Raw genomic sequence first — 288,358 nt, forward strand, 5'->3', positions numbered from 1 at the left:
GAGGTCGGCGGGGATGGGAGGCAGCGGATTGCTGCCGCTTCCTTGCTTCCTTTTTTAGAAACTAAAATCGACTCTGCTTTTCCTGGTTGACAGTCCCTTGCCTGCGGCGCGACTCCTGGCCTCGGCGGGGGTTCGCGCAATCTGGGCGCCTCCAGCTGCCCCTTCTCCTCCACAAGTCGCCAGCCAAAGAGCGTAGGGCCAAAGCGGGACGGAGCGAGGGTGCCCGGGAAGCCGTGCCCGTGCCGTTGCCGGAGCCGCCCTGGGCGCACCGCGCTGGGCGCCGTTTTCTCTCGCTCGCCCCACGCGCTGCTTGTCCTGGAGCGCAGCGGCTGGCAGGGAGGCCGGTGGGCAGCCAGGGGCCCGCAGGGCTGAGCACGAGGCCCCGAGCCTGGGCAGCGTGGAGCGTGGAGCAACGGTTTCCCCAGCCAGCTCCCTCCAGGGTTAGCACTCAGTGCCAGGGAGCAGCACGGGTCTTTCCTCGCCCCTCCCCAAGCGCACCCGGGCCAGCTTCCATCTGATTAGAATGTTTCTTCCATCTGATTAGAATGACAGTAGCTTTCAAGTCATTCATTATGAGAATTTTAGTCTTAAAAGAAAAAAGAAGGTCCCACTGTAATTGTGAGTTGTAATAAATGCAAACTTCTGGTGCCTTCCTCTGCAGTATGGAAGACAGTAAAAAATGTGTCTCGTCCAAGCGCACCCCCTCCCCAAGCCCATTGTGAAGTCAATCGCTAACAAAGGGGACGTGTGAATATTCAACACCGAGTCTTTCAGTTGTTATTTTCCGGAATCCCTGAGTCGGCTTTTTTTTTTTTTTTTTTAATCGGCGAATACCTGTTTAAGTTTTAAAAGCACATGGAAATAGCCCGCGAGCGACCATATAATTTGATTTGCCAGGCAATCTGCAGAGCGATCGCACATCATTTATAATGTTCATTGAGCATTTTGCCTAATTGTGTCTGTCTCTGAAAGGGCAGCGCACCCCCTCCCGACCGCGAGCAGCACAAGTGGCGACATTCCCATGGAGCGGCCGCGCGGCAGCTTGCCGTATTCAGCGCGGGCGGCCGGGCCGCGCGCTTCCCCGCCCTGGCGACCGGGAGCCCCTGACACTAATAGCTCGCGGCTCAGGTACGAGCGGGCGCCGCGCTTGACTCCATTCAATTCACAACCGGCCGTGCTTGCAGGTGTCGCCTTTTGAAACCTCCATTCAGGCGGCCGCTGTTCACTTCTCGCTGCGCCGCGGGTTTTGTACAGGCGCAAGAATGGGGCTGATTATTCCCGTGCCCACATGCCGCCCCCACACGCCCCCACCCCGTCGGGCGCGAGGCTTTCCTTGGCCAAAAGAGGCGTTTAATTAGTTCTGGGGCCGCAGAGAGCCAGCGTGACCGACAAAGCCCGGCTCCCCAGGTAACCCCGGTTCCCTGCGGCCCCGGGAGGGGGCGCGCGGCGCCAGAGCACCGGCCTCAGGCTGCGCGCTCCCTCCCGCGCCGCGGCGGCTCCCCTGCCCCCCGCGGGCTCTCCCGCAGACCGAGGCTCGCTCGCTGGGTTTGGGTGACCTCGGCCAGCGGCTCCCGCGAGCCCCAGGCGCGGCCAGCCCGGGGCGCTGCTCCCCCTTCCCGCCTTTCTGCCCCCGGAGCCAGGACAGCCGGGTAGATGGGAGCTTAACTGGCAACAGACGGTGGCTGTAGCTGTCTTGCGCGTGGGTGTTCTCCCCATTTCGTGTCATTCTCTCTTTCCCCCTCTCTCCCCACGGGGGCATTCTTTCCGGAAAACACTGTCCCCCTTTATCCTTAAGCCGCCGCGGCTCAGCGCTGCGTGCGCTAAGCTCAAGGCGCAAAGCTGGGCGCGCGAGATGGTGAATGGCTGCCTCGGCGCCGCGGCCAGTGACGCTCCTTTCGCAGCAGCTGCTCGGGCACCTGCGATGGCCCAAAATACACGCAGCGGCTGACGGCGCCGCATTCCCTGGCCCGCCTGAGCCACAGGTACAATCACCCTCCCACCCCACCCGCCCTTGGAGGGGTGCGCGCGCCCAGCCGGGGCAGCCCCTGAGCCGGGATCGCGCCCCCGAGAGCCTGGCCTTTTACTGTGGGCCGCGCACGCCCCCGGGAGAGAGGGGCCGGAGGCTAGGCGCTGTGTCGCCGGACACCTGCGTTGTACCTTTCAGGGCGGAGTGGGCGTCGGCCGCCAGGCGGGGGCTGGGGCCCCTCCCGCCTTATCATTTGATTTCCGCGAGCGTCTGAGGACGCCGGCACCCATTCGTTCCACTCGCTGCGCTCTGTGAACGAGCCTGGGGCGGGCGGAGGGGGCCGGGCTGGGGGAGGGCCGGGTGGTCTCACTCCCCCCTCCCGCCCCGCCGGCCGGGCTGGAGCACAAGTGTTGGGATTCCCACGGACCGGCGTGCTCTGCGGCTGGAGGCCCGGGCACCCGGGGCCCGGGAGACGTGGCGGACACAGAGGGGTTTGTAGACAGGGTGACCTCCGCGCTCCCTCTCTGAAAGGGCCTGAAAGGAGCCGTTTATGGTGCATTACCAGTCAAGGGCTCAGGTACCAGCGCCTTGTGTCGGGAAGCCCCGGCGGCCGCCCGTGCTGCAGGTGTCAACCATACAAACGCCCCGGGAAGGGGGGCTCTGAGAAGGGGGGCAGGGGAGGGGCGCTTGGCTGCGCCAGCGCCCGCCGTTCGCGCGGTTTAGTCTTTTTCTCTTCTTCCGCGAGAGCCGCCAGCCTGGGGTGCAGGCCCAGGTCTTGAGCGGGTGGAAGAGAAAGCAGCGGGGGCAGGGGACTACGGCAGGTTATTTATGGGACTCCCCGACCCAGTTTCAAGGCTGGGGGCAGAGGCAGGTCACAAGAGACGAGACCTTCTGAGTGGAGGCGAGGGCTGTGCCAGGGAAGGGGCATTTGCCCGTGTTGGGGTGCTTGAACCTCCAGGGGCCTGCTCGATTTAGCCTGAATTTCCCAAGTAGGCCCATCTTCGCCTTGTCTATCTTCCTGTGCAAAGATGGGCCTGAGTTTGGGTGCACCTTTAACAAAGGTGAAAGCACTGGCCTCTCTTCTCAGGCTCCCTCCCAGTGCCAGAGTCACCCCCTGCCCAGAAGAAACCGAGGAAGGTGCTATTCCCTAGGTGGGTAACCCCCGTGGACCCCTCTGTTCTCCCAAAGACCCCGGAAGCCAAGAACTCAAACCCCTCAGGTTGGCCTCTGTAAAGCAAAACTTCCTAATGCTATTTTCCTTAGGGAGGAGAATGTTAATGGAGTTGACTTCCTAGGTCGGCCCTCAAAAGCCTTCACGGAGTCAAAAAACTGTAGAAAAATAGCACGGGGCACTGTAACAAGTGGGGTTTAATGATTTTCAGGGCCAACCTGAAAAAGAGAATGAGGCAGACGCCAATTTTAGGAGTGTCTGAATGAATCCTGTGGGTACTCCCAAAGGTTTTAGAGGTGGTCTGCCTTATTTCCTTATCGGATATTAGCTTCTCGCCAATATTCTAATGTTTTCCTTTTTGCAGGTGCGTCACCATAATTACGTTTATAGGCGTCATCTATTATTAGAATTGGCCTTTGACTAAGACTAAGAGATTTTCTTAAAGGAACAGAGAAATTGGAAAAGGGAATTGGTGAAAGGATACGATGGGTGTGTGTCTGAAAAGAAGAGTTTAAGAGAAGAAAGGGGGAGAATAGATTTCTTACAAAGTAAGAGAAAGTCCTTCCCATCTAAAAGCAAGGAGCAAATCACTTCCGCTCTCACAACTGAATTTCTTGAATAAGTTGCCCAAATCAGGTGTCTGTTTCCTCACCTTTATTCAGTCCTCAGCACACTGTATTCTGGCCTGCACTCTCACTGAAACTCTCCTTAGCCCTTTTCACCAGTAACTTCCATGCCCCCACACTTAAGGATAACTTCCAGAACTTATCACGCCTAAAACTGCAGGAAACAGGCCCGCCCTTCACCCTGATACCAAGAGCAGAATCCTCTGAATCATTTTTGTTTCTCTCTCTTTTCCAAGCCCCCCCATTCAGTATGTTACCACGTCCTAAATCCCCTTTCTAGAATGTGTCTCCAATCTGCTGTCCCCAGTTCAGGCTTTCAGAATCTCTCAGCCACTCCTTGCAGTCTTCTGATTGGCCTCCCTGCCTGCCTATGATCCTGCTTTGCTCCAGTCCGTTCTGGTTCTCCAACCTGGCAGCCTAAGGGTCCTTTCTAAACGGTAAAGTTGATCATGTTACCCCCTGCTTAAAACCCTTCCTGGCTTCCCCATTCCCTGACTGCTTATGTAGAAATTGTAAACTTGTGCTACTCCAGGGCTCCCGTGCTAGTCAATTACACACATTGTAAAGAATAAGACAAACACATTTTAACATAATGAGGTAAAAATATAGATTATAGGGGCGCCTGGGTGGCTCAGTCAGTTGAGCATCTGACTCTTGATTTCCGCTTTGGTCATGATCCCAGGGTTGTGGGACAGAGCCCCGAATTGGGCTCTGTGCTGAGTGTGGAGCCTGCTTAAGATTCTCACTCTCTCACGGGGTGCCTGGGTGGCTCAGTTGGTTAAGCATCTGCCTTTGGCCCACATCATGATTTTGCAGTTCCTGAGTTTGAGCCCCGTGTCCAGCTCTGTGCAGATGGCTCAGAGCCTGAAGCCTGCTTTGGATTCTCTCTCTCTCTCTCTCTCTCTCTCTGCCCCTCCCCTGCTCGAACGCTCTCTCTCAAAAATAAATAAACATTTAAAAAAATGTTTTAAAAAGATTCTCGCTCTCTCTCCCTCTGCTTCTCCCCAGCTCACACCCTCTCTTTCTCTCTAAAAATATAGATATAGATTATAATTCAATATTTTCTTCTCATACTCCAGCGGATCTTCTTATCCACTCTGGAGATGATTGGTCTGTGTTCTGCCAAATCCCTTAATACAGTTTACAAGGTCTTTCTTAATCTAGGCCCTGCCTACATTTCCATTCTCATCACCTCTCTTTACTTCATCCTTAATAAAGTTCTTTTATTTCTTCAAAGCCATGACAACCATTCCCTGTTTGTCTGTTTCACATTTATTTCAACCTCTATTTGCTATCCCCAGTAGGCGGTAAGCTCCATGAAAAAAAGATCTGCTGTATTTATCATTCTGTCACCTGTGCTTATCACCATTCCTGGCACAGAATGGGTTCTTGATAAATATTTGCCACACAGATGAACATGGTGCTTCTCAGAAGCAGCCATTTTTTTCCACAAAAAAGACTAGAAAGCAGAGAAAACGTAAGACATAAGAACCAAGCAGAGATTGCAGAGGGAGCAAAATGAGGCATAGGAAAGATGAAGAGAGTGTCCAGACATCTTTCTGGATCATGAGGCAACAAATTAGGCTGCTCTATAAAACAGGGTAAAATATAGTGGTTCAAATGGGACGGAATTCTGTTTCTCACAAAAACAAAACAAAACAAAACAAAACAGGACAGGCACTCCAGGCTTGGTGTGGGGTCTAAATGACGTGGGCGATTCAGACTCCTTCTGTCTAGTTGGACACACATCCTCAACCTCTAGCTTTCATCTCGTGGTTCAAAGTGGCTGCTCCACCGGCTGCCATGGCATCCGTATTCCAACCAGTAGAAAGAGGGAAAGTGGCAACACAGGGCGCGTTCTTCCCCAGAGATCGAGCACCCAAAGGGAGTATCACTTCTGCTCACGACCTGTCAGTTAGAAGTTAGTTTCAAAGCCACACTGAGCTACAAGAGCAACTAGAAAATGCAGTTTTCATGCTGGGTGCCCATGTGTCCAGCTAACATTGTGGGGTTCCGTGACCAAAGGAAGAAGGAGAGACCGGACATCAGAGTTTTCAGTATCCAAGACACCCCGTCCTGCTGCCTTCCCGAGGCCTCGCTAAATTCCTGCTCTTGGATTCCCGGAATCGCCCGGTATCCCATGCCATAGCCGTCTTTAAATGTTTAAGGTAGTTCAAGTTGTTTTCTGTGAGCTGGAATCAGATTTTAAACTAGTATGCTAACGTACTGAGTATGTCTACAGTGACCCAAGGTAAAGGGCTGCAAGACAGGTGTATCGGGTTAAGCCAGGTTACGCAGCAGCAGCCGCCCCAAATCTCAGTGGCTGAACCCAACTAGAAGTTTCCAGTCCAGGTTCCCTGTTCCATGAGGGTTTTCGGGGGGACCCTGTGCATCACAGTCACTCAAGGTCCCAGGCTCACAGACGTTTTGCTTCTGGAAGGAAAAGCAAATGGCACGCGGCTCTCAGCGCTTCTTCCCAGAGACGCCATGTTCGTTCTACGCATCTCGCATTTACCCCAAACCCACAGCTCACCCCAAAGACAGGGGGGAAGCCACAAGAGACACAGAGACCCACAGCTTGTCCTGCCAGCTCACCACACAGGTGGCGACCTAACAGTGGACGCTTTTCGGGTTAACCCTTATTGTAAAGCACCTAGAATGCCTAACATGATCCTTCTGTGCCTTCCCCTCTTCTCTGCTCAGATCTGCCCAGCCGAAGAGGAAAAGCGCTAAGTACCGGGGGCCTCTAAGGCCAGTGTCAACATAAAGCTCTCACCTCACTTTAAATCAGGGTGGCGAGAAGTCAAATGGACGAGGCATCGGCAGCTTTGTCCTTAGTTCCGCCCAAGACATCGCCTACACATTTTCCTACTCCCACACATTCCACATTAGGAATCTCTACACATTTTCCTACTCTATCTTGGATGTTTACAATGGGCTTGTGCTCGGGTAGGTTTCAAGCATCTGGAAAAACAAGGCACGAGGACCCGTGTGAGAAAGGAAGGTGCTCTGCCCTGAGGAAAATACAGAGAAAGAGGCTTCCAAGGCTGGCAAAGACTAAATGAAGGTGAGAGATTCCAGGGGCTTCAGGAAATCTCCGACTCCTCCCAAAATGTTGCAAGAAGGCCATGTTTTAAAAATTCGTCCCTGTGATTTATGGCATTACCTTTCAAGGGCACTAAAACATGCCAGAGAGATGACCCCTCGGTTGCTATGGGAGGCTCACACCTTAGTGGAGCAGATGTTTTCCTTTATGGCCTCTGGCTGAGATCAATGGCCCTGAAGTAATCTGCTTTTAAAGAGGGCAGAAAGGATAATTTGGAGCACCGGACATTCTTTGAGGACACGGGTCTTGGTGGGGCATAGATGTGGTCATCAGGAGGCCACTCCGTGCCGGAGCGGAGGCACGACTAAGAAAGGAGACCCAAAAAGGCAAAGTGAAATGCACTGACCGTGGGCTTGCTGGAGACCGGCCTGTCACATCCCATGGATTTGCTGGCACCCACTCCCCTAAAGCAGGGAAAACCATGGGCGATTGCCTGCCTTGGGCTTTTGTAAGTGTATTCAAACTCCCAGCAACACGTTTCTGCCCCTTCCTGTGTCATTAGACTCACCCAAGACTCACCTAACACAGTATCCTTCTCCTTACAAACCTCTCGCGCTGATCCCCTAACCCTCCACAATAGCCCTTACTACGCTGGGTTGAAACGATCGCTCCCTCTCCAACTACCCCAAGGATGTCTTAAGTCAGAGAGACTGCATTTTATTTATCTCTGTATCCCCAACATTTAACATGGTGACTGAACACAGTTGATGCTCAAAACATGGCATTTTTAATGTTTATTTTTGAGAGAGAGAGACAGACAGAGCATGAGCAGGAGAGGGGCAGAGAGAGAGAGAGAGGGAGACACAGAATTCGAAGTAGGCTCCAGGCTCTGAGCTGTCAGCACAGAGCCCCACGCGGGGCTGGAACCCACAAACTGCAAGATCATGACCTGAGCCCAAGTCGGACGCTTAACAGACGGAGCTACCCAGGCACCCCTCAAAATGTGTTTTTAAAGGGATAAATTGAGACTTAAAAGAAAGCGTGTTCACATTGTCTCAGTATTTCCACATTGTTTATCTTTCTATATAATGATGCAAAAAAATAATAATAATAATAAGACACTTCGGCTTTAAAAAAGAAACGTAACTGATTGTTTGGCATTATATAGACCAGCAGTCTCCAAAGTGAACAAGATGTTCCATTGGACTACAGGAAAAATCTTAGAACTTTAATTATATTTTTTTCTCATCTTCCTAAAATTTCTTTTTATACATGTTTATAAATGTATGCAATATATTAATACAGTCTTATTTCTATGCAATTTTAAATGCATAAATATACATAAATTCACATTTAGAGTACGTGCTCAAACACGGTAGTGATAAGATGTGAGACACAGTCTATCTTATTCCCTACACACGCACAGTGTTTTTCTCTCCTTATTTAACAGCATTCCAAATTTTAACCAGGACAACCACTGGCTACCCACTTAAGACCATATTGTCAGCTTCCCTTGCAGCTAACAGCGGCCATGTGATGGCTCAGGCCAACTGAATGTCAGCAGCTTTGATGTGTGCAAACTTCAGGTCATGTTCTTCAAGTTTTGTTTTGTTTCGTTTTGCTTTGTTTTTTAAGTTTATTTATTTTGAGAGAAAGAGAAAAAGAATCCCAAGCAGGCTCCGTGCTATCAGCACAGAGCCTGACTCGGAGCTTGAACTCAAGAACCGGGAGATCGTGACCCAAGCTGAAATCAGGAGTCGGAGGCTTAACTGACTGAGCCACCCAGGCACCCCCAGGTCATGTTCTTAAAAGGAAAGGAGTGTGCCTTTTGTTTTTCCTTCTTCTTGGTGGCTGGGAGGCAGATATAAGGGTGGGAGCTGGAGCGGCCATCTTAGACCTGGGATTCGGAGACATGTTTCAGGAAGACAGAGTAGCAAGTCACAAGGAAGTTTGACCCCAGCCCATTTAGTCTCTGTGTAAACTTCAGATTGCTTATGCTTGGATTATTACATGAGAGAGATATAAAGGTAATTTTTTTTAGGCTTTTTTATTTATTTTGAGAGAGAGAGAGAGGAAGAAAGAGAGAGGGAGGGGCAGAGAGAGTGAGAGTGAGAGAGAGAGAGAGAGAGAGAGAGAGAGAGAATCCCAAGCAGGTTCCACACCAATAGCACAGAGTCCGGAGCAGGGCTCAATCCCACGAACCATGAGATCATGACCCGGGCCGAAACCAAGAGCTGGACGCTCAACTGACTGAGCCACCCAGGCACCCCTAAATGTAATATCTTAATCGCTCTTCTCTTTAGATATTTGTTAAAGAAGTCAGACCTTTATCCAGAATAATGCAAGGTGTGCAGTCAAAAAAAAACTGGAGACAATCAAAGTCTTAAATCGATTCCTTTATATAGACAAGCAGGGCTCCAGGTAAGAGATACCAGTGGAAGAGAACCCTTCGGTTTTTTTTTTTTTTTTTTAATGCCTGTGATATCACTTCTCATTCATACCTTTAACTCGCCTTACTGTGAGTAAACATTTCACAGAATAGAAGTGTATGCACTCATTACATGGTACACTTTGAACGTATATAGTGTGATAGAGTGATATATCACTGTATCTCAATAAAGCTGGTTCCCCAGCTTTGGATATATGTTATGTACATATACATGTATAGGCACGTATATGTGTATCTGTCCTTACATACACATGATCTCAACGCTTTTCACAGAAAAACCAATACAACCACCGGTAAAAGCTTTTATGGGGGGGCGCCTGGGTGACTCAGTTGGTTAAGCGTCCGACTCTCAGTTTCAGCTCAGGTCACGATCTTCTGGTCTCATGAGTTTGAGCCCCCACGTCAGGCTCTGCGCTGGCAGTGCTGAGCCTGTTTGAGAGTCTCTCTCTCCCTCTCTCTCTGCCCCTCCCCCACTCACACTGTCTCTGTGTCTCTCAAAATAAATAAATAAAACTTAAAAAATATTTTAAAAGGTAAGTTTTTATGGGCCCTCAGCGTCAGTTTAAATTATTATTAATATGAAATTGCTTAAATATTTGCTCATATAAAGTTGGCATCCACTCTAGATGTGTGTTGTTCTTTGATTTCTTTTTAATCTAGAAGTCAATAAAATTCAAACTAACCTTAATGCGACCGACGACATGACTTTGTGGTAATGACATTCACCACTCACAAAGTTGACGTGATGTTGGTCCCTACGGTGTATTCATTTCTCCCCCACTTTAATTAATTAATTTATCATGGAAACTACCATAATGGCTTTGTTTGTCTAGCCTGTGTTGTGGCTAGTTAGTCTTTTCTGGGCGCAGGCACAATGTCTGTGTGTTTTCTTTAGCAGTGAAAATAGCCTCTCTGTTGGTACCACCACAGTCTTAAACTTGAATGTTAATTCAAATTCAGGCTCCAAGTTCAAAAGCAGGCCAGGTTATAGGGTGGTCATCCAGATGGAACAGAATATGCTCATACTTTGTTGTCATTTTAAAACGATCATCTATGTTTATAGCAGCACTCTCAACAATAGCCAAATTATGGAAAGAGCCTAAATGTCCATCAACCGATGAATGGATAAAGAAATTGTGGTTTATATACACAATGGAGTACTACGTGGCGATGAGAAAGAACGAAATATGGCTCTTTGTAGCAACGTGGATGGAACTGGAGAGTGTGATGCTAAGTGAAATAAGCCATACAGAGAAAGACAGATACCATATGGTTTCATATGGTTTCATACAGAAACCCATGGGGGAGAGGAAGGAAAAAAAAAAAGAAAAGAGGTTAGAATGGGAGAGAGCCAAAGCATAAGAGACTCTTAAAAACTGAGAATAAACTGAGGGTTGATGGGGGGTGGGAGGGAGCGGGGGTGGGTGATGGGCATTGAGGAGGGCACCTGTTGGGAGGAGCACTGGGTGTTGTATGGAAACCAATGTGACAATAAATTTCATATATTGAAAAAAAAAAAATAAAATGATCATCTACACAAGGCCACAAAAAAAAAAAATGAAAAAACGTCATAATTTATGGAGATTTAATTTAAGAAATACAGATCCAAGAAATCCAAAGTCCATGGAAATGAGAGCTCTAATGAGAGGTTCTCACCAGGACAATCAGATTCCTGGGTATGGAAACATCCCTTGTTACGAAGAGTGGAAAAGGCTCTAATCCACTGATTAGATTTCCTTCCAGGTGAGGAAAGACCTCTGGTTTCCCCAAAGGGCCAGTAAGAATGGAGGCGTGAGGGGGAAATCCAGCCCCCGCCCCACTCTCGTATGCCAGGTCTCAGTGTGGGTCTAACCAGTGTCTCTGAGAGGCTCCTGCGGAAGAGAAACAGGACAGACAGCTTGGCCTCCGTGAACACCCTCAGTCGAGTGCTGGGGTCTTGCTCTGCCCCTTTCCAGGCTTTTCTCCATGGGCCACAGTGTATAAATGGGTCATTCTTCTAGCCCCCACCGTATAGCCATGAGCATTAGCAAAAGACTATAAACTATAGCAAAAGACTACAACTATTAGCCTTATCCTAACTGCCCCCAAAAGTTCTGAGAACAGCTGCACCTCCTCGTGTCAATGGGGAGTGAAGCTTAGCATTTGTTGATCCACTTGTTGATACGTGTCCACTCTCCCTCTGGGGACCGAGTAGAGGTTGGCTGGCAAAGCCAATAAGAACGACTCCCATCTGGGTATTAAGACTTCTGCTTCCCACTGACAGTCTATCCTTGTCCGTTCCACCAGTGTTTACTGAGCATCTACCCCTGCGAAGCCACCTACTGACCAGCCGCTACCGTGTGCCTGGCCCTGTATTTATATTGCACTTGACTCTCACACTATGCAATGAGACAGTAGTGTTATTATTTCCTTTCGCATATGCAGAAATGGAGGCACAGATCGATTCACTGCGTTGCCCAAACAGACGATCGGTAGCAGAGCCACTGGAATCCAGGCTCCAGTGTCGACTCGTGAACTCTGTGCTACCCAGCCTCTCTGGCTTCATGCCCAGGGATTGCAGTGGAAAGTGAGGGGCTACTTTCCAGGTCACAGAAACAGGCTTAAATCTCTAGTGGAGGCTCAAGACCCTGAGAAGGGTCTTGTAGTGGCAAAACCTGAGGCACGCAAGCTATATGCAGGGGGCTGGTTTCTCGGAACACACAAGCATGAAAGTTGGCCTCCTGGACCTTGGGTTGCTCTTCCGAATAACTGATGTTTCCTGCGTTATCAGTAGGCACTTTCCTGCTTGAACTAAGCACGGTCTGCCATAAGCTTCTTTGAGGAAGGTTAACTCAGCTAAGGAAAAATGTTTGCTCTACACAGGATTTTAAGGCTACGATAATAAGAAGACCACTTCAGTTCCCCAACACCTACAGGACCACCGAGTAGAAGGTAAGGTCTTATTGATAGGAAGTAGAAACAAATCCTACGGGCATCAAAATCGTGGCCTGCCAAGTAAGGAATAAAGTCAGACCACAGACATAACATAGAGGTATTCTAAGAAAGGCAGGAAGTATGATCTCAATTCTGACTTCCCAGGAGTGAGTCGTTCTCAGGTGAAAGCGAAATCGTACAGTGGTAAAGTCAGATGCTCAACCGTCACGCCGCTGTTAAAGCCTGTCAGTAAAGACATGGGGAAGTGATGATGACATCAGCCAAGTGAAAAAGGCACAAAGGTACAAAATTAGGAAAACATGGAAGGAAATGGACCAAAATGTTAACAGTAGTCACCTCAGGGCTGTGGGACTGTGGACGATGCAGGCAATGTGGTGGTTTTATTGAGTATCTAGTAATTTTAAGTTGCCTTTATATTGTCGAATCCCGATAAATCTTGTTGATATTGATTTCATGCAGCAGATAACATCTGATGCAATGCCACCCCGTTTCAACCACACTGCGTGGAGGACTTAGACGATTACGGAAGGGGCTCACGCAGGACCTGGCCCACGGGCAGGGCACCCTGGGCCTGCCCGCCCCTGCCAGCCCTCATTTGTCCTATTTGCGAGAAGGTTCTTGCTGACTTTTGAAGATGGCACAGGCTGACATCCGGTCTCTCTGGAGAGCTCTTCCAGGGCTTATATGAAGAGATCACAATCCAAACATTTTCTTTAAAAAAAGTTCATCAATTTCAAAACTACGTTTTTGCATATCTGTTCACATATTTCAAAAATCAAAAGATCCTAAACAGTCTACAAGGAAAAATTCTATCCATTAGCCACTCCGTGCCTTTCTCAATGCAACTGACGTCATCAGTTTCCTATGTATCCATCTAGAGATATTTGATGCCTGCCCAGATACACTCGTATATATTCACTGTCCTCTTTTTAAAGATTTTTTTAATGTTTATTTTTGACAGAGAGAGAGAGAGAGAGACAGAGAGCATGAGTGGGGGAGGGGCAGAGAGAGAGAGGGAGACACAGAATCTGAAGCAGGCTCCAGGCTCTGAGGTGTCAGCACAGAGCCTGACGTGGGGCTTGAACTCACAGACATGAAGATCATGACCTGAGCCGAAGTCTGACGCGCAACCGACTGAGCCACCCAGATGCCCCCTCACTGTCCTCTTTTTTAAATGCAAGTGGGAGCATACTAACCCCCCTTGCTCCTTTTACCTAATGATGTATCTTGGAGATCATTTCATATCACTATACCTAAAGCATTCTTTTCCTTTGGTAAGGCTGCTGAATATACCACTATATGGATGTACCACAGTCCACTTAAGGCCCGACAGACCGACACGAAGCCAGAAAACACAGACAGCTTTGACGAGAAACGAACAGGAAAAAAAAAAAGCCCAAAGTTCCCGTTTCTATTAAATTATTATTATTTTTTTCTTTTCACTGCTCACTGTGGAGGCCAAGTCTGGTAATAATGATTTTTTGTGTTTACATTAAAAGGTCAAACACCTTTCAGAATAACAGGACTGAAGGACAGAGCTCAGAAGCTTTGCTATTCATCAAATAAACCTTGGCATGACGGAAAACACTTATTTGGATAATTATATCAGCATTTTGGTGTTTCTCCCTCAAAAGATTAATGTTTAACAATGGGAAATGTAAAGTCAAGAAGGAAGGAGGTGGGTGTTTAGCATTTGGAGTTTCTCTGTGTTTCACGACAGACCTGTATCTCCTGCCCTCATTCCCAAATGGGACATGGCCCAGCCGGGTTTTGTTTGTTCGTTTGTTTGTTTTTTAGGCCGAGAAGCCTCAGAGTAGATAGAGTGTTTGACGGCAAAATCTGGAAAACAATTCTGACATCTCACCTCGTGCTACAAATCTACTTATTTCTACTTGTGGCTCAAGGCTGGCAGCTGTGTTACGCCCAGAGAGTTACTTAGCCTATCTGAATCTTAGTATTTGCAAATAATAACAATACCTGCAGCGTATCAAGGTGCTACGTTAGATGCAAATCAGCCAATCCACGTGAAAGTCATATTAAATGAGCTACATTAGGTGTAGAGACAAAGGAGGGGCAGAAAGATGCTATGTAACATATTTTAGATACAAAAGGACACAGACCTGGGGTTGCGTTCTGACGCCTTCTCATACCGGCCATGCAACCGTGGACGGCAGGCTGAGCCTTGCTTATTCGCCAGCTGAAGTAAGGAGGACACTCTTCAGGTTGCAGAATTATGAGGGTGAATGATAAACACGTCTGCAAGTCCTCCAAAATGCCCCTTCCTACCTTTCCTAGCACTCGTATTACTCTTTCTACCTATCTTAGTATAAAATAAATTGCAGGCCTTCTAAACAATTCAAGGAGCTCTGACTAGTGGAAAGGACCATCGGAGTGAAACAAAGAAAACCAGAGAGAAGTCCTCAGGGCATCTGGAGAAATGGAACGTTAATTACCGACGGAGTGAAAAGTACAGGAGAGGCACGGTGATGTAGGCAGGGGTAGTTCAAGGAAAGCCTTGTAAGCTGGGTCAAGCATCCTCAAGGCCCATCATTTCCAGGATGGAACGCAACGTCACATGATCGCAGGGGGCCTTCTCAGTGGAAAAACCATCCATAATCAATAAAGTGTGACTTTGGGGCCAGAGAAAGCCCCATGATCCCATATTTAATTTTGCATACTTTGTCTTAGGCCAGGAATAGCACCATTCAGTGATTCCTCCCTCAGCACCCAGGAGTGCAGCCAGGACTCCGGAGAGTTGGGGAGGCCAGGAAGGTGGTACCTGGTAACCTGGGCAGATTTAAAACAGGGCCGGGACTGACTCCTTTGCACACGAATATAAACCTACCCTTCATGAATGGGTATAAGCAAGGCTGGAACTCGCTCTCAGCAGCCAGTGGAACCAGCACCGGGCTGAAGTAACCTGCTGTGTGACCTTAGGGAAGTCACTGAACCCTGCTGGGCCTCAGAAACCTTTCACCATTAATCCCGTGATTCTATTTTTCAAATCCTTTCCTGGCAGAAGAGGGATAAAGAATGGGTTGCTGGGGCACCTGGGTGGCTCAGTCGGTTAAGCGACTGACTTTGGCTCAGGTCAGGATCTCACTGTTCATGGGTTCGAGCCCCACATCGGGCTCTGCACTGACAGCACGGCACCTGCTTTGGATCCTCGGTCTCTCTCTCTCTCTCTCTGCCCCTCCTCCACTCTCTCCCCCACTCTCTCTCACGCTCTCAAAAATAAACATTAAAAGAATGGGTTGCTGACGGCACCAAAGTGGAGAGAAGAAGAGGTTTCACAGAAAAGGGCAGGGAGGAGGAGAAGCAAAGAAAGAAACAGATACAGGAGATTACAAACCACCACCTAATACCACCTCTGTGTTTATTAGAGAGGAAGGGGACAATCTGGGTCACGAGGAATTCACATGGACCCATTTTCCAGCTGGGAGACGGACAATGAGTCACATCCACAAGTACCTGCTTGCAAGCACTAAGTGAGGAATGTGGGATAGTGTGAGGGGCAGGACAGCTGCCACCCCCCCACCCCGGTTTCTGGGGAGGCTGGGCTCCAGCAGGGAGGACATACACCCAGCAGGCATCAGACCCGATGGGCACAGACGAAGGGCAAGTTGAAGGATGGAGAGCCCGGAGGCCCCACTCTTCGTTAGTGATGTCTGCCCGAAATTCATCCTGGGAAAGAGCCAGGGGGGCCTGGGCTCCAACTCTCCAGTCGTTGCTCCCAAAAGCTAGGGCAAGATGCTAGAAGGGTTTGATGGGAAACGGATGAACAAATATTCAGATGAACAAGTCTTCGGGTCCTTGAGACTCCTGGGAGGGAGAGAGCTGAGAGGCACGGTGGGGTGGGGGCAGCAAGGCTTCCTTGGTGCCCAGTGGGCCTTGCCAGAAGTTCTGGAACCAAGAACCTTGAAGACGTATGAGGCTCCTAGGCAGCCCCGATAGAGTGTGTGAGGAGTCAACTGGGCCCCGGGGCAGCAGGTGGCACTGAGCGACTCTGGAAAGACTTGAAAAAAAAAAAAAAAAAATCACAAGGCCTCACCGGTATTGTAACTAAAAAGAAGCAATTGCCCCTGCCACTGCTGACCTTAGCGGATGGGTGTTAGTTTATAATGAGGCAGGGATTTCTCAGGATGTCAGGGAACATCTCTTCTGAGGACAGAGATGTTGTGGGAGGAGAAGGATGCTGGGCCTTAGCAGGGGTGAGGAGGCTCACAGCTCTGGGACCAGCTCTGTCCCTCTCTTCACGAAGTACACCTGCAAACTTTTGACCCTGTCCCTCTCCGTGTGCCCAGAGAATCCACGAAGAGTGGAGGGAGGGGCTGGAATGACAGCTGGGCCTCCGGCCATTTCCTCAACCAACCTGTTGCTTCCTGAGGCGGAGGGCAGCCATCCACACTGTTGGGACCTCCAGTGACCCAGAGAAAATGTCCTTTATTAGTGGTGAAGTCTTTCTTCTTTTTATTAGAGAAAAGAACCATCATGTCTTACTTACATGCATGCCCACACCAGTATCTCAGTCTCTGCAGGCCTAGCCCTTGGTCCCAACAGGAGTGGTCTCCAGACAGTCGGTGATTCTTTAAGGGGGACACAGTGGGGGTGAGGAACAAGAGGGTGAAGAGGGTTATGTCTGGAACACGTGACTATCCTGTCTTTTCCTCCTATCCCATGCTCGTCCACGAAGCCCGAGAACTGCCCAGAATGTCCACACTAGCTCTGCTCAGCCTCATGGGGCAGTAAGGTTTCCAGCTCGTTTCCCATTACCTCACCTAGGTGCCCAAGGTAATTTTCTGTACTCTACCACAAACTCACTGAGCCTATGTGGGATGATTTTATGTGGAAGCTAACTGTTAAAATCACACGGGGTAAAAAGACACCCATGTACACGCCTGCTGACTCCCAGGACCCCCAGCTCCCTCCCCAACATAACCACTTTCTCCAAAGCCACCTGGCTGGATCAGAGAAGGCCCCTCAGCCTCTCCAAGAGACAGCCTTTGTAGGCTGGATTCCAGCCTTCACTGAACGGTTAGCAATATTTTGGATAAGGCTTTGAAGTCTGATCATTTATTATTCTCCCAAGTCCTCCGACTGACCCAAGAGCATGTTGCCACTTAATTTCAGTCCAACCAAGTGAGGGAAAGGGATGAGGGCCTTTTAAATGTAAAGAGAACTGGGTGCACACCACCAGCTGGCTAGATCTGTGGTCTTGACCCTCCACTCCCCAAAAGCTTCCTTCTCTTTGAGGTGAGACAGATAAATCTAGACGCACGAAACGGCAACTCAGGTCTGACACAGGGTACGCGGCCACGTTTGCATCAGCGTTATGGATAGCCACCTCACCGGGAAGGGGCACAGGCTGACACAGGAAAGAACTTGCTGTGAAACAGTAAGTCTTTGGGTTAAAATTGTTTGGGGTTTTTGACATTAATCTCTGGGCTTCTGATCGTCCGTAATGTTTGCCCTTACCTTTTGGGTCACAGCAGTTGAGTTGGAAACAGTGTAAGGTCTAAAACCAAGAAGCGTGTTGAAATCGCTGTTCTTAAAAGGCACGGCCTTGGATTTTGAGAGGAGTCTGAAAACGCCCTAGAAGCCTCTGGTGAGACAAGTGTCTGAAAAAGGGAGCGGCTGACCCACGAAGCCCTCGCCTCTCAGTCTTCTGTTCAGAGAACGTGCGCCACTTTGCTCTCCCGGGGTGCGAGTTGGAGCTTGGCTTTTTCCAGGAATTGCCCCGACCTTGAAAGTGTTTCTTTGTTACTCTTACACTGAAGAATTCGAGTTGCATCGGCGGCTGTGATAAAGCGTGTCATGGGCCATAGCACACAGGTTTTGTGTTTGGGTTTTTTTTTTTTTTTTTTTTTTAAAGGTCGAGAAAGAAAAAAAAAATATATCATTCAGGGACAGTCCCGGTGGCCAGTCAGAAAGGTGAGGGACCCAGGCTTTGAAAGGGTTCACACTCGCCCTTTAACTTCCATGCCCTCCCTCCGGACTGGTCCAGAGCAGACGATTCATTGGACTCCTTTTGTATCAGGTTTTACTGCTCCGAACCCCTAGGGTCTCGATTTGCTCTCCGCAGAAGCGTGCCCCACTGAGCCGCTCTCCAAGGCAGCCCCTCCAGTGTCCCCATCTATTTCTCCCGGGCGAGGTAAAGGAGGGGAGGGGACTCCGGCCTGAGTCTGGAACGCGTGGGAGCTGCACGGCGTCGCCTCCCCACCCCACCCGCACACACCGTGCAAACTTTACAGGAGTCCTTGAAAAGTGCGCTGATGAGAGGAGACCCAGCGAAACTCAGGCGGGAGGCCGGCGCGCGCAAGGGGCCGGCGAATGCACCCCGCCGGACAGCCCGGCGTTTGTTCCCGGACCCCCGAGCTCCGCCCGCAATCCGCTCCGCACCCTGCGCCGCCGACGCGCCCCCATGGGACCTTTGGTGGCTGCGAGCAGACGCCTCGCGCCGCGTCCCAGCCCCCCGCGCGGAAGGGCCCAGCTTCGCGCAGCGCGCGGGAGACGAGCGGCGGGCGCCAAGGGCCGCAGGGACCCCCGGAGGCCCGCGCCCCGCGTCGGAGGAGCGGGCGGGGAGGGACGCGAGGGGCCCCGGGCCGCGCGAGCCCCGCCCCCTCTTCGCCCCGGGAGCTCCCACTGGGAGCGAAGCCGCCCGGGCCCCGGCGCCGCCGACGGGGCCTCCCTGCCCCCCCCTCCCGCCGGCACCCCGCACTCGGTGATTGGCTGGCGCCGCGGGTCCCTGGCACGCGCCTGTGGATGTAGTTATAAGAATCCTCGCGTGCCGGCCCTCGGCTTCAGCAAGTCGGCCACGGCCCTCCCCGGCGCAGCGCGGGCGCCCGCCAGAGCCGAGCCGCCGCGGACACTCCAGGGAGGCCGGGGGGCGGGCGGCGGGCGGGCAGCGCTCACCGCCTCTGGCGCACCAGCCCGGAGGGAGGGGGCTGCCTCTCGAGCCAGAACTGCAACGTCAAACATCCCGGGAACCACCTCAGCCGCCCCCCGCCCCGGGCCCGCGGCGGCACGGAGCATGGACGCGGTGCTGCTAGAGCACTTCCCCGGGGGGCTGGACGCCTTCCCGTCTCCTTACTTTGACGAGGAGGACTTCTTCACCGACCAGTCCTCTCGGGACCCGCTGGAGGACGGCGATGAGCTGCTGGCGGACGAGCAGGCGGAGGTGGAGTTCCTCAGCCACCAGCTGCACGAGTACTGCTACCGCGACGGGGCGTGCCTGCTGCTGCAGCCCGCGCCCTCGGCGGCCCCGCACGCGCTCGCCCCGCCGCCCTCGGGGGGCCCCGGCGAGCCGGAGGACGGCGGCGGCGGCTACTGCTGCGACGCAGGGGCGCCCCCCGGCGGCTTCCCCTACTCGCCCGGCTCGCCGCCCGCGTGCCTGGCCTACCCGTGCGCGGGGGCGGCCGTGCTGTCCCCCGAGGCCCGGCTGCGCGGCCTGAGCGGGGCGGCGGCGGCGGCGGCGGCGGCGGCGCGGCGGCGGCGGCGGGTGCGCTCCGAGGCCGAGCTGCAGCAGCTGCGGCAGGCGGCCAACGTGCGCGAGCGGCGGCGCATGCAGTCCATCAACGACGCCTTCGAGGGGCTGCGCTCGCACATCCCCACGCTGCCCTACGAGAAGCGCCTCTCCAAGGTGGACACGCTGCGCCTGGCCATCGGCTACATCAACTTCCTCAGCGAGCTGGTGCAGGCCGACCTGCCGCTGCGCGGCGGCGGCGCGGGCGGCGGCGGGGGGCCGGGCGGCGGCGGGCGCCTGGGCGGGGACAGCCCGGGCAGCCAGACCCAGAAGGTCATCATCTGCCATCGGGGCACCCGTAAGTGCGTCCGCAGCCCAGCTCGGGGAGACGGGGACGGGCACGGGAAGGTCCCGGAGGGGCTGGGTGAACGGACCCACCGCCCGAGCGACGGACAGTTAGAGGGTCCGTCGGCACCGGCGACCTTGAGCACGAGTCGGCGTTCGGCAGGGTCCTTCTGCCACTTGACCGCGGCTGGGAGGGCGTGCGTCTCCGGCAGATTTGCAGCTCCAGGGATTCCGGGGAGTGGGCGCTGGGGGGCTCGAGGGGTGGAGGAAGCGGGGTCGTTGTAATAAAACCTAAGACGCGCCCGTTCGGCCGAGGCGCCCAGGACGGGATCCTAAAGGACCAGAGAGGGCATCGCTGGGAATACAGTTGGACGTTCATGGTCTGTTTTCTCTTCTCACCTCCTCAGGGTCCCCCTCCCCCAGCGACCCGGATTATGGCCTCCCTCCCCTGGCAGGACACTCCCTCTCATGGACTGATGAAAAGCAACTCAAAGAACAAAATATTATCCGAACAGCCAAAGTGTGGACCCCAGAGGACCCCAGAAAACTCACCAGCAAATCTCCCTTCAACAACATAGAAAACGAACCGCCTTTTGAGTTTGTGTCCTGAGAAGCCCCAGACCCGCCTGAGGATCTGATTCTGTCTCTGTGCATATTGTACATGTAAATATCAATAATGTAATTTAAGAATCACATTTTTCTAAAGGCAATCAACTGTTTGTTATTTATCTATTTATTATCCTGTCGAGTTAATGAAATAGACGATCTCTTTTTAAGTATATAATTTATATAATTTATCCTGATTTTCTGAAAATATGCAATAGCCTGTGATTCCCCCCACCCCGCCCACCAGCACCTTTGGCAGAACTCTGCGTTGTTGGAAGAACTCTGGCCGGACAACTTCATGCTAATTTATTGCCAGACATGGTTTATTTCTAAGCGATGTTAATAAATGCTATTTACACTTTTTTCTAAAAGTTACTTGTCTAATACATGAAGGGGGTAGCTTTTTAAAAAGAAGAATGAACTTTGTAAAAGATAACTGAACCAGCCATGCAAAATGTAGCTATCTAGCAAGAAACCACCTTTCAGTTAGATTTAACTGACAGTGGGTAAGAGGGTTAGGCCCCACCTCTCTGAGAGGGCCCCTTATCTGCATCCCTTGCCCTAAATAGTAACTTTGGCCTATATTTATCCTACCCTCCAAACACCCTAGGAGGCAAATGGTCATGGCGTATTTATTATTCCCATTTCTCAGAGGAGAAAGCGAGGGCTCAGAGACGATGTTTGACTCACCCAAGGTCACCTTGCCCTGTCTCACCGTAGTGCTTGAAGCGAGCGAGTTGGGTCCAGTGGGAACAAAAAGCTAGTTTCTGGGCTGGCTGAGGGAGGGGGTCATGGTGCTTCCGCGGGCTGGGGAGGAAGAGGTGCTCGTGAGCTCCCCGGTGACCCATCCCTCCTGTAGTTACAGGATCAGGTATGTGGACCCGAGTACTCCTTTCAAGGGAGACCGGGTAGACCAGGACGCTGACGTCGGAAGACCCCCTCGGATGCCTCTCAACACAATCCAGGGTCTTTTAGGTAAGGCGAGGAGACGGGCCGCTCCCCCGGCACTTCCGCAAAAGTTACTTTTGAAATTGACTTCGTCTGGTCTCCAAGAGAATGATCTCGTCTTCCTTGGCAAGCAGCCTGGGGAGAAGGCGAGCCTCGCGAGGAGGGAGCAGGGCCGCCCCCTAGCGAAGGGGAGAGGCGCGAGGGCGCGCGGCGGCCCGGGTCGCTCCCCCGGAAAGCCCTGGAAACCCGGGCTGTGGCTGGTCTCCTGAGAGGCAGCCCCGCACCTTCTAGGCTCTCGGGGCGCCCTCAGCTCTGGGCCCGAGGCCCCGCGCTCGCGGCGGGCGCGCGCCTTCCAGCTGAGCCGTCCCCGCGCCGCGCAGGCCTGGCCAAGGCGAGGTGCCCCTCCGCCTCCCGGCAGCGGCTTGGTCAGCCAAGGTACAGCGTCGAATCTCCCCCGGTACCCACGGCCCTGCCGCAGGACAATATGTCGGCAGCATGCTAATTGCTTTAACCTAGTTTCAGACCCACCGAGGGGTTCCTCGCGCGCCGCGGGTGCCATGGACCTCGTCCAAGTGCAATTAAAGCGAGGCCGCGAGCCCGACCCCGAAGCGCGGCCCGGCCAGACACGCGGAGATTCTGGGTCGCGGAGCTCCCAGGAGGCCCTTGGTCATGGACCTTCTCACCCCTTTCAGGCTACGCAGCTTCTCCCGGCCCTCCCCCTAAAAGATGGAGATTTCACACTGGAGACAGAATTTGGGAACGAGAGAAAATAATTCGATTTTGTCCTGTAATCGAGCCCCATTAAACACGAAAGTTGCTTTGGCACAAATGCTTCTATCAGGCATGTAATCTCATTACACTCATTAGAAAGTCAAATGTTAGGCAGACTTCAACTCAATTATAAGTTATCTAAGTACTGTACCGCATTCTTCGTCTGTGTAGACAGACCTGCGTTTCAACTGGGTTGGGTAGTGTGGCACTCGCCGTTAAAACACTACAATCATTGTGATGTGGCACCTTTTCTTTTGCGTGCCACTTTTTTTGTGGGATTCAATGCTTCAACACATCCTTTAGTGCGGTGCAGATGAAGCGGAAAAGCCGGGCTGAGCATGTAAAACACCAGGGTCTCTATCTTGTCACTCTTCTGTCCTGACTTGGCAAGTCCCTTTAAACACAACCTTCAAAGAGACTGACAGCTTCTTTTTATTTACTCATAATCCATTCATGCTAGTGTAGCAATTCTAAAAAAAAAAAAAAAAAAAAAAAACGGCGGCAGTAAAAAGCAGAACAAAGGTATCATTTCAGAGGCTCCTTTGGCGTCAGAGAGGCCCGTGCTGCGCTTGGTAGGGCAGGCTGGAGGGCCTCTGGCCCGGGGCAGCTCTGGCCAGTACATACAGCCTGGCGCTGGAAGGACCAGTGGGCAGTCTGAGCGATGGGGATGGGGAAGGGGATTCCTTCTAAGTCCACACGTTTCTTCCAACTTAAAAAAAAAAAAAAAAAGTTCCATATGAAAATAATGGAGTAAGCCAAACCCTTGGATGGCCAAGGACACTCTTTGCTCAGCCTTGCTCTTCTGAGCACCCATAGGCCCCAGGTTGAATCCCAGCCCGGGACCCCCAGGGGAAAGAGTTTCCAGTCCTCGCTGGCGGCCTTAGTCCATTTAGCATAATAAAGAGGCTGCAAACCCAGAACCCGGTACGTTTCCTGATCTCTACTGGCGGGCTGGCTAAATCTTTCTCCAGTGGTGGAGACTGCCCTGCCAGGGACTGTGGGAGGAGAGAGGACTGGAGAGGGTTTCCAGAAGACTTCTGAGAAGAGAGTTGGGGTGAGGTACCCTCCTTTCCCCCCAACACTTCGCCCCCTACTGCCAAATACAAATCCTCAATTCCCATCTATTCAACCGGTCTCGTCCCAGGTTGGCCTTTGTGTCAGAGCGCCAATGGCTCTACTCAGTAAAAGCCCCTTCTCATCCCTCTCTCTCTCCTACATTTCCGGTGGGCATGAGGGTTGGAGACCTCCCACCATGGCCTTCAAAGATATCACACCTCATGAAAAGAGGCCTTTCTGGTTCCCGAGGCTGGAAACCTGAGGCATCCTGCTTCTTCCCTTTGTTTTTCATCAGAAAATTCCAGGTTCTGAAGGGAGGTGGGGTGGGGTGGTTCCTGAGGGGAGGAGGGGGAGGCAAGAGGAGGAGAGGGGAGCCATTTCCCCATCCCCAGCTGGGTGGCCTCCGGGATGGAGCCCCCTTGTGGAGCGTCTTCCTTCCGGTGGCGGAGACACCATGGATTAATTGAAAGCCCTCATGAAAAGTTGAATTTGGGAACCTGTAGGTCCCGTAGGACAGAAAAGGTAGGGGGAGAGACAGCAAGACTCCCACCCCGGGGTGGGAGCGGAGCGCACAAAGAGCCTTGTTGGAACTCCTGTGAAATCGGCTGTGGCGGATTCCCAGGACTGCTCCTCAGCCAGCAGTGGGATTAACGCCCCTCTGGTGGAGAGGGCGTGAAGCCTCTTAAATCCATAAACTCATCCCATTTCCATTAATGGGCCTTTGCGGTGGCACCGAGTACCAGCTGCGAGGTTGAACAAACACCAGTTGAGCACTCCCTGGCGAACCTCTCTGGGAAGAGCCCTCGCCCTCCCTCTTTCCCTCGCCCTCCCTCCCACTGCCATTCCAAAGCCTTCTGCAAGCCTGTGGGAATGGTCCTAAATAATTCCACAACCAATTGCGTTTTTGAGATCTGGAACCACTGGGAGGAAGCGATTCCCACGACGGGATGTGGGGTCTGGCCAACAGGTGTTCGGATTTGGCCCAGGGAGATGGGGAAACCCAGGGAGGGAGACTGAGCTGCCAGAAAGCAGGCTGCTGAGGGCCTCCCGGGCTTTACAGGCCGTGGAAGCCGCAGACAATCGAAATGATATCTTTATTGCTAGGTTCATGTCCTGGGCTATAACATATCAATCCCTGTCGTGGTTCTCTAGGATGCACCTGGTATTTCAAACTTGTTCTTTTTTGTGCTTCTGGGTCCTGGGCTGCAGCTGCCTAAAAGAAGCAAAGAGAGAGGCCCTTACAATGTCTCCAAGACGTGTTGGCATGGTTTGCCTGTCTTTAATGTACCATTAACTATTGTCTTCACACAATATGGGAACTGTAAAGCATGACATGTGTTATAATAAAACACATTTTCAATGATACACTTGGACTTGAGGCTGGGGTGCTGCAAACAAACAGGCCCAAATCTTGTTTTGTCTCCCTTGCTAAGCCTACTGGCAATTAAACTTAAGACCACTGTTTCCCCCCCTCCTGATCAGCCAATTAAATTTTATGTCTCCTAATTTTTCACATAGAAAAAAGTCTCCGTGCTGGCCCCTAAAGACATTGATTTTCTTGCTATCACCTGGCGCTCAGACCTTAGTTCCATTTATCAAGAAGGGAAACGTCAGGCGTTGCATAAAGTGACTCTGTTACCATAAGGCTCTCACCATCCTGGCCTATTGTTTTCCCTTGTTAATAACTCATTACCAGGATTTAACAAATCAACCATTACATATGTTTTGTGTCTCCATATTTTGATCCGTACGATTAAGCAGATGTTACGATTGAAATTTGAAAAGTCCAAGGCTACTCTAGTCTGAAAGAAAGAGGGCAGCCTCAAACAACGAGCTAACAATGAGATTCAGAAGATCTTCAGAAAAACATTTACCACCAATAAACAGACTCCAACCTGCTCCATTTCAACCATTGTGTGCTTTGGGGGAATAATTAAGTTTAATAGGAATAGGTCTGGAGGGTTTTCAATGCCAAGACCACAGGTGCGGGGTGGCATGATGAATGATTTGCCTGATTTTTGCCAAGCTCAAGGGCTCTTCTCTTGGACTTTCAAGCAGATAGAAAATATTGTCATTTCTTTTAATTCACAGCATTACTTTCAAGCCGAACAAAGGCAGGGGCCGGGGGGAGGCGGGGGAAGGGCTGGGCTGTAATGAAGCGCCTCGGAGGCGGAGGTGCAGCGGCGGAGGCGGAGGCGGCGGCGGAGCGCGCTGCTGCGTTTGTGCGCAAGTGACTCTCCTGTGCCACACACAAAAGGCCTCCTTCTCCCCACCTTCTGCCGCCTTTCAGCCGTCGGGCCCCCGCCGAGCCGGCTCCCAGAACTCCGGGGGGCTCCCGGCCGCATCCCCAGGGCGGCCCGGCCTTTGGGACGTCCGCCGCTGCCAGGGCAAACCTCGCCAAACTTTCCCCAAACGCCGCGGGCTGGGGAGGGTCCCCGGCCCGAGGCGCGCATGCGCCCCGCCCGCTGCTCCGAGTTCCCAGGGTTCCGGAGAGCCGGGGTGGAGTCGGACGAGTATCCCCGGAGGCCCGCCTAGCCCCTGCTCCCGGGGCAGTCGGGGCTCGGGTGCCGTGCGTCTTCCTTCGAGGCTGGAAGTGGCTGCCCGGCGCCGGGCTCTCCGCAGTTCTGCTCTCTTTGCGCATGGAAGTCTCCAAGAGGGGCTCCGGGAAGCGGCGAGCAGAGAGGGGGGCGAACGGCCTGAAGGAGGGCAGGAGATAGGAGACAGGGCTTCTTTTGGGGAGGCCCGGGGTAACTACGCCCCCTGGCTGGGCGGAAAGCCCTCGGGCGGCCGCCTGCAGAGGGCCCCTTGGCCCGGGGCGCAGGCCGTGGCGAGCTGGTTTTGCATCTGGGCGGAGGCGCCAGCGCTTGTAGCTGCGTGGCGGGGATGCAGGTTTCTAGCCCACCCCTACTTTGGCCACCCCCCCGGGGACCTAAGCCTGCCTCTCCGGAGGGTCCTGGCCCTTGGCTTATCTCCGCGGCTTCACGCCAACCCCCTCCCTGGGGCTTCGGCACCTGTTCCAAACAACCTGTTGCGCGGACTTCGCTTTGGAAAGGCGCCGGCTTTCCGCTTGGCGGTGGCGGGCTCCCCCGAGGCCCCGGGGCGCCAGGAAAAGAGTTTAGGGTTCCCTGCTAGTGAGAGGCAAACGCTCCCCAACCTCCTGTGGCACGCAGTGTGTTTCACCTCCGACCGTGTCCCGAGTCCCCAAGGTGTCCTGGGCACTCCTGCACTTTGCCCACCCTGGGGACTTCTTACGTAGTGCTTTGTAATTTGGGAGGAAGGACTAGACAAAGATCGGGATTAGTGACTCACCACGGGCTCATTAAATCCTCTCCTATCTCCTCACCCCCACCCCCTCAAACCTTGCAGCCAGATAGGAATCTTGAGTCCCCCACCCCCGCCTTCAAGTGCTCCTGGAGAAAACTAGTTACTTTTGCACTACTGCCTCAGAGCAACTGGGGTTCTCACTCTAGAGGCGAATTTTTCTGAATTCTTTCTAATTTTTACGATTTCTTTTCAGCGGTTGCACAGGATCCCCTTCAGCCCCTTTCTTGTTTGGACCACTGAGCGTCCCTCAGACAGCTAGGGATCCAGCTTTAGAGGGCAAGCCTTTGAAGTTGGGTTCCGGCGATAAAGGCTAGCTAAGAGATGCTTCTGGAAGGAGTTTTATTATGAGATCCAGTTGGGCAGGCGCTGTGAAATGGATGACAACAGTGAGTTGGCATTTGGAGTTTCAAAAAGGCATGTGGGCTCACACGGGGGCAACTTAGAAAAAAACATGTTATGTCCTGACACGCTGAATACAAATGAAAATTGTAAAAGGGCCCGTTCTAAATGAGGGCTGCCTGGCTATAACCCCTCACCTAACACTGGTACATAAAATTAAATATTAGGGTTCGGAAATCAGCATGTTGGCAATAGCAAATGTGTGATGGCTCTAAGCCCTCGTTTGGAAGTTTTTCCATACTTTTGAAAACATACTTGACGCCTCATTTCTTTGATGACTGCTCAATAGACACCAGGAGCCGCTGGCTGAGCTGCCCCCTCCCCAGCTCTCCTCTTGCTGGCAGCGCTTTCATCCAGGGCTTGAATTGTGTTGTCAAAGTTTAGTAGACGAGGGAGGAGGGGGCATGAGAACGGGGGAGGGGGGTGTCTTGAAAAGTCTTGGAAATCGGTATATTTTGCAGGTGTAGAATGTGCCTAATAACCATGGCTAGTGCGCGCTCCCCAATGGCGAGGGTATGACAGGGACAGCTGGCTCAGTTTTCAGTGTGAAAACACCCCCTCGGTGGACCAAACACAACGACACTGACCTTTCTGCGGGGGGAACCAAGATGTGCCTTTGACTGAATTAGCCATAAAGACGTCGTGCTATGACTTTTGTTCCCCACGAAAGCAAAGAAATATTGCGTTTAATATGAGAGGTACTGTTCACAGCTTTTCCGTGCCCCTTAAGAAATATTACAGTGCTGATTTACTGGCCCTTTTCTACCAAGTTGGCCCCAAGGCCGGGGGGTGGAGGGGTGGGGATGGGGTGGCAAGGACAGAGGCGGCGGTCGAGGCAGCGCACTAAATTGCCTGTTGCCTGTTTCCAAAGTTCTCTCTTTGCAGCAGCAAATTTATCAATCTTTTCATCTGACAATACTTAGAAATATATCATTGTCATCCAGAGTTGTTTGATAGATGATCTCTAGGCACACCAGCCTTTTCCAAGGTCAAGTTGAAGATTCTTGTTTGCTGTTTAACCGGGTTGTTTAAAAACTCAGAACAATGCCTGCCTGTTAAAATTTCCACTTGTTCTCATGGGGCGTTCGAGAGCAAGTTTTCCTGTTGACCCGTGCGAGGACATTTCATCCTCTCGGGCTTCCGAATTCAGCAACCAGGGCTTGGCAATGCCATCCACAGGAGGAGAAATGAGATTTAACCTTAGCACATGCAGCCGCCAAAGAGATGAAGCCATCTCTCACATCTCCTCAAAGTGTGTACTAATTTTTCTCTGCATGTCGCGGGCTGGTTAGAGCCACACACATCTCATTCACATTCTGCTGTTCTTCTAGCGGGAAGCTGCGAATACACTCCCCTAAAGTAGACGTGCAAAAAACAAAAACAAAAACAAAAACAAACAAAACTGTGGCCACTCTTGCCTTTGTGAGCACACAACCTGTTGCTCTAAGGACGCTTTAAAATAAAGTCAGCCTCTAAGTCGTCGTGTTTTGTGGACATATTTATTTATGTTTTTAATGGAAACACAGGCTTCACAGTTTCTTCTATATCTGCGATGATTGATTTTTTTTTTATTCAGCCAACTTTTATTTACCTTGCAAAAATGTTCTGGACCAATGTGATAAATTACAGATATGCAAATTTCTTTGAATGGTGTTGTAAGTGTGTCTAGCTGGGGCTGAATAACTCCTTGCAAGTCAGTCTGTGGCACTCAGGACCCCAGGGAGCTGATCAAAGCACCCATTCTCTTTCATCCCCGGTATTCTCCTCCAAACTATTTCGATACAATATGTTTCCATGATGCACTTAATGTGCTAGGGACATAGAACTCATTACAACCTAGCTAGTTCTGCCGACCTCTTTGTTCTGAGGCAGAAAGTCAAAGAAAAAAGGAACAGCGTTGCCAGTTGCCAGCTTTCTGAAATGCTAAAGCATGCGTCATTTTTCACCAGGTTTCGTCTTGATATCCTCAAAAGACAAACTATGAAACCGGCCTCAGCCCTTTCTGGCATTAATTACACTGCTGTCCAGCCGATCTGTTTTTCCTATTATATGCATTTCTCAGCAGGGATGGTTTTTTTTTTTTTTTTTTTTTTTTTTTTTTTTTTTTGCAAGACTAATGCAGCTGCGAGTTAAACTATGAATGCATTTTTGTCACTATGGAAAAAATAAGGGAAAAGACTGCAAAACACACAACTTTTTAAAGGCTTCTGGTAGATAACAGATTAGGACAGAACTTGGGAGGTTTTTGCAATTTAGGTAAACCTGAAATTGACTAAGAGCCTCCCGCGTTTCCAATGCGCCCTCAGTGTTCTGTGGAGAACCTCCCTGTGCCATTTGAAATTCTGCTTTGGTCCGCAGATAAATCTTGAAGGTGAAACCCTTTCAACGTTTCTGTTAAAATTCTGAAATGAAACCGCCTGTACTGAACCCAACCCAGCCTAGGAGGCTGCTTCCAAGGAATTTCTGCCCAGGATAGTAGTACAGGGAATATACATTCTATTTCATTTCCTCCGTTTCTTGTAGGGTTGATTGGTTGGTGGAAATGGCTGGCAGCCAGTTCTGGGAAAGATTCCAGACCTGACTCCGATTAACCCTCTCTGGTGAAACTCTGCTGGAAACCAACTCACCAGCAATTGCCATTAATCTACTTACTAATTAAGCCAATTCATTTCTAAAGGAGAAAAATTCCTTTCTTTAGCCAAACTGATGGGAGGAAATTTGAAAGAAGCGCCAAACTGTGTAACTGTAATTCAGCCAAGGACTGCTAAAACAAGGTGTTGATATATAGCAGCAGATTTAAAACAAGTTTCTAGGGCAACACTCCTTTGGAGACGGTGGCATATAGTGCATAGTAGATGAAGCTCGAATAATGCTCCCCGGCGCTATGCCACCCCATGTTCTTGCGTTGAAAATAACACGTCTCTCTCCAATTAAATCTTGTGCCTTTTACGCACAAATAAATCGCCTCTCCAGCTTCCTTTGCAGCAGAGTAGATCAGCTTTATGTGACAGCTACTACAAATATATTTCTTGAGACTTAAAGAAACGTGGAATTCAGAGTCTGCATTTCTGAAACTGGGCTACAGACAGGGCCCCGCTTGCAGTTAGGGGAATGGAAAGGACCAAGCTGAACATTACGCACAGAAGAAAGCAAACTGGACTTTCCGTAAATGATACCTGACATGCTGCAGAGACACGTGAATCTTGGCCTTGATACTTACCAGGAGGCAAAACTCCAATGAGTTTCCCACTTACGAAAGAATTGTTTATGGCTTTTAAGATAGGGCAGGCAGCCCAGTGCCCATGTAAGAGAAGAATGGACCTCCCTAGAGGAAATTTAAAATCCCCTTGGACCAGGCGTTAAGGTTCGCCTTCATGGGGATTCATCGGCAAGCGAGGAGGCAGCAAATCAGTTTGACGTGGTGTTACAGAGAGACCGGATGGATAAGCAAGGGAGTGAAAGCTTAGTGCCTCAAACTTTTTTTAATTGAAGTCCGTTCCTCCCCACCCTAAGGTTTTGGGGCATCTTGCTGAGCCCAGGAAGCGCCCCCAGTGGCTTTGGCAGCCCCTCGAACGAAGTCCCTGCGTCCCTCTCACCCAGCATGAGCGAGCACCTGCCTTTGAGGGTTTGGAAAGGTGCGCACAGCCGGGCGGACGTCGCGTTGTTCTCTTCGTTTCAAGGGCAGGCCTCGAGTTAGTCTACATCATCGGGGAGACGGAACAGCTTTGTTAGAAACGCCTTGGAGGGAGTATCCCTTGGCCAGGGAGGCAGGCCTTACGCCAGGATGGAGAGGGTCCTCTCTGTGGTCCCCCTCTGCGCAGCCCAGGGCCCTGCCCCTCACTCAGTAGCGTCCACATCATTCACTGGGCTGTTCTGGAATATCAATGGCTTCTCCAAAGACTCTTCTTCCAGGGTTCCAGACACCCTCCCTAAAAACATGGGAAAAGGAACATACGTGCATTTTGTTTTACTTGCTATATATATAACCACTTCCCGCTCCTCACGCAGAGCTCTTTGCCTCAGTTTTAGTGGGTCCTCCCTGTCTGGCCCCAGTTGGGAGCCCCTTCAAATAACCTGGAAGGGAAGTAGGACGGGTGGGCAGTGGGGGAGGTCGGGCAGTCAGATCCTCCTTGGCCTTCAGAATAGCTTGTCAGCCAAGTTTTTTTTTTTTTTTTTTTTTTTTCTGAGACAGTTTTCCTGCTGCTCCATACTATAGAAATGGTCTTAGGAGCCTGTGACCAAGGCCAGTAAATGACCTTCTGCTGAGGGTCACCTTCCTAGAATTAGGAGCAGTTGTAAGAGAATTTAAAAAGGCAGAGGCTGTCTTGTGTTTGGGTCCAAGGGTCCAACGAAGGTTTAAACTTCCATTTGCATTTTCAGTCTTTCCTCCATATGAAATAGAAAATTATGAATGAGAAGGAAACAAAACCAGTTGGCAGGGGTTCTGAAGTTGGGGACTGGGGAGGTTCCTCCCACCACCCCCCCCCCCCACCCCCCACTCAGGCTAGGCTCTCTGCTCTGTAGGGAGGGACATTTACCTGGTGTGTAAATTGTGAGGAAAGCGTTGGGGGTCTGAGACAGGAAAGCCACAACATGGGATGTGATGTTCCAGCTTTGAAGGGGAACAAAGGCCCTGAGCTAATCCCAGTGAAAGCCAGGAGCGTGGACAAGGCAACAAAGAATTGCAGCCTGCGGTCACCGGTAGGTGTCAATGTGGACACTTACAGCCGGGGCAGTGGGAGAGGGGAACACAGAGACAGGCTGTCATTCCAAGGCTTAACATGAACAAAGATAAAAACGTGACAACCTCGCCTTTCAATGGTGGGGAGGTTCAAAGTGGATTGCTAGGGAGTCTATCTGGGTCAAGTCTTTTCTGAAGCAGGCCCTTTCTTTTTCTACTCAAGTATCAGCCCGGGAAGTTCTGAGGCCCTTTTCCCAAGATAACTTTTCTTCCTAAAGGAAGAATTCTTCAAAATAACACCCAGTTCCACCCACTTGCCTAGGCAAAGAGATGGGCATCGTAGAAAAGGTGCTGATTCCTAGACATCGTAGAAAAGGTGCTGTTTTCTGCAACCCAGAGACCCAGGTGGCTGCATTAAGCCTTTGTGAACTTGAACAGCCTACCTTCACGTTTCGGTTAACGTTCGCGTATTTAATGAAAATAAACAACATTTCCTTTTATGAAGCGGTGCATACGTGTAGATGAATCTGGGGCTACCGTAATTTAGAAAGTATTCCTCTCACAAAGAAATTTACATGGCATGCTGTCGAAGGAGTAACGGAAACCTGGCAGAGTTAGTATGCCCATGATTTCGGACTCACTATTACAAATCAGCAGACAAGGCATTTGCCAACAAATGGATCTCCTCTGTAATCTGAGAGAGATCACTGGGAGTCTTCCGCTAATGCAACTGATTAGCAGACCATCTTGGAGAGTTAATAAAGGGAAACGACAACAAATTATGTTTATCCTAAGAACTCGGAAACGTTTTCTCTAAATTCTGCTATCAAAACCAAAACACAAGTTTAAAAATCATAATGTGATAAAATTCTGACTTTCTGTAGCTGAAATAAGTCTCCCAACTAATAATCAAAACAGGATGTAAATATCCTTAAAAGACTAATGACATTTCACAGGTAATGCAATTTAGAAAGAAACACTTCCATGTTTTCTTTTCCAACAATGTGCATTTTTGTAAACTGCTATAAATTGCAATTCAAAAGCACTGATCTCGCCATCCCCAATCATTTTTTATACTGATCAAATGAATGCAGATACTCCCATTTGGGAGGGGCGACATGACATTTCACTTGGCAGTTCTAAACAGGTCACAGACCTTTCACAGACCCTAAGGCAGTGGGAGGGAGCTCTTTGCTAAACCGTGTAACCAAATCAAACCAATGGTTACCCCTTTTCAAAACCATTGGAATGGTTTGCACAATGCTATTCACATAGCAGCACAGAAACTGAAAGGATGGTCATCCAATGGAAATTTCTTTCCTTTTGTTTAAACTTGCAGAGCTCAAAAAAGTAATACTCTGAAGGAAAACAATTGCACTTACCGTGATAAAAATCACAGGCAGTAAACATGCATGTTTACTGGCAGAACGCGGCATAGCTGTGGTCACGCATCGGGATGTATATACGTGCACATGTATGTATGTATACGTATGTCTATTTATTGGAGATGTTGCTTTGTTTGAAACGTTAGGCACAAAGACACAACATGGCTGCCCTGGAGATGACCCATTGCTTTCAAGTTGCTTGAACACATCAGAATTTCCATTGTTAAGGTTGATTAATTGAAACTGATAAGTTACCATGAATAAAGATTGTTTTTCTGTTTAATGTGGTGGGCCTGATTTGGTAAATGCCTCATTCATGTAGCTTTGCGGTGCAGCATATGGGCAAGAGTCATTCAGTATCACAAACATATACAATTTATTATGCTTGTATGGGCACGACCAAAAGGCCTTTTTATTTTAAGGACAAAGTGGCAATGAAAAATTTTACTTAAAGAGTCACCAGTAACGTGACGCGCGATTTTGTCATTTGTACCTCGAGCTTCTATCTTTGCGTTTGTAGGAGTTGTTTTTAAAGTATAATATGTAAATAGAAGAAGAAGGAGATGCATATATCCAAATTATATGGTGACAGCCATTGGGAATACAACAGCATTTATCCTGAATTCGGCCGGCGTATGAAGAACAAGCACTTTATTACTTTATTATCTGATGCCACCTGTATACCATACTGTTGGCAAACTTACCATAAATGTTGCCCCGAGGTGCCACCAATAATAGCTCGCACTGCCCAGTTTACAACAAAATGCAAAGGAGGCTGGTAAATAATACGTCAACTTCCTGATGTCTTTTTAAAATGTTAATTAGTAAAATCAGAGGACGAAATTGAAAAATAATTTAGGGACTGTCACCCGAGAAAACAGTGGATTTATTAAATTTTCCCCAATGTAATTACTGTTCTTGAAAGCTGGGGTCACTTTTTAAAGTGTTAACCAACTCAAGACTGCCGGGAGTGTTTACTGATAAAGGTAAGGTTTCTAATGTTTCCATAAGGATGTTGTACGGAAACTTTTTTTTTTTTTTTTTTCCTTTTTCGTTTAGGCTGCTCATGTAATCACCAGCAGAGTACTAACGAAAAAATATGAAAGGCATGCAAATGAACTAAGGGAATGACTGTATCAAACCATCAAAGAGATAGTTACCATATTCAGCTTTTAATGTCTTATCAAATAAATTCTCTGGTCATTCATGTCCATGAAAGAGTTCAAGTTCACCCAACATTTCTCAATTAGATTAGATGGGTAATCTCAGTTCAGCTCTTCTGGAGAGTAATAAACCACATTGGTCACAGTTGACCACTGCTAGTATGTGTTTCATAAAGGACTGGATGTCCATTGGAAAGCTAATCAGCGCACCGTCACTTGTAAAATTCCCTCCTGCATTTGGAAGTGATAATCTGTATCTAATTTTTAAAGAAAAATTTACTCTCCTTTCAGTCTGCGGAGGCCAATTTCTTTTCTGGACCTGAATAGAGATCATTGGTGAAACAGTACCAAATAGCTTTGGTATGTGTATAACAAAAACCCACCTCTTTGTAGAACATAACAAATTATGCAATGTTCACAGATGCGCTTCCCATTGTGCCTTTTGTGAGAAAATGAAGGCCCAACTCTGTTCCCCACCCCCCTCTTTATGAAAGACTAGGCTGCCAACGCAATCTGTCCTAATCCTGGAGAAAAATAAATATACTTCATATGGAAGCTTTAGATCGCTACTTTTAAAGCGATTTGCATTGGGACTTCTGGTCTATGTAATTTGCACAAGTATGAATTTGAGGTTACAAACAGCTATGTATTCCTATCAACAGGCGAACAGCTTGGGGCCTCAGGATTAAACTGTGCCTTTTTCTCTCGCTCACCTCTGAAGTTTGGGTATTTAGTGGAAATGCTGTTTTCACACAATTTCATGCTTAAATTTATCGGTTACCAAGGAAATTCAGTAATTTTTCAGTGATTATTTTTGAAACAGACACACTATAAACATTTTATATCTTGTGTCTCTATTTTGGCTTTTGATTATCCTCCCCCCACCCCAGCATTATTGGGCTATAATTGACATACAGCCCTGTGTAAGTTTCACATGTACAGCACGAGGACCTGACTTAACGTATATTCTGAAATGAGTCCCACAGTAAATTTAGCTAACGGCTGTCATCGCATACAGATATTTTGAAAAAGAAGAGAAACAAAATGTTTTTCTCCTTGTGATGAGGACTTTTAAGATGTACATACATCCCCAGTTTTGGTTATCTCAAAACTGGAGTTTGTGTCTTTTGACCACTTTCCTCCAATTCCCCCTCCCTTTTGGGGGGGGGGAGGCCATAAGTAGGTCATTCTGAGTAACGAGGTGGCAGTTTCTGCAGAAATGGGGAAGTGGAGAGGCCTTCTCAGGCCCACCCCACCTCACTGCACCACCTTAAATCCTAGTATTACTGTTATTGAGTGGACTAGTCAGATGGTTAAACGTCTGACTCTTGGTCCCGGCTCAGGTCATGATCTCACAGTTCGTGGGCTTGAGCCCCACATAGGGCTCTGTGCTGATGGTGCAGAGCCTGCTTGGGATTCTGTCTCTCCTTCTCTCTGCCCCTCCCCACTTGTACACACAAGCGTGCTCGCTCTCTCTCAAAATAAATAAGTAAACTTTAAGAAAAAGAATATAAATTCCAAGCACTAAGAAGACCCCGCATCCTCAGAGCCTAACTTATAGTAAGTAGGTGATCATAACACCTGTCCAATGGATGAACGAGTGGAGTAACAAAGAGAAGGTGAAACCCAGTAAAGGTAAGTAGGGTGGCTCCCTTGGCACCCATGGCCTTTGCAGCTCCTCCAACATAGAATCTGGCTTGGTCATCAGACTGGCTTTGCCCAATGGACCAGGAGCAAAGGCGGTGCCACCAGAGGCTTGAACGGTCCCTGTGCATTGGAGCTTGTTTTCTTTTGCTGCTTTTAAGAACCCTGAGCGCATCTGATCACAAGACTCAGTGTGGCTGCTCAGTGATAAGAAATACAAGATCCAGTCACCCTGTCACCCCAGCAGATGGCCAGCTAACCACAGAAGACGAGTGAGTGCAGCAAGACCAGGCACACGACCTGCCACCTAGGTGAAGGCACGTATAAAGGCACAGAAGCATGGAATAGCATGGAATAGCAGGGAACAGTAAGTCATTTGTTACGACTAGATTAGAGAGCCCATGTAGGGGAAAGGGAGCTCTTATGAAAGGTCTTACATGCTAAACTGAAAAACTTGATTTTATCCTGAAAGCCATCGATTTTTATTGACGGACTAAGCGGGGGCAAACAAAGTGTGTAACAGCAACCCCAAAATTAAAATCTTTAGTGACTCCAACACTTAATACTCAAAGCACCAGCAGCGTTGAGTAACCAGGAGAGACAGAGAAGGGAGCTCCGGGAAGTAGGAGGAGAATTAGAACAGGTTGGTGACTTGGAAGTCAAAAGGAGAGCATCTTAAGAATTAAGGGAGGCTTGGGGCGCCTGGGTGGCGCAGTCGGTTAAGCGTCCGACTTCAGCCAGGTCACGATCTCGCGGTCCGTGAGTTCGAGCCCCGCATCGGGCTCTGGGCTGATGGCTCAGAGCTTGGAGCCTGTTTCCGATTCTGTGTCTCCCTCTCTCTCTGCCCCTCCCCCGTTCATGCTCTGTCTCTCTCTGTCCCAAAAATAAATAAACGTTGAAAAAAAAATTTTTTTAAAAAAAGAATTAAGGGAGGCTCATTAGTAACACGCTGGCGTGCAGTCAAGTGAGAGAACTGGAAACCAGTTTCGCATCTGAAGGATTCCGATGACCTAGGTAAGAGCTGTGTCTGTGAGATGTAAAGCCAGAAGGCAAGTAGAGTAACCTGGAGAAGGGGAAGGAAGGAGAGAAAGCAGGCTCTGATTGCTCTCCGGAGGGCTAACATTTAAGGTAGGAGGACTAGAGGCCCTTGCTTGGAGAGGAAGGGAAGGAATGAGTAAGAAAAGGAGGCACAGACATGTTTATAGGAAGAGGCCACAGGGACCTCGGTGATACCCTTTAGTCTGAGGACAAGTAGGGACTTTGTGCATTAGCAACCTAAGTTGATAACAGTAGAAGTCTCAGTGGAATGAACTTCAGATTCAGTTTTATTACACATTTGTTGATCACTTACTGACTGCCAGGAAAGTGACAGGCAAATTTATACACAATTTATCCGCAAGGCTTATCACATTTGATTCCTTAATGCTAGAATGTGTTTTGAAGCTTGGAAGAAGTTAAGTTTCTAATCAATCAAGGGGAAATGTCTCCTTTATGGTGAAAATTAACGGCAGAACATGTAATGCAAAGTGGAAACATAAAGTCACTGAACTCATTTGGGACAGTGGCTGTCCCTCTAGTTAATGTGGACGTCATGGAAGTTATTCAATTGCCTTAAGTATTAGCTTCCTAAGGCTGCTGGAACCACGTAACATAAAGTGGATGGCTTAAAGACATTAATTCCCTCACATGAGTTCTGCAGGCTGAAAGTCCAAAATCGTGGTGTTGGTGAGACCATGCTCTCTCTCTGACTCAGGAGAATCTTCCCTTCTTCTCCCTAAATTCTGGTGGCAGCCATCCTCCTTTGATGTTCTTTGGATTCCAGCTACATCACTCCATTTTCTGTTTCTGTCACCACAAGGCATTCTCCCTGTGTGTCTGTGTCAAAATTTCCCTCTTCTTAGGACACAAGTCATAATGAATTAATGACCTAATGACCTCATCTTAACTTGATTACATCTGCAAAGACCCTATTTTACAAGTAAGGTCACATTCACAGGAATTGTGGGTGAGGGTTTCAACATCTTTTCGGAGCAGAGGACATAGTTCAACCCATAATGCATTCTTGTCTGGAAAAGGTAACTCATTGCCTATTTCATAGGCAGAATACCAGCAAAAATGACTTTTACTAAGATGCAACAGAGAGTTTTTAAGGGTTTCATTAGAAAACATAAAGAAATAGAAGGCATCCAAACTGATAAGCAAGAACTAAAATTCTCACTCATTACAGATGATTTGATACTATACAGAGAAAACTCTAAAGACCCCACCAAAGATGCTACTAGCACTGATAAATGAATTCAGTAAAGTTTCAGGAGACAGAATCAATGTACAGAAACCTGCTGCATTCCTATAACTAATAATGAAGCAGCAGAAAGTGAATTTAAGAAAACTATCCCATTTACAATTGCACCAAAAATAGTACTACACCTAAGAATAAACTGAACCAGAGAAGTGAAAGACCAGTACTCCGAAAACTGTAAAACACTGATAAAAGACATTCAAGGCAACACAAAGAAATGGAAACACATTCCATTAATATGGGACCACGAAAGACCTCAAAGCGATCTTGAGAAAAAAAACTGGAAGTATTACGATTCCAGATTTCAAGTTATATTACAAAGTGAGAGTGACCAAAACAGTATGGTACTGGCATAAAAATAGACACAGATCAATGGAATAGAACAGAAAACTCAGGAAACCCACAACTATATAGTCAATTAATCTTTGACAAAGCAAGAAAGAATATTCAATGGGAAAAAAGCAGTCTCTTCAGCAAATAGTATTGGGAAAACTGGACAACCACAGGCAAAAGAATGAAACCGGACCATGCTTTCTTTCATCATTCACAAAAAGAAACTCAAAATGGATTAAAGACCTAAATGTGAGACCTGAAGCCATAAAAATCCCAGAAGAGAGCACAGGCAGCAATTTCTCTGACATTGGCCATAGTGACACTTTTCTAGATATGTTTCCAGAGGCAAGGGAAACAAAAGCAAAAATAAACTATTAGGACTACATCAAAATAAGTCTCTGCCCAGCAAAAGAAATAATCAACAAAACTTAAAGGCAAACTACGGAATGGGAGAAGATATTTGCAAATGACATATCCGATAAAGGGTTACTATCCAAAATATATAAAGAACTGATACAACTCAACATCTAAAAAATAACCCAATTAAAAAATGGGCAGAAGGGGCGCCTGGGTGGCACAGTTGGTTAGGCGTCCGACTTCAGCCAGGTCACGATCTCGCGTTCCGTGAGTTCGAGCCCCGCGTCGGGCTCTGGGCTGATGGCTCAGAGCCTGGAGCTTGTTTCCGATTCTGTGTCTCCCTCTCTCTCTGCCCCTCCCCCGTTCATGCTCTGTCTCTCTCTGTCCCAAAAATGCATAAACGTTGAAAAAAAAAATTAAAAAAAAAATGGGCAGAAGACATGAACAGACATTTCTCCAAAGACATGAACAGACCTACAGATGGCCAACAGACGCATGAAAAGATGCTCAACATCACTGATCATCAGGGAAATACAAATCAAAACTACAATGAGATATCACCTCACACCTGTCAGAATGGCTGAAATCAACAACACAGGAAACAACAGGTCAGGCAAAGATGTGAAGAAAGGGGAACCCTCTTGCACTGTTGGTGGGAATGCAGACTGGTGCAGCCACTGTGGAAAACAGTGTGGAGGTTCCTCAAAAATTTAAAAATAGAACTACAGTAATTGCACTACTGGGTATTTACCTCCAAAATACAAAAACACTAATTCAAAGGGATACATGCACCCTTATGTTTATTGCAGCATTATTTGCAATAGTCAAACAGTCTACTGGCTGATGAATAAAGAAGATGTGATATCACATCTTCTTTATCTATTCATCTCTCTCTCTCTCTCTCTTTCTCTCTCTCTCTCTATATATATACATGTGCATGTATATATACACACATGTATATATGTGTATACATACATGTATGCATATATTTACATACATGTATATGTATATATGTATTATATGTGTTATATGTATTATATAATTACGTATTATATATATTATATACATATATATACATACATACATGTATGTATATATATACATGTGTGTATATATATACATATATACATACATATATATATACATATACATACATATACATATATATATACACACACACACAGTGGAATACTACTCAGCCATAAAAAGAATGAAATTGAAACCTTGCCATTTGCAATAACATGGATAGAGCTAGAGAGTATAAAGCTAAGTGAAATAAGTCAGTCAGAGAAAAACAAATATCATATGATTTCACTCATATGTGGAATTTTTTCTTGTCTTTTTTTAAAATGTAAGCTCCACGCCCAATGTGGGGCCTGAACTCATGACCCTGAGTTAGAGTCGCATGGTATATACCTCCTGAACCAGTCAGGCGCCCCTCATATATGGAATTTAAGAAATAAAGCAGGGGCACATGAGTGGTTCAGTTGGTTAAGTATCTGAGTCTTGATTTCCACTCAGGTCATGAGCTCATGGTTGGTGAGTTCGAGCCCCGCGTTGGGCTTTGTGCTGACAGCTCAGAGCCTGGAGCCTGCTTCAGTTTCTGTGTCTCCTTCTCTCTCTCTGCCCCTCCCTGGCCCCCCCCCCCTTTCAAGAATAAATAAACATTAAAAAAATTTAAAAAGGTATTCTTTTTAAATATATTTACAAATATACTATATATAATATATATTTATATATTTCTTTTATATTCATAAATATCTTAATGCACACTTTTGGTGTATGAGACAATGATAATTGTGGCCATAAATTTACAAGACAAAATGTTCTTAGAACAGCATAAGTTAAAGCTGAAAGGTCTTTGGTTCAGAAACACAAAGAAAACACAAAGAAAAAATGTTTGAACATTTAGGACTTTTTTTGGTGAGGGAAGAAGGAAGTACAATGGTATATAGTGAGTCTACGATCTAGTATACCCTATGCTCCGTGATAAATAAAATTTCAAAAGAGAGACCAGAAAGACATAATGGGCAAGATAAGATAAACATTTTTCTGGTAAAGACATGTAAAGCAATGAACCAGGTTGTTATGGATCGAATTGTGTCTCCCTGAAAGATGGTGAAGTCCTAGTACCTGTGAGTGTGAACGTAATTGGAAATAAGGCCATGTAGACGATCAAGTTAAGATGAGGTCTTCAGGGTGGGCCCTAATGCAATATGTCTGTGTCTTTATGAAAAGGAGAAATTTGGACACAGATACAGACACACCCAGAGGGGAGGCAATGTGAAGACATAGGGGAAATGCCATTGACAAGCCGAGGAACACTCGAGGTTACCGGAAGCTCAGAGAGAAGCATGGAACAGGTTCTCCCTCGCCTCCCTCACAGCTGTCAGAAGACACGCCCCTGCTAACACCTTGATTTCAAACTTCTATCATCCAGAACTGTGAGACAATAACATTTGTGTAGTTTAAATCACCCAGTTTGCTGTACTTTGTTACAGCAGCCCTAGGAAATTGACACAGGGGCTGAAACCACAGGCCTATGGGCTCTGGCTGCAGGATTTCATGACAGCCGGGAATAGAGCTCCTTTTTTTTTTTTTTTTTTTTAAGCTTATTCATTTATTTTGAGAGAGAGAGAGAGAGAGAGAGCATGAGCAGGGGAGGGTAGAGAGAGACAGAATTCCAAGCAGGTTCCGCACTGTCAGTATGGAGCCCAATGTGGGGCTCAAAAGCACGAACTGTGAGATCATGGCCTAAGTGGAAATCAAGAGTTAGATGCTTAACCGACTGAGCCACGCAGATGCCCCAGAGCTCCTGTATGGTCAAAAAGGCTAAATGTGCTCCATGTTGGGTAAAAGAAGAAATTCACTCCTCAAAGGCAGTGGCTTGAATGAAAGGATACTGTGGGAGGAAAAAAAAAAAAAAAACCCAGAAAAATAGTTTCTAATCTGGGGCTATGGCTTTATAGAAAGCTCTGGGCCTAGGGAGGCTCAAAGGCAAAAACTACTTCACACAGAGGAACTGAACCAAGCCACCTGATGGCTTGGAGGCTTCAAGACCCTAATGTCAGAGTGGCACAGGCAACCCCCAAACTTAGAAGAACTGGTTTTGGACTAGGAGTGAGACTAGCATAGTGGAAGCAGGCACAGAGCTGTATTCAGGTGGGGAGAGAAAAAAAGGAAAAGAAAATTAAAGAAAAGAAAAGAGAAGAGAAGAGAAGAAAAGAGAAGAGAAGAGAAGAGAAGAGAAAAACAAAAGAAAAGAGAGAAAGACAGAGGGAGGGAGGAAGGTGGAAGGAAATGAGCCTGAAAACCAAAATTCCAAAATAAACAAAAGAATAGTATGCTTGTAAAGGCAATAGCAAGATAAGCTGTGAATTCTGAAGCTGTGAATTATCTGAATTCACTCCAGATAAATTTTAGTTGATAACATAGTCCGACAAAAACTTTGAAATATGTGTATCACAGAAATAATTGATAGTGTCCATTAAAAAAATTATGATACAAAATAAGCCAGAACAAAATACACAAAAACCATATAAATATACATAAATATATACATGAAAAGAAAAGAAATAGAGCTTGTAATTTTTTTGACATTGACCATGGCAACATTTTTCCAGATATGTCTCCTGAGGCAAGGGAAACAAAAGCAAAAATAAACTATTGGGACTACTCCAAAATAAAACGCAACAGTGGGGGCGCCTGGGTGGCGCAGTCGGTTAAGCGTCCGACTTCAGCCAGGTCACGATCTCGCGGTCCGTGAGTTCGAGCCCCGCGTCGGGCTCTGGGCTGATGGCTCAGAGGCTGGAGCCTGTTTCCGATTCTGTGTCTCCCTCTCTCTCTGCCCCTCCCCCGTTCATGCTCTGTCTCTCTCTGTCTCAAAAATAAATAAACGTTAAAAAAAAAATTAAAAAAAAAAAACACAACAGTGAAGGAAACCAACGAAAACAAAGGCAACCTACTGAATGGGAGAAGATATTTGCATCTGACAAGGGGTTCATATCCAAAATACATAAAGAACTTACACAATTCAATGCCAAAAACCCCAAATAATCTGATCAAAAATGGGCAGAGGACCTGAATACACATTTTTCCATAGAAGGCATATATATGGCCATCTGGCACATGAAAATATGTTCAACATCACTAATCGTCAGGGAAATGCAAATCAAAACAGCAGTGAGACACATGTGAGTGGCTAAAATCAAAATGACTAGAAATAACAAGTGTTGGTGAGGATGTGGAGAGAAAGAAACCTTGTGCACGGTTAGTGGAAATTGTTGGGGAAGCCGCTGTGGAAAACAGTACGGAGGTTCCTCAAAATATTAAAAATAGAAATACCATATGATCCAGTAATCCCACTCCTGGGTATTTACCAAAGAAAATAAAAACACTAATTCAAAAAGATATATGCACCCCTATGTTTACTGCAACATTATTTATAATAGCCAAGATATGGAAGCAACCCACGTGTCCATTGATAGGTATGGTAAGTGGGTAAGGAAGATGTTATTTATATAAATATACACATATATATCTTTAATGTTTTTATTTATTTTTTAAGAGAGAGAGAACAAGGCGGGGAGGGGCAGAGAGAGGGGGACAGAGGATCTGAAGCGGGCTCTGCACTGACAGGCCGACAACAGTGAGCCCGAGGTGGGGCTTGAGCTCACAAACCGTGAGATCGTGACCTGTGCTGAAGTCAGACGCTCAATTGACTGAGCCACCCGGGCACCCATACCATATATACACATATATACACCATATATTTACATATACATATACATATATGGTATATATAATGAATATATATATATGCCATATATTTACATATACATATACATATATGGTATATATAATGAATATATATATGCCATATATTTACATATACATATACATATACACATATGGTATATATAATGAATATATATATGTTTATGTATATATATGTATATATATGGTATATATAATAAATATCACTCGGCCATCAAAAAAGATGAGATCTTGACATTTGTGCCGACATGGATGGACCTAGAGGGCATTATGCTGAGTGAAACAAGGCAGACAGAGAAAGACAAAATGATTTCACTTACATGTGGAGTCTGAAAACCAAAATAAAGGAAAAAAATGAAATAAAAGCAGAATCAGACCTATAAATACAGAGAACAAACTGATGGCTGCCAGAGGCAAAGGAGGTGGGGAAATGGGCAGAATGGGTGAAGGGGAGTGGGGAGGTCCAGGCTTCCAGTTATGGAAAGAATAAGTCACAGAGATAGAACGTACAGCATAGAGAATATAATTAATTCTTGTAATATATGGCAATATATTGCAATAGTGACACTTCAAAATTTGTCCTCTTAAGAGAGAAACAAGAGAAGGGTGTCCCTGACTTCTCTGTTCAGCATCATAGTGACAATCCTAGCCAGTGCAATAAGAAAAAGAAAAAATAGGGGTGCCTGGGTGGCTCAGTCGGTGAAGCGTCTGAGTCTTGGTTTCCGCTCAGGTCATGATCTCAGGGTTCATGAGTTCGAACTCCATGTAGGGCTCTGTGCTGACAGCTTGGAGCCTGCTTGGGATTCGTGCTCTCTGCCCCTCTCCCTCCTCCACTCTCGCTCACTCTCTCTCTCTCAAAATACATAAACATTTTAAAAATATAAAAATAAAAAAGGAAAGAAAAAATAATCGCTATATGAAGATTGGAAGACACAAGTTTTCAAAATTATAGATGTGATTGTCTAAACAGACACGCTGAGAGACTTTCAGACAAGCTATTAGAATCCACAGAGTTCAGTTTCCTCAGTTTCCAAACTTGGGGTCCCTCCAGGTGAAAGTAATACTCAGACGATATCTATTGCACCCCAAGATATCATTTCAAGCCCACTTAAGGGTGTACTTGATATGCCCACAAATTTGCATGAATCTATACACAATATCTTGTAACATTTTGTCATTTCTGTAACAGAACCACTGCTAAATTTAAAAATTAATCCCCACTGTCTCTGCACTAATTAAACCCTTTCTCAATACTTCGTTACCACCACAGAGGCTTATATGGTTTATAAGGCCTCGTAACTAACAGGCAGGCAGCTAAGGTGTGGGATAAAATAATGTTCACGAGATCCAGGGAGGCTGCTGAATTCCAACTCGTGGTCCAACGCGTGACTAACAGTGCGCACCAGAAAGCGTTCCTGTCTCACGCTTTACACTTTGGAGAGCTCTACCTATCAGTTTGGGGCACAATTATGGATGTGTGTAGTGGGATTTTTAGATGAAACATTGCCCACATATACTTAAAAGCATCACCAGACCAAGTTAACACAAGACAGTCCTGATGCCAAATTAATAAAGCACTTTCAGAATATGTATTAGTCTTCACCTTCTTTTCTACTCCATTCCAACTCAAAGTTTCATGATCTTACAAATTCAAAGTAACTTGCCGGCTTACTCATTTCAAAGATTAACAACTGTATTCTCAAAGGATGGATTACCTTTCATTTTCCTTTTTCACATTTTTCAATCCCCCTCTAACCCATGGACAGAGCCTCAGTAACACAGACAACCTCTGATTTTTGTGATTAGTTCTCTAACCCAACTGGTCATCTCGACTCTTTTCTATGCTACTGCGAATTCATGGTATTTGGGAAGGTGTTGTAAGAGACAAACCGCTGATCGTCCAGGCTTTAATTATCATCTAATCTCCTAAATCCCAGACCTTGAGTAGAACATATCTCTAGAATATCGGTATGAAGAGCAAACAAAATTCCTAAGGGAAGGTCGTTGAGAATCAGCCCAAATCGTAAAGGTAAGGATCACATATATAACTTGGAAACAGACCATTTGAATAATAGGTAATTGGTGACAATAGGAAAATAGTAGAGAAGCTTCCATTAACATTTACAGACCCCTTAACATATTATGTTTAGTAAATCAGCTTGGTCCTGGTATTAACTCGTATTGATGGATTAATTCCTTCTTCTAACATTTTTTAATAGCCACAATGGCTATCAATTACACGGTAAATGATGTTATATATTGATTATGCATATATGTAGTGTATGTAGTAATATTACAAAATATGCATTTGAACGTGAATTTGAAAACCTTACTAAATTATATTAATTACAGTTGCACTCTAGAAGCAATATATAAAATAATGCTAACATTATGTCTGAAATTTCTTTTGCTTTTCATTTTTTTTTACGTAAGTTCCAACTTCTTAGGTGATTTGTAAAGTTATTTTTGTGTTTACAACAAAAACAGGAGTCACTGAACTCCACTCTCAATGAACATGTATCTTTACAAGTTGGTGGAAAACACATTTAGAAAAAAAATACTTTTCGAGTCCAGAGCTTCAAAGGGTGAAAAGAAAGATTTTTGAATTATTTCAAATATATTACAATTGTTCCACTATTCTTTAAAAGCCTTTAAAATCACCTCTTCAATATGTCTTCCTTGAAAGTCTCAGAGAATGAACAAAACAATGTAATCTAGGTTTAAATTTGGGTGTCTCCTGTGTTTCAGATATTTATGTTTGAGCTTTCTCTTGCTGACAAGCCACTTAAAGGGTCAGTGTTACTTTGAGGTTTTATCTATGAGATTCGTGTCTTTGGGGCTCATTAAGAACATTTCCAAAGATTACAATGTCAATAGCACCTAATTACTGGGCTGTGAGAAAGGTCTTCTTGAGTACATAAAATCTGTGGCAGTCCACGGTATACAATGGGCAGCTCAGATCCCAAATTTTATCACCGCTAAGTAGCAAACAAATTAATAATGTTACCTGGGCTCTCTTGGGATAATTACTACTGCGTAAAAACTGCTTTGAAATTTTGCAGATAGTATCATACCTCATTTTTTATTCTCTTATATTGACAAAAATGTATTTCTCTCTCTCTCTCTTTTTTTAGCGATCTCTTTTTCTATGTCGCATGAATGATTCTCTTTTGTTCTCTTTAGAATTTTTTGGATTAAAACTTGCCACAACACAAAAAGTTATTTTCAAGCTGCTTAGAAGAGATGTGTCCCCTGATATAACATCGTTTTAAACTACACTTTATGTTTAATGTCACCGTTTTCAAAATGCCTACTGTGTACTTTGATACGAATGGTCAATTTTATTCTTATGCTCCCGGCTGGTAGAAAGGTAATTACTGAAGGATTAGAGGAGAGACTAGTTCTTTTAAATCACCAGAGTAGCCTCGTGCTGAGGACATTATGTCTCGTGTGATGCTAAAAGGTAGGTTCGCGGACTTTACTTGGGGAACTTGGAGATAATTTGGTCAATAGCTCAGGAGGAAAGGTAAGGAGAGGGGTTCGCTAGGCACATAGCATGTATCTCGTGTAATCCTCATTGCAAAGCCATGAGGTGGGGTCACCATCCCATGGTACAGAGCAGAGGGAATTGAGATGATGTCAGTAAGCGAGTGGTTGGAGCTGGGATGTGAACTGAAGTCTGTTGGCCTCCATGGCTTCTCTCTAACGTCCCTCATTTCCCCATTGTGTGTGGTTGAGAACGGGGCTCATGTCACGCATACGTCTTGGGGTCAGTCAATATAATTGGATGGTGACAAGCCAGGGCTCTGGGGCCACACTGTCTGGGTTTGAATCCAGCTGTGGCACCTGTTGTGGCCTACATTGTGCCACAACATTTAGTTTTAGCCTACTAAAACTCTCTGTATCCCGCTGTCTCCTCTGTAGACCGGGGGAAAGCAAGAATGCCAACCTCCTAGGGCTTTGTGAGGACGAGAGCTGAAACGTGAAAGACATTTACAACAGCGCCTACTTCCACTAAATGTTAGCCATGCACAAGTATTAAAAGTACCTTGTGGTGTGAAAGTACGATCTAATAACCTCTCGGGTTCTCTGATGTAACACTGAGGATGCTGTTAACGTGGAGGCTAAGTATTCAGTAAGTATTTAGAATATTCATATTTGATTTGCATGTTCTAAAAAATGGAACTCAATACAACACTGACTTTAAAGAGTTTGATTTGGGGGTCTGTCACCAGATAGGTTACAGTAATCCCCCATGCTATAGAAAATCATAATGTAACTAAACAGCTCTTTAATAATGTATTTGTGAATTTGTGCTCGAAAATACTAAAAATGTACTAAACTATTTCCTGGGGGCCTGAAGGGAGTAACCTGTGTGCTAGTGAGATTCATTTACTCCCCGAATTAGCAAATTTATAATTCAGTTTTCCTCCTGGCATTCATTTATTCATTTCCATTCATTAAAAATAGAAAATGTATTTCTAGGTGCACCTGGGTGGCTCAGTCGGTTAAGCGTCCGATTTTGGCTCAAGTCATGATCTTGAGGTTCACGAGTTTCAGCCCCGCGTAAGGCTCTGTGCTGACAGCTCAAAGCCCGGAGCCTGCTTCGGATTCTGTGTCTCCCTCTCCGCCCCTCCCCTTGCTTGCACTCTGTCTCTGTCTTTGTATCTCTCTCAAAAACAAACATTAACAAAAAATTTAGAAAAGAAAAGAATATGTATTTCTAGTAAATTTTGGATTAACTGGAATCCGCTTAACAAGAGACTTTTATGAACTGGATTATTTCCCCACGCTATCTTCAAAGGGAACAACGCGGCATGTCAAAGTTGTATCAGAGATTTAGTAGAGAGCAATTTCGGGGGTTTTGTCCAGAGATGTTTGGTGTGAACACGGTCACATACATCTCCAGCGCAATGCAGATAAACGTTCAGAATGATGGGAGAGCTTTGTGGAGTACTGCAACATTATGGATCATAAAAAAGCATTTACATTCGATTTTATTTAGTAAAACAAAAGACCAGGTTAATGAAGGGTGGAAATAACCCTGCATTTTCAGGGCTGAGGAAAGGGAGTGACAGCATTTGTTTTGGCCGGAGCTACCGTGTATTCTAGGTGGCCATCAAGGTTAATTTGTGCTACTTTGAATGGACCTTTGAAAAATGGAAAATCAATTTTGGATGCAAAATCGTCAACTGGATTTCTGGGGAATGGAATGTTGCTGCTAATTAAACTCTCTAATTAAAATGTCAGGCAACCCATAGGTTCCAAATTTGACAATCTAGATTTTTAGAACAAATCCTGAGAGCCTCTCTTACCCTAATACATTATGATGTTTCAGAAGTAACTTGCTGTGTGGGTTAGAATTTCCAAGGACTCAACAGGTCTGATCTTATTTAATTGATCTGAACTTATTTAACTTCAGATGCCTTTAAAAGGTTGCCACTCTGGGGCGCCTGGGTGGCTCAGTCGGTTAAACGTCCAACTTTGGCTCGGGTCACGATGTCACGGTTCGTGAGTTGGAACCCCATGTTGGGCTCTGTGCTGACAGCTCAGAGCCTGGAGCCAGCTTCGGATTCTGTGTCTCCCTCTCTCTCTGCCCCTCCTCCATCTGTGTGCGTGCATAGGCGTGTGCACGCACGCTCTCGCTCAAAGAAAGAAAGAAAGAAAGAAAGCAAAGATTGCCATTCTGCAAGCTAGCAGCTGCATGCTTTAGAGTCTGGTGTTCTTATAATGTAAACGGCAGCACAGGAAGCAAACAGCCCTATGATTGTTGGAAGATTTCTCTGTACCCAGGGCAGGTACATCTAGAACAGACACTACCTACAATATAAGCACTAAAGAAAAAGCCTCTCTGTTGCATGGAAACCCAGAAGAAAGGTTCCCCTCTGCTAAAGCACAATGTAGGTTTCAGAAAGCAGATTTTAAAATTAGGGCCCAGGATTTAAAACCTCTTATCCCACACTTCTCCCTTGCATAAATATTCATTATAGAAGTCTACTTTTAACCATTCCCAGACAGGAAAACAGAAATTACTGACACCCTTTGGTTATCATCAGCAGACTAATAGAATTCAAACGAATAAGGTCATATTTTGTTCGCCTAACTTGTTTGTTAGAGAATAGGCAGCATGGTTATTTCCTAAAGACCTCCAGAAGCCTATGGACAAAACATACTTCTGGTTCCAAAAGAATTCAGTTTGAAGCCCCGTCAGGACCCATGGGACATAAAGTATGCTAGAAATAGTCATACTTTTCTTCTGGTTCTTAAAATGGACAAATGGGAATTCAACACGAGCTTCAGGCTTGTGATAGTTTAATAAAATAGAAAAGGACCTCAACCGAGACCATTTCTAGTTTTGAAGTGTGATGAAATTCATTTTCAGTTGGCAGGGATTGATATTCGGAAATGCGTGTTAGCATTCTTCTATTCAGCATATCCAAGTATTCGTTTCATAAACTGGCGGAAGAAAGCATCCACCCAGAATTCCAAACGCCTCGCGGTAACAACGGGAAGGAAGTCTCAATCTAGACTAAGTGCCCGTTCTGCGTGTGAACGGTTTTTTCCAACGATAATGATACTTACCTTTTGGTGACGGGGGAAAATATGTCTGATCACTGACTACATCCGTGTCCTTGTTGTCTAGCTGCAGGTAAACCAAAACGTTTCATTACTGAGGGTGGATAATAGCAACTGATTAAATGTTTAACAGAGAACAAATAATCTACCTACCACAGGTGTATGATCGCTTGAAGAGGAAGTATGGTCTGTTATCAGGTTCATCTTAGACTCCACAAATAAAGGTTTTAATTTCTGAAAGGCACAGAAGGTATGTTTTGTGTTTTCAAGAGGAAAGGATCATCAAGTCAAATGACGTACAACGTTCTTCGACCCTTAATTAACTAAAATCTGAAAACTAAGGTCCGGATTTATTTGCTTAAATATGGCTGGGGAAATCCTTTCCTTGATACCCATGGAATAGACAGACCCCCTCCCTTATTTGGACTACCTTGAGAGAAAATTCAAGAAAAATGTTTTCTTCAATGTCTTTTCTGACTCTTCTTCCTTTTCTTTCATTTTCCTTTTTTGAGTACAGTTGACACACGATGTCACATTAGTTTCAGGTGTATAATTTCGTGATTTAACAAGTTTACACGTTATGTTATGCTGCGCTCACAGGTATCGCTCCCCTCTGTCTCCTGATTCCGCCTCCTTTTGATGATCTCCACCCCATTTGGGGTTTAGAATTTGTAACTGGCCAGGTGTCACAGGCTTGTCCCCGGGACCTCCTACTTCTGGCAAGCTATGGCAGTGGTAATCCTGATTCCCCGGAGCTGAATGGTGAAAAACCAAAAGTAGCTCTTCCGGGAGTTCAGAAGCAGCAGCAAGCAAGCAGAATTGTCACTAACATCATATGTCGCAAAGTACGTTACGACATTAAACATGTACAGGTGAAAAAAGGACCAAAGGAACATTACACGTGTCTATCAAAAAAAAAGAGGTCTGAGATCCATGGATGTATACTGTGGGTTTATGTGACATTTTCCCTATTCAACGCTTCTATCTTGGTGATTTGTGTGCATGCATACGTGTCCGCACACAGGTGTGTTTGTATGTATTTTTCTATTCCCCATAGCCCATTTCCACTCTTTGCTACTACCCCAAGGAAACGATTTAAATATTTTATGTGTGTGTTTTATTTGGATACGTTCTTGCAAAAGCATGTAATTTCGTGCGTGCCTTTTAATTGGCAAGTGGTTCTACGTGATATCCTATTTTGTTGATTCTAAGGCATAGTTTTCTGGTATTTTAACATCCCTAAAATTGGATGTATCTTGCAATGGATGGAGTGTCACAATATAATAGGCGGCACTTTTCTCTTTTAGGGACTTAGAAAGTTTTGAAACGATGTTAAGCACAACTTAGATTCAAAGTGAAGGGGAGTCTGAGTAGGTGGCTTAGTCGGTTGAGAGTCTGACTTTGGCTCAGGTCACGCTTTTGTGGTTCGTGAGTTCAAGTGCTGTGTCAGTCTCTAAGCTGACAGCTCAGAACCTGGAGCCTGTTTTGGATTCTGTGTCTCCCTCTCTCTCTGTCTCTCTCTCTCTCTCTGCTCCTCCCCTGCTTGTGCTCTGTCTCTCAAAATAAATAAACATTAAAAAATAATTTAAAAAATGACGCACAGTATACCTTGTGTGTTCCTTCTCCTGCTAAGTACTAAGTAGTTTGAATAAGTACTATGTTTTTAAGATCCGCTTAGTCTGCTACATATGCCTAAAATCTAGTACTGCACAGTACCTAGTACTACCTAGTACTGCAGGCATGTATCTACCTCATTTTGCCCCTCTACTCACTACGGCAGTTCAGGCCACACCATTGTCTGTCACCAGCACACTTCATGGCTTCCTGACCTGCTTCTTCCCCCCCCTGAGCTCTCCAGAACTGCCCGAGTTGCTCCTTTAAAATGTTAAGTGAAGGGCGCCTGGGTAGGGTTCAGTCAGTGAAGCATCCAACTCTTGATTTCAACTCAGGTCATGATCTTGCAGTTTGTGAGATTGAGCCCTGTGTCAGGCTCTACAAGGCAGGACAGCACACAGCCTGCTTGGGATTCTCTCTCTTCCTCTCTCTCTGCACCCCCCCTTCTCTCTCTCTCTTTCTCTCTAGCTCTCTCTCTCAAAAAAAATAAATAAACATTAAAAAAAATGACTCTTATCAATGACAACAGTGACCTTCGTAAAATGTTAAATGAGATTAACTTATTCCTCTGCTCAAAACTCTGAAAGGCTCCCAATTTTACTCCGAGTTAAAAAAAAAGTCAAAAACCTATTATTCCTTTGACGACATTCATTATATTTTCTCTCTTGCTCACTCTGCTCCAGTCACACCAGATACTTTGTTGTTTTTCGAGCATGCCAGGCACACTTCCATTATTAGAGCCTTCCAAATGGTCGTTTCCATGTCTAGAAAATTCTTCTCCTAGTTCCTTCCCTCAGTACCTTCGTCTTTCATGAAAATGGTAAAAGAAGCCAGTATCAACTGTATGACTGCTGGGAATTTAAGTTTTAAGGTACTCCATAGTCTCGTATCTTTAAGTGCAAGTGTAGGAGAAAATGTAACCTCTACGGTAGGGCTGAAAATGGTAAAAATCCTGCTAAAATTGGGGTCAGAAATAGGTGCTGTGCACACCAACCTGCCTTCCAACTGTGAATGTGAAGGACAGATTTAAGCAGTACACAAAAGAACACAGTTGATAATATTGGGTTTCACCACATCTCACCCTGTCAAGGATGAGAAAAGGGTAAATAAAACAGGGACTATGAAAACACTGTAGAATCAGTTAAACAGTATACCGAAATCAGAAAAAGTGTATAATTTTAAAAAGATCTATGAAGAGATCTAGATGAAAACTTCATTAAGCTTTTTGGGCCCACCAGGAGAGTACAAGAGTAAATGGTCTCTAGGAAATATAGGCAGGAGTCTCTGGGAAAGAATCAGGTAAGATAAAATGCAAAGGGATTATGGATGTGACATGGAAAGATTACTGGTGATTAAAATATAAGAGCAGCATTTAAATCCAAATAAGATTTCCGCTACTTATATTCTTAAATGTAGCCATTAGCTAGTGAAACACACACACACATACACACACACACACACACACACACAAGAATGTTTGTATCTCAGACTAAGGGAAGTTGGAAACCCAAGGTTTCCATCCTGGAGCTACCATTCACCTTGAAGGCATTTGTCAGACTTACTGAATGAATGCAAGAGTTGTCAAAGGTTCCTACGACTCTGGAGCCCAAGGTCCACCTAAGATGAGTAGTGACAAGTGTCCACTCCACGATAAACCTGGGACCACAAGGCTAGAACCACAGTTAGGGTTAAATACAACTTCAAGTAAGGTTCTCCCAAGCAGTTTGCAAGGAAAATTTGAAGGAAATAAAAAATCTCTCCTGAAAACTCCTAACCTAGCCCATGTTGTTTGTAAGCTGAATTCACGCCTGTGGTCTGAAACACCATAAGCTGAAAGCATTTGATTTAATGTAATAATATGGTGATGGTGTTCATGGTGATTGAGAGCATCGCATTCAAATCTTTTTTTTTTTAACGTTTATTATTTATTTTTGAGACAGAGAGAGACAGAGCATGAACGGGGGAGGGTCAGAGAGAGAGGGAGACACAGAATCTGAAACAGGCTCCAGGCTCTGAGCTGTCAGCACAGAGCCCGACGCGGGGCTCGAACTCACAGACTGTGAGCTCATGACCTGAGCCCAAGTCGGACACTCAACCAACTGAGCCACCCGGGCGCCCGTCACATTAAAATCTTTAATGTAAGAATTCCTCTTCAGCCCAGGCTCCATTTTTTTTTTTTTTTTTTTTTTTTTGGTAAATAAGTCTCCATAGAAACTGAACAGCTCATCATCAAAAATCTTTACATATATCATAAGTGGCTGCCAGAAGAAATGAAAGAGTAGAACTAGACCCTCTAAATCTTCAGACCCAGGAATTTTCAGTCATAAAATATAAAATCAATGCGTATGATATATTTCAAGAAATAAAAACAAGAAGCTTGATGATGAATAGTAAACATATTTGAAAGACAAACCAAACAAAATTTATTTGTGCATTTCTTAAAAATGATGCATATAATAAGTGAAATTAAAATTCAGAAGAAAATTTTAACAAAAATATATACATATGTGAAAAAATACTTAATACATTGAAAGACAGAATGGAATATGCTATTTAGAAAGCAGCTCAAAGACAAAGTTGGGTCAAATATTACAGAAAAAATATGGAATATAGAGGTTAGAAGGACAGGGTATAACATATATTTAATCAGAGTTTCAAAAAAGTGAGTAAAGGCAAAATATAAATAGTAGCGGAAAACTTTTCAGAACTAATGAAAGAAACAAATCTCCACTTTCAAGAAACACAATGAATCTCAAACCGAGTCAACAAAAGAAATCTACAACCAGACACCTCATGGTAAAACTGCAGAACATTAAGGAAAAAGAGAGCTTAAAAGCAGAAAAAGACAAAAAACAGATTAACATTAAGGAAACCACAGTTAAAAAGAGCAAAATTCCCGGGGCACCTGGGTAGCTCATTTGGTTTAGCATCTAACTTCAGCTCAGGTCACGATCTCGTGGTTCGTGAGTTCAAGCCCCACATTGGGCTCTCTACTGTCAGCATGAATCCTGCTTCATATCCTCTGTCCCCTTCTCTCTCTGCCCCTCCCCTGCTCGTTCTCTCTCTCTCTTAAAAAAAAAAAGAGCAAAATTCCCTAGTAACAATGAAATCTAGGAGAGAGTAGAATGATATACTCCACGTGCAAAGAGAAAGTATCATCAACCTAAAATCTTATACCTAGCAAAAATATCTTCCAATAACAGGGGCAAAAATAGACATTTTCCATGAAGTGAAAACTGAGAGTGTTAGCCAGGAGCCACTAAAGAAAATTCTAAATGAGGGACGCCTGGGTGGGTGGCTCAGTCGGTTAAGCATCTGACTTTCAGTCATGTCATGATCTCGTGGTTCATGAGTTCAAGCCCCACATCGGGCTCTGTGCTGACAGCTCAGAACCTAGAGTCTGCTTTGGATTCTGTGTCTCCCACACCCTCTGCCCCTCCCCCACTCACATGCTGTCTTTCTCTCTCTTTCAAAAATAAACAAACATTAAAAAATTTTTTTAAAGAAAATCCTAATGAGTGTATTTCATACATAAGGAAAGAGGTCCCAGATGAAAGGTCTGAGATGCAAGAAGGAATTGTGAGTAAAGAAAGTGGTAAATACATAAGTAAACTCAAATAAATACTGACCAATTAAGGCTATAATAATAATATGTTATGGGGATACAGGAAACCAGATAGAACTACAATATATGACATAATAGCATAATAAACTGACAGTGGTGGTGATTTAAATTTAATTGCTTAAAGAAGTCCTGGGGCACCTGGGTGGCTCAGTCGGTTAAGCGTCCAACTTCAGCTCAGGTCATGAACTCAGGTTCATGGGTTCGAGCCCCACATCAGGCTCTGTGCTGACAGCTCAGAGCCTGGAGCCTCCTTCCGATTCTGTGTCTCCCTCTCTCTCTGCCCCTCCCCTGCTTGCATTCTGTCTGTGTCTCTTCCAAAAATAAACAAACATTAAAAAAAATAAAAAAAAAAAAGAAGTCTTACTATTCAGGATGATGGTAAAGATACAGAGATTTGGATTTTTCTGATAGAGTTTAGAACTTCCCACATGACACATGAGAAAAAAATTAACCAATTCATAAGAATGTGAGAAGGAAGGGCTCCTGGGTGGCTCATTTGGTTAAGCGTCTGACTCCTGATTTCAGGCCAGGTCATGAATTCATGGTTTTGTGGGCTCGAGCCCCACATAAGGCTGGCAGCATGGAGCCTGCTTGTGATTCTCTCTCTGCCCCATTCATGCTGTCTCTGTCTCTCTCAAAACAAATAAATAAACTTTAAAAAGAAAAAAAACGCTTAAAAATAGAACTACTCTACCACCCAGCAATAGCACTACTAGGAATTTATCCAAAGGATACAGGAATTCTGGTTCATAGGGGCACATGTACCCCAATGTTTACAGCAGTGCTTTCAACAATAGCCAAATCAGGGAAAGAGCCCAAATGTTCATCAACTGATGAGTGGATAAAGAAGATGTGGTTTATATATACAATGGAAAACTATGTGACGATGAGAAAGCATGAGATCATGCCATTTGCAACAACGTGGATGGAACTGGAGGGTATTATGCTAAGTGAAATAGATCAGTCAGAGAAAGACAGATATCATATGTTTTCACTCATATGTGGAACTTGAGAAACTTAATAGAAGATCATGGGGGAAAGAAAGGGGAAAAAATAGTTACAGAGAGGGAGAGAGGCAAACCATAAGAGACTCTTAAATACAGAGACCAAACTAAAAGTTGATAGGCGGTGGAGGAGAGGGGAAAAATGGGTGATGGGCATTGAAGAGGGCACTTGTTGGGATGAGCACTGGGTGTTGAATATAAGCGATGAATCATGGGAATCTACCCCCCAAAACCGAGAGTACACTGAACACAATGTATGTTAACCAATTTGACGATACATTATATTTTTAAATGTCTTAATATTAATTAATAAAAAATAAAATGAGTATTCCTTAAAAAAAGAAAAAAATGCAAGCAGAAAAACATAGACAAGAAGGTCAGATGAAAAACACAAAATAAGATAGAAATAAATCCAAATGTATCAATGATTACAATAAATTTAAATGGACTAAGTGCTCCAGTTAAAAGACAAAGATTATCAACCCAGATTAAGAACAAATTCTAACATTAGTTATATGCTGCTTAAAAGAGTTACAACCAAAGCATAAGCATATAAAAGGCTGAAAGTGATAGGACAGAAAAAGACACCATGAAAATAATGACCTACAGAAAGTTAGGCGGCTGTAGTAATATAAAGCCAAAACAGACGTCAAGGCAAAAACCATTTGTAGAGATAAAGAGGTCACAAAATAATGGTAAAATGCTCAATTTACCAGAAGGATATAATATTTCTAAAGTAGTAAGCATCTAATGACACAGTTTCAAATTATATAAAGCAAAACTTGATACAAATTACATGAATAAATATGCAACTCGTCGATTAGAAGAGAGTAGCCTAAAAACACAAGATACGTAACATTAAATTAAAAAACAATTTTGTAGGGGTGCCTGGGTGGCTCAGTCAGTTGAGTGTCCGACTCCCTTTTTGGCTCAGGTCATGATCCCAGAGTCATGGAATCAAGCCCTGCATTGGGCTCTGAATTACGCGTGGAGCCTGCTTAAGATTCTTTCTCTCTCTCTCTCTCTCTCTCTCTCCCCCCGCAACTGTGTCCTTCTATCGAGTCGTGCTCTCTTTCAAGGAAAAAAAAATTTCTGTGGAGAAAATCATAAAACTACCAAACTGAAGCTTAGACAAAAGAAATAACGTTTATAAATTAGAAGATTCAGTACCATAAAGATGTCAATTGTATCCAAATTGATCTAGATTTAATGCACTTCTAATCAAAATCCCAATTGAATTTTTGTTTTGTTTCTTCTGTTTTTTTTTTTCTGTGAATACTAACAATCTGATTCTAAACTTTATATGGAGATGCAAAGATCAACACCAAGGTAGGGGTATTTCCCTTACTAGAGAAGGACTTAATAATAAAAGTAGAAATATTAAATTAGTATCATATTAGTGCAAGAATAGACAAATAGAACAGTAGAACAGAATAGAGAGACAGAAACAGACTCTCACATATATGAGCTCATATATATATATATATATATATATATATATATAGCAGGTGGAATTATGTATCCAGGGAGAAGATGGGTTTTTTAATAAATGGTGCTGGTTCAGTTGATTATCTGTATTAAAAGAAAATGAAATCAGACATCTGCCTCTCCACACATTATCAATTCCAGGTGTATTAAGCCTCTAAACATGGAAGGCAAAGAGGGAAAAATGTAACTATCATAAAGAATATATTTGTGATTAAAGGTTAGGTAAGGTCGTCTTAAAGCAGGAAAAATGTGAAGGCAAAAAGGAAAATATTACTAATTAAATTAACATCAAGATTAAGAACAATTCATTTGTGAAAAGATACCAAAATACTATCCAAAACTGAAAGAAGACATTTGCAACACGTATAACTGACAAAGGGTTCGTTTCCAAATTGTATAAAATGGTCCTTAGGAAATTTTTTTATTCCTAATAAACTCTTTTTTAAAGTTTTTACTTTATTTATTTATTTTTTCAACGTTTATTTTATTTTTGGGACAGAGAGAGACAGAGCATGAACAGGGGAGGGGCAGAGAGAGAGGGAGACACAGAATCGGAAACAGGCTCCAGGCTCTGAGCCATCAGCCCAGAGCCCGACGCGGGGCTCGAACTCACAGACCGCGAGATCGTGACCTGGCTGAAGTCGGACGCTTAACCGACTGCGCCACCCAGGCGCCCCTAAAGTTTTTACTTTAAATTCTAGTTAGTTAACACACAGGACAATATTTAGAACTTTTTTAATTGAATGTTTTTCAACTTAAAAAAAAACCAAAAAACAGTTCATTCATTTCTCCCACCCTCCACCCCTGCCTCTTGCAACCTAGTCTGTTCTCTGTATCTATAAGCTTGGTTCTTGTTTGTTTGTTTAAATTCTACGTATTAGAGAGATCATGTGGTATTTGTCTTTCTCTGGCTGACTTATGTCACTTAGCATAATGCTCTCAGGTCCATCCATGTTAATGCAAGTGACAAGATTCCATTCCCTTTTTTGGCCGAACAATATTCCTTTGTGTATATACACCAAAATTTCTCTAGCCATTCATCTGTTGATGGGAACTTAGGTTTTTCCATATATAGACTATTATAAAATTTTTTTTTTTCAACGTTTATTTATTTTTGGGACAGAGAGAGACAGAGCATGAACGGGGGAGGGGCAGAGAAAGAGGGAGACACAGAATCAGAAACAGGCTCCAGGCTCTGAGCCATCAGCCCAGAGCCCGACGCGGGGCTCGAACTCACGGACCGCGAGATCGTGACCTGGCTGAAGTCGGACGCTTAACCGACTGCGCCACCCAGGCGCCCCCCCGGTCTTATTTTCAAGTCTTCAATGCATTTTAACTTAGTTTTTGTGTGTGGTGTAAGAGAGTGGTGTAGTTTTATTCTTTCGCATGTGGCCTTTCAGTTGGCCAGCACCGTTGATTGAGAATGACTGAGGAAACCTGTGTATCATCATGACTGGAGTACTGTTCCTCACGGGCCACTCCTCTGCCAGGAACAGCTCTTTGTGTCACTATGACATGAAAGAAAAGTAATCTTTGATCTTATTTAAGCCAATATAGTTTTGTCATAGCAATCATACCAGCTCATCCATAGACTTGAACGCACCAATACGTTATGACCGACAATTCTATTATTACTACAAAACTTGGAAAAACTGCTACATGTGGGTATCGGGTGAAATGAAAAGAATGCTTTGGGTGACAATGCTCATAATAGCAAAAAAGCGAGGACAAACTCCAGTGTTGATCGATAGCAGAATGGGTACATAAGTTGTGGTATATTCAAGCAACAGAATACTCTCAATGGGTGAACCACAACCCCAAGTGTCAGCACGGGTGAGTCTGAAAAGCATAATGTTGAGAAAATGGAGCACATCACTGAAGAATACTCACATTTTTTCAACTATATTCTTTCATTTATAGGGGCACCTGGGTGGCTCAGTTGGTTAAGTGTCTGACTTCGGCTCAGTTCAAGACCTCACTGTTCACTGTTTGTGAGTTCGAGCCCCACATTGGGCTCTGTGCTGACAGCTCGGAGCCTAGAGCCTGCTTCGGATTCTGTCTGTCTGTCTCTCTCTCTCTGTCCTTTCCCCACTCATACTGTCGCTCTCTGCCTCTCAAAAAATAAATAAATGCTAAAAAAACACCATTTTATATTCTTTCATTGATAGAAAGTTTAAAAACGGGCAAAAGTCAACAACAAGCTGCTTAGGGATACAGGCACGAGTGACAAAAACTGTCAAGAAGGACATTGGGCCAATGGCTTCTGGGAGGGAATGGAGAGGAATGTGCTCAGTGGGCTTCTCCAGTTTTAATCTACAGATACCTGGGTCCTAGGAACACAAGTATTCATGTGATCGTCATTCTTTAAATTGCACACATGTATTTTCACTCATCCTTTTTGTACACATGATTATTTCGCGGTAAAAAAAAAATAAGATAGAAACAAGCAAAATTCAGAGTAGAAACAAAATGGGTTCTTTCCTACCGAGACTCAACACCAAAGTAAGAGCTGAGAGGTAAGGAAACTTACACAAACAGATGTGCATATGATATGCACAGATTGCTAACCACACAATAACAGAACTAAACTCAGTATTGGAGGTAGTAATGATTAAATGAACGTGGTACAAAATAGAATACTTATGTCGAGTAATGTTCCTAACCTTTAGCCTGTCATAGGACACATAAATATGGCATTACTTACAGGGAGTACTGGGGTGGGGGGGAGTGGACAAGGTTACTCATGGCCTTAGACTGTGGGAAGAGAGGTTCAGGCTGCCCCAGTCATGCCCCCACCCGTGCCACCTGGAGGGCCAAGGACAATCACTATGTCTGCACTTTTAAAACAAGTTCAGGAAATTCTGATGAGTTTCAAACTGGAAAGGTTTCCTAAAAACGCCAAGGAAAAGAACAAAGAGAATAACATGACATTAAAGAGAACACGATGACTATGGAGGACAGAAAATAGATTTTCAACCTATGATGGTGTTTCTGAAAAAGAAACAAAAACTGATCCTGTAGATGCAATAATTAGAAGTATACGTAAGAAATATGTCTGAGTTGGAAAAAAAAAAGATTTAAATCTCTAGATGAGAGAGGCTCATTTCACTCAAGGGAAATTAATAAAATGTTGCTTCTTAACTCATATCCTGGTGACACCTTTAAATTTCAAGTTTAAAGAAAATAGCTTATAAATGTTCACTGGGAGAAAATAAGCCAGGCAAATTAACAACAAACAAATATTAAGCTGACTCCAGTCAGGGCAAGACATAGCAAAGTGAAGATAATGTTTCCAGAAAAGAAGAAAAAACTCAAAGACATGGTCTAGTTTGCAAGAAATAAATCAAGATTAAGAACTAAAGAAGGGCAGAAGTCACGATTTTAAAAAAGGTTGTAAGGTAGGGGCGCCTGGGTGGCTCAGTCAGTTGAGCGTCTGACTTCAGCTCAGGTCATGATCTTATGGTTCATGAGTTCGAGCCCTGCGCCAGGCTCTGTGCTGACAGCTCAGAGCCTGGAGCCTGCTTTGGATTCTGTGTCTCCTTCTCTCTCTGTCCCTTCCCCGTTCATGTTCTGTCTCTCTCTCTCTCTCTCTCAAATATAAAATAAAACACACACAAAAACATTTAAAACAATAAAAATAAAAAGGTTGTGAGGTTAAAGATAAACAGGGCTAAGCAAGTACAAGTCATTGCAATTCAAACGGTTACAAAATTAAAAGAAAAGCTAAGTAATCAGAAATACTTTTATGTGATAAAAAGAATCACATAATAATAATGTAGTTCTCTAAACAGAATAAAATTAACACAGACTGGAAGGAAAGGAGGGATACACCGATGAAATTAAGGCTGAAATGACACTTGGAGGGACAAAACCACATATAACCCCTTGTTTTACTCAGAGTGAGTTAACACTTGAACTTGTTTGGTTCTTGTTATTGTAACTGCAGAAATGTAATTTGATTTTCCATTAAAGTTTACTATTACGATACAGATAATAAAAACCACAACTAAAATGTGGTTCATATTACATAAGCCAGGAGATAAAGAGAAGAACCAGCAGTCATAAAATAAGGTGATGAAACCCCCCCAAAATATCACCTATGCTGTTTCAGTTTGCATATTATTTTTTTTTAATTTTTTTTCAATGTTTATTTATTTTTGGGACAGAGAGAGACAGAGCATGAACGGGGGAAGGGCAGAGAGAGAGGGAGACACAGAATCGGAAACAGGCTCCAGGCTCTGAGCCATCAGCCCAGAGCCTGACGCGGGGCTCGGACTCACGGACCGCGAGATTGTGACCTGGCTGAAGTCGGACGCTTAACCGACTGCGCCACCCAGGCGCCCCTTGCATATTATTTTTTTTTAGTTTGCATATTAAATGTAAATGAGCAACAGGTTAGATTTAAAAAACTAAAATTCAATCATGCTGTTACTTAACAGTTCACAACTGGGGCTCCTGGGTGGCTCAGTCGGTTGAGCGTCTTCAGCTCAGGTCATGATCTCACAGTTCATGGGTTCGAGCCCCGCACCGGGCTCTGTGCTGACAGCTCGGAGCCTGGAGCCTGCTTCGGATTCTGTGTTGCCCTCTCTCTCTCTCTCCCTCTCTCAAAAATGAATAAACATTAAAAAATGTTTAATAAATATTAAAATGTTTTTAATTAAAAAAAGTTCACAACTAAAAGAAAATGACACAGCAACACAAAGATTGAGCAAAGACAGTAAAATACAGACAAGAAGATAATACACGTAACAGAATTAATAATAGACAAGTTAAACATCAAGGCTAGCATGAACCTCACTGGCCACGAATGAAAGGTATAATCCACAGCAAAGATAGGACAGTGAAGAGTCTCCCTGAGCTGTTTTATATCATGAAACATCATGATACATAATGTGAAGCAAAAGCTATCATCGTGGCATTTTCCTTGCTAACTATATCTACTAGCTTGCTGTAGGGCATAACCTCAAAACTTAAAAAGAAATCTTTGTCATTTATATTTAGTTAGACTAGATATCTGGTAGCCACTTGGGTCTTTGCATTCTGAAATAAACCACCAGCTAAAGAGACTCAGAAAATATAATTTAACAAAATCCCAATCAAAGTCCTAGTGGATATTTTTTTTTAAAGACATTGACTTGCAGATTCTAAAACATATGGAAGTACTAAGGGTATAGAATTGTCAAGACAATCTTGGAGAAGAAGAATACAATGGAAGGACTTGCACTATCTGATTTCAAGACTTATTACAAAGCTATATTAATTAAGACGATATAGTATTGGCGAAAGGACAAATAGACCAATGGAACAAAACAGATTTTAGAAACAGATTCATGAACACATTGTCAACTGACTTAGAACAAAGGAACCAGCGAAACTCAGTGGGAAAGGAAGATCAAAATCCCATCATAAGTATATGCGGAATGTGGGATACAGCCAAGGCCACAGAAAACACAATCTGCCGTGCCGAGGAAAAGCTAAGTTGATCTTCATTAAGATTAAGAATTTCTTACAAAAATTAAAAATTTCTGACCTTCAAAAGATGCTGTTCTGAAAATAGAAGGAGGAACTGCAGATGGGAATAAATATTTGCAATGTGTATATGACAAAAGACACATCTAGAATATATCACAAAAGGCTATAACTCAATAATAATTAAAAACAGACAAATGGGAGGAAGGGGGAATGGGGAATTATTATTTAAAGAATACAAAGTTTCATTTTTGCAAGATGAATGGGTTCTGGAGGTTGGTTTCACAACAATGTGAATATACTTTATTAAACTGCACACTTAGAAATGGTTAAGATGGTAAACTTATGTGTATTGTGCCACAATATTTTTAAAAAGTCTTGAACGGTCCCTTTACGAAAGTAGATCTAAAACTAACCAATAAACACAGCAAAATACATTAACATCATTTTTTAACGGTTTATTTACTTTTGAGAGAGAGAGACAGAGTGCGAGCGGGGGAGGAACAGAGAGGGAGACAGAATCTGAAGCAGGCTCCAGGCTCTGAGCTGTCGGCACAGAGCCCGACGCGGGGCTCAAACCCGTGAACCGTGAGATCATGACCTGAACTGAAGTTGGGCGCTTAACCGACTGAGCCACCTGGACATCCCTTAACATCATTAGTTATTAGGGAATGCAAGTTAAAACTTCAGTGAGACATTATTTTAGGATGGCTGAGCTTTACAAACTGACAAGATCATGTTGGTGAAGATGTGGGACACAGGAACTCTCAAACGTTCAGAATATAAATATAACTCTCAAAAATATAAATATTAAAAAATATATAAAAATATATGCCCATGCCCCAGCTATTCCAGTCCTACCTGAGGGTTGCAAAAACATATTCCCAGAAATAACTAGTACAAGAATGTTTGTAGCACCTTCCCCCCCCCCCCCAAACAGCCCCTACCTGGAAACAGCCCAGGTGTCCATCAGAGGAGAACGGATCAACAAATTAGTTTTTATTCATACCATAGGATGCTATTCAGCAATCCAAAGAAATTGCTGTAGATGCACACAGTAACATGGATGAATCACAACAGCACCATGCTGAGTAAAATAAGCCAGACAGAAAAGGACACACACTGCATGATTCCACCTGCATAAATTTTAAGAGCGAGCAAAACTAACCTGCAGTGACAGAAATCACAGCAATATTTATCTGGCGTGGGGGATGTGACTATGGTATTGTCTGGAGAGGGACGCAGAAAACTTCCAGGGAAGATGGGAATGCTCTATCCTTTCTTTCACTTAGGTGATGGCTACGCAGATCAAAGCACTTCGAATGATACACTTGGTATTTGTGCCCTTTCCCAGATGTATACCTCCGTAGCAAGAAAATACTAAACCCTTTTTATGGCATTGATTCAGACCTGCTACTTAAAGTTCGATATTTCCTTATTCACGTCTGTCTTCTCTGCTCTGTAAGTCAGGCACTACTCTAATCTCTGTGCGCCAAACAGTTTACAGGACAGATCAGTCTGTGATCTCATGAAAGGTACAGTCTATAAAGAAAAGCGCCCTATCTGTCATGTGCGCTATCTCATTCCCAGCACGGAGCATGGTGCTTGGTACATGTTTACACTCAATAAATATTTGCGGAGTGGATGGGCAGCTACTGTGCAGGGAACCGAGGCAAAACGTTCGTTACCCAGTACTCACTCACTCATCACTCCCTCTCTTCCTCTCCACCCCCCTCTGTTTTACTTCAATATTTGCTCTCCACTCTGACGAGTGTCTCGAGGGCCCGTATACTGTGTGGATGTATGGACAAGAATCAGGAGCCTCCTGCACAGGAAGATAGACCCGATCGCTTGGGGGCAGGGAAGAGATTCTTCTCAAAAAAAAAAAAAAAAAAAGACTGGCTCTATTAATATGCTTAGATCAGTGTAACTTTGAGATTTTAGAATTCTGTTTCATAAAAGCTGGCCAATTCACATTTGGAGCAGACAGTTTTACCAGGGAAATCGTAAAAAAGCCTGATGTTTGAGTAGCACAACAATCTCACAGGTCCTCCAGTATTTTATTTGTCTAGGTGATTCAATATCTGAAATGAGGATTCTTCCAATTGAACCTGTAACCTTCAGGGGCGCTTGGGTGGCTCAGATGGTGAAGCGACCGACTTCGGTTCAGGTCATGATCTTGCGGTGTGTGAGTTCCAGCCGGGAGCCCCGCACCGGGGTCTGTGCTGAGAGCTCAGAGCCTGGAGCCTGCTTTGGATTCTGTGTCTCCCTCTGTCTCTGCCCCTACCCTGCTCACACTCTGTCTCTCTCTCAAAACTAAATTAACCTTTAAAAAAGTTAAAAAAAAAAAAGAAAGAAAGAAACTGGAACCTTCAGTTGAGAAGAGGAAAAAACAAAAGGGGAAAATAGAGATTATGTATTTAAAAATTTTTTTTAAATGTTTTATTTATTTTTGAGAGAGAGAGAGAGAGAGAGAGAGGTGTGAGCAGGGAAGGGGCAGAGAGAGAGCGGGACACAGAATCCAAAGCAGGCTCCAGGCTCTGAGCTGTCAGCACAGAGCCCGACGAAGGGCTCGAACTCACGAACAGTGAGATCATGATCTGAGCCGAAGTCAACGCTTAACCGACTGAGCCACCCAGGCACCCCAAGACTATGTACTTTTTATCTATGTACACCAGTCTAGGGACACTTCAGGGGAGTCAATTATTAAGACCTCAGCAAGCCTCAGATTACTAGCTATATTTAAATAAAATCGGACATAATTTAATGTCACCTTGTCAACATTCTTAAGTTCTTTCACCTCCTGCAGCAACTTAAATTTAGAAGACAGTTTTAGAGTAAAAAATGTTGAAAAACATTTTAAAAGAGTAATTTTAAATTGGAAGCCTCCTAAAGCAAGAGACTGGATTTTGTATTTCTTGTGCTCTTTCCCACAAAGCTGACTTGTCCCAGGACACTTAGCATCCTGATGGGTATACAATAGCACTCACAGCATGCTAATTTTCTCATTATTTGAAATTTACTGGATATATTTATTTCTCTTTTAAAAAATTTTTAATGTTTATTTATTTTTGAGGCAGGGCGAAACAGAGCATGAGTGGGGGAGGGGCAGAGGGAGAGGAAGACACAGAATCCGAAGCAGGTTCCAGGCTCTGAGCCGTCAGCACAGAGCCCGATGAGGGGTTCAAACCCACGAACCCTGAGATCATGACCTGAGCCGAAGTCGGATGCTTAACCGACTGGGCCACCCAGGCGCCCCAGAAATGTACTGGGTATATTTCTATACTGGACTTCATTTACCTTTATAAATGAAGCTCCCAAATAAACCGTTAAGCAAACAGGTTAAAAAAATAGTCTCTTTTAAAATTGGGCTTTATCTCCAGGTGACTTCTAGTATGAAGATGAATGGCTTGAAACTAGAGGAAGATTCTTTTACCTCCCTTTGCCCTTTGCAAGTCACTGGATACTTGGATCTTGAGCTTTGATATTTCCTTCCATTCCATTCATGCCCACACATGGTCAGACTGACAGGTACCGCCCAGGGAGCGTCACCCCTCCCTGGAAATCTTCGTTGCCTCTGTTAAAGCGCAACTATGTTGCGCTGAAACAATTTGTTCTCACGTCTATACCTCGCATCAGATTGAGCTCTTTGGGGTCAGATCCTTTGTCCTATGTCCTTAGTGTCTAGCAGAGTGACCGTCAGGTACTATCTCCAGAGTCTATAAGCATAGGGGTTCAATAAATTTTAAATAAGAACAAAAAGACATGTACATACAAATATCACCAAAGAGACCACCATGGACTCACAATATAATTGAAGGATGAATCAGCAAGTACTGCAAACTGACGAAACAACGTGTGCCTAGTAAACATCTCATTTTGAAGGACGTGAAAGCTGAAATAAAAGAAACAGTGAGATTAAAACGTATAGAAATCATAGGACAATGCAAATTAATATCATGTTCATGTATGTGGTTAGGAACGACAGTTTTCACTGTGAAAGAGATACAAGGAGAACATTTAAAATAGCAGTATTTTATTTTCGTTTCTATTTTATTTTTTATTTTTATTATTATTATTTTTTAACGTTTTATTTATTTTTGCGACAGGGAGAGACAGAGCATGTACAGGGGAGGGGCAGAGAGAGAGGGAGACACAGAATCTGAAACAGGCTCCAGGCACTGAGCTGTCGGCACAGAGCCCGACGCGGGGCTCGAACTCACAGACTGCGAGATCATGACCTGAGCCGAAGTTGGTCGCTTAACCGACTGAGCCACCCAGGCGCCCCTATTTTTACTTTATTTTTTAAAAGATTTTATTTTTAAGTTATCTCCACACCCAACGTGGAGCTTGAACTCACAACCTTCAGATCAAGGGTTGCATGCTCTACTGACTGAGCCAGCCAGGCGCCCCTACTTTTTTCAAGAATTTTTTCTTATGTTTTGTATTTGAGAGAGAGACAGAGAGCGAGTAGGGCAGGGGCAGAGAGACAGAGACAGAATCTGAAGCAGGCTCCAGGCTCCGAGTAAGAGCTCAATAGACGGGTTGAATAGTAGAATGGATACAGCAGAACACACGATTCTTAAACTGAAAGGAAGATCTATCTATCTATATATATATATACACACACACACATATATATACACACACATATATATATACACATATATACATATGTGTATACACACATATACATATGTGTATATACATATATACATATGTGTATACACATATATACATATGTGTATACACATATATATACACATATATATACACATATATATGTGTATATATGTATACACATATATACATATGTATATACACATATACACACATGTATATATTTTTTATATAAATATATATATTTTTTATATAAATATATATATATATTTATATTCAAAGTGAAGCCCAGAGGGAAAGAAAAATAGGAAACACCAGACAAGAGTATAAGAAAGATGTAGGTCATAGCTAAAAGGAACCACTTACATATAATTAGAATCCTAGAAAAGGAGAGGCTGATAGTTGATAGGTCTCAATATCTATAATGGAGGTCAGTACTCAATGCACTGGCATCATTAACACTGAGGAAACACATCCTCACACTGAGGAAAGTAACTCCCAGCACAGATTTCTATACTCAGAGAAAATATTTCTCAATAATGAAGGTAAAATAAAGACATCTCCCTAAAAAGAAAGCCGACAGAATTATTTGCCAGCAAACTGTATTAAGAGAGAAACTAAAGAGTGCTGATCCAGCAGCAGGAAAACGACCCCAGATGGAAACACACTGCACACAGGAAGAAACGAAGAGCTCACAGAGTAAAAATGTGGGTTAATGTATGTGAATGCTGACTGCACCAAACAATAATTGTAATGTCTGATGGTGTTGAACATTCATATGGAATCAAAATGAAAACACAGAAGGGGTTAAATGGAGGTAAAATGTTCTAAGTTTCTAGAATTCTTTCCTTTTTTTTCTTGAAGTTTAATTGACATACACAGTCCTATTAATTTCAGATGTACATTACAGTGATTTTAAGGTTCTAGAATTCTTGCGGAAGTATAAAATAGAAATTTGTAGAAGACTGTGACAAACAAAGGGTGTGGGTTAAAATTTCAGAAAGAGTAAAGAAAGAATAACTAACAAGTCAATAAAAGAAAATATGGAATAAAAGTAAGTTGATTAATCCAAAAGAAGGTGAAAATGAGAGAAAAAGAAACGGGCTGGCTAAACAGAAAAAAAATGTGTTAAGTGATAGATACAAACTCAACGATACCAGTAATCTCACTAAAAGTAAATGAAATGGGCCAATTAAATAAATAAGATTGGCAAAACAGATTAAAAATCCAGCTCCACACTGCTTAGAAGAGACATAGTCAATATAAAAACAAGATAGGCCAAAAGAAAAAAGCTGAAGAAAATGCACCATTCAATCTTAATCATAAAAGAGTGATATAATTTTATTACTATTAGATGAAGTAGACATTAAACCAAGAACATTTTTACTGATAAAGAGGAATGGCTCATAACGACACATACAAATGATAACTTCAGAAGAAGATATCATGATTCTAAATTTGTAAGTATTCAGCAACAAAGTCATGAAATATTTAAAGCAAAAATTGAAGGAACTAAAAGAGAAATAAATCTATAAGCATAGTGGAAAATTTAATACTTCGGTTTCAATAGTTGGAACTGTGACAAAAACATAAGCATATAAAAGACACAATGAATAAACTTGACCTAATTGAAATATATAAAACACTGCACCCAATGGTAGAATTCCTATTCTTTATAAGTGCCCATGGGTCTTTTTTCAAAATCAACCATACACTGAGCATAAAACAAACATCAAAAATATTAACAGACTGAAATAATTCAGAGTAAGTTCTCTGAGCACAGTAGAATTAACCTAGAAACACAACTAGTAAATCTTCAACTATCTGGAAACAAAATTTATCACTTCTCAATAACCTATGCATCAAAGATGAAATAAAATAGAATTTAGAAAATGTTTTATACTGAACAATAGTATATAACATGTCACAATTTGTGGGATGCAGCTCAAGCAGTGCTTAGAGGACAATATATAGCCTGACATGTACATGGTAGAAGAAAAAAATCACATCAGCTTTCTTCTTAGGAAGGACAGCAAGTCATACACAAAGAAAGTAGAAGGAACAAAATAATAAAGTTAAGAACAGAAACTAATGAAAAGAAACCAAATATATGTGAGAAATTTAACAAAGGAAAAACGATTTCTTTGAAATAAATAATAAAGCTGACTCTTAACAAGATTGATCAAGAAAAAAGAAGAAAACACAAATTATCATTATCAGAAATGAAAAGGGGACATCATTAGATCTTACTGATAATTTAAATGTATATATAATATGAGGATATTATGAACAACTTTAAGTCAATCTGACACTTTAGTGAAAAGGTGAAATTCTTCTAAAAAGACAGCATAAATTATGAAATCTACTAAAAGTAGAAAATCAAAATAACTCAGTTTTAATGAATTGGATAATATTTAAAACCTTCCTTCAGGGATCACCAACAAACTCATAAAAATATGTTCAATCACCATTCACCATCAGGGAAATGCAAATCAAAACCACAATGAGAGGGGCACCTGTGTGGCTCAGTCGATTTCGGCTCAGGTCATGATCTTGCTGTTCGTGAGTTGAGGCCCTGCATCAGGCTCCACACTGCTCCTGGTGTGGAGCCTGCTTCAGATTCTCTCTCTCTGACTCACCCCACCTCCCACACACTCTCTCTTTCTCAAAATAAATAAATAAACTTAAAAAACACACCATGAGACATCACCTCACGCCTGCCAAAATGGTTAACATCAACAACACAGGAAACAACAGGAGTTGGCAAGGAAGCGGAGAAAAAGGAAAACTCATGCACTGTTGGTGAGAATGCAAACTGGTACCGCCACTGTGGAAAACAGGGTGGAGATTCCTCAAAAAGTTAGAAATAGAACTACTCTACGATCCAGTAATCACGCTACTGGGTATTTACCCAAAGAATACAAGAGCACTAATGCAAAGGGATACATGCACCCCTATGCTTGTAGAAGTATTATTTACAATAGCCAAGATATGGAAGCAGCCCAAGCATCCACCAGTTGATGAATGGATAAAGAAGATACACCACGGAATATTATTCGGCCAAAAAAATTAAGTCTTGCCATTTGCAAAACACAAATGGAGCTGGAGAGTAGTAAGTCAGAGATAGCCAAATACCGCATGATTTCACTCATATGTGGAATTTAAGAAACAAAACAAATGAGCAAAGGGAAAAAAGAAAGAGAGACAAACCAAGAAACAGACTCCTCACTATAGAGAACACACAGACGGCTCCCAGCGGGGACGGGGGGGGGGGGGGGGGAATAGGTGATGGGGATTAAGGAGTGTACTTGTAATCAGCACTGGGTGTTGTATGGAACCGATAAATCATTACATTGTACAACTGAAACTAATATAGCACTGTATGTCAACTAATTGGAATTAAAATAAGAACTCAAAAAAACAACAAAAAAAAACAACCTTCCCCCAGAGAATGATAAACATTAACTTCAGGATAGACGTTATATTGGAGGAAGAAAAGGCACTAGTCACCGGGTGGGCCCACGCGGCTACGAAGCTACTACTAATACTCTGTCTTGTAGTGAGAATACACGTGTTCACTATCTTGTTCTCTTTATACTATACTAGTATATCTTGAGTATTCTTCTGTACGTATTCAATGATGAACAAAAAAATGTTTTTAAACAAATAAAATGAGAGTAACATGTTTTTAGGGTCAGAAAGAGCTGTGTCCGTGCCTGAGACCTGCCACTCTTCAGCTACATGAATTCTGCCAAATTCCTTCAACTTCTTTCAACTTCAGTTTCCTCCCAAGAAAAGTGGAGTTAGCATTTTTTTTAACTACCTCCTACAGTTTCAAGGAGGATCTGATGCATGTAAAATGATTAGCATTGTCTCTGGCACACCTAGCAAACTAAAACATTCATCGAATATGTTCAGCACACTCATAACACGCTAACACACAACTAGCAACCGCCATTTTGAATGCGGTGAATGGCAGGCCCACTGTGACTCCCCCTCCCCCCGCGAGTAGATTGCTATGAGAAGGGATATGAATCTCTCTTGAAGAGAAATCGGTGACCTTTTTAGCCGAGGAGACGAATTGCCCAGCTTACTCCTTGTTCCTTTAGATGCTGCACAGTCGCTCCCTTGTCAGCTTGAAGTGTCAGAGTTACAGCAAGTGGTAGCCAATTCCTACTTTTCCTCCCGCCAGAAGTTCAACTAGTACACGCTCAATACATATTTGTTAAGTGAATGAATAAACAAAAGGACACATTAATTGTACTGTATGCTGAAAATGAGATAGAAGGCTGGCCTGGATTCTTACGTGCTTATCTTGCCTTGAACCTGTTGTCATGAAGTTCCTGTCTTCCCTTCAGTCCCTGCAGCAGTGGATACCACAAGGTCACCCCGCCAAGAAAAGAATTCCACTTTGACCCACCTGGGTTGATAGAAATTGGCCCCGATGAGCCAAGAAGTGGAAAATACAGAGGAGTCTTTCACGCTGACCATGTTCCTGCTGTACTCTGGTTGCTAGGTCCGCATAAGAGGAAGGGGCTGCACTTCCTGGTTTTGATGGGCTTTTTCCTTCCTCTTCCTCTTCCCCTCCTCCTCCTCCTTGTAGTTTCAACCGTCACTGTATTGCAAGGTGGTAGAATCAATTACAAATTTAAACTACATCCTGGTAATCTTTATTCGGGCAACAAGTTTTAGTAAAAGCAAACTGCTCATTCAAAAGTGATCACGGGACAACTCAAAATACAGCACAAGGAGGATGAAAACCATGTCCCTGGCCGGTAGATTGTTTTCACTTTCTCACTACGTAAAATTCAAACTTTTCATTTTTAGGAGAGGTTAAGCGTAACTTTAGTAGACAGCAACACAGAAAGATTTTGCCACATTGACTAGTCTCCTTGATCAATTGCTTCTAGCTGTCTCCACTGAGATAGACGCATTTATAGAACTGGCCGTACTTGAGCCTTCTTTGCGAGCAGCTTTAGATCTGCAATGCACTTGGCCATTGCCTCCTTTTCCTGCTGTGTAGAGACTCTCTTTGCACCGCATGCCTCTCCACCCAGTTTATCATGTGTTCTTGTTCCTTTTGACCCATCACGTTCTGCACAGAGATGTGATAGTCCAGACGATTCTTTACCTCCTTGTATACTCTATGCAGCCGTTCCTGATAAGTAGGCTCCAGTGTTATTCCTCTGGACATCAAAAAGACAATGGTGCTTTTGAACCAAGGTCTGCTGTGACTTCTGCATATCGTTTGCGTTCTGGATCTGTTTGTTGGAAGTCTGTTTCACCTCTTCTAGTTGGGCAATTTTTTGCTCATTGTGTTTGTCAGCAAATTCTCCAGTAGAGGCACCACTGTTAACTACATAGATAAGCAGCCTTATTGTTGACACGGCAGAGAAGATCTCTGCAGTAATCATGTATATTTCTTTCGGTAGAAAATATAAGATAAGCTCAGTTCCAAGCACATAGGGTCCTGTTATGCCAGTCCTGGGATAAAGGAGCTGGAGGAATTCTTCGGGGACCAGGTGCCCAGAACTTTTCCTCAATTTTCAGGAAAAGGTGATACAGGGGCGAGATTTGGCTGCCCTGCGTGAAGGGCCTGTTGCCTTCCTATACCCCTGGAGTGAGGAGGGCTGCATTCTTTAGATAGGGGGCACTATGACACCCCCTCCCCCCCCACACACACAGAGTTAGCCAAATCCAGAACGTGGGACATTCTAGACAACAAACGGGCATATTTTTTTAGCAAATCAATGGACAGGAATGTGGAACTGTTATGGGGTGGGGGGGGGTAGATTTAAGGGACATAACACTCAAATGTAGTGGTTCATCTTATCTGGATCTCTATTTTTTTTAATTTTTTTAAACATTTAACATTTATTCATTTTTGAGACAGAGAAAGACAGAGCATGAGCAGGGGAGGGTCAGAGAGAGAGGGAGACACAGAATCCGAAACAGGCTCCAGGCTCTGAGCTGTCAGCCCAGAGCCTGACACGGGGCTCGAACTCACAGACCGCAAATATCTGGATCTCACTTTAAAAATTTTTTTTTTCAACGTTTATTTATTTTTGGGACAGAGAGAGACAGAGCATGAACGGGGGAGGGGCAGAGAGAGAGGGAGACACAGAATCGGAAACAGGCTCCAGGCTCTGAGCCATCAGCCCAGAGCCCGACGCGGGCTCGAACTCACGGACCGCGAGATCATGACCCGGCTGAAGTCGGACGCTTAACCGACTGCGCCACCCAGGCGCCCCTGGATCTCACTTTAAATAAACAACTTTAAAAGATTCTCTTGAGATAATCAAGAAACTTCGGATATGGTTAAATAATAGCGAAGAAGTTATACTCTTAACTTTATTAGGTGTGATAATGTCACAGCAGACACGTGAAAGAGAACATTTTTTTTTATTTAAAAAAATGTTAGCTATTTCCATTGCAGAGTGAAATTCCGAATCTTCTACCTCATCGACTTGCCCCTCTTCATTCCACTCCAGCCACCTGGCCTCCTAACATCCTTTGAACACACAGGAAAGCTCCCAACCCAGGGCCTTTGCACCTGCCATTCCATCTTCCTGGAATGTTCTTCCAGACAACCTCATGGCTTGCTCCCTCATTTCAGTTCAGGTCTTCAGTCAAATATCACCTTACTAGAAACCTCTTCCCTGCCCACCTCTTCTAAACTCGCAACCCCTGCCCTGTCCTGCAGGGGAACGATGTGTTATATAAAATATCATAACCGGACATTTTATATATTTACTTGTCTATTGCGTTTCCTCCCAATAGAAGGTAAGTTCTGTGAGGGCAGAGACTTGGTTATTTTGTTTACTGCGCTATCTCCAGAATCTACAAAAGTGAAACTAACTTTAATGGGCCTGCTGTTGGGAGTGTAAACTGTTACAGCCTTCCTGGAGAAGAACAGGATCCTGTTTAACCGGACTAGGGTGACCATGTGATTTATCAACCGATTCAGGACTCATCTGAGAATGAAAGGAAATGCTATTGATCATTATACTAGGCAACCAGCTTAAACCAGAATCAGCCCAGGCAAATCAAGAAGCATGGTCATCGTAACAGAACTCAACCACCTTACTCCATATGTACCAAAGGAAATCCTGGCAAGCCTTAAGAGGAGCTGGCGAAAACCGGAGTGACCACCAAAAATGGAGTAGATTAGTAACACTAGGTAAAGGCATTCTATGGGAGCGTCTGGGTGGCTGTCAGTGAAGCGTCCAACTCTTGATTTTGGCTCAGGTCGTGGTGTCAGGGTCATGGGATACAGCCCCGCATCAGTCTCTGCACTGGGCATGGAGCCTGCTTAAGACTCTCTCTCTCTCCCTCTCTCTCTCTTACCCCCTTCTCCCTTTACCCCCTCCCCTGCTTGCATTCTTTCTGTCTTAGAAAAAAACAAAATTAAAATTAAATATTAAAAAAAGACATACAATGGAATATTATGCAGTGGTCAGAAAAAAATTTTAAAAATTAAATTTTCGAAAAGACACACTATGGAATATTATGCAGTGGTCAGAAAAAATGGGCTAACTGATATATATAGAGCACTACGGATGGAATTCTAAAACAATAGTGTAGTATAATCTTCAATTTTATAAAACCATAGGAATGCCTTCATTGTTTTAGATACAAAAACGGAAGATAGGCAGGTGACTCTATCGGCTTGAGATTTCATTCAGTTTAACAATTTCATGGCAGGCGTCTTTGAGATGAATCATTTTGTTGCACATACATTTGCAAAGAGGACACTCTGGATCTTTCACACAATGTACCTTTGCTAGATGAAGATGACTGCTGGAGAAAGGATCTATTTCCAAATAACTAAAAGTATCCGTTCTGGACAGTAGGCTGGCTAAACTGGGGAGAGGACTTTGGGCTGAGATATTTAGGAATGGATAAATATACTCCAAGATTGAAGCCAACTTTCATTTGCTACAAAAGAGAAGCTGGAAACTTCAGACGGATCTCAGTTCTGAGTTTTGTTTGATGGTCTTAATAGCCTGCTCCCCACACTCAGCCTAGGAAACCGCAAGAATCAGGGGGAAAAAAAGATTGCTACACCCCTTCAGAGATTCTGGACGGCCCTCCACGCCCTACCATGTACCTCCACACCTCTGTCCCGGAGAGCTCCCAGTTACTATTCGTTCTGAATCCCGTGTCTCTGAACAGTACCTTCAGACCGACATCTACGTTTGGTTGTCCGCTTAGCTTTTTTTCCCCCCTTCCTTTTCTTTCTTCTTCTTTTTTTTTTTTTTTAATATTTTTTATTTTTTAGAGGAGTTTTCGATTCACAGCAAATTGAGAAGGATGTACAGAGGTTTCACATATTCTTCCTGCCCCCACACGTGGATAGCTTCCTCCACAGTTATCAACCAACCGAGTGGTCCATTTGTTACAATCAATGAACCTACGGTCATACACCATTATTATTCAGAGTGCATAGCTTACGTTAAGGTTCAGTCTTGGTCTCGTACATTCATTTTTTTTTTAAAGTAGGCTTCATGCCCAGCACTGAGGCTAACTCGGGGCTTAAACTCACGACCCTGAAACCAAGACCTGAGCTGAGATCAAGAGTCGGATGCTTAACCAACTGAGCCACACAGGCGCCCCTCTATGGGTTTTAACAAATGTATAATGGCACGTATCTACCTTTGCAGTGTCGTACAAGGTAATGTCACTGCCCCCGAATCCTCTATGCTCCACTGATTCATCTCCCCTTAGCCCCAAACCCCTAGCAACTACTGATCCTTTTGCCGTCTGCATACTTTCACCTTTTCCAGAATGGCATATGGAATCATAGCCTTTTCGGACAGGCTTTTCTTCAATTAGTAATATGTGAAAATTTCAGGTTCTTCCATATCTTATCATGGTCTGATAGCTCATTTCATTTCACTGCTGAGTAATATTCCATTGTCTGCATAAAAGACATCTTGGTTGCTTCCAAGTTTTGGCAGTTATAAATAAAGCTGCCATCAGAACCCATGTCTGCTCGACTCTGGATTCCAATTCCCCTCACTTCCCACCCTGGGAGACTGTCTTGTTTCACCATGAGCCGAACACTGGGAACTTCATGAGTCAACCCCACACCATCCCCTCACCTGTCCAGGGTCTAGCTTCTGAGAAGGCTTCAGGCAGCTGAATTAAGAAGAAGGGGCAAGACTCAGAAAAACCACGGAATGCCCAAGACTCCAGATTTATTCCGATTTGGCTTTGGCAGTTGTTGTGAAATCTGAATTTCATAGACAACTGAAAATGAATGTTTTGTGGGTGTACTCGTGGAATGAGAGACAACAAGCTATCAAGGGCTGAATCTTCTTTCCCACCTCCCCCCACCTCCGGGCCACACCCTGATGTGAACTGAGAACAAAGATACAAGAGTCTCGGCCTGTCAGGGGCGAAACTAACGAAACCGGGGACGGCAGGTGTACCGGGAAAAGTGCTACGCCTCCCGTGACATCAGGGGCAAGCTCGACACCCGAGCAGGGAGAGAAGTGGAGAGAGAAGAGGAAGGGAGCAGTATAAAGTTTCTGGTTACCTAACCTCCCCTGCCCCCCACACCCAAGAACGAAGGGGTTTATAACGGGTTCAAAGGGAGGGGAAGAAGGAGGGAATACAGAGCCCAGTGAACTGGACCGGACACTTCCTACCTTCAGTTCTGCGGGGAGGGAGGGGGGTGGGCAATCTCCCTGGATGCTACGCTGGCGCTTCTGCGCATGCGGAGAGGAGGGGCGAGGGAAGGGGTGCGTACGTCCACCTCTTAGACGTGAGCACTCGACAGTGATGGGGGAACAGCGTGTGTGCAAGTTGTCTGTGACCTGGGAAGTGTGATGCACATCGGTGGATCTGGCCACCCCCAGGAGCTCAGCAGGCAGATTGGGGGACGGTTCGCATGGGTGTCTGGGGTTGAGGCGGGAGAGGCGGCATCGCTGTGGCACCAGGAAGAGGGGATCTATTCTCGTGCCCATGTGCCACACCTGCACGCCATCTGTGTCGAGAGAAGCGACACTGATGGCATCAGCCGCTGTACCAGGCACGCCACGCTAAGAGGAAGGACGAGCCCCTGTCCTTGTCATCACCGCTTAGTTTCCATCTTTCTGGAAATAGAGCCAACTCGACAGAGACAGAAAAGGAGCTTGGAGAGAAAGCTCTGAATTGGACCGGAGCCGAATATAAATCATGAATCGGCTGAGAAATTGTTGGATTTGACCATTACTTTGGCTGGCCAAGGTGAAGTGTTTCCTCTACTGAACAAAATGATGGCTCCCAATCTGAGCTCTGTTAGATGAAGTGAAATGACCATTCTAGCGATGCACACCTGCGACTGCACCGTTAATCTCCATCCCACACCATGATGCAGTGCCCGGGATATATACACTCTCTATGTTATATATCACCTTGCACCAACACTTGGTGATGCAACCACACCACCAGAGACACAATGCATCAGATCTCAACATCACGTCCCAGTTAGGCGACTAAATGAGAAAACATAGAAACTATGCAACCGGACTTCTTGTTCTTCACGATATTTAGGTATCAACATAGGGTCTGCACAGACCAAAATGATGAATATGATTGTCAACATCCTGACTAACAGCAAATCAACTTGAAGTAAACCTGAGACATTGTTGTAAATGGTCTTTGAAACATAGGATGAATCCCATTGGGACAGATACAAGGTAAATATTAAGGATGAACGTGAACCCCACAGCAATAAGCAAGGGGAAGAGAGTCGACTCAGTTTCAGAGAGACTCCAAAATCCATGTTTGGGGAAATGAAATGAAGTGCATATTCAAGTTGCCTTTGTTCTCAGTCTTGTGTTTCACCAGGGTCTATATTCTATGCTTATAAGGGCTGTATGAGGTGCTTGGGGCGAGTAGTAATGTGCACACTTTTCAGGGCACAAAGTGTCATCGGCGCAAACTCGAAGCACAAGCAGGAGCACAAAGCAGAACGTTTTACCACAAGGAGGAGATCTTTCTGTCACATCTGATGATATTTCTGCTATCACGTGGATTATCAGTGTACCGCCTGGGACTAGTTCAGTGTAATGAACACAGCTATGTATAGAATTTTGTGGGTTTTTTCCTCTCTCTCACACACACACACACAATAATAGTGTATGCTTATGAAACGCTGTACAATTGTAGGGCATTATCATCCTATGACGTCAGGTGAGTCTCACGCTTGACCTATGACACCAGACCAACACTCAGTCGATCCTGTCTTGAATGCTGCTTGACTGTGAGAAAATCTTGCAAAGGAACTTTCAACATGCAATAAAGGAGAGACTCTGGGGGACGTTATGGCAGAAAACAAGAGGATCGAATATAGATGTGTTACATTAACATGCTAGGACAAGGGAGAAAATAAATAGGCATTTACTTGGTGCTGCTTTTAGCCTTTCCAGAATTGTAGAGTGTTCTCCAGAATTTTACACTTTCAAAAAGTCAGAGATGACATCGGGAAGATAAATTCAAACGACTGTGTGAGTTGGGGCACCTGGGTGGCTCAGTCGGTTAAGTGCCAGACTTCCGCTCCAGTCGTGACCTCACGGTTCGTGGGTTCGAGCCCCGCATCCGGCTCTGTGCTGACAGCTCAGAGCCTGGAGCCTGTTTCAGATTCTGTGTCTCCCTCTCTCTTTCAGCCCCTTCTTGGCTCATACCCTGTCTTTCTCTCTCTTTCAAAAATAAATAAACATTAAAAAATTAAAAAAAAAAAAGAATAAATCTTAAAAAAAAGTTGAAATACGGAGATAGGGACTGAAAACAGAGTCTTGACTTAGTTTTTCTTTGAAGTGACTTCAACAACTCTTCTATTATAGGCCAATTAGTTTGCATTTCCTGTTAAAAGTGTATGCTGGCATTTTATATTAATTAATATGTACAGAGAAATGCAAGGCTCCCCATTCCCTTAAAAGATGACTAGTCACATTTTTATAAATGGAATATGTATATATCACCACATACCTGTTCCTGAGAATATAGAATTTCTTTTCCCAGTTTTTGTTTATCCATTCGGATTCTTTCTTAAATCTGTAATAAATTTATAGATGGTTAAATGTTTTATTAACTACAAATGAACCACTATTAGCAACAAAGGAACATTATTACTAGTACCTTTCTATCTTCCTTTTCTCACTTTCTAAATTTGCCTTTAGCACTCGTATTTGCTCTTCCAAATCATGTTTGTCTTCCGTCTTTCAATAGAAAACACATCACAAAGTGAATTGTGTGCCCAATATACTGTGTCTTCATAAGTCTGAAAAGCTGTTATCTGTTAAATCGCATGCATATTCTACCTACTATCAAAACTAATTTTTAAAAATTTTTTAGTGTTTTATTTAGTCCTGAGAGAGAGAGAGAGAGAGAGAGAGAGAGACAAAGCACATGCAGGAGAGGGAGAGGGAGACACAGAATCCGAAGTGGGCTCCAGGCTCTGAGCTGTCAGCACAGAGCCCGACGCGGGGCTTGAACTCATGAACCGTGAGACCATGACCGGAGCTGAAGATGGACGCTTAACCACCTGAGCCACCCAGGCGCCCCTCTCAAAAATAATCTGAGTTACATTTACTTGCAAATCCCCATCAATTTCCAGAATTTAAGATCCCATGCTTCCATGTCCTGTAAGTGATTCGTTTAAAGGCAGCCAGCTCTAGATAATATTACAAAGGAATCAAAACTTATTTTCATCACCCTCCCCCTGCCGATCCTGGGTATCCCCTTTCCTAAATCCTTCCTATGACCTCTCTAGTTCATTATAAGCGGGAGCTTCTCTAGTTACTCTAGTTCCCTTTTTTTTTTTTTTTTTTTTACCAAAACTGTTCTCGGGAAAGATCTGACCAAATCAATCACGTTAGAGCTTTGTGTTATCCATTTCTCATATTGTTTATATTTTACAAGGGGACAAAGTTTGGTAAAAGGAATGAATCTCTAACAGTGGAATGGTAGGCATATGAATGAGAGCGATTTCTTTGGGTCCAGCCCGGATGTACCCCAGAATCAGACTATAGTGGGAATCATGTCCTCTGTCTCTTCATGGTGTTGGACTCTCAGTGTAGCCTTCAAAGTCATTGCTACTTTTTAAGAAGGGCCAGCATCAACATAAAGACTAAGTATGTTAATAATAATGGTCATATTAGTTATTATTCTACCTTAGCCACTGGTAATCTCCCCTTCTTTTCTTCGTGCACTCCGACTGGTTTTGGAGATCTTACCTGGCATGAAAATAAATGTATGAAATATATTTGCATGAAATGTAACATTTCAAATCCATGCATAGAGATGTGGTTTCTCTGCAGCTTAGAGAAAGGCGACTGAGCCTTAAAATGTGCCAGCCATAGTCCCACAGGGGTCTTTTCTGCCTTCTCTAATGTACAAAGCCTAGTGTTTTTATACAGTGCGTTTGCAGTTGGATAGTCATGGCCATTAAAACCAACTTAAGTGCATTACTCTGCATTTATGTGTTGGGTCATATTTTACCATTATACTTTTTTTTTTTTTTTTAACGAAGTGGGCAGCTATTACCCAGTGAAGTCACAAGCTTAAGAAAACTTTATTTTAAATGATAACTCTGATGACTTTTCACTGCCGTGTCTCTCCGATGATGACAAGAGTCGACGACAGTGAGAAAACAGACTGGAGGTAAAAATCTGCTTGGTTAGTTATCTCTATGTTCCTACACGAAAGACAGAAAAAGGTGTTCCTTATTACTACCACTACCTTTCTGGTGGGTTCTGTGACCCCTTTCTGGTGGGTTCTGTTGCCCATCTTGGTGAGGCAGGCTCTACCCAGGAGGGTCTGGAGCCGGGTCTGGGAAGAGCAGCTAGAGAGTTCTGCAGAATAAAGTAAAAGGAACCTAGAGCTCCCCGTGGGTAATCAGAAGTAAGGGCTGGGAAGAGACAGAAAGAAAATGGCCAGGCAAGACCACGAGCCTAGAGGTCTTCTGGGGTGTGGTGAAGCCACGGGTGACCAGTGTCCAGGGGTGATGTCCACTATTCAATTTGAAACGGCACCTTGGGGATGCCTCCTCAGCCTCCTGAAATTTACATAGACAAAGGTGTCACGTGAGTGGGCCATTTTAGTAGGAGTCGCAGAATTGGATGGAATTTCGTGTCGGATTAAACAAAATGGAAGCTGGGATGGCAAACGGAGCACCATGAAACTCGGAGACTGACTTAGTTCAAAGGAAGAGGGAGCCGGGCAGAGCGACAACCACAGAATATGCCCGGGCATCTGCAGGAAACGCAGGACACGCTCTAGGCTGCCACAAAGCCCAGAATATGGTTTGAACCAATTTTGCCTCTATCTGAAGGAGCAGAGAGAACCCAGCTGACATCAGCTGCCACAGATAAGAGTAACAAAATTTGTAATAACAGCCATAAAAGCTATCACTTACTGAGTGCCTACTACGTGCCAGGCACTTCACATATGTTACTATTTATTTCTATATACTAACCTATTGATCTTTTCATTCCTGTTACTCTAGATTTTTTATCGATAGATAATGCATGCACATATTCTTTAAATGAACTACGAATAGCATACATGAACCTGAAACTCTCACTTCTCAGAAGCTAAGGGTTTTGTTCATTCATTCTGTGTTTAGTTTTTCTCAACATTATTATAAAATAAAGAATAGCCTTTATTGATTTGGGCCTCTCCACAAATAAAGGTTAAGAATTTAAAGCATTCACATTACTTTCCACCTTCTCTCCTTCACAAGGTTTTAAAATTTTGCAAGGGTTTAGCTTTTATCATAGTGGCCTTTATTATCGTTTCGATATATGGAAACTTCTATATGGTGATTTACCAACTCCCTGGTATGAAAGATGGGAAATTTGTTTAGTCTTTTTTTTTTTTTTTTCTCCCAATACCCTTCACTCTCTCCACTTCCCAATTTTTGGAAGGGATGTTATTTTTACATTGTCAATGTCTATGGGATTGTTCTCGAACTATGATGGGGTGTCCTACACTTTATCTACACACTGATTCTAAAAAGTATAATGTGGTTTTGCAAATATTATTTACTACAGGGCCAAGTAGTGTCATCGGCTCCTTAGGGAAGGAAATGTAAGCCTGTTACTAAGCTTTGCCACTGAAAGGAGGACCTTCCTTTTTGAAAGTTTATTTATTTATTTTCGAGAGAGAGCAAGAGGGAGAGAGCACGAACAGGGAAGGGGCAAAGGGAGGGGAGAGAGGGAAAGGGAGGGGCACAGAGAGAGAGAGAGAGAGAGAGAGAGGGAGGGAATCCCAAGCAGACTGAGCACTGCCCAAGATGGGGCTCAAATCCACGAACCGTAAGATCACGACCTGAGCCAAAATCAAGAGTCGGACACTTAACTGACTGAGCCACTCAGGTGCCCCTGAATGAGGCGCTTCCAAGTGCTAGTTTAACGCTACAACTTTTCATTTTTCTAGCTCCCCTTCCCTCTGAGTCACACTTACTTTCTCCTTCTCCTGTGTCCATACCATCCTGCATATTGGATTCTTTCTGTGTTTGGTTGGGGTATTTCTTGAGTAATTTTTTTACACGGGTTCCACGCAGGGTAAACTTTTTGAGTTTCTACACGTTCAAAAAGACCTTTATATTTCTTACATACTCAGTTGAGACTTTAGTTGGACATAAGAATTAGGATTCAGAAATGTTTTTCCTTTTGAAAACCCTGCTTTATTTTCTTGTAGCAATCAATGATGCTGATGAGAAAATTAGTTTCCTTTCTCTGGAGCCTTTGACGTGGTCTGAGAACTACCCAAACAAATGTTCCCTTTGTTGTCTACACAGTATCTCAAACCCCCTAGATGAAACCACCAACTACCGCTACCAACATTGTGACTCAGTCTTCTCAAGGCCCATGTGACAGAAAGCTAGACAAAACCGAAATCTTAAGGTACAACAGCACCAATTTAACAAAAACAATGAGAAGTATTTGTTATCATTAGCCTTTCTTGGATTCAAAAAAGTGAGCATCACCAAAGTGACCGTGGCATGCCCTTTTGAGAATCCTTCCACCTATTTTTTTTTTTTCAAAGGGAACCATCCACTTGAACTGCCTCTCTTCCTAGGCACAGGGAGTAGAGAGCAAGTTCACTGCCACTTGGTTAACAGTGGACCAAGGAAATCATTGGGGTAAGAATTTCAAGCTTTGGAGGGCACTTGCCAGTATGCTAACGGAGAAAAAATTAGCCCCAATTTTAACAATTAATCCACAAAAAGTTAGGAAAACAGTTTGGTAAAACAAAATAAGTTCCCATGTAGAAAGACATTTATATTTACTCATGTCACTGTATCCAAAGTGATACCCGTAATTGAAAGTTTATGAAAGTCTTTGTGTTTAAATTCACACGTAGTAAATACTAGTTCCAATTTTTAAGGCTCTCTTTTCCTGCCTCTCATATAATGATCGACTCTGTAATAACTAAAGATAAGACTCTTGCTAAAGCGTATCTTCTATAAAGCAAATAATCATTCCATTTCCCCAAAAGACAATACTTCAACAATGACCAAAATGGCTTCTCTTTTCATCGAAAAAACCAAAACAAAACAAAAACCACAAAAAACCCAAAACAACAAAGCACTACACGTAGATTAGAGTGTTTGCTCTCCAGTTTGAGTTGAAATTTCAACTTTGCTACCGCACGTTACATTGAATCCTGGCTCTGTCCACATTAAACTGTTATTTTGTTTTGTCAGCTGCTGACATTCCACTTTCTCTGGAATATGCATGCTGGTCTTTCTGTGGCTACTTCATTGTCAGGTGCAAACACTGGACTGCAGAGCAATAGATAGGGGTGAAAATGAATGGTAATATTAATACAAAAGCAGATAACTTCCTAAGTAGGAAAAGGTAAGGTAAATAATGGTAAAAATAGCCAAAAATTGTGATTAGAAATAATTTATGATAAATAGTTCCCATTTTCTTTTGAGTGTATATATATTTATAAATTTAAAAAATCATAAAATTAAGAAACAAGGTTCATTTATGACAGGTTGTAATTCTTAAGTTTGTTTTCCATTTTTTGCACTTAAAACATATTAAAAATCAACAGTGAATCAATATAATCTTCTAAATTAGGAATCAAGAGTCAACGTTTGTAATAACTAAAGTGCAATTATGTTTGTTAATCACCATAGGATTAACCATATTCCTTATCATATCCACTTTCTTCTTTTCTTGTCAATGAGTCATTACATTCTCTTATTTCTCCTAATTTCCACAAATATCCCTTTTCTGAAATTTTGGCCATTCTTTCTGGGCTTAATGCCTCCTTGCATCTCCTTTAAACCACTAAATAGATTACCATCAAAACAATCTTTCTAACTCATGAACAAAGGTAATCTTTTGTCCCTTAAATGTCATTAATCTTGACTTTTATGTTAACATTTTTCTTCTTTTTACCTTCTAAGCAGCACAGCTATTTTTAAACACCAGTATGGGCCTGTGGGTGCTGGTTGGCAGGGAAGAGGGGGAATGACAAGCATATGAAGAGAGGAGGACCAGCCTCCGTGCTGCGAGTTGGGAGAAAACAGACGGGGGGATTAGGAACATTGAAATAAGATATGAGGCTGTATGCAAGCAAGCATTCACCATTGTATAGGCCAAAAGTAAAAACAAAACATTTGTCTACATATATCGCCAGTGAATTTTCTTCTAATAAACTTGTTACGCTAGGGAATTCTCTCAAAAATGGGACAAGTCTTCATTTGATGTGCCCTCTATCAGGGAGGCTCTGAAACATCTTGGTAGATGATGGGGCTACCAAGCCCTACAGGATCCAGGCTGATCCGGGCAATATGCAAATCTTAAACACGTCTTCTCAAAGGCCCAGGAGGCCACAAAAGTGTCTGTGGGTTTGGCCTCCTCGCCTGGCTCCAGATCATCCTAGACTTTACATACACACCTTCTATCAAACTATCTGCTCTAAGAAATTTGTAACCAAAACTTCCACGATGAAAATGGCTCTAACGAAGATGATGAAGTCATTGTTTTTAATAGCAAAAGAATAGAAACAACATCTTTGGAAGGCGCTAGTAAATTGATAGAGATTGGTTAAGTAAATGATGCTACTTCCGTGGAGTAAAACACTGTGCGTAATTGATTATATACATTGAGTGTCACTGACGGATGTCCCCTGTATCTTGTGTGTGCCAATATGTGTCAAGATTTGTCTGAATGGATGGTCGCAAGAAGCTTTTAGTGATTATCCCTGGGTGCAGGATTCTTTTTTACTTTCTTCTCTTGACACTTCTTTACTGAGAAAAAGTATGAATGTTTTATAAAAAAATTTCAGACTTCCGGCATCCCACATAGGATGAAGAAAAAAAAAAAAAAAAAGCCACTGCCGTACTATTAGCGAGAAAACCCAGATACGCTAAAAATCACAATCTTTCTTGGACCTGTCAGAGAACTGAGGTCACAACCAGGCAACATGAATTCCAGAGAGGACCTCCCTGCGATGGGAGATGTGATGCACGAACAGTCTCATCTACCGCAGAAGCAGTACCATGCCAGCTGCAACACAAGCAGGGAAGAAAAATAAGCTAAAATGTGAAGAACCATTGAAGAGCAAGGACGGGTTACAGAGCAGTCCGAGTAGCTGGGGGCACAGGTTACAGGGAGAGTTCACACTCACTCTCAGCTTTTTGCCCCGTCTCCCACCAGATGCTCATGGGGACAATTGAGGGCAGGGCAGGAAACTTGCTGATGGTGTAGACTTTAGGAGGGGATCGGCTGATGCTAAGGCAAAAGTACCCTGCCTGGGAGAGAAGGACAAGTCTTAAGGCCCCGGGAGAGGGGAAGCAAATTCTCTGGCCAATCAGACTCAAAGAAGGTGATGGGCGGAGAAGTGTGAAACACCAGGCCCCACCCACTTCTCCCAGGGCTTTCTTTCCTAGGAAGGAAAAACTTTCAACTGCTGGGGAGGGCAGCAAACCTTCCTGTTCTCAGGGCATAGGTGAAGACATCGTATGGCAAGAGGGAAAATTAAAGAAACATTTCCTGGGGCGCCTGGGTGGCTCAACTGGTCGAGCGTCCGACTTCGGTTCAGGTCATGATCTCGCAGCTTGTGGGTTTGAGCCCCGCATCCGGCTCTGTGCTGGCAGCTCTGAGCCTGGAGCCTCCTTCAGATTCTGTGTCTCCCTCCCTCTGCCCCTTCCCCGCTTGCACTCCGTCTCTCTCTCTCTCTCTCTCTCTCAAAAATAAATAAACATTAAAAAATTAAAAAAAAATAAAAAGAAACATTTCCTTCCCCGGAAAGCAATTGTCTTAGGCCTTTAGAGTCTGTCATAATACAAAGGGGAGGTTCCTACTATTGCCGGAGGGATGGGAAACTCCCGCCCAAGGTCCCGCCCAAGGTCAGCTTCAAGTACAGGCGCAGGTAGACCACCACAGAGAGGAGGGGCAGGAATCCTGACAGAGCTCACCTCTGAGGCCCAGGCACACAGCATTCCCCAAAGACTGGTCTGGATTAGAACAAGAGGGGACCCCCTCTGTGTTACTTACGGAAGCACTAACTGCCAACTACTGAGGGAAGGATAGGAGCACAGAGAAAGACCTACCCTGGGGCACAAGCAGAAAGGTTCTGCTGAAGTTGAGGGTGGAGCATCACTCAGAAAAAAGCCTTCTGTTCCTCTGGCCCCCATTCCAAGTGCACATCCACCCCAAGAGGTACGTCGAGGCTGCGGTCCATGAAGAAGAACCACAGCAACAAGCAAACTCAACTCAACTCAACTTCTAGCTAGACTGGCTGCGTCCCTTACAATAGCAATCTGATAGAAGAGCCATGCCATTTTCAGCTGTGAATACTGTTTACTTCAGTTTCTACTAGTCTACACGTGATGTCTGCTGGTCAGTCAAAAAAGATGAGACAAAAAGGCAAGGAGAAGAGAAAACCTAGTGTCAGGAGACAAAGCAATCAACAAAATCAGGTTCAAAGAAGGCCCAGGGGCGCCTGGGTGGCTCAGTTGGCTAAGCATATGACTTCGGCTCAGGTCATGATCTCACGGTTCGTGCTGACAGCTCAGGGTCCGGATCCTGCTTTGGATTCTGTGTCTCCCTCTCTCTCTACCCCTCCTCGCCTCACACTTTGTCTCTCTGTCTCTCTCAAAAATAAATATACAGTAAAAAAAAAAAACCTTTTTTTTAAAAGATGACCCAGATCTTGGAACTATCAGATGAGGACATTAAAATAACTATAAATGGGGTGCCTGGGTGGCACAGTCGGTTAAGCGTCCGACTTCAGCCAGGTCACGATCTCGCGGTCCGTGAGTTCGAGCCCCGCGTCGGGCTCTGGGCTGATGGCTCAGAGCCTGGAGCCTGTTTCCGATTCTGTGTCTCCCTCTCTCTCTGCCCCTCCCCTGTTCATGCTCTGTCTCTCTCTGTCCCAAAAATAAATAAACGTTGGGGAAAAAAAAAATAAATAAATAAAATAACTATAATTACAATGTTAAAGAATCTAGAGAAGGGAACAACATGGATGATTATAAATAAGGAATTTCAGCAGAAAGATGAGAAATAGATATTAAACAAGAGTCCATGGAAATACTAGAAATGAAGAAGACAACACACAAAATGAAGAATTTCTCTGATGACTCATCAGTAGATTCAATATAGCTGAGGAAGACAATTAGTGAATTTGAAGGTAAGACAAAGGAAACTCCCCTAATTGAAACACAGAGAGGAAAAAATAGTTCAAAACTGATGACCAGAATATTCAAGAGATGTGGGAGAGTATCAGTCTAACATATGTGTAACTGGAGTCTCAGGAGAACGGAGAGAGGATGGGGCAAAAGAGAGAACGAGAGATAATGGTCAGAGATTAATGAGAGACATCAAACCACAAATTTGAGAAGCTCAATCAAGAGACAGAGAATTCATTGCCAGCAGACCTGCACTGTAAGAATTGCAAAATGAAGTCCTTCAGGAAGAGGGAATATGATACCAGACAGAAACTTATCAGATCTACGTTAAGAAACGAAAGCTCTGGGGAAATGGTATAAGTGAAGGTGTCAGGTGCAAATCTTGCTGTGACAAATTATATCAGATTTTTTTTTTCTTTTTACATGAAAATATATTAAATTTCAAAATATTTGAGGGATGCAACATGTTAGGAATTCCAAGGACTGTACTTTTGATGGAAACATTGGGAAAGGTTCTCCAGGGGCATTTGAAGCAAGGTAAATGGGCAGCCTTGAATTTCATAATGACTTTTTGGAGAGCTCTTGAGAAACACTATCTTCACAGCTAAGACAAAGCGATTTGGTAGGAGATGGCCAAAGACTCCTAAAAACTGTAGTGACTTTCTATTGGTCTCCTATTTATCAGTTACTTGGGTGCTTCAGTCCAAAATCTTTTTTTGTTGCTTTCCTAATACTTATTCTCCTAACACTTCCAATGGTTGTATAAACATCTAAAACTGTAGGTTAAAATCTTTTTAATCTTAACATAGGCAATTAATTAACTTAAAAATATGTTTATGCTTTATTTAATGTAAACCAATAGAAATGTTATGTATCCTAACCAGAATTATACTCTAGATTGTCTAGGCCCATGTCAATCAATTCCGGTGGCCTGAAACTGAATATGGGCTCACCGTATATATACATGTAGCCAATGGATTCACTGAACTCCATAACGCTTCATAGCATATGTTGTATGTAACTGCTTCTTATATTATATTATATTATATTATATTATATTATATTACATTATATTTTCATATATATTCATATATATATATTCATGTATATTCATGTATATTCATGTATATTCATGTATATTCATATATTCAGCAGAGGGATGGATCCCGCGTTGAGATTGGTGAAGAAGATCAAGATTTTTAAAAGCCTAAATAAAAGTGTGCCTTGATTCCCTAATAAAGTTGCATGAGCTAACAATCCTTAAGAACTCTTTGGATTTGGTTGGCATTAAATCAATTCAGTGAAATATCACCGGTTGTCTAAGGTTGATCAGATATGCAAGCTAAGAGTAACGTGCTAAATGAATGAGTAAGGGAAGACAAAGAACTTTAATAAGCTCAAGGGTTTTTAATTTTTTAATTTTATTTTAAAAATGTTTTCTAACGTTTATTTTTGAGACAGAGAGAGAGAGACAGAGCACAAGTGGGGCAGGAGCAGAGAGAGGGAGACAGAATCCAAAACAGGCTTCGGGCTGTCAGCACAGAGCCTCATGCAGGGCTCGAACTCACAAACTGTGAGATCGTGACCTAGCCGAAGTTGGACGCTCAACCAACTTAGCCACCCAGGCGCCCCAGTTCAGGGCTTTTTTAACGAACAAGCAGAGTCTACAGGAAAAGAAAACAAAGGGATATTAAATAATAAAGAAAAGTTTAAATACCATCTTCCATGAAGTCATATGCCTTAAGAAAAAAAAAAAAAATTGATGTGTTGGAAAATTATCCCCAGGGTGTGAGGACAAAGCTGGGATCTGGGGGGAGATCTGGCCTGAAGAGCTCAGGGCTGGAGAAACTGACAAGTTAGCAGAGTTAGATCCAAAGAGGGTGGCCAATAGTCCAATGCCAGTGTCTGTGGGGGTGCAGCTACCTCAGGCTTGACTCTGGCCGGCAGCCACACTGAAGCAGTCCTATAGCACTGAGTTCTATGACAGCCTTCATGGCACCAATCAGCAGCATGGGTACGTACAATAATGGCAGTTAGGATGAGTGACAGCATATCAAATGTTCGGTCTTCTGGGGGTAAGACCCAAGTCTGGGCAGCACCAGGACTCTGGCTAAATGACCTGGTGTTCAAGACTGGCCTCAACCGCCAGCGGGAACTGGAGAGAAACCCACAGCGGACATCCAAGCAAATGGAATAAAGCAGCACCATGCAGCGAGGGGCAAGATGGCTGCCTTATGGGCTCCTGAATGTTAAGATGACACTTCTGTTACCACCAAGGTGATATTATGGGACCTAGCAACTGCCCCTGGCCGCACGTGCCTAGGGGAGTATAGATATCGATACAAATCTCAAGTTTATCTTTCCCTGATTCCCACAACAACATCTTGGGTCCTTAATTAAGCTATTCTAAAATATCATAAGCCCTACAAAGAAAATACTATCATTGTTCCCCCCAAAAATAAACAAAAAGGCAAGGCAAATCCATTATGCGATTCTTAACAAAAAGCCTTTTTCATTCCTGCCACGAATAATGAATATTATTTTCTGTTCCAAATATCCTGAAAGTATGTATTTAATCTACCATCGAACTACTCAGAATAAGACGATGTAGAAAGGAAAAGCCACCTTTCGGTTGAACTCTGAATATGATATCGCTCAGCTTGCCAACTTCGGTCTCGGAGAGCAGAATCCAAAGATGAATTCATTTTAGTGGCACGTGAGAAATTTGATTTTGAAATAAAAAAGGTGTAGCGTATGACTTCTGTATCCTCCTTATAAAGTTATATTATGAGAGAAAGATCTGGTACGATGAGGCAAATTCTCTTGGGTCAACCTAATAGACCCAAACACGGTGACTATTGCTTGACAAGCCTCTGAAGAGCACGCACATGCGCAGAATCACCCCAGCTCTGTGTTAACACCGCCGCCCAGGCGGCCAGATCCACAGCGAGCAAAATGCAGGCCTTCCCGCCTTGCTGGGCGGAACCGCTCTAGCAAAGGAAGCCAAAGGGAAAAAGAATGAAATAATGAAACAATAAACAGATTAGATTATTTTCGTCGCCCCTGAGGATGTTTATTTTAAACTTCATGCGTGGGGCGCCTGGGTGGCTCCGTTGGTTACTTCGGCTTAGGTCACGACCTCGCGGCACCTGAGTTCGAGCCCCGCAGTCGGGTTCTGTGCTGAGAGAGCTCAGAGCCAGGAGCCTGCTTCAGATGCTGTCTCCCTCTCTCTCTCTCTCTGCCCCTCCCCCGCTCACACACTGTCCCTCTCTGTCTCTCTCTCTCTCTCTCAAATATAAATAAACATTAAAAAAATTAATTAAACTTCATGTGCAATTTAATCAAATAAAAGAGTGGCATGAGACAGCAATGGTCAATTTCAGAAAGATTTTTCCCTCACCTACCTAGCCTATAATACTATATAACAATCATTCTCTACCCTATAATAATATTTTTTTAGTAAATTAACCAGCGTGCAGGGTGCATATGGTCATAATTTGCAAAACCGTTGCAAAAACTATTTTACCCCACCATGTCTAAATGGGAAAAGAAAAACGTTCTAGACTTTTTGTTGAAGTCCTTTGTGCGGTACAAATTGCTTTGTATTGAGTGAACTTTAAGAATGGGAACAGGATTGACTTTGTCCGTGTCCCATTTCCCACACAGAAGGTCCTGATGCTTTCTGCGGATCGGAGCACACACCATATGTTCCATGAGCACAGACCAGGTTACCCCGTGGAAGCTCAGAAGTCTTCGAGGGAATCATTGACTGGGTGCAACCTTAATTAACTAATTACCCGGGGGGGAGGGAGGGGGGCGGCAGGGGAGGGGGGGCAGGCAAAAACCCTGGGAAGCCAATCTAACCTTGTTATGTGAAACCTGAGTATTTGCAATGTTTTACAGATATCAAAAACTAAACTTTACACAAAACACTGTCCAAATACAAATTTGATATTGGGAAATCTTTCATAAATAGAAATCAAACAGCAATGTTCGTATCATGCTTTTCAGACTGGCTAAACACTCAGTTTATCACTGTGTCCTCCTCTGTGTGAAGCATGTGCACCGTTCCCACCGAATGACACAGATTTCAAAAAAATAAGTATGATTAATTAGATAAGATAAGTGACTGATGTAAAAAGTTCCTTCAGCAAGCTCTCTCTTTGGGCTTTTCCATGCGGTAAATGTTACAAAACCCTTTAGAGGCGATTTTTAAGAAATCCAGCAGGCTGGGCTTCTTTTTCATTTTTTAATTTCAAACAATTTTCGTTCTGTTTTGAAAACTTTAAGGAGTCCGGTCTAATAAAATATTTAAAAGAGAAAAAGAGGGAAATTATAACCGGTGTGCATGATACGTAAAGTTAATCTCAGGTGGAGAATATACCACGTGGAAAGGTGATATAAAGGAGCACTTGCAATAAAAATATTAACAACAGAAGTGCTTGTAATAGAGGTACTGGTGAACTAGAAAAATATATTTCACTTTACAATCCAGCCAATTCATATAAATATATAAACACTAGCTGACGTCACCTCCCCCCATCCCCCCGCTCCGGTCTCCTTTTTACTTGCTGTTTAAACATTAACTTCTGAGTCTCTCCAGCTGACAAGGCACACAGTTGGGCTTTGGCCACATCAAAACAACAATCATTCTAGTTAGAAGGAAAGACCGTGACCCTAACAGAACATCTCATTGAATGATACCTCTGTGAGATCGTGTCTGCCTTTGTCTCTCCTTTACAGTGTATTTTCTATGGGTGAGACCAAGTGGTTGTTTCTGCCCCTCATGGCTATGACCCTGAGGTCATATTTCTATGACCTCTCAATTTCTATCTGTAAACTGAGCACACTGGAGTTTCTAATCTGCAATTGCAGGACTTAGTTAGGGCCTTGGGCTTGCTGCAGGGATGGGGCAGCTCTCCCAGGGGCTGTGATCGTGAGATTAGAGACCCAGTCACCGACCTTGCTCTGCAGTCTTGCCATCTGCTCAGAGCCTCAGACCCGGACTCCCCTCAGACACCATCATGGCGGTTGATGGCGCCTTCTGAAACAGGACACTGCCTCGGCCATAGGCTCCCTGAATCCCAGGCTTGGGCTAGAATCCCTCCATCCAGTCTGGCTGCTCTATCCATTCGGGTCAGCCAGCTACACTGCACACTCACACCAGGGGGTGGGTTTTTCATTTTGTTTTTTGCACACACACACACACACACACACACAACCCCCCAAATCAAAACAAAACAAAATCAGAACACATACAAACAAATAAAGCAAACAAAAACCGAAAAACTTCCCAAGAACTGGATTCTAAACATCTCACTTCTAGAACCCAGGCGCTGGTCAGCCATGCACCAAATGTCCCTCCAAATGTGATTGTCCTCCTTCGGAAATTACACTGCTTTCCAGTTGTGCACACTTCCTAACTTTGTGCACAGTGGCGGTGCTTTCAGAGGAGAGTATCTGTCTCAGCTCTGGGGGGAGTGACTCTTTCCCTCCACCTGCATGCTTACTCCTCTGCTCGGGAGGAACAGGGAGCCATCTGGCTGGTGAGTCGGGCACCAGAGGCCTGCACCTCTGCATTTAGAATACGGATGAGCCCCGAGAGCAAGAATCGGCTTTGCTCCTCCGGGTCCCAAGCGTTCAGGAAGCAGATTCTGCCCCCCGTGGGGGAAGGAGGAAAAGCAGGGGAACGCGCGGAAAGGAGAGTTTGGGAAATGCTGCGCGTTGCCTGTGCGTATCGCCAACCGGCTTCTAAGCTTTCTAAAAACTCCAACGGAAAAAGAGTTTTGACTAGTCATACCATTCACAGTGCCCCCGGGCTGCTGGGAGAATTACGATCCCCATGACTCACAGCAGAAAGGTCCCTTCAGGATCATAGGAAGGTGGGGCTCCTGAGATGCAGGGAGGACTGTCTCCTCCGTGCCCGCACAAGAAGCCGACAGGGTGGGTTGCACATCACAAAGCTACTTCCTAACATGGTTTCTTGTACGGACCAGCAGTAACGCGGCAGGCCCGGTAAAAGCAACTCTGATTGGTGGCCGTCTAGCGGATTAGGACAGGAAGAGTGTATATTTCATGCGTGCCTGTCCCTGACGGTGTGAGTTAATCCAGCTGTCAATTTAGAATACTATGAGCGAATAGGGGCGCCCGGGGGGCTCAGTCGGTTGAGCGTCCGACTTCGGCTCAGGTCGTGATCTAGCAGTCCAGGGGTTCGAGCCCCGAGTCCGGCTCTGCGCCCACAGCTCGGAGCCTGGAGCCTGCTTGGGATTCTGTGTCTCCCTCTCTCTCTCTCTCTGCCCCTCCCCCGCTTGCGCTCTGCCTCTCAAAAATAAACAAACATTAATTAGAATACTATGAACAAATGGACTGTGTAGCCTGCATGCCCTGAAAATTCAGGGAATTTTCAGTAAGCTTTTGACAGATATCGGGCAGTAATGAGTTAGAAATTATACCCCCTAGAACGTGCTTTGGACGTGACTCTTCTATCCTGCTAATTTAATAGAGACCCACTAAGCCTTAGTGACGAAGCTAATAAACCACCAACCTGGGGACAAGGGTGGCATCCTCTTGGGCAGTCAAGGGGCCCAACAAGGACACCTTGATGCGCAGAAGAGCAGACAGAGCCCTGCCCAGCTGCATGCACAGAGAGTAGGGGACCCGGCAGGTGAGACCGGCCGCCTTGCTGATGCTGGCCGTGAGGTCGCAATAGTGCCCGCAGAACGGCGGCCCTTTGTGGACCAAAGTGTCATGGCGTGTGGTCATATGAGAAGTTCTTACCACAGGCTGTTCTTCCTTGGCAGATTTCTTCGGAGTCTTAACTTTCTTGGTCTTAACAGGCGCTAAACTGGAGGAGGGAGAGCGTGCCCTTGAAATGGTTCCAGGCCTGGATGGAATCCTGGGTTGTGAGGACCACAGAGACAAAGAGGTTTCTCTCTCCTTGAGTGCTCTCCAGCTCTGGCACACAAAAACAACCAACTTTGTTATTCTCACTTCACGCCTCCGATTCACGTCTCTTTCTTTTCCTCCCTTGAGCGGGCATTTCAGGCTAAAGTGTTCAGTCCCAAAGGGCATGGATCTGTTCCTTTTCCCCAGTCCCACACTCCCCGTTGGCCTGATTTAATTTGCAGGCTGGGTCTGTTTTTCCACTCCTCCCACTGATGCTGCTGTACTAAGAAAAACATACCAACAAATTCAATGTTTCCTGGCAGCAGCTGGAAAGGCGGGGGCGGGGTGAGGAGTGGGGTGCAGTGACAGCTTGAGGTCTGTATTGAATTTGTAGGGAGCTCGGGGAAGAGAAGGTAGGAGGGAAGGGACAGGAGTCTGAAGAGACAGGGCATGAGCAAGGGAGGGGCAGAGAGAGAGGGAGGCACAGAACCAGAAGCAAGCTGTCAGCACAGAGCGGGGCCCGAACTCACGGACCGCGAGATCATGACCCGAGCCAAAGTTGGAAGGCCAACCCACTGAGCCGCTCAGGCGCCCCCAGGCTTGCCTTCTTGTCAGCTTACACTCCTCTCACTGATCTCAGCCTTCCGGCTGCTGGTTTCCCACCCCCCCCCTTTTCTTTTTTTATGTTTATTTATTTATTTTGAGAGAGAGAAAGCACAAGTGAAGGAGGGCAGAGAGAGAGAGGGAGACACAGATTCCCAAGCAGGCTCCACACGGTCAGCGTGGAGCCCGACGCGGGGCTCGAACCCACGAACCATGAGATCATGACCTGAGCCAAAGTCAGACACTTAACCGACTGAGCCACCCAGACGCTCCTCCCATACACACTTTTAAGCATTTTCTCCTTCAGACTCAGATCTTGGAAAGTGAAAAGTCTCGGGGCGGTACGCAGGCATTCTTCAACCCAGATGCCAAAGTGAGACACGCACAGAATAAAAGACAAAAAAAGAACTTAAAGTTAAATGCAAACCTTGACGCTTAGGCTCTCAGTCCTCTTCCTTGTTTCCATGTCCTCTTTCTGTTTATTAATCTGTGAAATGGAAGGCCCGTATCATTTGTTATCATTTGCAAAGATTCAAAAGAATGTTCTAGAAAACTTCCTCAAGCAATGAAAGAATAGAATTGTAAACCCCTTGACTGCTAAAACTATGATGAGGATGTAAGGTTATAATGTTGAATATGAATTAGAAGATAAATTTGTACCCAGAAAAAAAAACACTTAAAAGAGGTGAACAGAAAGAAATAAAATTGTAAATGTTTAAAGTCATTAGCATTTGTTCATTGCTTTAAGCATAATAGAGACTATAGAGAAATATATATTGTTTGCTTTCGTGGTAATCATTTGTTTCATATATTTTTACGATAGCTATAAATCCCAGGTCTTATAAAATTTGCAAAGAAATTTCAGATAATTCAATAGCCAGACTTCAATCATATAATGACGAAATTTTGATTTAAGGAATCAATTCTAGGTTCCAGGCATAAAAGGCTTTTTATCATACGTATCATTGGGATATAACTGACATGTAATGCTATATTAGTTTCGGGTCTGCAACATAATAATTCAAAATTTGCTTCTATTACAACATGATCACCACAATAAATGTAGTTAAAACATCCATCACCACACAGTTACATTTTTTTTCTTCTGGCGAGAACATTTAGGATTTACTCTCTTAGCAACTTTCAAATATACTATACAGTCTTATTAACTATAGTCACCATGTTGCATGTGATGCTCCTATGACCTCTTTTTGTCTCATAACTGGAAATTTGTCCTTTTTGACCACCTTCACCCATTTCACCCACGTCCCACCCTACCCTCTGGCATTTCTAAGTTCATTTTCTCAGGTTTGTTTTTAGATTCCGCCTATAAGTAAGGTTATACAGTCTTTCTCTGTCTTTCTCTGATTCACATCACTTTGTATAATTTCCTTCAGAGCCATCTGTGTTGTTGCAAGGGGCAAATAATGTATCATTAATGCATGCGTCAATCATATTAAGCTTTTTTCATATTGATTTACGAGTAATGCCAGTGTTTTATTTTTTATTTTTTATTTTTTTAAATGTTTATTTATTTTTGAGAGAGAGAGAGACAGAGTGCAAGCGGGGGAGGGGCAGAGAGAGAGGGAGACACAGAATCCGAAACAGGCTCCAGGCTCTGAGCTGTCAGCACAGAGCCCGACGCAGGGCTCGAACCCACGAACCGTGAGATCATGACCTGAGCCGAAGTCGGACGCTCAACCGACTGAGCCACCCAGGCGCCCCTAATGCCAGTGTTTTAAAAAAAATTTTTTTTTAACATTTATTTACTGTTGAGAGACAGAGCGTGAGCAGAGGAGGAGCAGAGAGAGAGGGAGACACAGAATCCGAAGCAGGTTCCAGGCTCTGAGCTGTCAGCACAGAGCCCGACGCGGGGCTCGAACCCACGAACCGCGAGATCATGACCCGAGCTGAAGTCAGACACTTCACCGACTGAGCCACCCACGTGCCCCAATGCCAGCGATTCTAATTCTGGCTAATCTTATGAAAAATGAGAAATACCTCTAGCCAATCATCTCACTAGCGTCTCATCAACTACAATGGATTTTCAAAAGTAGTTGTCACCTACAGATAGAGCAGAATTCAACCGAAGACAGGTCTGTGTCATGAACTCTTGAGGTCTGGGAGGATGGTAACTGGTGTCCATGGAGCGCTGCATTTGGGGAGAACTGGGCAGGTGTGCTGAGATCAAGGAGAACACGCAAAGCTTGGATTTTATTTCAAACGCAGGAGGGCACCACTGAATGACTTTAAGTGTGTGGGGGTGTATGTGTGTGACATGATAATATTCACATTATGAAGGTGTAATTAGGTGGGGGCCACACTTCTGGTCACGGCTGAGTAACTGCTGTGAAACCAACCCTCCCGCAGATGATAACTATAAACTCTGGAGAAAAGTATACAAAAGCAATTACTTGAAGACAATGGCTTTAAACTTGAGAGCAGGGCCCGGTCTGGCTGGCGGGGGGAGTAACTAAAACTAAGGGGAAACCCGCAGCCTTTCGGGATTGCTGAGGACACGGTTCAGGACAGCCATAGCCAACGAAAGTCCCAAGGCAAGGAGACCCCGAGGAAAGTCAGACTGCACGGCCCCAAACCGTGTGCGTAAACTTTGCCTAATCTCTAGCTGATGCCTGGGCGATGCCTGCAGCGAAGGGAAGCCTTGAAGATGGAATTAGGATTGGTGGCGATGTTGCCACCCACCGCCTGCGACACGCGGCTTGCAGTTTGATTGCAACCGAGTTCATTGCCTGCTTTTTAAAATGTATTTCTTTATGTTTTTTTTTTTTTTTTCTGAGACAGAGCGTAAGCAGAGGAGGGGCAGAGAGGGGGACAGAGGATCCCAAGAGGGCTCTGCGCTGACAGCAGCGAGCCCGATGTGGGGCCCCAACTCACAAACCGTGAGATCATGACCTGAGCCGAAGCTGGACGCTCAACCGAGTGAGCCACTCATTGCTTGATTCTTAAAAATGACATAGAGCATTCGTAATGTCCTTAAAATCCCCAAATGCGCCACACAACAAGGGTGTGTGGTTGATCTATTCTCAAGGAAAAGCCTGTTAACAGACTGGCACTTGGACGGTAGCTGAAAAACTAGTGGAATGAAAGAGAAGCCAACACTGTCGACTCGGGATTCTGTGCTGAGAGAAAGTATCTTTCAAGGTCGAAGGTGAAAGAGGGGCACCTGGGCAGCTCAATCACTTATGTGTTGGGCTTCAGCGCAGGTCATGATCTCCTGGTTCGTGGGCTCGAGCCCCATGTTGGGCTCTGTGTTGACAGCTCAGAGCCTGGAGCCTGCTTCCAATTCCATGTGTGTGTCTCTCTTTGCCCCTCCCCCTCTGTCGCTCACCCTCTGTCTCTCTCTCTCTCTCTCTCTGTCTCTCTCTCAACGATAAACATTAACAAAAACAAAAAAACAGAGGGATGGCACCACCGCGGTCCTCATCTATGAGAAACGCTAAAGGAATCTCCTCAGACCGAAGAAAATCGATCCCAGGGACAGCCTCCAATCTTTAGGAAGGAAGGCAGAGCATCAGAAATGGTAAACAGGTGAGAGTATTTTGTTTTCATTTCTTTCAAATGCATACAACTGTTTAAAGCAAAGATTGTAAGAAAATAAAATAAGAAAGCAAAAATTATAGGGGCACCTGGCTGGCTCAGTAGGTAGAATGTTCCAGCTGCTGACTGTGAATTCAAGCCCCTCGTTGGGTATACAGATTACATAAATACACAAATAAAACTTTAAAAAAGTAAGGCAAAAATTGTAATTGTGATGTAAATAGAATACATAGAACAACTTTCACTTGAAGAATGGAGAAATAAATCTATGTAAACAAACCTACATACTTCAGGTGTACCATATGTTACACGAAACGGCCCTAAATTAACTCTAAGCCAAACGGCAACAAGTTAAGGCTGTAAATTATAATTGCTACAGTAACCACTAAAAGATAGGCAAAAAGCCAAAATGATAACAGATAAATTAAAATGGGATTCTAAAACATATTAAAAGAAAGGTAAAAATCAATCAGTCAATAAAGGGACAGAGGAAAAATGACAATGCAAAACCCAGAGGGCACATGTAGAAAACAAGTGATAAAATGGTAGACCTAAATCCACCCCTATCAATAATCACATTGAATGTTGATAGACTAAGCAATCTGGTTAAAATGCTGAAATGGCCGGAATGTGTAAAAAAATCAAGAACCAATTTTTTCTGTCTATTACATAAGCACTTTAAATATAAATACACAAAGAGGTTGGAATACCACCCATCAACTTGGCAGAAGATAAATCATTTTCAAGTGTATATGGTACAGTCCCATGATAGACTCTATGCTTTTTGGCCATGAAAGAACTGCCAACAGACTGATAAAAATTCAAATCATACAGAGAAGGTTCTCTGATCACAATGGAATTAAACTAGAAATCAATAACAAAAAATATAAAGTAAACAACACAGTTCTAAATCACAAAGGAAACCAGAAATTAGAAAATTTTCTATACTGAGTAACAATACAGGATATCAAAACGTGTGGAAAGCTGCTCAGAGGTAAATTAATCGCTTTAAAAGCTCATATTAAAAACAATAAAAAGCCTGAGATCAATTACCGAAAGTTCCACCCTGGGAAGGTCAAAAGAGAAGAGCGGGGGCGCCAGGGTGGCTCAGTCAGCTAAGCATCCAACTCTTGATTTCGGCTCAGGTCATGATCTCACTGTTCATGAGATCAAGCTCCTCCCTGGACTCTGGCTGATAGTGTGGAGCCTGCTTGGGATTCTCTCTCTTCCACTCTCTCTGCCCCTCTCCCACTTGCATGCTCTCTCTTTCTCTCTCTCTCTCAAAAATAAATAAATAAACTTAAAAAAAAAAAAAGCAAGAGCAGGGTGCCTGGTTGGCTCAGTGTGTTGGGTGTTTAACTTCAGCTCACATCATGATCTCGAGGTTCACAAGCTTGAGTCCCTCATCAGGCTCTGTGCTGACAGCTCAGAGCCTGGAGCCTGCTTTGGATTCTGTCTCCCTCTCTCTCTGTTCCTCCCTCACTTGTGCTCTGTCTCTCTCTCTCTCAATAATAAATAGTTTTTTAGGGGCGCCTGGGTGGCGCAGTCGGTTAAGCGTCCGACTTCAGCCAGGTCACCATCTCGCGGTCCGTGAGTTCGAGCCCCGCGTCGGGCTCTGGGCTGATGGCTCAGAGCCTGAAGCCTGTTTCCGATTCTGTGTCTCCCTCTCTCTCTGCCCCTCCCCCATTCATGCTCTGTCTCTCTCTGTCCCAAAAATAAATAAACGTTGAAAAAAAAATTAAAAAAAAAATAAATAGTTTTTTAAAATTTGAAACAAGAAGAGCAAAGTAAACAAAAAGGAAATAGAGTTGGAAAAAGGGCAGAGGTCAGAGCAGATATCAATGAAATAAAAAGAAAAAAATAGAGAAGTTAGAGCCAAAATTAATTTCTTGAAATGATCAGCAAAATTGATAAACCCCCAATTGGACTGATCAAAAACATAATTTACTAATATCAGGAATGAAAGATGATTCATTATTTCAGATCCTATAGATACTAGAAGGATAACAAGAGAATGTTATGCAAAACCTCATACCAACAAATACGTAATTAACTGAAGTGAACAAATTGAATAACACAACGTAACAAAACAGAAAATGAAATAAAAAACGTGAATAGCTGTAAGCTATTCAAGAAAATAAAACCATTATCAAAAACTTTTACATAAAGAAAACTCTAGGCTCAGACAGTTTCACTGGTGAATTCTATCAAACATTTAAGAAAGAAATGACAAATCTTTGCTAACACCGCCAAAATTGTTTTCAGAAGACAGAGAAGACATATTTCTAAATTCATTTTATGAAGGCTGCATAACTGTAACTCAAAGCACACACCCAGAGAAAGAAAGAAAATTTAGAGACCAATGTCCCTTATGAGCATAGATTCAGAGTCCTCAGCAAATTGAATGCAGTAGCATATAAAAGGTCTAAAACGTCATGACAAAGAGGGGTTTATCTCAGGAATGCAAAATCGCTTCAACGTTCAAAAACCCAGGTATTTCGCCACATTACAGTATAAGGGAAAAAATATATCATCATTTCAATAGCTGCGGAAAAAAGCATTTGACAAAATTCAACAGCCATTCATGAAAGAAACTCTCAGAAAACGAGGAATACAAGGGAACTTCCTCAACCTGACAAATGACTGCCATAAAAACCTCACGGCTAAATCATACTTAATGATGACACAATAAAGTATGCCCTAAGCCTGGGAATGAGACAAGAATGCTTCTTCTTACCACTGTCAAGTCCTAGCCATTGTTATAAAAGGTAGAAAGATCAGAAACAAATAAATAAAACTGTCTCTGCTTACAGAAGACCTGATTGCTTACATATCAAGAATCTACAGATTGTTTACATGTGGAGAAATCTATGAAATTACTATTGTAACAATCAAGTGAATCTAACAAGGTGCAGAATACAAAGTTAATATAAAATAAGTTGTATTTTTATAGACCAGTACCAAACAAGTGGAAATAAAACCTAAAACCAATTCCATTTCCAAGTGTATTAAAAACGATAAGATACGACGGAATAAATTTAACAAAAGGTGTGCAAAACCCCTACACTGAAATTGACAACATACTGCTGACAAAATTAGAGAAGGCCTAAATAAATGGACATATGGAAACAAAAATTAAAAATGCAACGCAATTTGCAACTGCTCCAAAGGAAACATAAATAGATATAAATCTAACCATTCATACATTCTGTATGCTGATAATTACAAAATGCTGATGAAAAAACTCAAAGACTCAAGTAAATAAAGAGACATGCTGTGTTCACGGATTAGACAACTCAATGTACTACATAATGTCAATTCTCCCCCAAATTGATCTCTAGCTTAATGCATTTCTATCAAAATCCCAGCTAGGTTTTTTGCTGACACAGACAATTTTATCCTAGAGGTAAGGCCCTAGAATAGCTAAAACGATCTTGAAAAAGAAGAATAAATTAGAAGGACTCACTTTGCCTGATATTAAGATTTATTATATAGCTGCAGGAATCAAAGACCTGTGGTACTCGTAGAGGACTAGACCCATAAATCAATGGAACTGAACAGTAAATCCAAAGATAGATCCACGCAAATATTTTCACTGATTTTTGACAGAAGTGCAACACCAGTTCCTTGGAAGAAGAATAGCCTTTTCAACATTTAGGGCAGGAGCAATCGGACATCGGTAGCCACCAAAAATGAACCTCATGTAAACCTTACATCTTACACAAAGAGTAACGCAAAATGGATCATAGACCGAAATGTAAAATAGAAAAACCATAAACTTTTAGGGAAAAAAAAAGTAAGAGAAAATCTTTGGGATCTAGGGCTAAGCAAAGAGTTCTTAGACATGATACCAAAAGCACAATTCATGAAAGGAAAGATGGATAAATTGGACTCTGTCCTATCTGAATACACTCAGGCTGGTATGACAAAATACCACAGATTGGGTGGCCTAAAGAGCAAACATTTATTTGTCACGGTTCTGGAGGCTGGGAAGGTCAAGGTCAAGATGCCAGCAGATTTGGTGGTTAGCGAGAGCCTGTTTCCTGGACTACAGACTGCGGTTTTCTCCCAGTATGCTCACTTGGCCTTTCATCAGTGTGTGCACGTGAAGTGAAGTGTTGGGTGGGTGGGGAAGGAGTCAGAGACAGAGAGATCGAGAGATCGAGAGAGATCGAGAGAGAGAGAGAGAGAGAGAGAGAGAGCGCGCTATTATCATTATTATTTACTTCCTTTCTGGTTGATTTGGGTTTATTTTGCTCCTCTGTTTCTAATTTCTTGCGGTAGACACTTCAGTTCTTGATTTGAGACCCTCCTCTTCTCTACTGTAAGCATTTAGAACTATATTTCCTTCTCAGCACTGCTTTAGCTGTGTCTCATATATTTGATACGTTTTATTTTTCATTCTGTTTTTTGTACTTAAAATTGTATTTCGGGGCGCGTGGATGGCTCAGCCAGTTAAGCATGCAACTCTCGATTTCAGCTCAGATCATAATCTCACAGTTCGTGAGTTTGAGCCCTGCAGCAGGCTCTGCACTGACAGAGTGAGCTCCCTGACTCTCTCTCAAAATAAATGAACTAAAAATAAAAAAAGTTTTTTAATTGTAGTCTTCCTCTTAACCCTTTCTATTCCCAGTTGGCTGAAAGTTTTCATCATAGTGTATATTGGACTTTCTCACACGTTTTTTCCTACATCTCTCTGCCCTTTGGCTCTGATATTTTATATTTTTCCTATATACAAAATCCTCTCCTATACCTTATTCTAGACATTCTGTGGTTTTAGCGATTACATTTAGGTTTATGATAGATTTGAGTTAATTTTTTTTTTAATTTTTTTTTTCAACGTTTATTTATTTTTGGGACAGAGAGAGACAGAGCATGAACGGGGGAAGGGCAGAGAGAGAGGGAGACACAGAATCCGAAACAGGCTCCAGGCTCTGAGCCATCAGCCCAGAGCCCGATGCGGGGCTCGAACTCACGGACCGTGAGATCGTGACCTGGCTGAAGTCGGACGCTTAACCGACTGCGCCACCCAGGCGCCCCGATTTGAGTTAATTTTTATGTGAGGTGTGAGGTAAGAGTTGAGGTTCATTTTTTGCTTATAGCTACCCAGGTGTTCCAATACCCTTTGTTGAAAGAACTATCCTTTCCCACTAGGATTGTCTGGGCACAGATGTCAGAAATCGATTCACCACACATGACCCGCTGGCTCTATTTCTGGGCTCTTTATTCTATTCCATCCATCTATATGCTTATCCTTATGCCAATATCATTGTACCTTGACTACCGTGTCTTTAGAGTAAGTCTTGAAAGCAGGTTGTATGAGTCCTTTAGCTTCGTTCTTTCCCAAAATTGTTTCAGCTATTCAGTGTCCATGCATTTCCACATACATTTTAGAGGAGACGGTTGATTAATAATAATTTAAAAAAAAAACTGCTGGCATGTTGATTGGGATTGTGTTGAATCTATAAAACAATCTGGCGATAACTGAAAGCTTACAATATGCATTGTGCCAATCATGAATACGGTATGTTTTTCCATCTGTTTAAGTCTTAATTTCTCTCCGTAGTGCTTTGTATGGTTTTGTACATGTTTTGTCAAATTTATCCATAAGCATTTCCTATTTTTATGCTATTATAAGTTTGGTGGGTTGTTTTAATTTCAATTTTTGATTATTGCTTGTAGACAGAACTACATTATTTTTATATCTTGATCTTCGTAACCTTGCTAAATTCACTTATTAATTCTAGTAGCTTTTTGGTAAATTCTTTAGGATTTCTTATATAGATGATCATGCCATCTAGGAATAAAACTTCTTCCTTTCCAATCTGGATACTATTTGCTTCTTTTTCTTACATTATCATACTGGTTAAATCCTCAAATACGATGTTGAACAGAAGTGATAAGAGCAGACATTCTTATCTCATTTCTTTAAATTTTTTTTTTTTAATTTTTTTTTCAACGTTTATTTATTTTTGGGACAGAGAGAGACAGAGCATGAACGGGGGAGGGGCAGAGAGAGAGGGAGACACAGAATCGGAAACAGGCTCCAGGCTCTGAGCCATCAGCCCAGAGCCCGACGCGGGGCTCGAACTCACGGACCGCGAGATCGTGACCTGGCTGAAGTCGGACGCTTAACCGACTGCGCCACCCAGGCGCCCCTTTAAATTTTTTTTTAATGTTTGTTTATTTTTGAGACAGAGAGAGACAGAGTGTGAGTGGGGAAGGGGCAGAGAGAGAAGGAGACCCAGAATCCAAAGCAGGCTCCAGGCTCTGAGCTGTCAGCACAGAGCCCGACGCGGGACTCGAGCTCATGAACTGTGAGATCACGACCTGAGCTGAAGTCGGACCCCCAACCGACTGAGCCACCCAGGCGCCCCTCTTGTCTCATTTCTGATGTCAGTTTCAGTCTTTTCCCATGAAACATAACAACAGTTGTCTAAGTGTTTTGTAGATACCCATCAGCAGCTCTATTCCCATTTTATTGAGAGTTTCTATCACAGATGTACATTGGACTTTCTCAAATTCGTTTTCTACCTTTATCTGTCCTCTGGCTCCCACATTTTACATTTTTTCCCATATGCAAAACACATTCATCCCCACCCAAGGCCTCCCCCAAATCCCATCTTGTAATTGTGTCAGCTGGAAGCCCGGATGTCATTGTCTAAATCTGGTCCAGATGCAGATAGTCTATCTTGATCCAAAGATCCAGGAACCAAAAAGACAAGTTATCCAGTCCCCATAGCCAACCTACCATAGTGGGAGACAGGCTAACCACGAGAGACCCTCTCCTACCCAAAAAGGAAAGAAGGGAAGGCATGTGACAATGACTGATATAGCACTTTTGTTTCTCACACACGTTCCTTATTTCCTGCCGACTTAGTTTTGGTTCCCATTCGCCCTGCAGAAAAGGTCATTGGTTCTTAGCCTCATGTGGGAGATTACTACCACCTCTTCTCACACACACACACACACACACACACACACTAGCACGCCCAGCTGTGGCTTCTGTTTCAGGTTTGTACAGGCTGGTGAGTGCCCTAAAGGAACACTTAGTCTGGAATGCTAAGTTCTCCCTTGACATTTCATTTGACCTGGTATTCCCTCTCTTGTCAATCCTTTGGTGCTTTATTTATAAAGATGTTTATAATACTTTATCTAAAAATTTTTGTTTTCTTTTCTCTGGGAGTTGGTGTGAATGCCTAGCTTATTTGATAGTTTCCCCCACCAATCAACATAGTGTGTGTAAGTTTGGGCTCTCTTTCCCAACGAGTTTGAATTTTCCTTCCAAATACTCTTAATAGGTTGGAGTTGATAACGCAGAATCAAGTCTGTTCTCAGGAGGAGCTCTGAGGTCTCTAGCCATCAGGGGAACCCACCATCCTGGTTTGCCTAAGGCTGAGGGGTTTCTGGATACAGGAGTGTCTGCGCTAAGCCTGGGGAAACTCTGGTCAAACCAGGATACGTGGGTCACCCTCTCAACGATGACCCCTTCTTCAGTAAGTGTAGGTGTGAATAATCCACCTCTCTTTCCTCAGAGGAGGAAAGGAACCACCACACTCTCCAGTGGGAAAAATGAGGGTGACACTGATGGCATTGGTGCCACTTCCCTGAGCTCACGTCTTGGTGATCGTAACGGGGCATCTCCCTGGCCGGAAGCTCCCGCTACAACAAAATGCACTGGATGGTCTCAGTGCCCTTTCCGACTTCCCCAATAAACGTACAAAGTGCTACGGAGCTGGCATTCCTCTCCCGCAGCACTTTCCATGATTCATCCTGCCGACCTAGCCCAAGACCACCTTGTGGTGGAATAATAACGAGATCAAGGGAGAGTGTCCTCTCTGTTCGTTTTACTCTTGTAAATTGTTATTAATAAACGTTATATACTTATACCACACAAACTAGCGGTACTTACGGCTCCGCCCCTCGCCCAACATCTAGGATTACAACAGCACAACCCAGCAGCGGGTGTTACCCACAGTGAGTGCTTACTGCAACTACGACCATATGAGAGATACACGACGATTTCCTCAAATGGAAGTCTGGAGCTTTCTGCCTGACCTCAGCATGAATGGCTTCTGTTCATTGAAATGTATCAGCCTGACATTCTGACAGGGAGGTGTCAAGGGAGAGAGTCAGGAAATAAATGAATTCAATAAAAACAAAGGAGAGAGAGGCTCAGGACTAGACCAGAACAAAGACACTTCCCTTAATCACACCTGGCTAAGAGTTTTCCCTTAGTAACGAAGGCTGCAATTTTCTTTTTCTTTTTTTTTTTTTTTAATTTTTTTTTTCAACGTTTATTTATTTTTGGGACAGAGAGAGACAGAGCATGAATGGGGGAGGCGCAGAGAGAGAGGGAGACACAGAATCGGAAACAGGCTCCAGGCTCTGAGCCATCAGCCCAGAGCCCGACGCGGGGCTCGAACTCACGGACCGCGAGATCGTGACCTGGCTGAAGTCGGACGCTTAACCGACTGCGCCACCCAGGCGCCCCAAGGCCACAATTTTCAATGTACGGTCCAAGAATCCATGGGGTTCCCAAGATCTTTAGGGCTTTTGCAACGTCATTCTTATTTTCATAATAATACTAAGACAATGGTCACCTTTTTTCTCACTCTCATGGTCTCACCAGTGTCGGGTGGAGTTTTCCAGAGGTTCTGTGATGTTTATCATGACAGATTGAATGCGGAGCCAGATATAAGGATCCAGCTGTCTTCCGGTAAGCCAGATGTTAAAGACATTTGCAAACATGTAAGGCAACGCCACCCTTACCAACCTTTCTCGTTTCGGAAAATATTTTCATAAATAATGCTACTTATTTCAGCATGTAAGAGGCTATTATTGTTATTTTTAAATGAATCAAGAAATAATTTGACTCTGTTTTCACTTCACATGCAGCAAATATTAGCCAATAAAACCAATTTAAACCAAATCTCCTTAGGGGACTCAATAATTTTTCAGAGCAAAAGGGATCTTGAGACCAAAAATTTTGAGAAACATTGGAACAAAACCTATAAATTAATACTGGAAAGTACACTGTAGTTAGTTGATATATTGTGTAGCTATGTCACATACATGTATTAACAGTATTACCTGCTTTTTAAAAAACTTTTTTAAATGTTTATTTTTGAGAGCGAGAGCTTGAGTGGGGGAGATGCAGAGAGAGAGACAGAGACAGAGACAGAGAGACAGAGGATCCAAAGGAGGCTCTGCACTGACAGTACAAAGTGCAATGCGGGGCTCAAACTCATGAACTGAACCCATGAGATCAGGACCCGAGCTGAAGTCTGATGCTCAAAGAACTGAGCCACCCAGGCGCCCCAGTACTACCTGCTTATTAAACTCTGTGTAGTTCAGGTCATAGTATGGGTTAAGTCATTTTCAACTAATCATTTTTTTTTTAAGTTTATTTGAGAGAGAGAGAGAGAGGGCGGGGGGGAGGGGCAGAGAGAGAGAGGGAGAGAGGGAATCCCAAGCAGGCTCCACGCTGCCAACACAAGGCCCGATACGGGGCTCCAACTCACGGACTGAGAAATCACGACGTAAGCCGAAATCAAGAGTTGGACGCTCAACTGACCGAGCCACCCAGGTGCCCCACAGCTAGCCATTTTTGAAATTCATTCCTTCACGTACTCATAACGAACGTTTGAGTCTCTATTCTGTGGCAGCCGCCATGGTAGGCTTAGGACAAGACGTAGCTCCTGCTTTCCAGTAGCTCACCGGATGGGGACAGCAGAGAGGTCAACGGGCCATCTGTACACAGTGCGAGGGGAGCCACAAGAGGGGGGCCGTGTGCTATATAAACCTACATAAGCACCTCATCCAGTCTGGGGCAGTAATGGGGCGGGGTTCCCAGAGATGTTATCTGACCTCTGACCTGAGGCATGACTAGGAGTTAACCCAGAGAGGGCGCTTCGGGGAGAGGAAACCAGGGAGAAGAAACAGCCCTCTGAGATAGTTTGCAATACACCTCCCGACCATAGGCAGACGAATGTGTCTGCTCATTTCAGAGGGGGTGAATTACTGCCAGGGCGTGTGGGCTTCGTGGTAATGGACTTTGAACAACACCTGCTCAAAGGAACATTCCTTCCACAAGGTCCGCCCTCCACCTCTGTGACTTATAAGGAGATTATAAAGGGTTACCAGATGTCCGGGACGGTGTGGAACACATTTTCTTAATGGCAGGCAGGATCGGGCAACGTGTTCCTCTCCCTGCCACATATAGAGGGAGGCAGTCACCCTGAGCCACTAGTCTGTCATGCTCATCTGCATTAAGAGCCACTATTCTTGGGGCACCTGGGTGGCTCAGTCGGTCAAGTGTCCGACTTCGGTTCAGGTCTTGATCTTACAGTTCATGAGTTCGAGGCTCGCATGGGGCTCTGTGCTAATAGCTGTGTGCTGACACCTCGGAGCCTGAAGCCCGCCTCAGATTCTGTGCCTCCCTCTCTCTCTGCCCCTCCCCAGCCCATGCTCTGTTTCTCTCTCAGAAATAAATAAACTTTAAAAAAAAAAAAATTGTTAGAAGAGCCACTATTCTCCAGAGCTACAATGTAAATACAGTTTCGCACAGATCACTGAAAGCATGGCCCAGATTCCAGAATGGTGCTCAGCCCTAGGGTAGCAATTGTTGGCAAACCGTGGATTCTACCTGTGGGACGCCAGCTTCAGAACAGCGATGGTACCAATGAGAAGTCCTAACCTTTATCAAATATCCAGGCCGAGGCACAGAAATTCAATCTTATATTTCATTACAGTAAATGTCTGAGTCACCAAAATACTGGTTTCCTCATGGAATGGCCAAACACTGCCACATTCCCTGGAATAGGACCAGACGCACCCAAGGCATGACTCAGAGGGAACTCAGACAACAGGGAACCCAGTCACAAGATCAAGTCCAACTGCAGCCATAACTCAGGGCTGTGCCCCCAGAATGAGGAGCCAGAGCAACCTTTATAACTCCTTTCCATCTTAAGTCTGGATTGTCCCTAGGAGCCAGGTACACTGGGATGAAGCAGATGGAAAATTAACTGAAATTAAGAGTTCAGTGCTAGTACTGTCCTGATGAGAACCCTCCTTTTTTGTTGTTGTTAGCTTCAAGATATATGAAAGTGCAGGATACAAAACCTACATACAAAAATCAGTAGCGTTTTCTATACGCGAACAGCAAATTATCTTAAAGAAAATGATCCCATTTACTATAGAATTAAAAGAATGAAAACATTTAAGAATAAATTAAACCAAGGAGGTGAAAGATCTGTACACTGAAGACTAAAGACACTGATGAAAGAAATTGAAGAAGATACAAGTAAATGAAAAGATATCTCGTGTTCATGGACTGGAAGAATTAATATTGTTAAAAGGTCTATGCTACTCAAAGCCAATGCAATCCCCTATTAAGATTCCACTTTTCACAGACTGTGCTTTTTCCAGAGGTAGAAAAAAATCATTCTAAAACTTATATGGAACCACAAAAGACCCCCCAAAGCCAAAGCAATCCTGAGAAAGAAAAATAAATCTGGAGGCATCACACTTGGTGATTTCAAACTATATCACAAAGCTATAGTAATCAAAACAGTATGGCACCAGCATAAAAACAGACAGATAGACCAAATGAAATGGAATCGAGAGTCCAAAACAAACCCACGAATAAATAATCAACTAATATTTGACAAAGGAGCCAAGAATGCTCAATAAAGAAAATATAGGGGTGCTGGGTGGCTCAGTCAGTTGAGCATCCAACTCTTGATTTGGGCTCAGGTAATGGTCCCAATTTCCTGAGACTGAGCCCCACATCAGATTCTGGGCTGAGGGTGGAGTCTGCTTAAGATTCTTCCCACCCCCCCCAGCCCTCTGCCCCTCTCCCCTATTTGCACATGCTCTCTCTCTCTCTTGCTCACTCTCTGTCTCTAAAGAGAGAAGAAAAAAGAAAAGAAAAGAGAAAAAGAAAAGACAGTCTTTTCAATAAATGGTTCTGGGAAAATCAGACATTCACATGTCAAAGAATGAAACTAGACCCCTATCTTGCACTACTCACAAAAATTAACTCAAAATAAATTACAGACTTAAATGTAAGGCCTGAAGCCATAACACTCCTCAAAGAAAACACAGGGGAAAAGCTTCTTGACATAGGTCTTGGCAATGATTTTTTAGGATATGACGCTTAACGCACAAGTATCAGAATAAAAAACAAACAAGTGAGATTACAACACATTAAAACCTTCAGCACAGGGGCGCCTGGGTGGCTCAGTCGGTTGAGCGTCCGACTTCAGCTCAGGTCACGATCTCGCAGTCCGTGAGTTCGAGCCCCGCGTCGGGCTCTGGGCTGATGGCTCAGAGCCTGGAGCCTGTTTCCGATTCTGTGTCTCCCTCTCTCTCTGCCCCTCCCCCGTTCATGCTGTGTCTCTCTCTGTCTCAAAAATAAATAAACTTAAAAAAAAAATTAAAAAAAAAATAAAAACTTCAGCACAGCAAAACAATCAACAAAATAAAAAGACAACTTATGGAATGGTAGAAAATATTTGGAGATCATATATCTGATAAGGAATTAATATTCAAAATATATAAAGATCTCATACAACTCCATAGCAACAAAACAAAACAAACAAAAGAACCCAACAAACCTAAATAACCCAATTAAAAATGGGCAGACGATCTAAGTATACATTTTCCAAAGAAGATATTCAAATAGCCAAGAGGTACCTCTAAAGGTGGTCAACATCCTCAATCATCAGGAAAATGCATATCAAAACACAATGAGATATCACCTTATACCTGATAGAATGGCTATCACTAGAGATAACAAGTGTTGGCAAAAAAGCGGGGAAAAGGGAACACGTGTGCCCTGCGGGTGGGGATGTATATTGGTGCAGTGGCTCTGGAAAACAATACGGAGTGTCCTCAAAAAAATTAAAAATAGAATTACCATATGACCCAGCAAATCTACTTCTGAGTATTTATCTGAAGGAAGCAACATCACTTATCTCAAAAAGCTATCTGCAACCCATGTTCACATTCACAATAGCCAACAAGTGGAAACAACCTAAGAGTCCATCACAGATGAATGGGTAAAGAGAACGTGGCATATATGTATAACGGAATACTATTCCACCATAAAAAAGAAGATCCTGCCATTTGCAACATCATGGATGGACCTTGAGGGCATTACAGTACGTGAAATAAGTCACAGGAAGAGAAACACCTTATATGTGGAATCTAAAAACTGAACTTAGAGAAACAGATTGGTGGTTGCCAGAGGTGGGGGTTGGGGGGTGAAGGGCGGTGGGCGAAATGGGTGAAGGTGATCAAAATATACAAACTCCTAGTTTTAACAAATGTCCTGGGAATATAATATACAACATGGTGACTATACTTAGCAATACTGTATTGTATATCCGGAAACTGCTAAGAGAGCCGATCTTAAAAGTTTTTATCACAAGCAAAAAATTTTGTAATTAGGTTTGGTGATGGGTATTCACTAGACTTACAGTGGTGATCATTTTACAATATACACATATATATCAAATCATTTTGTTGTACACGAAAAATGAATACAATGTTAGGTGGCAGTTATAGCTCAATTAAAAAAAAAAAAAAGATAAGTGAAAGCCACTAAGTGTAGGAGTCACAGGAAGATACCAAATTATTTCATATGCTTCCCCTCAAGCCAATCTAAGGACACCGTTGCCCCATATCGCATCGCTTACATACCCTTACTGAAGGTGCCTTTTTACTTGTAGCTCTTTGACTCTTTTTTTTTTTAATGTTTATTTATTTTTGAGCCAGAGAGAGACAGAGCATGAACGGGGGAGGGGCAGAGAGAGAGGGAGACACAGAATCCAAAGCAGGCTCCAGGCTCTGAGCTGTCCGCCCAGAGCCCGACGCAGGGCTCGAACTCACGGACCGCGAGATCATGACCTGAGCCGAAGTCGGAGGCTCAACCGACTGAGCCACCCAGGCGCCCCAACTCTTTGACTTTTTAAACTAGGCTCTTAAGAGGCCAGAAAATAAACTGCGTTGGAGGACAGTAATAGACAAGCATGGAACAAAAACCCTTCAGTGAGAAAGTTTTTTAATTTCTACAAAACGACTCAGCATCAACTCCACCTTCTCCCACTTCCCCATCTAGGTGCGATCATCAATCCAGAAATCTTCATTTCTGGAAAAAAGTCCCGTGGGAAGAAACAAAGGCAGCCCACTAGCCACAAAGCCAACCTCCCTCTGAGTTAGTAACGGAATGCTCTGGTGGGAAGGAGGGGGCGCCAGTGACCTTGCTGGGCCCAAAAGCACACCATGGAAACCTTGGACATAAGAAGAACCTTGAGCAGACTCCCTCTACTGAAAACACGAACCCCCAAGCTAGTTCTGAGCCTTCCGGAGGCTCTTGTGCCCGGCCGGGTTTGTGATGCAAGATCTTGCTGCTTGGCAAGAAGCCTGGTGCTCACAAAACTTCTCAACAACAAAATAAGACGTGATTGGCTCCTCTGCGGGCACCGTAAGAGCACCAGTTAACTGCTTAAGGCTTAAATAAAGAGACAAAGGAAACCTCTGGGTTCTGTTCATAGTATTGGCCCAAACTCGCTTTTATACGATCAAGTCTGATTTCTGACGCCACAAACAGACTGACGATGTAACATGTGGCCCCCGTTCTATAGAAACACTGTCGCTTTTCGTGACAATGTGCACATTTAGTTTGTTTTCAGAAGCAACTCCTAGACTTTTGGAGGAATGACAGGAGAGGGGGAGGGGAGAGAGGGAATCAACCAAGTAACCTCAAATAACGGAGACGATTTTTATAGGCCAGGTATCGAAAAGCAGAGGGTTCAAAACAACGTATTTGTTAGCCCACGGTTTCTGTGAAGAGCTAACCATCATTTTGTCCTCGCCTGCATTCCCAAGTTGGTTTCATAGAAGGCTTTATTGTAGCCCCGGAGCATTGTTTGGCATTAATTTCTATGACAAGGAACCCAAAACACATGGTGCTGAGAGCAACAAAACAGAGTTAGGGAAACAGTCATGACTTGGCACTAAGTGTGACGAGCTGTAAAAAAGGGAATGTTTCAATATCTGAAGTGGTGTTGACTTCCTATGAACAACCTTTTCTCCTCGAAACAGTATCATATTCTTTTCAAGCACATTTAGAACGCAAGTCAAGCTGTGTTTTATTTTTGATTATAATAAACACAGTCAGTTTACTGTAACAAAGACATACTAGTGGTGACCAGTTGAAAGCCGAATTACAACACCATAAGCTGGCGGGGGTGGGGAGGGGTGAGGTGGCGGGGGCCTAGGGGGTGGGTAGTCAACAGATAAAATAAAAGAGCAGCCGTCTGGAAAGTTCTCTTAAAAGAACATAAAAAGGCAGTGTTTTCTTACGAGACTAACACAGAATGCCAAAATATCTAGCTGGGCTCTTTATTGTGGTCAGTTATGGCAATTTGTAACGAAAAGTAGCAAATCCTTCAAAATATTGGGCTCTCATATTTGCGTTTTTTTTTTTTCAAATCTCCATAAAAAAACCTCAAAAATTTTGTACAGTGCTTTAAAGGGTGACACTATTTCAACATGACAGCGTATCGCATTTATTCGCGTACTAATCAAACTGTTTTCTTAAGACGATCATTCGAAAATGTTGCTAGAGACAGGGGAAGGGGATTAAGAGGTACAAACTTCCCGCTATGAAATAAAGAAGTCACGGGGTTGAAAAATACAGCATGGGGAATATAGTCAATAATATCGTAATGACGTTGTGTGGTGAGTCCATTTATTGTAGTGTGTGTAGCTTAATGTATAGATTTGTCAGGTCACGATAGCTGATACACTATAACACTGTGTAAAAACTTCACTACTGTAAAACTTCAGTTTTATAAAAAACACTACTATAAAACTTCAGTAAAAAAGTTTATACTTATGCATGCATTCAGATTATTCACGAAGGTGAAATAATCGTTTACAGTAAATGGTTACAAAGAAAAATTTCATGATTAAATGAAATTCCTGATTTCAACTTTATAAGGAAATAATGTAAATCACCTTACCATTTCTTGAACTACTGATTTTTCATAATCAAGCTCACATAGTAATCTGTCTCTACCATCAATCAGCTGAAAAAGAATATTACATTTTCATTAAAGAGAAGAACAAAACACCTAAAATTCCTCCTCAGTAGAACTGAGCAAAATGTATCTTGCTTTTAAATATGAGAAAAGGGGATCCTAATAGGATTTTGAAAATTTAAATGTCTGTAGATTACCTGTAATAATAATATATTATTATGTAATTACTATATTTTGACTATAAAAGCAAGCAAAATATGCACAGAAAATGCAATTTATTTACAATCTTCCTTACCTTATCCCGACAAAATATGACATCAATATGGGGCGCCTGGGTGGCTCAGTCGGTTGGGCACCCGACTTTAGCTCAGGTCATGATCTCATGGTCCATGAGTTTGAGCCCCGCATCAGGCTCTGTGCTGACAGCTCGGAGCCTGGAGCCTGCTTCTGATTCTGTGTCTCCCTCTCTCTGGCCCTCCCCCACTCACACTCTGTCTCACTCTCTGTCTCAAAAAATAAACAAACATTAAAAAAAATTTTTTTTTAAATATGACATCAATATATAATAAAGCAAGTATAGTCTCTCAAAAAGAGCAATTTTGCTTTTCTCTTTATAGATTTTTGTGTTACATTTATATGCACATCAAAGTACATTCATGCCTAATGAAAACAGCCATCAAGGGGCGCTCAGTCAGGCAGGTGTCAGACTCTTGCTGCTGGTTCACATCATGATCTCACAGTCTGTGGGTTCGAGCCCCGCGTCGGGCTCTGTGCTGACAGCTCAGAGCCTGGACCTGCTTGGGATTCTCTCTCTCCCTCTCTCTCTGCCCCTCCCCTGCTCACGCTTGCTCACTGTCTCTCTCTTAAAATAAATAAACACTTAAAAAAAAAAAAGAAAATAGCCATCAAAAAGCACACAATGCAGGGCCACCGTACTCCTGTGACTTGCTTCAGTATCTTAAATGATTGTTTGCATCTGTGTGTGTCAGATACACTGATAAAATTCAAACCTTGGTTTTGACATCCATTCAATTCAATCAATTCATATGTTCAGTAATTTAATACACATGTATTATTTTATCTAATATATATATACATATATGTATGTATATGTATATATATATATTATCTAAAAGGAACACCTTTTAAAAATTTTTTTTTTTAACATTTTATTTATTTTTGAGACAGAGCATGAATGGGGGAGGGGCAGAGAGACAGGGAGACACAGAATCGGAAACAGGCTCCAGGCTCTGAGCCATCAGCCCAGAGCCCGACGCGGGGCTCGAACTCACGGACCGCGAGATCGTGACCTGGCTGAAGTCGGACGCTTAACCGACTGCGCCACCCAGGCGCCCCTAAAAGGAACACCTTTTAGATGCCAGGCATTTTGTTCATTTTGTGGAGGTACAGAGAGGAAGTAGAACAGATCCCTTCCTCTGGAGCATCTACACTATGGCAGGAGAGCAATGTGGAAAAAATTGACTAGAATACATAAGAAAATATGTTAACAAATCAAAATTTCAGATGGTCAAAAAGCATAAAAATCCACACATCCCAGCAACCATAATTATAATAAGATGTAACAGGAGAAGCACCATTTGGCAACAGTTGTGAAGGACACGAAAAAGCGCAACAAGCTGGAGAAGGAAAAAGGCAGAGAAAAAGGCAGACGAAACAGCAAGTGGAGAGGAGCGGAGCGTGGAGTCATGGAGGAGTTGGGAAAAGCTTAATGTCACGGGGCCCAGGGTGCAGAGAGACAGAAGTGGCAGGAAAAGAAAGGAGGAGAGTCAGGTGACGGCATGAGAGGCATTTGATGCCATAATTAGGGGTGGAAGGCAGCACGGTGCAGTGAGAGGAACAGGAGACTGCTCAAATCGAAGCTCTCTCCTTACAAGCTGTGCGGGTAAACTGAATCTACGCTTCGAGTCTTAGTTTTCTTGTCTGGAAATTAAGAGAATAAACCCCACCTCAAAGAGTTCTTCCAGAGAGAATTTGAGACAGCAAATGTGAAGGTGTTTTAGGCTGTTCCCGGCATATAAAAATCCCTCAGTGTATTTTTGCGCGGCCTGATTTTATACCGTAGGCAATGGGAAGCCATTGAAGGTTTTGGCATATACAACTAGAGTATGAGAAAACTATGGAGGAGTGAACGCTGGATTTGAAAAGGGATGAGTGAGGGTGGAGACAGGAAATTGAAGTTCGAATCTATGGAAATGATGAGAGACTCAACCACGTCTGGAGCAATGTTGTGACGGAGAAAGGGGACTTGAGATAAATTTTGGGAGAAAAATGTACAGATTGAGCCACGAATTGGATATAAAGTATAAAGGAGAGCGTAGAGAATGGCCCTAGATTTGTCATCTGTTCTTTTGGATCCATGGCAATGTCATTCATTTAAACTGGGGAACGCAGAGAGTCTAGATTCAAGGGATCATGAGTTCAAGTTCTGACACTGGGTTTGACAAATGTGTAGAGCATTTTTTCAGCCAATAATTTTTAGTGCTGGTGACTAAGAATATAAAGATAAACGAGATGCTTCCTGACCTTAAGAGGGCAAATAGTCCCAGGTATTTGGGGCCCCAGAGGGAGCTTCTAATTACCCTAGGGAGTGGACAGAAACTATCAAAATGCATGTAATGTTGAAATTAAGGACGAGAATAGAGTGAAAACTGTGGACGTGCTATTCAGGGAAATCATGAAGTAGGAAAGGCAGTTTGAAAGTCACTGGTAAACAGTTATGGGAAAGTCTGAGGTCAGCTAGAGAGAAAACGAAGAAGACCAAAGATAAATGCAAATCCCAAGAATAGCGTTCAAGTGGAAAATGGAGGAGGAGAAGCCACTGACAGATCTTGCTTAGGAAGGAATGAAGAAGTGTGTGAAGAATTAGAAGCAAGCATTGCTGCAGAAGACATCTATGACATGGGGGGGGGGGCGGCAATCCTGTCATATACAGAAGAAAATTCAGGAAGGAAAAAACCTCAAAAGGACTGAAAGCAATGTGCATCTCACTGTGACCTTACCCACAGGAAAAAGTAGCATTGGGGTAATGAGAAAGGGGTGGTAAATACAGGTTTCTTTTAAACAATATTTGAAGTACAGTAAATGGCAATGACTTGAGATGATTAGGGTCAATGGATACCACCAAGATGATGGTTTCACTCGGTAGGCTAGAGGGAAAATTTTAAAGGCATTAGAGAGAAAGCGGCTGATGCAGATAGTTCCAGAAGAGGAGGGACGTAGAGATGAGTCGGGGAATAGATGGAAGGATGAGTCAGGGCAAAGAATGTCCTTCTTCTGTTGAAAAAGAGTAAAGGTGACAGAGTAAGAGAGTGCAGAAGGGAAAAAAAAATCCAAGAGTCTGCCATGGTGTCTGTGAATTAGGAAGTAGCATGGGGGGATGGAATAAGGGAATTGAGAAAAGTAGTGGAGATTGGAAGACCTGTAGGGGGTAGTCAGAAAGGGTGCTAATTAGATTCAAGTGAAATGATAGGCAGATGGAGGGCGTGGCTATCCTGGGTTAAAACCCCAGAGGCTAGCAATGCCACCACAGGCAAGGATTGGCCCACTGCCACCGGAGCAGGGCTGGAGAACATGGGGACTGGCTAGACAGGAGGCTCCAGAGGTGACTCAGCGGTGGAGTTGATGAGGTGGAGGGCTGGACGGCAGGTTTAGGGAAAGTAAAGGAATGAGGTGGAAGGAAAGGAAAAGATGTTGTATTAAATCACCATACCTTGGCCTGAAAAGGAGGGTCGCCAAGTTTCCAACGGGGGCCAATTACCACAAACGTCAAGGCTGTTAACCCCAACCCTTCCTGTCCTCTTGAGAGCACTCTTTATCAATGAGGACTTCTGCCATTTGTCCACTCTCTCCTTCTTCTTTCCATTGACATCATTTAAAAATACTCTAGTTTCTTCTTTAAAAAAAATCCCTTCCTCAGCCCCATGTCCCCGTCCAACTACCCCCCTACCGCTTCTTGGCCATCCACAGCCAAACTTCTAGAGAGTTTCCCTTGCCCACCGTCTCCGTGTCGGCATTCACCCGGCTTCTCAACTGCCCCAGTTGCACCAGTCAAATGACTCTCATTAATATTACCAGGGTCACTGTCCTCTTCCTGTTTCAGATCATGGTGTCCCTGGTTTATCCAAGGAACCTCTTAACTGGTCTCTCGAGCTCTCTACTTCCCCCCTTCCCCCCCATTTCCTTTCTGAAACAAAGAAATCCAATGAATCCAATCCTTCCCCAATGTCCAAGGCTCCCCAGTGCACTCAGAAGGGAATTCAAACCCCTTGGCGTGAATAACAATCCCCTGCCATGTGCCCTGACCTTGCTGCCGCTTGCTCTCACATACCCTTCCGCTATTGCAGGTCGCCTGAATTTACTCCCCTTCTGCATGTTTTTGACCCTTCCCACTTCCCATATCCCTTTCCTGGCTTACTAGAGCCTCTCTTCGGGGAGTCGACCCAGTGTCCTTCCTCCAACCTTCCCGGATCCCTTACAATCCACGCTGGGCTCCCCCACGGCCGTCTGTGCTGCCCCGCGTCCCGAGGCTGATCACACCCTGGGCTGTGATGTCTGACTTCTGGTCCGACTCCTTCCCAGAAGGACATTCATGTTATGGCCACAGCTGGAGGATAGATTTGATGCAGCTGTTATTAGATTATCGGAATTGAAACATAAAAGTTACTGAATACCATCATAGACAGTGCTTTAAGCCCTGAGAGATGGCAAGAGGTCAGCCTACCCAGAGACAGGCCTTTTTCAACTTGTTTCTAATTGCATCCAGGGCTAAAAAAGAAAACGTGTCTTATCCAGAGGCTTCTGAACTGCTTCTCCTTCTGCCTGCCATTCCCCAGATTTCCCCCTCTTCCCGCCCCAACACAAATTCTCACCACATGGCTCACCAGATTCCTACCTCATTCGTTAGCCATGCCAAATCACAAACAAGTCCACGGGGATATCTCACACTTTATGCATTCACACTCTGTATCCAGCTCCCACACCCTCCTACCTACCTGGAAAGATCAGCTCGAGTGAAAGAGTGTGAGACAGGTGTGGAACTCTTTGAGAAGCCTTTCCAGACCCTTCTGGGTAAAGCTAGACATCTCTTCTCTGTGTTCATACTTATATTATATTATATTATATTATATTATATTATATTATATTATATTCATTATTTCATTGTTTATATTATATTATATTATATTATATTCATTATTTCATTATTTCATTATTTCATTGTTTATATTATATTACATTACATTACATTACATTACATTATCACACAGCCCAGGGGTTTTTGTCTCCTGCTCTAGACTTAATCTGCTCCATAGCAGGGAGGTGTGTGTGTGTGTGTGTGTGTGTGTGTGTGTGTATGTGATTTTTGTATCTCAGCAGTAGCACAGTGCCTGGCACTAAAAGGCATCTAATAAACATTACTACATTAATTGATTATGGGGAGGATATTGGAAACCAAACCAGTAAATATCAGTTCTCACTTGTTCAACAACTCCTGGTACGCTTTCCAGTTGACAAAGCACGTTGATGGACATTATCTCATTCTATCCACACAAGTAAGCTATGAGAGACAGGAGGAAAGATAAGGCACTGGCCCAAGGGACCATAGTGGCAGAAATCAAAAGGAACCTACGGTTCGAGATTCTTTCTGCTCAATAGCACATTGTGCCTACATTCAATGTTTTTGTGGCGATCCAGTACATATTAAAGAAAGATACAGGATTTAAAAAATGATCAAACAGGGGTGCCTGGGTGGCTCAGTCGGTTAAGCATCCCACTCTTGATTTTGGCTCAGGTCGTGATCTCACAGTTCGTGGGATCGAGCCTCACTTCAAGCTCTGTGCTGACACTGCAGAGCCTACTTGGGATTCTCTCTCTCTGGCTCTCCCCTGCTTGTGCTCTCTCTCTCTCTCTCTCTCTCAAAAATAAATAAATAAAACTTTTAAAAAGTTAAAAAAATGATCAAACAGACTAGGGATCTGCTGTATTTGTGTAGAAGAGAGCTGTGCATTAAAAATATGGTGTAAATATGTAATTTTAAATTTTATGGTAGCCTTGTGAGAAAAGGTGAGAGAAACAGGTGAAATTACTTTTAATAATAAATTTTATTTATCCAAATATCTATCTGAAAAATTATCATCTCAATGTGTCATAATTAATATTAAAAATCAGTGCTGAGATATTTCACTCACACGAAGTCTTTGGAATCCAGTGTGTCCTTGCCACATATGGCAAATCTCAATTTGGGGGCTAAAATCTCATTGGGAATGTCTGATCTGTATTTAGACTGCATAAAAGCCACAGAAGAAAAGTAGATTCACATACCAAGTTACTTAAAATATACATAAGCGTTTTCCAATATACCGAAACAAGTATCGGTTTTAAATTTTTTTAAATTAAAATGAGATACAAGTAAGAATTGAGTCCCTCAGTTGCACTAGACACGATTCATGTGTTCAAATAAGCCACAGAGGGCTGCCTTGGGACAGTGAAGATTTAAGGAAGCTGAGGAAGGATTTAAGGGAAATATTTAAGCTCACAGAGGGTATAACCTGTCATTTGAAGGGCATGTTTTTTCTAATCAGTGGCTTGACGGTCAGATTTTTGTGGCCTTAATTTCTCGTGCTCCTCTCAGAGCATAGTAAGCCTACACAATTCATTTCTCCCGGTGACAGTACGGATTGAGCAGTTTCAGAAACATTTAAATAAACTGTGCCGGTTCCTTGTAGGTGAAGTGACACTAGAAGGCTGGGACTTCATTTTCAACCATAGACATTGATGCCAAGAAAGTGAAACTCGTCTGTCCACAAACTCTGTTGTTTTCTCTGTGTGGATGGGACTGGAACGGTCACCACTGCAAGTAAGCCGCAGTGCTAGAAAAAGAATTCGCCCTGGAAACTCGTGATGGGTTCAGTTATCAGAGAAAACATCTCCCAACTCTGAGCCTTCAGGTTAACCAATTCTTTAAAACATGGTGCTCAGGGGGCGCCTGGGTGGCTCCACTGATTAAGTGTCCAACTTCAGCTCAGGGCATGATCTCACGGTTTGTGAATTCGAGCCCTGCATCAGGCTCTGTGTCGACTGTGTGGAACCTGCTTGGGACTCTCTCCGCTCTCTCTCTCTCTCTCTCTCTCTCTCTCTACCCCTCCCCCACTCATGCTTTCTCATTCTCAAGTTTAATAGATAAACTTACAAAAATTAAATTAAGATAAAAAAATAATTCTTAAGAGTCATTTACCTAAAACCCAAGAATACCCTGAACTGTAAAATCAAGTTGAAATTTGGACCTAAACTTAAGCCCAGGTGGCCGTTTCCTGGGCTCTAGAAATAAAGCTAGTGCAACTGAGGAACTGAATGTTTAACGTTATCCAGTTTTAATTAATTTTCATTTTTTAAATTAATTTTCATTTTTAACTGACCCTCGATTCAGCTAGCAGAAAGCTTCTATGTTTATTTGGAACAATTCGGGGACGTAAATACACATTTTCGCCTGTGAATTTCACCTCTAAACACATTCTCATCCTACGGATCACTGAGAGAACATCTGTAAGGCTGCCAGGCTCTGTGCTCAGCATTGGCAATGTACCAGAGATGGAAAAAATACTGCTTCTGCCCTCGTGGGAGGGCATGGCAGGGAGGACTCACCATCACTGAAAATGTGTCGATGGCTATGGTACAGAGAGCGAAGAAACCCCAAGGCAGGGGCGCCTGACCTGTGCGAGGGCGCAGAACCGCTGAGGTCCTGCTGCATTGGATGCTCTAGGAGATCTTGACCTTGGCGATACCAAAAGAATTCCTTGTTCTAAATACACATTTCCTGCACAACCTAAGCCCAGTACATCGACACCGCAAAATGAACACGCGGCCACATCTGGGCTGCAAATAAGATTGTTCGTTGTTAATAATAGAATTTTTCCCCAGGCACATCTTGGGACCTCCTTGTCCTGTAACTTTTCTTTCCTTACAGTCAACAAGGTAAACACTCAGCTATCCCAAAGAAAAAAGTCTCTGCACATTAATTTATTTTCAAGATGGAATCCTTATTGATTACCAGAGACCCTACCTAAATAACGGGAGAGATGAAACACAGAAATCGATCTTTCTCTATACCTCGGGACAAGCGGGATGCAGTGTTAAGCCACCGATAGTGCTGATATTTCAGCGTAAAGGAGTCGTTCGTCGATGTAAAAAGTTACAGTACCTTTTGAATAGTTCTATGATCCTTTGCTGCCATCTCTTTCAGAGTTATAATTTCATCTTCTGTAAACAAAAGGAGAGAGAGGCCAAGCATGAAATTACAAACTTATGGCCCTGTATTCAAACTCCCTGCTCCGGGACAGGCTGTACGCGGCTGGCAGGCGTGATAGACTCAAGTCCTAGCAGGACTGTGACCTTCACAACTGCCCTTGACATTCACAGCCTTCTTCCTGCTGTTCAGACGGCTGGTCAGATAGGGATTAAGAACTAAGTTCAAGATCCAAGTGTGGCCGAGGGCTGAAAGCTTTTCATCAATACTAGCAAGGGACATTTTTGCTGTTAGTCACAGCCAATACAAAGTGCTTTAGCAGGTGGTACTTTGGGACACAGTAAGAACCACCAGAACCTGAAAAAGCGTTATTACACCACATTAGAAGGAAAATGAAACTGCACTGGCAAGGCATAATTTATATTCAAGGGAGATTGTAGTATCTCTGGTTTTATCAACGTTTTGCTGTAAGGTTTTTTTTTTGTTATTGCTTATTCATTGCTTTTCATAACTGCAGGTTAGGGGAACACTATATAATTAACATAAATACGAAGATAACAGTAAGTGAAAAAATACTTCAAAACACTTCAACTTTGGTGATTTAAATGCGACTTTTGCCAACGTTTATGGTTTGGAGAAAAGAGGGGGGGGGGTGTATAAAGCATACACAGGGAAATTTGTGCTTTAAATCTGAATCCAAAATTGCAGATAATTGCATAGTAAGTAGTAGCATATTTTTTCCGAAAGGGCTAACCCTGTGTCTCCGCAAAGCATACCCCAATCTGCGTGTTAAGTATTTAAATGTCATAACTTTCAGATAATCAATCAATCAATCATATGGAACAGAGATCAGCAGAAGTTTCTGTTTATAATATTTCTAAGCAAAAAAAAAAAAAAAAAAAAAAAATCCTCTTTCCCAGGCAAGGAATGCCATCTTCAGTGAAAATCAAACAGATCTTGTAAACGTAAATAACCAAGCAAATGTACATTTGGTAAGGACAAATAGAGCTATGGATTTGAGGAAGTGCCCGATGCATAGGTTTTTCTCCAAGATGACTGCAAAATGTTACCTAATACTGCATTTTCCCTTAGATTGAGTCGGATTGCTTCTTCGAGCTCTGAAACGATTTGAAGCAGCCTCTCGTTTTCCAGTTTGTACTCCAAATCCTCTCTTTCTAGAGCTGTCTCTCTGGCAAAAGCGTCCTGAAAAGATGGGGAATCCCGTACTTCTAAGCACAGAGCCAAGGATTTAAATATGCAACACGAGACAATACAGATACAGAAGAGCTATCATATAATTTTCTGAATTCTATTACACACTTATAATATGAATAGTAAAAAGGAAGGAGATTAAATAGAGCGCGCTGGAAGAAAGGCTGTGGTACATTCCGTACAAAGACCACAGCCCATGGGGACATTTTATTGACAGGAATAATGCATATCATACTGTTTGTGTGCCCTCATCATTCAGGTCAATTCATTACGGAGGCTGTGTCCGGGGAGGCAGCTGGGGCCCCCCCCACCCACACCCTTCCCTCTGTGTGTGTCTGAAGTGCTGTCCGCCTGTAACTAGGCAGACTGGGGAGACCGGGACGGGCAGCGCCAGGGGGTAGCAAAGTGCACGGCGAAGGAGGGGGGCTTGTTGCCTTTGTGGCATTTCCCGGTGTCAGCGTCGCCAGTGTCATGAGGAGCACATCACATGTCAAAGTGGTGACGTTTCCAGGCCGGGAGCCGCATGGAGTCCATCAGGCGCACGGATATCCACACAGTTGGTTTTCTGCCTCGTGGAGGAACCACCCAGAGGCAATTCACATTCTGAACATTAACATGGCTTTGCATGCCTGTCACACTGGGGCTGTGCAGGCGTTGAATGCTATTGAAGACTTCGGTTTAAATCTCTATGCAAACAGTGATTACCTTGTAAGAAGGTTTCAGGATAACTTACAACAAAAGACTTTAAAGTTATAGTTTTAGTAAAGCAAACTCATTTACATTTTTATTATGTGCGTCTTTTGTTTAAATCTCGCCTTGTCCGTTATGGGAGAGGCTTTTTCTTACGCACTAGAAGCTTATTGGGAAGCTACTCTTCCTTTCTTCTTCTTCTTCTTGTCCGCTTCAAAGCTATTGAAACACATCTGAATATGCTCGCTTATGGCTGTCTAGATTTTACTGCCGCGCATTTTTTTTTTTTTTTAAATTAAGATGTAATGGATTGGGGAAGCTGGTGGAGAACTTTATATTTCATGGTGGGAAAATATTAGATGACTATGCAATCTCAAGATCTTAAGGAGGATGCTTAAAAGTCGTTATATTCTTAGGCTACAAGAGATAGAAGGTTCTATCTGCCTCCCTTCAAAATTCATCTAGAGGACAGAAATACTTTTGAACTTTCGTCTTCAGATGAATGATCACCTGTTCTTTCTGCAGGCAGGCCGTGATTGCTAATACACCAAAATAAGACCTTTCCTCAAAAACAGTATACTCCCAGTGTACCGCTTTCCTTTTGGAATTGTATTTTTCTTTAACTTCACAGATACCTGAAAGTCAATTATTAAAATGTTTTTCTCTGGCCATAATGGCTCAAAAGAAAAGTAGGTGGCTGCGATTTTTGCAGTGCATTTAATAAACCCTTAAAAAATAACAAGCCACCTACTAAGGAAGTTAGTTCCGTGAGAGTTGATTTTTAACACAATGTTAAATTTTGCACTAAACCCAACACAGATCTTTATGATTTTGAATCACCATTTAATTTAAATCGTTTGAGCCCGACTCATTCTTTAACTAAGGAAAGCTAACAAATCTACTAGTTAACAAACAACACTGTTTCCTTAATAAATTAATTTCTAGTCCCACACGTTCAGCTTGAAGCCATCACAGAATGTACTTATAGACTAAAAGGGCTTTTCAAACAAACAAACAAACAAACAAACAAACAAAATTTGTCTTCAAAGGGCTAGGCAAAGCTTTCCTAACTGGCAGGATAAGAATACCCACAGTGGATTACATGAGCACCCATTAGCATAAACTATACAAGAACTATTTGAACCAATCACACACAGTATTTATAAGGGGTGGCGGCTAATACTTAGATGTGTTTTCTAAAATTGTCACATAAAAGCAGGAAGCAAGGAAAACACATTCAACTGGTTTTCCCCTTCGTGTCCATCTACAGCCCCTCGTTCTTGTGAGGTTAATCTGTAGCTCTGTCCCCACCATCTGTCAGCTGCAGGAACTGCACGTAATTAACTATTCAGACTCCCACAGCAATGAGGACACTCATTAGCGAAATGAACAAAGGGATAGTTCTGGGCTGCTACGGTCATCTGTTACACTCTGAGTGGCAGATTTTGTGGTGGGGTTCCTTCTACCATCTGCCCACACCACTAGCTCTGGTTTATTTAAACCACAAGACTTCTTTGAAATAAACTGCATTTAATAAACCAAGGTTGAAAAGGATGGAGATCATTAAAAGGTGGTTAAGTAGGTGTCGCTATTTACAGCTGCGTTATAGCTGAGGAGAGATTGTGTGCGATCCATGATCACTCTGGAATTTTAAACTGATAACGGAACTCACCGATGTAAAGTTTTTCTATCACGTGAAAATTAGGACTTCAGGCCTTGGCTCATGCGCTATTTTTCTCTGGTGAACACTCACAAGATGTGCGGAATGGGATCACTGTTCCCAGGTTTCAGAATCCTAAACAGGTCTTGCAAGAATCACGTCTGAGGGCTGGCACACGGCAGAGCCTTGCTACTCCACGTCTGGTCCACAGACCGGGAACCTCAGCATCGCCCAGCAGCGTATGGGAAACAGACTCTCAGGACCCAGCCCAGACCTACTGTCAGAATCTGGATCTTAACAGGAGCTGCGGGTGATCCCTACGCACAATAAAGTCTGAGGAGCTCTGTTCAGAGCCCTGCCTGTGCCTCTCAGCAGTCTTCCTTCTGCCGTATTCGTGTCTCAATTCTGCAGGCTCCGCGTATAATACTTGGACATCTCAATTTGCTGCTGGGGCGTGTTGTGCCGTGCTGATGCGTGCCCGTGCTGCATGACAGTCATGGAGAAGAGCAGGTGCTCTCCCAGTGAGTGACAACCAGGAAAGTGGCGCACTGGGGCAGTGCAGCCCTGCAGAGCTGGGGCTCTTGAATGACAGCTCTGTTTCAGCGCCGTCAGCAACAAGCAGTCATGTGCGCTTGTGGGCGGTGCGAGGGCGATGGTGGCACAGCTCATCCGTGCTAAGGTGAGGAAAAGATGAAGCCTTCTCAAAACGACAACTGATTAAAGCGACCGCAACACGCACGCGTGTTTGCAGGCACACACACGCGTCCAGGTACACGCACTCGGGCTGGCCTCCTTCGGCCGTCCTCACGGGGATTTGTCAGCCTACAGCGTGACCACGTGACAACTGCAGCAGGACGCAGCTGAGTCACGGCGCCCAAACCTGGAAACGAGGCTCAGCCCTTGAATGAAGTTGCTCTGAGGAATATTCGACACCCAGGAAGTTCCGATCGGAGAGAGGAGGCTTCTTGCCTGGTTTCCATTTGGTTACAAGTATGATTTAGGGCGGCTGTTTATTAAACTTTCCCCTCTGCGATCACATTCTTATCAGGTTTTCCTCAAAAACAGTTCTGGAGAGATATTCGGAATACGTTTTAACTACAAAGCTATTTATGTGATTTGGCTGCCAGTGGGAATAAACCAGCAGTAGGGAAAGACACTGCTTTTTCGGCTTGCTTATTTCAAGTTTTTTTTTTTTTTTTTTTTTTTCCCCAAGTGATCTCCATTGCTACTTTGAAATTTCCCAATTGGTTCTCCAAACTCATTTTTCCAAATCAGATTTCAGAGGCTCCGTGTCGTAAGCTTCTTGGTGCCACCAGGGGGAGCAGTTGCACAAGATGAAATTACAAATGAAAAAAGACCTCTTCTAGAAGCGGCAGGGAGTTTTAGGAAATCTTATTCTTAGAGGATTAAAAAAAAAAAAAAAAAGGTGGGGGTATTCTCCATAGGTTTATTTTATATAAATCACGATCTGTTTTGTGGCACTCACATCCATGTTTCTGAAATGTACACCATATTAGTGACTGCCCTACGTGGCCCTCGGTCAAGGTGGGAGACCGGGGTCACACGTTCTGTTGGAGTCAGAAGGAGCCGAGAGAAACGTACACACCTGGTTAATCAGGACTATCTCACCTTCCTCAAATCGTAGGGTGTTTACAGAAGTTGTGAGGTGGTCTCCCTGGGGACAAATTACAGTGGAATAACCCAGGGCCTCCGGGGGCCATCTTGAGCCAGGGAACACCTGCTTGTACAAGAGCAGGGTGGACCCTTCCATTTCCCTGGTCCCCACAAAGCCACTTCCACTTATTCTTATCTTCCTTCTTTCCCCAGGGCATCAGAGAGACCAATTAACAGGTAGAGAACACTTACGAGTGTAAACATTACAAGATACGCCTCATGTCTTAGTGTAAGGAGCTCAATTACCAAATTGGGAAGGTTTCAACAAGTCCTGAGTTCTGTTCAGTGCATTTCTCCAAATGGAAACCAGTCATAAGGGCTAGTGCATTTCCTCATAATGATAACTGGAATGTATATACTCACCTTTTTTTTCAAAGAGCTCAAAGCAATTCACAGTCAGTGCAACAGGTATCCTTCTCGTAACTCTCTTTTAGCTAAGCGGGTATCGCTTTGCACTTCACAAACAGGAAATGAATGGGTCAAAATCACCTTGCCAATCTATGCTGGATAACTTTGACCAAGGCAAGATTAAAAGCCGATACTATTACAGTTTGTTTAGTCTTTTCTCTTAAATTATTATCTCCAAAAAGTAAGACCGGGGCACCTGGGTGGCTCAGTTGGTTCAGCGTCCGACTTCGGCTCAGGTCATGATCTCACAGTTTGTGAGTTTGAGCCCCGCATCGGGCTCTGTGCTGACAGCTCAGAGCCTGGAGCCTGCTTTGGATTCTCTCTCTCTCTCTTTCTCTCTCTCTGCCCTTCCCCTGTTCGCGCTCTGTCTCTGTCTCTCTCGCTCTCTCAAAAATAAATAAACATTAAAAGTTAATTAATTAATTAAAAATTAATGAAAAAGACTAGATTTAGACCCAGGAAAAGGTTAATGTAAGTGCAGGAACCGGATATGCCTCCTCCAAAGCCATCAGAAGATGTAAAAAGAATTAGTTTTCATTTTTCTTAGATCTATGCTAATCACACTCCACAATACATTGCTTAGAAGATACTCAGTTTTTTTTTAGAACATAAAGAATCCTAATAGATTATACAAAGCAAACACGCCTTCACCAATTAATAAACGAAATCCTTTAGAATCATATAAGTTCAATTCCTTATCTCTTCTAAACTTGGCGTTTTAAATAAGAATACCAATGCGGGATTTAGGTAAATTATAGACTGCACTTAAAGGGCCCAGCAACGAGCAAGTGTTTCTTCCCAGTGTTCACATTTTGGTACATAACTTCTCAGACTTTTTCTGTGCACGTATATGCGTGTGTCGATATGTACAGGTGGATGTATCCATAAGTACTAATATACTAGTACATTATAATAACATATTATAATAGTCTATTTTATATATACATACTAATTAGTTAATTTTGAAAATTACAACCTTGACATATTACTGTAGAGCCCAGAGCCCCACTTCCTTTTGTGGGCTTTGGATTCAGTTGGACCTTGGTTCACATGCTATCGTCACCGTTTACTAGCCATATGCCTGGGGGAAGTAACTTAGCCACCCTATCTCTGCTTCCTCCGCTGTAAACTTAGCTACAAGATAAGATACCGCTGATGAGGCATGCGGTGCCTGCCAGTTGATATTCAAAAAGATTGTTATTCCTCCGGCCCCTCTGCGAGCCTCTCGGACTCAAACAATCAGCTTCTTGTTCTTAGAATCCATTAATGAAAACCCCTCTATGGCTCTGAACTGCCGTTGGGCCACAGCCACTGGCTCACAGTGAGGTGACAATGAACTCACCCTCAGTGTCCACACTTTCTAGGGCCCTTAAAGTTCTCCTCCTTGACAGGAGTTTACCCTCTCTGTTCTCTCTCTTTCCGTATCTGTTCCCACCAGTCCTCTGTTTAAGTAGCAAACCAGCCTCTGACTCCCTTGGTGACGAGAAGAACTGGGGGAAAACACTCCCCAAGATTTTTCCTCAGAAATTCTCTTGTTCCAAGGGCCTTGCTGGAAGCCTCTGACTCAGGGAGATTGCTTTGTGTCTTTCAAACTATCAGAACAGCAACACAGGGCCGGGGTCTTCAAAATCAAAACAAAAATCTATTTATGTGCTCTTCGAGGGGAGGAAAATTTTTGCAGTGGGAGATAGGTTATTTTATTTCCATGATGAATAAAAATTGAATACAATTATATTGCTCCTATTTATAACTATTATGGGTTTTCTGGAATATGCCATTTAGCAGAAAAGTTTGGACTGGCTGATGTTGTGGAGAGATGCCCAAGCTATACCACCTGTATTTCCTTTATTCTTAACCCAAACTTTTGGAAAGTTATAGCCTTATTTACCTGTATTAAAATTAATTATTCATTGTTTTGACACTTACAAGTTTTTGTAATCTAGACTCTTCATATTGACATAGCTCTTCTCTTAACTCCTTAATTGTTTCTTCTCTCTCCTTCAGTCTTTTTAACAAATTACTCATTTTGATAGTAGCTGATTCTTGCACAAAAGTCTCTTCCTCCACCTCAAAGAATTGCTAGGGAGAAAAGCGGCATTAAAAAATCAGACACCAAGCGAAAACTATTTCATGTTTTATTTAAGCTACTATCTTGTAAGTTCTTTTTATAACTTGCACACAATTTTCAGTAAGTAACTATATTTATATCGAATGATACGCTAAAGTGCCACAGAATACAGCACATCATTATCCTATAAACACAAAGCATAATGTGGTATTCTAACTGCACTGGCCACGCAAGTAATAACGCTAAACTTCAATTGTAAATTCACATCGTGGTGTGACCGTCCTACTTCAATCTTCCCCTAGAAAGAAAGTAGCGAGCATTTGAATATGTAAAAAGGAGCCGTAAACTTCATTGGTGTCACTAATTCCCCCAGTGCTTTGGTGTGGCGATGTGGAGAGAAATACCATTCCTTTTCTTTCGCCCACAGAAGAGGTTTGCAGACCTTGCATCTAGACAGACGAGGCTCCATTTGAAAAATCAGGAAACTGAGACCAGAGCAGAGGAAGATGCGTTACGATTGATTTTTTTTTTTTTTTCCCGTGGGAAGCTGTGGAAGATGAACCATTAGGTATGAGAAAGTCATCTTCAGGGTCCACGTGCATTATAAAATTATGTAATTCTAGCATATCATTTACTTCTCTCTGCATGAAAAAACAGCCATGTTTTTGCTTTTCTTAAAAAAATGGAATGAGCTGGGTTTTTTTTGTGGTTTTTTTTTTTTAAGTTTATTTATTTATTTTGAAAGAGAGAGAGAGAGAGAGAGGGAGACAGAGGATCCCAAGCAGGCTCCAGGCTCCAAGCGGTCAGCACAGAGCCTGAGGTGGGGCTCGAACTGTAGACTATGACCCCAGCTGAAGTCAGACGCTCAACCGAGCGCCTGAGCCACTCAGGCGCCCCATAAGCTGTTTTTTGATAACCCTAATCAAAAAGAAAGTAAATGAAAAATATACTCCTGAATTGGTTTGCAATGAATTTGTATATGAGTTGATACAATGCGTCATAAATGGTGTTGCCCCTATTTTAATTCATTTGACTTCATATCGTGAGCATCTCCCACACCATTAACATTTTACATGAGTACAATTACTGATGGTTCCATAACATTCTACTCCACAGAAATGCCATAATTTACACACTCATCATACTATATATATTTTAAGTTTTCCATGACACCAAATCTTTATATATACATCACCGTCTGCATTTCTAATTATTTTTTTCTTGACAGAGACCCTTAGAAGTAGAATTCCTTGCCAAAGCATATGAAGGTATTGATGGTCTTGACTCATTTTATAAATTTCTTTTCAAAAAGATTGCTCAGTTTACCCTCCACCTTGAGAATGAGGATGTTTGTCTTCCTATACTCTCTGAAAGATTATATATTGTTATTTTGTAAGTCTTACTGTGACAATATATGAACATAGTGGTTTTGTTTTGTTTTTTTTAATTTTTTTTTTCAACGTTTATTTTTATTTTTGGGACAGAGAGAGACAGAGCATGAACGGGGGAGGGGCAGAGAGAGAGGGAGACACAGAATCGGAAACAGGCTCCAGGCTCTGAGCCATCAGCCCAGAGCCCGACGCGGGGCTCGAACTCACGGACCGCGAGATCGTGACCTGGCTGAAGTCGGACGCTTAACCGACTGCGCCACCCAGGCGCCCCATGAACATAGTGGTTTAGTTTTGTATTGGTCAGCCTGTTTTACTTCTTTTTCTGAAAAAGTAGTCTCTACAACCAACGTGGGGCTTGAACTCACAACCCGGAGATCAAGGGTCACATGCTCTACCGACTGAACCAGCCGGGTGCCCCTTAATCAGCATGTTCTGATAACCATTCAAAGTGAATTTTCTTCACATGATATTAGCTGTTTATGCTTTGTGTTTTGAAAGTCCTCGATTCTCATTATACGCCCTTTCACTGAGAACTCAAAATAGTTTTAGGACCTCCACTGATCAATTTGTTCATCAGTGTTATTGATCAGCCTTACTGTTTCCATTTGAATAGAAGCGCCATTTCTCCACAGTCTGTTGGGACTGGCTTCTCTGTTTACAGTCAGTAAGAACTGTGTTGCAAAACCAAACTGGGAGGAAATGTTTAAAAAAGGAATGCTGTTTCTTTTTTTTCTAATTTTTTTTTTTAATGTTTATTTATTTTTGACAGAGAGAAAGACAGAGCATGAGCAGGGGAGGGGCGGAGAGAGAGGGAGACATAGAATCTGAAGCAGGCTCCAGGCTCCGAGCTGTCAGCACAGAGCCCGACGTAGGGCTCGAACTCACAGACAGTGACATCATGAGCCGAGCCGAAGTAGGACACTCAACTGACTGAGCCATCCAGGAGCCCCAGGAATGCTGTTTCTTATTTCTAGCATATAAAAATCTCATTTTCTGGGTGCCTGGGTGGCTCAGTCAGTTGAGCGTCTATTTCGGCTCAAGTCAGGATATCACAGTTTGTGGGTTCAAGCCCCGTGTTGGGCTCTGTGCTGACAGCTCAGAGCCTGGAGCCTGCTTCAGATTTTGTCTCTCTCTCTGCCCACCCCTGCGTGAGCTCCGTCTCTCTTTCTCTCTCTCTCTCTCTCAGATGAATAAACATTAAAAAAAAATCTCATTTTCAACCCTGATATGTAAAATCCTATTGTTCATATGGGACCCTTTTGAGAATTACAGAATTATTTTATTTTTGTCATTTGTTCACTGCTAATATATTTAAGCACATGCACAAACAGGAAATACAGGAAAACCTAATCGTTTCTGCTACTACACTTAATATTATATTTCAGAGTTAGATTTACAAACTAAAATTGTCCTATAATATATAATGAACGCCAGTCACCTGAGGAGAATAATATATCATGATAGAATTAAGAGTCAAGCTAGGAACAGAACACTAACATGACCTACACAATGCTAAGGTAAAAATCAGCATATGCCAAATACAGCACAATGGAAAAGAGGGAAGAGAGAACAATCAATATGACAATACCAGCTTTGTAAACAAATGTTTTATTTTTTATTTATTTTTGAGAGCGGGGAGGGGCAGAGAGAGAGAGAGAGAGAGAGAGAAAGAGAACCCAAAGCAGGCTCCGAGCTAACAGCAGAGAGCCCAATACGGGCCTCAAACTCACAAACTGTGAGATCATGACCTGAACCAAAGCCAGACGCCCAATCAACTAAGCCACCAGATGCCCTAATAATACGAGCTTTTTTTTTTTTTTTTTAAACTTTTTTAATGTTTATTTATTTTTGGGACAGAGAGAGACAGAGCATGAACGGGGGAGGGGCAGAGAGAGAGGGAGACACAGAATCGGAAACAGGCTCCAGGCTCTGAGCCATCAGCCCAGAGCCCGACGCGGGGCTCGAACTCACGGACCGCGAGATCGTGACCTGGCTGAAGTCGGACGCTTAAGCGACTGCGCCACCCGGGCGCCCCAATACCAGCTTTTTAAATTGAGTGACTTTAAAGAACAAGGCTGATTGTGGAGGACAGGATAGCCTGTGTTGGCAGACCAGCTCTGTCACTTAGTAGCTTTGTGCCTGTGCCTTGTGCCTCAGTTTTATTATCTGTAAAATGGGGTTAATAACAATACCTAAACTGCCACGAGAATTAAATAAGATAATGCGCGTAAACCATTTTGAACAGTGTCCACAACACGATCAGCTCCCTGTATTACATCTTAGCATTTCATATCATTCTATCTGTTTTGTCATTCAAACCCAGATGCCACTCGTCTGGGAAGCCTTAGCACCCCACCTGCCCGCCTGGTCTCCACTGCTGTGTTCTTCCTGTATCTTGTCAACCAACGTGCTTCTTGGGTCACTTCATTTATTATTTGTTTATTTGCTCACTGCTTTTTATGTTCAGTATATGCTGGATTTATTCTACTTGTATCTAAAAAAAAATTTGTTTTAATGTTTATTTTTGAGGGAGAGAGAGACAGAGTGCGAGCGGGGGAGGGACAGAGAGAGAGGGAGACAGAATCTGAAGCAGGTTCCAGGCTCTGAGCTGTCAGCACAGAGCCCAACGTGGGGCTCGAACTCACAGACCGTGAGATTATGACCTGAGCAGAAGTCAGATGCCCGACCAACTAAGCCACCCAGATGCCCCTGGGTTTCTCTTACTTCTTTCTTTTTTTTTACTTTTTTTTCTAATGTTTTTATTTATTTTTGAGAGACAGAGAGCAAGTAGGGGAGGGGCAGTGAGAGAGGGAGACACAGAATCTGAAGCAGGCTCTAGACTCTAAGCTCTCAGCACAGAGCCCGACTTGGGGCCTGAACCCAGCAACCGTGAGATCATGACCTGAGCCCAACTCCAATGTTTAAGAGACTGAGCCACCCAGGCGCCCCTATTTTACTTATAAAAAACACCAAAATAAAGATGCTTCTGAAAAGCTGGCCAGGTAGCCTCCTCTCTAACATGACACAAACCACCCCTGGCCGCTCATTTAAAATCTGCCCCCAGGAACTGGGCGGAGATGCTGTGCAAACTCAGCAGGGAGCCTGCCTCTAGGAAGGGCTCGGTCCCTCTGGACTTCAGGGCAGGGAGGGTCACGCAGTTCCTTGCAAGAACAAAAAGTTTCACTTTTGACATTTCATAAAATAATTGTAAGGCCCAAACACATTGGATTCATTTCTCTTCATCTCCAGGAATGTTTCTGATGTTCGACCAACATTTATGGAATGAGCTGGACTCACGAGGAGACAAGCGGAAGGCGCTTTTATTTTTCTTCACCACCCCTCCAATCTGGTCTCCCGTCTCGTGTTTCTCCCCTCTGAGAAAAACTCTCGGGAAAGTTCCACTGCTTTTTTTTTTTTTAAACTCTTAAATAACAACAACAACACTGGACAGAGGAAAGAAAGATAGAAAAGAAAGCCAGTTTCAAGCCATCTCCCCCAGCACAGAATGCCACATCCAAGGGAGACCACAGGTGGGGAGGACAGGAACCCTGACGGGTAAGATTAGGCGGGAATTGGGGCATTTTATTTTTTGTTTTGGGTTTTGCTTTCTTCCTAGTACCCAGAGATCTGGTCAAACACCAGTCGAGATGTTGCTGTGAAAGTGTTTTTTAGGTGAGATTAACATTAACATCGACAGACTGAGAAAAGCAGATTACCCTCCATAATGTGGGTGGGCCTCGTCCAATCAGTTGAAGGTCTTCGGGTCTTTGGAGAAAGACTGAGGTCCCAGAGGAAGAGGGAATTCTGTCAGTAGACCGTTTTGGGACCTGAACTGTAACGCCAACCCTTCCCCGAATCTCTGGCCTGCTAGCCCACCTTGCAGATTTCAGGCTTTCCGGCCCCCACAGTCATATGCACAAGTTCCTTAAAAATCAACCTCTCGCTTCTTCGCTTCCTCTCTATACACACTGGTTCTGTTGTTTCTGGAGAATCCTAACTAATCTAACATCTACATCTAAAGACCCTAAATTCACACCAACACCGTCAATTCCAACCCAACACCGTGGTGTCATTACAACCTGTCTCCTTTCCATAGCATAACCCTCTGGCAGTGAGAAAGCTGGGTCCCATGATGCCTGATGCATTGATGTGTTTGCTCAACTCTCCCTTCAGGTAACCCATTTCCTGACCATACCACACCGTGCCACCAAGAGCTTGGCTCCGAAGCAGGTGATGGGACGGGGACGGCAGAAGCACGTCTTTGGACTTTTAATTCACGATGGCAAGAAAATTTTATTGTGGGCTTCCATTCCTTTGGTCTTGCAAGCAGAGTTCATATTTGTATTTTAATTTTTCCTTCAGCCTTTGAAAGTGAGAAGGACCTAATATTCAAATCCTTGGCATTAACTGTTGTCTTGGTATTATTAGAATAATTTGATGATGTCATTTGGTCTCATGGGCAAAGCCTCTTGACCAGCAGTATCGATCGACACAGCTGGATATAACCAGGGGTGAGAAACAGACTAGCAAATGAAGTCCCAGTAGTGGATACATAGTCACTTTGCAGCTAAATGTCGATAATGCACTCTTCTAGCTGGACGCCATATGTTCCAGGGCACCTGCGGTCTCAGGACCCCCCAGAGCAGTACGTGGTACCGGGGGGCGGGGGGACAGCATCACGTAGGTGGCAGGAGGGTGTCCTCCCCACCAAGGCTCAAATACACGCCTAATTAATCACAGGCTAACCGGTGAGGATCAGTGTGTGAAAAGAAAAAGAGAAGCCCAGGGAATGTGGTTTCCTTTTATGGGCAGTGATATCCTCCTCTCAGTTATGACCTTGGAAGAAGAAAGGTGGTCACGCTTTGGCCATCTCTCTCCTTCTCCCGTTCTCTTTGGGGCAAATGCTGCAGGAGCATCTGCTCTGCTCCAGCAGGAAGAGCCCCGCCCAGCCCAGTGCAGACTGTGATGGGAGTCGAGTCTGCCAAATTCTGAGACTTAGCACGAGGCAGCCCGCCTCACCAGCAAAGCAGATGATCTCCATTTGTTGGCTCCCTGACTTTCCTTTTCGACTTGTCCAGAACCTGGGAGGGGAAGAGCGGTGTTATTTATCAAGCATAAACACTGCGATAGTCGTTATCTTTCAAGGTGGGAAATCTAAGCATGTCATGAAAACTGCTTAGAATTCTACGATGGCTCTTTGACCTCCTGGAAGTAAAGTACTGATTCCTTGGCTTCACTTTCCTGCATTGCCTCCCACCACGCTTTCCAGTCCTGCAGTCTTCCGGCCTCACCAAACCACCTCCCTGACTTCCTTGCACCTTAATGCCTCTGTTCTGTGAAATTGGCCACGTCCCTGATTTCTCCCATCTCCCCCAGGCTCCCCAAAAATTCACCATCCTTCAAGGTGTAGCTCAGAAATCCCCTTGCCCTAAAAATTTTCCTTTTCCTTGCTCCGAATCACCCAGAAGAGTTGGGCATCAGGTGCAAACCTCAATTATGGATTCTAATTGCTGAGTATTCTTTTCTTCCTTCCTCCCTTCCTTCCTTCCTTCCTTCCTTCCTTCCTTCCTCTCTCCCTCTTTCTTTTTTTCTTTCCTTCCTTCCTTCCTTCCTTCCTTCCTTCCTTCCTTCCTCTCCCTCTTTCTTTCTTTCTTTCTTTCTTTCTTTCTTTCTTTCTTTCTTCTTTCTTTCTTCATCTCTCATGTCCACTAGATTATGAACAACTTGAGTGCAAGGATTGCTTTTGTCTCTGCTACAAAATCAGACGATGGGTGGATGAATCAACCATTGAATGAAAGAACAATTTAAGCCCTCAGCATCATGCACTGCCATGGTCTAAGACGTTTTTACTAAGAACTCATGATCTATTTCCAGTGGCATGGCATAGGTCAAGTTCATTGGTACCTTTCTTGGTTATATTCAGGCCTTTATTCACTAAACATTTGTTGAGTAGCTATGATGGGTCAGACTCTCTGCTAGGAGGAAAGTACAAAGATAAACACAGCTTAGTCCCTGGTCCACAGGAGCAAAGGATCTAGAGCACAGAACAATCCACAAGTGGGTAATTGTGACACAATTCAGTGTGTCAGTTATTGAGGAGAGAAAGAGCATTCCAGCAAGAAGGGACATTATGTGAAAATTCCAGGGAGGTGACTGATACCTTGAGGTGTGCAGAGGGAGGCAGGTGACTATAGCTCAGTATTGCTGGAGGGTAAAGCTTTCCCTACTAAGTGGAAGGAGATAAGAGTGGAGAAATGTAAGGGCCTTCTGGGCCCTGCTAAGGGCTAGACGTCATCCTACAGGTATGGAGAAGATACTGAAGGGTTTCAAACAAGGGCAAGATGTGAAGGGATTTATGTTTTGAAAGACCACTCACTTGACTGGGCAGATAAAGACCAATGGAGACCAGATGGGATAAGGGGATAACAGCCACAGGCCAGGCAAGCAGTGCTGGCTGCCTGAGCCAGTTCCATGGCAAGATCACAGGGATGGATGTAGGAAGTAAAAAACAGGCAGGAGTTGATGGCTCCCTGGAAATTAGGGTGTATTTTTTATCTATGCTGTGTCACAAGCATACAGTTTTACCACAAACTTAGTGGCTTAAAACAAACATGCATGGTCTCACAGTCTCTGCAGGTCAGGAGCTCAGGCATGGCTTAAGTGGGTCCTCTGAGGAGGGGCTATGAGGCTGCAATCCTAGTGCCTTGTTGGAGGCTCAACTGGGAAAGGATCTGCTTTCACGTTCGCTCAGGTTGTTGGAAGGATTCACGTCCTTGTACCTGGAGGCCTTAGGGCTTCAGTTTCTTGCTGACTGTCAGCTAGAGGTTTCCCTCCATTCAAGACTGCCTGCGGTTATTGCCTTCCAAATGTTGGGGCTTCCCATCATGGCTGTTTGCTTCTTCCAAGGCAGCAAAGGAGAGACTCTGTAAGGCAGGAGCCACACCCTTGTGGAACATAAACATGCCAGCGCCTTTGCCTTTGCTGTATTCTATCAGTTAGAAGCAAGGCCCGAATCCTGCCCTCTCTCAAGGAGATAAGGAGGGTGATCACAGAAGGTGTGAATGCATGGAGGCTGGATTGTGGGTGTTCAGCACAAGCAGCCCCTGCTAGCTTCCCAGCAGCAGCTGGAGAAGATACATTATATAGCTTGTATGGACTGATACATTGTATAACTTGTGTGGTGGTGAGTCTGCAGTGACTTCATTTCGTAAGTCTTTTCTTTCATTTTAGTTGTTTTGCCATTTCCTCTAGGCTGTTTTCTTTCCCATCTCCCCAGAGTAAAGCCTCCTTCAGGCCATTAGCAGTGCTGCAGGGAAGGCGTTCCTCACAATCCAAGGAGATGCACCCTGCCTTGGCAGAGGCCCGCCTTGGTTTCCTAAGTCGGAGTCCAGAAAATTCAATCCCTTCCAAATACTAACATGTTGGTATTTAATTGCACAATACTGTAAATAAGACTTAAAAAAAAAATCCGAAATAAAAATCATTTAACACCCGGATAGTATTTGCTGCATTAAAATTTGGGATCAAAAATGAGTGCCCTCATTAGATATGCTTCTTCTCTACTTCTTCCATCTTAAAAAAAAAAAAAATTTTTTTTAATGTTTATTCATTTTTGAGAGACAAAGTGTGAGCGGGGGAGGGGCAGAGAGAGAGGGAGACCCACAATCCGAAGCAGGCTCTAGGCTCTGAGCCGTTAACACAGAGCCCGACGCGGGGCAGGAACCCACAAACCGTGAGATCATGACCTGAGCTGAAGTCGGGTGCTTAACCAACTGAGCCACCCAGGCACCCCATCTCCTTCTCCCATCTTTAAGAGTGTAAGACACTGATAGTCCAGAAAGCAAGGTTTCCATTGTAAGAATAGGGACGTGCTTTCCCAGTTCAAAGACTTTTAAAAACAATGTTAACATTTCATCATTGTAACAAACTTTTTTTTATCGCCTTGAAACGGATTTGGGGAATCCTGCATCAAATCTTCATCTCTATATGACAAAGTAAAGAAGACAAACCTGAAACGCTTTCCTTGGAACAAACACTGCTACCTGCTATCCATAAAAGGACTTCAGTCCTGCAAAATGGACTCTGAGCTGTTGGCAAGATCTCTTTGAAGTCAGCGAGGATGATTATGTGATGGTGAGGACGTCTTGGGGAAACACTCGAAGTTCATTTACAGCAGTTTTCCAGTTTCCCAACGAACGACAATCAGAAAGAGATTTCTGGGAAGGGAGAAAACTGCACAGAAATTTTCTCTGGCAGGGAGCCTGGGTGGCTCAGGCTGTGATCTCAGTTTGTGAGTTCAAGCCCTGCGTCTCCGGCTGGGGGCTGGCAGCTGGGAGCCTGGAACCTGCTTCAAATTCTGTGTCTCCCTCTCTCTCTGCCCCTCCCCAACTTGTACTCCGTCTTTCCCTCTCAAAAATAAATAAAAGTTAAAAAGAAAAGAACTTTTCCCTGGCTTAATGATAAAACAATTGTCACTTTTCTTTCTTTCTTCTTCTTTTTTTTTTTTTTAATTAAGATCAGGATGCTGAGGAGTGTGAAATTCTCTTCCTATGAAGATCAGTTTAGGAGCTGGTGACTCAACCAGAGGCGAGAAGACGTGAATACTGTTTTCTCCAATTATGTGAGAACACCTGGAAAAGGAGTTAATTGCATTCACCTTTCCTTCTGAATGCCGATTATAGTTGAACCAAAAAAGGAAGTCATAAACCTAGACATACAGATTTACATTTTTCGGGGTGCCTGGGTGGCTCCCATTCTTGATTTCGGCTCCGGTCATCATCTCATGGTTTGTGAGCTCGAGTGTCGCCGCATCAGGCTCCTCGCTAAGCGTGGGGTCTACTTGGGATTCTCTCTCTCCGTCTCTCTGCCCCTCCCCGACACGCGCACGCACACATACACGCGTAGTTCTCTCTCTCTCTCTCTCTCTCAAAATAAATAAATAAACATTTTTAAACATTTTCATTTTCTCTAATCCACCTGAATTTAACTCTAGTCTCTTTCGTCTTTCTGTAGAAATACAACAAATAATGGGGCGCCCGGGTGGCTCAGTCAGTTAAGCGTCAGACTTCAGCTCAGGTCATGATCTCATGGTTCGTGGGTTCGAGCCCCGAGGGCTCTGGACTGACCGGCTCAGAGCCTGGAGCCTGCTTGGGATTCTGTGTCTCCCTCTCTCTCTGTCCCTTCCCCTCTCGTGCTCTGTTTCTGTCTCTCTCTCTCTCTCTCAAAAATAAATAAACATTGAAAAAAAAAAAAGAAATATAATAAATAACAATGCTGCCTGTGAAGCACTTTGCACAGTGCCTGGGCCATAGTAAATAATTTGATATGTGATTACTGGAGACATCAGCCTGGAGAAAATGAGGAAGTCTCCCCAAGCATTATGACTTCTGTTCCCCTTTAGTGACTAAGGCCACCAAAGACAAAAAGAGTAATTGCAGCCCCAGGCCATGTTAGGCCCAGTAGAGCAGGTGTAAGCAAGACGGTGGGTGGAGACAAAGCTTATCCAGGGCTCTCTCTACACCCCCATATCCTTTTCTCAACTAAAACATCTCTCCATACCCCTTTCTCTCCCCCAAACTCCCCTCAAGCGTCCGTTGTCTACTCCAGATTTTTCTTACGGAGAAAAGAACACCCACTAGGAGGGTCATGACTTCATTCCTCAGCCCTCTGTTGGTAAAGGAGAGGGTGGTGCTTTGATTTGAGGAAATGAAATTCTCTTTGTTTTTAAGGTTTATTTATTTATTTAGAGGGAGAAAGAGCACGCCCTGGGGAGGGGTAGAGACAGAGGGAGAGAGAGAGAGAGAGGAGAGTGAATCCCAAGCAGGCTCCACACTGCCAGCACAGAGCCCGATGCAGGGCTTGAACTCATGAACCGCGAGATCGTGACCTGAGCTGAAACCGAGAGTTGGTGGCTTAACCGACTGAGCCACCCAGGCACCCGAGGAAATGAAATTCTCATGGTTATATTTTAAGCACGTTGGGGGTGTGACTGTGCCTAATACAATTCCATGTCACCCAGAGTCTCTCCTACACGAAGAGTCCCGTGAGAACATACCAGCACTCCTTGTGTGCACCTTCACAGGGCCTGCTATGCACAGTTCTGGTCTAGTCACAAATTACTCTTTGTATAAGAAAATCCTCAACATCCAGTGTAGATGGAGAAAAGACTAGAGCTTCATAGTTTCTAAAATTCTCTTTATTTTTAAAAAAAAAAATTTTTTTTTTCAACGTTTATTTATTTTTGGGACAGAGAGAGACAGAGCATGAACGGGGGAGGGGCAGAGAGAGAGGGAGACGCAGAATCGGAAACAGGCTCCAGGCTCTGAGCCATCAGCCCAGAGCCCGACGCGGGGCTCGAACTCCCGGACCGCGCGATCGTGACCTGGCTGAAGTCGGACGCTTAACCGACTGCGCCACCCAGGCGCCCCTAAAATTCTCTTTAAAAGATCTGAGAGACCATCATCTCAAAAAGCATCCAAAATCAAGCAGTAAGGCACAGGAAGTGAGCATATTCCAAAATGGAAAGCAAAACGAAATGATCTCCCCGGCCAAAGAGTCTGACCTGAGAATCACCTTCACCAGGCTGTCAGCCTTCATTTGAACTTCACCTTGATGCTTCTCTGCAAAGAAGCATTTCCTAGGTGGATTCAGACTCTTCGGCCTCACAAAAGTCACAGGACTCTCCTCTTTGCCAGGAGCTACGTTCATCCCATGGAGCGTGAGGCTGATGACTGGCTTTCTTGATGCATTTGTGCCAAAAGGCTGTGTCCCCAACCCATTTCTCCCTTTACGGTATGCACTCAACTCTTCCACTTGACAAGGCAGAGAAACAACCAATCCCTCCCTCCTCGGGGATGAGGAAAAGGATCTATCCCACCTGGGCCTCTGTAAAGGGACCTGATTAATTCAGGCAATATGTTCTAGGGCCATATAGGAACCCAGCCTCAGGAGTTAGTTCACCTGTGTCACCCTTTCTAGCCTCATTTTGCTTATGTTAACCTTCTCTGATGTCCTGATCCCCATCTGACTTGTATACACCTGACATCCAATAGCCAGTCTCTCTGGCTTCATTAGCCCTTTATTGACCTCCTTTTCTGGTGCAGTTTTAGCTTTCTCCCACAAACATATATTCTATATTTCTTTGCTTGCCCTATGCACTAAGACTGTAGGCTAATTACATTTCTACCACCAACACATCTCTCATTCTTTTTCCATCCAGCTGCTCCATCTAGGGATGGAGTTTAGTAAATTCTGCCAAACAAAAATCCATTGTTATACTCAACAATGAGTTACCGATGGATTCCTATCAAATTCGGTAATAACAAAGGATGATCGCTATCTTGATTATTACTTAATATTCCACAATGTCCGTCTAGTGTAAAAGAGAGATAGATAGACCATTGAGAAATTGAGACATGAATATTATCATTTTCAGTTAGGTGTTTGTATGTAGAAAATACAAATGAATCAAGCAAGAACTGTTAAAATATCTGATAAAACTTGACACTAAGACCTGAAATCATAAAACTGTTAGAGGAACACATAGGCAGTAAGCTCCTCGACATTGGTCTTGGGGATGATTTTTTGGATGTAACACCAAAAGCAAAGGCAAAATTAAAACAAGCGGGACTATATGAAACCAAAAAGCTTTTGAATAGCAAAGGGAGCCATCAACAAAATGGAAAGGCAGCCGACTGAATGGGAGAAAATATTTTCAAGTCACATATCTGATAAGGGGTTAACAGCCAAAATACTCAAAGCATCCATGTAACTCAATAGCCGAACAAACAAACAAACAAACCATCCAATTAAAAAATGGACAGAAGACATACTTCCAAAGAAGAGATACAAATGGCCAACAGGTATGTGAAACATCACTAATCATCAGGGAAACGTAAATCAAAATCAAAATGAAATATCACCTCACATCCGTTAGAATGGCTGATATCAAAAAGACAAGAGATAACAAGTGTTGGTGAGGAAGTGGAGGAAAGAGAACCCTCACGCACTGCGGGGGGGAACGCAGACTGGTGCAGCCGCTCTAGAAAACAGTATGGAGCTTCCTCAAAAAAACTAAAAATAGAACTACCTTACGACCCAGCAATTCCACTTCTGGGTATTTATCTGAAAGAAACAAAATCACAAATTCAAAAGATACCTGCACCTCTGTGTCCCCCACAGCATTAGTCCCAATAGCCAAGACATGAAAACAACCTAAGTGCCCACTGATGTATGAATGGATAAAGAAAGTGTGAGGGGCGCCTGGGTGGCTCAGTTGGTTAGGCATCCGACTCTTATTTTGGCTCAGGTCATGATCTCACGGCTTGTGGGTTCAAGCCCCGTATTGGGCTTGCTGCTTTCAGCACGGAGCCTGGTTCGGATCCTCTGTCCCCCTCCCTGCCCCTCCCCCACTCATGCTCGCGCGCTCTCTCAGAAATAAACATTAAAAAAATTAAAAAAGAAAATGTGATTATATATAACATATATGTTTTTATTTTTATTTTTTTATTTATTTACTAAAATACTATTCAGACATGAAAAAGAATAAAATCTTTCCATTTACAACAACATGGATGGACTTTGAGGGCATTATGGTAAGTGAAATAAGCCAGAGAAAGACAAATACCATATGAGTTCACTTACATGTGGAATCTTAAAAAAAGAAAGACAGGAAAAGAAAACTGAACTCATAGATACAGAGAACAGATTGGTGGTTGCCAGAGGCAAGGTGTAGGAAGCGGGTGTAATGAGTGAAGGGGGGTCAAAAGGTACAAAGAAACTTCCAGTTATAAAATAAGTAAGTCATGAGGGTGTACTGCATAGCATGGTGACTATAGTTAACAATGCTCTATCGTATATTTGAAAGTTGCTAAGAGAATAAATCTTAAGAGTTCTTGTCACAAGAAAAAAAATTGTAACTATGAGTGGTGATGGATGTTGAACTTGACTTATTGGGGTGATCACTTCACCAGACACACAAATATTGAATCACGTTGCACACCTGAAATCGATATAACGTTATATGCTGAGTATACGTCAATAAACAAAAAGAGAGAGAGAGAGAGATCTGATAATTCCACATTTGGAAATCTATCAAGAAAGTGGTTGGAGACAGTATTTATAAGTTCAATTGTTTCACCTCAAAACATATTGGCGAACTGAAAGAAAGCAATCACAAATCAGCACGTATTGTACTCCCGTTTATATGGAATGTTCAGAATAGGTCAGTCCGTAGGGACAGAAAATAGGTTTGCAGTTGCCAGAGGTTTGGAGTGGGGAGGAAGAAAGGGGGAGTAATAAGGAGTGACTGCTAATAGGTACAATTTTTTTTTGGACATGATCAAACTGTTTTAAAATTAGATTATGGTGATGGTTGCATAACTCTGTATATATACTATAGATCATCAAACTGTATGCTTTCAACGAGTCAATTTCATGCTATGTAAATTACACCTTAGTAAAGCTGATTGGGGTGACTGGCTGGCTCAGTCAAAAGAGTGGCGACTCTTGATTTCGGGGTCATGAGTTCGAGCCCCACATTGGGTATAGAGAGTACTTAAAAAACTAAAAAACTTAAAAAACAAAATCAACAAATTCCACGTATACCAAAATACTCTTAAAATACAACAAAGAAGATTCCATATTCTAAAGATATAAAATATAATACTTAGGAATAACTTAGTTGTAAGAGAAAGAGATACAACCTGCATAAATAAAACTATAAAACTTTATTAAGATACATAAAGTAAGACATAAGTGAATCTAGAGATATGCTTGAATAGGAAGACTGGATATTGTGATAAAATTTCTTTCAAAATTCATGAATAATTTCCAACCAGTTCGATTTTAATAAAAATGCCAACAGAGGCCATTTTGGAGTGGCAGTAAACAAAATTATTTTAAAGTTTACCTGGAGGAATAAAAAAGAAATGGAAAAACTCCTTGTTAATTCAAAAGCTAGTGACAGTCTCCTTCACTTTTGCAAGGGTTTTATAAGCTCCTACATCCCTTCATTAAAAATCCCTGCATTGGGGCGCCTGGGTGGCTCAGTCGGTTAAGCGTCCGACTTCGGCTCAGGTCATGATCTCACAGTTCATGAGTTCGAGCCCCGCGTCGGGCTCTGTGCTGACAGCTCAGAGCCTGGAGCCTGTTTCAGATTCTGTGTCTCCCTCTCTCTCTCTGCCCCTCCCCTGCTCATGCTCTCTCTCTGTCTCAAAAATAAATAAACATTAAAAAAAGTAAAAATGAAAAAAAAAAATCCCTGCATTAAATCCCTATGTGTTTGAAATACCTAGTTTGTTTTTTTATCTGAATCTGAGCTCATACATTTCCAAAACCAAAAATAAGTAAATAAGGTCTAAGTTTTAGAAAAATATTTTCTTTCATCCGCAAATGAGGTACTATTATATCACACAAGAGATTGTTTCAAAAGTTAAGTAGAGGGGCACCTGGGTGGCTCAGTCCGTTAAGCGTCCGACTTCGGCTCAGGTCATGATCTCATGGTTTGTGAGTTCGAGCCCCGCGTCGGGCTCTGTGCTGACAGCTCAGAGCCTGGAGCCTGCTTCAAATTCTGTGTCTCCTTCTTTCTCTCTGCCCCTCCCCCATTCATGCTCGTGCTCTCTCTCTCCCTCTCAAAAAATAAATAAACATTAAAAAAAAAAAAGTTAAGTAGATTTAAAAACTTTCTCCATAGCTGAAAAGGGAATGTACCTGTGTATCCTTAACTGGTCTCCAGAGGGCAGTAGAGTCATTTATACTTAACTAAAGTTACCTCAACCAAAGTGTTTACTTTGATTTTTTTTCCCCAATACGCTTCTGTTTTTTTCTTATGACTGAGCCTTAACAAACTGGGTGGCCAGGATTAGGAAGACTGTCTGAGGTCATGGATCAAAGTAATGACAACAAGCCAAAGGGAAGACTCAAATAATCACTTTGATGTCATTACAATAATTCTCTAATTCGATAAGCCAACTAACTACAATTAATATTGTTGCCTAAGTATATTTAATCAGCCAGCATGTGTTCATGAATATACAACATTTGATAATTTCAAGGCTTTCTACTTTTAGAAGTACAAGACGTATATATAGTGATAGTCACTTATTCTGTCATATTTTTTTTAACTTTGTTTCTTTATTTTTATTAATCTCTACACCCAATGTGGGGCTCAAACTCACAACCCCAAGATCAAGAGTCACATGGTCTTCCAACAGAGCCAGCCAAGCACCCCATTCGGCCATATTTTTTGAGCATTTGATACGCTAGAAGTATATCAGTGTCCCAGAAATTGCTGAAGACACAAAAGGTTAGGAAAGCACGTTCAAAAAAAAAAACCATAGGGTTCTGACTTACTCTCCTACTGTAAACAACAAAAATTCTGGAGAAGATACGAAAAATGCATCTAGAAGCTGACAAAGTAAGGAATACTTTAGGCCGAAATGAAGTGAATGCAAAATTCCACAGAAGTATGCTGCACACTGAAGCTGGCTTTCACTCTAGGGAATTGCTAAACCAGGTGAACATGAACTTTGGCTTACACCTCTTTGCAGGACACAGAGAAGAGACATCGCATAGGTCCACCTCAAAGTGGTCATTCTAAATAATAGGAGACCATCTCTTCAAGGTAGAGACACCAAAGGCCACTCTCCTTCGGTGTGAGAACAAACCAGAACCACCTTGAACTCTGTACCCGCTCCCAGTCAACTACAAGTGAAATTGCCTCCTGTCTGGAAACTTGGCACGAAGTGCAGAGAATGGGGGAAAAAAATCTCTTCTGAGTTTTGTAAGCACAAGATAAAAGATGACCTATATAAATTCATACACCTGGGTGGTCTAAAATGTCTCAAGTTAAAGTCAGATTAAAGTGGTCACAGACCCAGGAATCTCACAAAAGCAAACACGAATCTTCTCTACAGAAACTACTTCTGTTCTACGCTTCAAGGAATTCCCACAGAAATGTAAGTTCAGAGTCAAAAATCATAAAATCCAGGGGTGCCTGGGTGGCTCAGTCTCCTGGGTGACCGACTTCAGCTCAGGTCGTGATCTCATGGTCTGTGGGGTTCGAACCCTGCGTCGAGCTCTGTGCTGACAGCTCAGAGCCAGGAGCCTGCTTCGGATTCTGTGTCTCCCTCTCTCGCTTCTCCTCTCCCCCTTGTGTTCTATCAAAAATAAATAAACATTAAAAATTTTTTTAAAAAATCATAATACCCAAAAGTAAATGACACATCACGTGTGACAGCCAGCACTTATCAGACCCTCCATGATGGAAACGGTGAAACACAGAATATAAATCAAGTATATTCCAATACGTTCAGGAAGATAACTGGGCTAAAATTATCAGCAAAGAGCAAGGGTCATAGAAAAATAACCAATAATCAAGCACAGAGTGTCAAATAGAATTCCTACTCATAAAAAACATTATAAATAATATTTAAAAACTCGATGAAATGGCTAAAACAGTAATACAAAAAAAGTGGGCTTAAAATATAGTATTAAAATTTTTATATGAGAACAATATATATTATTAAGCCTTTATTCCAACATATTTTTAAGTTTCAATCAAATAGACAAGACCCTAGACAAATATCTCATTATATCTGAGTCAAAAGGAATAGGAAACCAGATAGTCTTATAATCACTAAGGAAATTGAAGAATCCAAAAGATGTCAATTAGTCAATCAATCTGTCCAGGCCCTGATGAATGCAGATTTTGGGGCGCCTGGGTGGCGCAGTCGGTTGAGCGTCCGACTTCAGCCAGGTCACGATCTCGCGGCCCGTGAGTTCGAGCCCCGCGTCGGGCTCTGGGCTGATGGCTCAGAGCCTGGAGCCTGTTTCCGATTCTGTGTCTCCCTCTCTCTCTCTGCCCCTCCCCCGTTCATGCTCTGTCTTTCTCTGTCCCAAAAATAAATAAACGTTGAAAAAAAAAAAATGAATTGTTAAAATACCCTAAGCAAAATATTAATACACTAAGATCAACAACCATTTTTTCCAAAAGCCGTATCATGGCCAAGTTGGACTTAGACAAATAAAGTAAGGTTGACGTAACACTTAAAAAAAAGTAATTAATTGATTTCACCACATTAATAGATTGAGGGAAAAATCATATGGCCTCGCAGTAGGCTCATAAAACCCACACTTTATAAAACTGACATGTATCCGTGATTTCTTAATAGTCTCTTTAAAATAGCCTGGTAATGTAGAAAGTATTATGTGTGATGTTGAAACATTAGATTCATTCTCTATAAGATTAGATATAAAACAAGGATGCTTGCTTTTAATAACTTTTATTAACATTACAGTGGCTGCACCACCAGTGAAGTAAAGAAAGATAAATGAATGAATGAAGAAATGGTATAAGGATGAAAAATATAGTAACAAATATGTAATTCCTCTCAATTAATATAACTGTTTATATACAAAGTCCTGAAAACGCTATAGATGAATTATTAAAGTTCAAGAATCTTTTTAATGTTTATTTTTGAGACAGAAAGAGAGAGAGAGGTAGAGAGAGAGAGGGAGACAGAGGATCTGAAGCAGGCTCTGTGCTGACAGCAGAGGGCCGATGCAGGGCTCAAATGCATGAACTGAGATCGTGACCTGAGCCGAAGTTGGACGCTTAACGGACTGAGTCACCCAGACGCCCCCAAAAGTCTAAGAATTTAATGATGGTCATTACAAAATCAATGCATACTAATCAACTGCATTTCTCTACCCCAGTAATAAACAGTCGGAAAATGTAGTTTTGAAAAGGTACTTTGCAAAAGTGTTGCGGGGTCATGGAGCACTGATGGTCGAGAAAGAATTCTTGGGACATTGTGTGGTGCGGCAAAGTTTAAGTAGCACCGGGACAGGACCCGTGGGCAGAAAGGGCTGCCCTTCTGCTGTATGAGGCTGGTGATTATATGCTCGGTGCTCAAGGGGAAGGGGGTGTGTAAGGAATATGAGATCACGAATGTCTTCTTCGAATTTCTACTTGTAAAACCACCTCTTGCAAGATTTCTCTGGTGCTTCTCCTTCAGTCGCTATTAACTATCAGTGAGATTTAGAGGCAGTCATAAGACCATCTGAGAATGCAGCGACCAGCACATATTTGATCCTTATCGAAAATATGCGGGCCATAGGTCAGCCTTCTCGGCTAAAGGTGAAAAACGTTCTGCTTCCATCCCTCATCAAGACTACCGGACGTCCTTTTGAATATAATTGTAAAATTGTATTTTAAAATATGAAAAAAAAGCTAAGTCAACACTGTACTGTAAAAGCTACAAACTCATGAACCGTGAGATCGTGATCTGAGCCGAAACCAAGAGTCGGATGCTTAACCGACTGAGCCACCCGGGCGCCCCAGAAGCGTGTTGTTCTAATGAGGCCACTCTTGGGAGGCCCCTAAATAGCTTCAGGATGAAGGCTGGTTGCCAGAAAGATCGAGCCTTGATTAGAAGCTTCCGACTTTGGGCTTTATCTTCCCACCTCTGGGAGGGGACAGTGGCTGGAGACTGAGTAAATAGCTAATGATTTATTCAATCGTGCCTACCCGATGAGATCTCTATTAGAAACCCACATGAGCGCACTCAAAGAGCTTGTTGGTTGGTGAACACAACTAGAAGCTGGGAAGGTGATGCCTGTGGAGAGGTCATGGAAGCTTCGTGCTGTGCATCTGAGGGCGAGCCGAATTTGCACCCCCCAAAATATGCCTCTTTGGTATAAGGATTGTTTTAGGCTGATTTCCTTTCAAAAACAGCAGATAGGAGAAGTTTTGCAAACTGAGGAGTTACTCTTTTGTCAGGACGTGGACAAGGGACTAGACATAGAAGATATGAAAGAGACATGTATAAGGAAAACCTTCATTTGTAAAGGTGTCTTCCCTCTGGGCCAGAAAGAGGATGATTAAAACCCTAGAAATGCTTATCGATGGACGAGACGAGGATGGAAATCTGCATAACAGTCAGAGACTTGTCTACAGTGCTTTGCCTGATAATTTCTCAGAACTGGCTCCCCCCCCCCCCCCCCCCACCCAGAGATAGTGTTTAAGGTGGTGGCTTGGGCCGGTTTGTGGAATTACTCAGTTTTCCTGCCCCCCCCCCGCCCCATGTTACTAAGTTCTGTTTGTTTTTCTTCTGTTAATCTGTCACTTATGGGGCGGGGGGAGGGGTCGAGGGCTCAGTTAAGAACCTAGAAGGGAAGAAGGGAAGTTATTTTTGCTCCCTTACACATCTTTTCCATTTGGCTTTTTGGGTTGTGTCCTTTATAATAAACTGGTGACTAGAAGTAAGGTGCTTTCCTGAGCTCTGGGAGTCCTTCTATGAAATTACCAACCCTCAGCAGGATAGGGCAGGAGAGGGAATACCCACTTTAGAGCCAGCTGGTCAGAAGTACTGGGACTTGCAACTTGCATCTGAAAAGGAACAGTATTGTGGGATGGAACCCTTTACCTGTGGGGTCTGCACGAGCTATGGATAGTTGGTGTCAGAACTGAATCAAATTCTTGGACGATGAAGGTCCCCAGAATATGCCAATTTGACATGATTATTCTGAGTTGAAGGCAACTGAGGAACAGCAGGTGCAGGAAAAGTGCTAAAAACAGCCTAAAACTCCTTTTGTCAAGGAAATTGACATTTACAAAGGAAATTTCCATTTGTAAAGGTGTCTCCCACTTCCGGACCAGGAAGCGGACCCCTACTCGAGCAGCTCTGAGGAATGGAGAAGACGTTGACTTGAATCTGTATAACAATCTTAGTAAATGATCCTTGCTTATCAAACTCTCCCTAGTCACCTGCCCATAACTTACCACTCTCCTCCCTCAAAAGCTCCAAATCCCTTTTCTTTTGTTTAGCCTCTCCAGACTTTATTGCCTTCTGGGAGGGTTTATAAGCCCCCAAATTCTGGCTGCCTCCTTAAGCCACATTTCTTTGTGAATTTGCATGCATAGTGATGTGGGGAACAAAGGCAAAGGAAAAAAAATTAAATTTCCTTACAACTTACAGCCCTTCGACAAGTCCTTGAGACCCGGCAGAGTGACCTTCCTCTAGGAACTCAACTACCTCCATGTTAGTACTTTGCTCAGGGCAAAAGGCAATCTTAGCTTAACATTATCCCGGCTTCCAGAATCCTGGAAGTCTCCTTTAACATGTAGAAATTCCTTTGGAAACTTCCTTTATCTCTACCCTCCCAAGATATATGTTAGCAACCATCCTCTAAGTATATGTGCCACTGATATATACCTGAAGGGTCTCATGACTAAGGTTTTATTAGACAGTAATAAATGACCTTTTCCTAACAACAGCTAGCCCCTCAAGGTCCTGGAGACCTTGCTTCCAGAATTCCTTAGAGAGTTACACTATCCCTAACCCTTTCCCAACTTGAGAGTATATAATCATCCACCCCTCACAACTCCAGTGCGGCTCTTTCTGTCCATGGGTCCTCTCTCTGTGCTTTAATAAAACCACTGAAGGTATCTCAAGAATTCTCTCTTGACCGTTCGCGTTGAACCGCAACATCTCCGTATCACATAGCATTTAATTAAATCTGTTTTTCTCTCCTGTTAATCTTTTTTTTTTTTTTTTATGCTTATTTGTTTTTGAGAGAGAGACAGAGCGTGAGCTAGGGAGGGGCAGAGAGAGGAGGAGACACAGAATCCGAAGCAGGCTCCGAGCTCTGAGCTGTCAGCCCAACGTGGGGCTCAAACCCACAGACTGTGAGATCATGACCTGAGCCAAGTTGGACTTTTAACCAATTGAGCCACCCAGGCACCACTGTCTTCTTTCTTTCTTTCTTTTTTTTTTTTTTTGAGTTCATTTATTTATTTTTGAGAGAGAGAGATCGTGTGCGAGAGCTGGGGAGGGGCAGAGAGACAATCCCAAGCAGGCTCCATACTGTCAGCTCAGAGCCAGATCCGCCTCGAACTCACAAACCATTGAGATCATGACCTGAGCCGAAATCAAGTCAGACGCTTAAGTGACTGAACCACCCAGGTGCCCTAATCTGTCTTTTATCAGTTTGATTTTTGCCATCTCACTCGATAAAAAAAAAGAAAAAGTTTTTCCTCCTCTATGACATCCTGTTGGTGTCAGGGTTTGGAGAAGTCTGCAAATTTGGTGTCAGGAGGGAAAAAAAAAAATCTAACTATAGGAAAATATGCATCCCCCCCCCCCGCAAAGGGTCTATAGTTTTCATGCAAACCCAATACAATTTTCAATGAGTTTATTTGTACAATATGTCACGAAACACATTATTTAATGTATACGGAGGGACACAGAGCCAAGAACATTCAGTCCATTTCTGTAGAAGAAAAGAAAATGAGATAACTTATCTTACCAAATACCTAAAATTACATGTAAATTGTAGCGGCACTGATGAAGGGGCCAAAGGCAAGCTAACGCCCGCAACTACCAACCCCCCTGCCCCCCCACCTAGGTGAAATATGTGTGATATTCCTCAGGCATGCCTGGCTGCCCAAGAACAAAGAAAAGGAAAGAAAACAAATGATGAACTGACAAAGATCACAGCCATGCAGAACAGGAGTCTCCATCAGTTTAAAATATTTTAGTAAATTACAAGAAAAAGGCAATTTTATCAATAGCTTAAATCTCCGGAAACCTATGGAGTCAGTGTCCTGGAACCCCAACATCACCCTCCTTCCACAGTGATATGGGAACAAAGGCAAGAAGGAAATGGCTAGATAAAATTAAGTTTCCTTATTACCTGCAGCCCATTGACAAATACTTGAGGCTGGCAGAGTAGAACATTTCTCCAGGAACTGTCTTAATGTTAATGCTTTGCTAGATGGAAAAACAATCTTAGCTTGACAATTGCTAGGCTTCCAGTATCCCGTGAGTCTTCTTTAGCATATGAAAATTCCTTTGGAAACTTCCCCTTGACTTTACCTCCCCCAGCTCCTGAGTATATAATCAGTCTTTCCCCGTAGTCCCAGGGCAGTGCTTTTTGTTCCACCGGTCCTGTCCCCATGCTGTAATAAAATCACTTTTTGCACCAAAGATGTCTCCAAGAATTCTTTCTTGGCCATCAGCTCCGAACCCCCATCACCCCAAAAGATCATCACTTATGGAGAAAAATGAATCCTTGCTTTTCAAACCAATACTAAAAATCAATTCTAGCAGATTAAACACCTGAATGTAAAAGGTAAAAATATAAAAATTTTAAAAGACTTTAAGATGTAGCAGCATTTTAAAAACAAAACATAGAGGGGTGCCTGGGTGGCGCAGTCAGTTGAGCGGCCGACTTCAGCCAGGTCACGATCTCACGGTCCGTGAGTTCGAGCCCCGCGTCGGGCTCTGGGCTGATGGCTCAGAGCCTGGAGCCTGTTTCCGATTCTGTGTCTCCCTCTCTCTCTGCCCCTCCCCCGTTCATGCTCTGTCTCTCTCTGTCCCAAAAATAAAAAAAAATAAAAATTAAAAAAAAAAACGTTGAAAAAAAAATGAAAACAAAACATAGAATGTGGAAACAATGAGGAAAGGAGAAAGTTTGACTACATTCAAAAAGTTTGCGGGGGGGGGGGTGGTGGGCATCAAAAAACACCATAAAAAGGCTGGAAAGACAAAGAAGTGAGAAGATATTTGTAACATACAACAAATAAAAATGAGTTCATAATATGTTTTTAAAAACTGTGAAAATTAATAAAGGGAAATCTCACTAGAATGGAGTCAGGAGGTTGGGGGTGGGGGAAGGGGGTGTGGCTTTCATGCCTCAGTCTCACTGGTGGTGCCCATCAATTGCAAATCAAACGGGAAAAGGCGGGACTTTGTAAACAGGTACTATTTTACTGTCCTGGCAGGAGGCAGGAATGCTTCCTCTCCAGCCCTCCCTCCCTGGCTTCCCCTGCCTTCTCCCTCCCCCCTGCCCCCCCCCCCCCGCCCCCAAATAAACCAATCTTTTGCCCATAAAATAACTGGTAGTTTGATTGTTTAAATTTTCTTAACATTGATTTATTTATTATTGACAGACAGAGAGAAACAGAGCGTGAGCAGGGGAGGGGCAGAGAGAGAGGGAGACACAGAATCCGAAGCAGGCTCCAGGCTCTGAGCTGTCAGCACAGAGCCCGATGCGGGGCTCGAACCCACAGACCGCGAGATCAAGACCTGAGCCGAAGACCGACGCTTAACCGACTGAGCCACTCAGGCGCCCCTGCTTTTTTAATTTAACGAAACACTCCCATTAATCAATGAGAAAACAAATACCAATACAAAATTAATTTAAACAGGCATCTCAGAGAACAAGAAAACTGAATGATGTGAAAAATTATGAGGTCTCAGTGAAGTAGAAGTATTTTTATAAACTGCTGAAGGGAATGTCTTTTATTACAATCAGTTTATTTTTTACATTTTTTAGTCTTTTAATTTTTTTAATGTTTATTTTTGAGAGAGAGAGAGAGAGAGAGAGAGAGAGAGAGAGACAGAGTGCAAGCAGGGGAGGGGGAGAGAGAGAGGGAGACACAGAATCTGAAGCAGGCTCCAGGCTCCGAGCCGTCAGCACAGAGCCCGACGCGGGGCTCGAACCCACGAACCCGGAGATCATGACCTGAGCTGAAACCAAGGGCTGGATGCTTAACCAACTGAGCCGCCCAGGTGCCCCAACTGCAATCAATTTAGAAGACTGGCATTTTCTAGTAAGTAGGAAAATACACATGCATTCTACCTAAGAATTCCACTCTGAGGAATATACGTTAAGGGCACCCTTCTTGCACATTTGCACCAGATATGGTATCAGATTTTTTTAAAAACAAAACCGTAATTACAGCAAAAAAAAAAAGTATTACCACGATAGATAAGAATATTGTGGCATTATGTTATAGAATATTATATAGCAGTGACGGTCAATGGATGATAGCTATACATAGCGAGAAGTGTAAATCTCAGGGACATAATTTCAGAACAAAGTATAAAAATATATACATACAATAGTATATATAATATATATAATATACAATTACATATAGAGAGTTCAAAATGTAGGTCTTAATAATTCATTTGGAAATATACATTGACGTGCAAACAATAACAATGGGGGGATTATTAAGCACAAAATTTATGATCATGGTTACCTCTGGGCATGGAAAGCAGTAGGGACGGGCCTGGGGAAGGATATACACAGGACATCAAAGATACTGTTACATCTTTTTCCTTAAGTAGAGCGGTTGTTACATGGGTATTTGTTGTGCCATGATCTTGTATGTGATTACATTTTATAAAAATTCTTTTGTTTCTATTCAAAACTTAACAAAGGTAACTTAAAAATGATACTTATACAGTCAGGTAGTTTATATCAGAGTTACGCCAACTAGGTATTTATATGTCAGAAGTTAATCGCCTGCAAGTTAAATAAGACCCAACAGATTTAAAACATAAAACAGATTTAAAACAACAGATCAAAAAAAAATTTTGTTTGATGCACCATATTTTCCAATTTTTTCTTCTCTCTCTCTCTCACTTCCTCCACCTTGATTCAGCTTGTGGTCATGTCTCTGCTTTCATTAATAAAGAAATATACAAAAAAAAAAAGTAACGTGACCCGTCATCCAACCGGCTGTTCAAGCCAAAAAGCTAAGAACTACCCATGATTTCTCCGTGTTGCTCCCCTCGCACACTGAATTCACTGGTGAATCTTGTTGGCTCTCCCTCTAAAATATATCCCAAATTCATCCACTTCGTCTATCTCCATTGCTACTGTCCTATTCCAAGCCATCGTCCTCACTTACAGAGATTACTAAAACAACCTTCCGCTCTTCTTGTTTCCATCCTTGCCTTCCTATAATCCTTTTTCTTCCCAGCAACCTTAGGAATCTTAAAAAAAAAAAAATAAAATGCAGACAGACAGAGCACAAGTGGGGGAGGGGCAAAGAGAGAAGGAGACACAGAATCGGAAGCAAACTCCAGGCTCCAAGCTGTCACCACAGAGCCCGACGCGGGGCTCAAACTCACAAACCGCGAGATCATGACCTGAGCCGAATTCCGACGCTCAACCGACTGAGCCACCCAGGCGCCCCATAGATAACATTTTTATATAGACTCTATAGCTGATATATCTGTATTTCTACCTTTTTCTCTGTATATTTCTCGTGATCTAGCAATTCTACTCCAGTATATGCCCAACAGAAATGCATTCATATGTGCATTTAAAGATACATACAAGAGGGGCTCTTGGCTGGCTCAGTTGATAGAGGATCTGACTCTTGATTTCGAGGTTGTGGGTTTGAGCCCACATATAGAGATTACTTGAAAAAAATAAAATCTAAAAACTAAGAGGCACGTACAAGAATGTTCATAGCAGCACCATATCTTTAACAGGCAAATATTGGGAACAACTCAAATGTCCATCCACAATAGAATGGGTCCACTATACATTCATACAATTCATACAACTCTAGTCATACAGTGGAACAATGTACAGCAATAAGGAAGAACAAACTGTTGCTATGGCAACAATATGGATAAACCTTACAAATGGAAGGTCCAGTGATAGAGGCCAGACACAAAGAAGCAAGTGTCTTATGGTTGTATTTACAGTAAAATCCAAACACAGGCAAAACAAATCCATGCGACAGAAGTCAGGTCACGGTAACATTTGGAGAGGCGGGGTGGTGTAGGCATACCTTAACATCCTACGTCCTAATTCTTGATCTAGGCAGTGACGATCTGGGTATGTTCATTTTGTTTAACAAAAATTTGAATTGTACACTTGTAATCTGTGTTCTTTTTTTTTTTAATTTTTAAATAATGTTTCTTTTTGAAAGAGAGAGAGAGAGAGAGGGAGAGACGACGAGTGGGGGAGGGGCAGAGAGAGAGAGAGGGAGACACAGAACCCAAAGCAGGCTTCAAGCTGTTGGACACTTAACCAACTGAGCCAGCCAGGCACCCCACAATCTGTGTACTTTTATGTGGGTGAGTTACACTTCAATTAAAAGTTTACTTTTTAAAAGCCCTGCCTATAAGTTCTTCTTGCCAAAAGGCATAAAGCTTGAACATGAATCTAATCAAGATTTTAGAGCTAAATTCTATAGGAAATATGGAAAACAGAGGAACAAGTGACACATCCCTTTAAGAAGCAAACTAACAAATATGGAACGTGGGACATTTGGAAAGACAACGGCCTTATTTGTTGTTATTTGTTGCAAAAGTCAATGTCAAGGGAAAGAAAGAAAGAAGAGAAAGGGAGGGGGGAAAAGAAATGTATTGCAACTGAAATGATACTTCTTTTTACTACAAAGTAGTACAAGTTATAAAAAATGGAAGCATGACTGTTATAAAAATACAGAAACTTCAATTTAAAAAGTGTTTTCTTTTTCTCCCTCATTCTCCAGACATTCTGCACATGCTACAATATTGTGTTGTTCTGCCTCTTTTTTTGTTTCAATTAAAATATATCTTCATAGTAGTACGTATGAATTTACCTTAATTTAAATGGCTGGGTATTTTTCTATCATTTGTATCATTAAGTAGTATTATTCCAATATTTTATTTTTTTATTTTTTTTTAACGTTTATTCATTTTTGAGACAGAGAGAGACAGAGCATGAATGGGGGAAGGTCAGAGACAGAGGGAGACACAGAATCTGAAACAGGCTCCAGGCTCTGAGCTGTCAGCACAGAGCCCGACGCAGGGCTCGAACTCACGGACCGCGAGATCATGACCTGAGCCAAAGTCGGACGCCCAACCGACTGAGCCACCCAGGCACCCCATTCCAATATTTTCTATTAAAAAGTAAATTATCATGCAGCTAGTCATTGTATATGTATTTGTCTCTATTTCAACTGGTGGAATAGATTCCCCTAGAAGTGGGATAGCTTGATCAAAATAAATGTACATTTGAATTTTTATTAGAATTTGCTAAATTTCTTCCAAACGGGTGGTACCAATATATGCTTCTACAATATATGTGCTTGTCCATTCACCCACATGTTGCCAACAGCAGATCATATCAATCTTTTATTTTTTTACAGTTTTTGTTTTGTTTTGTTTTGGGGGGGGGGAGGGGAGAGAGAATCTCAAGCAGGCTCCACGGTCAGCGTAGAGCCTGACATGGGGCTCGATCTCACGACTGTGTGATAATGACCTGAGCCACAATCAGGAGCTAGATGCTCAACCGACTCAGCCACCCAGGTGCCCCTCAATCTTTCACATTTCTGCCAATCTGATAGACGAAAGCAGTATTTTTTGCTTCATTTGCATTTGTTTGATTTTTAATAAGGCTGAGCATTTTTTCTAAGTCTGTTGGCCATTTGGATATTTTTATTTTAACAGCTTTTGAATATATTTTGCTTCGTTTTCTACTGGGCTATTCGGCATTATCTGTATGATGGGTAGGAGGCCTCAATACGTTAGGAATGTTAGTATGTTATTTGCATAGGTTATTTGCACCTACTTTCCCAGTTCTTCATTTGTCTTCCAACTGCTTTTTCTTGCTTTTGTTATGCAGAGTTTTTCATTTTATGCCTACTTTTATTTTCCTTTATGGTCTCTGTGGAAAGATTCATGCTCAGAAAGCCCTTCCCCATTTATCTGTTCATGTATTTATTCTTTCAACGTATGTTTGTCCAGCACCTGCTACATGCCTCTAGGTATGAAGCCGAGACAGCTGCCCTCCCAAAGCATAAAGTCTGGCAGGGTGAAGCAGAACTCTCATAAGTAAACAAACGTCAAGAAGACAGTTGTCGCCAGGGGAACTGCTCTGAAGGCCACAGAGTGGGATGATGGAGTAGGGAGAGACTGCATAGAAGATCTCGCCTGGGTGGGGGTGGTCACAGGGAGCCTGAGGAGGCGCCATTTGAGCTACAAGATGAACATGAGCGACAGATGGTTCCAGGCATTAGCCCCGAGGCAGGAACGTACTTGGCAGGGTTGAGGGTATGAAAGCTACAGCAGAATGAACCTGGAGAGCCAACGGGGCAGGGTCACCCAAGGCCTGGAAGGCATAGACCAAGCATGCGAGCTTGGACTCCACCTTGAACTCTAAAAGGCACTATGGGCGGGGTGGGGGCCGGGCGGCTCAGTCAGTTAAGCACGGGACTCTTGAAATCGGAGAGTCGTGATCTCACCGTTTGTGAGTTCGAGCCCCACTTGGGCTCTGTGCTGACAGTGTGGAGCCTGCTTGAGATTGTCTCTCTCCCTCTCTCTCTGCCCCTCCCCCATCTGCACAAGCTCTCTCTCTCTCTCAAAATAAATAAACATTAAACAAAATAATAATAATTTTAAAAAAGCCATCGAGGGTTTTATGAAAGAGGACCAAAGCAGTAGCCTGCGTTTTTCAAATACATCTACTTTTTTATGATGAAGCATATGCCAAAGTAGAGAAAATTATAACAGTCTGTTACACACTTATCTACCCGTTTTGTGCTTACATATTTTTATGAGAATCCTGCTCATCTTGCCATTGATCCCTGACCACTTCCAGTTCATCTCTAATAATTAAAGGTTTCTTTCCTTCTTCTTTTTAAGAAATGTTTTTAATGTTTTATTTATCTGTTTATTTATTATTTTTGAGAGAGACAGAGTGAGGGCAGGGACGCGGCAGAGAGAGAAAGAGACACAGTATCTGAAGCAGGCTCCAGGCTCTGAGCTGTCAGCAGAGAGCCCGATGCAGAGCTTGAACTCACAAGCTGTGAGATCATGACCTGAGCTGAAGTCAGACGCTTAACCGATTGAGCCACCCAGGGGCCTCCTCCTTCTTCTTCTTTTTTTTTTTTTTTCCTACAGAATCATAATGCCACCATCACACTAACAAAATTGACGAAGGGTTTCTTAATGTCATTTAACAGCCAGTCCATATTAAAATTTCTCCAACTTTTCTGACAGTTGGTTTGGTCAAATCAGGATTCTAACGAGCCCCACAGATTGCATTTAGTGACACGTCTCTTTAATGCTTTTCATCTAGAGCAGAACTTGGTTCCTTTCGTCCCTCCCTCCACTATCCAACATTCTGCCTTAAACCACAGATAGTGCCCTTCTTCCATCCTTCCCTCTTTCTCATTCTTCCTTTTATCTCTCTCCAAGAAACATTTATTAAAATCCAAGCACAGTGCTGGGCACTGAGGAAACTCCTCGCGGTTTCTGTCTTCCTAGATGGTATATCTACCTGAGTCTCCATTTCTCCAATGTGCTATTAACACCGTTACAGGAGTAACCAACCGGAAGGGTACAAAGGCACCTCTCTTTCTCCTGTTCAGAAAACCCAAGCATTTCCCATTTTCTGTGGAACCACGTTAGAGACATAGATGGGAATTGGGGTCCCAGCTCCACTGCTGACCAGCTCTGTGGCTTTGGGTAAGTTGCTTAATGTAGCCATGCCTCCGTTTCCCCGGTTAGCCAAGGAGGATCCTACTGCCCACTTCAAATGCTCATATCATGCAGTTGAACCAGCAAAAGATACTTGGACTTCATCTCTGGGCACCACGTTTTGGATGAGCCTGAGCCTGAGAGCATAGGCACTTTGGTAGCAGCCTCATTCGCCTTCTAATTAGCAAGAGCACTAGGTTAGAATACGAGCCTGTGACATGGTTCCTATTGTTACCACGTTAGGAAGTGAGGATTCGATTTGGGGCCCCAGTTCTTGCTACTTGCTCAGGTGAAGACCGAATCAAACAATATATCGAAACACCTTTGCATGGTGCCTGGCACAAAGAAAGCACTCAGTAAGGCATTGTTCTTTTACTATTGTGAACACACATATAAAAATAAAGTAAATAACTGAAATATACCTGTGGGAACTTTCATGAATTCTCCTGTTACTTACTTTCACAGAATGTTGCTGGGTACCCTCTAGCTGGTGCAACCCAGGAACTGAATTTTTAATTTGATTTCAACTTCATTTTTAATAGCCACATATGGCTCCTAGCTACCATGTAGGGCAATGAAACGGTCAGTGACCGACCAGGTCCTACTTGCCTTTTCACATGCTATGGGACGTGGGAAACCAGTTTGCCTAACCAGTAATCTTCCTTGAGGCAGCAAAAGTTCTCTTTTCCATTTGGGTGAACCCTGTCCTCAATATCATCTCCTGAGATGCGTAGGTCACTCTGGCTTGGCTTGCGGTGGGGGCAGGGGAGAATCACTAGGCCAGATTGGTCAGGGTCAGCCTTGAGACTCTTGTAGGAACTATTTAGAAAGAGATGCTCTAAGGTTGCTCTGGGGGGAAGAAGATCTGCCTGGAAATTAAACCTTCAGAGAAGAAGGCAGAAGCAGGAGGATGGACGGTTGCTCGATAACATTATTTGAGCACCTAGATCCAGCTTTTCCTGAAGTCATTACTATCATTACACTGTTCAGTTACATGAACCAATAAATTCTTTTAACTAATGCCAGTGTAATTAGCTATGTGTATAACTTGCCACTGTAAACATTCTGACTAATATACACTATGCTGTCTACTTGGAATCCCTTTGCATTTCTTGTCTACAAACCGAAAGCTTACTTTAAAACCTACCACAGGGGCGCCTGGGTGGCTCAGTGGGTTAAGCGACCGACTTCGGCTCAGGTCACGATCTCACGGTCCGTGAGTTTGAGCCCCGTGTCGGGCTCTGGGCTGACAGCTCGGAGCCTGGAGCCTGTTTCACATTCTGTGTCTCCCTCTCTCTCTGACCCTCCCCCGTTCATGCTCTGTCTCTCTCTGTCCCAAAAATAAATAAACCTTAAAAAAAAAAAATTTAAAACCTACCACAAATATCACTGCCTCTGTGAAGCCTTCCCAAAGCACAAAGGCAGAAATAATTGTTCCCTTTGTGGAATTTACATAACTCCTGTTACGTGTTTTTCTCTGCACTGAACAAAGTATATTATGGTTTAGTTTATAATCTTCCTCCATTTACCCCTCTTCCATCTCTGAAATGTCAGTGTCCAGCATATCTCAGCACACAGCATTCACTCAACATGTAAATCGAAGATGAATTTATTTGACTTTAAGTTATTATAGCCTAGGGGCACCTGAGTGGCTCAGTCAGTTACGCATCTGACCTCGGCTCAGGTCATGATCGTGCGATTCGTGGGTTTCAGCCCCACATCGGGCTCTCTGCCGTCAGCTTGGAGCCTGGAGCCTAGAGCCTGCTTTGGATTCTGTGTCTCCCTCTCTCTCTGCCCCTCCCCGGCTATCGCTCGCGTGCTCTCTCTCTAAAATAAATGAACATTAAAAAAATAAAATATTGGGGCGCCTGGGTGGCGCAGTCGGTTAAGCGTCCGACTTCAGCCAGGTCACGATCTCGCGGTCCGTGAGTTCGAGCCCCGCGTCAGGCTCTGGGCTGATGGCTCAGAGCCTGGAGCCTGTTTCCGATTCTGTGTCTCCCTCTCTCTCTGCCCCTCCCCCGTTCATGCTCTGTCTCTCACTGTCCCAAAAATAAATAAATGTTGAAAAAAAAAATAAATAAATAAAATAAAATATTAAGTTATTATATAGCTTAATATTTTATGCAGTTTGTTGCTGCCTTTATTTGTTAAAATAAGTATTTTATTATGGTGAACTATATGAAATTGCCGATATTTGACATTTCGGGCTCCAAAAGTGGCAATTTCATATTGTCCAACATAATAAATATTGATAATTATTATAGATATCCTAAGGGCACTTTATCGTATCTGAAGTCCACAGTCAGTGGACAGAAAGATACCAGCCTGAATGCTAAGATGACAAAAGAGCAGAAAAAATTTACCAGTACCAAGGACTGTCATGAATATGTGACAATGTTTATGTATTTATGTGTTTTTAAAGGTTTATTTACTTATTTTGAGAGAGAGAGAGAGACGGTGTGAGCAGGGAAGGGGCAGAGAGAGAAGGAGAGAGAGAATCCTAAGCAGGCTCCGTGCGGCCAGCGCAAAGCCTGTTGTCGGGCTTGAACCCATGAACCGTGAGATCGTGGCCTGGCTCAAAACCGAGAGTCGGACACTTAACCGACTCGGGTACAGTTGTAAGGGCCTCACAAGGATCAATTCGCTTCATCTTCGTAACAAGCCTAGGAGGCAGGTACTGCTACCATCCCCAATGGACACATGAGGAAACGGAGGCAGAGGGGTTCGGTATTTTGCCTCGGGTCGCCGAACGATTAAGAGACAGAGCCAGGATTCTAACCCAAGTAGCCTGACTGCAGGGTCCTTGTTCTGAAACACACATTACGCTACCTCTTACCCATGATGCTACATTGTGCTGGCAGAACTCTGTCACCCGTCCAACAAATGTAATTCAGAAACTGCTCACTGATGGGAGTGCAAGGAAGCCGTCCCCTCTATTTACTGCTGCAGAATACATCTTCCCAAACGTAGCGGCACGAAACCACAACTGTTCCTCGTGCTCACGGGTTCTGTGAGTCAGGGGGTTAAGACAGGCACAGGGGGATGGCTTGTCTCTGCTCCATACTGCCCGGGACCTCAGATGGAAGGACGAAGTGGCCGGGGGCCGCGTGACTGGGGAGTTGAGCCCAGGTGAGCCTGTGGACCTAGTGTCCACACGTGGGTCCTCCGAAAACCTGGGCCCCTCGCGGCTCGGCAGCTGGATTCGGAGAGGGTGAAGCCGGAGAAAACATTCCAAGGGTAGAATGATGGAGCCTCAAGGCTTCTCTGGACCTGGTCTCCGAGCTGGCGTCACTGCCCTCACCTTGGCTACAGACAAGCAAGGCACTGAGGCCAGCCCAGGTTCAAGGAGGGGGAGTCAGGCTCCTCCTCTCCGTTGAAGAGGGGCGAGGTAACACTGCACGTGAGTGGGACACCGTCCCAGCCACTTTAGCAAACGACTGGTGCAGAGTCAGAGAGGCTGCTGACAGAGCAGTAGGTCCAGCTGTAGGTTACGGAACAGGCAGCCAACAGTGGCTTGAACAGCAAGAGGGGTAATTGTGTCTGGAAACGGAAGGGCCAGGGGCAGAGCGAGTCCGGGGCTATTTAGCGGTTCAGTGATGTCATCCAGGAGTCCAGCGCTTTCCATCTTTTCACTCTGCCACCTGTACGTCGCACATCCAAAGTGTCTCAGTCCTTCATTTTCGGTTGGCCGCGGCAATCCCGAGCATCAGAAGGAGGCAACATGTCAAGCAAAGAAAACGAAGGGTATTTCTTCCCACGGGTGGCTTTACACGCCCAAGAATAACCTCGGAGCCCCCTTAGCTTCAGCTCACGTTGGTCAGGGACCTGACCTTGCCCGTGTTCCCGCCGTATCTGGAAAGGGCGCAGGGAAAGAAAGGGCCCAGCATTTGGGCCCCTTAACACTGTGAAGAGAAGTGAGAAGCGTTTCCGCTAATAAAAAAAGGAAGAGCGAGAATCACTCCTGAGTCACCAGTGTCTGCCACGAATGTGGGCAGCCGTCCACCTGTTTCGCAGATATTAGCTGATCGCTAACCACACATCGGGCCTGCTAAGAGGCAGGCAGAGCAGTGAGGAAGACACAGCATCCCTGCCCTCCTAAGGCTTGCAGTCTGGTGTGGACCAGAACACGGAACAAGCAGTTATAATTAAGTACAAATGTGGCAAGTGCCAAGGAAAAAATGCATGTAATCAACGCACAGTTTGCCACAATAAAAATATTTCTTCCGGAGGTTTACTGATATGAAAGACGAGGTTCCAGTTATAAAATCTAAAAGAAGCACAGGGTCCTTCCTAAGCCTGCAGGGTAAGCACGGAAAACGATGAGTTTTCCCAGTATGGAGGAGAATGAAGCACCGTACCTGGCGAATAGATGAGTCCTCATCAAAACAAAAGTGACTCGACCGAGAGTCAGAGACGATTCATCGGGATTTACCACAGACCCAGTGAACCCTCTGAGACTAGCCAGCCTTCCCTCCAAATGCACGCTCACCAAACAAACCTTGGATTATTCCCTCACTTACCCGCATACCAGGATGGAATTTTCCAGTGTCTGCAAAGTTACATCTGTCACCATAAAGTGTCATTTTGGTCAATTTAACGTGCGTGTGAACAGGGACCTGAAAACTGAGCACACAGCTCTTCAAAGCCAAAAACACGGACGGGGACCCCACAGTGAGCCCCACTCTGTGCGATCCCAGGACGTGACGCTGGCCTGGTCCGTGACGGCACTAAAAACCCACCTTGTACGTTCCTTTGATAACAGCTATGGCATCAGCCAACTGCTGATTGTAGCATTTTCTTATGATGTCCTCGTTCTGCAAACCAAAAAATAAATACAATGAACACCATAATGTAGCTTCAAATATAGCTCTCACACCTACGAAGGGACTCCATATAAAACCATCGTTCAGATCATCACAAATCTTGTGAACACTTCAATTTGCAACCATTTCTCCTACACTAAAGCTATTGCACTGCAGTCAATTTTTACTTACACTTAACCAAAGGCAATAGCTCACACGGATAAAATAAATACAGATCATCTGAGCATGTTCTTTCGCTTTACATATCTTTTTAGTGTCTTCCTGGAACTGCTTTTAAAAGTAATAAAATCTACTTATGATTCATATCTTGTCCCGGTCCTCATACCTTTTGAATAGGATATGCTCATAAAAAGAAATCTAGAGCCACTAATCCATCAACCAGAGTGATTTTCTGACTAATCAAATCACTTGACCACTGTTTTGGATAACAATGAAAGATAGTACATTAAAAAAAAAACTCACAAATCTTGATTCTGATGTCCGTTCGGATTCCAGCATGGAGTGCAAACAACGATTAGGTTTTAGAGTCAGACAGAATGTGCCACTTTCAATCTGTCTGACCTGAAGCAGGTTACCTGACCTTGGCATCTCAGTTTCCTTATCTGTAGATTAGGGGTGATCAGGTTTCATTTAAGCATTGACTTAAGGAGGAAACACATTTAAAAGGCTTAGTGTGGGGCACTTGGGTGGCTCAGTGGGTTGAGCGTCTGACTTCAGCTCAGGTCATGATCTCGTGCTTCCTGGGTTCCAGCCCCGCGTCCGGCTCTGTGCTGACAGCTCAGGGCCTGGAACCTGCTTTGGATTCTGTGTTTCCCTCTCTCTGCCCGTCCCCCACTCATGATCTGTCTCTGTCTCTCAAAAATGAGTAAACATTAAAAAAAAAAAATTTAAAAGGCTTAGTGTGGCTCTTAGAATGGTGAGATGACATTTTTGTTTTATAGCTAAGAAGTAACAGTACATGTTCTTTTTTTTTTTTTTTTTTTTTTTTTTGAGATAGAGAGCAGGGGTGGAGGCCAGGGGGAAAGGAGGAGAGACGGAATCTCTCAAACAGGCTCCATGTGTGGAGTCCAACATGGGGCTCGATCCCAAAACCCTGAGATCACGACCCAAGCCGAAATCAAGAGTCGGATGCTCAACTGACTCAGCCAGCCACTCAGGCGCCCCCCCATACCTGTTCTTAATGACAGATACGTACGCTAACCTGACCAAAGATTTTAGAAAATTCCTTGAAACAGCAGAATTTTCAAGCCTTTGGCTCCTACAGAGATAATAAGCACATATAAGATGATATAAAATTGTGCTTAAGAGTCAGATCTCAAGCATCAAACTGGCTGGCTGGGAACATAAACTCTGATGTTTTGTTTTAACCGGTGGCCTTGAGCAAGTGAATTAAACTTTCTGGGCCTCAGTTTCCTCATCTGTGAAAGAAGGATAATAATAATTGCACCTACTTTATGAGGTGAGTGTGAGAATTAAATTAATTTGAGAGCACTCACAAAGTTTCTGACACAAAGTAAAGCTATTATTTGTATTATGTACTCTATGAGACACAACGTAGGCAAATAAAATCGCCTTCGTGAGTTGCTAAATTCAAAACTGCACTAGCTATCTACCTAAGCAGGCGATCAAGCCATATAAAACAAAGGAAATGAGAGAGTTTGTACCTCTTGATAGTGTTTTTCGATTGTTAGGATCCTGTCATGTAGAGCGGTGAACAGGTTGAAAGACTCCTCTTTAAGACGGTCCTCAAACTTCATCTGAAGCAATTCTCTGAGGAACCCAAAATCCACCTGAAGAGATCTAATGACCTAAAAATGGAAAAAACATACATTATTGTAGAGAGTAAGGGCGCTCTGTGTAACGGTTCTAGCACATTGCCTGGTTCCGGGCACAGAGAAGCAAATTTTGCCACTGCAAGGTAAGCCTCTTTGGCAGACTGATTATTTTAGGCTGATTATTATTATTTTTTTTCAACATTTTTATTTATTTTTGGGACAGAGAGAGTCAGAGCATGAATGGGGGAGGGGCAGAGAGAGAGAGGGAGACACAGAATCAGAAACAGGCTCCAGGCTCTGAGCCATCAGCCCAGAGCCCGATGCGGGGCTCGAACTCACGGACCGCGAGATCATGACCTGGCTGAAGTCGGACGCTTAACCGACTGCGCCACCCAGGCGCCCCTAGGCTGATTATTTTTAAGAAACTGCAAATACAGGAGAAGCTCTGAAAACTGAGTATAAGCTTCCCTTTTATAAGAGACATTTACATTTATAAGGGAAATCACCACTTGTAAGGGTGTCTCTTTAGCTGTACCAGCAAGAGGGGCATGACGCAAAATCTTTAGAGACCCTTTTTTTTTTAAGTTTATTTATTTATTTTTGAGAGAGAGAGAGAGAGAGAGAGAGAGGGAGAGAGTGCATGTGAGCAGGGGAGGGGTAGAGAGAGAGGGAGAGAGAGAATCCCAAGCAGGCCCTTTGCTGTCAGCACATAGCCCAAAATGTGGGACTTGATCTCATGAACCATGATGTCACGACCTGAGCCAAGATCATGGGGGATGCTTAACCGACTGAGCCACCCAGACTCCCCTAGAAAGTCTTATGTTGACTTAACTCTGCATAACTACCATACCCTTGTTTATTGAGCTTTTCCTGGTAACCTCCCATAACTGTGCCCTACCTCCGCCAACGTCTTCTTTTGTGTTTAGTTGAAGGTGGTATTTAAGGTGATGGCTTCCGCCATTTCCGCGTTACTCAGTTTTTCTGGGTCTCTCCCATATATGCAGGGGGTGTACGTGTCACAAAATTGTTTGATTTTCTCCTGTTAATCTGTCGAACATCAATCTGATTCTTAGACCAGCCAGATGAATATTGAAGGGTCAATAAAAATTTCTCCTCCCCAACATGAGCATATGGTCTGGAATGTGGTCAGGGGCTCGTCCTGCCTTTTAAGAATACCTCTGAAATATGGTGCACATTGGAGAACTCCAGTTAACTTGCTAAATTAACATATGCTAATGGAGTAAGGGAGAGAAGGTTCCTGGTGGTTTCTTCCTAAATGGAATAAAATACCTGGGTTATTAACAACAACCCTTTATCACACCTCAAAAAGTATCATCCAAGATGTGGATTTTAAATCAGAAAAGATAGCAAAAAATTCATATTTGTTGTGAATTTACTAGCCAAACATTTAAACATATAACTAGCATGGTGACTAAGAATCATTTCTGATTGCCATCAAAACATACAATGTGTTTTTGTGAAGATATAATGGCCAAAAAGCTCCCGAATTTGGTGAAAGATAGACTCGAGATGCTGAACAAACTTCATGCAGGATAAATACATATGAACCACACCTAGGTACATAACAATTCAACTGCTGAAAACCACAGGTAAAAAGAAAATCTTTTTTGGGGGGCACCTGGGTGGCTTAGTCATCGGTTGAGTGCCCAAATCGTGATTTTGGCTCAGGTCATATCCCAGGGTCATGGGATTGAGTCCCACATCAGTATGGAGCCTGCTTAAGACTCTCTCTCTCTCTCTCTCTCTCTCTCTCTCTCTCATTCCCTCTCTTCTTCTGCCCCTCTCCCCTCCCCTCATGTGTACACTCTGTCCCTCTCTCTCTCTCTCTCAAAGTAAAAAAAACAAAAACACTTTTTTTTTCCTTAAGTAAACTCTATGCCCTATCATGACCTTGAGATCAAGAGTGGCATACTTTACCAACAGAGCCAGCCAGGCGCCTCAAAAAGAAAATCTTGAAAGCAGTCAGAAAAGAAAACAAGTACATACAGGGGAATAACTTTTGAAATGATTGATGTTTTCTTATTAGAAAGTATGGAAGTCAGAGGCACAATGTTACAGCGAAAAGTAAAAAAGTACATACCAGTCAAAAATGCTATAATCAATGTAACATTTTAAATAAAGAAAACTATGAGAATTCATTGCCTAAGTCAAGAATTGCTAAAGAAATTCCTTTAGGCTAAAAAGAAATATTACAAGCTGGAAACTTGGATTTTCAGGAAAGAGTGAAGAGCATTGGAAGTAGTAAATATCCAAGCAAATATAAAAGACTAGTTTTACCTCTTATTAGTTTAATATATATAGGAATGTTTAAAAAGATTTTTTTTTAGTGTTCATTCATTTTTGAGAGAGAGACAGAGTATGAGTGGGGAGGGGCAGAGAGAGAGGGAGACACAGAACTCGAAGCGGGCTCCAGGCTCTGAGCTGTCTGCACAGAGCCCCATGCGGGGCTCAAGCTCACGAGCTGTGGGATCACGACCTGAGCCAAAGTCAGACGCTTAACTGACTGAGCCACCCAGGAGCCCTTAGGTTGGATTTTTAAAACCTGCTATATATAATTTGTAAAAGACATACTAAGACACAACACAGAAATGAGGTCAGTGTAAGAATGAGAAAGATTTATCAGGCAAATACTATATCAAAGAATGCTGATATAGGTATATTAGTATTGAAGAGAATGGTAAAAATATAGATAGATATAGATATAGATGATATAGATATAGATATAGATTCACATACATATAGATTCATATACATATATACATACACGTATACACATACATATATATTCACATACATATATGTTCATATACATATATATACACATACACATATACACATACATATATATATATGCTCTCAACTATTAACAAGTGCAGCTTATCTTTAATTTCCCATATCCAGGGCACAATGACAAAGACCGACCTCACACGAACACAAGTTGCAAACAAACACCAAATAATTTGTCTCACAAAGAGTTTTTACTGACAACAAAGGGCTGAAGTTAAAAATCAACAACATAAGAATAACTAAAAAGCATACTTGGAAAATGTTAGAGTATTTCAATCTAATACCGATAAATATTAATAGCAATAACTAATAAACATAATTAGTATTATGAATACCAATAAAAATACTATATTTCAAAATTTGTGGAATGAAAGTAAAAAAGTACTTTATGGGAAATATAAGACTGTAAATGCTTATCAAAGAAAAGAGGGGGCCTCAAAAACAATGATCTATAGGCTTTGGTAGCTGACAACCCAATATCCATTACACTGGTTCTTCCTTACTGAGAGGACCAGGACTTTTTGGAACAGAAATATGTCTAGTTAAAATGCTCTCTTCTCTAGGGGCGCTTGGGTGGCTCAGTCGGTTAAGCATCCGACTTCAGCTCAGGTCGTGATCTCGTAGTCTGTGGGTTCGAGCCCCACGTCAGGCTCTGTGCTGACAGCTCAGAACCTGGAACCTGCTTCGGATTCTGTCTCCCTCTCTCTCTGCCCTTCCCCCGCATCTCAAAAATAAAGAAACATTAAAAAAAAAAAAAAAGGTTCGCTTCTCTAGAACCCCGTCCAGTTAAAGGGGTCAAGGGATACAGTTAAGGCCAACGATAAACAAGCCGGGGTTTTCTATGGGGTTTTCTGCTTTCCTCACATGGCTGCCACTCCCTCTACTGCTCTCATCTTCTCCTTCCTCCATGAACAGCAAATGGAGACTGGAGGTGAGACAGCCATCTTGCTACGATGAGGTCAGAAATATGAAAGCAAACCCATGCACTAATAATGGAGATTTGAAAAAATAAAACAAGTCTGGTATATAGATAACAACAGAGAGCTACTGCCCCAGCTATGGATTATCTAACTCTAACTGACTTATGGGATTAAGGCACGATAGTTGCATTTTCTTTTTTTTTTACTTTTTATTAAAAAAAATTTTTTTAATGTCTTATTTATTTTGGGGAGACAGAGAGACAGAGTGCAAGTAGGGGAGGGGCAGAGAGAGAGGGAGACACAGAATCTGAAGCAGGCTCCAGGCTCCGAGCTGTGAGCACAGAGCCTGACGCAGGGCTCAAACCCACAGAAGGACCATGAAATCATGACCCAAGCTGAAGTCAGATGCCTAACCGACTGAGCCACCCAGGTGCCTCTTAAAGTTTTTTTTTAATGTTTTATTTATTTTGGGGAGACAGAGAGACAGAGTGTAAGCAGGGCAGCCACGATAGTTGCATTTTCTAACAATAGAGTGATATGCCATCCTAACTGACACTGAGATCCAACTCGAGCAATTAGACAAAGGAAAACAGAGCGAACCCGAAACAGCAGCAAAAATTAAATAATAAAGATAAGAAATGTATCTACTAGAAATGAAGATACGATGGAGAGGATTAGTAAATCTAAGTTGAGTCTCTGAAAAAATTAATGAAATAGATAAAACTGCCAAGATTCATCTAGGGAAAAACAAGTGTGCGGACAAAATTATAGTTTTTTAAAATATATAACTACAGATACAATAAAGATTTAAGAATAATAAGAGAAGACAGTAATTTAAAAATTTGCCGTTCTGAATACTTTTGTAGAGAAACATAATGTCAAAACTCACCCAAGAAGATTTAAGAAAACCTTAATATATCCATAACAAAATCAAAATAGCAATGAAAGTAGGCACATTCAGTTTTACAAGTGACTTCTTTTTTTTTTTTAATTTTTTTTTTAACGTCTTATTTATTTTTGAGACAGCGAGAGACAGAGCATGAACAGGGGAGGGTCAGAGAGAGGGAGACACAGAATCTGAAACAGGCTCCAGGCTCTGAGCTGTCAGCACAGAGCCCGACGCGGGGCTCGAACTCATGGACTGTGAGATCATGACCTGAGTGGAAGTCGGCCACTTAACCAACTGAGCCACCCAGGTGCCCCACAAGTGACTTCTAACAAATAAAGAAACAGGTAATTCCAACCTCATGTCAATTATTCCAGAGAAAAGAGTCAGGAACATCTCACAACTCATTTTATAAAGGTACTAAGACCCTGGTGCCAAGATTGAACAATAGTGTAAGAAGAAAAGAAAATTACAGGGCAATCTCTTAGGAACATAAATGAAAAAAATCATTAGTAAAATGATAGCAAATGACGCAGAAAGCAGAAAGAATTATTATGGTCCAGCTGGGTTCATTCCGGGTTTACTATTCAAAAATCAGTTTTCCTCAACATCACTCATCATCAGTGAAATACAAATCAAAACCACGGTGAGATACCACCTGACACCTGTCAGAATGGCCAACATCAACAACTCAGGCCACAACAGATGTTGGCGAGGATGCGGAGAAAGAGGCTCTCTTTTGCATTGTTGGTGGCAATGCAAGCTGGTGCAGCCACTCTGGAAAACAGTATGGAGGTTCCTCAAAAAACTAAAAATAGAACTGCCCTACGACCCAGCAATTGCACTACTAGGTATTTATCCAAGGGATGCAGGTGTGCTGTTTCGAAGGGGCACCTGCACCCCAATGTTTATAGCAGCGCTATTGACAATAGCCAAAGTATGGAAAGAGCTCAAATGTCCATTGACAGGTAAATGGATAAAGAAGATACACACACACACTGGAATATTACTCGGTAATCAAAAAGAATGAAATCTTGCGATTTGCAATTACGTGGAGGGAACTGGAGGGTATTATGCTAAGCGAAATTAGAGAAAAACAAATATCATATGACTTCACCCATATGAGGAATTTAAGATACAAAGCAGATGAACATAGGGGAAGGAAGCAAAAATAATATAAAAACAGGGAGTGGGACAAAACATAAGAGACTCTTAAATACAGAGAAGAAACAGAGGGTTGCTGGAGGGGTTGCGGGAGGGGGAATGGTCTAAATGGGTAAGGAGCATTAAGGAATCTACTCCTGAAATCATCGTTGCATCATATGCTAACTAACTTGGATGTAAATTAAACAATAAACAAATTAAAAAAAAAGATTACTGGAATAAAAAAAGAAATCAGTTTTCACCACATCATCATGTAAAGGAGAAAAGCCATATGATTCAGTAGATCCATGAAAAGCATTCAAGTCCAGTCATTCATGATATTTTTTTAAATGCCTCTTATTAATTAAAAATAGAGGAAACACTCTTAATCTGATTTAAGCATATTGTGTCAGAATTTGGTTCAGCTATATCTTAGAACTCCAAATAACAGAAGTGTCAATGAGAAATTATTTCTCTTTCACTGGAAATTGATGTGGGCAATCAGTGGTGAAAATGACACAAGTCCCTCCCATTCTATCACTCCGCTGCAGGCACTGCCTCAAAATCACGGTACAAACGTTAGCACCCATGTTCTAGGCACAGAAATAAGGAAAAGAAGGAAAGGAAGGGAAGGAAAGTGGGAAGGCGGAAGGAAGGGAGGTAGGGAGAAGAGGTGGAGGAAGGAGTGAAGTAGCAGAAAATGAGTGCACATGAATTGTTCACTAAGGAAGGTTTCCCAAAGTTGCCACATAATATTTCCACCTAATTCTACTGACCAGAAGTCAGTCATTCGGACGCGCCAAACTGCAAAGGAAATAAAGTTATAAAACCGTTCTGAAGGCATTAGGAAAGACAATAAATTAGCAAGTATGTAAGAAAATAACTTTCAAAAGTTATGAGTTGGGGTGTAAATTGGTACAATCTCCGTGTAGGGCAATTTGGCAATATCCTTCAAAGTGACTAATGGATACATCCTCTGACTCAGAAATTCCACTTTTAAATTTATGCCACAAATTTGCTGGCCTATGAGTATGTACAGAATTATTCATCGCAGTAGAAGATTTAAGATGACCAAAACGTCCATTAATAGAGGGATAGTTAAATAAATGATGCACATTTTATGATACGATGTACTTTTGAAATAGGCAAGGAAACTATGTATCCATATGGAATGATTTTCAAGTTATATTGTTGAGTGAAAAAACAGAAACGAAGGACACAAGAGTATTTACAGTTGTATGCTATCCCGTGTGACAGTTTTATTGATTAGGGACCTTAATAACTCTTGATATCCGATGTGTATGAAATGTGCTGTTTCTTAACAATCAAGAAAGATCCAGAGGAAATATGATGGAATGCCAAGATTCAACAAAGCTGTATGATGGGTAACCCAAGTTATTCATTGCAGTATTCGCCACATTTTTCTACACACCAAAAGTATTTTACAATTTTTAAAAGGTATCATAAATAGTCTACGGCCATACCAGCCTGAACGCGCACGATCTCGTCTGATCTCGGAAGGTATCATAAATAGAAAATGTTCACAGATGTCAAAAGAATTTCAAGGAGAGTAACAACACACTTCGCAAAACATATATGCGCATGATGTAAATACAAGCAGCAGTGTATACAAATTATTTTAAAAATTACAGCTCTCATCCAATTCAGCTTATAAAAGATGCTAATATTTAACATTTTTTAATCATTTCCATTCTGTGAAGGAAAGAGACATAAAGGTAAACAACACCTAAAATAATCTCAGAAGTTTCTAAATGAATCCAGATTTACCTGTACTAACTTCTCTGTAGATGAACTCAACTCTTTCAATGGCAAAATTTCATTGGAATCTGTTTGAGTAGCATGGTCTGTGCTGAAAAAGCCAATCTTCAAATCATCGGAAATTTTAAGTCTGGAAAAAATAAACAGAGATTAAAAGTGCTTTATAGAATAGATATTTCCTTTAACATGTGTGTTATTACACATATTTTTGTGTAAATCATGTTATATATATTTTTAAAGTCTACCTAGTTTGAGAGAGAGAGAGAGAGCGAGCATGTGTGGGGCAGGGCAAAGAGACAGGGAGAGAAAGAATCTCAAGGAGGTTCTGCACTGTCAGCATAGAGCCTGATGGGGGCTCGAACCCACGGACCGTGAGATCATGACCTGAGCCAAAATCAAGATTTGGATGCTTAACCGACTGAGCCACCCAGGTGCCCCAAATCATGTTATATTTTAAAGATTCAAAGGGACCTGTGGGGTGAGGAAAGTTCTGAATTGGCTGCTCATGATTTGGGGTTTTCACCAGGACTCTGCTGGATTATCAGATTCCTTGCACTGGGCATCTTGTTCTACTGGTACTCATCTTAATTCCATTCTCTGAGTTATGATCAGTTTGAGCCTCCTTTTAATATCCTATCTACCGTTTTACCTGTGCTACTGCTTAAACCCATTATAAATTATACACAGGCATACAAGCAAAAATACTTTGAGATAGGGGTTCTTGAAATGTGGCCTGAGGACCTCTGGAGTTCCAGGACACCCTTCCAGGGAGTCCACAAGGTCAAAATTATTTTCATAATAGTATTAAGATTTTTTTTTTTTTTTTAAGAGAGAAAGAGTGCACAAGCAGGGGAGAGGGAGAGGGAGAGGGAGAGAGAATCTTGAACAGGCTCCATGCTCTGGCAGGACTGGATTCCACACGGGGCTGGATTCCATGACCATGGATGGGATCGTGACCTGAGCCGAAATCAAGCCAGACGCTCGACCAAATGAGCCACCCTGGCACCCCGATAGCATTAAAATTTTATTTTCCTTTTCCACCATCACGCTCTCCCAAGCGTTCCGTGGAGTTTTCCAGAAGCTACAGGTTATGTGAGCACAAGACATGAATGGAGAAGCAGATATGAGAATTCAGCTACCCCACGAAGCCGGGCACTGAAAAGGTTTGCAAAAATGTAAAGCAATGACACTATACTCATTAAAGTTCTTGTTTTCAAAAATCAAGTTCATTTTTCTTTAAACTGTGTTATTTACATTAACATAGAATTGGTTTACCATTAGTTTCAATGAATTAATTTACGTATATTCTTTACTTCTCCTTGTAAAATTCTAATACGGTTACCATGAATAGGCATCAACTAAAGCTCTTTGAGGTCCCCAGGAACGATCACAGTCCCCGAAACCAAACAATTTGAGGATTCTTCTTTGGGATCATGACACCACCATACTGTATTTGATTTTCAGACTCCGTTTCTTGAGAAATCTGAGTAGGCAAGGAGTTTAAGTATTTGTAAACTCTTCCTACCGACCTTGAATGATGGCTATCGTAAACAGTAAAAAGAAAGCCAATTTTCTGGATTCACTCCGTCAATGTGATCAAACTTACCACAACTACCAGCTTCTAAAATGTCAGCTCAACAAAGAAAGCCATGAAAGCCCAAGGAGAATCACCAGACTTTTCAGGGCAGGCCCCGAAGAAGACAGAGTGCTTCTATCTTTCGTTGTCTGCTGACCAGCTGACCCTGCTGGGAGCGCCCCCCTGCAACCCTTTCCCTCCTTATTTGCTGGCAGAGTCTCACATGTATCTCCCACAGAAATCAGGGCAGGGTGATTATATTCCCAGTGTCGAGGGTAACTCTTGTCTTGTCTCCATCACAGAGATCCCATTCTTCTGGGCAGATGTTTTAGGGGAGGGTGTGGAACTTGCTTCTGGCAAGAATGACCCGAGGAAAGATATGTTGGGGGCTTGTGGGAAAGCTTTTTACACTCCGACACCGACAGGGCACCAGGGGAGAGTTTTCCTCTGTGACCGAACACTGCCTTGCGTGGAAGCGATGCCAAGAAGTGCCACGGCCATCTGGTGACCACAAGTGGGGCCAATCAGAGGGCAAAGCTCGTACATGAATGATGAGCTGTTAAAAAAAAAAGCAAGTAATTTGCACTGATGACTTTGTTTAGCCATCGAATCAACTAGCTCTAAAGCCCGCCATACCTCTGGTCTTCCTGCATCATATAATAAACGCACCAATTGTTAAGAGTTTCTGTTAATCGCGGCTGAACGCTTCCTGGTATTCCAGCAATATGATACGATGTAAATTACCTAACCTTTCTGGGCCTTAATTTCTTCTTATGAAAAAAAAAATAGTGCCTATTTCATACAGTTATTGTCAGGATTAGTGTGTTAATGCCCAGAAGCACTTTGAATGATGCATGTCACATAGTAAGCCCTTAAGAAATGTTAACTGCTGGGGCTCCTGGGTGACTCAGTGGGTTAAGTGTCTGACTTTGGCTGAGGTCATGATCTCACGGTTCATGGGTTCGAGCCTTGCACGGGGCTCTGTGTTGCTAGCTCGCAGCTTGCTTCAGATGCTGTGTCTCCCTCTCTCTCTGACCCTCCCCTGCTCACACTCTGTCTCTCTCTCAAAAATTAATAAATAGGGGCGCCTGGGTGGCGCAGTCGGTTAAGCGTCCGACTTCAGCCAGGTCACGATCTCGTGGTCCGTGAGTTCGAGCCCCGCATCAGGCTCTGGGCTGATGGCTCAGAGCCTGGAGCCTGTTTCCGATTCTGTGTCTCCCTCTCTCTCTGCCCCTCCCCCGTTCATGCTCTGTCTCTCTCTGTCCCAAAAATAAATAAACGTTGAAAAAAAAAATTAAAAAAAAAATTAATAAATAAACATTAAAAAAAAGAAATGTTCACTGCTATTGGTGTTGTGGTGGCAATTGTTACTATCATTATTATGGTCTGAAGTATCATTTTTTCATCACGTTTGGAAAAAACCATTGTAGTCTAGTAATATTCAACCAAGAAAGGCTAAATTTAAATTCATAAATTTTTAAGCACTTAAAATAATGATTTTCACCTACTCCCACTAAAGTTTCAACTCATCTTCTGCACACTTATCAATATCAGACTGATGACAAATCTCATCAGTAGTGTTATCCAGATGGGGAGGGAGCACCGGTAATGCTGTATACCTCAGTTCCAACTAATATTTCCAGTGTTTTTCCACAGAAAATTGTATTTTAGATTTGGCCGAATTTCATTTGAGGAGTCTGTATCTTTTTCGCACTAACACAGTACTATTGGAAGAGGCCATCTCCTTGGTCCCTGAGTGTCCCTGTACGTTCTTTCTGCGTATGCCAAGAATGCAAAATCCTGACCATTCTTTCCGCAGGCCATTCCTCAGAGTTGAGTTTGCAGTGAGCAATCTTGAAGGATGAGGTAATGCCTTTCCTCTGCCAAGAAGCAGGCTAATACTGTTTACTATAAAGAGTGGCGAGGGGCGCCTGGGTGGCGCAGTCAGTTAAGTGTCCGACTTCAGCCAGGTCACGATCTCGAGGTCCATGAGTTCGAGCCCCGCATCAGGCTCTGGGATGATGGCTCAGAGCCTGGAGCCTGTTTCCGAGATTCTGTGTCTCCCTCTCTCTCTGCCCCTCCCCCGTTCATGCTCTGTCTCTCTCTGTCCCAAAAATGAATAAACGTTGAAAAAAAAAAAAAAAAAGAGTGGCGAGCTCAGGGATCCCCTCCTTTAATGCAACACGCTGTGTATATAGGTATCTATGATGGGTCTTTAGTGTTACCCTCATGGCACTGCGGGGGCATGGCAAATCATCAGAAATAAGCATGAAAGTCTGGATAGTGCTTTTGCAATGATGATGAAGTCCTTTGTCTTTGACCCAGGAGTCTTGTGTCTTCTGCTGACAGCCATGAAACAAGCAAACTTGTTAGCTTATAAGTAGGGTAAGATCTCAAACACTGCAGAGTCCTTGACAGGTACCTGACCCATAAATCCTCTCAATAAATGCTTCTTGTATTGAATTTTTTATATTTATTTTATTTTTAAAAAGTTTCTTATTTAAGTAATCTCTACACCCAACATGGGGCTCAAACTCATGACCCTGAGATCAAGAGGTGCATGTTCTTCTGACTGAACCAGCCACACACCTCTGTATTGAATTTTTTTATGACTAAGATATAGCAATTAACTAAAAAGACCACCAGTATTTAAAGCTTTGTCTACCTGACATTTACAACCATTTTTGAAAATAATTTGCGAAAACCACCAAGTTGTAATTATTATGTTAAAATTCAGTATATTTATGTATATACTGTATATTTATGTATTTATGTATAAATTCAGTATATTATGTTAAAATTCAGTATACTACACTATAGAAATGGATGAATCTTATTATCTATGATATGAATTTTTAAAATTTTTTTAATGTTTATTTTTGAGAGAGACACACAAGAGCATGAGCGGGGGAGGGGCAGAGAGAGAGGGAGACACAGAATCCCAAGCAGGCTCCAGGCTCCGAGCTGTCAGCACAGAGCCCGAAGCTGTCAGCACAGGGGCAGGGGGGCTCGAAATCACGAACCGTGAGATCATGATCAGAGCCAAAGTCAGATACGTAACTTACTGAGCCACCCAGGTGCCCCTGAAATCTTTTAAAACATGATATAAAAACAAAATCATTTTACTTTCAAGTAAGCATCCCATAAAATATAGATAATAAATGTTTCCTAAAATTACTACAAGGCTCCAAATTTCTCTCTTTTCAATCTGTCATTCCCATTATCCCTAGAGGTATTTTACGAAAACCTTGGTTGTTTCACTATCCTGCTATAAAAGACTTTGACCGTCTTCCCTTGTCAAAGAGAATTAAATACAGTCTTCTTATTCTGACCTTCAAAATATGGGTGCAAACTACTTGTCTGAGCTTCACACATTTAACAAAGAATAACTGAGTACCTACTTTTTGCTAGACCCTGTTTTGGGCACCAAAGCTAACAGGAGTGGACAAGGCAAAGTCTTTGTTCTCCCGGAACTTACATTCTAGAGGGAAAGACAACCAGTAAACAAGTGAACAAAAATATTTTATATATTCTGAGGCAGCGATGAACTCATCTCTCATTGCATATACACTATGTACCATGGTCACCTATTAAATGTTCTCAAAATACATCTGTACCTTGGTAGTACCCATAGCCTAAGATACAGTCTCCCCACAGTTTCACCTATTGAAACCATATGTAGTCACTAACTTTTCCAACTTCCTTTTCCTTCCATTCCCTTCCCTTGTAAGAGTGGAGGAATCAACATCGTGGTCAATGGCAAGAGTCAATTTCCCCATGAGAAAGGTTGGAAATGCAGAGGTACCCACTTCTGGGTATATATCCAAAGGAAATTGGGTCATTATCTCAGTATCTACACCCCACGTTCACTGACACATTATTCAAAATAGCCAAGAGATGGAAACAACCTAAGTGCCGATTAATGGATAAGTGGATAAAGAAGATATAATGTTTATATACAATGGGATATTATTCCACCATAAAAAAGGGTAACTCTGCCATTTGTGTGACAGCATAGATGAACACTGAGGCCATTACACTACATAAAATAAGATAGACAGAGGAAGACAAATACTGTATGATTTCACTTATATGTGGAATCTAAAAGAGCCAAACTCACAGAAACAGACAAAGGAATGGTGGCTGCAGAGGCTGAAGGGTGGGGAAATGGAGAGATGTTAGTCAAACTCCCAATTTTAAGAGAAAGAGGTTCTGGGATCTAACGTACAGCATAGTGATTACAGTAAACAGTACTGTATTGTATATTTGAAAGTTGCTAAGAGAGTGAATATTAAATGTCCTCACACACACACACAAGTAATTATGTGAGGTGATGGATGTTTTAACTAACTTTATTGCAGTAACCACTTTATAATATATACGTATACCAAATCATCACATTATACATCTTAAATGTACACAACGTCAAGTGTCAACTATATCTCAGTGAAGCAAGGGGGGGGGAAGAAAAGGAGATTTTGTAATACCTATTCACAAAATAAAAATTTTTTAATGCTTATTTATTTATTTATTTATTTAGAGAGAGCATGTACACATTGGGGAGGGGCAAAGAGCGAGGGAGAGAGAGAATCCCAAGCAGGCTGTGTGCTGTCAGAGTAGAGTCCAACACGGGGCTCAGTCTCACAAATTTTGAGATCATAACCTGAGCCGAAATCAAGAGCAGGACGCTTAACTGGCTGAGCCACCCAGGTGCCCCCCAAATAATAATTTATTACAAAGGGAAGAATGATAAATTTATGATACAGAACCCTGGCAAACACCAACCCAACAAGGTCAAAGTTAAACCCCCAATGGGGAAACAGACTGAATGACATTTGCCCACTGAAGTTGATGCCCTGGAAAGAGCCTATCTCCATTTCTGGGGCATTCCTGCCAAGAATGCATAACCTGAGTCTGGTTACAAGAAAACATCAGATAGAGGTGGTCATCCTACAGAATCTGAAGTCAATACTTTTTAAAAGTGTCAAGGACATAAACGCCAGGGAGAGGCTACGGAACTCTTCCACACTGAACGTGCCTGAAGGGCCAGGATAGCTAAACACAGCACATACTTAGACAGGATCCTGAACAAAAAAGGAAAAAGTTATTGTTAGTACACCTGGCACAACTTGAAGGGGCCCGTTGTAGTGCTGGGCTAATGTCGGCTTCCTGATTTTGAGAGCTGTGTGCTAGTTATATAGGGGAATATCCATTTTAGGAAAAGCATACCGTAATACCTAGCAGTGGTGGGCACCAATTCTAGAGTTACTCTCAAAATGTTTGAAAAAGACTAACAATAATGAGTGTATGAGTTTTTATATGTGTGAATGTGTACAAAGGGAGGGGACAAGGAGGAGGAGGATGCAGGGAGAGAGAGGAAAAACAAATATGGTAAAATGTTAAGAATTGAAGAATCTCAGTGAAAGGGATATGAAAGATCTTAGTTCTGTCCTGGTAACTTTTCTGTAGATTCAAAGTAATTTCAAACTAATCTTTTTTTTTTAAGTAGGTTTCATGTCCAGTATGGAGCCCAACGGGGGCGAGGGGGTGGGGATTTGAACTCATAACCGAGAGATCAAGACCTGAGCTGGGGCACTTGGGTGGCTCAGTCAGTTGAGCGTCCAACTCTTGGTTTCAGTTTAGGTCATGATCTCATGGTTTCGTGTTTTCTAGCCCTGCATCAGGCTCTGTGCTGGCAGCATGGAGCCTGCTTAGGATTCTCTCTGTCCCTTTCTCTCTGCTCCCCTCTAATTTGTGCTGTCTCTGTCTCTCTCAAAATAAATAAATAAACTTATTAAAAAAGAGAGAGAGAGAGAGAGAGAGACATCAAGACAGGAGCTGAGATCAAGAGTCAGATGTTTAACAGACGGAGCCATCCAGGCGCCCCCAAAGTAAATGATTTTTTAAAAGTCATATGCATTCTTCAAGCAAGCTCAAATTTCACCAACTTCAACCAGGAAGAACTGTCAGTATTTTAGGCCTTAATGAACCATGAAGTGTGACTCTGGAAGCGACATATACCACATTTGTATATGCTACTTCAACCCATTTCCCAAGTCACAGGCAAGGCTGCCAGTTTTTATGGGAGCCCAGAATAAAAGAATCTCGACTGTAGTGCAAGCTGCTTTTCCACTTGGATGTTATGATCCAGCAGATAAAATGGCTCTCATGAGTGCCTAGGACAAACGGGGATGATCTGTGATCCTGTGGCAAGCACCACTAAGAAAATCACAGCAGAGACCTCTAGGATTTCAGAGCAAACCTTATGCCTTCTTGTACAGATGACTGTTATCCTTTTGAGAAACAGCCCTGGCTTGCTACTGAGCCTGGAAAAGACTGAATACGTCACCGTGAGTCAGCAGGCCTGAGTTTCCCATGACAAACTGGGTTTTATCTGACCCACCAAACCGTAAAATTGGGCATAGGCAGCTTCAGTCTCATAAGACGGAAGTGACATGTAAGAGACCAGGCTCAAGGAGAAGGGACAGCATTTACAGGGAGCATGTGGCTCGCGCTGCATCGCCTCCTCCCCCTCAGTCCACGGCTACAGCCTCATGGGCAGTTCCGTATGATCAGTTGATTGAGGAAGAAGAACTCCAGCCTGGTTAACAGAGGGTGCTGCCGTCAGAAGGGGGATACCTTTAGTCCCACAGCCCTGCTCAGAGGTGACCGTGAAGGACAGCCATGAAGGAAAATCCTTCCACTGAACAGACTTTTTTTTTTTTTTCCAACGTTTATTTATTTTTGGGACAGAGAGAGACAGAGCATGAACAGGGGAGGGGCAGAGAGAGAGGGAGACACAGAATCGGAAACAGGCTCCAGCCTCTGAGCCATCAGCCCAGAGCCCGACGCGGGGCTCGAACTCACGGACCGCGAGATCGTGACCTGGCTGAAGTCGGACGCTTAACTGACTGCGCCACCCAGGCGCCCCTCAACAGACTTTCATGCAGTACATTTGGGTGTTTACTTTTTCTGGATGAGAGACAGCCAGGATTGCGTACCTGTATTAATTTATGTTCTGTTGTTCAAGTTTTAAGTGGATAATGGTCAGGAACTTGGTAGGAAGAAGACTGAGAAATTGGTGACAAGAAAGTCTGGGGAAGAGTTCTGTGGATGAACTTTTAAGAACAGGCCCAGGCTATAATGATACTTGTGCCCCTTGTGAATGCTCACAAAAGGGAATCTACCACAAAGTATTCAGCGATCAAGGAGGCAAAATGACATCCTTTGGGGATAGCAGCTGGTTAGTTTCTGCAACCAACCCAGTGCTCGCTCAATGGCCCTTGAACCAAATGGCTATGGTGGCAGGGATGGAATTCAATGACATGGACTTCCCCTTACGGAGGATGGCCTGGCTGCTGCAAGCACTGAGTGCCTCCTCAGCCAACAACACACACCGATCCTGAGTTCCTAACATGGCAGTGTTAACCAGGGGGGCGGGTACCAGCTTGATAACACCGAACCTCTTCCATCATCCTCCCTGGGATAGACATAAACGTATTCTGCGCACGGATTTGCATTCCCTGGTCATAATGCACCTGCCAGAACCACCATCCATCACAGAGGGCCTTATCCGCCATCGTGACATGGTGCACACAAGCACTTCTATCAGAAGGTGCTCGTTTCACAGCAGAAGTGGAGCCATGGGCTCATGCCCGTGGAAATGACGGGTCTGATCACATATCCCATCACCCAGTAGTGGCTGGCCTAATGGAAGGGTAAAATAGCTTACTGTAGATTCCATTACGGCATCTGAGAGACAAACCCATGCGAGGATGTGTTTCTGTCTTACAGGACACAGTATGTGCTTTGAATCAGCATGTGGTGCTCTCATTCCCACAGCCACGGATCCAGGAACCGAGAGACAGAAGTAAAGTGGCTCCTCTCACTAGGATACCTCGTAACCCACTCCTTAAAGTACTGCTTCCTGTTCCAGCAACTTGATGATCTGCTGGCTGGGAGGTCTTCATTTTCAGGGGGTGATTACTTCCACCCAGAAACACAACAATAATTCCAGCGGGTTAGATGAGATTTAATTGAACGGTTACCTGGCCACTTCCCTATCCTCTTGCCCTTGAACCAAATTGGAGAGAATGGGGTCTGGCTGAAATGGTTGATTCTGATTACAAAGGGGTTAAGGGGGTTGTTGGTACACAATGGAGTCAGGGAAGGCTACATTTGGAACCCAGGGGATTCTCTGGGGTGCTTTTTAGCATTTCCATGCTGAAGGGGAGCAGAATTTGCCACCCCAAAGCATGCCTCTTCGGTATAAGGATTATCTTGAGGGAGTTATTTTTGAGGACCAGCAGGGACAGAAGCTCTGAAAACAGAGCATAAATTGCCCTTTTGTAAGGGACATGTACATTTATGAGGGTTATCTCCATTTGTAAAGGTGTCTCCCAAGCTGTACCAGCAAGAGAAGGAAGACTAAATCTCTAGAAACTTAACAAGGCAAGGACTTAAATCTGCATAACAGCCATACCCTCCTTTACTGTGCTTTGCTTGGTAACCTCCCACAACTGGCTCCCTCTTCACCCTCCAACATCTTCTTTTGTCGTTAGGTGGAGATAGTATTTAAAGCGGTAGCTTGGGCCATTTGGGGGGTTACTAAATTTGCTGGGGTATCGTCCATGCATACAGGAGGTATACATGTCATTAAACTTCTCTTTGTTTTTCTACGAGTAATCTGTCTTTTCCTACAGGGGTCTCAGCCAAGAACCTGCCTAGAAGGGTAGAGGGAAAGTTATTTATTTTTTTTTTTTAAGATTTTAAATAATCTCTACATCCAACATGGGGCTCAAACTCACAAACCTGAGATCAAGAGTCACAGACTCCACTGATTGAGCCAGCCAGGCACCCTGGGAAAGTTATTTTTGCAGAACTCAGGACCTTCAGGAATGAAGATGTGGATCTCCCAGCTGGGTAAAGAACCTCAGCCTGCCGACATCTTCCCCCAAGTCTCCTGGCCACTCACCACCACTCTGACAAGTTTCTCTGCCACCAGCCATGCTCTCTCCCAAGAGGTCTGAACATCCGCTTTGGACCGGGACGGGGTGGAAGTGAGGGTCTTCTAAATTCTTAGTTCCTTTCTTTTTTACTCTCCCTCTGCCCTTGGGATCACAGCTCCAGTCTTCGATTGCTGTGAGGATACTGCTTAAAGTCTTCTTTTGCCAACGTTACTGCCTTTTTTGTGGGAAATAAGCCCCATCAAAGGAGGGACATGGAGACTCAGGCACAGTGAGGCGAGGCTTTAGTCAACATTCTTGCAAGAGCGGGTGTCCGACAGACAGGCAGTTACAGCAGGCAATTTATCTCCCAGCGTGCAAATTCCTCCCCTGACTCCCCATTGGCTGAGTACTACAGACGTTACAGCCTTACCCAGCACCCCCCGCCCCACGCCCATGTAAGCCCCAAAGTACATTCCTTGAGGAGCCACAGAGACTTCAGTTCTTTGGTGCACGTTCATTGCAAAGCCCACGAAAATAAGCCTGCAAGATGGAGAGGGAAGAAGAACCGGGAGGTGAAGTGTCTAGGGGTTTGGGACTCCTTTTGGGGGTGGGGGGTTCGTACATCTTTCCAATAGGTTGTAAATCTGTTGTTAACTAGACAGCACGGCTTTTATTTGGTATTTCGGAAAATGAATCCTCTCACTTACTTCTCGTACTTTTACTAGTTAAAATACTTAAAATTTAATAAGGAACGGGAAATATTCCCCCATTCAAATACTGGCAAGGTTTCTCCCTCTTGTCTAGATCCCGAGTCCTACAGTGATATAATAAATACGAACAACGACTTAACTTGTTTATATTTTACAATGCTGCACGTTTCACAGACCTCAATGTTTCATCCTCCAGTCTAAAAATGCAATCTTTTACCCTCCCTGGTGCCAAGTAGCTCTTTTTTATTATTCAACTTCATTTTTCATTAAGCTTGAACATGTATGTTCTTTCTTTTCCATTTTAAGCAAAAAATCTTTTGTGGACAGTAGGTTTATGGAATGTGGGTAGTTATTATGCATATATAATGTTACATGTCAATTACATGCCAATAACGCTGGTAAAAATAAGTTAAAAGTATTTTTAAAACACCTCCAATACATATATTTTCAGGATATGATTTACATACTTGGCATAACGTTTTCAGTTATTCCTTCTAGTGCCATAATGTTATAATACTACAATACGATGCTTTAAAATCAAGTCCAAAAATTCTATAGATTCCTCCTACAGAGCATCTAAAAATTATATTAAGCACTATGTATTGAGTGCTTAACTGGTCCCGTGTGGTTGTTACGATATATGCATTAACACGCACATTTTCCCTTCAGGTTATCCTCCCGATAATTTCATAACAGAGATACTGACTTTCTTGTTTTGAAGATGTAGAAACCACGATTTGAAGAGAGGAAATAACTCCTCTAGAATCATAAGCCTGAAGTGACAGATTCCAGTTCTCCATCCCTAGCGAGAACAGGCTCACGGCTCCAAGGTCTCTCGAGTCTTAAATTTTTGTATAATCGACTCAGAAAGATCTGGCTCATTCAGGATCTAAGTGAAACATGACGGTTCATTCTTCAGTTTCCCGTCACATTCCAAATGTCTCTAATTTTAAATGGCAGCCCCCGTGCCTAGAATGGAAACCCACATCGCAACAAATTAGCTAAGTGGTTCCTACACAGTCCTTATTTATAGTCTCAGCAATTCAATTTCTGAATAATGGCTTGGTTGTTGTGCATAAAATACAATCTTGGAAAGATGACGATTGTGTTTTTTTAATAAACAAGATACAAAATTAACATGTAAATTTATTATAGAAAACAGACCCATGAATATTTATTAATAGAATGCAATGATACTTCTCACTGAATCCCAGAATAGACTACCCTAACAAATGCTCATTAATGAATTAGTCGAAGAAAATGGCATTCGGCATGCTAAACTTTCACCGTGGCGTACTGTTCAATTTGAAATAAGAAAAACATTGCTTCCCTCTTTCTTTCCTCCAAGAATACACAACTACGATGTACCCCAGGCTCAGAGAGACTTCTCTTTGTTGTGCCCACTTCCTAGGTGATCTCACCAAGCCCTCCAGCCTCTCTGTCTCTGTGCTAATTACTCCCAAATTGATGTAGCCAGCCTGGACCTCTCTTCTGGACATCAGACTTGAAGAGAAGCAGAATATGGTACCTCAAAGTATTGCCTCTTTGGCATGAGGATTATTGTGAGTCAATTGTTCTGAGAACTGCAGACACAAGAGAAGCTCTGAAAACAAAGCAGAAGTTATCCTTCTGTAAATTTACATTTATAAAGAATATATCATATTCTTTATGTATATTTATATTACATATATTGCATAATGTATTTTATAAATTTACATTTGCAAACATTGCCATTTGGAAGTGTCTGCCTCTCCAGACCAGGAAGAAAAGGATGAGTAAATCACAGGAGAAGCTTACCAATAAGAAGGCACCAATTTAAATCTGCATAACAGCCATGCTTTTGTTTACTGTGCTTTTCCTGACAATCTCCCATCACTCACTCTTCCCCTCTACCCAACCTCCATCTTTTGTGTTTAGGTGATGGTATTTAAGGTGCTGGCTGGGCCATTTCGAGGAGTTACTCAGTTTTCCTGGGTATCTCTCGTGTATGTACACAAGAGGCATACACCCTATTAAACTTCTGTTTGTTTGTTTTTTCCTGTTAATCTATCTTTGATTATGGGGTTGGTCTCATCTGAGAACACAGAAAGGTAAAGGCAAAATGATTTTCCCCCCATACCACCTAACTGGTCTACCCGTTTCTGCCCTTATCTTCATTATAATCTATTATCAAAACAGCAGCCAGAGTAATCCAGTTGAAAGATTAATCACATGAAATTGTTCCTCTGTTCCAATCCCCACCCCACCCCCACCCCGCAATGGCTTCCCATCTTTGACAGTGTGATTTATAACAAGAAATATATATTTTGGTCTTCATCCAAGGTTCCGGCCTCAAAGCTCCCAAGACCCTTGGAATTTCTTGAATGACAAGGGCAAGAGGATCATCTTTTGTTATATTTGGTCTTTTGTCCTCAGTTCCTGAAATAGCTTCAATGTGGAAAAAGGTCAACTGTGTGTCTTTTGTAATTCATAACCAACTCCTTTGAACCACACCTTAGTTGATGTTCCTAAGGGGACTTGTGAAAAGCCCCTAAGGATGGAGGCTGGTTGCAAGGGAAACCAACCACAATTAGAGGGTGGAACCTGTCAGTCCCACGACCAGACCTCCCTCTGAAGGGGCTGGCGGTAGACCCAATCACCAAAAGCCAATGATTTCAATCAACTGGGCCTCTGTAATGAAGCCTCCATAAAAATCTCTGAACTACAAGGCTCAGCGAGCTTCTGGGTTGATGAACCAGAACACAGCCAGGTGCCAGGAGGGTGGCACACTCCAAACTCCATGGGGAGAGAAGTTCCTGTGCTCTGGCCCCTTCAAGACCTCACCCTACGTGTCTCTTTATCCGGTCACGTATGTATTTGTCTCCTTTACTACCCTGAGTTCTAGGAGTGGCTCTAGCAAATTAATTGAACCCACAGAGGGAGTTAGGGGAACCGCTCGCTCACTTAAGGCTGAATGGTCAGAAGCACAGGTAACAACCCGGATTTGCAACTGGCACCTGAAGTGGGGTGGGGGCGAGCAGGTTGGTGGGACTGAGCCCTTGACCTGTGGTGTCTGAGGCCATCTCTAGGTAGCAGTGTCAGCACTGAGTTAAAGTGTAGGACACTCAGTCAGTGCTGACATTTGGAGAATTGCTTGGCGGTGCTGAAAAAGCACATCTGATACCTTACTGAAAGTCAAAGCTGAGGTCCTTCTGATGACCCGGGTCCCACACCACCGTCTGGCACTATCCCCCTTACGTCTGACCTCCTCTCCACCGCGCTCCCCTCTCTCTGCTGCAGGCACACAGGGGTCCTGGCTGGGCCACAGACACCCAGCCCCACCCCTTCCGGCTTCCTGTGCTTTGCCAGGAACACTTTGTCCCCTGAGAGATCAGAATGGTTCCCCCCACCCCCAGCCTGCATTTCTTCACTCCAGTGTCATCTCTGAGAAGCTTTCCTTGACCACAGTGTTGATGAGGGAGTGGGGGGCAAGCTGGGGGCAAAGTACAGGCTCACAGCACCCCCGCCCCCGGAGGTGGGACATGTATGATATTCCTTGGACACTCCAAGCTACCCCAAAACAGGAGAGGACAAAAACAAACAAACAAACAAACCCACAAATGGCTAAACTGTTTACTAGAAAAGGGCAATCAAGGCGATCCCATCAACAGCCTAAAAAGTCCAGGAACTCCCGAGAGTCTTAATGTTAATGCTTTGCTAGAGGAAACACCCACCTCAGCTTGACAACAGCTAGGCCTCCAGGAAGTCTTTAGCATGTGAAATTCTCTTCAGAAACTCCCTCTAGACTTTATCTCCCCCCCTCCACCAAATGGTCACCCCCCCCCCCCCCACACCTGCAGCGCAGCTCGTCCTGCCCACGGGTCCTGTCCCTGCGCTTCGATAAAATCACTTTTTTGCACCAAAGACATCTTCCAAAATTCTTTCTTGGTTGTTGGCTCCGGACCCTACGAACCAAGCCCCCATCACCCTAAAACTTCATCAGTGTCTAAAATTACCATCCGCTTCCCCACTCCACACACTAGCTCCTCTGTTCCCTCCCTGCTATTCAGTCCTCAGCGCTTACAGGCTAACTTATTTATCGTCTAGTTTGCTGGCTCATCATCGGTTTCTTGACTAGAAGGGCGGGGCTTCACAGGAGGTGGAGGCTGCTGCTTGCCCGGTGCCAACCTGTGCCCTAAACCCAGGATGGCAGACAGCACTCCAGCCTCTTCTACCAGAGCACCAACCCGGTCCCCCTGGCACTCGGGGTGAAGAGGAATTCACGTGGGCATCAGCGGCTCCTTTGTTTGGGCCCCAAGCATGCCCTGGGCACCTGGTACGTCACCTTGTCCGCTGAGCGGGGCCGGTGTGTTTTGTGGGAGAGCCACACGCCACGCAATGCCCAGGCAGGAAGTCATTCCTAGTAGTAAACAAGCCGAACAGGTTAGACACTGTGCCCCTGGTGCTTATTACGTGCCACCGGCAATATGTGACTTTCACAACCACCAAAAAAACCTGATTTAACACGCACCCACTTAAGCAGCACTGGCTCACTGGGTCAGTCCCCACCATCGGGCGAGTACGGCGCTCGTCCTTTCTTCTCACTCCGGAGCCTCGGTGTGTGGGACTTGCCTCTAAGCCAGCCCACCTGGCACCGTGAGACCCCTGACTTGGAGAATTTTAAGTGCTTGCACACGGTGGCTAACCTAGTGCCGGCCACTTACTGATTTCAGAAAGAAAAACACATTTTTCCAGATACATCAGCTCTACGTTATCCAAACAAAATGTGGCGGGGGGAGGGGGGAGGGCAAAGGGTCACAGGAGGGAGGAGACGTAAAGAAAGCAGCAAGAAATAACTAGAATATTGGCAAACACCTACAGAGTACTATGTATATATTTTTGTATGGCACACTTCTAAACACGTTACCCACACGCACCCATTTCATGTTCGCTGTGGGCTATGAAGTAAGCGCTGCTCGGCACCACCCGGCTGCTTTCCCAGCAGGTGACTGAGACAGTTTTTAAGTGACTCGCCCAACTCAGGGGCCCTGCAGTGGGTCGCAGGATTTGAACTCCGGCCCTCTGGCTCCAGAACCCGTGCTCTCAGTTTACGTGAATACACTTAAGAAATCAGACCAGCAGGGCCGTGGCCCGGGGCGCGGGCGCGGAGGCGCGGGAAAGGGGGCGCGCGCGGACGAGGGGTGGCGCTGCGGCTCGCGCGGGTCACCTGGGGCTGAACCGGCATTGCTCAATAGTCGACTCGAGGCTCTCGAGGATCTTCCAGCACTCCTCGGTCTCGGGCGTGTCGCCCTTGCCCGCCATCGGAGCCCGCGGCTCAGCCGGCCGCCTCCCGCGAAGCTGGGGGCTCGGGGGAGTCGGAGTCCAGAACCCCGCGTCCGTTGCCATGGCGACCCCTGGGGGTGGGCGGAGCGCGGGAATGGGCGGCGCCTGCGCGGAGGGGCCCGGGCGGCTGGCACCGCGCGTCTGACTCTGGGCTTCCCGACCCGGCGCCCTGTGCCCCGGGCGCCCACGGCCAGGCCGCCGCAGAAGTGTCCCCGGAAAAGCTGGACCCGTCTAGCCGCCCCTGCAGCATCCCACCACGCCCCCGCCTCTCCTTGCCGCCCCTTCTCCCGAGCGCCTTTCTTTTCACACGAACACCCCTCCCCACGCGACGTTCGAACGAAAATCGGCGACCCTCGCCTCCGTGGCCATACACGCTGCGCCAAAAGGCACCCTCCCGGCGGACGACAAATAGCCATGCTCGGGACCTAAGGACCCTCGGGCGCCCGGAGCAGTGCCTTAATAAGAAGGAAGAGGGCTGCTTGATGAATTGCCTACACCTGCCACTTGACCACAGACGTAGGCGTTCGTGGACAAAAAATTCTTTGCACACATTCAACAGCCTACATTCCTACTTAGTATGAAGGTCAGAATTCCGGCGTTAGGTTTTAAGCGATGGAGTGTAGTGTGGAATTTATTGTTGCAAAGTGGCTAAAATCGTAAGAGAAACTGCTTAATGGTCAAGCTTTTGTTCATCCATTATTCTAAATTACGTGTTGACAATGGTGATACATCGTTTCTAATGTCATAGTATGTCATTTGCTAGTTTTAGAGCTAAGTAGAGACTAGATTTCCATTTCAACACATGGGCTACAGGAAAACAATATTTTCTCTCATAATCGTGTGAAAACAAAGTAAGTTTCATATTGGCAGCTCAAACTACAAAAAGGAAATTAGGTAGCATTAATACTGCTCTTGTATTTACAGACAAAGACCGAAGGCCCCAATCCGAAGACGACTAAAGAATTAATCGCAACCAATGCCAACATGATCTTCTGTAAAGTTTTGTTTTCCTTTGAGAAGGTGAAGACAGAAAGCGTTACTTTTATTTTATGTAGATTTTTATTTTCAAAATCTAACTTCTAAGTCTCTTGAGGGAAATTTCATCATAATCAAAAAGTATATTAAAAGAGAGAAATGTAGAAATCTATTAATTATCTTAAGTGATTTTTTTTATCACAGTGCACATAAAAATTCTAAAAGGTAAAAATTCTAAAAGGTAAAATTAAAAATGTAAATTGGTTAGGGGCACCTTGGGTGTCTCAGTAGGTTAAGCATCTGACTTTCGCTAAGGTCATGATCTCACGGTTCATGGGTTCTAGCCCCAATTCGGGCTCTGTGCTGACTGCTGTGAGCTTGGAGCCTGCTTCGGATTCTATGTTTCCCTTTCTCTCTCTCTCTCTCTCTCTCTCTCTCTCTCTCTCTCTCTCTGCCCCTCCCCCTCTCATGCTTTGTCTCGATCATTGGGTGTTGTATGGAAACCAATTTGTCAATAAATTATATTAAAAAATAAATAAAACGTATTATCTCAAAGGAAAAAAAAAACTTAGAAGTCTGTTGTTTAAAAAAAAAAAGTGATCTGGTTAGGACTGGGCTAAGGTGGTGAAAAGACCGGGACGAGCTGTTGGCTGCTTCCGTTAATGCAATTCAAAGTGAGTATTTTGAAACTGAAGAGGGACATCTCACGGTAGACTTCATGAGTCATTGGTCAGCTCTGTGCAGCATTTGTTGGCTGATACGGACATAGTTACACCATCCCACGAAAACATGGACTGAACAAAACTTCTTTGTTTCAAGCCTTGCTAGAGCATATCAAAGAGTTTCAGATTTCAGTGTCTGGGAGACCAAGTTATGAGCAGGATTGTTTTTGAAACTATTAACTACCTAACGCACTTCTCTTGTTGTCAGTTACCTACGTTTACCTCTCAGGCCTTCTGCCTTATAAAACTGGTCATTTCAGATCATGTTCTCACCTATAAACAACTGGGGTTGGCCCTGTCAAAGCATTTGTCATACTAAATCCAGGCTCTTGCATCACACGATGAAGTAATTGATGGTCTTTAGTGGAAAGCTCACGAGCTCTGGAGTAAACATTAAAAATAAATAAATCCTGTGAAATTTAGCTGCGTTAGAACATTGGAAAATTGATTTAACGTCTCCAAGCCTCTTTTTTCTCACCAGTAAAGACTGGCTAATTAACCTTTCTCAGGATGGTTGGGAGCAATCTATAAAGGAAGAAAAGCACACAGCTCAGGCAGCACATGGTAAAACAGATCCTAACCAGGCCTGTAACAAAGCGGGTCCCTCCTTTCTAAACCATAGCTAAGGAATACACTGTTTAAAGGTTCCCATTTTTAAAAAGGTGAAATGTCTTATAAGCTAAAATACTTTTTACTTTTTAAGTTAATAGTTCAGTTTACTTTTTAAGTTAAAGTTTTTAACTCTGTGTTACTTGCGGCACAATTTTAACTTTTCAAATGCTTCTTTGAAACGGGTATAAATGTAACGTGTGTTTATATGAAAATATCACCCACCAATTATTAAAAGTGATAACATCTCAGATGAAACAGCATGAGGATTTGATTACGAGTCAAGTGCTGACTCTAAACATAGTCATTTATATATTCCACTTGGATATTATCGGTCCTGTAGCCTAATAAAAGCCAAGAGTTTTCAGGCTAGGTTTGTAATTTAAATTCTTTCTGGAGTCATCATATGTAAAGTGCTTATTTTTCTTTTATCACCAGCTGTAATCTGTGATTATGTGGTGCAGGCTCTGTTAGGTAAACTTGTCTTATGTTGTGCTTCATCCATAACCCAAGGTCTTAAATAAAGGGTTGGGAAAGGAAATGGCCAGGTCTTTAGCCAGGACAATATTATACTACTAAATCCTTTATGGAAAACCTCCTGAGACTGGATCATTTTTATGTCTTAAATTTTGCTGCAATGACATAGCATATCCACTCTTGTAAAAATCCATTGGTAAGTGTTTGTCACGTGGCTAGAGCCGAAAACCAAGATGGGAAGTTTGATGGGAGCTGGGCAGGAGCAGTCTTGATGTGGAATTTGGATCTTACTGCCAAATGTCCTTGAGCGCTGTGATAGAGGATATCCTCTATTTGGAGCTGGTCTAGATGTTTAAAAGGGAGATCAGTAAAAATGTGAAAAAAATAATGGTAGAGCTTAGCCGTCTGCCGAAGTCAGTCCACCTGCAAGAAGGTTTGTGACCTTGCTGCTGAGGGAAATTCGGGAAGTCTCCTGGGTCTGGCCAACTGACCATAGTGGGTCTGCATGCCTGCCAACACAACCTGGCAAATCTGCAACATATACAGTGCAATATGTATATACTGCAAATTGCAATATGCAGTGAAGTGACTCTGGAAAGGTAGAAGTCTGAATGGAGAGTAATATAAAAGGGCAATTACCATGGTTCATGCAGTCTGAGATTTCAACGAAAGACGGTAAAGGTATGAATCCCAGAATCAGTGGAAGAAATAATAAGAATTGATGAGACGAAGCCCTTTTCTGGGGGCTCCGTTTCATCAGACCACAGAAGGCTGGGATTTACTGTCATGAGGAGTGGAAGACTCATCAGACTGCCATAAATCAGCTACGTAGGACCGTCTAGTTCTCTGTTCTATTTCTAGTGCCACAGGGTAATTCAGATCCTTGGATATATAGATGCACACAAAAGACATAATCTAGATAGCAGACATTTGGTTTTGGTTAGCGTGAGTATTCCCCTGTGCTTTGACCTAAGTGAACTGATAAATAAGATACAGTGCTTAGACCTTCTACAGGAGGACCAGACTTAGAGACCAGACGTTCCCCATAACGAACCACCAGGTCAGGCTTTGCCTAGAAAGTCAGCTCGGCTCTTGAACTAGTATTCCAGCGAGTGTAAAATGAACACCTTCATTGTCCTTCTGCTTCGAACTCCATCTCCGAAAAGTGGAGTAAAACATGCTAATTTAGCAATTTTGAGAACTCATGGGGAATACTGGACACAGAAGAATTCGGTAGTGTGAAACTCCAATTTGTTATTGTTATGCCTGTTTATTTACCTAGAAATGCTTCAAGGTACCCTGAGAGGGACTTAGGCTACCTGGGTTCTGCTCTACCAAGGTGCTGATCAGGAGCTCACAGTCTAGGATGGCACATCCACTCTTGCTCAAATCAGGAAGTTCAAACTTACTGAAGGGGCTACTCCAAGCTCTGCTGTTAACTGTTCTAGACCAACAAGCCACGCCATGCTAGTTAATATACCGAATGTCAGCAGTGGGTTTTTGTTGGTGAACGTAGTGGCCTAGTGACTAGCACAGTAGATGTTAGAAGTGGGCTTAAATTGGTGAGTTTCAAGATCTTCAAGCTATGTGGGTCAGCCAAAATCGTTCAGAAACCCTCTCTACCTTGCAGGAAAAGTATGCAAGAGTCTCAGGGAGGCTGGAACTTAAACCTTGAGGGATGGGGCTTGGAGCTTGATCCCCTGACAGTCCTCCGTCCAGCCTTTGATTTGTAATTGCCTGATGCCTACTGACAGGGACTAGGATCTTGCTTCTGGAATGTTATCACATCGGCTTCGAAGGAATCATTCATGCCTGACGTTAGTGCACCTAGCAGGACAGAAAGGTGGGGCTCTGGAGACCTCCACAAATAGCCTGCATAAACCTCTTGGGGTCTGCTTGCCATGAGTGTTTTTAAAAATAAATGTGAGAGGGGCGCCTGGGTGGCGCAGTCGGTTGAGCGTCCGACTTCAGCCAGGTCACGATCTCGCGGTCCGTGAGTTCGAGCCCCGCGTCGGGCTCTGGGCTGACGGCTCAGAGCCTGGAGCCTGTTTCCGATTCTGTGTCTCCCTCTCTCTCTGCCCCTCCCCTGTTCATGCTCTGTCTCTCTCTGTCCCAAAAATAAAAATAAACGTTGAAAAAAAAAAAAGGAAAAAAATAAATAAATAAAAAAAAATAAAAAAAATAAAAATAAATGTGAGAGGGGCACCCGGGTGGCTCAGTAGGTTAAGAGTCCAGCTTTGGCTCAGGTCATGATCTCACAGTTAGTGAGTTCGAGCCCCACATAGGCTGTCTGCTGTCAGTGCAGAGCCTGCTTAGGATCCTTGTCTCCCTCCCTCTCTGCCCCTCGCCCCCCCCCCCCATGCTCTCTCTCCCTCTCTCAAAAATAAATAAACATTAAAAAAAATTTTTTTAATAAAAAAATGTGGGAGAGTTGCTTTCTTTTTTTTTTAATTTTTTTTCAATTTCTTCTTTTTTTTTTTTTTTTGAGAGACAGAGCTTGAGCAGGGGAGGGGCAGAGAGAGAGAGAGAGACAGAATCTGAAACAGGCTCCAGGCTCTGAGCTGTCAGCACAGAGCCCAACGTGGGGCTTAAACTCACGAACCATGAGATTACGACCTGAGCCAAAGTTCAGATGCTCAACTGACTGAGCCAGCCAGGCATCCTGAGACTTGCTTTCAATATGAGCAAGCTGAGAGCGAGGAGGTGGGGAATAGCCGATCTTTACCTTCATCAAATTTCTTTGAAGAATATAGCATCGATGCAAAGAATCCTAAGAATCGTGCGTGACCAAATGAAGTCAGTGTTCTAGGAAGCCAGAAGACGTAACCAAATCTTCATTGTAACTGATTTTGACGTGTAAAATCTGTATCTGTTTAATTCGTCCTTGAATATTCCCAGCCCAAGCCTGTGCCATCCACATAGTAAGAATTCAGTAAGTATTTGTCCAATGAATCAGTGATGGGGAAATTCTGAATAAGTTCCTTTAAAAGAGCTATTTCTTAAGCATAATGTACCTCCGTGGTTCACACTAGGAACTAGGCAGGCAAATACTGTTGGCTGCTATTTCTAGGCGGGGGGAGACATTAATCCAGACTGCCAAAGCCAGGTGGCTGCCTGAAATCTCATACCCCATGGCAGGAGGGAGAAGGAGCTGTTTGGGCCAGAAAGACCCTGTTTCTCTGCTGCCTCATTCTTTATGAAGAAGGAAACTCCCATCATCAATGTACAAGCGGAAAGGAGGGAAGGATTGCAAGTGGTGAGTTCCCATCAGGAAATTCTAGGTCTAGGTTCAAGCCACCAATTGAAATGATTGGCCCGGTAAGGAAAAATTGTATGTTTGACTATAATGGTTAGTTCTGAACGTCAAATTGGCTGGGCCACATTGCCCAGATATATGGCCAAATATTATTCTAGATGCTTCTGTGGTGGTTTTTGGATGAGATTAGCATTTAAGTTGGAAGATTTGGAATAAAACCTATTATCCTCCATAATGTGGGTGGGCCTCATCCAATCAGTCGAAGGCCTGACTAGCACAAAAGACTGCCCACTCTTGAGCAAAAGGGCGTTCTGCAGCCGGTGACCTCTAGACTCAAACTGTAACATTAGCTCTTTCCCAGGTCTTCCGCCTGGTGACCTGAAGGTTACAACTGTCTCATTAGCTCCTCCCTGGATCTCCATCCTGCCTTCCAGGCCCTGCAGATTTTATACTTGCCGGCCTCCATAATCACGTGAACTGATTCCCTAAAATAAATCTCTCTATACATCGTATTCGTTCTGTTTCTCTGGAAAACCCTGGCTAACACAGTGACCAATGAAAAATTAATAAATTAATCAAAGGATACTCTTATATTCTTTGCAGCTCTTACATGATATCAATAAGAGTAAATGTGATGGTTAGTTGTTTTTTTTTCCCTTTCTTTTTTTTTTTAAAGAGAGAGTGTGCACGTGAAAGCAGAGAAAGGGCAGAGAGAGAGAGAAAGAGAGCATCTTTTGTTTTTTAAGTTTCTTTATTTACTTTGGCGGGCAGGGGCAGAGAGAGAGGGAGAGAGAGAGAATCCCAAGTAGGCTCTGCGCTGTTAGCCCAAAGCCCGATGCAGATCTAGCAGTCACGAGCCGTAAGATCATGACCTGAGCCAAAATCAAGAGTCAGATGCTTAACTGACTGAGCCACCCAGGTGCCCCTGTGATGGTTAGTTTTATGTGTCAACTTGACGGGGCCAAGGGATTCCCAGATAGCTGGTAAAACATTATTTATGGATACGTCTGTGAGGATGTTTCTGGAAGAGATTGGGATTTGAATCAGGAGACTGAGTAAAGAACTCCTCCCCTCCCACCACTAATGTAGGTGGGCATCATCCAATCTGTTGAAAGACTGTATAGAACAGCAAGGGGGAGGAAGGACTACTTAGCTTTCTGCTGGAGCTGTGACAGACACCCTCTCCTGCCCTCAGACATTCACGCTCGTGGTTCCCCAGCCTTTGAACTTGGACAAGGATTTAGACCATGGGTTCCTGGTTCCCATGCCTCCCAGTGCAGGCTGGAACTACACCACCGGCTTTCCTGGGCTTCTAGCATGCAGACCATGGGGTGTGAGACTTCTCAGCCTCCACAGTCACATGAACCAACCCTTTATAACAGATCTTTCATATTGATTCTGTGTCTCTGGAGAACCCTGACGGATACAGTAAATATATTAAAAGGACTGAAAAAAATAATTGCTACAAGTCTAATCTTTACTGAGTGCTTACTATGTGTCGGCAACTTTTTTAGGCATTTAACACATCACTTTGATTACCTGCAATTTAAAAATGAGAAAATGGAGACACCAAGAGGTTCATTTACTTGCCCACGCTCACAGTTTTCAGGGGTGAAATTGGAATCCGAACACAGACAGGTTTGTTCTAGAACCTAACACGCTTCATCATGATGCTATATTGCCTCACTGAAGCATCACGAGGAACGAATTACTTCAGTTCTTTCCATAATGTTCGTTTTTGCAAATGGCCTGCAAAGTATCTCTCAAACTGTCAAGTACATATTAGCCACGTAATTATGGATCCGTGTTGCTGGGTTTGCTGTAGAGAAATACACTAACACCCTGTATAGCTGGAGGCTGGTTATCAGAGAAATTCACCTTTGTGCAATATTCATGAGCACTAGAAATTAAGCAAAAGACCTGTGAGCCTAAAGAGGCTACAAAGTTCATGCCTAAATCCTAATTGCTTTGCTCCTAGGAAAGCTTCTTAACCCATTACTTAGACCCTATATATCTTTACCATTATGTACTGTCCCAACAGAGTTGGAAATCCGCTTTCTGCCTCTAAAGCCAAGAAAAGTGTCCTAAAAATTATTCTGGCTGAATTCATTCTCTGAGATGGTTTGATATAACTGAAATTTTATCTTATTCTTTAAACAAAAGGTGACATTTCTTTGTTACTCCCACGAGATTGCTTTGTGTTATTGCAATATCAGAGTTTTCAGAGCTGAAGGGACCTTAGAGATAGTGTAATTTAGTCTGCTCACTCAGGGGCATATAGGTTAGGCCGTAGATACATCTAAGATTCTTTTTTTTTTTTTTTTATTTTAAGTAAACTCCTTGCCACATGTGGGACTCAAACTCACCACCCTGAGATCAAGAGTCGCATGCTCTACTGACTGAGCCCTCCAAGTGCCCCTATCTAGGATTCCTTTATCCTTTGGTCCATCACAGTATGTTAGTCCCATGAGGCTATGTTATGTTGTAGTAACAAATCTCAGTGACTTGATTCAACAAAAGTGAATTTCTCACTCACACTACAATTCCCACCAAGTTGGCAAGAAATTCTGCTCCATGCAACTATCTAGGGATCCAGCTGATAGAAACATCTTTTTCTTTATTTTATTTCATTTTTTAAATTTACATCCAAGTTAGCATATAGTTCAACAGTGATTTCAGGAGTAGATTTCTTATGCCCCTTACACATTTAGCCCATCCCTCCTCCCACAACCCCTCCAGTAACCCTCTGTTTGTTCTCCCTATTTAACAGTTTCTTATGTTTTGTCCCCTCCCCTGTTTTTATAGTATTTTTGCTTCCCTTCACTTGTGTTCATCTTTTCTGTGTCTTAAAGTCCTCATATGAGTGAAGTCGTATGATATTTGTCTTTCTCTGACTAATTTCACTTAGCATAACACCCTCTAGTTCCGTCCACGTAGTTGCAAATGGCAAGATTTCATTCTTTTGGTTGCCGAGTAATACTCCATTGTATACATATACCACATCTTCTTTATCCATTCATCCATCGATGGACATTTGGGCTCTTTCCATACTTTGGCTATTGTTGATATTGCTGCTATAAACATGGGGGTGCATGTGTCCCTTCGAAACAGCACACCTGTATCCCTTGGATAAATGCCTAGAAGTGCAATTACTGGGCTGTAGTGTAGTTCTATTTTTAATTTTTTCAGGAACTTCCATACTGTTTTCCAGAGTGGCCATACCAGTTTGCACTCCCACCAGCAGTGCAGAAGAGATCCTCTCTCTCTGCATCCTCGCCGACATTTGTTGTTGCCTGAGTTGTTAATGTGAGCCATTCTGACGGGTGTGAGGTGGTATCTCATTGTGGTTTTGATTTGTATGTCTCTGATGATGAGTGATGTACATTCTTTCATGTGTTGGTTGGCCATCTGGAAGTCTTCTTTGAGAAGTGTCTATTCATTTTTTTTGCCCATTTCTTCGCTGGATTATTTGTTTTTTGGGTGTTGAGTTTGATAAGTTCTTTGTAGATTTTGGATACTAACCCTTTATCTGATATGTCGTTTGCAAATATCTTCTCCCATTCCATCGGTTGCCTTTTAGTGTTGCTGACTGTTTCCTTTGCTGTGCAGAAGCTTTTTGTTTTGATGAGGTCCCAATAGTTCATTTTTGCTTTTGTTTCCCTTGCCTCCGGAGACGTGTTGAGTAAGAAGTTGGTCCGGCCAAGATCAAAGAGGTTTTTGCCTGCTTTCTCCTGGAGGATTTTGATGGCTTCTTGTCTTACATTTAGGTCTTTCATCCATTTTGAGTTTATTTTTGTGTCTGATGTAAGAAAGTGGTCCAGGTTCATTCATCGGCATGTCGCTGTCCAGTTTTCACAGCACCACTTGCTGAAGAGACTGTCTTTATTCCACTGGATATTCTTTCCTGCTTTGTCAAAGATTAGCGGGCCATATGTTTGTGGGTCCATTTCTGGGTTCTCTATTCTGTTCCATTGATCTGAGGGTCTGTTTTTGTGCCAAGAAACATCTTTTTCTTATGGGAACAGATGTGGAACACAAGGCCTCTTGAGTCACTTTACAAAGAGAAGGAAGGAGGAAGAATCAAGCACTGGCAGTAAAATCCATTGGCTCCTTCTGCCCATTCCACTGATGAGAGTCACATGGCTCTACCAACTGCAAAGGGGACTAGAAAATCTATTGGTCAAGCTCTCAGGAAATAGAAGGGAACTGATATCAGTGAACACTAGTAATATCAACCAGTATTCTTTCCATTATATCACCCTCCTCCTTTTTTTTTAAGTTTATTTTTTGATTTTGAGAGAGAGAGAGAGTGCAGGGGTGGGGCAGAGAGAGAGGGTGAGAGAGAGTCCCAAGCAGGTTCTGTGCTTTCAGCACAGAGCCCAATGCAAGGCTCGAACCCACAAACTGCGAGATCATGACCTGAGCCGAAACCAAGAGTCGGACACTCAACCGACTGAGCCATCCAGGCGCCCCCATTATTATATCACCCTTCTTAAACAACCTTGCAAATTTCAAAGTAGCGAGGGAGACAATAACAATGACGGTGACAATGATGATGATATCTGATATCTCCTAGGTCCAGAGAATGCTTCTCTCATATACATTATTATTATTTTTTTTAATATTTATTTATCTTTGAGAGAGAGAGAGACAGAGCACAAGTGGGGGAGGAGCAGAGAGAGAGGGAGACACAGAATCCGAAATGGGCTCCAGGCTCCGAGCTGTCAGCACAGAGCCCGACGCGGGGCTCGAACCCACGAACCGTGAGATCGTGACCTGAGCCGAAGCCGGACGCTCAACCGACTGAGCCACCCAGGCGTCCCTCTCTCATATGCATTATTAACTCAACCTTGTTCAATACCATTATCTTCCCTTTTCATATGAGAAAATCGGTCTCAAGGAAAGTTCAGTTGAATGGAGTGATTTGCTTAGGATCACATAATTGAGTCTCTAGGAGATGAAATGTTGACAGTCTAGTCAGAGCTGAAGATGACCGAAGAAGAAAAATGGGATAATTCGGAATCTCATCCAGGGACAGGCCAATATGAGAAACCCGTCCCCAGAATTCAGTATAAAAGAGCTTTGACGCAAAAGTGTTTGTAAAAGTAAAGAAATAATGCAGCTAGTTTCTAATTATGATTTCTTTACTTATAACCAAATTTTGCAACAAAACCTGCCTGGTAGGTGAGGATAGACACAATATCTATGTTTAAAAAACTTTTAATGTTTATTTAATTTTTGAGAAAAAGCGAGCAAGCTGTAGAGGGGCAGAAAGAGAAAGAGGGAGAGAGAAATCCCAAACAGGCTCTGCATTGTCAGCGCAGAGCCTGATGCAGGGCTCAAGCTGACGAACCATGAGATCATGACCGTGGCCAAAGTCAAGAGCCAGATGCTCAACCGACTGAGCCACCCAGGCGCCCCAGCAATTAGGATTTTAGAAGTAGAGCCAAGTGAGAGTGGCAGAGCCAATCACAGAACAAGCATTTGGTATTAAGTTAGTCACAGGACGGGGAGGGGAAAAAAAAAGTCACAGGACAGAACGTAGAGGAAAATGGTGGTCTTCTGGAAACGTATGCATCATTGGAAAAAGACAAAACGAATACGTGTAAAATGACACGTGTTCTCATCAAATGGTCTATAACAAAATGCTATTTTGTACAGTAAAAACTCCAAATAGGAAATACGAAGAAAACGAAGTTCTTTTTTTTAATGTCCATTTTTAAAATGTTTATTTACTTTTGAGAGAGAGAGAGAGAGAGAGAGAGCAAGTGGGGGAGGGGTAGAAAGAGGGAGACGAGGATTCTGGGAAGGTTCCGCACTGACAGCCCAGATCCTGATGCGGGCCTCAAACTCGCGAACCTCAAGGGCATGACCTGAACCCAGGTCGAACGCTTAACCGACTGAGCCACCCAGGTGCCCCAAGAAAACTAAGTTCTACGAAAGAGGAATACTCAGTGAAACTTTCGTGCAAAAGCTGGTGTAGACCCGGGACTTAAAGCCTGAATATAGTTTGGATAGGTGAACAGGAAAAGGGAGTCAGTTCTAGAAACAGCATGAACAAATGGTAGAGCTGTACTGTGCTCCTGGGAAAGTGGCATGGGGTGGCACATCACTTTGGGTTATTATTAGTTGCTTAGATGTATCTCTACCCCACTGGATTGTTGTCATTTTGAGGAACAAGACTTATTTATCCCCGTATAAGCTCAGTAAGCATTGCATGTGGCACATAAAATGTGCTCAAAACTGTTTACTTTGTATGGTTTAAATTTTTGCTTAGAATCATAGAAAAAGGGACTCACACAGGCTCCAAACTTTTCTTGAGCCTGTTCGTTGCTGATTTTTAAAGTTTTTTTTTTTTTAACGTTTATTTATTTTTGGGACAGAGAGAGACAGAGCATGAACGGGGGAGGGGCAGAGAGAGAGGGAGACACAGAATCGGAAACAGGCTCCAGGCTCTGAGCCATCAGCCCAGAGCCTGACGCGGGGCTCGAACTCACGGACCGCGAGATCGTGACCCGGGCTGAAGTCCGACGCTTAACGGACTGAGCCACCCAGGCGCCCTTCGTTGCTGATTTTTAAATGGAAGATTTTATTCCTAGCGTTTTTTTCCTCGGTTACTGCGAAACATTCAGACTATAATGGGAAGGCTAATGCCAGGTTGGTTTGTACCACAAGCAAGGTACTCAAGTAACAAACAAACACGCTTCTTTGTTACTTTTTGTTATACTATTACCTGGGGAGAAAGTTTGAACCAAGTCTGAACCTTTGCCAAGCCAAGACAGGATTCCCTCATTCAGCTCATTTCTTCATGAATAATTCATTAGCAAAGTTTCTTTTACCTGCAAGGAGCCTAGAGTTTCTTATTGCATCTTAATGAATTTTAATCCAAACCCTCCCTATCTTGATGTCCACAGGATCTTATTTATTATCCCCCTCTCCCCTGCTTTTAAAATTAAAATTTCTTCACACTTTGAAGCTTGAAACAGTTGGTAGTTTTTGTTTCTTGTTTTAATTTTTTTTTTTTTTTTCAGGCTGTTAAGCTCAATGAATAAGCTAAGGAGACCAATCAATGGGTCCAAGACCTTGGCTTGTCACGTACCTGCACCTTCTCCCCTCCTGGCCACAGACCGCTCTCTGGCCCCCCTGTGATATTGCGATTTATAAGAAATACGTATCTTTGTCTTGTCCAGCTTCTGGCACAGAGTTCCAAAACCCCTTGAAATTTCCCAAGAGAGAAGAGATAAAGGTGTCTTGTCATTCGTAACAAGCCCCTCTCTCAACCCACCAGTTGATGTTAAGGAGGGAACTTTTGGCTAGCCCCAGGATGGGGGCGGTTGCCAGAGGAGCCAATCAGGATGAGAGGGTTGGAAGTTTCTGCCTCAAGCCCCATCTTCCAGACGGGGAGGACAAGCTGGAGGCTGAATGAGTCACCAAAGACCCGTGGTTTAATCTCTCATGCCTATTGTAATGAAGCCTCCGTAAATACCCCCCCGAAAAACAAAGATTTGGAGAACTTCTAGATGGTGAGCCCATGGAGGTTCTTGGGGGGTGGTGCACCCAGAGAGGGCATGGGGGCTGCACACCCTCTTCCCCATACCTTGCTCCACACTCCTCTTCCATCTGGCTGTTCTATCCATAAGCCAGTAATCTGGTGACTACACTGTTTTCCTGAGTTCTGCGAGCCCCTCTAGCAAATTCATTAAACCCGAGCACGGCGTCTGGGACCCTCCAATGGACAGCCGGTCCGTGAGAAACCGAAATGGCAAGCTGGCCTTGTGAGTGGCGTCTGAAGGAGGGGAGCAGTCTTGTGGGACCGAGCCCGTAACCTGTGGGATCGGACCCCATCCGCAGGGAGGGTCGTGTCAGAATCGAGTCAAACTCTAGAACACCCAGCCGGTGGAGCAGAATTGCTTGGAGGGTGGACGCCCCGCACGTCTGAAGTCAAAAGGGAAGTGTGCGGTGAAGTGTCAGGAGGACACAGGACACGTTTTTCTTTAGCGGTCTCTCCATCTCTAAAATGTACCTTCTTTGTCTTTTCACTGCAGCAGTAAGACAGATGACGTCGTCGAGGACTTGCCTTTCTGATGAAGGACCATGAGCCTTTAATTTGCCGAGGACGGCAATCGGCAAGGTTCTAAGGCTCAGTTTCCCCTCCCCCCCCCCATAAAAAGAGGATGATGATTAATATGAATAATTATGAAGACTATCTACCACATAAAAGGGAGACGTGAAATTATTTGTGTCCTGTGAGTACAACCATTTAAAAATGCCTGCGGCTGTAATAGCTCGAGAATAAAAGGGAAAACAAAAGAAAACCAAAAAGGAAAACCGATTATGTACGGAGGTGGGATTACGAATGAACTTATTCCTGCCTCCAAATTTTCTCTGAACATTGTTATTATAAACAAACCAGATGTTCAAAACTCTAGGCACTGGGCTCCGACTTTCCTTTTATGTCCGAATAAAATGATTTAATTATACAACCCACTGTTTTCCTGTATTTTCTTTTTTAATTCCCAGAGATGGGGGTGGGGGAGGGGGGCTTTATTCTCTTGTCCTTGGCCCTGTGCCCATGGCTACCGTCCATTCTGAGGAGAGCTTCTCCCTCATCAGAGACCGGCCTCTTCCTCAGTGCAAAAATCACAACTCGAGGCTATGAGCTCACTCTTATCCTACAGACTCTTTGAGGAAAAAGGGGGGCATTACAGACTAGTACATACAAGAGGGGCACCTGGGTGGCTCAGTCGGTTGAGCGTCCAGGCTTCAGGTCAGGTCATGATCTCACAGTCCGTGAGTTCGAGCCCCTCGTCGGGCTCTGTACCGACAGCTCAGAGCCTGGAGCCTGCTTCGGATTCTGTGTCTCCCTCTCTCTCTGCCCCTCCCCCGATGTGCTTTGTCTCTTTCCGCCTCTCAGAAATGAATAATTTTTTTTTTTTAAAAAAGAACAGCACATAAAAGAAAGCAACTGGAAATCGGATATTGTGTACCTCCTTACCGCATCACACATACCTAGCGGGCTTCTCCCAGAAATGTGGGTTTTCCGTTTCTGGCCAGATCAAATGTCCCCTATAAATACAATCTTGCCCCATCTCTTCCTAAATTTTAAGATTGTTAATGCTACAGGGGCGCCTGGGTGGCTCAGTCAGTTAAGCATCTGCCTCTTGGTCTCAGGGTCGTGAGTTCAAGCCCTTCGTTGGGCTCTGAGCTGGGGGTGAAGCCTACTTAAAAATGAACAAAAGGCTGTTAATGCTACACTTACTTGTGTGGTTACTGTAATTCATAACTTTCTCCCTCACTGTATTATAAGCTCCATAAAGGCAGGGTCCATTTTTGGTTTTATCCACCATTGTATTCCCAGCACCTAGCACAGCACCTGGCCCAGAGTAAACGTTAAATAAATATTTGCTGAAGAAATGAGTAATGACTGTTCACGTGTTGGAAGCACAAGAGATTTTTATTTATTTACGAAAACCAATATTTTTAATGTTTATTTATTTTTGAGAGACAGAGAGAGACAGGGTGGGAACAGGGGAAGGGCAGAGAGAGAGAGAGGGAGACACAGAATCTGAAGCAGCCTCCAGGCTCCAGCTGTCAGCACAGAGCCCGACGCGGGACTCAAACCCACAAACCGTGAGATCATGACCTGACCCGAAGTGAGACACTGAAGCGACTGAGCCACCCAGGTGCCCCTATTTATTTATTTTTTACGTTTGTTTAGGGGCACCTGGGTGACTCAGTCAGTTCAGTGTCTGACTTCGGCTCTGGTCATGATCTCACGGTTCGTGAGTTCGAGCCCCACGTCGGGCGCTGTGCTGACAGCTCGGAGCCTGGAGCCTGCTTCAGGTTCTGTGTCTCTCTCTCTCTCTCTCTCTGCCCCTCCCCTGCTTGTGCTCTCTTTCAACCTCTCTGTCTTTCAAAAATAAATAGACATTAAAAAATTAAAGTTTATTTATTTTGAGAGAGAGAGAGAAAGAGAGAGAGAGCCAGCGGGGGAGGGGCAGAGAGAGAGGGGGATGTAGAGGATGCGAACCAGGATCCACAGCAGCTCAGCTCCAGGCTGACAGCAGAGAACCCGAGGCGGGGCTTGAACTCACAAACCACGAGATCTTTTTTTTTTTTAATTTTTTTTTTCAACGTTTATTTTTGGGACAGAGAGAGACAGAGCATGAACGGGGGAGGGGCAGAGAGAGAGGGAGACACAGAATCGGAAATAGGCTCCAGGCTCTGAGCCATCAGCCCAGAGCCTGACGCGGGGCTTGAACTCACGGACCGCAAGATCGTGACCTGGCTGAAGTCGGACGCTTAACCGACTGCGCCACCCAGGCGCCCCTCAAACCACGAGATCTTAACCTGAGCTGAAGTCAGACTCAATCCGTGGAGTCACCCAGGTGCCCCGAGCACAAGAGACTTCATAGGCATTGGGCTTATATGCTATATATGACATTGTTTTCCGCTTTTTCTGTGTAACATCTCATTTCATACTTGTGACAGCTCTGTGAGAATTCTTATTCCTGTTGCCCTAATGACAAAACTATGGCCCAGAGAAGTTATGTGATTGCCCAAGATCACACAGCTTATAAGTAGAAGGACTGGGATTCAACTTGTCTGTGTCCTGACCCCGTGCTCCTAACTTGTGTCGCATGCTGTTTTAAACAGATGAATCAGTGAATAAAGAGGCAGATTCGTTGAATTATTTATCGCATAAAAATGTATTGTCCAGGGGCGCCTGGGTGGCTCAGTTGGTTGAGTTGGTTGACTCTTGATTTCGGCTCAGGTCATGATTTCAGGGTCATGAGTTCAAGCCTCTTGTTGGACTCCAAGCGAGGCGTGGAGCCTGCTTCAGATTCTCAATCTCTCTCTCTCTCCTCTCTCTCTCACTCTCCCCCTCTCCCCTGGTCACATTCTTTCTCTAAAATAAAAAAAAAAAAATTAAATTTATTGTCCATCTATTTTTCTAGGCATTGGGAATAGAAGTAATTCCCTTCTGTCACATAGTGGGTGCTTGTGTGTGTGTGTGTGTGTGTGTGTGTGTGTGTGCATGTGCACACCCGCTCATGAGATAATCAACACTTGAACACGTAACGTGCCAGGTGCTATGAAAGTACATCGATGAAGAATGAAGGGTCCATGCATTTCCCTCAGATGTTGCACTGACAGTCGGGTGTAGGTTAAGCCTTCAAACCATGTGACCAAATGTCATCTAAGAGAAAATCTAACAAGAGCTTGTGTTACTAAATCCTTGTGAGAAAATGGATTGAGGGAGATCCACAGAACAAAGGTTTGGTGAAAATGATTAGGTATTTTGATTCCTAAAGCAAAGGAGTTCTCTTCTAAGAGAAAAAAAAGTCGGGTAGGTATTGAGTGGACTCTATCACTAGAGTTTCTGAATGAGAGTGAAATTCACCCGTCGGTGCTTTGCACGTCTTTACTATGATCAGTTCTCGCCTACCTTGCCTCTTTCTTCTTTCTTTCTTTCTTTCTTTCTTTCTTTCTTTCTTTCTTCTTTCTTTTTCTCTCTTCCTCTTTCATTCTTCCCCTTTTTCTTTCTTTCTTTCTTCTTTTTGTTTTCTTTCTTCCTCTTTCTTTCTTTCTTTCTTTCTTCCCCTTTCTTTCTTCCTTTCTTCTTTTCTTTTTCTTTCTTCCTCTTTCTTCCCCTCTTTCTTTCTTTTTTTCTTTCTTTTTCTTTCTTCTTTCTTTATTTTCTTTATTTTCTTTCTTTCTCCTTCTTTCTTATTTTCTTTCTTTCTTTCTTTCTTTCTTTCCCTTCCTTCCTTCCTTCCTTCCTTCCTTAATTCATTCTGTAGCAGTATACAAACCAGCAAAGCCACATTCAGGACAGTTGATTAACTGATACACCCTGAGGTTTTTGCAAACAAAGCAGCTGAACATTTCCTTTGTGGAAAACCAAAGGAAGTAGGGATTGGCTAGGGTGTTGTGCTCTATTAAGAAACTCATTTACTCAGAATGCTTTCCTGACTGGGGCGGTAAAACTACCCATTTGGGCTTTCCCCTATTGATCTGCCCGAAGTCCATTAAAATATAGATTATATCAGAAAACCAGATGCAGAGATAAAAGGTAATTAAGCTAACGTTTAATTAGCAACGCAACAGTAACGTCTACAACCATTGCCTCTGAGAAGGCACCCTGTCTTGGTGGTGACACTATTCACGGCTCTTACAATGCTTGGATAGACTCCCAAATGTTGCTGTTGAGATTTTTGAAGGTTAGTTCTTGAACTCCGTGGTTTGATTTGAGGAGAAGGAAATGGTCAAGACTTTCTCCCTCAGGCAGGGTTTGGTACCTGTATCATTTAGGAGGCTTTCAGCAGGAGGTAACTGAACATCACAACTAAAAATAAATACACTGGCTCATGAACTTGGGAGTCGAGAGATAAGAGAAAAAGTTTTCCCAAGGACTGACTCAAGCGAGTAGCTCCAAGTTCACGTCCCTGCAATTTCCTCAGTTCATTCTCAGGCAGTAGCAAGCTGGCTGTAGCCACATCAAACCTCAGTAACATTGAGATGCAGGTGGAGAAGGGTCACGTGCAAGACTCCTCTCAAAAGTGAATGGACAGACAACCCACGAAAGGGGGCAGAATATTTGCAAATCATGTCGCTGATCAAGGCCTGGTGTGCAGAGTATATAAGGAACTCTGAAAGCTCAACAATTAAAAGACAAATAAGCCAGGGGCACCTGGGTGGCTCAGTGGGTTAAGGGTCCGACTCTTGATTTCTGCTTCGGTCATGATCCTGTGGTTTCGTGAGTTCGAGCCCCACATTGGGTTCCACACTGACAGTGCGGAGCCTGCTTCCCCAAAGAACTGAAAACATAGGTACACAAAAATACTTATGCAAAAATGTTCATAGCAGCATTGTTTGTTATAACCAAAGAAGTGAAAAGAACCATCAACGGGTGAATGGGCCAACCACATGTGGCTGGTATACCCACCTAATGGAATATTCCATCAGAAAAAGAAGGAAGTGTTGATAACATGCTGCAACATGGATCGTCCTTAAATACATTATGCTAAGTAAGCATAAGGAGCCAGACCCAAAAAGCCACATATTATGTGATTCCGTGTACATGAACCGTTCAGAACAGGCTAAAGACAGAGAAGAATTTAAAGGTTGCCAGGAGCTGGAGGGAGAGGAAAATGAGTATGAGGGTTCTTTCCGGGTGAGGAAAATATTCTGGAATTAGAGAGTGCCGTTCTCAAGATTATTTTGGCTCTTGGCATCTTTTGTGGTTCTATGCTCTATGCCATATGTGAACACCACTGACCTGGGTGGGTTTGAATACCACAGCGTGCAAATTGTATCTCAATCAATAATAAGAGAAGAGCATGAACACTTTCTCAGAAGACCTCTCTCTCCTCAGCTGTTGATGGTCTGAGCTGTGACACGTGAATGGGTAGACCAGGGCCCCCGGGGGATGTCTTGCATCCAGAGCAGGGCTCGTGGCTTCTGAGTGACTTAGGTTCCTCGGGGCCCATCCCTGGAGCTGGAACCAGCCCGCTGACCTTACGACGGCTACCCAGAGAGAAAGGGGTGGAGAGGAGGTTGGGCAAACACAATTTCTGTTCCTGTGCTTTCCTCCTGACATCGCATATCTGAGGCACGTCTTTGCACCTGCTTTTATTCCACTATCATGTTTTTATAATTGCCTTTATGCTGGTTCCTCTACCAAATCACCAGCTCTTTGGAAGCAAAAGCTTTGAGTATCCCCAACAGCTACTACAGTCTATGCATGAAAGGTAATCATTACTACTTATTGAGTAAACAACTGATGTGAAACTTGGAAATATCTCCTATTCTGGCCGATAGCCAGATTTCTCAGTGTCAGTGATTCATCGTCTGTATGAAGTCATGCTTTCTGATACATCCTCCTTAGCACTGAATCACTCACAGCTTTGTGTGAGTTTGTTTTATTACCTCCTCTCTGACCCAGGGAACAGAACTAGCCTGAGCTTCCCAGAAATAGAAAAACTTGAAGGGAAGCTCGTCCACCTGACTTCTTAGTTTGGCTCCAGCTCACGCGACAAAATCGGGATATATTGGGGTTTTTTTTTGGTGTTGAAAATATGAACTCCCAGTTATGGAAGAAATACCAATGCTTTATCCAACCTGCTGTATCACACACACACACACACACACACACACACACACATACAATCATGTCTCAGAAATAATTCTCTCCAGTTTCTGAAATGGGAAAGAAGGTTTTTTTTTTTTTTTAAAGTAGGTTTCATGCCCAGCACAGAGCCCAACACGGGGCTTGAACTCACAAACCTGAGATCAAGACCTGAGCTGAGATCAAGAGTTGGACACACAACTGACAGAGCCACCCAGGAGCCCCAAGAAGCATTTTAACATAGGGGGAAATAAAATCTTAGTAATTTAAAACAGTTACTTGAGATGGTAGATAAATATGGACAAAGGGAAAATGATCGAGATCATTTGTGTTTTGTTTGAATCCCAGGGGCCTCTGGCAAAGAGCTTTCGATGATCTATAAGGATCCCGTCAGCTCTGATGCCTTATAGGTTTCGTCAGAGAATAGCTTGTTTAAGTAAGGATTTAAAGAGAGGCCACAGAGGAACCACAAAAGATGCCAATAATCTTGAGAACCATGAACAAAGCTGGGGGTATCAGGCTTCCTGATTTCCAGCTATGCTACAAAGCTGTAGTCATCAAAGCAGTATGATATTGGCATAAAAACAGAGACATAAATCAATGGAACAAAATCTTATTTTGCCCCGGAAATAAACTCGGGCATATATAGGCAATTAATTTTTGATGAAGGAGGCAAGAATAGACAATGGGAAAGACCAATCTGTTCAGGAAAAGGTACTGGGAAAACTGGACGGCTACATGCAAAAGAATGGAACTGGACCACTGTCTTACACCATATACAAAAATTAACTCAAAGTGGATTATCTGGAAGCCATAAAGCTCCCAGAAGAAAACGGAGGTGGTAAAGCTGCTCAACACCAGTCTTAGTGACTTAAAAAAAAAATCTGACTCTAAGAGCAAGGGCAGCAGAAGAAAAAATAAACAAGGGGGATTGCATCAAACTAAAAAGCTTCTGCACAGTGAAGGAAACCTTCAACAAAATGAAAAGGCAACCTACTGAATGATAAAAACATTTGCAAATCATGTATCCAATAGGGGGTTACTATCCAAAACACAACGTACAAGTCAATGTAACTCAATAACAAAAGACCAAATAACCTAGTTTAAAAATGAGCAGAGGATCTGAAGAGGCATTTTTCTAATGAAGACAGAGATGGCCAACAGGCACATGGAAAGAGGCTCAACATCACTCATCGTCATGCAAATCACCATGAGATATCGCCCCATATCTGTCATATGGCCGTTATCAAAAAGCTAACAAATAGGTATTGGCGAGGATGTGGAGAAAAGGGAACCCTCATGCACTGTTGGTGGGGATGTAAACGGGTGCGGTCGCTATGGAAAACAGCAGGGAAATGCCTCAAAAATTTTTTTAAAAAGAGCCACCGTATCATGCAGCAGTTCTGTGTCTGGTTGTTTATCCAAAGGAAACAAAATCACTGATTCAGAGAGGTATCTGTACCTCCGTGTTCATTGCAGAATTATTCATAATAACCAAGACATGGAAACAACCTAAGTGTCCACTGACGGATGAATGGATAAAGAAAATGTTTCTCATGACCGAATACTATATATATATATATACTAGTATACCGAATACTATATATATATACTATATATATACTAATACTATATATATATATAGTATTATATATATATAATACTATATATATATACTATATATATATGTATATATATAGTATATATATATATAGTATATATATAGTATATATATATAGTATATATATATATAGTATATATATATAGTATATATATATAGTATATATATATAGTATATATATAGTATATATATATATAGTATATATATATAGTATATATATAGTATATATATAGTATATATATATATAGTATATATATAGTATATATATATAGTATTCGGTATATAGTATTATATATATATATAATACATATATATATATATACATATATATATGTATTATATATATATATATAGTATTCGGTCATGAGAATTCTGCCATTTGTGACAACATGGATAGATCTTGGGAGCATTATGATTAAGTGAAATAAGAGAGAAAGACAAATATGGTATGATCTCATTTATATGTAGAATCTCAAAAAAAAAAAAAAAGAATTCCAAGTGCTTTCTATATAAAGCACTTAATCCTCACAATAATCCTATGCGGTAAGGACTATTAGTATTCCCATTTTACAGGTGAGGAAACTGAGGCATTCATTCATGTTAGCAAATGGTGGGAATGGGATTCAAATCCAGACAGCCTGGCACCAGAGCCCGAGCTCTTAGTTTTTATACTATTGAAAGAAAGTTGAGCACGTGTGTGACCTCCATCCCCGCGATGAGTGAACGGAATAGCACAGCTCGCATCTATCTTGTCCCTGCACTCTAACCAGAGGCACCTGTCTAACACGCAGTGTGCTCCTACAGTCACGGCATCTGGAGGAAAATAAAGTGAAGCTGGAGAAGTCACCTCAAGAGACCACTGAAAAGCATTTGAGATATCATTAAGGGCTTCTCATTTAAATACAGGCTGACCCAATTCAGATGCTTCATTTGGAAAAACAAAAGCCGCTATGCGTGATCATTTCTATTCATTAAGAGTTTTGAGCGCAACCTACGAAACCAGCTCAGGTCTACGTTGCATCTGTGCCCAGAACGGGTGTCTCCAGGAACTGAGAGAGAGGGATGTGTGTGCCCCACCCAGGGTGAGGATTTGGAACTAGAATCTGGAAAACATCACCTCTCTTTGCGTTTCCCACACTGGGACGCTTTATGGACATAAGATCTGCCAGAAGCACACATCTCCATGCTTAGGAGGACCTGTGCTTGGTTTAATGCTCTACTCTCTTAATCATACCTCCTTTTTTTTTTTTTTTAATGTTTATTCAGTTTTGAGAAACAGGGTGCAAGCAGGGGTGGGGCAGAGAGAGAGAGAGGGAGACAGAATCTGAAGCAGGCTCCAGGCTCTGAGCTGTTAGCACGGAGCCTGACGCGGGGCTCGAACTCACGAACCGTGAGATCAGGACCTGAGCCGAAGTCAGATGCTTAACTGACTAAGCCACCCAGGCGCCCCTTAATCATACCTTTTAACCTGGGTCTTGCAAGTGAAATCTGATGGACAATGGAACATGTGTGTGGAGCAGAGGAGATACAATATACACATCCACTTATGGAGTTTTGTGTCTCCCCCAGTTTACATATAGTATATGTGATGCCCCGTAGGTACAGATGTGGTAAAACCATGATGCATGGGAGTTTAGGGAGACTCAAAGGAAACTCCGGTTTCCTAGGACCAGCACTTGCTTCCAACACAGGTAGAAGACAATGGCCCTTTAAGAAACACACGATGGCCAAGGAATTACCTGGCCAGGGGTGAGGTCACCTGGTATAAAAAAGGGCAACATCCAGAAAGGAACTCAGATGGGAGTGGTCAGCACCAATACTTAGAGCAGCTGGAGGAATGAATCCTTCAGTCCCGAAATGGTGGGCAGGATCTAAGCAGGGTACCTTAGCATCACTATACCTCACTGCTTGGAAATGATAAAGTATGTTTTCTTTCTTTTTTTTTTTTTTTTTAAGTTTTTAAGTTTATTTTTGAGAGAAGGAGAGGGGGAAAGAGAGAGAGAGCACACACACCAACAGAGGAGGGGCAGAGAGAGAGAATCCCAAGTAGGTTCTGCGCCATCACTTGGGGCTTGAACTCAGGAAACATGAGATCATGACCTGAGCTGAAATCAAGAGACCGATGTTCAGTTGACTGAGCCACCCAGGTGCCCCAATGATAAATAATTTTAAATGGAATTCTTTTTGATCTCAAGCTTCGTGAGTTTGAGACCTGCATCGGGCTCTGTGCTGACAGTGTAGAGGCTGCTTGGGATTCTCTCTCTCCCTCTCTCCCTCTCTCTCTGCCCCTCTGCCCGTCTCTCTCTCTCTCTCTCTCTCTCTCTCAAAATAAATACATAAACTTAAAAAAAAGAATTCTTTTTATAGGGATGGAATAGTCCTAATAATAAGTAATAAGAACAAATACTGTTCTAATAATTATCTGCAGGTGTCCTTGGAAATTGGTGAATCACTTTTACGCATGAAATGTTGGCATGTGACTCCATGAAGTTAGTCTAAGTGGCGGTGGTATTAAAAAATAATAGTAATAAAAATTTAAAATATGTCCAGGTATTCGAGAAGGCTTTAATAGATTGTCGGGACTCAATAAGGACAGTGCTAGGGGACTCTGGGGACACAGAAGAAGGTCTCTTGCACATGAGGGATGGCGGACTAGGGTGGAAGGGGAAGTTCCTCGTTGCTTACACCTTCTTCAGGCGGCATCTGAACTCCACGAGGAAATGGGCAGAGGGCCATCGTTGACCCTTGGAAAAACCCTGGGGACCAGGCGCCCTGAGTTGGTAGCAAGAGCAGACCTTTCTGAACACCTTTCTGTGCAAAATTGTTCTGCCCCACATTTTGCCTACGTCATATTCCATAACAAAGGATTAGCTACAAGTATGTCTGTGACACAAACCTTATTGATTTCACCCAAGAAGAAAGTACATTGTCATTGCTAGGTTTCTCTTTGATGGTTAATCAGAGGACCTTGGAGCTGCCTTCCGCAAAGCATAGAGGGAGACTTCCATGCCATTGTAGGATGTTTTTCCTCTTGTTGCCAAAATGGGTCGCTTGTTTCCCGAAATACTTGAATGGACTCCAACTCTCCCAAATGGTTTAATACCTATACGATAACACGGAAGAATTTGAATATCGCTTCACTAATAAATGCTTCAAAGGAAATCTTGTAACATGAATGTTACAAGAAAAATATCCACGGCCCCTTTATTGAACCTGATGTGAAAGGAGCACACTGCGAGCTCAGTGGCTCTGAATCATGCCTCAAGCCTGTTCCACTTAAGCAAGCTCTCAAGACCCAACAAGTCTTCCAGTGACTCAGAACAGAAAGCAGAATGAATGCTCTGTCCAACTTGTGTTTCTGAAGCGTTTATTGGGTGTCGCCCTCAACCATCCAGCTGAATCCTTTTTGCAAGACACACACAACAAAGAATTCAGTGAACAAAGCAAAACAAGTCCGTAGCATTCCAGAAGGATTCCCTAATCTAAATATAAAATATGCAAGTTACAACTCATCTGGCCGATCGCACAGGAACATAGGGAGGGTTGCGATAGACCAAGGCAACGAAAAGCCTCACGCTGGCAAATTGAATTGGATTCGTTACAGTTTCATCAATTATCTACACTTGACGACATCAGGACCTACAAACATGTTAAAATTGTGAGTTTGGATTAATGGGATCAGCTCAATGGATAATCCGTTTATGTAAACTTTATGCACTATTAAGGTTATTAGGAAAACTACAGCCTAGGGGCTATAGTCTGACATATTAAAGAATAGGAACTCAAAGCATTTTTATAATTATGCCCCTAACTTTTATTCACTTTTCCACTATTCGATATGATCACACAGGCAAACACAGATGGGGTTTCTGAGAACTCAGGGAGAAAGAGGGTTGTAAATCACGAGACAATGTCTATAGATTTTAATTTTGATAGGACTTATTTCCTCCCAGTTTTATTGGCATACAGCTCTGTATAAGTTTAAGGCATACCACATGACTAGACATATGTACATTGAGAATGACTTAGGTTTTGTTCGTTTATTTTGAATTTCTATAGCACTTAGTTTCTTAGCTTTGGAAGTTTTTGTACTTAAAGCAAATATTTTTTGAATGGCAAGTATAAATTTGAGAGTAGGAGAGGCTATAAGAAAATAATGACCACAAAAAGAATTTAACTTCTTTTGTTACTTCTAATACTATATGGGTTTACTTTCTTTCTTTTTTTTTTCTTTTCTTTCTTTCTTTTATTTTTTTTTTGAGAGAGAGAGAGAGGGAGGATGCAAGTAAGGGAGGGGCAAAGAGAGAGGGAGAGAAGCAGGGCTCACGGGGGGTTCATGTTTACCCGAAGCGGGGCTCGAGCTCACAAATCATGAGATCATGACCTGAGCCAAAGTCAGATGCTTAACTGATTGAGCCACCCAGGTGCCCTATATGGGTTCTTAATTGTATAGTGGGGCTTGTAACTGCACCGTTTTGAAACACACACCCTCCACATTTTTATTTTGGAATGCTCTGGAAGTGCCTGGGTGGCTCAGTCAGTTGAGCGTCTGACTTTGGCTCAGGTCATGATCTCGAGGTCCGTGAGTTTGAGCCCCGCATGGGGCTCTGTGCTGACGGCTCAGAGCCCGGAGCCTGCTTCAGATTCTGTGTCTCCCTCTCTCTCTGCCCCTCCCCCACTCATGCTCTGTCTCTCTCTGTCAAAAATAAAATAAACATTAAAAAAAGACATTAACAATGATCGTATAATACCATTTAATGTACAGTCTATATTTGAATTTCCTCTGCTCTTCCAAAAAAGGTCTTAAAGCTGGATTTTGCTGTTGATGATGGTTTTCCTACTCTGGGTTCCAACCCAGGTTTGTCCCTCCCATTCGGTGATTCTTCAGTTCTTACTGAAGGACAATTACCCTGCCTTAAAAAAAATATTCAAGGGGCGCCTGGGTGGCGCAGTCGGTTAAGCGTCCGACTTCAGCCAGGTCACGATCTCGCGGTCCGTGAGTTCGAGCCCCGCGTCGGGCTCTGGGCTGATGGCTCAGAGCCTGGAGCCTGTTTCCGATTCTGTGTCTCCCTCTCTCTCTGCCCCTCCCCCGTTCATGCTCTGTCTCTCTCTGTCCCCAAAATAAATAAACGTTGAAAAAAAAAATATTCAACACTAATGATTTTTTTCCCCAAGAGTCTTGAAGAACAACGTCCCACATTCTGGATTACTCTACTCGTTTCTTCGTCATTAGATTTGTGCGAATCAAGTTTGGCGAATATGCTTATGTTGCAGTCAAAGCAATATTTAAAGTGAAAGTTTGAATTTTCTTTGCCTGATGTCATGGCTTGTCCCAAACTCTGGTGTGCCAAGACTTTAAGCCAGTTTGGTTCTAAAAAATTATCTTATATAATACGTAGCTTGGTCCTATTAGCAAACATCACATGCTTCTTTAGTGTGTTTGGTTTGGGGAGGACAGAGCATGTGCCTTTCAGACTTTTATTTTAAACCTTCTCAATACCAAGCAAATGCTCACTATACCTAGTGTCCCACTCTTGCTCATACAGTGATCCCTTCTGGCCACGTTTTTACAGCTTCTCTGTACCTCAGTGAATCTACAAAGTTGTTGAGAGGGACAGGGTCAAATACATATCAAGTAAAGAACTATAGATAAAGGTACAGGTTAGCTCTGACATTCTGAACGTACAGCATTTTTTCTTGATTATTAAAATGGCCATGGACATGTATTTGAGTTATTGGTCTTTGCCAACAAAGCGATAGAATGAACACAATTCCCTATGATCTCCCCGGAATTTTCTAGAGTGATCAGTGGAGCAGGGTTGCAGCTGGGGAGCTTCAGCCTTCCAGTAATGAATGAATTAGTCTAAATATCAATGGAACTGGATTCTGACCTTCATTAGCATCATCATCATTTTGGAATCACATTGACTGCCTTACCACAAAGTTGATTCTTCATCTGGATCCTCAGGATCAGATTGGGATCCTAAACACAACTGAGGTTGGGGTCTCACCATTTGTAACTTAAAGGAGTTTGATTTTTTACTTTTTTTTTTTTTTTTTTTTAATGTTTATGTACTTCTGAGACAGAGAGAGAGTGCGAGCAGGGGAGGGGCAGAGACAGAGGGAGACACAGAATCCGAAGCAGGCTCCAGGCTCTGAGCTGCCAGCACAGAGCCCAACGCGGGGCTCGAACTCATGGACCATGAGATCATGACCTGAGCCAAAGTCGGTCGCTCAACCGACTGAGCCACCCAGGCGCCCCACACCATTTGTAACCTAACATTAGTCTTTCACTTACAGAAGCGGAAAGAGTCCTAGGATCATGAGATTGAGAAGAAATTTCAAAAGGACATTGTGTATGTTTCTTTCCATCGGGTAGGCCCCAAATCTCCTTCCTGGCAGCTGAAAACCTACCCTATTTGTAGTAATCCTTTGCATAGGACTTATTTAATAGGCCTTTTACGCAAAGCACTCCCAGTGTCGAAATATCTTACATGTAATGTAAATTGGTTTCTATGTGGTAGCTAGGACACGATCGCTGTCCTCCCCTTGAAAGCTTTTCTCAGGTTTGGGCTCCTGCTCTGTGCCGTAGGCAGAAGCGGAATCGTCTGTAGCTTTTCCTCGCGGGTCTTGTTTCCTAAACCTTTAATCATTTTTATGGCTTCCTTTTAAACTCTCTCCAAATTTTCTGTCTCCTTTTAGATGCAACGCCTAGAATTAAATATAGTATTTGAAAGGATATGATTAGTACCAAATTTAGAGGGTAATCACGATCCAGTCCTTACATCCTGCACTTGAACGTTTGTTAGGCGTTTTCAAAAATGATTAGACTTTCCAACAACGGCAGCAAAGATTCCAAGAAGTCGTCTTGAACATTATGTTGTGATGTTTTAGAACTCGTTTGTACCATGGTCCACTTTAGTTAAAGGGACAAAAGGCCTCAAAGCCTGCCCAGTCTTACTGGGAAGAGCCCCTCAAAACTGCAGAAACAGGGGTGTCTCAGCAGCTCAGTTGGTTAAGTGCCCAACTCTTGACTTTGACTCAGGTGATGATCTCATGGTTCTTGGGATCGAGCCCTGCATCAGGCTCTGCACTGACAGAGTGGAGCCTGCTTGGGATTCTCTCTCTCTCTCTCTCTGTCTCCCCCTCCCTCACTTGTGTGCTCTCTCTCTCTCTCAAAACATAAAAATAAATTTAAAAATTAAAATGAATGTGCAGAAACAGATCTTAGAAAGCAGCTTAAGGATAACTCATATATATATATATATTTTTTTTTTTTGAGAGAGAGAGAGAGGGTGCAAGTGAGCGAGAGGCAAAGAGAGAGAGAGAGGGAGAGAGAGAGAGAAGTGGGGTTCACCGGAAGTGGAGCTCGTGTTTACCTGAAGCAGGGCTCGTGCACACCCAATGCGGGACTCGAACTCGTGAACTGTCAGATCATGACCTGAGCCGAAGTCAAATGCTTAATAAGTGAGCCACCCAGGCGCCCAGGATAACTCATATTGAAATCATAATGCATTTATGTCGCAAGGTCTGGTTATTATAAAACGACAAGCCCAAAAAGCTGATGCCAGTTCACATTACAGCTCAGTCTAGAGTTAACCAAACGACCCCAGCAGCATAGCGCTCATTCTGAAGAAGCCACACTGAAGTATTTCACAGGCAAGAGGAAGATGGTCAGAAATTAGAAATCGGAATGACGTCAAAAGTCGGCTGATGGCGGCCTGACACGAAAAGTAATTTCCTGGAAACTTGTGGAAATCCCAAGCATCTGTATGTTGGCAGTGGGACCTTTTGCATCATTGCCTCACACTTGACGTTAGGCAACATTCCTGGTGGACAACCGATGCCTTTCCTTGGTAAAGTCCAACGATATGTTAACTGTTCTTTCTAGCAATGTTAGCCAAGCTATCGTTTATTGAGTGCTTACTATGTGCCAGGCAGTATGGAGCCCTCTGTACACATTTTCTCCTTTGAATCATAGCAACTTTGTGAGGGGCATATTATTATTATAGCCTATGTATAGATGAGTCCATTCCAGCCCAAAGGCAGATGGTTAGTAAATGTCATAGTAGGGATTCCTGTCCAAGTATTTCTGACCCAGTAGAACTACTATGTTATAATGCCTTGTGAATTTTAAATATCAGCAGTCTGATAGTTTACACTCATAAAAAAATAAAGGGTAGAACTCATTCTTCTTTTATCTTTTTAATGGTTCTTTATTTTTGAGAGACAGAGAGAGAGAGAGAAGCTGGGGGGAGGGGTGGTGGGTGCAGAGAGAGAGAGGGAGACAGAGAATCCCAAGCAGGCTCCATGCTATCAGCACAGAGTCTGAGATGGGACCCGAACACACAAACCAAGAGATTGCGACCAGAGTCGAAGTCAGAGGTCATTCGCTTAACTGACTGAGTCACCCAGGCGCCCCCGATTCTTCTTTTAAAATGAAATTCCCTGAAGATGTACAACCTTCACGTGTAAATTCAGAAGAAAGGGCTAGCATTTTTAGATGAGTTCCTGGCTCCAGAAGAGTCTTTTAGAAACCACTGCCCCACAGCAGTTAGAATGATATAGAATGCTCTGTAACAACATGGCACAGTAGAGACATAAACTGACCACAGGCTTCCTCCCCTTTTTTCTAGGCTTGGCCGTCTTTCCCATAGTTAACTCTGGCCGTATGAGGAAGCTCTTTCTGGTGGCCTGGGGGCTGAAGGGATATTTGTCCCGCAACTGCCCTTGTGCAGACCTCTGAGCTCTTCTCTTGGCTGACTGGGACCACACACACAGAGTGACCTTGGACTTCAATTGCTGGAATTGCCATCAGCCTAAGTTTTCAAATGACTCCATGAAGACTGAAGCCATGTCCTGCCTTTCCTTCCCTGAAAACTGGAACTCTTAAGTGAGCAAGAATAAAATAAATTCTTTAAGCCTCCGTATTTGGGTTCTATCTTGTGAGGCGATTTCGCGCACCCCAACTCATATGCATATATGCGTGGTAAGATGTCAGTACCCCTCTGACATGAATACAGTAAGTTGTAAAATAGTGTTTAGAATAGGATCCGATTGGGTCTGTCAGAGTAATAATCAGTCTGGAGGAGTCGGCACCCAAATATTCACAGTGACTGGCTCTCTGAAGAACTACGGAAGGGTTTTTAATTTCTACAGAGCGTAAATGTATAATGTTTAATTCTAAAAAGTAAAAAAAAAAAAAAAATAAGTGTTCATTTGTAAAAAGAAAGCATCATGTTAAAAAATGTTGCCTTCAGCTTCACTTTACAGGAGCCAGATGTCCCCTTTTTATTATATATATTTTTTAATTTTTAACGTTTATTAATTTTTGAGAGAGAGAGAGAGTGTGAGTGGGAGAGGAGCAGAAAGAGGAAGACAGAATCCAAAGCAGGGTCCAGGCTCCAAGCCATCAGCACAGAGCCTGATGTGGGGCTCGAACCCACGAACGTGAGATCATGACCTGAGCCAAAGTCAGATGCTTAACCAACTGAGCCAGGCAGGAGCCCCTATTTTATATATTTTTTAACGTTTATTTATTTTTGAAAGAGAGAGAGAGATTGAGCCATCCAGGCACCCCTTATTTTTTATTTTTTTAAAGTTTAGTTATTTTGAGAGAGAGCAAGAGAGTGGGGGAGGGGCGGGGAGAGAGAGTGAGAGGGGGAATCCCAAGCAGGCTCCTCATGGAGCCCCATGTAGGGCTGGAACTCACAAAGTGTGAGATCATGACCTGAGTCGAAGTCAAGTGTCAAATGCTAAACCCACTGAGCCACCCAGGTGCCCCCAGATGTCCCTTTTTAAGGCAATGCTTTATTTATTAAAAAAAATTTTTTTTTAATGTTTATTTGTTCTTGACAGAGACAGAGACAGACAGAGTGTGAGCAAGAGAGGGGCAGAAAGAGAGGGAGACACAGAATCTGAAGCAGGCTCCAGGCTCTGAGCTGTCAGCACAGAGCCTGACGCGGGGCTCGAACTTGCGGACCGCGAGATCATGACCTGAGCCGAAGTCGGATGCTTAACCGACTGAGCCACCCAGGCACCCCAGCAATGCTTTATACAAATCGTACAACAGGAACATAAATTTCTCCTCAGAGTACAGATGAAACCTTTAAAGGAAGACAGGTCTACCTTATTGTATACAATTAATATATTCTTAAAAACATTATCTATAAAGCATACCCCTACTCACCAACCCTTGTTTTCTCAATGTCCTTCAAAATGAAATTCAAGACATGTTTGCCAGGAAGAAACACATCTCAGGAAGAAAGCAGGCTCACCTATAAAGGCACCAACTTTTGAAAGCATATGCTTTAAGGAAAATGATAGTTGTTAGTTAAAATACTCACGTCCGTTTAAGCGAAGTACCAATGCAAATAGTCTCATAGTTATTTTTACATGTAGAAAAATATTCAAGACTTGAAAGGAAAACCACCATTGATAACTCCTTTGAACTTAACAAAATGAAGTTCTGTGAACACTTCCTCCCCAGGGTCATATGAGCTAGCAATACATATATTGGGTTGCCCAAGCTGTGCATTCAGAAGAATTAACGTTACCTCCGACGTCTAAAAACGATTTTTCTATTGTTATTTTAAAAAAGAAAACAAAGATACAAAAACCCACGGTAGGCAAGAAATCAAATTAGTAAAAAAATAACATTACTGGAATGTTGTCATACATATTTAATGATTTTCCTGAATTTTAATGCTGTGAGTCAGATTTTCAGTGTACATGTGAGGGGTTTTCCCCTAAAAGAAAGGGCAAAATATATTGTTAGAGCAGGCGGTTAGCTAGATGGGAGCAGGGAACAAGTGTTTTCCCACTGATAAAAGGGCGGAGGCCAAGTTCTAAACAGTTGGGTGCAGGGAGAGCGAGCCTTTGTCTTCCTTTCTTTCCTGGGTGGATGTGTAGTTGGTGGGGGATGGGAGCCTTAGGGGGTGGTACAAAATTGTATACATGAGAAAAGAGGTTTAGTTTTTTTAAATGTTTATTTACTTGAGAGAGAGAGACAGAGAGTGTGTGCGAGCGGGGGAGGAGCAGAGAGAGAGGGAGACACAGAATCGGAAGCAGGCTCCAGGCTCTGAGCTGTCAACACAGAGCCCCCACGTGGGTCTCGAACCCACGAACTGCGAGATCGCGACCTGAGCCGAAGCCTGACTCAGCCCACCCGGATGCCCCTGAGAAGAGAGGTTTAAAGAATTATTGCTGGGATTTGTGCAGTGGATAGCTTTTAATGTTTTAAAACTTAGGCGCGGTTAAAAGGCTAGAATTCATTTTAAAAAGTAATTGTAGGGGCGCCTGGGTGGCGCAGTCGGTTAAGCGTCCGACTTCAGCCAGGTCACGATCTCGCGGTCGGTGAGTTCGAGCCCGGCGTCGGGCTCTGGGCTGATGGCTCAGAGCCTGGAGCCTGTTTCCGATTCTGTGTCTCCCTCTCTCTCTGCCCCTCCCCCGTTCATGCTCTGTCTCTCTCTGTCCCAAAAATAAATAAACGTTGAAAAAAAAAAAAATTAAAAAAAAAAAAAAAGTAATTGTAATGTTGGCTGTTTGAAGGATGCTTTTTTTCAAAGTCTCTGGGGACCACAAGGAGTACTTTCTGCCCATAAGGAGGCCCGCGGGGGGTGGGGGGGGGCTTGCTCTGATCTCCTGCAGCTGTAGCCTGTGGTGAAGAGATGGGGCCAGGGAGATATGCCCACCCAACACCCACAAAGGTGCCCCAAAGGACCCAGGACCCCAGAATTTCTTGTCCAGATGGCCTCAGGTTGATTTACAGGGCTTGTTCCGGTCTCGTTTGGGGGTCCCAAGAGCAGACTGTGCACCCACGGCCAGGCAGGTGATGCAGGGCATAGAGGGGCCAAGGACTAGGGGCCCAGCACAGGACCTTTCACTGCAAAGGAAGAGGAGGGCAAGCTTGGGCCCTGTGCAGTCAGCCCGGCTTGTAACTCCAGGGAGTCAGAATCCGCAATTGCAATCTGGCCTCCCAGATCGTCTTACAGGTATATACCTGTAGGCAGAAAGATGGAACATAATGTATTTAACAAATGTTATCTTGCTTCATTCGTACATGTTTAGTCATATGGTATGTGAGCCTCCATTTGTACTCCTGCCCCGGGTGCACGAATAACAGGGGCAGCCTCACGCTTGACGGCAGGGAACCACGCCTCTCCCAGGCCCGTCGGAAATACACCTTAGAACAAAGGCACAAAAGTTAAAGCGCTACATTTCTAATGTGCTTCGTCCGCAGGAAAGTCTGGAGTCAGACTGATAGTGATGCACGTAGACCCCACCACCGGACCCTTTACCTGCTTGACTTTGGGCAAGACTCTGACCCATCTCTGAGCCTCCTCTGGAAACTGATGGGTGAACATTTGCCATGGTATCTGGTAAATTACAGGTACTCAAAGACAGTGTTGCGGACACGTGGCTTGGAAGTCCACAACTTTTGTCTTTGACCTATTTCCACATCACCATTCACATTTTGGGCCAAGACTTTAGGTAAACCTGAGCTGAAAGAATATGCAGTCGTTTTTGTAGAGCATAACATTTAGAAGAACCTTCCAAAGGTTTCATTCCAAATCAAAACAGTCCTGAGTTCTGGTGTCTTTTTTTTACGTAAATGAGTGTGCATCATGGAACCTCACTGACACTCAGTGTCCCCTGTTATAAGACAGCAATAATAATAGTAACTAATTCATTGCACCATTAGAAGGATTAAGTGAACAAAAAAAAAATGCAAAAATGTTTGCCATACAGGAAGGGGATTATGTGTCATATTTCAAACTTCTATTGAATTTTATTTAGTGTAATATTATTCTATTGAATTGCATTCAATAGATAATTTTTCTTTTTTTCTTTTTCTTTTTAATTTTATTTATTTATTTTTCAATATATGAAATTTATTGTCAAATTGGTTTCCATACAGCACCCAGTGCTCATCCCAACAGGTGCCCTCCTCAATACCCATCACCCACCCCGCCTCCCTCCCACCCCCCATCAACCCTCACTTTGTTCTCAGTTTTTAAGAGTCTCTTATGCTTTGGCTCTCTCTCACTCCAACCTCTTTTTTTTTCCCCTTTCTCCTCCCCAGTAGATAATTTTTCTAATTTTCTGGGTTATTTTGAACATCCACGGGGTCTGCTGAATGAAAATCAAATATGTGTGTAACTATTTAGTACCTCCGGGACAGTTACTTTTTCTAGAAAAATTTTTTTATTGTTGTTGCGTGATTGATTTTGTTTTTTTATTGGAGAGTCATATGAGCTTCTGCTTTGATTCCATTTATCCTGCTGACAGATGCTTTTCTTTCTTACTTGGGCCTTCGAATGTAAGATAATTATCACCCAAACAAAATCATAAAAGACCATGCCATTTAAAAGCTCTTTTTAAAAGCCTAAGAAAGGGGCGCCTGGGTGGCTCAGTTGGTTGGGCGACCGACTTCAGCTCAGGTCATGATCTCACAACTCCTGAGTTGGAACCCGGCATCAGGCTCAGCGTTGAGAGCTCAGAGCCTGGAGCCTGCTCGGATTGTGTCTCCCTCTCTCTCTGCCCCTCCCCCACTCACGCTCTGCCCACCCCCCCCCCCCCCCCGCCCCGTCAAAAATAAATAAACATTAAAAAAAGCCTAAGAAAATAGCAAGCATACTGGAAGTCAAAGTAAACTGTGACGGAAGGTCTGAGAAAAAGAAATGTATGTGCTTCCTGAAGTGTCTGGAATGAATAACAGTGACCCTGAGTTCTTGCGGAGGGACAGACACACGGGGGCTGGCTGTCCCCATGGGAGTCCTGCAGCAGACGCGCAGAGGCCAAGAATCTGAGCTCTTCGGACACTGGCTAAGAGGACATTCGGATTGTGACTAGTACAGTTTGGAGGGACAAAGTGCCAGGGACTCACTTTTCCTTTTCTCCTTCCTCTTCCAAGGGGATTATTTAATAGCCTGTTTACACATGCAGCACTTGCTTACTCTAATAATAGCCCATGGGCCTGAATCATCCTGCGTCACTGAGGTGTCATCCGGAGTCCTCAGCTGTTTCCACGACTTGTGTGGTTGGCTTTCAACACTCTCTGGAAACCGCTAAGAATGTGCAGGGTAATCGGTGATTTCAATTTTAACCATGCATGACGTGAGGCACCTTCTATGTGTCTCCATTGACCTGTCTTTAAAATACGTAGTGTAACGATGAAGGGAAGTCAGGAGAAAACTTTGGTGTGAACCCCTGTGCAATAATATATGGAAATGTATTTACAAATGTATTCTATCTTATTCTATTATTTTATTTTATGTTTATTTTATTTTTTAAGTTTATTTATTTTGAGAAAAGAGAGAGTGAGCAGGGGAGGGGCAGAAAGAGGGAGAGAGAGAGAGAGATTGACAAAACCAAACAGGCCCCATGCTGTCAGAATGGAGCCTGACTCTGGGCTTGAACCCACAAACTGTGAGATCATGACCTGAGCTGAAACTAAGAGTCACATGCTTAACCCACTGAGCCACTCAGGCACCCCACGAATGTATTTTAAATATAGTAATATAAATGCATCTTACTATTATTACTACACGTGTGATCGATTTGCTGATATAATTGAGACAAATACATGTATCGATTAACACTGTTATTTGATGGGCTGCAGGGGTCCTGACAGTGTTCAGTTTCTTGATCTGGGAGCTGCTTACAGAGAGGATTCAGTTTGTGAAAATCCACGAAACCCAACACTTATGTGCATTTTCCTGTATTGTATTTCAATAAACAGTTTGAAACATACACTGTTTATTTTTGTAATGTTTATTTATTTTTGAGAGAGAGAGAGAGAGAGAGAGAGAGAGAGAGAGAGAATCCCAAGCTGGCTCCATACCGTCAAAACAGAGCCTAATGTAGGGCTGGATCTCAAGAACCATGAGATCATGACCTCAGCTGAAATCAACCCACTGAGCCACCCCGACGCCTTCAGAACATTAAACCTTTGCTGTTTAATCTCAGTTTTTCGAGGAAAAATTGAGCAGTTACAGTAACGAACCATATACACATGACAATACATATTTGAGATATTTTGAAGGTAATGTTTGAAAATTTTACAAAGTTTGATAGACCTTAATCTGTCATATTTAAGTAGGGCTCTATTTTATCTTTTTAAAATTGCTTCCCCAGGGGCCGCCTGGGTGGCTCAGTTAAGTGTCAGATAGACTCTTGACTTTGGCTCAGGTCATGAGCTCAGGGTTTGTGGATTAGAGCCCCGAATCGGGCTCTGCACTAACAGCGTGGAACCTGCTTGGGATTTTGTCTCCCCCTCTCTCTGCCCTTCCCTTGTTTGCTCTCTCTATAGCTCTCAAAATAATTAAAATAAAATAAACTAAAATAAAATTTCTCCCCCAAACCAAAAATAACATTTCTCATCTCACAATGATAGAGGTATAATAAATTGAACTTTAAGATGCTCCTCTCTTTGAGCTTACGTATTTTTGTTGTGAAAATCTTAAAAATGTAAATTGGTATACACACTTTCCGGGGGGGCTATTTGGCAGTATCTATAAAAATACAAAAGGTTCATGATTTTTGGATCAAAAAATCTGAGACATTTTTGGTAGGTAGTCATTCATACACTCAACTTTCAACTGACATGTATTTATCGAGTATCTACTCTGTGGTAGGTGTAGGGCGGGGTCTGGGGATATATTACTGAATAAGACGGCTGTAGTACAGCTTTAATGGGGGACTCTTCCAAAGTTTCTGTGCCAGAAGAAAGCACAGATAGGAGTCACACAATTCATGATTTGGTTACACATTTAATTAAAGAAAAGAAAAGAGGAAAGGAAAGGAAAGAAAAGAACAGAAAAAGAAAAGGACAGAAAAAGAAAAGAAAAGACAAGACAAGACACGATGATAAGTTATTCAAATTACTTAAATAAATATTATTTAAGGCCAAACAAAAGAGAAGTATGCACCACTCTGAGCACATGTAATTGAAGGATGTGGACCAGACCGGAGAAGTGAAATAGAAAAAAATAGGGAACAGCACAAAGTGCACAATAGGTAAAAAGTTCAGGGATAGGTTAACACATTACAGCAAATCTATAAATAGAATCACATGTAACTGTCATTAAGAATTAGGCAGCTGAGGGGCGCCTGGGTGGCTCAGTTGGTTAAGTGGTTGACTTCGGCTCAGGTCATGATCTTGTGGTTTGTGGTTTTGAGCCCCGCGTGGGGCTCTCTCTGTGCTGACAACTCAGAGCCTGGAGCCTGCTTCGGATTCTGTGTCTCCCTCTCTCTCGGCCCCTCCCTCGCGCATGCCCTGTCTCTCTCTCTCTCTTTCAAAAAGAAACAGACATTAAAAAAATTTTTTTTCTTAATAAAAAAAGAATTAGGCAGCTGAAAAGCATGCGCTTATGTCCGAGATAAATTATAAATTTGAAAACAGTTGGACCGTAGTATGTGCTGTGGTATTATCCTAGTTTTAAAATGACAATAATCATAATTTCCTGTCGTATAGATATAAAATACATAATAAAATATGAAATATGAATATGTGTGCGTGTGTGTGGCTAGGGATGCCTGTGCACCATGATCTCTTCTTACCATCTTCCTGGGCGTCGGTGTAGACATCTCCCAGCTCTCCTTGTGTGTAGGTGTGGGCAAGTGACTAAATTCTCAAAATAGAAGATGGCTTAGGGTCGTGTGCAGGTCTAGGTTCTTGGAGAGTGGGCATACATCCTCCACTTTCTCTTCATCTTTCCCACCAACTGGAACCTGGACCCGGGAGGGACCTATCTGTCTTTCACTCTTCAGACAATGACAGTGTCATGGGGACCTATCTGTTTCTCACTATTCAGACAATGACAGGTCATGGGGGTGGCAAGGAACCTGGGCCCTTGAATGGCCACGAGGAGCAGAATTTCCCTAACAGCCTGCAATTCTTACTTTAACATAAAAAAAAAAAAGAAAAAGATGGGGCGCCTGGGTGGCTCAGTCGGTTGAGCATCCGACTTCGGCTCAGGTCATGATCTCACGGTCCATGAGTTCGAGCCCCGCGTCGGGCTCTGTGCTGACAGCTCGGAGCCTGGAGCCTGCTTCGAATTCTGTGTCTCCCTCTCTCTCTGCTCCTCCCCCACTCATGCTCTGTCTCTCTCTCTCTCTCTCTCTCTCTCTCTCCTTCAAAAATAAATTTAAAAAAATTGTAAAAAAGACTATTTTCTTCAGCAGTTTTAAGTTTACAGAAAATTTGAACAGAAATTACAGAGATTTCCTATAAGCCTTCCACTGCCCCTCTCAGTTTCCTTTATTATTTTTTTATTTAAGTTTTACGTATTTATTTTGAGAGAGGGAGAGAGTAGGAGAGGAGCAGAGAGAGAGAGAAGGAGGGAGAGAGAATCCCAAGCAGGCTCCCTACTGTCAGTGCAGAGCCTGACGTGGGGCTCGATCTCATGAATCATGAGATCATGACCTGAGCTGAAACCAGGAGTAGGATGCTAAACTGACTGAGCCCCCAGGCGCCCCTCCTCTATTATTAACATCATGCATTAGTGTGGTGCATTAGTGACAGTGGATGATTATTATTAACTGAGGTCCATAGGATACATTAGGGTTTGCTCTTGACATTGTAGATTCTATGAGTTTTGATTCATAGATATAATGACCTATATCTCCCACTACGGTATCCTGTGGAATAGTTTCATTTCCCTAAAAATGCCCTGGGTTCCTCCTACTCATCCCTCTCCCTGCCCCGCCCCAACTGCTGGCAGCCCCGGATCTTTTCCTGTCTCCCTAGTTTTGCCTTTTCCAAAATGTCATATATTTGGAATCGTGCAGTTTATAGCTTTTTCTCAGGCTGGCATTTTTAGGTGAAAGAAAAACAAGGCTCGGTGCTTTTAAAGTCACTTAGTCCCCTTGTAATTATAGCAGCTTGCTCTTTAGCCTAATTAAGTTAGTACAGGCACAGAGCAAGCTCGGAGGACTGTGTAAAACCCTGATAGAGACTTTGTCCCTGGGTGGGGTTATGGGAGACGAGCATTGCAGGATATTATTTCTACCACGAAGATTCTCTCCTTGACCTAACCCTGACCTGGTGCCTCTAAACCCTCCACCTGCCTCAGCCTGATCTTGAGCTTCTGGGTCTGCCCTTTGCAAGATCCGGTTTCAGCAAGAATCCCGCTAACCCAGTTTAAAGAAAAGCCTTCACCCTCGGTACCTGATCAAATGCCTCATCCTCCCCTCCCCCACCTTATCCTTCTGGCTTGCCTTCAGCAGAAATTCCGTTGGGTCTGGTAAGAAGCCCCCTTACCTCTGAGAGTTCCTCTTTTCCATCCACTGACCTCCAGCCTGCTCCTTGCATATGAAGCCCCGACTATCCTGGTTGGAGTAGAGGCGCCCCTACTACAAAGCTCCCCTGGAGCAGTCCCCCCTTGCAAAAAGTGCCTTACCGTCTTCAACAAGCGTCACAAATCATTCTTTCCTTAACACTCCAATGTTTGGATCTTTCATGATTACCTGTAATTTTGTGATTGAATAAGTAATATATACACAGGCAGGTTTTTAAATGGTCTTCTTAAACTAAATTCAGAGGGATTGAAAGGAATCACAATATATATATACATACTAGGCTTATTTTTGAGAGAGAGAGAGAGGCGGGGGAGGGGCAGAGAGAGAGGGAGACACAGGATCCGAAGCAGGCTCCAGGCTCCGAGCTGTCAGCACAGAGCTCGACACAGGGCTCAAACTCACAAACTGTGAGATCATAAACTGAGCCGAAGTTGGATGCTTAACGGACCGAGCCACCCAGGTGCCCCAGGAATCACAATATTAATATGAAGCTTTGTATTATTTTTTTTATTTGAGAGAGAGAGAGAGAGAGAGAGAGAGAGAGAGAATCTTAAGCAGATTCCATGCCCAGTGCAGAGCTTGATGTGGGGCTCGATCCCACGACCCTGAGATCAAGATCTGAGTCGAAATCAAGAGTCGGACACTTAACTGATTGAGCCACCTAGGCTCCCCATATGAGTTTTAAATATAGTGCTATCATATATTACTACAACTGACTGGCAGTTTGCACCTGCTTGACAGGCAGTATACACGTGAGGTTAAACCATGCAGATACGACTCTGCCTATGTGTGCAGGAAAAAGAGATAAATGATATGGAAGAGATAAATGATGTAAAGATACCAGGCTGCTTTTAGAGAAACTAAACATTCAGATTAAGAGATTAAAGTAAAAACTGGAGCGCTTGGCAGGTAAAACTTCACTGACCAGAGGCAAATTAGCTTGACAAGGCCTTGACTTTGGACACAGTCACACAGAGCGATTTGTTTAGCTGGCTCTGCAGAGAGTGATTTTTACCTGGAACCTCGGCCTGAATAATCCCGAGGGTGAGGTTTATTGACAAGAACCAGTGAATTTAGGCAACGGCTGTTAAATCGTGGCAAGATAGTTCAAGAAATGTAAATATTTTGCAAATACTTTGTATCTCAAGATTTTCTTACTTTATCTGAAAAGGTTTATGGCTGGCTGCCTGTGCCTGCGCCATTCAGGGCACCCCAAAGGGAAAGACGCCTTTTAGGATTGTTATTGACATTTGCTAGTATTTGTTGTTTGCTTTCGATGGGACAAACCCAGGACTAAGTATGTTTTATGCGTATTATCTCAGACAATCTGCACAACATATGAGCTAGATGCTAATATTAAACTCGTGTCAATCTTCTCAACACCCCTATGAGGTGGTTACTATTATAAGATCCATTTCACAAATAAAAGAACTTCTCAAGGACGCATGCAGGGGGACTGAGCCAGCCGTTAAGCTGGGTTTGTTTACATTCCAAACTTAAACTCTTAACCATGTTGCATTATCTATAAAGAAATAGGGGGGAAAGGTCTTGAGAGAATGTCCTCAAGAAGGAAAACCCCAATCACAGAAGCATAAAGCTGATGGGCCGTAGAGGCCTCTAGACCAATCTCTTCATCGTCCAGATAGGGCAGTTGAGTCACATAACTCTTGGTTACATGCTCAGGAGCAGAGCCAGAGGGTGGAACCTGGGTTTCTAGACTCAAGGCCAGCCATTGACCATTTGTCTGCACACTTGCAGATGTGTGTGTGGTGACGGGAAGGGAATCTGTCATTTGGAGCATGCGCGTAGCCCTTAGATGTTGGTGAAAGACACTAAGCTTCTTTGCATAAGCATAATCAATTCCTTATCTCCCACCCTGCTGTCACTTCGTGGTGACCCGCTGTGGGGCTCTGCGCAAGAACTCTACCTGTGAAGTTGTTACGGAGATGCACCCATCACGTTAAGCATCCTTTAAAAATTGTCTAAATGTATAATCTGGACATAAAATGCTCGGCTAAGAGCAAGCAGTTGCCATGGTACTCAAGACAGAATTCATGGTGCACCAACATATTCCCGGTATAGTTTTTCTAGTAAAAATAGAAAGCTGAGAGAGCAGGGACTTGAAGTAGGGTGTGGGGATTGGAAAAATAAAATGTACTGTGTTGCGTTTCTTACTGTTTTCCATCCCGTTATTTTAACTGCGGTCAACAGGAGAGCTGTCGTCATGTGTCGTCGTTGCATCGGTATTTGCTTCTGTTCTGTAGGCCTGTGTTTCTGTTAGCCACAGACAGATGATCTTCAAGACTCCTTGCTGATCCGTTAGGGCAACTACTCGATCACCACGCGTGCGTGAGTCGTCTCGTCAGGGGCACCGACAGACTGGCTGAGCTACAAGGACCTAAAAAAAAATTTTTTTTTAATGTTTTATTTATCTTTGAGAGAAAGAGACAGACAGGGCACAAGCGGGGGAGGGGCAGAGAGAGAGAGAGGGAAACTCAGGATCCGAAGCAGGCTCCGGGCTCTGAGCCGTCAGCCAGAGCCTGACCTGAGCGAGGCTCCAACTCACGGAGCTGGGCCAAAGTGAGACTGAGCCACCCAGAGGTCTCTGTGCTATAAGACTTTAAAGTCACCTAGCCCAGAACCTTCAATGCAAACACATTCTCTCTCCTGATCTGCTTCTGTCTCTTTTTCACACACACACACACACACACACACACACACACACACAACCACACCACCTCTTTCTGGTGAGATAGAGATACTGTATTATACCACCAACCAATGTGCCTTTTGAGAAGCCCTTCTAAGGATTCCTCGTGGTACCATTCTGGGGAAGATAATAGCAATCCCTGATCACTCCCCGGTGAACACAGATTTCTCCCCTGCTATTCGGGGTTGCAGTCCTTCATTCGTTTACTGTGGGGAGAAAAGAGGAGCTGCTGACATTCAGAAGCTGTCTTGGCATTCACAGCTAGGCCATGCCATGGTGCTCTCAGATGTAAACAATTTCACGGACTATCGAGTTCGGACAAGCTTCCTCCGAGAGACCAGGATAAAATGAGACAAAGCGAGGCCACTTCGTCACTTGGGCAAAGCGCGGACAAAACCAGGCCACTGTACGTAAAACCCACAGATCCCAAACTTTCCCCTCTCTTACTAAATGAGTGTCTGATGCTTCTGTATCCAATCATAGAATCGCCCCCCACGCCCCCCACTTTCTGACAGCATCCGTTGTGGGGCAAATCACAAATCACCCAACCAGGTTCTTCAAACTCAGTTCTAACAACACTGTGTCACTGAGACAGCCTGTGGTTCCACGTGGTATGTTCCCCTCACTGTAATGAGTCAGACGCCAACTTGTTCAACTCTATGTGTGTTCTTAATGGCCTTTGGCGGGATGGAATTGACTCCCATAGCACGGACTAAATGTTTTCCATTGTTTTATGTTTACTTTTTCTCCTATCTCCTCAACTAGACGTGAGATTTCCAGAAGGCAGAGACCATGTCTATCCTGTCTCCTATTATACTCAAAATACCTGCTTTTTGATTTGGAATACAGTTCAATACCTACTGAATGAATGGATAAACATGGGGGAAATTGAGCCTAGCTTCATATTCCTTGACTCGTTCACATGTCTCCTGTGTATTAAGGAAACTAGCACTTAGGTAGTAATCAGCTTGTGGCTAAGAACTATCAACATACACTGGAAAAGGTACATAAAATCACTCTGTAAACTGTTCTCACTCTTATCGTAATGTAAGTCTTAGAGGTAATAAAAATCTTCCTCTAGAGTGTGAATTTCAACTCTTCCCAACAACTGCTGTGAAGTTGTTTGCTTATTCCTCCTTCCTCAGTCTGTTTCTTTCTGATGGTTTACTGGTTTTCTCTCTGATTACAAAAGCAGCAGTTTATTTTGGTATTTGGGAACATTGAAAACTATAGACAAATGTAGAGAAGAAAATAAACCCACGTCCTGTGTTTTTTTTATTTTTTTTTAATGTTTACTAATTTTTGAGAGAGACAGAGTGAGCAAGGGAGGAGGAGAGAGATAGGGAGACAGAATCTGAAGCAGGCTCTAGGTTCTGAGCCATCAGCACAGAGCCCAATGCGGGGCTCGGACCCACAGACCAAGAGATCATGACATGAGCCGAAGTCGGACGCTTAACCCACTGAGCCACCCAGGCACCCCACATGTCCTGTTCTTAAAGCAGGCATCTTCCCCCAAATTCAAGTTTATGTGGCCTCATGGTTTGCAGATTAATAAGACTCAGAGTTTAGATATTTAAAAAAAATTTTTAATGTTCATTTATTTTTGAGAAAGAGAGAGAGAGGGAGAGAAAGAATGAGTGGGGGAAGGGCAGAGAGAGAGTGAGACACAGAATCCGAAGCAGGCTCCAGGCTGTAAGCTGTCGGCACAGAGCCCGATGCGGGGCTCGAACTTATGAACTGTGAGGTCATGACCCGAGCTAAAGCTAGACGCTCAACCCACTGAGCCACCCAGGCGCCCCAAAATATTCAGAGATTGAAAGAGCAACGAAAATTATGTTGTACTAAGTGGTTAAGAAAGGGACTTTGAAGGTATTCAGTGAGAGGACTCAGGAATGCCAGAATCCCTCTGCCAATGAGCCAATCACCTTTTTTGCCTGGGTGAAGGGGGGGTTTGAGTTTGCTATTAAGGATAGAGCAGTGGGACAAAGAAGGGTGGGGGGCTGGAGGGGACAGGAATGGAGGTGGAGAGGTGGAGGGGAAGAGGAGGGTGCTTCCTATCTCTGTGACTCCAGGCCAAGTCTTGAGCTCTTACTTTGTGGGTGGCTTTATGGGTTAGGACCTCATACCCGGGATCCGCATGTTCACAAATACATACATAGTTCTACCCCAGAATGTTTACCATCACCACCAAAGATACCTTTTCTACCCCTGGCTATTCCTTTCATTATCTTCTCCGGTAGACTGCAATCCTTTGAATGCGTTCATCTGGCCATATGCATATATCGGGGGAGCATTGGTTGCAGCAGCGTATCTCCTTTTTTCTCTTGCAAAACCGAGCCATGTATTTATCAGATAAAAATCATCTGAAATTGACAAAATGGGAAGGTTGCACGGATCACTGCTGTGGTTCTGATACTAATAAACAAAAATGTTCTGATACTAATAAACAAAAAAACTAAATAAACAAAAAAAACCAAGCAATTATGTAAGTAACATACAGACACTTCAGTGCTCTTTGTGGCTATTATTGGTCACTAAAATTTAGCAGCAGTCACTCTGTATTTATGCATGACATTAACTATGTGTTAGATTGATAAAATTTGGGTTGTTAAAAAAAACTCTAGCATGTTGAAACACTCTGGTAACCATCTGCTCCATTTAATAAATCCCAGGAATCTCTATGATGTCATCAGCAGCCAATCACAGCTTCTGTGGGCATGTGGTCACTTCTCTAGATAACTGTTTACTTCCTGCCACATGCCAGGCATGTTCTGAGCACTGCTCCCAGAACGATGAATGAAATAGGCTCTTTCTGGAAAGCTCATAGTTAATTACTGTTGATATATTCCAATAAAAAATAGAGAAATTGACATTTAACTAGCTTACATAACTTTACGGAATTATGCTTTTACTCATCTTTTAAGAATACTAAAAGTAGTTCTAGAGGCGCCTGGGTGGCTCAGTCAGTTAAGTGTCTGACTTCGGCTCAGGTCATGATCTCGCGGTTCGCGAGTTCGAGCCCCGCGGCAGGCTCTCTGTTGACAGCTCAGAGCCTGGAGCCTGCCTCGGATTCTGTGTCTCCTTCTCTCTCTCTGCCCCTTCCCTGATGTCTCTCTCTCTCTGTCTCTCTCCCTCTCAAAAAAAAAAAAAATATATATATATATATATATATATATAATATTAAAAAAAAGAATACTAAAAGTAGTTCTAAATCCTCATTATTATATTCCTGAACATCTGGTGGGAAGCACTGTTTACGTCACAAACTTCAGCAAATATCACCAATAACCTCAAGAGATCAGAATCTCCATTCTCAGTTTTATTATGACTTGCCTGTGGTTTTTAAAATGTCTTAAACATGTAAAGCTTTTAGTAATCAGTTACAAAATGAGAAACATAACAAACTAGTTTGAAGTTGGGAAACATATCAGTGAGGCAGTCCCCTCTAAGTATCAGACTTGAGGTCCAGATGTTGAAGCCCTTTCAGTTTCTTTTAGGATGGTCTTGGATGCAAAACTCCAGTCATCACTGGAATTAACTTAAAGCCACCCTTTAAATGAAGATACTACCTAAGAACTACGGATTAAGAGGCTATTCTCGATTCCTGACAGATGTCATTATTCCATCTACTTGGGTATCCAAGCAATGAATGGTCGATCCAACTCAACTGGATAAACATTGCATTTATGAAGCAACACATTCTCCTTTCAGATGCACAAGATTTCAGATGGATCCTAGAAATTTCACTCAAAAAAAAAAATAAAATAAAATAAAATAAAATAAAATAAAAAGGGGGCCCCAAAAGATCTTCAGAATGAACACTAACTAGACTCAACTTCATCACAAGGATCCATTCGTGAGACCAAAATGGAATTTCTGGGCACCTGGGTGGCGCAGTTGGTTACACTTCCAACTTCGGCTCAGGTCATGAACTCATGATTCATGGGTTCAAGCCCCACATTAGGCTCTATGCTGACCTGCTTACGATTTTGTCTCTCTCTCCCTCTCTCTCTTCCCCTCCTCCACGTGCACATGCTGTCTCTCTCACTAGCTCTTTTTCTCTCAAAATAAATAAGTAAATAAACTTAAAAAAAAAATGGGATTCCCTTTCTTCCAATGAAAGACCATAACCTGGAAAAGCAATATGGCACAGAAACAGTGTTTGCACTGGAATGGGACTGTCTTCAATTCAACTCCCTGCTCTGCCACTTACTGAATATGCTGTACCTTAATTTTATTATCTATAAACTGGTGATAATAATGGTGACTATCTTATACAGGGACTGTGAGGTTGAACTGAGCTAATACAGGTAAAAGTTTTAGACAGTGCCCAGAACATACTAAGGATGTTGGTCATTATTATGTGGTTTTATCCAAAAGTAACCTGTTAAAAAGATATCTCCAGGGCACCTGGGTGGCTCAGTCGGTTGAGCGTCCGACTTCGGCTCAGGTCATAATCTCACTGTCTGTGAGCTCGAGCCCTGCGTCGGGCTCTGTGCTGATGGCTCAGAGCCTGGAGCCTATTTCAGATTCTGTGTCTCCCTCTCTCTCTGCTCCCCCCACCCCCACTCATGCTCTGTCAAAAATAAATACACATTAAAAAAATTTTTTTTTAAAGAGATTTCCCGGAGTGAAGATGATCAGATAATTTCTCAAGGTTCAGAGGAAATAGGCTACGTCCTAAATTAAAAAAAAAAAAAAAAAAAATGCTTTTTACTAAAGATCACTTGGTCTCTGTATATTATTGAGTAAACAGAGATCCAGCTGAGAGTGCCTTTCTTCTCAGAGCGTTTTCCAATAATGCAAAGATTGCTATGTGGTTGAACTTTGCTTCCTGAGCCTAGTAATTTTTCCAAGTATCAAAAAATGACTGGTAGAATTTATTGGTGTGCTAAGAACATTCTGCCTGTGTTTTCATTACCATACTCAGAAGGAATCCATTAAGCTAATCAATATACGCTTATGGTTGCCAAGTTGCAGAAAAAAATCCAATCTTCCTAAGGTTGTAGTGAAGGGGCTACAGTTTTAGCAATGCTCCCTGACTCATCTTTTATCATTCTGAGTCATTTGTAACCACCTAAACTCTTTCCCAAAGCTAATCCTGTTCTAAGAAAATGTCCAAGTAAATGATACAGTATGGTATTTTTGAAGCTCTGACCTCACTTGAAGAGCCAGAGAGAGGAAATTTCCCTCTTAAAAAAAAAAAAAAAAGAAGAAGAAGAAGAAGGAAAGAAAAAGCACAGTCAAAAAAACAAGCCCTTTGGAAAAAGAAAGCTTACTCTTTTCCACTAATCATTTTGAGATTGTTCTTTTGTTTGCTATGCTTAGCTCTGGAGGAGTGTGAGGGCCTGAAATGGAAAGGAGAGATCCATTCAGATTAAAAAAAAAAAAAAAAAAAAATTTTTTTTTTTTAGCAATTCCAAAATGTTTAACCGGAAGCCATTTTAATGAATGAAAAATCCTTACATTAGGGAGATTTATACACTGACAGCAGAAGTTTTGCAGGGCAAGCAAATTCAGCACCACGTAGGTCAGAAAATCTCACAGAAAAGTAAGAGTGACTGGACAATTCTTGCAGGCTCATTCAACTATCTCTCTAGAGATTGCTTCCTTTAGACTCTGAATTTAATTTTTTAAAATATTTATTTATTGGGGGGGAGGGGCAGAGAGAGAGGGAGATACAGAATCAGAAGCAGACTCAAGGCTCTGAGCTGTCAGCACAGAACGTGACACAGGGCTCGAACTCACGGACTCTGAGACCGCAACCTGAGCTGCGGTTAGACGCTTAACCCACTGAGCCACCCAGGTGCCCCTAGAGTTCTAAATTTCAGAATGGCAATCCCTGACACCAGAAAGAGGAAGAAGCAACATGCTAACTGAGTTTTTTGGTTTTTATGAGAAAATAGAAAATGTTCATCTTTCTTCCCCAGGTACAAGGGACACACATTCTATTCAAGCAAGATAACCCATGGAAGGAATAAGCCACAGTTGGAGGTAGGTGAAAGGAGGTAGGTGAGAGGCTGAAAACTCAGTATTGATAATATGCCCAGTACTCTCTTCTTTTTTTCTTTTTTTTAGTTTATTTATTTATTTTGAGAGAGAGAGAGCAGGACAGGGGCAGAGGGAGAGGGAGAGAGAATCCCAAGTAGGCTCCACACTATCAACATAGAGCCAGATGTGGGGCTTGAACTCAGGAACCTCGAGAATGTGACCCGAGCCCAAGTCAGACGCTTAACCAGCTGAGCCACCCAGGCGCCCCACAATCAACTCTTTTTTAGCAGCTTCATTGAGATATAATTCACATATCATGAAATACACTGGTTTTAAAGCATCTGTTCCATGTTTTTAAATATGTTTACAGAGCTGGGCAATCATTACCATGCACTAATTTTAGAACATTTTCACCATCCTCCAAAGATATCTTGTACCCGTTACTGGTCCCCGCCCACTTTCCTTATTATTCCTTCCCCCACCTCCCAGGCCTAGATGACCACTGATCGACTTTCTGTCTCTATAGATTTGCCTACGCTGAACATTTCGTACAAATGGGAATCTACAAATGTGGTCATCTGTGGTGACTGACGTCTTTCCGTTAGCTTCGTGCTTTCGAAGTCCATCCACGTTGTAACACGTATCCGTACATAATTCTTGTGCATTGCTGATATTCTGTTGTGCTGCTATACGGTGTTTTATTTATCCATTCATCCATTGATTCCGTTCGTTGCCACTTTCAGGCTATTGTGACTAACGCTACGATGAACATTCATTTCCAACTTTCTGTGTGGACATATACTTTCAATTCTCTTGCACAGATTCCGACGGGTGGAATTGCTGGGTCGTATGGTAACTATATTTAACCTTTTGAGGGACGGCCAAATTGTTTTCCAAAGTGGCTTCACCGCTATATGGTCTCACCTACAATGTCTGAGGGTTTGGATTTCTCCCCATACTGGCTAATGCTTGTTATTGTGGGTTTTGTTTTTTTTCCTGTTTTATTGAGGGGTAATTCACATTACAGTAACATTCACCTTTTTAAAGTGTACAATTCAATAGTTTTTAGCCTATTCACAGCTGTCAACGGTAAGCACAACCAATTTTAGAACATTTTATCACCCCCAAAGAAACCCTCACCCAGTACCTGTGCCTCTCCAATGGCCCCACTCCTCACCCCTGCAGTCTTTCATCTACTTCCTGTCTCTATAGATTTGTGTTCATTTTCTTCAAAGGCAGTCCAGGAAAGGGGCACTCGGGAGGCTCAGTTGGTTGAGTGACTGACTCCTGGCTTCCGCTCAGGTCACCGTCTCACGGTCTGTGAGTGTGAGCCCTGCATGAGGCTCTGTGCTGATGGTGGGGGGCCGGTGTAGGATTCTCTCTGTCCCTCTCTGCCTCTCCTCTGCTCATGTTCTCTCTCTCAAAATAAGTAAATAAACTTAAAAAAAAAATCCAGTAAGAAGTTTTATCTAATTGTGGCTTTTGATTTACCGTTCTGTATAGACTAATGGTATTGAAAATCTTTTCATGTGCCTATTGACCACTGCTGTATTTCTTTTGGAGAAATGTTTATTTTTTATTTTTATTAAAAAATTTTTTTTCAATGTTTATTTTTGAGATAGAGAGAGACAGAGCACGAGCAAGGGAGGGGCAGAGAGAGAGAGGGAGACACAGAATTAGAAGCAAGTTCCAGGCTCTGAACTGTCAGCACAGAGCCTGACGCAGGGCTCGAACTCATGGACCCTGAGATCATGACTGGAGATGAAGTCAGGCGCTTAACCGACTGAGCCACCCAGGTGCCCCATTATAATGTAATTTACTTCTTTAGGTCGCTCCTTATTCCTGGAAACTCCATATCTTCGATCCAGTTTGCGGCTGCATCTAAAGATCTGACTCTTCCCTCCTTCCTCCAACTTGAGCAACTTTACTGGAAATCTTTTCCCATTTTTTTTTTTTTCATGCAGACAGTCTAAAAATCCATTTCCACTTCTCTATGTCTCTTTTTCCTTAAAAACAAGTAGTTCTGGTAAATTTGCCTGTCCTAAAGCTCTGGCTTCCATCAAAATATGTGATCTCAGATTGCAGCGTGAAAACCAGTCGTCTAAAGGCAACAACACTCTTTTATTTGTACCAAGGAATGTATTTAGTTTTCTGTCTGGAAAAGGGTTCTAGACATTTGGGTCCAATTTTGTTCCAGAAGGCTGAGGTCCTGCTCTCCTTTTCAGCTTTAATTTTGAAGTAAGTCATTATGTGAGTGCTTATAACATTGTTTTCATCAAGAATACAGAATGATTGGGGCGCCTGGGTGGCGCAGTCGGTTAAGCGTCCGACTTCAGCCAGGTCACGGTCTCGCGGTCCGTGAGTTCGAGCCCGGCGTCGGGCGCTGGGCTGATGGCTCAGAGCCTGGAGCCTGTTTCCGATTCTGTGTCTCCCTCTCTCTCTGCCCCTCCCCCGTTCATGCTCTGTCTCTCTCTGTCCCAAAAATAAATAAACGTTGAAAAAAAAAATTAAAAAAAAAAAAAAAAAAGAATACAGAATGATGTTTACCACTCAAGAGTAGAAATACAGGGGCGCCTGGGTGGCTCAGTCAGTTAAACATCTGACTCTTGATTTCGGTTCAGGTCATGATCTCACAGTTCGTGGGTTCAAGCCCCACATCTGGCTCTGTGCTGACAGTGTGGAGCCTGCTTGGGATCCATTCCCTCTCTCTCTCCTTCTCTCTCTGTCCCTCCCTGCTTGCTGTCACTCTTTCTCTCTCAAAATAAATAAATAAACTTAAAAAATTAAAAAAAAAAAAAGTAGAAATATAACCACGTATGTATGGCCTATATAAGCTAATTCAAAAAAGATTCCTAATTGCATTTAATTCCTAATTAAATATGATATAATTTTACTAGTTATTTGTGTTTACTTTAAGTTTTAACATTCATCTGTCCCTATTCCTTCTAAAAGTACATATGAATATTTGTCTGTATCCCATGACAAGATAGATTTGATTATATGTTCCTTGGATTAAAAAAAATACCATACAGCAAAATTAATTAAGGACACTATAATCATGAGATCTAGGAAAGAAGTAAATTAAATACAGATTATATTTTTTAAAAATATAATTCAGTCATACTCTGGGTACTTTTTAGTCTCAAAAACATTTACTGAAGATATGTTTAATGGAGAAAGGACATAAGATTTATATAACAAAATGCCTATTAGCCTACTACTAAAAATTAATAGTTAATAATTAAAAATACTTTTAATCTCCTTTGCTCCTTCAAGTTCAATACAACTGAGTAAATATTGGGTGCCTACTTGGCTCAGTCGCTCAGTTAAGCATCTGACTTTGACTCAGGTCATGATCTCATGATTCATGAGTGTGAGTCCTGCATTGGGTGAGCCCTGCTTCTCTCCCTCTCTCACTCTCTCTCTCTCTCTCTCTGCCCCTCGCTCACTTGCACCCTCTCTCTCAAAAAAAAAAAAATTGAGTAAATATTCTTACCCCATTTTATTGGCTATGAAATGAAAACATAAGCTGCCATCTAAAATGTAAGAGGCGTATTAACTTATTTACACATGGTAATTAAATATAAATATAGATTTCTGTTTTGTTTTCAGTCTCTTTAGATACATGCGATGAATTGCCTCAGAGTGAAAGGGTTTATTCTTATTATGAGAGAAGCCCGCATTCCTCTTCAAACATTGGTTTATTCAACAATTGCTGTACTAACGCAGTCTATGGGGATACAAGAGGGAGAAGGGACTGATCATTTCCTCATGTTCACAAAGCTTGTGATCTGGGAGATGAGCAAATCACCACATGGCAAAGCAGTGTCATGAGGCCCAGGCTGCTGTGAAAGTGTAGACATGAGGCATCTAACCCAGACCTGCAAGGAAGAAGCATCATCTACACTGAGACCTTATGATGGACAAGAATTACCCAGGTAAAGTGTTCAGGCAAAGGGAGCTGTATGTGCAAAAGCCCAGTGATCGGAGAGGCAGGGTCCGGTTAGGGGACTTAATGAAGTTTTCTACGATTTGAAGGTAAAAGGGAGACAGAGTATGAGTTTTGAGAGACGAGGGCTGAAAAAGAAGCCGAAAGCCTGACCACCAAACCTACTACACTGTGTTAAGAAAACCAATGGGGAGGGGCGCCTGGGTGGCTCAGTCAGTTTAAGCATCGACTCTTGATTTCAGCTCAGGTCATGATCTCACCGTTTGTGGGATCAGGCCCCATATCGGGTTCTCTCTCTCGTGGTTCTCTCTCTCTCTCTCTGTCTCTCTCTCTCTCTCTCGGCTCCTCCCCCCACCTTCTCTCTCTCTTGAAATAAATAAATAAACTTAAACAAAAAAGAAAAGAAAAGCAATGGGGAGTCAGTCACACAGGTTCTTAAGCAAGGGAGGATAATAGGATAAGATTTGCAGTTGAGATATATAATAATAATAATCATAATAAATAACAAGAATAATCATTGCTAATATTCATTGTGTTGATAACATATCAGACACGATACTAAATGTCTCATATCAAACACTCCCTAATATATTTTTCAAGTGCCATTACTGTAGCTTACAATAAAAGCTATATACATTATGCTGTGACTGTCAGAAAATGGAAAGGAGATTCATTTTATTTTTCTTAAATGGGGCTTTGTTCCATGATTACAGGCACAAGTGAGGCGTTGTGTGATGTGTGGACCCCAGCTTTAGAGGACGTAATTTGACAGTGTAAGCGAACAGGATACTTTTCATTTTGGGAACATAGAATTGCTTGGGAAAATTGGTCAAAGTACAGAGTAGTTTTGAATAAAATTGAATTATGTTTAATTTATTTCCCTATAGTGCCGTTTTGTGTTACCTTAATGATTGTGTGTATGTGTGTGTGTGTGTAGTAGGGTAAGTGGGGATTTGGTGGGAAGGCCTTGGAAGAATGCTGCAAATGTATGCTTTGAATCATGGAAATATACATAAAGTCTTTGAGAAGATATAAAACTATCAGCAGAATAGTATCTTCATGCTGTTGGTTTCTCAAAGGCATTGTTGAAATGAAGACCTTTAGAAACTATCATAAAGTTACTTTGTCGGGGTGCCTGCGTGGCTCAATTGGTTAAGCATCTGACATTGGCTCAGGTCATGATCTCATATTCCGTGAGTTTGCGCCTCATGTTGGGGTCTGTGCTGACAGCCCAGAGCCTGGAGCCTGCTTCAGATTCTGTGTCTGCCTCTCTCTCTGCTCCTCCCCCACTGGCCCCCCCCCCCTCTCTCTCTGTCTCTGCTAAAAATAATAAACATTAAAAAAATTAAAATGTTATTTTGCAAGCCATAGACTGGACATGCTTCCAGAAGTGACGTTAAAAATACTTAACAACCTTAGGATATAGGCGGCAATTAATCCAGAAGGACTCATCACAGAGCTGGAGGCTGCCTATGGGTTTCTGAGTGCTGGGACCACCAGGGATGCTGCAAGAAGGAGCATATAGATGTGAGAGCAGCTGGGAAACCTCAGAGGTCATAGGGTGGTGGCTGTTTACCAAGGAATATGGAACTATTTCAATATTTTATTACCAACAGGTATGACCACACCAGTAGGTATTGGCTTAATACTAGCTGTACATGTTCTTATTTTTAGTACGAATAGGAAGAGCTATATAAAGATGGCAGGATGGTAAGCATCTGTATAAGCTATAGGAAAAATGTGCCCAGAGAACACTGCACTTGAAAAAACAATCAGTAAATTTAACATCCTTCAAATAGACTTCTGTTCCAAAGAAAAATGAGTCAGAACCCCAAAACAGAACATAAACAGAGCCCAAATTCCAAAAAGTGTAACATTCATCATAATGGAGGTAGATTGTGCTCAACATCGAAGGAGACATAATTTTGGTTCTTCACTAAATAAGGGCATAAAGTTGTCCGAATGGACTCACTCATTTTCAAATTTGTATTGAGCTCTTAGAATACACAAGGGCGTTGAGAGAAAAAGTGACATTCTTTTGGGGTGCCCGGCTGGTTCAGTCAGTAAAGCATGGGACTCTTGATCGCAGGGTCATGAGTTCAAGCCCCATGGCGGGCGTGGAGATTACTTAAGAAAAAAAGTAACATCCTCCTTAACAAGGACATCTCCCCTGTGAAAGTGCATGGCAAGTGATGGAGGAGAAGTTTGAAAGCGGAAATGTCTCTGATCTGCCACTTACTGCTGGTTGATCTCTGACACGTTCACGTGTTGGTTAGGATACTGGTTTAATTGCTTTAACAGAGATCAAGAGAACGATGGCGTAAATAAAATATATTACGTTAGTTCTTTCTCACTTAAAACTTCAAGGTGGCTGGCAGTCCACGCTAATAGACAGCTTCATGTGGCCATCTGAGAACTTGGGGTTTGCAATGCCATAAGGTTGTGGTCTTATCTGCAGCGTGGAAGTTGACTGAGCACTCCATCTATGTTTTTTTTATTTTTTTTATTTTTGGCACTCCTTAAAAAGGCCTGACCTGTAAGTTACATACATCTATTCTAGTCACCTTCCATGGACTATTATTGACTGACTTGGCTATTACCGGGGTGGAGGAGAGGTCGAGAATTATAGTCTCTAGCTGGCCAGCTATGTGCCTAGCTGAAACCACGAAGGTTCTAGTATGAAAAGGAAGGATGAAAACTGGTCCTTGGGGAAACAATTAGCAGACCCTGACCCCTTTGACTACTCTGAGCCTCAGTTTCACCTTTGTGAAATGCGGAGAATTATATTAAACACTGTGTAGAAAACACCTAGCCTGGTGCCCAGCGCATGTCAAATGTTCAACAGTAATTAGTTTCTCCCCTGCCTCGCTTCATGCAATTGTAGCCCTGGTGGTGTGGGTGGGATTCGTGTTTATAGACGGCCCAGCTAGGTAACAGCACAGACCCTGTATCAGAGCAGTCAGATGGTGCCAGCCCTGTCATTCTTCATTCTCTGCCATATCCGTGAACATGGGTTCATGAACTTTACCGTCATGAGGTTTACTGGTTTATGCCTTTTTTTTTTTTTTTTTTTGGCTCACAAGCTTTTTTTTTTTTTTTTAAGTTTATTTATTTATTTGGAGAGAAGGAAGCAGGCAGAGGGAGAGACGGAATCCCAATCCTGATGCGGCGCTCGAACTCACGAACCGTGACATCGTGAGCTGAGCTGAGATCAAGAGTTGGATGCCTAATTGACGGAGCCCCCCAGGCTTCCCATTAGTTCACAAGTGTTACTATTAAATACTTTCTTTCTTGAGCCCTAGGATCCCTCTGTATTCTGGTGAAATGAGTGTAGTGACCTAAAGGAAGCATCTCGAGGAAATGAGAAGGAGCCCTTTGGGATCGAAGCTCTGAGGAAGAATCTGGTACAAATCCTACTGCCAGGCATTCAGCTCTTTCTCCCGCCCATTCTACCTTGCTAAATATTTCCTAAGGAGCTAGGATCCACGGAGAGCCATTATCCTTTCTCTTCTATCTAGGTCCTAGGTTCCTGAGACCCTTTCTTTACAATTCTTTCTCTACTCTCCCAACAGTTTCAATATGCCAGTCTTTTTTTTTTTTTTTTTTTATGTTTATTTTTGAGAGAGAGAGAGAGAGAGGCAGAAAGAGGGGGAGGACAGAGGATCTGAAGCGGGTTCTGTGCTGATGACAGAGCCAGATGCGGGGGCTCAAATTCATGCACTGTGAGATCATGACCTGAGCGGAAGTCTAACGCTTAACCAACTGAATCACCCAGACCCCCCTCAATGTGCCAGTCTTAAGATAGCTTTCATCTCTTATTACCTAAAGGGGAAGGACTGCTCCTTTCCCGGTCGTATTTCCCTTATTTCTATAATATGTCCTCTCCAAGATGGCCCCCAATAATCCTCATGGTAGTCACTTTCTTAAATCGTCTATCTTCACACCGAGTCAGGGCTGACGCATGTGATTCACAGACTACGATGGAGATAATGGTGCGTGACATCACGGCTAGGTCATAAAGGCCACGGAAGCTCTTGCGCTGCTCCTTTTTTTGATTCCTTGTCCTGGGGGGCGTGAACCACCGTGCCATAAAGACATGGAAGTGCCTTTGGGCAGCACCCATGTGCCAACAGCCAGCTGTCTGCCACCCATGTGAGCGAGCCAGCTTGCAAAGAGGTCCTCCGGCCCCAGGCGAGTCTTCCTGAACTTGCCTCCACCACGATTTGACTCGGACTCTATGAGCTACTAAGCCAAGCTATTATTGGATTTATGATATATCTATACTGTACGCGATACTAAATGTGCATGGATGTTGTAAGCTATTATGCTTTGGGGTCATTTATTACACAGAAATAGAAAACTAATATACTACTAATCTGTCCTCTATATTTTTGGGGGATAGTCATGCACTTCGTTTCTCAAACCCTTCCACTGTACTTGTGCATTTTCCAGGATAAATCATCATGATTCTTTAGTCAGGGTGTGTAGAGCGCAAAGCAGTTCTCGCGATACTGATGTGATTGCAATCAGCTGTTAATAATATTAAATTTCTTTAGGAGTTCTTCCTTTTTTAAAAATTTTTTAATGTTTATTTACTTCTGAGACAGAGAGAGACAGAGCATGAGTGGGGGAGGGGCAGAGAGAGAGGGAGACACAGAATCACAAGCAGGCTCCAGGCTCCGAGCTGTCAGCACAGAGCCCGATGCGGGGCTCGAACTCACAAACTGTGAGATCATGACCTGAGCCGAAGTCGGTCGCTCAACCGACTGAGTCACGCAGGCACCCCAGAAATTTTTTTTTAACGTTTATTTATTTTTGAGACAGAGAGAGACAGAGCATGAACGGGGGAGGGGCAGAGAGAGAGGGAGACACAGAATCGGAAGCAGGCTCCAGGCTCTGAGCCATCAGCCCAGAGCCCGATGTGGGGCTCAAACTCATGGAGGAGATCGTGACCTGAGTCGAAGTCGGACGCTTAACTGACTGAGCCACCCAGGCGCCCCAATTATTTCTTTTTAAAATAGAAATTGGAGTGCATTCAAAGTTATCCCCTGGCTGACTCAGTTGGTAGAGCATACAGCCTTTGATCTCAGGGTTGTGAGTTCGAGCCCCATGTTGGGTGTAGAAATTACTTGAAAAATAAAATAGCTGTAGGAATAAAAAGTTTACTTCCATATTTTACTTCCTCATGTTCCCTTTGCAAAATCTCAGTATATACATGGGAGCATAACACTTCTGAAAGTTTCATATACCGTGATAGATAGACAGATAAATAGGTAGATAGGGAGTGAAAGATTGAGAATCCATGCTCAGAGCAAATGGCTTCAATCTCACACACAAAATATGCTTTCTCCTGTATCCCCTTCATCTTTCCCATCCACAGTGACAGTCATCAGCATGGATAGTGTATATATAAGATCACTAAACAGACCGTGGTATGCCTAACCCAGGCATCGCGGCAATGTTACAAGCATCAGTTATATAGTTGAAACAATCATGTGATGTTACATATCAATCACCAATGAAGCCAAGCAATCAGCTTGGTTATGACAGTTTCATGCACAGATTCTGATTCTACATCACAGTTGCCTGTCTCTAAGATCTAAGAATCCTTTTTCATATTATGCTGAGTGACATAAAGTCAGTCAAAGATAGATGCCATATGTTTCCACTCATATGTGGATCTTGAGAAACTTAACAGAAGACCATGGGGGAAGGAAGGGGGAAAAATAGTTACAAACAGAGAGGGAGGGAGGCAAACCATAAGAGACTCTTAAATACAGAGAACAAACTGAGGGTGGATGGGGGCGGTGGGGGAGAGGGGAAAATGGGTGATGGGCATTGAGGAGGGCACCTGTTGGGATGAGCACCGGGTGTTGTATGGAAACAATGAACCACGGGAGTCTACACCAAAAACCCAAAGCACACTTTACACGTTGTATGCTAGCCGATTTGACAATAAATTATATTTAAAAATAAAAATAAAAATCCTTTTCCTCCCCCATCCCTTTTCCTTCCAACTTTCTCATTTTTCCCAGGAGATTGTTATTCCTTCTTTTGAGTTTCCTTCTAGATGCACCTTTCTGGAATTCTCACGGAATGGTAATATTGAGACCACTGATGTTAAGGGTTTAATTTTTTTTTAACATGTATTTATTTTTGAGAGACAGAAGAAGGCAGAGCATGAGCAAGGGAGGGGCAGAGAGACAGGGAGACACAGAATCCGAAGCAGGCTCCAGGCTCTGAGCTGTTTGTCAGCCCAGAGCCCAATGCGGGGCTCGAACCTGCGAGCTGGGAGACCATGACCTGAGCTGAAGTCGGACACTCAACCGACTGAGCCAGCCAGGTGCCCCTGAAGTTAAGTGTTTAAACTTACTTGTGAAAACGTGCATGTCTTTGCTGCTAAAATCAGTTCTAATCACTTCGCACGGAAGGAAACCTCTATGATGACTACCCTGTGCCCCCCAAATCATGAACACATAAATGCAGGCTCAGGTGTCAGAGTCGTCTATCCGCTCTCCGCGGGCCACTGCTCTGTGTCTACTCCACAGCCAGCCTTAAACTCTCCCGCCTCAGCCATCTTCCTTGTCCAGAGTCCCATCACAGACTTCCGCCCTTTGGGACAAAACTAACCTCTTCGCCCGTTAGTCAAACTTTGCTAGACAAAACAGAGCTATGGTATCCTTCAGTGTTCTTAGTGGTACAACAGCGTTTCCTCGAAATAGCTTTGAATGCATTGTGTAACCTCAGGATGTTCAGCAACTTCCCCAGGAGAGTCAGAGGGGGGCTGGAACAAGCCCACATTTTTTTTAAAGTTTGTTATTTTTTAATTTATTTTGAGACAGAGAGATACAGAGCAAGCAGGGGTGGGGCAAAGAGAGAGAGAGAGAGAGAGAGAGAGAGAGAGAGAGGGAGAGATTCCTAAGCAGGCTCCACAGGGTCAGCATGGAGCCGGCCGTGGGGCTCAAACTCACCAAACTGCGAGATCATGACCTGAGCCAAAGTCAGGAGTCCGAGGCTTAACCACCCAGGCACCCCACAAGCCCACATTTTAACAGGGACTGCTCCAGGGGGAGGCCTCCATCACCCTGCTGGTGCTCACATGGGTGCCACACGGGCAGAGACGATGCTGGCAACCCCGAGAGGGGACACGTCCCCTGAACACCTTCTTGTGCCTGTCACTCCCTTCCGAGCTGAAGTGCCAGGCCTGCGGTGTGTCAGATGGCCGGAGTCCCGGTCAAATCCCGGACCTCATTTTCTGGGCGCTGGGAGAATGAATCCGGTCTTCCTGCTGGGGAGGTAGGGCTCTTCCCGTACGAAAAGGATGTTTCAAGAGATGCTGGGCAGTGACGAACGTGACAAACGCCCTCTGTGGTCGGCACCTCTTAAAACCATATGTGCTGTGTTTCATTCAATTTGAATAAAACGATGAGGATTAACTGACTCAGCAACCGTGATTTTATTTTACTGTGTATTTTTTTAATTTATTTTTGAAATTATAGTCGACACACAGGGTTGCAACCATGAATTTAAATAGGGTCTACTCTGGGGCCCCTGGGTGGCTCAGTCAGTTAAGCGTCGGACTTCTGCTCAGGCCATGATCTCATGGTTCGTGAGTTCGAGCCCCGCATCGGGCTCTGTGCTGACAGCTCAGAGCCTGGAGCCTGCTTCGGATTCTGTGTCTCCCTCTCTGCCCCTTCCCCACTTGTACTCTCTCTCTCTTTTTTTTTTTTTAATTTTTTTTTTCAACGTTTATTTATGTTTTTTGGGACAGAGAGAGACAGAGCATGAACGGGGGAGGAGCAGAGAGAGAGGGAGACACAGAATCGGAAACAGGCTCCAGCCTCTGAGCCATCAGCCCAGAGCCCGACCTGGGGCTCGAACTCCCGGACCGCGAGATCGTGACCTGGCTGAAGTCGGACGCTTAACTGACTGCGCCACCCAGGCGCCCCAGTCTCTCTCTCTCTTAAAAATAAATAAAGTTAAGAAAAATAGGATCTACTCTTAACAAAATTGTGATGTCAACAACATTGTCAGCCTCTTGTTTAGCCTCTTGTCATAGTTTTCTTGAACCCCAGACTCTTTCTTCTCACCTGTTTTTCGGTTTCATCTGAGAAACTTACTCTAACCTAATCATCTTGTCTTTTTTGGGGGGATCGTGCCTGGGTGGACAAAGGAAGGGGACACTTTCGGCTTCCAATCCACTTACATATTTGGCTGTTAATTCTTTGAGCCCAGCACCAAGTATATTCTTATTCTTATTCAATACAAGTGTATTGTATTGAAACGTACTTGTATTGAAATGTTCTTGTGTTCAAATGTTCTAAGAGATAATGTTTTGGGGGAAAGCTGGGATATTATGTGACTTAGTTACCTCATGTATATTGCAAGCTTTTTTTGTATCATTTCCTATGGTATAAAGTCACTTAAATTTTTTTTTAGTTTTTTATTTTGAAGTTTATTTATTTATTTTCTAGTAACCTCTTCATCAACATGGGGCTTGAACTCATGACCTTGAGATCAAGACTCACATGCTCTTCTGACTGAGCCAGCAAGGTGCCCCAAAGTCCTTTAATTTTAGAGTTGAAAGGAATCGTACAGATCATTAAACTCTTATTTTATATATGAGATAATTAAGGCCGGGGAGATGTAAAGATTTGTTCAAAGCCGATCATTTAGTTTTGAAGTTGAGAGGAGAATCCACAGCTCCTGATTCTAGCATATTCTACCAAACTAAAAGACTCATGCACCAAATATCAGAGATCCTAGATTTTCATAGACATGACAGAGGAATGTGTTGTAGGAGAAAATAGGGAAAAATACGAAAATAACTTTTCTCTTCTGTCAGTTATTGATGGAGTGACCACACCTGCTATTTTGTCTGGGACACTTTGGGTTTATCCTTGATGACTGGAATAATTATTAAGAGGAACCCCTTTCACCCTCAAAAGTGTGCGGGAACATAAAATGCAGGTTAGCTCACTTAATGAAAAATTACATTGTTCTTCAATGGTTCCATCTTCTCAGCAAATGTATTGGGGTAAAAGGGTCAGCCTATACTATAAATACAATGATTAATCAGAGTAAAACCAAGGCCATATTGGTTTTCAAATTCCAAGTCACAACCATTGGTGGGCCATGAAATGAATTTGGGGTTATAGTCAACATTTATTTATTTTAAAAAAAAATTTTTATATGTTTTTTTTTTTTTTTTTTTTTTTTTGAGAGGGAGCGAGAGAGAGTGAGGGAGGGGTAGAGAGAGAGAGGGAGACACAGAATCCAAAGCAGCTCCAGGCTCTGAGCTGTCAGCACAGAGCCCGGTGTGGGGCTCAAACCCACAAACTGCTAGATCATGACCTGAGCTGAAGTCAGATGCTTAACCCAGGTGCCCCGGAGTTCTAATGAAAATTTAAAGGAGGAAATCGAAGAAAAATTAAATTAGAATGCATGTATATAGTAAAAGTAAGCATTATTTTAAGAAAATTGTTTCCGTCATGCATACATACATATATACACAGCAGTGCATTTGGTCTCAATGTAACACCTACTTCTTGTTGTAGGCTGCAGTGAAAAACAAAAACAAAAACAAAACAAAAACAAAAAAAAGGTGGGAAGTCTGTGGCATAAAGAAATCCAGAGCTTTAACAACTCTAAAAAAGAAGATGCAAGGCCATGACCGTTTATACCACTTTGCAGGAAGCTGCTAGATGAATTGGCTGTATCCATAAGGTAGCTAAAATTCACAGTCTTTGAGACACGGTAAGGAATAAATATTAAAGCTCTCACTACAATGATAGAGTCAGGGGAAGCAATAATCACTTTAAAGGGTATGTATATATTTTTTAAACGTTTATTTATTTTTGAGACAGAGAGAGACAGAGCATGAACGGGGGAGGGGCAGAGAGAGAGAGAGAGGGAGACACAGAATCGGAAGCAGGCTCCAGGCTCTGAGCTGTCAGCCCAGAGCCTGACGCGGGGCTCAAACTCACGGACCGCGAGATCGTGACCTGAGCTGAAGTCGAACGCTTAACCGACTGAGCCACCCAGGCGCCCCTAAAGGGTATATTTTTTAGTTGTCTTCATATTTCCAGGTATTATTATTAAGCAGATCACACAACACACACTTGACACTTACACACCCCTTATGTAAGGATGTTACAAGGTTTCTAAGAGACTTAAGGATAACCGATTCGTTAAAATGCTGTCGGAGAAAAAGTCCAGAGAAGTGTATTTTTAGTATGGAAGAGATTTTGACATATCAAGTAAAAAAAGGAGGTGACAACACAGTATCTACATATGATCTCATTTTGTAAAACATTGCGTCTGTACCCACGTGTAATGTGTTTCAGGTTTTGCCAACCTTGGTACTATTGACATTTGGGCCCAGATAATTATTTGCTACAAGGGGCTGTCCTATACACCATAGGATATTTAGCAGGATCCTTGACCTCTGATGGCAGTAGCTGCCTCCATCCATCCAATTGTGACAACCAAAAACGCCTCCAGACATTGCCAGATCACCTGGGCTGAGAACCACTGACATAGATACAAGTGACCCAAGAATTGTCTTTTCAGTGGATGGACTTTTTAGGAAAACATTTCTGTCTTTTGTATTTTCATAATAAGAAACCCCATAAAACTGTTTTTACATTGAAAAAAAAAAAAGCATTGGCTTCACAGCAGTTTTTATAATTTTGATGATTGAGATTCTTAAGCTGGAAGATGTTTCCAGAAAATTGAGAAGTCTCAGTTATAAAGCTGCAGAAGCCAAGAGACTACGATTTCTTTTATTTTGTTTCCATTCATTCATTTAAAAATGTCTACTTATTAGCACTGTGTAAGTTTACATATGATAAAGAGAGAGCCTTTAGAAATATAATCATTGGGGTGCCTGGGTGGCTCAGTCGGTTAAGTGTCAAACTTCAGCTCAGGTCATGATCTCATGGCTTGTGAGTTCGAGCCCCGTGTCGGGCTCTGTGCTGACAGCTCAGAGCCTGGAGTCAGCTTTGGATTCTGTCTCACTCTCTCTCTGCCCTTCTCCTGCTCACACAAAAATAAACAAACATAAAAAAAAATAGAAATATAATCATTAAGTGCTATTTTCCCTGTGTCTCAACGGAAAATTGGAGTTATGGGGGAGAATTAAATGTCATTAAATATGTTTCATAAATGCAACAGTTTCCAAAACAAATCAGATTCACTGGCATTCAAAACCCCCCGGGGTCGGTAAACTTTCTCATGGACTACCTTCTAAAATGTTTGGAAGAAATTGTCCTAAGAACCCGCATTTAAAGGCGCAAATATACGTACAAAGATGCTCTCCATGACATTGACTAGTGACAAAATTAGAACAATTGATATGTCATTAAAAATAGATTACCCCACATCCATACTTTGGAAAATTTTGCTAGACATTAAAAGAACAAGGTAGATCTATATACAGGACATGAAAAATGTTCAGTATGTAGCAGTGAAGGCCAAAAGCATATTGCAAAGAAACACACACAGTATAATCCTACTACAGGCACATAGGTATGTGAAATATACAACCTACATGCTTATAAACATTCTAGAAATATATGTAACAAAATGTTGACAGTGCTCACCTCTACAGTGTGAGGTAGGGGACATGGGATGGAAGGAAATGGCACTTTTAATTTTACATGTTTGCCTCGCTTTAATCTTTTATAACACACTTTTTCCCCCCTCCATCTTCTCCTTTTTTTAATCTTGGCAAAATAGTTCTGTAACGGCGGGGCATGTTCACAGTCGACCTCTTAGCCTTTAAGGGCGTGTCTCCCAACCTGGCCTTCCACCTGTATGGGGGGGGAGGGGTGTGAAGGTGGCTTTGTGCTCCCCATTGGTCTCTGGGAGGGGTGAGCTGTATTACTATCACGTTCTCCTGTTTACAGATATTTAACTGTGAGAACATTCAAGATTGCGGATATTTAACATGTTGGCGTACAACCAGATGGCTCAGTAATGTTAGAACCACCACTGGCAACACATTACAGCACCTACTGCATTGTTAGTGTGTGTGTGTGTGTGTGTGTGTGTGTGTGTGTGTGTGTGTTTGTGTGTGTGTGTGTGTGTGTGTGTGTGTGTAATGTCTTGTTTTTGCTACTTTATGTTAAACCCTTTATATACAGGGGCTGTCTTAATCCATCCAGGCTTTTATAACAACATACCAGAGACTGGGGTAACTTGCAAACAACAGAAATTTATTGCTCATGGGTGAGGTATTAAAAAAAGCGGGGGAAGAGTTAAAAAGGAGGATGGGGTAAACAAAAAAAAATGAAATTTATTTCGCACAGTTCTGGAGGCTAGACGTCTGAGATCAGGGTGCCAGCTCGGTCGGATTTGGTGAGAGACCCCTTCCAGGTCACAGACATCTCATTGTGTCCTCACACGGTGGGAGGGGCTGGGGACCTCTGGACCCTCTTTTCTAAGGCACTAATCCCATTCCTGAGGGCTCCACTCTTGTGACTTAAACTCTTCCCCAAGCCCCCACCTCCTAATACCATCATCTTTGCACGTTAGGATTTTAGGATTTCAACAGAGGAATTGGGGGGAGGGGACATAAAATCCAAATCATATTAGGAGCCATATCTTACATTTTCACTTCTTCCTCTCCAACTAGCAGGCCTAGCTATTATCAGTAGACCTGATCATCATATTGGTTGAGGCAGTCGGAAGCAGGTAACAGGGCACAGAACAAAGTGTTTCTGGTCTAACCACTCCTTTGCTAATACCAGATCTGATGAACAGAATTCAGGGAACACCTGAGGTGTTTGGGCTCCTCCCCTTCGTGCTGGAATGACTCAAAGCTGTGTGGGAACTGATTATTCTGTTCAGATTGTGTCATCTGAACCTCCCTGTGAATACCAGCCCTGGCTTTGCTTCTATTCTCTCAATAGTCCATTGAATCCACAAAAAAAAATGCCATTGCCACTGCATGAGTAAGGACTTGAGCCGTATTGCTAGTCACTGGGGGAACTGTTGGACTATTTATCAAAAGGGTCTGCACATTTTCCAAGCCTAATCTTAGGAAGTGATTACACTTACTTCCCAGTCTTTTCTCCGTTCCTTGTCCTATTTTTTTTTCCTAAAAAGGCAAAAATCTACTGATGACTTGATCCAGTTATCCTAAATTAATTTAGATTTCCTGGCGTTATGAGATCTTTAGACAATGGGATTTTCAGTGATATTAAAAAATACAATTTCAGAAGAGCTTATAAGGTTTAAATAATTAAAAGGAGCTTTCGTTTCTGTCTGGAAATTTCACTTCTAGCCCATGACATGTCAGCAGTGGTAAATGTGCTGCAGAGAGAACACCGAGGTGTTTGCATGCTATGGTGTTATTTATTTATTTGTTCACTTTAAATTGTCCATATAATAGAACGAATATATATCAACCCACACAATACTTCCCAAGATGCTTGCCTTTACTGCTTAGGTTCCATTTTTTACTTGACAATATTTAGAAAATATTTATTGAGAGCCCACTAAGTCTCAGGCACTTTTCAGAATCTTTCCCCACAATACACTATATATTTTAAGTTTGGTTGGTTCTGTACATGGTTAAGTTGAGACATATTCCCATATGCTTTACGCATAGTAGTTCTCAGTAACTGTTGGAACAGAATGGACAATTATTTTTTGTAACATGATGATTACACAAAAAGCTTGTGTAAACTTATGAATTATGAATTCAAATGGCTCAGCTTTTCAAATATCCTTTTACCTGGCCCTAAACAATTTGATTTCAGGAAGTTTCAACTCTTTTATATCATTTTAACAATTACACTAAAGCTGCTGACAATTACAATTGATTTGCCAGAAAAGTCATTAAGATATATAGAATGTGTGACTCATAGTAGGCTTTTTAAAAACAGCTTTATTTAGAACTAATTCACATGCCATAAAATTCACCCTTTTAAAATGCTCAATTCAGTGTTTGTTTGTTTTTTAATGTTTATTTATTTTTGAAGGAGAGAGTGAGACAGGGCACCAGGAGGGGAGGGGCAGAGAGAGGGAAACATAGAATCTGAAGCAGGCTCCAGGCTCCGAGCTATCAGCACAGAGCCCAATGTGGGGCTTGAACACACGAGCTGTGAGATCATGATCTGAGCAGAAGTCAGACTCTCAACCGCCTTAGCCACCCAGGTGCCCCTCAATTCAGTGTTTTTTTAGTATATCCCCAGAGTTGTGCAGCCATCACCATAATCTAATTTTTTTTTTTCAACGTTTATTTATTTTTGGGACAGAGAGAGACAGAGCATGAACGGGGGAGGGGCAGAGAGAGAGGGAGACACAGAATCGGAAACAGGCTCCAGGCTCTGGGCCATCAGCCCAGAGCCTGACGCGGGGCTCGAACTCACGGACCGCGAGATCGTGACCTGGCTGAAGTTGGACGCTTAACCGACTGCGCCACCCAGGCGCCCCCACCATAATCTAATTTGAAGTGTTTCTAACATTCCAGGAAGAAATCCATTCCCATTGGTAGTCCCTCCCTAGTCCTTGGCAACAATGAATCTATCTTCTATCTTTAGGGGTTTGCTTATTCTGGATATGTCATATAAATGGAATTATGTGACACATGTGACCTTTTACGTCCGGTTTCTTTCACTTAGAATGTTTTCAGGTTGTAGCATGTATCATTCTTTTTATGGCTAAAAAATATTTCATTGTGGATATACCACATTTTGTTTATCTATTCATCAATTGATGGATACTGGGTCCTTTGCACTTGTTGGGTATTACGAATAGTGCTGCTATGACAAAGCTGATTTACCAGTTTTTGTACTTGTACTTTATAAGTTTTGGACTTTCGTTTCTTGGTTCTATACTTAGGGGTCTAGGTGTCACCTTTTGAAGGAGCTGCCAGATTGTTTTACAAAGTGTCTGCACCATTTCAAAATCCCATAAGCAATGTACAAGGGCTCTGTTTTCTTCACCTTTTCTCCAACACTTGCCATTGTCTGATTTTTTTTTTGGTATAGTTACCCTAATGGGTGAGAAGTAGATCTCACTGTGGGTTTGGATTTGCATTTCCCTGATGGCTAATGATTTTTTTCTTTTTATGTGCTTATTTGCTGTTTGAATATCTTCTTTGGAGAAATAGCTATTCAAATTACTTGGCTATTTAAAGAACTGGGTTGTCTTTCATCATTGAATGCTAAGACTTCTTAATATATTCTTTATATATTTTTTTTTTCAACGTTTATTTATTTTTGGGACAGAGAGAGACAGAGCATGAACGGGGGAGGGGCAGAGAGAGAGGGAGACACAGAATCGGAAACAGGCTCCAGGCTCTGAGCCATCAGCCCAGAGCCCGACGCGGGGCTCGAACTCACGGACCGCGAGAACGTGACCTGGCTGAAGTCGGACGCTTAACCGACTGCGCCACCCAGGCGCCCCTTCTTTATATATTTTAAAGTCTCATCAGATACATGAACCGTAAATAGTCTCTCATTCTTCAGTTTCTATTTCCACTTTCTCTGGGGTGTCGTCTGAAGCACAAAGTTTTAGTTCTAATGAGGTCCAATTTGCCTATTTTTTCTTTTGTCATTTGTGCTTTTGGAGTCACATCTAACAAATCATTGCCTGATCCATGGGGCTGAGATTTCCTAATTTCATTTAAGGATTTAATAGTTTTACCTCTTGTATTTCAACCATTTTGAATTAACTTTTGTATATGTTGTGAGATAAGGGTTCAACTGTGTTGTTTTGTATTGCAGATATCCAGTTGTCCCGGAACCGTTTGTTTGTTTGTTTGTTTGTTTGTTTGTTTTAAATTTTTTTTTCAACGTTTATTTATTTTTTGGGGGACAGAGAGACAGAGCATGAACGGGGGAGGGGCAGAGAGAGAGGGAGACACAGAATCGGAAACAGGCTCCAGGCTCCGAGCCATCAGCCCAGAGCCTGACGCGGGGCTCGAACTCACGGACCGCGAGATCGTGACCTGGCTGAAGTCGGACGCTTAACCGACTGCGCCACCCAGGCGCCCCCCTGGAACCGTTTGTTGAAAAGACTATTCTTTCTCCCACTGGATTGTCTTGGCACCCTGGCAAAGTCAATTGACCAAAAACGTGGATTTGTTTCTGGACTCTATTCTGTTCCACTGATTTCTATGTTTATCTTTATGACAGCACCACACACACGGTCTTGACAGCTTGGCAGTAAGTTTTGAAATAGGGAAGCATGAGTGCTCCAACTTTGTTCTTTTTCAAGATTGTTTTTTATATTAGGTGTCTACAAAAATGATTATTTAGTGAATGAGTAAATGGATGAATGTTTGCATTTTTAAAAGTTTTATCTTGAGGGTGAGGAGGTTTTATTATCTTTAAAGGAACCGTAGCTAAGAGATGGTGATATTTAGATATGCATACTTTCCGAAAACATGCCAGGATTGGTCCTATTTTATAAAGATGCCTTTGATGGCTAGGTTTCTACTACCTGGGCTGCTCGACAGGATCTGTTTCTCAATTTTCTGTAATTGGCAGCATGCTGAGGGCATAGCTGGTACTCGATAAATATTCATTGATTAAATGCCTTGTCCTTTTTGTTTTGTTTTGTTTTAACCTATTGCTTGTCTTGTCGCCACCCGTTGGTTGATAGTTGGTCAAGTGTCCTGTTTTTCCAGCCCTTTCAAAAATGGTAATTTTAGTTTAGAACCCTATTTTCCTCAACTCCTGCCAATGTTCTTCACAGCACCAAAATACGCTAGACGGATGAGTTTCCAGGATGGAAACATTAGGAATTCTTTTCCGATGGAGTATCCAGGAATTGGATTTGCCCCTCTATTTCCTACCCTAATTGCTTTGCTATCACTTGCAAGGAGTAGCCTCCCTAAGGCGGAAAATTCCCATTCCCAAGCCTGGCAATCATTTCTGCTTTGAGTTTCCTGAAGTGTCATTTCCTCCAGGAAGACTTCCCAGATTGAGATACAGAGTGGACACTGATTCCATAGTGAATACGCGGTCTTGCGTAGCCCACCACATCCTCCCACCAATCCCACAAGATAAAAAGGAAAAAAAAAAAAAAAAGCCTTCACGTATGTTAAAAATTTTGTATTTTCACATCTTTGTTTTTACCTGTCTGTTCCTCATTTGGTACATTGTTCCTGTGTTGCTCCCAAACCTGTTAAAACACATTCTTGCTTTAGGATTTAAATGGAAGTTTCCTTATCTCCCTCCAGGCTCCTGCTATGCTTAGCTCTGCTAGGCACATAAAGGGTGCTTAGTAAATGTTGAGGGATTTTTTTTTTTTTTTTTTTTTTTTTTTTTTTTTTTTTTTTTAAGTCTTGTCTCCTGTTTCAGAACACCAACTACTCGGGCTAAAGGTAGACCTCAGTGTGATGTGCTTAATACACAGAGCCACGGACACGCCCACAAAAGCAGTGATGAAATCTAAGTAATCTCTCCCTTTTCTAGTGAGCCATGGGGGCTACAAGCTTTCAAACTAGCCCACCAGCAGTTTTTATTTCCTTCTGCCTGGATTTACCTAACCGGTTGGCATGACCCAAGCAAAGGGCCAACTGCTGGGATTCCGACCGTCCCCAAAGCCGCACCTCCGCCGGCCCCGCCTACCGTGGCAAATTAAAAGCCCTGGCCAGTGCCAGGAGACCGGGATCCCAGTTCTGGTTTCTCCAAACTTTAAAACCTTGGGGACCCACATTCTCCGTTAATTCATTCATTCAGTAAATATTAGCCCCAACTGTGTGCCAGGTACACTGCTAGGTCACCGTAACAGCGAACGCGACAAAGTATTTTCATTCATGGAATTTACATTTCAACGGAAGGCTGAGGGAGGGCGGACGCGTACACCGTAGCCCGCGGCTATTTCCCCATTTCTTTTTTAAAAAACCTTTTTTAAAGTTTATTTATTTTTGAGAGAGGGCGAGCGAGCAGGGGAGGGGCAGAGAGAGAGAGGGGGACAGAATTCCAAGCAGGCTTCCAGACTTCAGCACAGAGCCCCATGTGGGGCTTGAACCCATGAACCATGAGATCACGACCTGAGCCCAAACGAGGAGTTGGATGCTTAACCAACTGAGCCCACCCAGGCGCCCCTACTTCCCCCTTTCTTAAAACTACGGAAGAGCTTCCAGGTTCAATTTGAACGTTTAGGGCCTGTTACTTGCACGTGATCAAAGCTCAGCATGCAGCAAAAGCTGCCGCTCCTGTAAAGTCAGTCCGCGGTTGATCACAGGAGTATTCTAGCTCTGTTTTACCGAGAGGGTACAACTAACAGTTGAACATAAGTCTTCACTATTCTACACGACCTCGGTATGCATCACGACTCTGACCCACGGTTAGTAGCCGCCTCTATTTGCCAAGGGCCCGAGGTAGTTAGGCATTTGGTATTTCGAAAGGCTGTTTGAAGGGCTTCCTTTCGCCCAAGTTATGCATGTATTTGCCAGTCGACAGGGGGTAGGGGGTGCAGAAAAGTTGCTTTCGGTTAAGCAGGGCAGCAAGGTCCTAGGGAGGACGCGAGGCGTCACGCTACGTTAACATTTTAATCCAAAGAATTGAGTCAAAACGATGGCAGTGGTGCCAGGGCCCTGCAGAGGCCACGCAGGTTTTAAGGAGGCGCTCCGTCCTCCATTCCGAGCATGAAAACTTCCTCCGAAACGCACGCTGTGAAAGCATCGTAGCTTCCCTGAGCGGCGCCCATCCCGCCACAATCCGCAGCCGCAGTGCAGGATGGCGCAGCACCGAAACCTGCGGCAGAGCAGGCGAGAGCTGTCACCGCCTCCTCGCCCGCCGCGGCCAGGAACGCCTAGCCCGCGCAGGCCACCCCGGCGCAGCGCTCTCCAGCCCGCGCCCCGCCCGCGCGCGCGCGCGCGCGCGCGCGCGCTCCCGTCCCCCGCCCCAACCAGCGCCGCGGCCACGCCCATGGCGTCCGCCGAACGGGGCGGGGCGCGGGCCGGGGGGCGGGGCGGGGCGCGGGCCGGGGGGCGGGGCGAGCCCGCGCTGTTGAATGGGGCGCCGCGACGAGCCGCGCATTCCAACGGGCCCACGTGACGCGGCCGCGCGGCCTGAGGTAAACAACCGCGGCCCCGCCTCCCGGCCCCTCCGCGGGCCCTGCACTGCTCCTCGCTGTCGGGACGCGCTCCAGCGGGGCGGGCGGCTTCCTCCGACAGTCCCCAGCGGCCGCCGCGGGCCGGAGCAGCGGCAGGCGGGCGCGGCGCCCCGGGTCTGCGGGCCGAGCGCGCCGGCCGGGGTCGAGCGCGCGTCCCCTCCCCGCCCCCACCGCGCGTTGTGGCGCAGCAGGAATTTGGCGGGGACCCGGGCGCTATTTGCGGCTCTTGACGCGCCGGCGGCCGGTGGCCCTTCGGTCATTTCTATTCTAGGGGCACTGGGTCATCGCGCCGGGCCGGCCCCCTCCCCCGGGCCCGGAGGGTGTGTCCCCCTCACAGGGGCTCGCCGCGCCTATAAGGGGCCCGAGCGGCGGGCAGGGACATGCAGCTCTACAGCAGCGTCTGCACCCACTACCCAGCCGGGGGACCGGGTCCCACGGCCGCAGCGCCCGCTCCTCCCGCCGCCGCCGCCGCCGCCGCCGCCGCCGCCGCCGCCGCCGCCCCCTTCAAGGTCTCGCTGCAGCCCCCGGGCCCCGCCAGCGGCGAGCCAGAGCCCGAGACCGGTGAGTGCCAGCCTGCCGCGGCCGCCGAGCCCCGAGAAGCCGCCGCCGCCCCCGCCGCCAAGATGCCCGCCTTCTCCTCCTGCTTCGAGATGGTGTCCGGGGCCGCCGCCCCCGCCGCGGCCGCCGCCGGCCCGCCCGGCGGGTCCTGCAAGCCGCCGCTGCCGCCGCACTACACGTCCACGGCGCAGATCACGGTGCGGGCCCTGGGCGCCGACCGGCTCCTGCTGCACGGGCCCGAGCCCGGCGCCGCGGCGCCCGCCGCCCAGCGCGGCCGCTGCCTCCTGCTGGCCCCGGCGCCCGCCGCCCCGGTCCCGCCGCGCCGGGGCTCCTCGGCCTGGCTGCTGGAGGAGCTGCTGAGGCCCGACTGCCCCGAGCCCGCGGGCCTGGACGCGGCCCGCGAGGGCCCCGACAGAAACTTCCGACTGAGCGAGCACCGCCAGGCCCTGGCCGCCGCCAAGCACCGAGGCCCCGCGCCGCCCCCGGGGAGCCCGGAGCCCAGCCCCGGCCCGTGGGGCGAGGAGCACCCGGCGGACAGGAGCCTCCGGGGCTGGGAGAGGGCGGGCGACCGCAGCGACCCTCCCGCCGCGGACGAGGCACGGCGGCCCGACCCGGAGGCCGAGGCGCCCCCGGCGCGGGGCGGCGAGGCCGCCCAGAGCGGCGGGGCCGAGGCGGTGATCGTCTCCAGGTCGGATCCCAGAGACGAGAAACTGGCCCTGTACCTGGCGGAGGTGGAGAGGCAGGACAAGTACCTGCGACAGAGGAATAAGTACCGTTTCCACATCATTCCCGACGGCAACTGCCTCTACCGGGCGGTCAGCAAGACGGTGTACGGGGACCAGAGCCTGCACCGAGAGCTGAGGGAACAGACGGTGCATTACATCGCCGATCACCTTGACCACTTTAGCCCCCTGATTGAGGGCGACGTGGGGGAGTTCATCATCGCTGCTGCTCAAGACGGGGCGTGGGCCGGGTACCCGGAGCTGCTGGCCATGGGGCAGATGCTGAATGTGAATATACATTTAACTACTGGAGGGAGGTTGGAGAGCCCCACGGTGTCTACCATGATTCACTATTTGGGCCCAGAGGATTCCCTAAGGCCTAGTATTTGGCTCAGTTGGCTCAGTAATGGACATTATGATGCGGTGTTCGATCACTCCTATCCTAACCCAGAGTATGACAGTTGGTGCAAACAGACTCAAGTGCAGAGAAAACGCGATGAGGAACTTGCCAAATCCATGGCCATATCCCTGTCCAAAATGTATATTGAACAAAATGCATGCTCTTGAAGTGGCTGAAAACCCACACCCTGGGAGAATTGCATACGTGATTTGTGTCGGGAGAATTATGAACTCTGATCAGGGTAATAGCACTTTTAAACTTCCTAGTAGATTTACTGTAGGTGTAATGCCTTAATCATTTTTTTGAATGTTTCCTCCTCAGAGCTGAAGGTTGCTGGGCACCTAAATGATGTTTCATGATGGCTTTCGGTGATCCTACTGTCCTCCTGCTATTTATAATTTGCTGTATAAAGTTGGCACTACTTAATTTGCAAGCTAGTTTCTCACGGTGTAAATTTGTTCATTCCTGGTCATCTGTTTTCTACACAAATGTATTTTTGCACAACATTTTTAAAAATTGGTGTACCTTCACCTATGACGTGTGTTCCGTTTTGACAGCTTTCCAGCATAAATCCGGAGAAGCGCTTTACGTGAAGTTTCTTACTTTGAACAGAGTTTTGTGATTTAGTAGTGATTTTATGTTGTTCACTTTGAATTTTACGATTCTTAGATAATTATTTCGAGTGGATATCGATGCGTTCGTGTTACCAGACTGATGGGCCCATTCCATTTTGATGAAAACCAGATGTGTTGTTTTGGAAATCATTATTTTTCTAGAAATGGTAAACCTTTTAAAGAGAAATACTTAGGGGAAGGTTGTGGGAGTTTTCTTTAAGGGATAGTACCAGCTTACTTGAATGAAAGTCTGATGTTTGCTGATGGTACAGTGACAACTCTTCTTGTACTTTGGTTGGCATTTAGAGTAGATTGGTGCTCTGAACCGTTTTTATTTATATTTGTCATTTTGTTATAGAAGCATTTTAACTTTGTGACAAGATAAGCCTCCTGCTTTGTATAGCTTCTCGGATTCAACTAAGAGATTTGAAGAACTAACAGCATAAATGCCTTGAATCAACCGTGGCGGTTGTTTCACAGCAGGAGAATACCGTCTTAATATTTTATTCCTTTTAAATTCTCTCAAAAGGCAAAATAGGATTGCCCTGTATTATGTACAAATAAAAATGTCTGTAAACAGATCTTGTATGGTTTGCTGGGTCAAACAATGTTCCCAACCTGAAATCTATCTTATTTCCACTTTAACTACTTTCAGTCCTATTTATTAAGTACTGCAGTTTGTACTTTTTTATTTTGTAACATTTTGTGATTTTTTTGTACAATGCTGTATTTGTACAATAGAGCGATTCTCAGCTGATGGAATGAATGAATAAAATGTGTAATTTTACTTTTGCAATGTCTTTTTGGCTAAGGCCGTCTTTGAATTTCAAAAGTGACACTTGTGGGAGCTTTTCTTACGCGTATATGGCTCTTTTCCGGATGTAAAGCTGCCACGGAATTCTGAGGGAGGTTTCTTAAGTTCTCACATGAACAGGGTAGGATAATCATTAGTCATTTCACAGGATAAGTCTTTGAGAAATATAATTTAAAGGTGGAGTAACTGAGGACATTGCTCTCATTATTTCTAATTATAATTCCTGTCAAACTATAGAGGATGGCTACTAAACAGGGAAGGGCAGGTATTGTGTTAGCCAGCACAGTGTCTAAGTTATCGGGGTTTTGCTTTTCACTTATTCTCAGCACAGATTCAAATGTTTCAAAGAGTAACCAAAGCAGTGCCCTAATTTGTATCCAGTCTGGCATCTGGAGACCACGGGAATCTATTAAGTTTAACACGTGTTAATCGGATTTAGTTTACAAGCACACCTGTGTATATATAATCGGGGTATATAGTTTATTATAGAATAGAAAACAGCTGGTTTGGGTGTTTTACTTTACAGTTGATAATGGCATCGGTTTATGTGTCACGTGTCTAGGCACATTTGAGCTTGCGTTCATTGCTTAACCACATTTTTGGAAGAATGCCATGGGTTAGCAGGACAATTTCCTTTAAATGTTAACTAATGAACTTTTTTAAATGTTAACTCATCACGCATCTCTGCTTTTTTAGGCAAGATAAGGTTTGCCTCATGGCGTCGCTGATTAACTTGGGGAAAAAAATTATTTGAATTACCTAGCTGAATATGGCTCTTTCCTCTTCTCCCCTTTATGTAGACATGTGTAAAATTTGGATATGCTTAAAACTTACACATATGAATAGGCTAATTAGTTATAATTTCCTAAAAAGCATTCTAGAAGCCCATGACTGTTCAGAAGAAACCGATTTCTTCTGGGTTCGGTTTCATTTTTGAATTAGAGTCCCAACTCCTCGACTGAGATTCTCAGAGGTGTGTGTTTAAAAAAAAAAATTAACGAATCCTAAGATTGTATTGCACGGCAACACGTTTTTTTAGCGGTCTCGCCTAAAAGATCTGTCTGTGTCTTTCCCATTGTCTTTCTTTGGCTCGGGTTTGTTTTTGTTTTTGTTTTTGTTTTTTTGAAGAAGTGTCGTGTTGTAACTCCCTTACACTCAGTATTTATTCTCTGCTGTCGTCCCAAGTTTATATATTTAGTAGCAGTGCTGGGTCGAGCGTTGAGGCGGTGGAAATGTGGTGGATGTAATTTACTTACTCTCAGCAGCCAGATTGGTTCATACTCCTTCAGACATTCTCTAAGAAAAGGAAATGCCTTAGGGTTCCTTGAACATCAAAGTTGGTCAGCCTCAGCTTGGGTAAACAGTCTTTATGTTGCCATGTTTTCTCCGTAGTTTTTGTATTAAAGAAGAGGATCTTGAGCTAATCTCACTACTTTTTAAAATTTATTTTATGTGTTTTTCCCTCTTTCCCTAAAAGGTGAGAAAGTTGAACTCTAAAAGTTAGCTTGGTATTCAGCGTGCCCATATGGAGGAAAAGTATTAGCGAATAAAAATAGGTTTTAAACCTTTGGACCTCTGATAATTTAACATGCAGGTAACCATAACCGGAGACATTCAAGTGTCTGTATCAGATCTGTCATGGTCACGCTCAACGATTGTTACATGAAATCACAAGCCCAGACCTTATTACTCTTTGGGGTGTCTATAACCATCTCAAAGAGGCACCAAGAAACTAGATGGCATTGAATTCCATTTCATTCCCTAAATGTACTAAGTGCGCTAGGCACGGACTGTATATTATGTTCCCTGTTGAGTCTCTGCGCTCAAACCTAGTAACTAGCAGAGTAAATGCTCCGTAAGTATTTGTTGAAAGAATGGATTCAAGGAAAGCGTGAGCTTGGGACAATATTTGGTGGATGGGAAATTAAGTAACAATGATTGGATTCTACAATTACGGGGCATTACCACTGACAGAGTAATTCTGAGCTTGTCACTTACAAACAGGCAGTGGAGTCTTTAATTCTCTAATGGAAAAAGTAGATTTTGAAACCCAAAGATCAGAATTTGATGTGATCTCTGTGTCGTCTTGCAAACATCTTGAGAGCTAAACTCAGGAAAATTATTTAAAAATAGAACTTCCATTCATCTGAAGTGATTTTGAAAGTGTTGCCTCAGCCCGGGGGCCTTGCTCTGACTTGCTTTCGGGGTTGCACGCATCTCGAGTCCAGTCTCCGCCATTTCCTAGTTCTGTTCTGTTTTCTTTCTATAGCCTGGTTCGGAAGGAAACGTTGGACAGATTTCAGGCATGTTTTAGGATTGTTGTGTTCAATAGCACCGGCCTCAGCCTTACACCATTGGTCACCGGGGCCTGGGCAAGCAGATCTATTGGGGGAAAAGAATCGGTGTATTTCCTCCCACTGTAAATTAGGTCAGTGACTATTCTATGAGTAGAGGTCAGAGAGAGAGAGTTCACTGTCATCAGATTACTAGTAGTAAAATCCTAGCTAGCCTGGTTTTCACAAGTGAATTTTCTAATGGAGCGGTCTATTAAGGTCTAGAATTTAAAACAAAACTGCTTTCGATAAAATTCTTTTAAGAAGCAATCTGTAGTGCACTAATTTGCCTTTGTGAAATAATAACGTAGTTTGATCCTCCTTGAATGGCTGAGTGCTTTCATGGTGGCATGGGTATGTGGACGTGAAGCCACGGCAGGCTGCTGGAGGTCCCACAAGTCCCTTGTACTTGAAAGGATCTCAGAGTGCTCGTGCTTTTGTCTTTGTGGTTTATACTTTCCTGTCTCCTCCCTCAAACCCCGTTCCCCATCCTGATTTCCTATGTTGAATTAAAGACACCAATAAGCAGGCTTATCAGAATTGACTCTAGGATAATAGGAAATGGGTTTCTAATCTGAGAATAGGATGTTCTGTTATGAGTAATGTGCTCAGCTTTAGTTTTGGGGCAGCGAGAGAGGTTTTTTTGCTTATATTTTTGTCTTCTTTGTTTTTTTTTAGAGAGAGAGAGAGAGTGGGGGGAGGGGGAGAGGGACGGGGGCGGGGGGGGGGGGAGAGAATCTTAGAGACAGAGAGAGGGGAGGGGCAGAGATAGAAAGGGAGAGAAAGAATCCTAAGCGGGCTCTGCACTGTCAGTGCAAAGTCCAACACGGGGCTTGAGCCCATGAACTGTGAGATCATGACCTGAGCTGAAACCAAGAGTTGGACGCTTAATCTACTGAGCTACCCTGAGGGAGAGAGAATCTTAAGCAGGCTCCATGTTTAACGTGGAGCCCAATGCGGGACTGGTCTCACAACCCTGGGATCATGACCTGAGCCAAAATCAAGAGTCGGATGTTCAACAGACTGAGCCACCCAGGCACGCCCGTCTTCTTTTGTGCATGCTGTGGGTAGTATCCTGGAAATGCTGAATTTTCTGATTAAGGGACCCCGGAATGTATGTAGTGCCATATTCAAACAAAACAAAACAAGACGACTTGAGGCTAACTATCTTAGTCCTCAAAGCCGCAATTGATTTGTCATTGCCTGGTTGATACTTTGCTTCCTCTCTGCCACATGTAATCCTTTTTGTGTACCTGTCATCGTCTTCCTTTTGCTTTTTGTATTTAATGTTCCGGTTCACCACGATGTGCCGATTATGAAGTTATTCAAATTTCAGTTCTGTATTAAAGACTCCAAAGTACAGTACACATAGATAGGTCTAGTACAAATATGACTATTGTTTTTTCGAACGGCCTCTCCCTAATACTCCTTTAATGAGCGTGCATTATGTCTACACTGGGTAAATAAGTGAGTCTTCCTCATCCTGGCCTTCCCTTTTCTTTAAAGGATTTCCCCCTTATATTGATTAGAATGGCTGCATAGGCACTCTGCAATTAACCTGGATAGAACTCAGGCAACGACAATTGGAAAAACTCCCAACGGGATTTGTGCATTTTATATTCGACAGCAGTTAGAGAAAACCTCCCCCCATCCCAAGAATTTTATATCTTGAACTGGAATTTTTAGCAAATATCGACGTCAAGTAGATCGAGAGTATGCAGAGAGGTAGCCTCAGTGACGTACGCTCGAAGTGATGATTGAGAACAAATGTTCCACTTAGATTAGAAGTTCTCTCAATAATTTTAACTGCGGGCTGTGTGCTTGTATTTCGTAGCCTATCAAAGTGCAAAAGGGCGGTGTGCAAAGTAGGTAATTGTGAAGGAAATTTAAACCAATGGGTCATGTAAAACCTGTGCAGCCAATTTGTAAAATAAACTCAAATAAAGCTTTCGGTTCTAATGACGAACAGGAAACATTCACACCTTTTGTCTCTTACAGTGAAATTTGAACCGTACTGATGATAGAACCGGACTGAAGAAGCAGGAGAAGACCGTGAGGAAATTCTCAGCTGTCGCTTCAACGCCTTGGTCATCTTGCCGGAAAGTGCCAGACCTGGGGGTGGGGAGGGGCGTTAACAATTACATTTTTTGTTAAACTTTAACTCTAAACAATACTCCTATCTCAATAAACAGTAGATGTCTGAAACAGAAACCTCAAACACGACTTGTCCTACGGGGCTTTAGGACGGAATTAGAAGAGCGATTTAAGACGTATGTTACACTTTTTTTTTTTTTTAAGTTTACTTCTTTATTTTGAGAGAGAGAGAGAGCATGAGCAGGGGAGGAGGAGAGAGGGGGAGAAAGAGAGGGAATCCCGAGCAGGCTCTGCACTGTCAGCCTAGGGCTCGAACTCAGGAACCACGAGACCACCACCCGAGCGGAAGTGAAGAGTCAGACCCGTAACTGACTGAGCCACCCAGGCGCCCCAACACATTTCAATACAAAGTAGTTTTCTCGGACAGATTTTTCATTACCTTCCCATATTGTTGATGGTGGCTGTTGGCAGAAGTCAGTAGTGCTCAGAATTGAGGCAATTTGCAGAGAGATGGCTAGACTAGTTTAGAAAGCGACAGGAACCTACAGAAATAGACAGTGTGATTTTAATAGTTAAGATAGTTAAGCGAAGCCTGTAACAGAGAGAAATTTGTTTCTCTTTCGCTTAACTGTTCCAAAGGGAGCAGTCCAGGCCGGCTGTGCTCCGCAGAGGACACATTCCCCAGGACACGGTCACGATGTGCAGGACCCAAGCTGGGCCACCCCCGTGTCTGGATCGTAGCTCAGAGAAACAGCACACACCCTGAGGTAGCACCCTTCGCTTCTGCTCTTGTCTGTTGGCCCGAATTTCATCATATGGCCTTATCTAACTGGCAAATACCATCCAGACTGTTCCCGAGAGGAAGGGTAAATGGGTTTTGGCAGAAAAATAGCAATCTTTTCCAAATCTTTTTTGACAGGGATGGTTTAGGGTTACAATATCTTTAGGAAGAAAATTATAACAAGGCAGTATCTGGGAATAAAATATGCATGAGCTTGCTTCACTGAATTAATAGTGGCTGCCACGGAGGGCTCCTTATCAGCTCTCCCACAATGTGTTTGCCACCGGTTAAATATATACGTGTGCAAAGCCTTCCTTGTTTTAAGAAGGCTGCTATTTTTCTATTTCCCTTCCATTCTTAATTGTTTTGTAGGATGTCGGAAATATCTTGAAAATCTGGCCTTCACCACACGTCCTGGGTCTCTTCAGAGAGAACAATATATAAAACTTTTCCCTCTTATGTTTTCATAGATCTTGCTTCTCTGGGATATTGCTGGTTTTACTTCTCTCCCTTTCTCTACTTTCTAGTTCTTTTTTATGTATAATTCCTGCCTGGTTGTCCTTAAGAATAGTTTTCTGTGCTTAAAATAAGGTGATCTTTACTAATTTTTACTAATTTACTAGTTTTACTGATTTGCTCAGTCTTTAAAAGAAAACGTCTAAACCACACCTAAAGAAGGGGGAAGAACTCACACCATTAGTGGGTACTTAGTGGTCTAGAGGCTCCATATAAGTGTCATATTTAAAATTTAAGGATGAGGCTTCCCTCTTGTAATTCTTAATCACTTTCTTAAGGTTAATAAGAATCATCATAAATGGGTCAGAGCCGCCAGCAGGAAGCATAACCCATCCCAGGAGATGATCATGAACGTTCTTGTTGAGATGGGCGGTCGTCCGGCTGAGTCAGGAGAGCTATACTATAAGCAAAGCCTTGTGAGGGGTTAATCAAAAGTAATTGGCGTGTGGGCGCCTGGGTGGCTCCGCTGGTTAAGAGTCTGACTTTGGCTCCGGTCACGATCTCCCAGTTCGTGGGTTCAGGCCCCGCACGAGGCGCTAGCTATGCCGACAGCTCGGAACCTGGAGACTGCGTCACGTTCTGTGTGTCTCTCTCTGCCCCTCCTCTGCTTCGTACTTGTGCATGCGCTCTCTCTGTCCAAAATAAATAAATAAATAAATAAGTAACTGATGTAAAGAAAGCCATAACTGATGCAAGTGTCTGTATCCGAATTATCTAGCTGCCTGTCTATCTTGCCTGCAGGAACGTATTGTCACAAGAGAAGGATGGTGCTCTGTGTGATGTCTAGAGAACCAAGAACCAAGGAAGCATATTGGTCAATGTGCCTCTGTCCATCTAGGCGAGAAGGTGTCCTGGGCAAGCCACAGTAATATGCTGACTAGAGGAGAGAAATAAAGGAAAACACTTCTTGGAGCGTTTGGTCCCATTGATTTCACAATCGTAAGTTAAATTCGGTGCTTTACCTGCTCGGGATAATCGCACGCAGTAGTGTGGAGCCACTGCCTGCCCTCCGATCTGAGAATACTGGCTGCTCAGGCTTCGCCTCTCCCGGCCTGCCACACCCAACCCGAGGCGGATTTCTTTCGGGGGAAAATAGACTAGATCAGGAGAAAAGACCTCCAGGACTCTCAGTTGGGATCCTCAGGAAAGCAGGCACGCAGAGGGAAGCCACACTGTACACATATTCCAAACAGCTTCCGTCTCAGAAAAACCAATGCCGTCGATCGCCGGGCATTTAATATCGTCTCTCACATACACGCGAGACCTCAATAATTGACGGAGGAGCAGTGGATGAGAAGGAAAGAGAAAGGAAAGGATGCAGTGAACAGAAGAAAATCGAAAAGGAGAAAAAAAGTGAGTGAATCTCTAATTGATCTCTTCCGAGAAATAAGATAAGATCTTGGATCCTGGAGAACAGAGTGCTGCTATTTTTAAAAAGAAGTCTTGTAAATTAAAAATAGCATAGCTGATGTTAAATATTCAGTAGAAGTTTGGAAGATAAAGTGGAGGAAATCTCTCAGAAAGTGGTACAAGGAGACATGGAATGAAAAGTAGAGATAGAACGAAGACAATGGTTGAGAAAGAAAGGTTATACCAATGATTTCCCAGAGCTCAAGGATAGCAACCTCTAGGTTGTAAGGTCCCACAAGGATGTCCACAGTGTCATCATGGACGGCCATATAGGTTGTGTCTGTGAATGTTATGGGAATAGTATTCCCCAGAGTGGTGCAGTGCACAACATGTACAACTGTGTGTGGCAGCCCAATGAATGCAACCCGTGCCATGTTATTTTGAATAGCTATTTCAAAGTACTCGGTATTGAAAAAATAGCCTCATTGCTTTCGAGGAGAAAACGAAGTCATTTCTCAACAGAAGAACTCAACAGATTCTCAACTAAGACTTCTCAACAGAAACATAACCAGGAGACCATCGAACGCTGCTTTGCAAATTCGGAAGGAAAATGATTTCGAAGCTACAATTCTATACCCAGCCAAATCAGCATTCTTAATTGTAAACAGCAGAATCTATACGGTTGATGTAAGCAGATAAGAAGTTTATTGACGTTTCATTGTTTGGGTCGTTTATGGACTCTTCTGGTAAGCAAGAGAATGCATGCTTGCACACCATGTTGCCAGGACCCACACCCAAAGACCATCGTGGGGACTGTCCCTGTGAAAACATCCACCCTACCACACTTCTCCGGATACCACAGCTGGCAGCAATGATGAGTCAGCTCTGTATCGAGCCATCCCTCCCCCACAGAGTAGATCGCCGTCTCCATAATCTACCACAAAATAAAAAAATAAAAAAGGAAACAGCCACTTTCTCATGTTGCTTCCTTTTTTTTTTTAAAGTTTATTGATTTATTTTGAGACAGAGAGTGTGTGGGGAAGGGCAGAGAGAGAATCCCAAGCAGGCCCCGGGCTGTCAGTGCAGAGCCCTACGCTGGGCTCAATCTCATGAACCATGAGATCATGACCCGAGCCGACCTCAGAGGTCGACTGAGTAACTGCCGAGCCACCCAGGCGCCTCTCACACTGCTGACTTCGGAACCGAAGTCTTACCCACGGACGTGTCATTGGAAGAATTTAGGCTACATATTTCCCTCCCCAACCCCAGCAGCCAAGGGGCACATTCTAGATGTTGGAAAAGTGAGACCCGAGACGTGGGAGATTTACCAAGGGAAAGGTGACCAAGAGATCTCGGGTAGCGCGGAAACGAAACAGTATTTACTAGACCAGCCAAACTATTAAGAATGAGAGTGGCATAAACATATTTTCAGACACTGAAGTCTCAAAAAAGGTACCACCTCCTTAGCCTTTCGCAGAAATCTACTGGCAAGAGTCCTGCCTACACGAGGGTGCCAACCAAGGGAAATTAAGACACGGGATCTAGGAAACAGGTCTCCATCTCACCTGAAATAAAGGGAAGCCACAGACTGGTTGGTGGTAGAAGGAATGTCCAAGTTGGCATCTGGGCTACGGGTCTACAGAGAGGCTGGCACAGGACAGCTCGGGGCTTCTGGCCACTGAGGGCTGGATGAGTGTTGTCAGGGGAGCTGACAACGGTTTGGGGACAGCTCAGTGGCAAAAACAGAGAAAACCAAGCAAATAGAAGAAAAAGGGACAATGATTACTTTTAGGGAGAACACAAAAGTTGTATAAGAAAAGGAAATCTAACCAAAAGACCAAATGTTTGTACTCAGTTACGAAAGATCACTGCATAACATAAAATGTACAGCCTGGATGTCGGGTTCGCAAAAAATGAAGTAAATAACTGAGAAGATAAGGTAGGGGAAGTGCCTATATATACACATACACGCATATGTATATATACAGACACACACACATACACACACACACACACACACACATATATATATATAAAATGTCGCAGAGTTAAAATCTTATCTTCCATAATAGAAAATATATACTATCTTAAAAGAAAAAACCAAGAAGTTTAAAAATATTTTTAGTAAATATAACTATATTATATATTTATATGAGCGTTAATTACATTTGTATTAGTAATTCACATAATAATGGCAACACATTATTTTTAATTATGGAGGCATATGCCAGAATAAAGATTAAAGGAGTGGAACCAGCTGCCTCTGGGGGGTGGGAAGGTTGTGGCAGGAGACTATTGTTTTTCATTTAAATTTTGTTAAATTTTTAAAAATTTTAAGTAGGCTCCACACCCAACGCGGGGCTTGAACTCATGACCCTGAGATGAAGAGTCACACGCTCTACTCACAGAGCCAGACAGGCACCCCCTGTTTTCCATTTTAAGCTGTGTCGAACCATTTGACTTTCAAAAGTAAGAATATATAGAACTTAATAAAAATAATGATGACGGAGAAAATTCAATATATTACAGATTCTCGCAAGCTCTGCGTTCCAGGTTTTAGTTGTGCAGCTCTGTTCTTTTTAAAATTAAAAAAAAATTTTTTTTAACTTACTTTTGAGAGAGAGAAAAACAGAGCGTGAGCAGGGGAGGGGCAGAGAGAGAGGGAGACACAGAATCCGAAGCAGGCTCCAGGCTCCAAGCTGTCAGCACAGAGCCCGACGCGGGGCTCGAACCCACCGACCGGGACATCGTGACCTGAGCTGAAGTCGTCCGCTTAACTGACTGACCCACCCAGGTGCCCCCGTGCAGCACTGTTCTTAATACTATGGTGTGATATAGATATGATGTAGACCTGAGTTCTTGTACGAGTGTATAATTCTGAAACTGACATACACGAGAGACCTCTGTGTAACGGGCCGGAAAGCAATGAATACATTTACGTTCAGTCTATATTTAAATGAAGCCAGATTCAGTTCTCATCTACACAGATCAAAACACATGCTCAGGGCATAAGAATAACTGCAATTTCTAGGAGAAATGGCAGAGAAAAGAATCCGTTGGTCTAGCAGGCTGTTGACTCCACCCTGGAATGATTAAGCTCCCAGGATGGTAGTCACTGGTTAATCATTGAGGCATCTGATGGGGGTTGGAAAACTCATACCCCCTCACACACATTTTGTATTCAGATGACCAGAAGGTTTCAGTGACCCCCTGGAGAATCAAACCAAGGTGTCATCCCCCCTCTTAAGAAATTAATAGCCTAGTGGGGGGCGGATACGAAAAGAAATTTTAAGAATACAAACGTATTAAATTTTTTTGTTGTTGAATGAGTTGACTCTTGGGGCTCAGAAAAGCGGAAATTCAGCGAGATTTGAGTTGTCCAAAGAGGTTCACAGAAGAGGCTGGATTCACAGCAAACTCTGAAGGGAGAAAGGATCGGAATGGTAAGGGGGAGGGGGACGGCCACTCTGGGACCATCCCCTTGAACGCACCGATGTGACAGTGACTGAGGTGCATTCAGATCAGTAGGAAAACAGTCCTACGTCACCGCGAAGAGTTCCTGTGGAGCAGTGTGGAAACCAGGCTAGGTGTTGTGGGGCTACATTATAGAAGATATTGGAAGGCAGGAGGAAGAAGTTAAATTTGATGTGTTAAAGATGGTCAACTGTTGGGGCGCCTGGGTGGCGCAGTCGGTTAAGCGTCCGACTTCAGCCAGGTCACGATCTCGCGGTCCGTGAGTTCGAGCCCCGCGTCGGGCTCTGGGCTGATGGCTCAGAGCCTGGAGCCTGCTTCCGATTCTGTGTCTCTCTCTCTCTCTCTGCCCCTCCCCCGTTCATGCTGTGTCTCTCTCTGTCCCAAAAATAAATAAACGTTGAAAAAAAAAAAAAAAAAAAAAAGATGGTCAACTGTAAAACACGGGAGTATTTTTCTTTGATGTATCTTGGGCTTAAAATGTAATTTCAACTTTTTCTTATAGAATTAAGCATGCTAATTATAGAAAATACATGTATCTTAGATATTTTTCCACTTCTGTTAGAAGTGGAAATGCTTGAGATTTGAGATTAGATCTGGGCTAAGATCTTTTCCTTGCCCCCTGGTAGTCTGTGACCTTAGGGAGAGTTCCTTATTCTCCCTGAAGTTTGGTTGGTTTCTTCATCTTTTAAATGGGGCAAATGTTGTAAAATGCAATTTTCTCAGTTCTTAGCCTTTTCTCTGGAAATTTCCCTCTGCTCCCATTTGCAGGGATCAATCCTTGGGAAGCCTTACACCCCCACCACTCTGGGGTACACATCTGACTGAAGCTACACTAATCAGGTTCTGTCTTCTGGAAATTGGACACATTTGTGGGCCTGGGATGGTAATATTTGAATTTAAGGCTGTGTGTGTGATTTCTTCCATAGAGTTCCGGGGAAGCAGAAGAGGTAGCTAGCTGGATTGCAGAAAGAGAAAAGAATAGGGCCGCCTGGGTGGCTCGACCGGTTGAGCATCGGACTGTTGACCTCAGCTCAGGTCATGATCTCGCAGTTTGTGAGTTCGAGCCCCACTTTGGATTCTGCGCTGACAGCATGGAGCCTGCTTGGGGTTCTGCCTCTCCCCTTCTCTGCCCCTTCCCTGCTCGCATCCTCTCCATCTCAAAACAAATACATAAATTTTAAAAAAAGAAAGAGGAAAGAATGATGTAAATGTGCTAAGAGATCTGGGTACTAGAGGAAGAGAGAATTCCCAGATTATCATTTCCAGCATTGACCCCTTTCTAAGGCTTTGCTGCCTTCCTGCATCCTTGCAATAAATTAACCTTTTTTCCCCTTAAGCTAATTCAAGTTCGTTTTCATTTCCTTAAAATGAAGAGTCTTAACGCACGCTGGATACAAATAGCTCTCTGAGCGCCTTAAGCACCTCCCCATATTGCTTGGCCTTCCCTCCAAATTCTGACTTTTGTCCTTGCTTCACAGAGATCCCTAGAGCCACCTGCAGTTTCCAAGTCTCTGCTCAGCATCCTATTTGTTTGCTGACGTCCCCTTGGCCAAAGAAAGTTAGACGACCAAAACTAGATTCAGGGGGTGGAAATAGACCTGTCCTCGTGATAGGAGTTGCTGCAAAGTCACATTGCAGAGGGAAACGTACCAGGATGTATCCAGGAACGGTAGGAATTATTGTGGCCATTTTTGCAAATTCTCCCACAGAAGTTTGATGTCTAGTGGGGTGAACTTGGATGATTGGAAGACAGAACAGAAAGATCCACAATCGCTTTGTCTTCTGTCTCCCCGCTGGACTATTCTGAGGCTCACTGGTTCCACACGCTCTCACCGGACGTGTCCTGGGAGTCTGGGCAGCGTTGCATACAGTCTTTGCCTTCAGCTTATTTCATAGGTATTTGAGCTAAGACACTATTATATCAGATTCTCGAGAAGATTTAAAGAGGATATAATGTCTCTGGATTACACTCCATAAGCTCTAACTTTTGTCAGTGTTACTAACAGAAGCGTTTCATAATAATAAAATCTGAACGGACTTCAACAGTACAGGCATACCTCAGTCTACCGCACTTTCTTTCTTGTGCCTTGCAGTTGCTGTGTTTTTTTTTATAAATTGAAGGCCGTGGCAATTCTGCATCGAGCAAGTCTAATGGGGCCATTTTTCTGACAGCATTTGCTCATTTCATGTCTGCGTGTCACGTTTTGGTAAGTCTTGCACTATTTCCAAATTTTTCATTATTATTGTATTTGTCATGATGATCTGTGATCGGTGATCTTTGACGTTACCATTGAAATTGTTTTGGGGTGCCATAAACCACTCCCGTATAAGACTGAAAAGTTAACGGATAAATGCTGTGTGTGTTCTAACTGTTCTACCAACCAGCCAGGCCTTGTCTCTCTCCCTCGGCTTGGACCTCCCCATTCCCCGAGATGCAAAAATATTGAAATTAGGCCAGTTAATAACCCTACAATAGCCTCTAGGTGTTCAAGTGAAAAGGAAGAGTTGCACGGGTCTCACTTTAGATCAAAAGCTGGAAATGATTAAGCGTAGGGGAGGGCATGTCAAAAGCTGAAGTAGGCCAAAGGCTAAGCCTCTTGAGCCAAATAGTTAAGCAAGTTGTGCACGCAGAAGAGAAGTTCTTGAAGGAAATTAAACGTGCTTCCCGTGAACACAGGAATGATAAGAAAGCGAAGCAGCTTTATTGCTGATGCAGAGAAAGTCGGAGTGGTCTGGAGAGACGATCAAACCAGCCACGACATTCCCTGAAGCCAAAGCCTCATCCAGAGCGAGGCCCTGACTCTCTTCCATTCTATGAAGGCTGAGAGAGGTGAGGAAGCTGCAGGAGAAAAATCAGAGGCTGGCAGCGGTTGGTTCCCGAGGTGTAAGGAAAGAGGCCGTGTCCGTAACACAAAGTGCAAGGTGAAGCGGCAAGTGCTGATGTGGACGCTGCAGCGAATTATCCAGAAGATGTAGCAAAGACAGATCATTAATGAAGGTGGCTACACTCCATAACAGATTTCCAATATAGAAAATATAGCCTTAGCCTGGAAGAAGATGCCATCCAGGACTTTCATAGCTAGAGAGGAGAAGTCAAAGCCTGACTTCAAAGCTTCAAAGGACAGGCTGACTCTCTAGTCAGGGGCTAAGGCAGCTGGTGACTTCATGCGGAAGCCGATGCTCACTTACCATTCTGAAAATCCTAGGGTCCTTAAGAACTATGCTAAATCTACTCTGCCTGTGTTCTATAAGTGGAACTACAAAGCCTGGATGATTGTACATCTATTTATGACATGGTTTCCTGAATATTTTTAAGTCAACTGTTGAATCTACTGCTCGGAAAATAAAGATTCCTTTCAAAATATGGCTGCTCCGTGACAATGCCCCCAGTCATTCCAGGGCTCTGATGGACACGTACAATGAGATGAATGTTGTTTTCATGCCTGCTGACACAACATCTATTCTGCAGCCTGCAGATCAGGTAGTCATTTCAACTTTCAAGGCTTATTATTTAAGAAATACACTTCGTAAATCCCTACCTGCCATAGATAATGATTCCTCTGATAGATCTGGGCAAAATCAATTGAAAGCCTTCCAGAAAGGACCGACCATGCTGGATGCCATTAGGAACGTTCGTGATTCAGGAGAAGTCAAAATATCAAGGTAAACAGGACTTCGTAAGAAGTTGGTTCTAATCCCCAGGGATGATGTTGAGGGGCTCAAGACTTGAGTGGAGGAAGTGACAGCAGATGGGGCAGAAACAGAAGGACAGCTAGAATTAGAAGTGGAGCCTGAAGATGGGACTGAATTGCTGCAATCTCATGACGAAACTTTAATGGATGAGTAGCTGCTTCTTATGGATGAGCCAAGAAAGTGATCTCCTGAGATGGGATCTACCCCCGGTGAGGATGCTGTGAAGGTTGTCGAAGCGATAACAAAAGATTTAGAATATCACATAAACTTAGTTAATAAAGCAGGGACAGTGTTTGAGAGGACTGAGTCCAATTTTGAAAGAAGTTCTCTACTGTGGTTCGAATGCTATCAAACAGCACCGCATGCTACGGAGAAGTCGCTTGTGAAAGGAAGAGTCTATTGACGTGGCAAACCTCATCGTTGTCTGCTTTTAAAAAATCACCACAGCCACCCCAGCCTTCGGCGACCGCCGCCCTGATCGGTCAGCAGCCACCAGCAAAAAGATTATGACTCTTAAAGCTCAGATGATGGTCAACATTTTTTAACAATAGTTTTCGAGAGAGACAGAGACAGCACCAGCAGAGTAGGGGCGGAGACGGGGAGAGAGCGAGAATCTCAAGCAGGCTCTGCACAGTCAGCGCAGAGCCTGATGTGGGGCCTGAGCTCAAGAAACGTGAGATCATGACCTGAGCCAAAACCAGGAGTTGGACACTTAACCGACTGGGCCACACAGATGTCCCAACAATAAAGTATTTTGTTTTTTTCAACGTTTATTTATTTTTTTGGGGACAGAGAGAGACAGAGCATGAACGGGGGAGGGGCAGAGAGAGAGGGAGACACAGAATCGGAAACAGGCTCCAGGCTCTGAGCCATCAGCCCAGAGCCTGACGCGGGGCTCGAACTCACGGACCGCGAGATCGTGACCTGGCTGAAGTCGGACGCTTAACCGACTGCGCCACCCAGGTGCCCCAACAATAAAGTATTTTTAAAAAAAAATTTTTTTTTTTTTTTTTCAACGTTTATTTATTTTTGGGACAGAGAGAGACAGAGCATGAACGGGGGAGGGGCAGAGAGAGAGGGAGACACAGAATCAGAAACAGGCTCCAGGCTCTGAGCCATCAGCCCAGAGCCCGACGCGGGGCTCGAACTCACGGACCGCGAGATCGTGACCTGGCTGAAGTCGGACGCTTAACCGACTGCGCCACCCAGGCGCCCCATAAAGTATTTTTAAATTAAGGTATGCACATTGTTTTCTTAGACACAACACTATTATATACATAATAGGCTGCAGTATAATGTAAACATAATTTTATCTGCGCTGGGAAAGCAAAAAATCCATTTGACTGACTTTATTGTGATATTCGCTTTATTGCAGTGGCCTGGAAACCGCAGCGTGTCTAGAGTATGCCTTAGAAATGATATTGGCCAGGGCGCCTGGGTGGCTCAGTCGGTTAAGCGTCCGACTTCGGCTCAGGTCACGATCTCGCGGTCCGCGAGTTCGAGCCCCGGGTCAGGCTCTGGGCTGATGGCTCAGAGCCTGGAGCCTGCTTCCGATTCTGTGTCTCCCTCTCTCTCTGCCCCCCCCCCCCCCCCCCCCCCCGGTTCATGCTGTGTCTCTCTCTGTCTCAAAAATAAATAAACATTAAAAAAAAAAAAACAAAAAGAAATGATATTGGCCACATTCTCAAGTCACCCTGCAGTAAAACCAGAATTAATAAGTTTGAAGAAAACACATCTAACCTGATGGATAAAACAACAACAACAACAACAACAACACCCACAAATGTTCCTAAGTAGCATTTGGTGCATAATACAAACAACAGACTATTGATGAAATACGTGAAGAGAGAAAATTAATGTGTAGAAATCTCCATGGTATGCAGCCAAAACTGTTCTCATGATTAAATTCCTTAATGGTCTTCATACCAAAAAGGAAAATAAAAAGACATAGAGTATTCGGCCTAAGAGATTAGAAAAAAAGAACATAAAACAGAGCCAAGGAAAGAGCCGAGATCCCACAGTTGGGCTGGAATCCACCCTCACTGGCTGCTCAATTTTCAGGAATTTGGTGAGGCGGTGGTTAAATAGCCATGATTAAAATATCTCATTATATGAACTTAAAGAAATCAAACTAAAAACAAAAATGAGAGGCGGCGGAGTAGATCAGTCGGTTAAGCGTCCGACTCTTGGTTTCGGCTCAGGTCATGATCTTTCGGTTCGTGAGTTCAAGCCCCGTATCGGGCTCTGTGCTGGCAGCTTGGGATTCTCTCTCTCTCTCTCTCCCTCTCTCAAATAAATAAATGAACTTAAAAAAAATGATACTCAAGTCATTACTTCTTAACTAATTTAGTTCATTTCACTCTTACACGTGCTCTTGAGTTCATACATGTCGATTGCATGTGTCTAGTGGAAATACCAAGTAATGGCGTACTACTGAGCATCCATTTGCAATTCTATCTAATCCATCTGCTTTCGCCAATGTCACAGTGACAGCTGGAAATCAGCCATGGTGGGGGTATTTACACCATGGCATTCGGCAGTGCTACAAATTAGAGCCATTGTCTCCCACCTCCTCCTCTTCTGCTCCTTCTCCTCCTCCTCTTCTACAGAACTGTTGTCAACAAGCATACCGTTGACCATTGTTCCATTGGCCATTGACCAATAGTAAATAATCTTTTTTTCTTTTAAAATGTATTTATTTACTTTGACAGAGAGAGAGGTAGGGGGGTGGGGAGGGACAGAGAGAGAGGGAGAGAAAGAGCATCTCAAGCACTGTCAGCACAGAGCCCAACCTGGGGCTTGAACCCATGAACGGTGAGATCGTGACCTGAGCCCAAATCAAGAGTCAGATGCTTGACTGACTGAGCCACCCAGGTGCCCCAGTAAATAATTTTTTTAAAGGGATTTGAATTTTCCAAGTTGAGATTAGAATTTTAAAAAAGCTTTAAAAAAATGCTTTATAAAGTCCAGGGGCGCCTGCCTGGGTGGCTCAGTCGGTTAAGAGGCCGACTTCGACTCAGGTCATGATCTTGCATTCCGTGAGTTCGAGCCCCACATCTGGCTCTGTGGTGACAGCTCAGAGCCTGAAGGCTGCTTCAGATTCTGTGTCTTCTTCTCTCTCTGCCCCTCTGCCTCTCATGCTCTCTCTCTGTCTCTCTCAAAAATAAATAAACATTAAAACAATTTTTAAAAAAATGCTTTATAAAGTCCAAACGTATTTTAGTGTGGTGGAATTCTTCAAATTTCTGGGATACAGGTCTTTGGTTGGGAGGCGTGCAGTTAAATCGTTTCTAATTAATGTAAGATGGACCTTAGCACTTAAGAGTGAAAGAGATCTCACAATGTTTCTTTAGATTGGTAATATGCAAGGATTGGGCTATAGAGAAGTTTTCTGGCCAAGTCTCTGGATGCTTCTAGGTTATCTGAAATCTAGAAATGGGGGGACATGTATTACACTGTGTGTGTGTGTGTGTGTGTGTGTGTGTGTGTGTGTGTATAGTCAAATGAAATATACTTTACACATGTTTTTCGATAAAACATGAGAAAAATTTAAGTAGGTTGGTGAGTTTTAAGAAAATAATGAATAACAACAGTGACAAAAAGTGCTTTTGCATGGTGGGGGTTATTTCCTTTAGATTTGAAATAATTCTTAGTAAAAAATTCTTCGTAGCAATTTGTGTGAAAGGCATGTTAAACTGTGAGCTTAGACATACAACAGAGAATGCATTTTGAAGGAAGAGAAATTGCAGTGTTATGAAAGTTTGCTGACACGGTTTTCTCCTTTATGCCCAAGTTGTGCGTGACCCTGTGAGGTAAAGCAAATATATCAGAGCAATTTACACCTATGTTAGAGAGTATCCTATTTGAGCAGTCCATGCCTCAATTTTTAAGAATGCTTAATTTGTGCCCCAGGTTCTTATGCTGTATAGAATATATTCTACCTTTTTATTTCTTCATTTGATTTTTTTTTAAAGACTTAGCATTAGGCTTTGGGGCGCCTGGGTGGCGCAGTCGGTTAAGCGTCTGACTTCAGCCAGGTCACGATCTCGCGGTCCGTGAGTTCGAGCCCCGCGTCGGGCTCTGGGCTGATGGCTCAGAGCCTGGAGCCTGTTTACGATTCTGTGTCTCCCTCTCTCTCTGCCCCTCCCCCGTTCATGCTCTGTCTCTCTCTGTCCCAAAAATAAATAAACATTGGAAAAAAAAATTTTTAAAGAGTTAGCATTAGGCTTTAGCTTTTTTTTTTTTCTAGACCTTTCCTTATTATTTTTACAAATTCTCTTGAAATAATGGTAAGACTTCTTTTCTGTTTTAAAATTTTTTCAGTTTCTTCTTGTTTTCTTTTTCTTTCTTTCTTTCTTTCTTTCTTTCTTTCTTTCTTTCTTTTTTTGAGAGAGACAGAGTCCAAGTGGGGAGGGGCAGAGAGAGAGGGGGAGACACAGAATCCGAAGCAGGCTCCAGGCTCCCAGCTGTCAGCACAGAGCCCGACGCAGGGTTCAAACTCACAAACCGTGAGATCATGACCTGAGCTGAAGTTGGACGCTTAACCGACTGAGCCACCCAGGCACCCTGGTAAGATTCATTTTCAAGTCAGAAAATTTTCAACTTGAAAACAAACCATTTCCAAAGATCTCTTTGAACTAAGTCTGACATCTGAACTTTCTTTTTAATTTGTTCTTGGCATTGTTAGCTCTTATGAATTCCCTGGGCTTATTAGAGCATGTGAAGCTCTTACGGCTTTCAGTTAATACAATAAAACCTGTTAATGTAAATTTATCTTGGTGCTCTGCACATGTTTGCTGATTCTGTACACGTGAGTCATTCAGATCTAGATAGAAAAGATCATATTTTGAAAGCAAGGAACTAAATGATCCTTTCTAATTATGTTAAAATATTTAAACATTTGGACTTAGATTAAAGATCTCTGGGAAATATGACTCTACATGTTTTTTTTTTTTTTTTTTTTCATTTGCCTTTGAGAGATAACCTAGTTGGTTTATAGCATACACGGAAGTGGATTTTCCGGCTGAATGGGCTATCGTGAGATTTGGGCTCCTCCAATACGCAAGATGAGATGAAGGATAGATATTGTGGACCATACCTCTTACTGGGTCATGAAACTGTATCCCTGGCCTATTTAAGTAAGTACTCACTTTGAGCCTTTAAGCATGATTTGAAGAGTCTACTCTTAGAACCCTGATAGCTCTTTTGCCTGCCTGACCCCACGTAAATAAATATTTGTTGAGTAAGTGATGGGTAAGAAAATCATAATCTAGAAAAGTAGCCCGTGTTTTCCAACCAATTTTATGTCTTTATTTGCAATGCCCTACCTTTCTAAAAAGTAACAATCTGGATTTCGGCATTCGAGGGCTTTATCTGCAGTCTATTTTTGTATCATGATAATTCATCCATTGGAAGCACGTTTGACATCTTAAAGATGAAAGCGGTGTCTTCTAATAAGGATTCCCAGAATAGAATCAGCATATTAATAAACCTGCCCATCACCCATGTGAAATCCATTAACTGAGTGGTGTTTGTTAACTAGTCACAGATCATACCCCTTTGACACTTCTCAGTCTTTAAATTTCACTCATTCCTGGCTATTGTGCTCATTAGGTGTTGTTACTAGAACAAAAGGGTGGTGAGCTTCCCCAAATGGTCAACAATGGTTGTTTACTTACATTCCAAAGGAGAACCTTTAAAAAATATGTTTTGGGGGCGCCTGGGTGGCGCAGTGGGTTAAGCGTCCGACTTCAGCCAGGTCACGATCTCGCGGTCCGTGAGTTCGAGCCCCGCGTCAGGCTCTGGGCTGATGGCTCAGAGCCTGGAGCCTGTTTCCGATTCTGTGTCTCCCTCTCTCTCTGCCCCTCCCCCGTTCATGCTCTGTCTCTCTCTGTCCCAAAAATAAATAAACGTTGAAAAAAAAAATAAAAAAAAAATATGTTTTGGGGCGCCTGGGTGGCGCAGTCGGTTAAGC

At 43.5% G+C, this 288,358-nt stretch overlaps 3 protein-coding genes and 1 long non-coding RNA gene across 5 annotated transcripts; 3 read left to right on the plus strand and 1 right to left on the minus strand.

Annotated features, from left to right (window-relative positions):
* The first annotated feature begins 19,050 nt into the window (after positions 1-19,050).
* On the plus strand, positions 19,051-20,968 carry PTF1A (pancreas associated transcription factor 1a). Its single transcript, XM_045463777.1, has 2 exons — positions 19,051-20,012; positions 20,407-20,968. Exons 1-2 carry the CDS (start codon positions 19,223-19,225, stop codon positions 20,607-20,609), a joined length of 993 nt encoding a protein of 330 aa, XP_045319733.1. The 5' UTR covers positions 19,051-19,222; the 3' UTR covers positions 20,610-20,968.
* Positions 20,969-24,457: 3,489 nt separating this feature from the next.
* On the minus strand, positions 24,458-193,513 carry CB4H10orf67 (chromosome B4 C10orf67 homolog). 2 transcript variants are annotated; one of them, XM_045463737.1, is made up of 17 exons: positions 193,096-193,513; positions 176,665-176,785; positions 169,009-169,152; positions 167,261-167,335; positions 131,710-131,862; positions 125,210-125,342; positions 124,095-124,153; positions 115,862-115,927; positions 96,697-96,756; positions 95,559-95,735; positions 81,298-81,360; positions 80,264-80,343; positions 80,114-80,179; positions 67,325-67,412; positions 50,471-50,551; positions 50,324-50,384; positions 24,458-24,593 (listed from the first exon to the last, which is right to left on the minus strand). In XM_045463737.1, the coding sequence occupies exons 1-17, from the start codon at positions 193,272-193,274 to the stop codon at positions 24,529-24,531; spliced, it is 1,671 nt and encodes a 556-aa protein (XP_045319693.1). In that variant the 5' UTR covers positions 193,275-193,513; the 3' UTR covers positions 24,458-24,528. The 2 variants fall into 2 exon arrangements, with proteins under 2 accessions (XP_045319693.1, XP_045319692.1); XM_045463736.1 differs by lacking the exon at positions 24,458-24,593 and adding an exon at positions 30,567-31,032 and having other exon boundaries at positions 193,096-193,507.
* Positions 193,514-218,353: 24,840 nt separating this feature from the next.
* On the plus strand, positions 218,354-223,928 carry LOC123591338. The gene is made up of 2 exons (XR_006709250.1): positions 218,354-218,660; positions 223,639-223,928. It is a non-coding gene; the product is annotated as an uncharacterized LOC123591338 (long non-coding RNA).
* Positions 223,929-265,291: 41,363 nt separating this feature from the next.
* Positions 265,292-268,116, plus strand: OTUD1 (OTU deubiquitinase 1). The gene has a single exon (XM_045463775.1). It carries the CDS (start codon positions 265,416-265,418, stop codon positions 266,880-266,882), a length of 1,467 nt encoding a protein of 488 aa, XP_045319731.1. The 5' UTR covers positions 265,292-265,415; the 3' UTR covers positions 266,883-268,116.
* Positions 268,117-288,358: the final 20,242 nt, after the last annotated feature.

This window comes from Leopardus geoffroyi, chromosome B4 (assembly GCF_018350155.1).
Source record: "Leopardus geoffroyi isolate Oge1 chromosome B4, O.geoffroyi_Oge1_pat1.0, whole genome shotgun sequence".
Taxonomy (NCBI): domain Eukaryota; kingdom Metazoa; phylum Chordata; class Mammalia; order Carnivora; family Felidae; genus Leopardus; species Leopardus geoffroyi.

Bases quoted from the DNA above. Each gene is read 5' to 3' on its own strand.
- PTF1A (XM_045463777.1), top strand. From the start codon at position 19,223: ATGGACGCGGTGCTGCTAGAGCACTTCCCCGGGGGGCTGGACGCCTTC. The intron at 20,013-20,406 runs GTAAGTGCGTCC...TCACCTCCTCAG, and splicing joins CATCTGCCATCGGGGCACCC to GGTCCCCCTCCCCCAGCGAC.
- CB4H10orf67 (XM_045463736.1), bottom strand. From the start codon at position 193,274: ATGGCAACGGACGCGGGGTTCTGGACTCCGACTCCCCCGAGCCCCCAG. The intron at 176,786-193,095 runs GTGACCCGCGCG...TATTTTTTCCAG, and splicing joins CAATGCCGGTTCAGCCCCAG to ACTTAAAATTTCCGATGATT. The intron at 50,552-67,324 runs GTGAGTCCATGG...TGTGCCTTTCAG, and splicing joins ATTCATCCTTCAATTATATT to AAATTAAAACCTTTATTTGT.
- OTUD1 (XM_045463775.1), top strand. From the start codon at position 265,416: ATGCAGCTCTACAGCAGCGTCTGCACCCACTACCCAGCCGGGGGACCG.